This window comes from Microcebus murinus, chromosome 20 (genome assembly GCF_040939455.1).
Source record: "Microcebus murinus isolate Inina chromosome 20, M.murinus_Inina_mat1.0, whole genome shotgun sequence".
Classification (NCBI taxonomy): Eukaryota; Metazoa; Chordata; class Mammalia; order Primates; family Cheirogaleidae; genus Microcebus; species Microcebus murinus.
In genome coordinates, this window is record NC_134123.1 from 31,921,965 (window position 1) to 32,184,756 (window position 262,792).

General features: G+C 53.6%; 9 protein-coding genes across 11 annotated transcripts; 4 read left to right on the top strand and 5 right to left on the bottom strand.

Moving 5' to 3' along the window:
• Window positions 1-2,521: 2,521 nt before the first annotated feature.
• OSGIN1 (oxidative stress induced growth inhibitor 1) lies at window positions 2,522-31,566 on the top strand. 3 transcript variants are annotated; one of them, XM_012738459.3, is made up of 7 exons: window positions 2,522-2,646; window positions 18,224-18,327; window positions 25,624-25,728; window positions 27,128-27,264; window positions 28,048-28,239; window positions 28,766-28,857; window positions 30,315-31,566. In XM_012738459.3, exons 3-7 carry the CDS (start codon window positions 25,662-25,664, stop codon window positions 31,237-31,239), a joined length of 1,413 nt encoding a protein of 470 aa, XP_012593913.2. In that variant the 5' UTR covers window positions 2,522-2,646; window positions 18,224-18,327; window positions 25,624-25,661; the 3' UTR covers window positions 31,240-31,566. The 3 variants fall into 3 exon arrangements, with proteins under 3 accessions (XP_012593913.2, XP_012593912.2, XP_012593914.2); XM_012738458.3 differs by lacking the exon at window positions 18,224-18,327; XM_012738460.3 differs by lacking the exons at window positions 2,522-2,646; window positions 18,224-18,327 and adding an exon at window positions 21,244-21,347.
• A 1,673-nt stretch (window positions 31,567-33,239) lies between these two features.
• Window positions 33,240-60,262, top strand: NECAB2 (N-terminal EF-hand calcium binding protein 2). The gene is made up of 13 exons (XM_075995560.1): window positions 33,240-33,866; window positions 36,806-36,830; window positions 41,851-41,959; window positions 44,049-44,074; window positions 44,242-44,339; window positions 51,630-51,766; window positions 54,184-54,302; window positions 54,486-54,565; window positions 57,049-57,102; window positions 57,531-57,643; window positions 58,205-58,282; window positions 59,309-59,400; window positions 59,883-60,262. Exons 1-13 carry the CDS (start codon window positions 33,648-33,650, stop codon window positions 59,909-59,911), a joined length of 1,179 nt encoding a protein of 392 aa, XP_075851675.1. The 5' UTR covers window positions 33,240-33,647; the 3' UTR covers window positions 59,912-60,262.
• A 6,263-nt stretch (window positions 60,263-66,525) lies between these two features.
• SLC38A8 (solute carrier family 38 member 8) lies at window positions 66,526-87,567 on the bottom strand. Its single transcript, XM_075995561.1, has 10 exons — window positions 87,392-87,567; window positions 83,986-84,184; window positions 80,905-81,046; window positions 79,958-80,059; window positions 77,655-77,712; window positions 73,678-73,792; window positions 71,501-71,648; window positions 70,947-71,155; window positions 68,870-68,921; window positions 66,526-66,641 (listed from the first exon to the last, which is right to left on the bottom strand). Exons 1-10 carry the CDS (start codon window positions 87,563-87,565, stop codon window positions 66,548-66,550), a joined length of 1,293 nt encoding a protein of 430 aa, XP_075851676.1. The 5' UTR covers window positions 87,566-87,567; the 3' UTR covers window positions 66,526-66,547.
• A 6,764-nt stretch (window positions 87,568-94,331) lies between these two features.
• MBTPS1 (membrane bound transcription factor peptidase, site 1) lies at window positions 94,332-148,362 on the bottom strand. The gene is made up of 23 exons (XM_012738465.2): window positions 148,164-148,362; window positions 138,301-138,783; window positions 137,305-137,562; window positions 133,902-134,105; window positions 132,298-132,408; window positions 131,697-131,806; window positions 130,445-130,561; window positions 129,814-129,881; window positions 125,974-126,076; window positions 124,050-124,201; window positions 120,963-121,124; window positions 114,858-115,002; window positions 111,741-111,929; window positions 111,031-111,203; window positions 109,449-109,564; window positions 108,739-108,895; window positions 107,829-107,953; window positions 107,073-107,150; window positions 104,469-104,609; window positions 102,315-102,446; window positions 100,627-100,753; window positions 96,841-96,971; window positions 94,332-95,208 (listed from the first exon to the last, which is right to left on the bottom strand). The coding sequence occupies exons 2-23, from the start codon at window positions 138,461-138,463 to the stop codon at window positions 95,012-95,014; spliced, it is 3,159 nt and encodes a 1,052-aa protein (XP_012593919.1). The 5' UTR covers window positions 138,464-138,783; window positions 148,164-148,362; the 3' UTR covers window positions 94,332-95,011.
• Window positions 148,363-152,749: 4,387 nt separating this feature from the next.
• Window positions 152,750-168,205, bottom strand: HSDL1 (hydroxysteroid dehydrogenase like 1). The gene is made up of 5 exons (XM_012738473.3): window positions 168,113-168,205; window positions 158,839-159,064; window positions 157,744-158,189; window positions 157,316-157,543; window positions 152,750-155,075 (listed from the first exon to the last, which is right to left on the bottom strand). Exons 2-5 carry the CDS (start codon window positions 159,056-159,058, stop codon window positions 154,977-154,979), a joined length of 993 nt encoding a protein of 330 aa, XP_012593927.1. The 5' UTR covers window positions 159,059-159,064; window positions 168,113-168,205; the 3' UTR covers window positions 152,750-154,976.
• An 87-nt stretch (window positions 168,206-168,292) lies between these two features.
• On the top strand, window positions 168,293-187,399 carry DNAAF1 (dynein axonemal assembly factor 1). The gene is made up of 12 exons (XM_075995819.1): window positions 168,293-168,573; window positions 170,896-171,031; window positions 171,533-171,624; window positions 173,965-174,186; window positions 174,355-174,521; window positions 177,372-177,493; window positions 178,052-178,215; window positions 179,882-180,160; window positions 182,923-183,044; window positions 184,511-184,567; window positions 185,961-186,297; window positions 187,015-187,399. The coding sequence occupies exons 1-12, from the start codon at window positions 168,456-168,458 to the stop codon at window positions 187,092-187,094; spliced, it is 1,896 nt and encodes a 631-aa protein (XP_075851934.1). The 5' UTR covers window positions 168,293-168,455; the 3' UTR covers window positions 187,095-187,399.
• TAF1C (TATA-box binding protein associated factor, RNA polymerase I subunit C) lies at window positions 185,896-196,279 on the bottom strand. The gene is made up of 15 exons (XM_012738467.2): window positions 196,162-196,279; window positions 193,956-194,163; window positions 192,875-192,956; window positions 192,629-192,726; window positions 192,463-192,552; window positions 192,293-192,366; window positions 191,439-191,677; window positions 191,191-191,307; window positions 190,985-191,105; window positions 190,825-190,896; window positions 190,594-190,729; window positions 190,348-190,491; window positions 189,526-189,700; window positions 189,310-189,447; window positions 185,896-189,201 (listed from the first exon to the last, which is right to left on the bottom strand). The coding sequence occupies exons 2-15, from the start codon at window positions 194,091-194,093 to the stop codon at window positions 188,189-188,191; spliced, it is 2,637 nt and encodes an 878-aa protein (XP_012593921.2). The 5' UTR covers window positions 194,094-194,163; window positions 196,162-196,279; the 3' UTR covers window positions 185,896-188,188.
• Window positions 196,280-199,843: 3,564 nt separating this feature from the next.
• Window positions 199,844-204,641, top strand: ADAD2 (adenosine deaminase domain containing 2). The gene is made up of 10 exons (XM_075995583.1): window positions 199,844-200,320; window positions 202,064-202,204; window positions 202,548-202,595; window positions 202,687-202,812; window positions 202,847-203,051; window positions 203,136-203,303; window positions 203,401-203,630; window positions 203,722-203,965; window positions 204,198-204,318; window positions 204,473-204,641. Exons 1-10 carry the CDS (start codon window positions 199,879-199,881, stop codon window positions 204,575-204,577), a joined length of 1,830 nt encoding a protein of 609 aa, XP_075851698.1. The 5' UTR covers window positions 199,844-199,878; the 3' UTR covers window positions 204,578-204,641.
• Window positions 204,642-215,417: 10,776 nt separating this feature from the next.
• KCNG4 (potassium voltage-gated channel modifier subfamily G member 4) lies at window positions 215,418-227,243 on the bottom strand. The gene is made up of 2 exons (XM_012738475.2): window positions 226,469-227,243; window positions 215,418-216,419 (listed from the first exon to the last, which is right to left on the bottom strand). Exons 1-2 carry the CDS (start codon window positions 227,216-227,218, stop codon window positions 215,418-215,420), a joined length of 1,752 nt encoding a protein of 583 aa, XP_012593929.2. The 5' UTR covers window positions 227,219-227,243.
• Window positions 227,244-262,792: the final 35,549 nt, after the last annotated feature.

A 262,792-nucleotide genomic window follows, 5' to 3' on the forward strand; every position in this document is an offset into this window, starting at 1 on the left:
TGCCATAAGTAAAAACTCGGTATTTCTTGCCATTAAATAGCAGTTAAGAGCAAAAAACACAAGAGCAAAAACAACACTATTAAATTTCAGCTATAAACAGTCACTTTCTCTCTGCAAGGTCAATAAATGTCAGGGAGTGTTAAAGGTATACTAACTACCGAACGGACTTTCTGAAGGTTCAAAAGGTCCTCAGACGACTTGTGAAAGAGCTAGAGTTGGAAAAGGACCAAGTGAGACGGTGGCTCCAGCTAAGAGCCCCGAGATGATTGCGTATCTCGCTCCTTGGGCCGTACTCGGGAGGCTTTTGTCCCTGGACACACACAGCGAACTTTTCCTTTGCGCTCATCTAAGGCAGTCGCTTCCTTAGATGTGTCCTCGAAAGCCCAGGAGAACTCAGAACTCGGAGGGACGTCCCTCCGTGACCAGGAGGAGGGTGGCCCCCAGCACGGCTGGGCCACCGATTGGCACAACAAGCCACAGAAACAAGCTGGCTTCGGAACACACCAGCAGCGGATGTCTCACGCCTCCCGTGTCCGGCGTCTGCAATCCCCCCAACTGCCCTGGGGCTGAGAGTTAAGATTTTTACCCGCGGCCTTGGGATTGTGTGGCCGCCACCCTCCAGTGCTGTAGCAACGAGGACACCGATCGGTGCTGGCTGTGGACCCAGGCGGGAGGGGGCCCTGCCCAGGGACCCACGCTGGGCATGTCGCAGCAAGACGGGCCCAGACCGAGCGCCCACTCTCGCACTGCCACCGTGCAAGCCCCGGAGAAACTCTCTCCACATCTCCCGCTTCACGCCCTAGAAACAGGCCACGGTGTCCAAATGCCCGGTGGGGTGGCTGGCAGTGCCGTCACCAGCAGAGGCAGACGCCGCTGCGGAGGGAGGGAGGCTTTGAGCGGGCGGAGAGATGAGGTCGGGGGAGAAACACTCCGGTCGGAGCGTCCCGCCCTTCCCTTCCGAGCACGGGAATCCAAGAGGCTCTCGAGTGGCCAAGTGCGGCTTGCACGCGGTGGCCGTGTGATTTACGAGCTCCCCGGGCCGGCTCGGTTACTCAGCTGAGAAACACCGCGGGCCGAGCCTCGGGCCACACGGTCAGCTGTGACACCGGGCTGACCCTCCGGCCCGCGCAAACCACACCTCGCCTCACCAAGTTCTCTCTCGACTTCGTCATCGCAAAGGAGGCCAGACGCCGGAACACACTTTCCTAGGATCCAGATCTGAGTTTCTGGCAAATACACACATCCGCTTTAACGTACGAAACAAACGCAAGCCAGCACGATGCGTTCTCCTAATGGACAATGCTTCGTGCTGGCATTTCCAAGTGAGGGCTTCTGTGGCTGCCTGGTCAACACAGCTTGGAAACGTCGAGAAGGCAGGTCGTGGGCCCCTCCACACGGCAGCGGCAACCCTGGGGCCCGGGCAGCCTTCTCCTTCTGCCCTCGTCCCTCCCCACGTCTGCCCTGCGGGGGGGGGCCCAGCTCCGGATGCTGCTGGCTCCAGGCGCCTCTTGGAACGAGCTGTGATCTGTGACTTTGCTTCCGAGGCTCTGCCCAGAGAGCTGCAGTCGGTAGGGACGCCGAGTGCCCCATCACGGTCCGCAAAGGACGCCTCTCCCAGAGGCCCCGGTGCCCGGGGCCCGTCCCACGTGCGCAGCGTGTTTCTGACACCCGCCAGCTCGTCTCCCCAGGATGTGTGGTCTCTTTATCACCCTGGGTCCTGGGGCAAATCGCTGGTGCCCACGTGGGGACAGGGTAGGAGGTGGCCCTGGGGGTGGGGATTGCAGCCGAGAGCGGGCAGCAGAGAAGAGGGGGCGCCCACTCCTCCCTCGGGGCTCACCCGGCAAGGGCAGCTCCCAGGGGAATAACGGCCATGGCGGTTGGCGGTGAGTCCCTGGAAGGGGACACAGAAGCCTAGTTGAGGGGGTTTTGTCCCTCGAGGAGGGTCCTGCTCAGAGCTCCCCACGGCCTGCAGCCTCTTGGTCCTTATTCTGCTAGAGCAAGGTTCCGGGCCCGCGTGGCTCTCGCTGTTTCTAAGTCCCGTCCAGCAAGCTGGGAATCTGGGCCCAACAGGGACGTCCCCAGTGAGGAGGCGAGTTTCCTGTACACAAGGGAAGGGGCAGGGCAGGTGGGAACGTCCAGCCCAGCCTCCCGAGAGAGGGCCTGGGTGACGAGGTCGGTCTGGGCTTGAGCCCTGCTCCGCCACCTGTGAGCACAGGTCCACAGGCGAGGGACCTCATTCAGTGAGTGTTTAATGAGCACCTACTATGTGCTAGCGTATGCACCTATCATCAAAGCAGCCCAGCCCGCCCCTCGGCCTCACCTTGGTGAGATGTGCCCATTTTCAAGGTGCTACCCCTGAGGCCGCAGCTGCCCTGGGGAAGCCACAGAGGAGGACGGGAGCGGGGCTCGACCGGGCCCCTCCCGCACAGCCTCTCTGAGGCCTCCCCCGCTGGCCAGGCACCCTGGCCGGCGCAGGGCAGGACTTTGTGATGCGACAAACAGCCCAGCCTGGCCTCAGGTGCCCCAGCCCCCTGTTGCCACATTGGGGGCCATTCCCCCGGGGGAGGGCCAGCTCCACTGCGCCTGTCCTCCCCGGCCGGCAGGTCACCGCTGTCACCTTGCTGCCCCCAGCCGGTTCGTCATCAGGTAAGGGGGGCTCGCGCCAGGGTGCAGCGGGGTCTGGGGGGGTCGGGGGCTAGGCCCGGCCAGAGAGCAGGGGGCTCCAGAGAGGTCCAGCCAGGACATCTGGCCCCGGAGCAAGGAGGGTTAAGCCCCAGGCGTCCTCCAACTGCGGCCCTCGGGCCACATGCAGCCCACCGAGGGCATTTATCCGGCCCGCCGGGTGCTTTTGCCGCCGCTGCCTGTCCTGCTTAGTAGCCGGCTCGTCCCGGGCCCACAGTGCACACTCTCCAACGGTCTGAGGGACGGTGAACTGGCCCCCTGTTTAAAAAGTTTGAGGACCCCTGTGTTTAGCTCTGGCCGTTAGCCTCAGTTTTCTTATCTGTAAAATGCCTGCAATAGCAGCTCCTTGGCAGGGCGCTGAGACACTGGACCTGGCACAGGTGGGGCGTGAGCTCTGCCATGGTCCCCACTGGCTGGGCCGCCCGCCCCGGGTCTGGACGCTGGGCTCCCTCCCGGCGCCACCTTTGAGATGCGCTCACCCCACAGTCAGCGGATGGCACCCCACTCCCGGGCCGTCCCTCCTTCCCGTGTGAACGTCTCCAAGGTCGGCAGGTGGGGCCACACAGCACGGCGCTCCCTTCTCCTTGCGAGATGCTGCCGCCTTAGGCGAACGCCACGCCCAGCGTGCTCTGCCCGGGGGGAGGCAGGTGGCCTGGCCGGGCGGGAGGCGAAGGCTGCCGTCCCCCCCAACAGCCCCGTTCCCCGAGCCCGCCCGCGTCTCCCGTCACGCCTCGCCGGGCCCCGCAGTGAGAGCCGGCTCCCGCGCCTGACACCCGGCGAGAACATCTAATCCTAGACACAATCCTCGTCCCGCCCGCCACTAATCCCCGGCTGTCCCTCCCGAATGACTCTCCCGTAGCTGACGCAAAACACGAACCCGAACCGGGAGGCTTGAAACAACAGAAAGGCGCTCTCCCACGGGTCCGGAGGCCAGAGGTCACCGTCAGCGTGTTGGCAGGGCCCCCTCCCTCCTCAGTGACTCCTCCAGCTCCCGGTGTCGCCAGGCGTGGCTTGGTGCCAGCCCCCGCCTGCGAGCACACAACCCCTCCCTGGGGCCGGCGACCCTCCCCCTTTCTTATGGGGACACTCGGGCACGGCCACCCCGAATCCAGGATGGCCTGGCGCCTGGGTCCTGCACCTACTCACACCTGCACAGACCTTTTCCTAAATACAGTCCCATGCATGCACAGGTGACCGGGCTTGGGACTGGGGCGTGTCTTTGGGGGCCGCCGCTGAGCACGAACCCCGTCTCCCCGCTCTCCAGAGAGGGCGCTGTCTGCAGCCTGCCTGGGGACCGCTCAGGGTCCCGCCAAGACTGCTCACTGGGACGAGTTTACTGGTCCCGACAGTGGGCGCGGCACACTCCCCACGCCACTGCCTATCGACGCGGGGGAGGAAAGGGTTTCTAGAACACTCCAAGTGTAAAGTCCCTTGGAGGGAACCGCGCCCGGCCCCCTCGTCTGTGGACATGAAACCTCGAGCCGGGTCGTGGCTTCTGAACCAAGCTGTCTCGGACCCGTGCGACTTCCCACGCCCACGCCACCACCCGGCATGGCTCTGCTCTCCCGCCTCCACCCGGCCCTCCCCGTGCAGCCAGTGGGTGGCCTCCCCACGGTCCCCATGGAGCCCCCCCCCCGCTCCTGCCCTCCCCGGCCCCCGCCCTGTGGGACAGTGGTGCCCCCTTCCGTACCCCGAACTCTGCCATGCTCAGCCCTGCTGCCCCGCTGCTCGCTGGGGCACATCCCCTCGCCAGCCTCCCTGCCTCGCTCTTCCCGTCTTTGGCCTCACTCCTGCAGGGTCTCCCAGCCTCCCCTCTGCCCGCCCGGCAGTGTGCGTCACGGTTTGTGTGTCACCTCCCGTCTGCTGCCCTCAGAGGCCGAGTCTGCAGGCACAGAGAGGTGAGTCCCGGAGACGCCCCAGCGGTGGCCACAGTCGTCTCTCGTGTAAGGAACGCTCGCAGGCCCAGCTCAGCGTTCAGGGAGCACTGACCGCGTGCTGGGGCCTAAGCCAGGCATTTGAGATACAGAAACCCCCTCCCTCTGCGAACTTGCGTCCCAGCGTGGGGCATCCAGACAGATAAACGAACAAGTAAGCGCGTAGAACGTGAAGTGGTGGCGAGGGCTGCGCGGGAGGGAGCCAGCCGTGTGGACGTCTGAGGCCCAGGGAGCAGCAGGTGCAAAGGCCCTGGGGCAGGAGCGTGTTGGGGCCGCGAGGAGCCCAGGGTGGTGGAGGCGGGGAGAGGGGTCGGCCAAGTGACACTGGGCCAGCGGGGACGTGCTCATACCCCAGGTGAGAGGGGCGTCACTGGAGGGTGAGGGACGCCATCAGGTTCTGTTTGGGGGTGGCCACCTGGCTGCCCGGCGTGGGACACTGTAGCGCCACCGCGGGGCGGGGGGCGGAGCCAGGTGGTCACACTCGGGTCTGTGTGTGCGTAGTGGGGCGGGATGGCTGGTGGCAGGTTGGTGTGAACTAACGAGGACCTGGGCTGATTGCGGGTTCAGCTTCAGCGACTGAAGAAGATCGGCTCTGGGGACACAGGGGTGGCCCGGAGGGCAGGGAGGTGGCTTTGCACCCGGGAGGGCAGGCAGCCGGGCAGGTCTGCCAAGGGGCTCACCCCTCTCCCCCTGGCTGCCCTCCCTCCCGCCAGTCACAACCTGCCCGAGCTGCCGTCACCGCCGGGCCCAGCCCCACCCGGTCCGGCCACAGCCAGGCAGGTGGCACGGGGGGACCCGCATCCCTGCGTGCTGTGACACAGGCCTTGTGGCCGCCTCACCTGCTGACTTCGAATTCCCTGCCAGGCAGCCCCAGCCCGCAGGGACGGCCGGGCTCCCATGCCCACTGCCCAGGACGCCCTGGTGTGAGCCGCACAGCGGCCGCCGCTATCACTCTGGACAGGACCCAGACGCCGTGGGGGACCTCTTCCGGCCTCGGGGTGTGCACGGGGAGGAGCAGCTGGGACAGCAAGGCCGCCCAGCACCAGGCCCGGCTCCGTGTCCCGCGCTCCTCCATTGTTAATGGTGATGATGATGGCGGAACTGATGTTTCTGCGGGCTCGCCGTGCGCCGGGCATTCTCAGTGGCTGCTCTCACTGTGTCCCTGCTGCCCAGGGGGAAACTGAGGCCCGGAGCAGGCCAGGCACTCGCCCAGGCTGCGCGCTAACTCGCCGCCTCTGTGCCCCGTGTGGCCGGCCGGGCCAATCTAGCTCATCTCTGTGCCCACCTGGGACGCGCCGTGCTCCACCAGCCACCGGCCTGGCTGCCTGGAGTCCCCTTCCCACGGCCAGCTTCAGGTCTCAGGGGAAACGTCCCCGCTTCAGAGAGACCCTCCTTGGTAACCCTCCTTCCCCCCCGCCAGCCCGTCCAGGGCCCTTCCTGCCGTCCCAGTCACCTGTCCATCCAGCGACTGCAGCAGGGGACAGGGGTCCAGGCCTCGCCCTGACCCCCTCAAGGCTCCGCGTCCCCGGGCTGCGGCCAGCGTCACCCACACTGTCACCCTGCCCCTCCCCCTTTGTCTGCTGCTGCTTAAATATTCGCCGGCTCCTTGAACGCGCCCTAGACCGGCGGGCACCTGGGTGCCCCGGAGAAGCATTTCTCAGGCTTAACCGGATGGTCCCCACTCGCCTCCGGCTCTTTCCACCCGCATGTGCCACTTCCGCCCTCAGTGAGCCCCCGCTGCTCCTCGTCAGGAAGGCAGAAACGCCACCGAGGCTTCAAAGACAAGCTCCCCCCGTTGAAAGAGCCGAGGGCAGGCGTGACAAACGGCAAGCCCCGAACCCCAGTTCCCGCTGCTGCGAGGAATGCCAGCTGCCTGTCTGTGCAGTTCGCCAGCGAGCCCTCGTGTAAGCCCCTCCGGATCTTGTTTTGAGTCTCCTTGCTGTATCGGTTCCTCTTTGACTGAGCGTTTCCCAACTCTCAGGTGTTTCTGTTAAGCTGTTGTGGGGCTCGGAACCTGGCACGGCTGGCCGAGCAGGGCCAAATCAAGCAGGACCATCGCCCCCCACATTCTGCAGACTATGCCCTTATTAATATGACCCAAGATGGGTATACACAAAGATCCTCTTTCCTTCCCCCTGAGCCTGGCTCTAGAGCAGTGGCTCTCACCCCCGCCTACACATTAGAACCACCCAGGGAATTTTTTTAAAATCCCAGTCCCTGGCCACACCCCACACCGACTAAATCAACACCTCTACAGATGGCTCCAGGTGATTACCATGAGTGACCAGGGCAAAAAGACAGAGGCGCTGGTGTCCCGTGACCTCCCAGTCCTCTGGGCCTCCACCAACCATCCTCGACCCCCTGAGACCCTGGTCTCCAGGCCTTCAAAGGTGACAGTTGGTATTGATGCAGACGGCCAGCCAGTGGTTCCCAAAGTGTGTTCCAGGGAACACTCGCTCTGCAAGATGTCCCGTGACGAAACAGGCGCGGTCAGTGAATTTGGGAAACACTGCTCTAAAGCCATGCTCCCGAGCTGGTTGACCAGAGGAGTCTGGGGGGGGGAAGCCCTCCCGCCCGGTAACAGTGGAAGGAAGGCGTCAACACCGCGAACTCGAGCTTCCTGGAGAACTAACCGGAAGGACTGTGCCCATAGAGAGGGGGCCGGGCCCAGGGGACAGTCACTGCCCGGACAGTGTGAGCGTGCCCCCGGGCCAGGCACTGGGATGGCCCAGATGCCGTGGGGTGTCCACGGCACGTCTCTCGTGCCTGCGTCAGGAACGGCTGCAGAACGCTCCATTGTAAGAACATGCCAGAACCTATTTAATGAGTCTCTTCAGGACTGACGGCTTGGGCCGCGTCCCATTTTCAGTTCTGCTAAACAATGCCATCATGGATACCTTCGGACAGACATCATTCCGCACGGGGGCCCGTCTGTCGGGCGGATACCCAACAAGGCCACGAGCATTGTCATCATGGCAGGTGCGGCCCCCTTACCTGTGCAAGGGGCCGGTTTCCATCGTCACGCCCACCGGCCGTGCGGAGGGGTGCAGTCACTTTTGCTGAGCACCTGCCTGCCCTGGGGAAGTTTGCCCGGCCCCCGCGGGCTCCTGTTCCTCCGGTCTCAGAACCGTTCCTTCCCACGAGATCCTACGCAGAAGGTCGATGGCTATGAAATCGGGGGCGGGGCCGGAGTGACAGCGGCGCCCACATCTGCTCTGCTCGTCCCACCCACCCCTGGGCCAGCGGCGTGCCCCGGCCAGCTTGCCCCCTCTCGTGAGGGCCCACCGGTACATTTCCAGGAATTGTGTGGGCCAGTTGTCAAATGCATCTGTCATTAAAAAATCACATAAATTTTAAATAGTGAATAAAGCGCATCCAAAGCCCAGGTGATGCAGACTCGAAGCCCAGCACCTCCTACTTTACGTTGCTGCGTTGTACTCCCAGCTGCGGCGCCGAGGCCGCCTGGGCCCGTGCGTCTGCGCGGCGGGCACGCAGGGCTCTGGACGCGCCGAGCTGCACGTCTCTCTCCACCTCCGCTGCTCAGAGACGCACCGGTGACTTGAGACTGACTGTGGGGGCAGCATTTACACCACGGAAACCGGCCGGCGACACCGTAGAGCGCACCACGGTGCCCCGCTAGAGCCGGCTGGCAAACGTCCGCCTGCCAGCGCGCCACCACGCGACCGTCTCTGCTCCTGCCCCCTGACCTCCCGACGCTGTCCCCCAGGGATCGGACCCAAGCAGAGGCCCCCTGGCCAGGGCGCCTGTGGGGTGCGGTGCCTGGGACTCAGGCTTCCGGGGCTTGAGAAAGCAGCCACTGGACCAGGAGGAGCCGGTGCAAATAATCATCCTGCCGGGCCCGCTGGCAGGGAGACAGGACACCCGTGGTCACCGGGGACCCAGCTGGGAACCAGCCGGACCATGGAGGAGGCTCCGGCGCTCTGCTTCGCGGACGGACCACACCAGCCCCAGGTACCAGAACCTGTTTTTATTTTTTAGGATGATAACACGCTTCTGCTCAAAGACAGCGGTGTTCCACCTTGATTAACTCATCGCCAACACGTTCTCACGCTTGGGCGGCATCAGAACCCACGGGGCCGTGGAGGTGGGGGTGGCATTGGGAACAGGATTGCCGCGCCCACCCCCTGGGGTTTCTCATTCTGTGAGTGGAGGAGGGGTGCCCGAGAACATGCGTTTCTGAGTCCCCAGGGTGCTGCTGGCCCGGGGACCCCACTTTGAGAACTCACTGCTGGGAGTGGGCGAAACTGTAAGACTCCCCTCCCCCGGCAAACGAGGAGCGCCTGGCCGTGTCATCGCAGCGGCAGGCCCGGAGGGGGCGGTGCTGGGGGGGGTCTTCTTCCTGCGGAGAGAGGTGACACTCGTGGACCAGGGTTCGAAACGACCGAAAGGCCGGGTGGCTGGGAGGAGAGACGGGAGGCCTGGGCGGACAGCCCGGGAACTCCCTGTGAACCAGACCGGGGCAGGACGAGGCGCGTGTGTTTCGAGGTTATTCGAGTTCAAATGTCCAGGATTTCAGCAGTAACTCGCTCTCTAAGGACAGAGAGAAGGGGCCCTGTCCGCTCAGAAACCAAGAACACACAAAGCCCCACTTGGCTGGGGGAGGACGCAGGCAGTGGGAAGCCCAGGGAGGGGACAGTCGTGTCCGGCTCAGGGACATGCCGGATGTCCAGGCAGAGGGTGAGGCCTGGGGTCTGCCTCCCCCCGCAGGGGCGTGGGACGCGGACGTGTCTCAGAGACACGCCGTCAAACAAGACGGCAGACACAGAACGTTCTGTGTGAGCCCATTGACGTCGAGTTCAAGAACAGGCAAAGCTAATCTGTAGGGACCAAAAGCAGAATGGGGGGTAAGAAAACCGAGAGAGGCCCGAGAGAGCCCTCCAGGGGGCAGGATGCTGCACGGCTAGGCCTGGGCGGTGGCCACACGGGCGTGTCCTTCATGTCGGACACCCGAGATGTGCACGCTCTGCCGTGTGGACGCCTACCCCGGCACGGGCCTGCGTGCTACCCCGGCACGGGCCTGCGTGCTACCCTGGCACGGGCCTGCCATGCTTGCTTCGCTGCTCGGCTGTGCGTTTACTGAGGCCCCGTGTGCCAGGCTCCCTGCCGGGCCCCGAGGACGTTGCTGGGGGGGCTGGGGGGAGTCTCCGTCCCTGCCCTGACCCCCACCAACAACGCCAGCCCCGTGTGCTCGGAAAGCGGCGGCCCAGGTGGCTCCGAGGAGGCAGGTGGAGCTTCAGGGCCTCGGAGAAGTGAGCAGGTGGGAAGATGCTGTGGAGAGACCTTAGATGGCGGCGGGGGGGGGGAGGGAGGGACACGTGCTCCAGGTAAAAGGACAGTTGGTGCAGCAGGTCAGAAGTAACGTGTGCTTGGAGAACTGTGGGCATGTCACCGCAAGTTGCAAGTCGTACTGCATTTTACAGATAATATAATGACAAAGTGGGGGGAAGAGGACCGGAGTCTGGGGCGAGGGACGGTCAGGGGTCGTGCTCTGGGGAGGGGGCGTCTTAGCAGCAATGCGTTCGGCCATCGGGTCCCCGGCTCTACCGGGGAGGGGGGCAGTGGGTCCCCAGGCTGGGGCACTGGGCGGGCGCCGTGTAGGGGGTCATGGAAACCTTGGGAGTGGGGCTCGTCCAAGGCCGGCGCAGAGTGAGGCCAGCAGTGCGTGCAGGCTCCGGGCCCCAGGGGACGCGGCGCGTGCCGACCGAGGCCGGCATGGGCGCCTGAGTGAGAGGAGGAAGAAACGAGCGGGTGGGTCAGGGCCAGCCCCGGGGGGAGTGTTTTGCCAGGGACGTTTCTGGCCGTGCAGAACCCCACTCCCGCGGCCTCGGGGAGGGCTCTGGCCAGGGCCGGTGGCTCTCTCAAGCCCCACGCCGGGTGTAAGTGCTGCCGCTGTCCCGACGTTCTTAGTCGTCTCTGAACAAGGGGCCCTACGGGATCGTGCCACCAGTCCCGTCCCTGGCCCCGGCCCTCGGCAGCCGCAGGGAGGGCGCGGAATTCCAGGACTGAACTAGAACCATTGTGTGGGGTTGGGGGCCGGGACCCCCAGACTCGCGCACGTGCTTGGGGACAGCGAGGAGATTCGGGGTGGAGCTATGATGGTGTTAGGGGGCAGAACCTGCACACACAGACCCTGCTGGCCCCGGGGCGGCCCTTCTCCCGGGGGTCCCCAGAGGAGGCCCCGGCACAGCGGGCGAGGGGCCATGCTGCCAGCTGGCACGTCGGGTGGGAGGCGGAGGCTGGACTCTGGGGGCCTTAGGCTGTTTGTCCCCAGCCAGACGTGGAAGGAAAGAGGGAGCGTGCGGCGGCTGCCCACACGAGCACAGGCCACGCAGACTCGGGGACGGGGGAGAGCCCCGCCGGCAGCTCAGGACCCTTGGGGAGGAGGACGCCTCGCCCCCCACCTGGGCTTGCCACCCCGCCACAAGCGCTGCCCACGGGAGCTGCAGCCCCCGCCTGTCCCCGTACTCCTCTACACACGTTCGTGCGCACACACACGTGTATACGTGTTCCTATACATACGTACACACATGCACACACACAACACAGGGCTTCCTCCGTGGAACATGGATGTTCTCAGGCAAAGCTTATTCCTGGAGAAGGGACGTGGCCATGACCTTGATAGACCTTGGGACCACTGCCACGGCGCCCCGCCACGCTTGCCCTCAGCCTCCCCACAGTCTTTTTAAAAGGCAGGTCCCATCTTGTCACCCTCCCTCAGGGCCTTCCCTTTGCTCTTAGGAGAAAACCCGAACTCCCTCCAGGGCCTCCAAATCCTCGGTCACCTGGCTCCCGCCACCCTCTCGGGCCTCAGGGGTGCCTTTGCTCAGCCTCGGGGCCTTTGCACCTGCCGCCGGCCCCGCCCGGAGGGTCCCGGCCCAGGTGCGTCTCTCTGGGGAGGCTTTTCCCAAGGCCGCGAGCCCGGCAGCGTGTGACCGCGAGTCTGTCCCCGTGCTCATTGCTCATCTCCCCCGGGGCCGCCAGCTCCACGAGGGGGAAGTAAGGGTTTCCTCTGCTCCCCTTAGCGCAGCCTCGGTGTGCAGGTGACTGCCGCAAAGCCCCCTCCGGAGGTGGCAGCCATGTCAGAGGGGACGTGGAGGGGCCGAATGCCAAGGCTGTTCCTGGTGTGTGAGCCTGCACGAGCCACGTCCCCGGCCGGGCCCCCGCTTCGCCACCGAGGACAAGGGGCGTGGCTCTGCGGGCAGCTCAGAGGCGGCTGCCCTGCCGTGTGGGTGAAGGGAAAGGCTGGGCCCTCGGTGGGCCGCGGGGAGCCCAGGGTGAGGAGGGCGCCCAGCCAGGGGGGATCTCACGATGGCCCCCGGCTGGGCCACAGAGACCACCCGCCCTGACCCAGTGCAGGCTGTAGGCGGGGACTCCAGGAGTAGGAGGAGGCCTCGGTGGCCTGGAGTCACCGCTGGGGGGGACAAGCCCCACCTCAGCGCAGAGCCGGGCGCAGCCAGACGGGGCTGTGGCCTCAGCACCACGGACTCCCCCTCTCGTGCAGGAGTGATCTCCAGGCAGGGACGGGCCACCCCCCGCGGCAGATGCCCCTGCAGCTCCTCGCCCCGGCCCCGACCAGGAGGCAGCTCCTCCTCTGCCTGCCTCGCAGGGCCCTGCCCGTGCCTGCCCGTGCCGGCCCCGCGGGAGGGCGCAGCGGCCAGGGCCAGATGGCAGCCTTCCCGGCGGCTCCTGGAAGGGTGTCGGGCCCAGGGCCTGTCAGGTCCTGCTAGACCCGGCCTAGCGTCGGGCAGGGACCACGTCCGTCCAGACCAGCGTCCCCTTGTCCCGGCGTCCCCTCAGCCCCACGCTTGTCACCGCGCCCCCAGCCCCACCACTGGCGTGCCCCCCACGGAAAACGCACACGTTGTGTCTGGTCGTTGCCGAAAGCGTGCAGACACAGCCGAGCAACAACCCGCCACCCACCGTCAGTGCTGCCCGAGACACGGCAGATGAAGATGATGGCCATCATGGTGGTGAAGATGATGGTGATGGTGGCGGTGATGAAGACGATGGTGATGGTCATGGTGATGGTGGTAGTGATGAAGATGATGGTCATGGTCATGGTGGCGGTGATGAAGATGATGGTGATGATGAAGGTGGTAGTGATAACAGTAAGATGATGATGATGATGATGGCAGTGACAGTAATAGCCACAGGGTCGATGATGAAGATGAAGATGATGATGATGAAGGTGGTAGTGATAGCAGTAAGATGACGATGATGATGGCAGTGACAGTAATAGCCACAGTGGCAATGATGAAGATGAAGATGATGATGGTGAATATAATGAAGATGATGGTGATGGTCATGGCGATGGTGGTGGTGATGAAGATGATGGTGATGATGAAGGTGGTAGTGATAACATTAAGATGATGATGATGATGATGGCGGTGACAGTAATAGTGACAGTGGCAATGATAAAGATGAAGATGATGATGTTGGAGATGATGGTGATGATGAAGGTGGTAGTGATAGCAGTAAGATGACAATGATGATGATGGCGGTGACAGTAATAGCCACAGTGGCATGATGAAGATGAAGATGATGATGGTGAATATAATGAATGTGATGGAGATGCTGGCAGTGATGAAGGTGATGACGAAGATGATGGTGAGGATGATGATGGCTAACCAGGGGCGACCGTCCAGGGCCCTCCCACCGCAGCCCGGATCGCATCCAGGTGCCTCTCAGCCTCTGCGCCCTGGCCCGGGCCACAGCCCTCCCCTCCTTCCCGGCTCCTAAGCAGAACAGCCCAGTTCCCAGCCTGGGGCTTCTGCTGTGAGCGTCCTGCCTTCCCCCGACCTCACAAGCCCCCTCAGCCCGGCTCTCCCCGGCCCTCCCCGCCACCAGCCCCGTCCCAGGGGAAGTGCCACCTTTCCAAAGGACTTTGCGTGACGCCTCCCACCCCCTCATTCTCCCCAAAGCTGCCTCGTATTTTCTCCCTCCCCAACTCGGGACACTTGGGCAGGAAGCACTTGCCGGCTTGTCTGGTGGGGTCCTGGGGGGCAGGAGCCTCACAGCTCGCCAAGAGCCGCTGGTAAAGCACTTGGCTGGCGGGCGGAGAAGCAAGCTCCAGCCCCGCTGCTGGGGGGGGCGGGGGTCGTCTCTGCCTCTCCGCACAGCAGAAAGCCAGCGCTGGATCTAGAGAGGTCCGCCCAGGCCGGGGTCAGGCTAGGAGAGGCTTCCAAGCCCGGCAGCTGGACAGCTGGCAGGGGACGCAGGGGTAGCCTACCATCCCGGCCCAGGGCGGCTCCTGCAGGGACCTGCGGGGCCAGCTGGGTCCAGGAGGCCTGAGGGCAGCGGGGAGCCCCGGAGGATGTTGAGCAGAGCAGGGTCTAATCTGTGGTTTGGGCCGGCACGGTGGCTCACGCCTGTAATCCTAGCACTCTGGGAGGTGGGCTGATCGCTCAAGGTCAGGAGTTCAAGACCAGCCTGAGCAACAGCGAGACCCAGTCTCTACTAAAAATAGAAAGAAATTAATTGGCCAACTAAACATATATAGAAAAACTAAGCCGGGCACGGTGGCACATGCCTATAGTCCCAGCTACTCGGGAGGCTGAGGCAGGAGGATCGCTTGAGCCCAGGAGTTGGAGGTTGCTGTGAGCTAGGCTGACGCCAAGGCACTCTAGCCCAGGCAACAGAGTGAGACTCTGTCTCAAAAATAAAATCTGCAGTTTGTCAGAGACTCTGGAGGATGCGGGGCCTCAGTAGAAAAGGACAGGACTTAAGAATCCTGCTTCGCACAATGACAGGGCCCGAAGCCCAGGAAACTTCTGGACTGCCGGCTCTCCCGGTATCATCGCTCCTCTGCGTGAAACGTACAGCGTGCTCGCGGGCCTGCTCGTGGGGCCTGGCTCACGTGACACTAGGTTAGGCCACTGACCCCACCTGTCCAAGAAGTCAAGGCCTGGAGCGTTTGTGAATCCTGATAAGGGAGTAAACAGGTTTGGGGTTTTTTTGGGGGGTTTTTTCTAGCAGTACATGGGGAAAAAGAAGAGAAAGCGCTGGCGGGAAGGGGCCGGGCCCTTCTCCAGGGGTGGGACCACGGGGACAGCCATGCAGGCCAGAGAGTGAGTCGCTCAGCAGCCCAGGACTGCCCCAGCCTTGCTGTGGGGGCAAGGAACTTGGACTAGAATGTTCCACACACCTGTTAAGGGGCATGGGAAGCTTGGGCAAGGGGCCAGAGTCTGCAGGCCTCTTGGTGCTGCAAAATGACCTCCCAGCTTGCAGGGACCTGAGCACTGGCCCGTGGAGCCACTGTCACAGCCACAGGAAACCGGCAGGACCCTGAGGGCAGGGACAGGCCGGTGAGGCTGTAGGGTTCAGGAGGAAGGAGCGAGGTGCTGGGATTCCAGACCCGGGAGCTCCAAGCTGGTGCCTGGAGAACACCAGCCTGCAGGGGTGAGGCGGTGGTGGCCGGAGGGTTTGCCCTGCATTGCCCGGGAGCAGCCGGGTCAGATGCTTGTCACGGTTCCGTGTCTTGCTGTGTCATCCTGTCCTAGGTAGTTCTCAAACCTGAGCAAGCATCGCGACCAGCCACAAGGCTGTGACCGTGCGGATGGCTGGGCCCACACCCAGAACTTGGGAGTCCTCATTTCTGACAAATCGGAGGACGTCCGTTAGGAAGCAGCAGAGACAGCGGGCCCGGAGCTGGGGGAGAAACTCCGGAAGGCCCGGACGCCGGTGGTCCACGGCGAGAACCCACCGCGTGCCATGCGCGGGCTGTCTCGGTGGACAGACGTTATCGTCCCTATTTTATAGACGAGGAGATTGAGGCTTAGAGAAGTGAAGTCGAGGGGCCTAGAAGTGGCAGTTCCCGCAGCGGCGGACCGAGCGCACGTCACAAAAAGCCGGGCCGCCGCGTGGAAGGTTCTGGTGAGCCCAGCACCTCCGAGAACCGGGCAATTCCCAGGCTGAATCTCAGCCCGTCCCCCGGCGTCCCCAGGGACGGAGGCTCCCGTGCCCGTGGCCGGGGCGAAACCTCCGTGCCCAGCCACACCCCGGCCCAGTGATGCCAGAGCCCCTGTTGGTGCGTTTCTGAAATCTGCCCAGGTGATTGCCATGTGCGGCGGGGGACAGCAGCGCTGCCCCAGGTGGGTGCCATCGTCCCCACCTCACAGCTCAGAGAGGCTCAGCCACCTGCCCAGAGCCACACAGCTGAGAGCGCTGGAGCAGCGCTCGCCCGGGCTTGTCTGACTCCAAAGCGCAGGCTTTTCGCACACGGGGGCTGGACGCCCCGTCCACGCGGGCTCCAGGGCAGGCACCTGCACGCTCCTGCTGAGACTTCGCCCGGGGCCTTCTCTAGGGAAAGAGGGGAGAGGGCAGCGGAAAGCCCGGGAGCCTTGCCAGCCAGCGCGCCCTGTGTCCCAGATGCTCCTCCCGGCCTGCCCCGCCCCCGTCCTCTCCGCTGGGGGGCGCCCCGGGTCCCAGCTTTGGTGCCGTCTCCCCCCCCCCCCAGGGATCTGCAGTGAGCCCTTGAGCTGGCTGTTGTCCCCTCCCCTGGCCGGGGCCCGGGCAGCTCACACTGGTGTCCTCGGGTGGCTTTGCCTCCAGACAGACCGAGTCTGCGTCACCTCCCCCGCCTCGTAAACTCAAACTGTCACTGAAAACACCTGCCCCCAACCCCACCCCCGCCCAGGCTGCCGGGAGGGCCGACGGGCTCGGGTGGGCGGCCGGGCTCTGCACACGCGCCACGCTGGGCAAATAGTGGTGCTCGTGTCAGGTGCTAGGAGGGCCTGGTCTCCTCGTATCAGCGTTCCCGGCAGGGCAGGGTCACAGTCCCAGCTCTGCCACTCACAGTGACCTGGGGCCACACCTCGCGTTCTCAGGCCTCGCCTGGAAATGGGGAGATCATGTACCCGGGACGCCGGCCCCGCTGGGCTGGGGTGCGGGTGGGCTCGAGGGTCTGTGATGGGGGTGGCCGTGGCGAGGGGAGGGCCGCTCTGGGCTCCTGGACCCCAGCCTTGCGCCCGAGACAGGAAGGGGAGGCTGCCGTCTTCACTCCTTTCCCGTCTGTCTTCCCCCCCCCCGGAGGCCCCCAGCTCAGTGCCTCGTGCTGTGTGACCTCAGGCTTGAGATCAGCCTCTCTGAGCCTCGGCTGCGTATAAAGAGCCCTCTGTTCCCGGCGCCTGGCACCTGGACGTGCCCAGCAATGGCAGAGAAGGGACGGGGAGGGGCCGGAGAGGCCCCTTCCAATGGCCTCGGGATTTCTGAGGGGCTGAGGGGGGGTCCATTCCATGCCACGACCCCGGGAAGCACCCCTCCTACTCCTACTCCTACCCTGGCCTCACGGTCCCAGCTCCTGCGCAGCCTGCAGGGGGCCGGGGAAGGGGGCAGATGATGGGGTCCAGGGGGGTCGGGGCTGCAGCGTTTGAGCTCCTGCCAGCCCCAGGACAGATCAGCTCAAATCAGCTGCTGTCACCCACACTGGCAATGCCAGTGCACAGATGGGGAAACTGAGGCATAGAAGGAAAGCACCTCTCCCGGGTCACACTGCCCAGGCGCTCCCAGTGCTCCAGGCTGACCACCTGTCCTGGTTTGCCCCTGCCCGCGGGGCTTCCTGGGACACCAGTGGCTTCGGCGCCGCACCAGGAATGTCCCAGCTGGTGTCAGCAGCGGGTGCCAACGTCCGGCCCAGCACCGTCCAGCTGGGACCTAACGAGACATGAAACAAAGGAAAAGAAATGGCTGAAATTAATTGTCATAATATATTTCATTCAGCTCCCATATGTCAAATAGTTCCCTTATTTTCATGCCAACGTATAATCCATATAAAAACTTTTAATGAGATTATTTTACCTTTTTTTTTTTTTTTTCCTGTGCTAACTCTCTGAAATCTAGTGCATATTTTACGCGTAGAGAGCTAGAGTTGCCTGATAAGATACAGGCCGCCCAGGTCAATTCAAATTTCAGGTGGACGAAAAATACACTTTGTGTGTAAGTCCGTCCCATGTGATATTTGAGATATACTTATGCTAAAAGCGTCTTTCTTGTTGATCTGAAATTCAGATTTCCCTGGACGCCTCTATTCTTATTTAGGACCTCTGGCGGGCACATCTGAATTCAGAGGGTCACGTTTCAGGTGTGCAACGGTCACCTGAACTCTCGGCCTCCAGGGGCACAGGGCAGGTGGGAGGGGGGGGGACAGAGCCTCCAGTGGCACCCAGGGGAGCCAGCAGCACACAGAGGCGGTCTGCAGAGCCCCGCCTTGCTCCTTCCCCACCGACCCTCTGCCCACCGCCCTGTCGCCCGCCTGTTACATTATCTGCCTTGGTCTGGCCGAGCTTTCTGGAAGCAGGTCAACAATCCTGTTTCCCATAATCGCCCGGCAGGCAAACAGGAGGCAGGGAAGAAAGTCCACGTCTAGGCCCGCGGTTCACCGTGTCAGCAGATTTCCAAAGCCGGGGACAGGAGTCAGAGCCCTCGGGGACAGAGCAGGTGTGGGGGGGGGGAGGGCAGGCCAGGCCTGGGAGACGGGGTCCAGGGAAGCCCACCTCCCTCCGGCTCCCCCTCCCATGTCCCATCCTCAGCGAGCTGGCCGCGCCGGGTGGCAGTCCCTGACCCTGGGTGAGTGTCTCTCTCTGCCTCAGTTTACACAGCCAGCAGCACGGGGAAGTTGCAGAGCAGGAGCCGAGGGATGGGGCCGTGGGGACAGTGAGGCCACTGCCGGGGAAGGATGCCGCGGGGACCGGAGGTACGTCCGCTGCCGCGGCTGCGCTCCCCTCCACTCCCATGGGGCCGCCCCAAGTTCCAAGCCCGCCTGGCGGGGGAGTGCGCGTGGGTGTTAGGGAGCGTGGGTCACAAGGTCGCGGCTGGAACACGGGCCCAGAGGTCGAGGCCTCCTGCCCCAGGTCACACGGCACACCCGCAGTGGGGCTAGAAGCTCGCTGGGCCCCTCTGCTGTGCACCGTGTCACCCTCGTGGGTCACCGCGCCCATTTCCCTACGGGTAAAACTGAGGCTCGGAGGCTGGACCAATCCTGTGATTTTCGGGCCTGGGGCGAAAGGGAAATGCAGGACCCCTCGTTGGAAATTCGTTAAGACTGTTTAAGCAGTGACAGCGGAGCGTTCAACCAAACTTGTCGCCCTTCTGAGCACAGGGCCCTGGGCGCAGGCAGCCCCTGGGGGGGAGCGGGCAGGCAGGAGGGGGGCCCAGCTCAGGACCGGCCATGTCCCCAGCCTCTTCCCTGAGCCCAGCTGCCCTGCTCACCCCCACTCCTCATTCTGCCCCCACACCCTCCAGGCCCTCGCCCCTAGCCAGGAGCCCCTCACTCTGCACCAGAGCCCCCATGTGCACATGCACACACACATAAACATGTGCACACATGCATATGCATGCACGCACACATGTACACACAAACACGTGCACACGTACACATGCACACACATAAACAAGTGCATACACATACATGCACACACATAAACAAGTGCATACATACATGCACACATATACACACAAACATGCACAATACACATGCACACACATAAACCAGTGCATATACACATGCACATACATAAACATGTACATACACATGCACACATACATACACATAAACATGCATAAATGCATATACGTGCATGCACACATATACATACAAACATGTGCACACATACACAGGCATCCACATAAGTGCATACACACATATGCACACATGCACACACAAACATGCATACATACACACATGCATGCATATACACATAAAGATGTGCAAATGTGCACACATGTATTGCACATACACATGCGTGCACGCATGCACACACATGTAGGCACATGCACACCTACACACATGCACACACATATGCATACACCCATGCACATAGATACACACATGCACATATGCATACATACATATGCATACACATAAGCTCTCACTCTATCTCCCCCAGCCCTCCACAGGCCCCACTGGTTTCGCCTCCTCAGGGGTGCTTTTCCCCAGGCCCCGTCCCCAGGCCTGGCAGTCAGACCCGGCGCCCCTCCTCACCCCCACCCTGCCCCTGCAGGCGGGTCCCCGAGGCCCTAGGGCCCTGGCGGACAAGGGCGCGGAAGGTGAGGCATCACCTCAGGCACAAGATTTAAGGAGCACCAAGGCACTTCCATAATCAGGACATGTAATGGGTTCACTCGGTATTTTTTAAAATCAAAATTCATGGCAAAGAAAAAATCCAGGGCCGGGCTCGGTGGCTCACGCCTGTCATCCCAGCACTCTGGGAGGCCGAGGCGGGAGGATCGCTTGAGCTCAGGAGTTCGAGACCAGCCTGAGCAAGAGCAAGACCCCGTCTCTACTAAAACAGAAAAATTAGCTGGGTCTGGTGGCGCGTGCCTGTAGTCCCAGCTACTTGTGAGGCTGAGGCAGGAGGATCGCTTGAGCCAGAGGCTGAGGTTGCAGTGAGCTGCGATGACACCACTGCACTCCAGCCCGGGTGATCCTGTCTCAAAAAAAAATCCAGGATGAACAAAATATCCAACTTTTAAACAAAGGCAGCATCAGGAGTCCCGGGTTTTCCTTTTGCAGCAGGCTCTGAAACAGCTCAACAAGGCGCTGCTCCGAGTCCCGTCTTTGTTTATTTGGGCTTTTTTTTGGCGTCAATTTCGATTTTTTAAAAAAACTGCATCAAAATATTATTTTCTCGAGTACTGTTTTCTGGCACCTCCATAAAGTTTGCGCTCAAAGCCAGTGCCTGACCTGCCTCCCCCAGGCACAGGCCGTGGAGAGGAAGACGGGGTGGCAGCAACATCACCGCTGAAAATAGCAGCTACCGAGCACCGCGGTCCGAGGGCCAAGCGCTGTCCTAACTTCCTCCCTCCCTGCCCCCTTCTGGTCAACAAACCCCGCGCCCTGCTGTGTGCAGAGCTCTGTTCTAGACACGGGCTGCAGCGGACACAAACACACTTCCCTGCCCACGCCAAGCCCAATCCGTGTGTGGGGAGAGAGACGGTGGAATGGCTAAGAATCAGCACAGTGTCCCACGTGGGGACACTGCACAAGGGAAAGGAAGTAAGAACCGAGGCAGCCGCTGTCTGTTAACCCCACGCCCACCCCAGGACGGGGGAAAAACAGAGAGTATGTCTCTTAGCCCCGTTTTTCAGATGAGGAAACTGAGGATTGGTCCCCAAGGCAGCATTTGGCGGGGCCGGTGCCGGTGCGCTTTGGTGGGTGTGGGTGGGGGTGGGGGTGGATGCCGAACTGGAATCCAGGTGGAACGAGGGAACCGGATGGTTTTCCGCCACTCAAAGGGGATGTCCCTTTAAGCATATTCCAGGAGGCCAAGCTGTCTCCTCCCCCCTTACGGGAAAGGCCAGGTTGGCGCATTCAGGGGTCACTGGTTCCTCTTCCAGAGAGGGAGCCCCGGGATGGACACCGCACGGTAGCAGGTGTCCGAGAGGTCCCCAGTCCCCCGGGGCAGGTAACCCAGCAGGGGCCCTTTAAGGCGGCCCGGGGGCAGGCAGCGTGACACTGTCCTCCCAGTGTGCAAGTTCATTCATCCCGGCCCCTGCTGACTCACGCTTATGAAAGTGATTTTCCTGGCCCCGCCCCCGCCCGCACCGCCTCCTCCCTGCCCGTGAAATACCCTCACTTCCCCCTGGCCTCGCACAGCCTCTGGGATCCCCGTGGGGGGACGAAGTGTCCCGCAGGCGCGGAGGACACGGCGGCCCCCGGCTCTCAGTGCCCCGCCAGGCCAGGCTCGCCGGGCCCCTCCACCCGCCGCCTGTCAGGTGAGTGGCCGGGCGAGGCACCAGGGGCATGTCCCGCCAGGGGCGGCCGTGTCTGCAGGCCCCAGGGCCAGGAAGGGGCCCAGGCCGTCCCGAGTGGAGGCCCGCCCCAGGTTTGGGGGGGCGGCACGATCCTCCGGGCCTCGGGCTGCTCCAGGGCTCCCGGCCACGTCCGTGTGCCTGGCACGCTCAGCCCAGCAGCTGCCCGGCTGCCACAGTCCGGCGTCCCCCGCCCACGTGACCGCAGCTCTTGGCAGGAAAGAGAGGTGTGGCCAGCCCGGGCTCGCTGCCCGGCGTGTCCCGAGGCCGCCCGGTCTGCAGCCGGGCTGGGAGCTTCCCTCCGGTCTCGGGCGCTCTGCTCGCTCTGCTCGCGGCAGGCAGGGCCCCGGGGCGTCCGCATGCAGCCCTCGGCCGGCGGGCTCGGGCCTGGCTTCTAACGGGAGGCTCCGGGGCGCTGGGGAAGGGGGGTCTGAGTGCCAGCTGGGGCGAGCCGTGCACCAAGGATTCAGGGCAGGTGGCCTTGGGCAGACAGAGCGCCTCCTCATCCTCACCCCCCAGGGCTTCGTGCCACTCTCTTGGTGTCACTTGGAGGGGACAAGGTGTGGCCCGAGATGAGGCTCTGGGGCCCCGGAGCAGGCACCCAGGGACACAACTGGGGACAGGCACCCAGGGGCAGAACTGGGGACAGGCACCCAGGGACACAACTGGGGACAGGCACCCAGGGGCAGAACTGGGGATAGGCACCCAGGGACACAACTGGGGACAGGCACCCAGGGGCAGAACTGGGGACAGGCACCCAGGGACACAACTGGGGACAGGCACCCAGGGGCAGAACTGGGGATAGGCACCCAGGGACACAACTGGGGACAGGCACCCAGGGGCAGAACTGGGGACAGGCACCCAGGGACACAACTGGGGACAGGCACCCAGGGGCAGAATTGGGGACAGGCACCCAGGGACACAACTGGGGACAGGCACCCAGGGGCAGAACTGGGATGTGTGCACCTGGGTGTGGTCTCCAAAATTCCTGGGTGACCTGGGGCGAGACACCTGCTCCTTCCGATGTCAGTTTCTTACTCTGCACAGGGGGATGGGACATGCCACCTCTCAGGGTGTCATTAAAGTCAGATGAGCACGGGTCACCATAGGCGCCCGATAAATGCACCCGTGCAGGTGTGTAGGAGTCCTAGAGCGGTCTGAAGCTTCACTAACCGCAATGCTACAAACGTGAACGAGACATCAGTCGAAGGCGCAGCTATTTCTTTCCTTGATGCTCATGTGCTTTTGTGGAATTTGAAACATCGATTTTTAATGTCAACTCTTTTTCATCGCCATCTGCCATCTTCAGATGGAGGGACTGAAAAAGATGGCATTAAAAATTGACGATCCCAGCTCCCCCACACTGAAAGGAACTGAAATGGTGAAACTCAAGTTCTCTCCTGGAAGTCTGCGCCCATGTTAACAGTCGTCCGAGGTCACGAGTGGGAGCGTCCGGCTGCTCCCGACCTCGGGGCGTCCTGCACCACTCAGCACAGGAAGTGACCTCTCAGGTCCGCCCCCGGGTGGTGACCTCATGTATGTGGCATCCAGGAGCTTCTGTTCAGTGCCCACGGGCGGTTCTGGGAGGGAGCACTGGACTTGGAGCCCAGAAGCCCTGGTGGTAAATCAGCACCCTCAGCTTCCCGCACAGGGACAAGGGGCAACTAGCTCCGATTCCTCATTGGTCCACGGGCTCCCGCAGGTGCCTTCCTCATTGGCTGGGGGCGGGGGAGAGTGCAAAAGAACGAAGGAGGGACAGGGTGTGGCCCGGGATTGGGCCCTTGAGCAGGTGGCAGAGCTGTTTCCGGGTAGGGTCAGGGGGTGTCTAGGTGGCTTTAGTCTGCGGGTATCAAATTTCGGTTCCATCACCGCCAGCTCTGTAGCCTGGGGTGTGTGGCTTCAGTGCCCCAAGCCTCAGTGTGCTCATCTGCAAAGTGGGTCGTTAGGAGGATTAAGGAGAGAACGCACAGGAAGCAATGTGCCAGGAGGTCACATGCTTCCCGTTGCGCTGATTCCTGGGGACAGTGAAGATGAGGACGGAGGGGCCCAGGGGAGGGAGGAAGCACTCTGGGAACCACGGTCCTGTTCCCCAAGGCCCCTGCGCACACCCGGCGCCAGGCGGTCAGTGAGAAACGGTCCCCTCCGAGCTGGAGCATTGGAAACACCAGCTGCCCCCTGGCGTCCCTCCCTGCCACCAGCGCTGGGACAGAGCAGTGGGGCAAGCTGGGACGGCACCTGCATGCTTAGCCCGGCCAGAGGGACCTCGGCTCTGGAGCGGGGCGATGGGGGCTCAGGTACAGCTCAGCCTGCGAGAGCTGGGGCAAACGCCTGGCAAACTGTAAAGGGCCGTGAGAAGCTCTCTGGGCCTCAGTTTCCCCATCTGTAATGTGGGAGTGATTAAATTAGGGACTGTGCGTGCAGTGGTTAGAACATGCTGGGCACCTACCCCACTCCGAAGGAGTACAGGAATGCTAGCTGTCTGCTGTCACGGTTAGTACTGCTATTATTATTGGCGGTCTTGTCACCCCAAATCCCCTCCCCAGGCAGAGGCACGGGCCTCGCAGGGAGCTGGGATGGAGAAGATCCTGCGGTCCCCAGTGCCACCAGGCTGCCTGCCCAGGGTGGGAGGAGAAAGTGGCGGGTGCTGCTAGACAGGACGGGGGAATGAGGGAACCGAATGCTATTGCTTAGGTGTGAGCTCCTTGCAAACTGTAGAGTGCTGTGAGGAGGTCAGTTGTTGTTGTCGTCACTGTGGGAGTGACACCCAGGTCCTCTGACCGGCCCATCTGTGCAGCTGTCCCCCCACCCCCCTTTGGAAGCAGGACTGACTTGGTGTAGGGAAAATGCGGGTACACCTGCCCGTCCGTGGAGCTCTGGCGCCCTCTGCTGGCCACAGGCCCACATCACTCACAGGGACCCAAACGCAATTCCTAGAGTTGCAGGTGCCGAGGGGTGACTTGACTTTGCAGGTCTGTCTGCTCAGGACCCGCCCAGTGGGGGACACCGGTGTCCCTGTCACTCTGCACACATCTGAGGTCACCCACTGGCCTCACATGTGTTTTGTTAGCCTGTTCAAAGATTTTCAAGGAGTGTGAATCAGTTGCCCACTTTCCAAATCACATCAAAACCCAGATCCCCACCTGCTCTGGAAGAGTCCTGGAGGCCGGTGACCCTGGGCTCCACCCAGCCACTCTGGGAGGTCCAGGCCCGGCCCTGTCTGCTCCCTCCTTCCCTGGGAGGGTGTGGCCCTCCACGGGCCCAGCCTCCTCTGGGCTCGGGCTGAGTGTCGTGGGCGGTGGCTACAGGTGACCCTGGGCTTAGGAGTCAGCTGTGCGGCACGGATCGGCCTGTGCGGACTCTGAGCACATTCGCACACCTGTGACGTGGGACACTGTTGCACTTTCTGCACAGGGTCGATGTGGGGAGATGAGAAGAAACCGTCAGATACCCAGCACCCAGTAAATGCTAAACGCCCGCCATCCCTCACTCCCGCGCGGGTGTTGCCCTGTGGCCCACCGCCCGCTGGTCTGGGGAAAAGGTGTGTCCTCTCAAGCACCTGCAGTTCTGAGACCCGAGTTCGGGTCCCTGTGAGTGATTTGGGCCTGTGGCCAGCAGAGGGCGCCAGAGCTCCACGGACGGGCAGGTGTACCGGCACTTTCCCTACACCAAGTCAGCCCCCCTTCCCAGGTTTCCCGAGTCCACAGGTTCTAGCCCAGCCCCTGCAGCAGGCAGTAAACTCTGGTCCTTTCCCGGTGGCAAATCTACTCCAGCCAGGTGCTTCCGTCCCTCGACAACCCCACGAGGTAGGGACTCTCGTGATTCCCATTTTACAGATGGGGAAACTGAGACCCAGAGAGGTCCAGGAGCGGGCCCCACAGCCACCAGCTAGGAAGCAACTGGCCAGGGCCAGGCGATGACCCGAGGTCCACCCGAGGGCTGGAGCGTGGTGGGGGCTGCAGCCAGCACGGGAGTGCTGGGCGGGCTCCCGGGCTGTCACTGCCCTGCAGGGCAGGTGGGCAGAGCAGCGTGAGGCCCAGAGAAACGGCGGCGGCGTCCAGGCCAGTGGAGGGGAGGGCGCCCCTGCTTGGGCTGGGCAGGAGGGACCAGGGGAGTCACGTGATACACTTCATGGGGGGACCTGGGGCCTGACTGAGGTCCACAGGCGGCCACCCTAGCCGGGCGGGGGCTGCCTGACACCCAAGCCTGACCCGATGGGCCCTTCCTCCCCTCTGCCCCGCAGGTCGCCCGCCAGCCCCCCGCCCCCCGCCGGCCACAGCCATGAGCTCCCCAGGGAAGGAGCACCCCGGCGCCAGCAGCTCGGAGCCCCTCACGGTCATCGTCATCGGTGAGTGGCCTGGGCGGGGGAGGGGCTGCCGAGCCCCCGGGGTCTCAGGACAGGAGCGGGGTGGGGCCAGGCCTGGCCTCCTTGCAACTGCTGTCGTTAGACTAAGCCACTGAGCGTCCACTGCCGTGTCTCCCCGACAGTAAGCCCTCCCCATGAAATAAGCCCTGCCAGGGTGTCTAAGCATGTGCGCAATGGAAGCCCCAGCCCGAAAATCAGCCCTAGTGACGGGCGTGGCTGCGCAGCGCGTCTGCACGACCCGTGCGTGTCGTCGCGGAGCGGGAAAGGAGACGAGCAGCCCTTCTCATCCGCCCCGTGACAGCTCTAGTGCGCGACAGGAGAGATCGGGGCCGGTGGTTCTAGAGGAAACAGAGTGGCAAGGAATTCAGGGTGGGATTCGCAGTCTGGAGAGTGACAGTGATGTTCCAGAAGACGACGACTTCACTGTATTTGAATACATGTAGACGCTTGTCCCGTACTTAAAAAAAAAATGACACATCCCCTGAGAATAAGCCCTAGGGTGTCATCTTGAGGAAAAATCAATATAAGACCCCGCCTTGTTTTCGGGGAAACTCGGTGCTGCGTGGCCGCGCGGCGCTTAGCAGTTTATATAAACTGTCGTTCCGAGAACGCGGGGGGCGAGAACGGAGCCATCCGGCTGCGGAGGGGCGGGGGGGGGGGGCCTGTCCTAGCCGGGCCGGGTCTCCACGGCCACCGCCCCGTGCCTGGCACTGCGCTGGGTGACCCCGCACGGCCCCACCCTTCTCCACGGAAACCGGGCGGACACCCCCCACCCCCCCTCCCATCCCCACCCCCCCCCCCCGCCACGCAAAGCTGGAAACGGATTCCCACGGTCCCAAACAGCGCTGCACGCACGGGCGAGTCTCTGAATGGGACAAGAAAGTGACGAGAGTAGAACAGGCAGGCAGCCCGGTCCCTGGAGCCCGGGAAGCAGGCAGCCCTGAGGGGCACAGCACCCCTCTCTGTACACACCTGGCACGCTGGCCCCCGGGCTCGCCGAGTGTGAGCCACGTTCTACACGTCCGCCTGACCGCACGGGCGGCCAGCAAGGACGGGACCTGTTCCTGGTGCCATGTCGTCCGGGTTCCCTTGGTCTAGGCTCCGGTCCTGGCTTGTTGGCTTTGCCAGCTGTGTGACCCCAGGCAAGGTGCTTAACCTCTCTGTGCCCCAAAGCTCCCTCGACAGCCCCGCACACAGTCAGCCCTCAGCAGTGGCTCATTGATTAGCTTTTCTCTTGATTCATAGCGGGCACGGTGTCCGGTGCCGGCTAACGGCTTAGTAAATGTCTTGTTTTTGTGGCTGAGGCACCATCGAAGGCGTGTGGGCCACGCTCAGCAGAGTGTCCTGAGAAAGCCACCCCCCGCCCACCCTGTCTCCCCAGGCAACGGCCCCTCCGGCATCTGCCTGTCCTACCTGCTGTCCGGCCACACGCCCTACGCTAGGCCCGGTGCCGCCCACCCGCACCCCCTGCTGCAGAGGAAGCTCGCCGAGGCCCCGGGGGTCTCCATCCTGGACCAGGTAGGTCAGGCGCGGGTCTGGCCAGAGCCCTGGGGGGACCGCACCCCTCTCGGGAAACGGCCCCGGGAAAGGCAGCAGCCTGTGCCTGCCGGAGCGAGAGTGGGCACGGGACGGAACCAGCGCGGACGTGCGCGGAGCGGGGAATGACACGGCCCGCGTGTCAGCTCCACCACCCCCGCCCCGCCCACCAGGGCCTGCAGAGCCCCCCTCCCTGCCCCTCAGTGCCCACGCCCCCTCCAGGCAGGGCCCGCCCTCTTAGTCCCCCCACGCACCCCTGAGTTGGGGGTGAGGGAATACATCTAGAGCATTTGATCTACATTGGCATTCTTCTGTGCCTTCTACGGCACGCCAGATCCTCGGTGTGGTATGCAGAGAGAAGTGTTCCCACTCATGTAAATCTGGGAGACACTGGGGTTTGGCAAAATGGAGCAGGACTTGGCAAAATGATGGCTGCAGGACTTGTCAGAGCCTTTAACGTGCTGGCCTGCATGATCTACTTGTGAGAGGCAGCACTTCCCCAGCTTATCCGACCACCCCGTATTAGGGCAGGAGCGTAGCCCCAGGCAACTGCACCAGCCCCTTCTAAGCTCGCCCACCTGGCCTGTGCTCTGGCCCCTTGGGCTCCGAGAGACACCCCGAGCGAGAGCTCCCACGTGCCCCAGCGGGGACGCTTCTCCGAGACCAGGTCCCTCCAGCGCCAGGGGCACGGCCCAGCCCCAGTCCCCACGCTCCCCGCCCTGCCCGGCCTCCCGGCAGACGGCCCTGACCCGCGCCCGTCCCCAGGACCTGGACTACCTCTCCGAAGGCCTGGAAGGCCGGTGCCAAAGCCCCGTGGCCCTGCTCTTCGACGCCCTCCTGCGCCCCGACACGGACTTCGGGGGCAACCTGGACTCCGTCCTCACCTGGAAGCACCAGAAGGAGCGAGCCGTCCCCCACTTGGTCCTGGGCCGGAACCTTCCGGGGGGAGCCTGGCACGTGAGTGGGCGGCGGGGGGGTGCACGGGGCCGGCCAGATCCACTGCGAGTCTCGGGGAGAACCCACCCCCCCCCCCGCCTCCCTGGTTTTCCCGTGTGGGGCCAGGACTCTTCCATCCCCCATCCTCATTCGCCTCCTACCCTGTCCTCCCCTCCCCTCCCCCACCCCGTCCTACCCCTCCCTTCCCCTCCCCCACCCCGTCTTCCCCCTCCCCTCCCCTCCCCCACCCCGTCCTACCCCTCCCCCACCCCATCCTACCCCTCCCCACCTTCCTCCTCCCCTTCCCCATCCTCCCCCTCCCCTCCCCCATCCTCCCCTCTCCACCCCATCCTCCCCTCCCCCAGCCCTCCCCCACCCCATCCTACGCCTCCCCTCCCCCCTACTCCATCCTAACCCTCCCCCACCCCATCTTACCCCTACCCCCTACCCCGTCCTACCCCCCAGCCCCAGCTAAGGCCCACCACCCCACCCCCGTGCCCTCTGGGGCCGGCAGAGCCCTGAGCCAAGGGACCCCTTTCCCACGCAGTCCATTGAAGGCTCCATGGTGACCCTGAGCCAAGGCGAGTGGATGGGGCTCCCGGACCTGCAGGTCAAGGACTGGATGCAGAAGAAGCGAAGGTGAGCAGCCCTGGGGAGCCCCCAGCCTCCTCTGAGCCCCTCCGGTCTGCCCTCCTCTTCCCCCAGGGGGGAAACTGAGGCTCAGACAGGGAGAAGGCTTGCCCAGCACCACTGAGTAGGAGAGAGCGGCAGGGCTGGGCTCTCCAGGACTCCCTGTGCAGTGCTCTCTCCACCTTGCCACGCGAGCCCCCCGGCGTGGCCTCCCCACAGCACCCCAGCCAGCCACTGCCCCCTACGCCCTGGTCCCCTACGTCCCCCCGTCCTTCCGGCCTCCTGCAGCCCCTCCCTCCACTCTGAGCCTGGCCTGGAACCATCTTTCTAGGTCAGCTAAAGGAATGCACTTCCTTTTTCATTTAATGCTCTTGCATTAAAAACCTGACCACGCTGTAGAATATTAAAAATTGAAAAAAGGGAAACAAACCCCCTCCCAACCCTGCCCTTCTGCCCAGCCCTGTCCCCTCTGGGGTGTTCTCTCCCCGTCTGGTTTCCTGGGCCCCGGTGGCCACGCTGCACAGCGTCCAGCGCCCTGGAGAAACGGCGGGTGGCTGAACACCCACGAACGGCCCTGCTCTTCCGGGCTGCATGTGGTGGGGCTGTTCCAGGGAGAACCCGGGCAGGCGGACGGGACCGGGCGGGTTGGGTTGGCTGGCGTGGCCTCTGTCCGGAGGGGACGTGGTCCGAGCTCACACCACAGCCGTGGCACTGAGCCAGGCCGGGCTGGGCCAGGGTGTCCCTTAATCGAGATCGTCCTTAACAGCATGTCCTCAGGTCGGGCAGATTAACACACAGAGGTCACGAGTGGGGGCTGGGCACTGCGGTCATCGCTGCAGGCGGCATGTTTTTAATCAGTTTTTTAACCGACTGCATATAGAAAAGTGTGCAGCTCGCATGGGTACAGGTCGGTGACATTTCCCAAGGCGGGCAAAGAGAGCCGAGAAATAGTCCCCCTGCCAAACCCCCTAGTAACCCCAGGGTAGCCCCGTCGTTCTGCCTGTTCCTGAACTTTACAAACCCGCGGTCATATCTACCCAGACTGTTACGGATCCTTTCGAGGTGACAATAACGGTGGCCCGTCCTCACGTGGCACTCACTCCCAGCCTCGTTCTCCTCCGGGCGCTTTGTTTCTGTTGGTTCATCCAGCCCTCTGGACGATCTCACGAAACAAGGGCCTGCCACCGTAGCCACCATCCTCATTTCGAAAATGAGGAAACCGAGGCCCGGGGTACTTCCGGGCGCAGCTCAGTGGCGACAGAGCCAGGATCTGGACCGGGCCGCGAGGCTCTGGTGCCACACTCCGGCCCCACCCTGCCCCTGCGGCAGGGGGCGCCCCAGTTAGCCGGGGTTTGCAGGGGTCACTCGGTCCGGCCCGGTCCTGCGGCTGGTGGGGGACGTCCCTGGTGGTCCATGTGCCACGCCGGCCCGCCCTGACCCCCGCCCTCCCGTCGCCTCCCCTACAGAGGTTTCCGCAACAGCCGGGCCACGGCCGGGGACATCGCCCACTACTACCAGGACTACGTGACCAAGAAGGGTCTGGGCCACAACTTCGTGTCCGGCGCCGTGGTCACGGCCGTGGCGTGGGCGACGCAGGAGCCGGGCCCCCTGTTCCAGGTGAGCGGCTTCCTGGCCACGCGGGACGGGAGCCAGCAGCCCTTCTCGCTGTGGGCGCGCAACGTGGTGCTGGCCACGGGCACGTTCGACAGCCCCGCCCGGCTGGGCGTGCCCGGGGAGGCCCTGCCCTTCGTCCACCACGAGCTGTCGGCCCTGGAGGCGGCCACGCGGGCGGGCGCGGTGACCCCGGCCTCCGACCCCGTGCTCATCATCGGCGCGGGGCTGTCCGCGGCGGACGCGGTGCTGTACGCCCGCCACTACAACCTGCCCGTCATCCACGCCTTCCGCCGGCCCGTGGACGACCCGGGCCTGGTGTTCAACCAGCTGCCCAAGATGCTGTACCCCGAGTACCACAAGGTGCACCAGATGATGCGGGAGCGCTCCATCCTGTCGCCCAGCCCCTACGAGGGCTACCGCAGCCTGCCCGGGCACCGGCTGCTGCTCTTCAAGGACGACCGCCAGGCCGTGTTCCGGGACCCCGAGGGCGGCGAGAAGGTCTTCTGCGTCTCCCTGGTGCTGGTCCTCATCGGCTCGCACCCCGACCTCTCCTTCCTCCCCGGGGCCGGCGCCGACCTGGCCGTGGACCCCGGCCAGCCCCTGAGCGCCAAGAGGAACCCCGTGGACGTGGACCCCTTCACCTACGAGAGCACCCGCCGGGCCGGCCTGTACGCCGTGGGGCCGCTGGCCGGGGACAACTTCGTGAGGTTCGTGCAGGGCGGCGCCCTGGCCGTGGCCAGCTCCCTGCGGAGGAAGGAGACCAGGAAGCCGCCCTAGCGCCCGCCCGGCGCGCTGACACCCAGGCCCTGAAGAGGAGGGAGATGACCGGGGCCCTGCCGGACGCAGGGGCCGTCCAGGGTGCCCCGGCGGCGAAGGGGGCGGCCTCTCCTGGCAGGAGACGGGAGGGGCTGCGGGCCACGCACGGAGGAGCGGGGAGCCCGGGATGCCGGGACTCAGACCATTGGCCCAGGCAGGACGGTGACCACAGGCCAGGCCAGGCCTCGACCTGGGATTTCGGGGCAAGCTGCCAGTGTGAGCGGCAGGAGGACTCCAGGCACGCTCCTTCCAGAAGCAGTTTCCAAATAAAACCAGTGCCTGCCTCCACGCACGTGTCCGGGGACTCTGTGCTTGGGAGGGAGCTGCGTGCCCGAGACCCGGCCAATGGGGGGGCGTCACAGGGTCACATGGGAGTGGGATGAGGCCTACGGCTGGGAGGGTGAGGGGCAGGTGATGGTGCCCAAGTGTGGGGGCAGTTGAATGGGCAGCTGTGCTAGAGCTTTGGGGGAACAGTGGGTACAGGGAGTGGCATCCAGGAGGTCGGTTACAGCCCCACCACCCCTCCAGCCTTGCCTTCACCCCCTTCCCTTCTCAGTTCCAGCTGCACTGCCCCCTTTAGTCCCTCCTGCTCTCCTTCCCCTGTTCCTGCCTGCCCCAGGGCCTTTGCACAGGCTGGTCTCAGCCCAGGCTACTTTCCCTCCTCTCTGTTACTCCCTCTCTTTGAATCTTTCCACCTAGGAATTGCTTTCTCTAGGAAACGTCTTCATAGGGACACAAAGCCCTCCACTGCCACCAGAACAAACCCCCCTCTCACAGTCCAGGGTGCCACTTCTTCACGGCAGTTGCATTTTAATTGTACGTTTATTTGCAGAATCATTTCAGTGTGTGGCTCTGCCCACTTGGATGTAAGCTCCGGGAGGCCACGGCCCCTGGCTGTTTTGCCCATTAGTGGAACCCAACGCCTGCCACGCGCTGGGCACCTAGTGGGTTCTCTTTAGTCTTTTAGCCAGATGGACACATGCATGGGTGGGTGGATGGAGGGATGGGTGGGTGGGTGGATGGAGGGATGGAGGGATGGGTGGGTGGAGGGGTGGGTGGGTGGAGGGATGGGTGGGTGGATGGAGGGATGGATGGACGGATAGAGGGATGGGTGGGTGGGTGGAGGGAGGGATGGAGGGATGGGTGGGTGGGTGGAGGGAGGGATGGAGGGATGGGTGGATGGAGGGATGGATGGGTGGGTGGGTGGAGGGATGGGTGGGTGGATGGAGGGATGGGTGGGTGGGTGGGTGGAGGGATGGGTGGGTGGATGGAGGGATGGGTGGGTGGGTGGGTGGAGGGATGGGAGGGATGGGTGGAGGGATGGAGGGATGGGTGGGTGGAGGGATGGAGGGATGGGTGGATGGAGGGATGGATGGTGGGTCGGTGGAGGGATGGATGGGAGGGTGGGTGGAGGGATGGGTGGGTGGGTGGAGGGATGGGAGGGATGGGTGGAGGGATGGAGGGATGGGTGGGTGGAGGGATGGAGGGATGGGTGGGTGGAGGGATGGGTGGGTGGGTGGAGGGATGGGAGAGTGGGTGGAGGGATGGGTGGGTGGGTGGAGGGATGGGAGGGTGGGTGGAGGGATGGGTGGGTGGAGGGATGGAGGGATGGGTGGGTGGGTGGAGGGATGGAGGGATGGGTGGGTGGAGGGATGGAGGGATGGGTGGGTGGAGGGATGGAGGGATGGGTGGGTGGAGGGATGGAGGGATGGGTGGGTGGAGGGATGGAGGGATGGGAGGGTGGGTGGGTGGGTGGAGGGATGGACGGATGGGTGGGATGGGTGGCAGGGCGGGAGGGACAGCGGTCCGGGCGGCGTGTAGCGGGGGGCTGAGCCCGGCTGCGCGCCCGCGGGAGGCGAGGTGGGCGCCGCGGGCGCGGGGAGCCGGTGCGTGGGCGCGGATCGCGCAGGCGCGGCCGGCAGAGGGCGCTCGGGGCCCGCCGGACACCTGCGCTCCGGCCCCTGCGGCGGCGCCACGGGGGGGGGGGAGGGGGAGCGGCGGGAGACTTTCGGGGGGCAGACCGCAGCGACGCCCCCCGCACCCAGTCCCCCGCCCGCCGCGTGCCTGCGGGGCAGCCCCCTCCGCGGCCGGGCTGGGGTCCCGTCGCCAGGCCCCGCGCCCCGCCGCGCAGCCCCCCGCCGCCGCGCCCGGCCGGCAGGGGTGGGGGCGGCGGGACGGGCACGTGGCTCGGGGTCCGGGCGCCCCCCCGCCCCGCCCCCCGGCGCCGGCCAGTCCCCGCGGTGTCCGCGGCCGCGGGGCAGCGGCAGGGAGGGCGGGGCGGCGCGGGCGGCGCGGGGAGGGGGTCGCGCGGGGCGGGCCGCGGGCCGGGCGGGGGTCGGCGGGCTTCCGGGCGGCGGCGGCGCGGCGCGATGTGCGAGCGGGCGGCGCGCCTGTGCAGGGCCGGCGCGCACAGGCTGCTCCGGGAGCCGCCGCCGCAGGGCCGGGCGCTGGGCGGGCTGCTGCGCTGGGTGGGCGCCAGGATGGGCGAGCCCCGGGCGCCGCTGGCCCCCGACGCCCCCGCCGCCCCCGCCGCGGACCCCGGCCCCGGCCCCGCCGCGCCGCGCGGGGGCACCGCCGTCATCCTGGACGTGAGTACCGCCGGCGCGGCCCCGCCGACCCGGACCCCCGCTCCCATCGGGGGACCCCGACGCCGCCCGCCCCGGCCCCGCGGGGACCCCCGGCGCCCCCTCCCCCCCGAGCCGGGGACCCCGGCCCATCCCCCTCCGCGTCCCGAGCCCGGCCCCAGCCCTCCACGTCCGGCCGGTCCCCACCCTGCCGCTCCTGCCTCCACCGGGGCGACCCCTCCTCCGCCCCCCTCCACTCCTAGGGATCCTCCCTGCCCACGGCGGGACCGCGAGCCCCCTGGACCTGGCCACTGTCCCCCCACTTTGGTCCTCGCCAGCCCCCCACCCTATACCCCGAGGGACGCCTCCACCCCTCCTCTCCATCCCGAGCCTTGCCCGGAGCGATACTTTGCTGCGACCCCCGTCCGTCCCTGGACCTGCCCACCTCTCTTCTTTGCTCTAGACCCCGGGCCCCCAGTCTCCCCCAGAGACCCTCTGCCCCCAGCCACGGCTGCTTGAAAAGTGAAGCCCCCTCCCCACCTCCTGTCTTCCAGCTCTTCTCCATGGAGCCAGAGCCGTCGCCCTGGCCCTGAGCCTGCACCCCTCCCTGCGCTCCCCTCCCCACTCCCCTCCGCGCCTCTTTGGTCCTCCATTTCCTTCCTCACCCCCACCCTCCCCTCCCAAGACCTCGGTCCCCTCCGCGGACCCCAGACCCCACGAAGCCCCCTCACCCCTCCTAGCTCCTCTGGGACCCAAACCGCCCACCTCTGGGAAGCCCACCTGACCCTGCCACCCACCCCTCCGCTGAGGGAGGAATCTTCAGGGTGGGTGGCTTGGGGTGGGAGACTTCCAGGGAGCCCTGGAGGGGAGAGGGGGCTTCGTGGGGGTGTGGAGGTGCCTGTCCCGGTGAGGGGCCCGCTGGTGGGGGGCCTGGGGCCAGGGGAGGTGTTTTGCGTGTGTCTTGCCGGAGCGTTGTGGGTGTGTTTCTACCAGTGTGTGAGTGTGCACACGTGTGTACCCCGCATCCCTGTGCGGGGGGAGCCAGGATTCCCTCTGCCTCCCTCCTTCTCTTCTCGACTCCTGGCTTCCGTAGCTGGTCCGGACAGGGAGGGCTGAGTAGGGCAGGGCAGGAGGAGCACTAGTACTCCAAGCACACTGGTGCACGCACACTCACACTCACCTCTGCACACTCACGCAGCTGCACGCATGCACTCTGCTTCCTGGGACCCCAGCAGAGACCCCTCTGGAAGTCCCAGGCTGGGCCGGGCAGACCCAGGCCGCCCTGCGGGGAAGCTGCCCAGACCCCTCCTGCCTCCCCCGCTCCGGCAGTGATGGGGGTGGGTGGGCTCTTCCCCCTCGTGCTGGCCGTGTGGGCTCCCAGCCTCACCTCCTCGTTGTGAAGTTGGGGTGGTGAGCCAGGGCGGGGTGCTCCTGCAGCCTCCTGGAGCTGACATCACCAGGTGTCAGCTGTGCCGTGTCATTCATTTGTTTAGCATGCACGCCCAGGGCAGGCACCTGCCCGTGCCAGGCCTCAGGGAGCGTCTGGGTATCCCCAGCCTCGAGGGGCCTCGCCTAGGCAGGAGCAGGGCGTGGGGGTCTGATGACTGCCACCCCTTCTGGTTCAGCCAAGTGGGGGGCGTGTTTCGGGGGGCCCTCCCTGAGCTGCTGCTTCAGTCCGACACAGCCCAGGTGCCTGATGACGGATGGCCCAGGAGGCCCTGTCCCGGTGCTTGGGGGATAGGGGTGGATCGGGCATCGGCCCTGTGCCCCAGGGCAGGGACCCAGGTGGGCCTCATGCATGGCTCAGTGCCACCTCCCTGGGTTCTGGGAAAACAGTGGGGGAACTGGGCTTGTTGCTGCCCTTGCCCAGGTCTCTGTGTGGTCCCTGCTAAAATTAGCCAGCTAGACGGCGAGGGCCACCCCATACCCTGGGATCCCTCTCAGACGTTACAGTCCCCCAGGGCCTGGCTGCAGGGCAAGGGTCTGGCTCAGTGGGCCCCGGGCGGGTCGGACATTGTGCATTTGAAGCAAGCTCCTGCAGGACCTGGAGCCGAGCAGGCGCTCAGCGCAAGCACAGGTGGCGACCCTGAGTGTGCCCGGGAGCCTTAAGAACGCCGCCACCTGGGCCTGCCCCAGCAGCCTCGCTGCTCTGGGGTGCGGCCCGGGCTGAGGGGCTCTCAAAGCTCCCCGACGATGACTGCCTCGGGCTGGGAAGGGACGGACCGCTACCACCGCCACCTGCCCTTGAGGGACGTGGAGCGGCTCTGTCCCAGGTATCCGGAGGCCACCGGAAAGGCCAGAGGAGGAGGCTGCTGGTCTCCCAGTTGAGGCTGGCGTGCACTGAGCCGCTCCCCCTCCCATCCCGGCCTGATGCAGCCCCGACCTCGTCCATCCACAGCTTGTCTCCTGCGCTCTGGGTGGCCCACTTCTCCCCCACCCAGAAAAGAGCAGGGTCCTGCGTGGCTGGCCCTGTCCCCAGGCCTGGCAGACGCCTCCCTCCAGCCTTAACCCAGCCTCCCTGGAGAGAGCCGAGGTTCTGGCAGGAGTGCGGCGGTGGGGGCTGTGGCTGTCCCGGGACGCTGGTTCCGAGGGGGGTGGTGCGGGGCTGAGCGGCCGGTGGGGCCGCGGGCCCGAGGGGGGTGGACGGGGTGCGTGTGGGCGTGAGCGTGCGGGCGCCAGTGCGTGTGTCTGTCCGCGTGGCCGTGGGCAGGCTGGTGGCGCAGAGGGAGGGGGCGGCTGCTTCCGTGGAGGCCCCGGCAGGGAGGCTCTCTGCCTGAAGCCTCCCTCCCCCGCCCTGGATCCCAGCCCCGGGGCTCCTCCTGGAGAGAGGGACTCGGGGGGCTCAGCTCTCCCACCCTGAGCTGCTCCTGGGGGAGGAGAGGGGCCTCGCTTCCGGTCAGAAGCTGCTGGAAGCTGCCTGCCCCTCCGTGGCCCGGGGCTGACTCGACCTCTCTTTTCTGCAGATTTTCCGCCGTGCGGACAAAAATGGTGAGTGGCCCTCCCGGGTTGCCCGCTGAGCGGGGACCGGCTCTTTCTGTCCTGAGCTTCCGGGGAGAAGGGGCTGGGGGAGCAGGCGTGGGCAGCCTTGTGAACCTAAAGGTTAGCAGTTACAGAAGGCCCAACCCTGGTGCTGGTCCGTGCCTCAGTTTCCCTGTCTGTAAAATGGTCTGCTAATAGTTCCTACTCAGTGGGGGTGCCGTGAGGGTTCGGGGAGGTGGCGTCTCGCCCCTGGGGAGCGTTTGGTGTGCCTTACCCTGCACGTACGGAGGAAGCCCCGGCCTCGGGCCAGGCCCTTTGTAGGCCTCGGCACACTTCCTGCTCAGGGTGACCTGATGCACTTGGTGCTGTTGCCCCGTTTTATCGGTGTCATAGGGGCCCAGAGAGGTTAAGTGACTGGCCAGGGTTGCCCAGCTGCAAGAAAGCCATGGAGGCTCTCCCACAGACCTCCCCCCGCACCCACACGCACACACAGTGTGAGCAGCACATTGCAGCCACGGGGTCCCTCGCTCTGACTCCTGGGAAGGCCCCGCCCACCCCCAGGTGAGGGGCTTGAGAATGGGGCAGTTTAGGGAGAGGACTAGAGCAGCAGAAAGCTCACACCTTATTCTAATGACCTTAGTTGTCGTTATCAGGTTCAAGGCAAGCGTCTGGACTCTAACCAGGGCATGTTCCCTGTCCTGGCCTCAGTTGTCTCATCTGTAAAGTGGGGTGATGACACTTGCCCCGCCTACTTCCCTGGGCTTTTTGGGAAAAGCCAGGGAGGAGATGTCAGTGACAAACGTGTTTAAAGAGTTAGGGAGTGCTCTGCGTGTGTTCCTTCGTTGAGAAAATGCGCACCAAGCACCACGCCCGTGCTGTCAGAAAGTAGGCAACGGAGCACCTGCCACCTGCTTCCGGGCTCTTGGTCCCCAACACCTCCTCTCCTGCACAGGCTGGAGTTCAGGATGGCAGCTCCGGCCCGGGGCCCGGCACCCACCTTGTCTTGGGGAGTCACCATGGCCCGTGCCCCAGGGTTCTTGGGGGAATTGGAGGGTTTGGAGGTGGGGGGAGGAACAGGAGGCAGGTGCACCAGTCTGGGCTGGAATCGGTGCCAACGGGCCTCCCTCCCTGGCCTCCCTGCCCTGGGGGTGACAGGGACCCCCCAGGCCTCCCGGGGTGAGGGAGCATCAACAGCAATTCTGTATGGAGCAGAGGAAGCGGGGGGCCGTGTGCCTGGGACGGCTTAGAGACGAGCTCGGGTCGTCAGCGTGCGGTGGCCTGGGGCTGTGTCCTCATTGCCCGCGAGACGTCCTTATGGGCGGGATTTGGGGCTGTCCCCTGTCCTGGGCCCCGTACTTGGCACCTGTCAGGCTCTCGGGGAACATCTGTAGACTCACAGTCGCCGGCTGCCTTCGCTGGCGGAAGGCCCCTGTGCGTGTGGCTTTGGGTGGCGCCAGCGTGACCGTGGCCGGTACCTGCACAGAGCACGCGTGGCCTCTCACCCTGCCCTGCACGCCGAGTCCTGTGCACGTGCACAGCTCTCCCATCGTGCGGCTCTGCGCGGGCCCCTGCAGTGCGGGTGGTGGCACCCAGGTCCCCGTTTGGGCACAGATGGGGGCCCGTCCTGCTGTGTGTGTGCCCCTCCTCGGGGCCGTGTTTCCACCCCCTGAACACAGCTGGGGGACCCTAGGTTTCATTCCTGCGGCCCCCATGGAGGCCGAGCCTGCTCCTCCTGCTCCTCCTCCTCCTCCTCCTCCTCCTCCTCTTCGAGCCCTAAACCTTCCAGCCACCGCTGTGTGCCCGCAGAGGGTTGTCACCGGGGTGAACGTGGGTGTGAGACGCCCGTTCCCCGAGAGCTTCCCAGGGCTGGGCCCCTCCTCTGTCCCCCTCACGGACAGCGTGGCATCAGCCGGGAGCCCAGCTGCCTGGTTTAAGTCCCCACTCAGCAACTCAGACAAGTCACCAGACGCCCAGTGCCTCAGTTTCCCCATCTGTTAATGGGAATAACAGCAGCAGCACCCACTGCAGAGTGCTGTCTGGGACGGAGAGGTGGGCTCCTGGCTTGGCTCGTGGTAAGAGTCAACAAGTCCCAGCTAGTAGCACGGGACGTCTTGGCAGAGGCCGGCTGCCGGCCTGGCGACAGGTGTTCCGTGCCCACCCTGTGCTCAGTGGGGAGTCGGCTGTGGTGGAGGCTGCCAGCAGGTGCATCTCGTACGCACCAAGGCTTGAGCGGACTTGCTCCTTTGATGTTCGCTAGGGTCCTGCTGGGACGAGCAGCGCCGCCCCTCCCCCGTCCGCAGTGGGCAGAGGCGAGGCTGGGGGGAGGGGCAGGTGGGGGCAGCAGGTTCTGATTCAACCCAGCGGCGTTGGACCCAGGTGAGGCCGCCCTGCCCAGGTGCCGGCGGGAAGGGCTGATGGAGGCCCCGGGTCCCGGGAGAGCCTGCAGGAGGCCTCAGTGGTCGCAGGAGCCAAGGCTGGGGCCAGCCCAGCGGGCCGGTTCCCATGGCAGAGACTGGCTTGATTGGGGGGACACCGGGCGTCGGCCCCCGGGGGGTGGGGGGGAAGGTGGAGGTGTGAGGCCCGACCTGCAGCCCGGGACACAGGCACAGGAGGGTGGCGCAGGGCCGAGGGCCCGACAGCTGTCCCTCCAGGACTCCGACAGCCTCCTGGCATTTGAAAGGCTGGCCAGAAGGCTTCGTGATCCGGGGCCTGGCCGGCTGCAGCTCTCCCCCAGGTGCAGAGGGGACCTTGGCGCCCACACAGGCAAGAGGAGGTGGTGTGGCCAGAGGGAGGCTGGGGTCGGGGCTCGCCGGGACTCCCCTGCCGGGCCCGTGGTGACTGCCCCTCACCATGTGCTGGGTAGGTGGGGGTCTCTCCAGCTGTAGGGACCCGGGCAAGTCCCCTAATGGCCCCGAGCCTCAGTTTACCCCTCTCTAAAATGGGGTGTTTATGAAGAGTAAAGCACCTGCTAGGTAGGTGGAGGTCTCTCTAGCTGTAGGACCTGGGCAAGTCCTCTGATGGCCCTGTGCCTCAGTTTACCCCTCTCTGAAAGGGGTGTTTTGAAAACTAAAGCACTGAATGTGCGGGAAGAACCCCGCGTGTGTGCCAGGATCCCGCACTGTGGCTCCTGGGTTTTGTTCTCAGTCTTGCTGAAGAAGCTTGGGGCGAGCCGTCACTCTCGGAATGCAAAGAGCTGGCGGCGTGGGTGTCAGGCACCTCACAGCTGATCTGTGGGCTTTTCAGAGTTGGTTGGGTTCGGGGTCTTTTACGTGGGGAGGGGGGTGGTTGGGGTTTTTTTTATCTTGTTTTTGAAAGTTAGGAATTCCTTTTTTCTCTGTGGCCTTGAGATTTGAGCTGGGATGTCGGGGGGCCATCCCTGGTCCCCCATGCGCACGTGTGTTCATGTTTTCTCTCCCCCAGCCCCTGACAGCTTGTGGCTTAGGGGGCCAGAGAGAAAACGGGTGGGTGAACCCGTGGCCGAGTCTGAGGGCCCCCCTATCCTGAGCGTGTGCTCTCGCCCTGCTTTGAGCAGGAGCAGAGGCACCCAGAGCCTTTGAAGTTTGAGAACCACTTCCACTCTGTGCCCAAGTGGGTCTGCCACGTCTGGTTGGGCAGGTTGTGCACTGCACGAGGGCACTCCCCTGAGGAAATGGAAGGCTTCCAGTCCGGGCTGCACTCCTGTGCCAGCCAACCCGTGTGCCCTGACGATGGGCTCTAGCCCCCCCACTGCAGAAAGGGGTGTCTCATCGTAATCCACAGGAAGGTGCCATGTGGACTCACTCACGGGGTCCCTGTCCCAAGGACCAGCTTTGATTGCAACCCTGTTGACATCACGGAAGGGGTCTGGGTAGAGGCTGGAGGCCAGGAGGTGTCACAGGCTCCCCCTTCTCCCTGACCTCCACTGCCCCTCACAGACACGGTGTCCCTTAAGGATTAGCAGGGACCATTCTTAGATCCTGGAGGGAAGGGGGTGGTGGCTGCAGGGCGGGCGGGGACATGGGCTTGCTGGGGTCTGGGGACTGCCTCTCCCGGACTCGCTGGTGTTGTGCTTGAGCCGCCTCCCTGGGTGGCCCAATCTGACCCGAACCCACAAGACCTTCCTCAGCAGGAGGGGCACAAGTGTCCCCCACGGGTACAGGTGCCCAGAGTGGGGCGGGGCTGGGACAGGTGGCACCTGTTGGCTTGGGGGGGGGGCTTCCTATGGAGCCTCAGCCCCCAGCCCAGACCTGGCACTTCCTTCCTTTATCACTTGGCATCTTGCCTGGCCTGGAGGTGACGGCGAGAACTCTGTGCCAGCTGTCAGCAGGTGTCCCCTGTGTGAGCCCCCACGAAAGCTGCCTACAGGAAGGACCTGACATTGGCCTTGTGGATGGGGCGAAGAAGATGGGGGTCACTCCTCCTCCCAGAGTCAGGGCTCGGGCGCTGGGGTGGAGGAGGAGGTGGAGGAGGACGCGGGGAGACCGTGTGGGCGTTCGGAGGCAGCAGGGCAGCGGTTCCCCCGACTGCCGGCTGTGGATCCCCCTCCTACCCGTGGTGTTAAGTTAGGCAAATACCGTGGTACGACTGGGCTGCCTTAAACAGCACCTGCCTCCAGGTGGTTGTGTAAAGTGACCGAGAGAAGATTGCTTGGCAAATACTCTTTTTGTTGAATGCATGAAAATTACCTGGTACACGGTGCACCCCGGTGAACTCGCCGTTGCCGTGTGCCGTTTGCTGATTTGGGGATTATCCGGCAGTAGGCGTCGGTCAGCCGTTGGGGAATTGGCTGGGTGAGTCAGTGATTCTCTGAGCTGGAGTTTACTGGTCAGTTTGGGAACTAGCTGGGTGGGCAGGGCTTGTCTAAAATGGGGTTTGTCCGTTGGTGCGGGGATCGGCTGCGCGGGCAGGGGTCATCTGAGCTGGGGTTGATCAGCTGACTGGGGAATAGGCTGGACTGGGGGCCATGCATGCGCCACCCCCCACCCCGCCCCCCACCCCCCCACCAGGCTTCTCTCTGCAGACCCCAGCCGCTTTCCCATCTTGCTTGCAGATGACGGGAAGCTGTCCTTGGAGGAATTCCAGCTCTTCTTTGCAGATGGCGTCCTCAACGAGAAAGAACTGGAGGATCTCTTTCACACGATTGACTCTGACAACACCAAGTGAGCCCGAGTCCTGGCTGCCGGAGGAGGGGTGTATGTGGGCCTTGGGGGTCTTCCTCCTCCTCATCCAGTCTCCATTTTCCAGTCTCCTATAGGGTTAGGGGAAAATCCCCAAATTTGCTAACCCAAAAGTCAGATCTATTTGGCCTTCACCTCGTGGGGTGACGTGGGGAGTGAGTGGGCAAACTGGTGTGGCGTTGGCTACTATCGCAAGTTTGTCTTTTCTGAGCGCTCGTGGCCAAGGAGAGGCTCCCGATTTTGCACGGTGTGCGTGGGATAATGAAAATGGGACGTTGGCAATGACCTCGCCCTTCTCCCTACCCCGCCCAGTTCTGGCCCCGATGCTGGTGCCTTCTCCCAGTACCAGAGTGAACTCTGCGGTTGAGCCTCACCTCAACACTGACCCCGTTTTTAAACCAAACTGGAACCAAATGTACTACTAATCCTGACTCTATCCTGGAAGCTACCGCCATCCCTAATTAAACCTTTTCTCCAAACCAGTCATAGCCTGACTTGCATCTCAGAATCAGCCAGTGTCTCTGGCTCTAACCCATCTCTACGTCAAGTGCAAAATGCACGTTCTACCCAGACTCAGCCCTGACTGTTCCCCAAACTCGCCTCCAATCCCTTTCCTTGGGATTCACCAGACAGGACGGATCTGAGCCCCCCTCCTCAGCCCCTCCTGGTCACCTTCCTCAAGCAGACCCGGGTGACGAGGATCAGAGCTTCTGGGGAGGGGGGCCCTGCTTTGGGTGGATTTTCCAAGTTGGGGTCCCCTGAGACTGGCTAGAGATGGTCTGGACAAGGAGTTGCCACCATGACAGTTTGTAAGGGACCCAGGACAGTGGTGGCCTGGACCAGAGGTCGGGGCTGAGGGTGTGCTGGGAGGGGCTGGCTGGGGACCAGGATGGTGGAAACAGGCTTCCTCGTGTGGGGAAAGGCCACTTTGAAGAAATGGCTTCGGGCTGGCAGACTCCAGAGCCGAGGGCTTTGTCTCTGGGGCCAGATGGAGGTTTCTGAGCTGTTCCCGCAGCCGCCTGGGGAGCTTTGAAGGGGCCGAGGCAGGTGCCCGCTGATTTATTCTTTCTCACTCGGTGCCTTTGTGCTGGGCCGGCAGGGTGGAGGTGGAGGGAGGTGGGGGCGCTGCTTTGAAATCGTAACCCTGAGAGTACGTGTGTTGGGGGGGGGTGGCTGCACCATTGTGGGAGGTCCAAGCCTGAGGACCTTTAGCATTATCCTCTCGAACATTCCCCAAAGCATGAGCTGCAAGCATTAGCTCCTTGGGATGCTGTATTGGCTTTCTGCCCACAGAATTTACAAAACAACAAATCAGAAAGATTTGTGAGATGCTAGTTTAAGCAAAATTACAGGCTTGCTTTCTGCAGGACTTGTCAGGACTCTGAACATGCAATGCAAATTGGGGAACCTCCCAGACAGAGCATGCAAAGCCCACATTTCGTTGGTCACTTGGAAGCCTTCTATGCAGATGCTTCTCGAACCTGGGTTCCACTGAGCACACGCTGTCCCAGGCCAGCCGCCACCTCCCTGAGAGGAGGGAGCCAGGGCCCAGACAGGGCCGGCGTTCCTGGTCTCGAGGCTGTGCATGCCCCCTCCCTGTCGTGGGGGCCATTTCATGCTCGGCCTCCTGTCCCGAGACGACAGGACCCTTCCCCATGCTGCGGGGGCGGGGAGCAGCCCCCAGACCCAGCGGGCAGGGGTGCCGGGGGTGGGGCGCAGCTGTGAGTTTTGTTGACAGCCCATAATAGTCACGGGGACCCACTCTCCTTCCCTCCCCCTCCCCTTTCCTGACCCGGCTCCATCCCACCCTTGTCCCATCTGTTCACGGCATGGTCTGCCCATCCACCATGGGGGAGAAAACAGAAATGGGGGTGGGGGCGGCCAGACATGTGTGGTCCCTGCGCAGTCCTTATGGAAGGTGACATTTGCCTGCCACCCCTCAGCTATGAAGTGGGGCTCACGCTGCCGGCACAAGAGAGCAGGTGTGGCAGGTGGTTCACAGGCGGCCAGGGCCGGGCCTGGGCCTGCTGACTCCCTCTCTGTCTGTCATCTCTCTCCTTCCTCTCTGCAGCCATGTGGACACCAAGGAGCTGTGTGGTAGGTGCCCGGCCATGCAGGGACTGAGCTGGGGTGCAGGGGTGGGGTGGGGGGAGAAGGGCCGGAGGAGGGGAGAGGTACTGGGAGCACAGGCCGGACCAGCAGGAGGGCCCAGCGGGAGGGGCAGGATGCCCTATGACCCCCGACCTCTGCCCTCCCTCCCCCAGATTACTTCGTGGAGCACATGGGGGACTATGAGGACGTCTTGGCCTCCCTGGAGACCCTGAATCACTCTGTCCTGAAGGCCATGGGCTACACCAAGAAGGTCAGCAGGGGTGGGTGTGGGCGGGCTGCCGTGGCTGCAGTGGTTCCCGGGCATCCTTACCCAGGGGTGCCTGGATTTGGGGTGACAGGCTCCGGGTGGGCCTGGCTCGGGTGGGCTTTGCTTGGGGCTTCCATGAGGGAGCAGAGATAAACTGTGAAGTGAGTAGAGCAGCTTTGTGAATGGCCCTGTGCAGACGGTGCCTGGCTGGGAGTGAGAGGCCCCTTCCTGGAGTCGGGCTGGTCCTAGGCAAAGGCAGGGGCCGTCACAGCGAGCCCCACGGGGTCTGCAGCGGGGGGCCGCACCTCCTGGGGCCAGCTGCAGAGAGGAAGCAGGGGAAGGGAGGGCTTCGAGCGTCTGAACTTGACCGGGAGTCTGACGGTGTCTCGCGTGAGAGCGTGCGGGTGAGGCGGGAGCCATGAGGGGTGGTGGGAGGCGGCTGCGTGTTCTGGGGGAGGGCTCTGACGTGCTCACAGGTCCCTGCCCACAGCCCTGTCACCCCTCGTCTGTGTCGGCGCCCTGGAGGAGGACCTAGGACGGGCAGGCCCCACCCTGGGTGCTCAATGCTCAGTGTCTCGTGTAATCCTTGCGGCAGCCCCGGGGGTGGCTGTCACTCCCCCACTGCACAGCTGTGGGGACAGAGGCTCCAAGAGGGGAGCTCACAGAGTCACACCCAGACAGCCCTAGCTGCTGGCTGGGGTGAGCAGGGAAACTGAGTCAGGGACGTGGCGAGAGGTATGGTGCAGCCTGGGAGGGGGCCGGGAGCAGGCAACGGCCAGGGACAGGCAGGTGCTCCGGGGCCGCAGCCCACCTGCACCCCGAGCTATGGGAACCCAGAAAAGCCTGTCCCCTCTGCTGGTGGAGGCTGGGAGCTCGGCCGATACAGTCAGCCAGACCTTGGCTGCAGACAGGGCACGAGGCAGCCGTTTCCCTTTCTGAGCCTCAGTTTCCCCACCTGTGATATGGGAGCATCTACCTCCTAGAGTCCTTGGGAGGAGCGAATGAAGTCAGGCCACTTCTGAGCTGTTTAGCACAGGGCCTGGCACAGAGCAAAGGTGTGTCGTCATTAGGCTCCTACTGTATACCCTGATACAGGTTAAGACAATTCCGCGGGGTCTTCCGTTGCCGCGCAGTTCCTGCCCTCGCTGCAGCCGAGAATCCCTTTCTTGCCATTATGTCCCCAAATAGCCGGGCCTCGCCCTGAGCCACCCCTAGTCCACATCTCCACATCTGCCCTGGCGTGGCACTGTTCTGAGTCTTTTATTTATTTATTTATGAGACAGTCTCACTCTGTTGCCCAGGCTAGAGTCAGTGCTGTGGCGTCAGCCTAGCTCACAGCAACCTCAGACTCCTGGGCTCAAGCGATCCTCCTGCCTCAGCCTCCCGAGTAGCTGGGACTACAGGCATGCGCCACCATGCCCAGCTAACTTTTTCTATATACATTTTTAGTTGGCCAGTTACCTTCTTTCTATTTCAGGGTCTCGCTCTTGCTCAGGCTGGTCTCGGACTCCTGACCTTGAGCGATCCTCCCGCCTCGGCCTCCCAGAGTGCTGGGATGACAGGCGTGAGCCCCCGCGCCCGGCCTCTAACTGATTTTTGTAGAAATGCAGCTCATTGATTTTTTTATCTTACGTGCTTTTCTTGTCCTTACTGATTCTAGTTGATTCTTTGGCCGTCGCTGGGACGCAGCCATGACGTCATCGTTGCCTGGTGGCATCATCCGTGCATCTCTAACACGTGTCCCCTCGTTACCTTGTCACGTCCTGTCGCATTTTCTCCACATTCTAAAACGCCGTGATTGGGCCGGGCCAGGCGTGCTCGTTTCTGATTTTCAAGTCTCTCTCTAGTATTTCTCCACCAATTAGGATATTAATACCAGCTCTTATTTTAGAAGCCTCTGCAGCACGTTAGAGAAATAAGTTTTGCATTTCCCTTTGTTCAGTTTTGTCTTGGGAGGTGGTAGTGAATTTTCTCAAATGCCTTTTTGGTATTTTTAAAATGATCATAAGATTTTTTTCTTTCCCCTAAGCCATGGATGGGGCGGACGCTATTTTTAGCGTCCCTCCTGTTGAACAGTCCCGAGCTCCCTGTGATGAACCCTAATTGATACATTATTCTTTTATCACATCGCTCAGGCCTTGTCTCCTGCTGAGCGTTTCATCTGTGTGTCTCCGCCGGGAATTAAGATTGGATGTTAAGTTTGGGGATGATTTGTCAGGTGGTGCTGAATGTTTTCTGTGTTGTGATTTTTGCTTCTCTAACATAGACTCATTTTTCTGCTCAGAAATAGAATTTATCCGTAAGTCTTCAGTCAAGGTGTTTAAGTAGGGAAGGGGATGGTTTTCATAGTTATTTTAAGGTCAACCCTAATTGTAGTCAAGCTTTTTACTTTCTGTGTCCATTTTTTTTGGGGGGGGGTTGTTGTGAGAGAGGGTCTCACTCTGTTTTCCGGGCTGGAGTGGCTGGCATCATCGTAGCTCAGTGCGGCCTCCAACTCCTGGGCTCAAGCGATCCTCCTGCCTCAGCCTCCCGGAGTAGCTGGGACTACAGGTGCACGCCACGCCCAGCTAATTTTTTAAAAAAATTTTTTTGTAGGCGTATAGGGTCTTGCGATGTTGCGTAGGCTGGTCTCAAACTCCTGGCCTCAAGCTATCCTCTTGCCTTGGCCTCCCAAAGTGCTGAAATGACAGGCATGAGCTACCGTGCCCGGGCCATTTTAGTGCATTTTTAAACAAAGCCATCCTGGACATGTTCAGTTTTATGATCACTTATGCATGGTGTGGTGGTATGATTATTTAAAAAATCCAAAATGTTGTTTGACACAAAACAGGCACTTAATGCAGATTAACTTCAATAAAATGTGTGCTGTTATAGCTTTTCCTACATTTTAAAACCTTATATTGGACAGTTTTTCCTGTTTTAATTAGCTGTTTCTAATAACCAGCTCCTGGCACACTTATTTACATTTCATGATATGTTATCTAATACATTTATAGTCCTGCCATTATTATTTTTTTCCTCCTGTTACTTTGGGTTTGTTGTGGTTGCTGTTCTTTTTCTTATGTGGAACGGAATGCTTTTATTTTTGATAATAAAGTTCAAAAATTTTTTTAATTTACCTTTGGTATTTTCATGGCAGTCATAGATTTTTAATGTGTAGTTCATGCTGAATATTTATTTGAATATTTTATGTTCTCATTCATTTCTCGTTTCATTGTTACGATAAAACTAAGTGACCAGTAAGCTCTCTGCTCTGTTTTTTTAATATATTGAGATGTCTTCATTACATAATATTTTGTTTTTATAAGCATCTCATGGATGCTTGAGAAGATGTAGATTGTGTTTGCAGAATATCAAATTTAAAAATAGCTATTCTTTTTCTGTTATGAAATGTGCTGTTAAAGGACAGTTTTTCTAAAAAGCTTAAGGTCGTGTCTCTTCCACAAGTCTTAAAATGTGCACGTCAAAAATTTTCTTTAATTTGTTATTGTGAAAACCAGTAAAGTGTTACAACTGGCTCAAAGCGGAATTCGAGAAACACGTGCACGTATGTACAATACAGGCAAGTGGGAGTTCTGAAATAAACTCACGAACAAACACAAACCTGGCCACTACAAAGGGCCGTGGTCAACTGCGCTCGGCCAAACTCAAATGCGTTTTTGTGAAAGAGACTTATTTGCATTATTATAAAATTTCTGCATCTTAATAGAGTTTTTTTGTTATTTTGTTATTTTTTTTTTGAGACAGTCTCACTTTGTTGTCCAGGCTAGAGTGAGTGCCGTGGCGTCAGCCTAGCTCACAGCAACCTCCAACTCCTGGGCTCAAGCGATCCTCCTGCCTCAGCCTCCCCAGTAACTGGGACTACAGGCATGCACCACCATGCCCGGCTAATTTTTTCTATGTATATTAGTTGGCCAATTAATTTCTTTCTGTTTATAGTAGAGACGGGGTCTCGCTCTTGCTCAGGCTGGTTTCGAACTCCTGACCTCGAGCAATCCGCCCGCCTCGGCCTCCCAGAGTGATAGGATTACATAGAGTTTTAAAGTAGTTCCAAAATAAGGAAAGACTTAGGAATGCAGAGAAGTTTACTAGATAAAAAACACAGAATTTTTCTGCCCGTTTAAAAGACTGTCACTATTTTTCGTGACAAAGCCTTTGCGTCCCTATTCATTAACTAACTTATCTGTCCCATGAGACACTGGTGAGCTCATTTCTCACACCGAACTGTGTTTTCATTTAATCTTTCATTTCTAATGTTTTTCCTTTCTATATTTTTAGCCATGTTGTTTGCATATAGACGTTTGCTATGTTTTTATGTAAATGGTACATATTTGATATGCAAAATGTAGGAAGTATAAAGAAAATTTCAAATCATTTCTAATTCCCACTATCCCTAACCACACCATTAACATTTAGTTTATTACCTTCGTGCCTTTTTCCACGTGTATTCCTTAATAGTTATAATCTGTTTATAAAAATTTATTTCATGCTTTTTTTTAACCTAATAGTTAACAGTTTTCCCATGTTAACAGTTTTCCCATTTTAAATATTCTTATTTAAATCTACTTATTTTTCCTCTATTCTTACGCATGTTAGATTATATTATTATTTTTTTTTTTTGCTATTGTAATACTGTCTTTAATACCCTGGGGCACACATATTTGGACACATTTTGCACTCTGTTTTATGGATAGATGATCAGAATTGGGGAATTTCCAGGTTAAAGAATACAAGCAGTTTATATAAGGCTCTTGATATTAGCAAAATTGCTTTATAAAATGTTTGTATCCATGCTGGTGATCCTAGCTGTGTTTATACCCATGTCCTCTCCCAGTGTATGAAAATTTAATAATGTCATGTCCTGGTTATACACTATGTCTTTTGCCATCCTATTCTTACCTTTCTTGTTTACGTAATACTTTCTCATTTAAATTCTACCTGGATAGTGATACTGCATCTTGTCCCGTTCATTTGATCAAATTTGATCACAGTATCTTTGCACTGGCTTTCCTTAGTAAATCCTCCGTGCTGCTGGATTTAGGCGCGATTCTGGCTGGATCTTATTTAATCAACTCTGGGACTCTGTCTCCCGCCATGGGGGAATTTAGACTACTTCTCTTATTATGATTGTTCTGTCTGGTCTGACTGCTCTTATGATGTTTTATTCCCATTTTTCATGCTTCCTTCATCTCTTTTACATTTTACCTTGTGATGGTCTGCTCCGTTTATATCATCAGTTACAATTTAGAAGGTAAAAAAAATCGTAGTTTTCATTTTACTAATGACTTAAAAAAATACATCGTTAACCTTCTCAATCTGATTTTTATACTTGATAAAAATAAAAAATAAAAAAAAAATAAAAATATAAAAATAAAAGACACTTTCTGTTCCCTTAGTGGATAAAAGGAATTTTTAAGGTTTTTGGCTGTTTTTTTCTATACTATATTAACTTAATCTAATATAGTTGAAATCAAACTGTTAGTGGTTAATATTCTGATTTCCTCACATGGGATAGCCATCCTGTTGAAGCTGAGTGATCACCATGACTGCTCTGTACAACTTCCCTATTCAAGAATTCTTTCTCGACCTCAAGCCTAGACGATTTAGGAGAGATTCCTTAAGCATTCTTTGCAGAAAAGGCGCTCGTCTGCTAACATTTCAGAGATGGACAGGTTTCTGAACATTTTCCCTGTTCTGCAAACGAGTGACTTATCCACTGGTCTCACACTTTCTAGATGTGACCCTCTCGGTCTGCAGTCTGGGCTGCGGCACTGACCGTAGCAGAGGAGAAATCTGTAGAAGCTTCCCTCTTACCCCTGTGCAAAGAACTTGCTGTCTTCGAAATTCACCGAACCAGTGACACTTAGTGATCCCTGACCACGTCCTCCGGCCCTGGTCTGGCTGCTTTTAGCACACTTCAGCTCGTTTTTCTGCTTGATCTGCTTCTTAAAAGCCCCTTTTTTGTGTGTTTAAATTTTTTATGGGGTTATGTCTTGTTCACCTTTGGCCATTCATGTGTCTGGAGTCCATCGATCACGGCATCACGTGTGGTCTCGGCCGTCTGCTCAGAAGGGTCACGGGCCGTGGCATCCATCGGGCTGCTAGAACCTGATACTCTCTCGGTTGCAGAGTCTTCCTCCCCTGGGGGCCATCTGGCGGGCCCTGGTCTGGCTGCCAGCGGACGGACGTCTACCCCCCTGCCTGCCCCGAGGTCCCCTGCGCCCCCCCCCCCAGGCTGTCTCTCAGCCCTGTCTCCCGCCGTGCAATTATTGCTAATTAATTCCCAGTCAGAGTGATGGATGGTTTAATTTGCTCTCCTTGAGAGCCCTGTTTTCTCTTGCCTTGCCAGGGGCTGGGCAGAACTCCAAGATGCCCCGGGGGTGCAGGTGGCTCAGGAAGGGGCGGGGGTCTCAGCCAAGGAGGCTGGGGGAGCAGCCACAGGATGGGGTGCGGGAGACCCAGAATCCCCCTACTCGGCGTCATGTTTGTCGTCTTGTCCCTGCGTGACGTGGCGGAGCCAGAGCCTTCTCCCTCCTGCTGTGCGGCGGGCAGCCCAGAGACGCCCCAGCGGACGCAGAAGCCTTGAGACCTGTCTCTGCTGAAGTCTCGTGACAACGGGGACATTCTGTCCCGCACCACGGAGCCAAACTCGCGGGAAACCCTCTTTCCTGTCTTTCCTGCAGAGTTCTCCTCCCTGTGGCATCTGCTAAGCCTCTCTGTTCCCCCAGACTCTTCTCTGACCTCCTCTTTTGGATCTCTGAGCCCGGGAACCTTCGGTGGGGGCCTCTGCTGGCTGGTTTTGATCCTGTCCTGCCGTTTCTCTGAGTGGCAGCAGGAAGACAGGGAGCCCAGAGAGTCCTTGGGAGGAAGGGGAGGAAGGAGGCAGAGGGCGGCGGCCCCCAATACCCTATCCCGCCACCACCAAATCATTGCCGCCGCCACCGCCATCATCTTTGTCATAGCAGCTACTGTGTTAGCATTTGCTAGTGACAGGCACTGTGCCTAGCATGTTGCATACGTTCATCTTCACCGCTAACTTGTAAGGTAGACACTACGGTGACCCGGTTACGCTCAGAGCCGCAGAGCTAGCACACGGTGAGGCCAGGGGTTCACACCTGGGTCTCTGAACCTACAGCCTCTGGATTGGAGACTCTGCAGCCTCCAAGATGCAGGAAGTGGTGGGAAGTCCCCGCTTCCTGCCACAAGGCACACGCGCCGACCGCCATTGCCCCCCCCAGTCCTGTGCTGGGCGCCACGCCCGGCCTCCCTGCCAGTCCCGTCCCTTCCCTGCAGGTGTACGAGGGCGGCAGCCATGTGGACCAGTTCGTGACCCGCTTCCTGCTGAAGGAGACGGCCACCCAGATCCAGTCGCTGCTGAGCTCCGTGGAGAGCGCGGTGGAGGCCATCGAGGAGCAGACCTGCCAGATCCGGTGCGTGGGGAGGCCCCGTGCGCGCGCCGGCCTGCTGCCCGGCCGGGCCCAGGGGCCGGGGGACCTTTGGCGAGTTGCTTGCGTCTCCCTGTCCGCCCCCGTTGCTCCAGCTGTAACATGGGGACAACGGTATACCTGCCCCCTCGGTCACTGCCAGGATTGGATGGGGACGCCCGGTGTGCGTACGCGTGGCACGTGCACACGGCTAGCTAAGACGCCGCTTCCCAGACGCCAGTCCGCTCTGCCGCGTCCCCGCGTGCCCGTGGTTTATGATTTGGCACGCTTGTTTAAAGCTGCAGATAGATGTAGGAGCTGGTATATGGCTGCGATAATTGGAAAGTAAGTGTCGCACACCATAGGCGAGGGAAGCGTAAGAACAAGCGCCCGTCGTTGCTCACGGCCAGCTCGGACCCTGCCTCCTGCCCCCTCGGTCGGGAGGAGAGGCTGGGGCACCGCCGGAGACAGGGCAGTGCCGCGGTGACACTCTCTCAGGAGGATTGAGAGAGAGGTGAAAATGGAGCGGCGTCCTCACAAGACTGTGTTACATAAGGCCGTGTTGGTGCCCTCTGAACCATGGAGAGGCACCTGGGGCCCCTCTCGGGCGGCCGTTTTAAGGGGAGCGGTTGTTTTCTACTTCCACTCGGCAGTCCCAGCCCCCAGGGGCCACGACCCCTCCCGTTTGCCGTCCCAAGTTGAGACACCCCGTCTCTGCCCTGCTCTTCCCAGAACAGCAGCTGTGCCCGGCCCAGAGGAGAAGTAGAGAGAGAATGCCCGGGTTCTGTTGCGCCTTGAATGTCCCAGGCAGAGGGGCGTCCGGGCCAGGACGCCCGGCTGCAGCGGGCTGGAGGGTGAGCCTGTGTTTTTGGTTGGCGAGGAGCTGGTCCCAATCAGATGTGATGGTGGAGGTCGTTGCAGGATCCTTTGCTCCCCAAACCGGTTTGTTGTGAGCACCTGCAGCCAAACACCTGGGAAACTTAAAATGCAGATTCCTGGGCCCCCGGCTCGACCCGCTGGTCACCCTGCATCTGTGATCAGGGCTGGGACTCTGAGGGTCCCCGGCTGACACTTAGATTCCTTTGTTTTCTGTTATTGTCTTGGTCAAAAACTTGCTGCTGTGATCCTGCCACAGAACGGACAGTGTCGTTGCGCAAGTTCGTAGCGCCTTTCTGCGCTGTGCCGGCTCTGCCACACGTCAGGGGCTACCCCGTCTGTCCCCACGTGGATGGCTACCCCTGTCCGCCCCCACGTGGGGACCTTGTTGCGGGGCGTTGGTGGAGGGGGTGGCACGTCATCCTGGGGAGATTCACCTGCTCCCTAACAGCCTCCCCCGATCTGAGCTATTCCAGCTCCCGGCCACCGGTCCCCAAGGCCCATCCCGTCTCCTGGCCCCGAGTGGCCTCCCGGACACTGTGTTCGGGCACAAGCTGCCGGCTCACACCCTGCTGCCCGGGCCCCCCCGAATCCTCGAGCAACCCTTCATGGTCTGAGGGACACATTTAATTTGCTGGTTGTTTGTAGCGACGCTGTGACTGACAGCTCAAAGACTCTGCCAGCCCTTGCCCCCCACCCTCGGGGGAATTGGGTCTGCTCCCCCTGCACTGGGGAGAGACTCGAGGAGCTTCCGGGGCTCACGGGAGGCAAATTCCAGAACACACGGGGGCAGCGGTGCTCAAAGACGGGTGCAGGGGCATGCGTGCGTGTGCGTGTGCGTGGCGGTCTGTGTGTGTCTGCAGGGACTTTGCCAGCATCTCTTTGCACGTGAGCGTTGGGTCATTCACCGAGCAGGTGTTGAGTCCTACTATGCGCCAGGCGTGCCAGCGTGTGCGTGGCTGTCCAGCGAGCTGTGCCTGGCAGGGCACGCAGGGGGTGTGCCCACCAGTGGGAGGAGGGGAAGGGCCCGGCCCGATCAGGATCACAGTTCTGTGTCCTGTTAATAATAATCCTCCGTGTGTGTGTGTGTGTGTGTGCGTGCGGGGGGGGGGGTGTCGTGTAAGCTCGGGTCCCCCCACCCCTGAGGACACCAAACACCAGACTGGCTTCCCCTGCGGCAGGCAGGGAGGTAGGGACGCTTGGGATTGCCACAGCCCGGCGGGTGCCTACGCAGCAGTGAGCCGTGGGTGGGGCGGGCGCCCGGCTCAGCCCTGCCCAGCCCTGGGACTCAGTGTCGGGACCAGGCCCGGGCCGTGGGGTCCTGGCAGGAAGCCGAGTGCGAATCCCGGCTCACTGCAGGCCCCGTCCCCTGCGTCATGGCCCCCTTTCCTCCTCTGTAAGGACAAAGGCCATCATGCACACCTCTCGGGGGTGGGGGTGCACATTTTAGCCACAATCGGCGCTTAATAAATGCCTGTCAAAGCTGCTGGAAGTGGCCAGGGCCCTGCAGCTGCTGCCATGGTCCGTGTTTCCTGACTCCACTGCAGGCAGAACCACGGCAAGCCCAGCCACGGCGCCACGGAGACCTGGTATGGGAGCCCCACGCCCCCCTACGCCGCCAACCACAAGCTCATGGCCACGGAGCCAGGGAAGAGCCTTCCGTCTGGTGAGAGCAGTGGCCCGGGGCGGGGGTGACACTGGCCAGGGGGTCGTGAGGAGTCCCTTGATGGGGACTGGGACTCAGGGGGGGCAGGGGCATGTTGGGGACCCTGTGGTGGGGGGCTGGGGGAGCCCCTCCTCCCCACGGGCCTGGCCCTGCCCAGCAGCTCGGTGTGTTTCTCTTTCTCAGTCACCGAGGACTCGAAGGAGGAGGGCCTGGAAGCCCAGATCAGCCGGCTGGCGGAGCTGATTGGCAGGCTGGAGAACAAGGTGAGCCCCGTGGACCCCAGCTGGCTCCCTCCTCTCCTCTCCTCCCGGCCCCCGGGGAGTGCAGAGCGAGGCTTGGAGCTCAGGAGGGAAGTCAGGGCTGCAGAGAGCTTGGGGACCCAGTGTGGAGCAGACAACACCCAGGTGGAAGGGGGGCGGTCCAGAGCCCGAGGAGCAAATGCTGGGACAGGCGGGGCTGTCGCAGGGGCAGGCAGGAGGGACAGCTCCAGGGGCAGAGAGCGGTGGGCAGGGTCCCCTGCTGCATAGGGCCTGCAGTCCCAGGAGGCTTTGCCCTAAGGCGGGTGACCTGAGCAGGTGGTCGCCAGGTCAGGGTGAGCGAGAGACGTGGTGACTTAGTAGTGCGTGGAGACGGGGGAATGACTAGCCGGTAACAGAAAATGACCCCGCCCCTGCAGAACCAGAGAGTAGCGAGGATCATTGTCAGAGAGTGTTTCACGCCTTGGGAGAGTACTCACAGTGTGGCCACTTGGTGGAAGAGAAGAAAAAGTTTGCCTTAGGCCTTTTAGGATGGATGGGCTCAGGTATCAGACCGTCACCATTGGAATTCTGGCTGTGTGGCGTTGGGCCAGTGCCTTGCCCTCTCTGAGCCTCAGATTCCTCCTCTGGTGGTACAGAATGTAATCAGGAGAGTGGGATCCCGCATAGGGACCCTGCTAAGATGAAATAAATGATGTCTTGGCGGCTCAGCACAGAGCCCTGTGTGGCTGGCAGTTAATATTGGTAAGGTTAGCAATTATCGTTAGACACGCTGCTGCTACCGCCACCTGCACAAGGGCACACGCCACACCCGTGTACATACCTACAGCAACCACGGGCACAGGGATCTCGGAGCCCCAGGGTTGGGTGGTTTATATGTCCTCTACTTTGCTGTATTTCTTTTATACCTTTTACAAATGGTGTTACTATTTTGCTGGGTTTGGGGGTTAGTTCTGAGGGATTTGAGGGGCTCCCCCCACGGAGGAACAGACCCATGCCCTGGAGCCAAGTCCGTGGGAGGAGGCGGACGATACTCCCTGCAGGGGCCAGGCCGAGGTGGGGTCACCCCCCCCCACCTTGAAGCCCGCTGCGGGAGGGCTCTGTGGGGACCTTGTGGCCCGGTTGTCATAACAACTCGGTGGGCGCCTCCAGAGGGAAGCTCTTTGAAGCTTATTTTTAGCACCCGGGTCGCCCTAACAACCAGGCTGGCTGGTAACCACGGAGCACCTGGGCGTCTTGGAGACGGGGTGGGGGGCCCCCTCGCCAGCCTCTGATTGGCCCGGGCAGTAAGCGGGGGCCAATCCGGGCTGGGCTCTGCCTGGGCTGGGAGGATGGGGGCGCTTGGGGGGAGACAGAGAGAGAGGGGGCAGATATGGCTACTACCGCGCCTGCCTCTTCCTCTTACGGCTCTGCCTGCTGGGAGAAGCCGAAAGGAACCGGCCCCAGCCCTTCCGTCCAGGAGTCCGGGACCATGGTGTAAAAACCACGAAGACAGACTTGTCCCGGCCAGGCGCACCCTCCCAACTTAGGGGAGTCCATCCCTTGTGCCCTAGAGAAGTTGGAACCCTGTCCAGGACAGGCCACTCTAGGGCCCCCTGTTTGCACGTGAAATATTTGAAGGTGGCAGCTACTCAGGTCACCAGCCCCTTGTTTTCCTCAACAGCCAGTCTCTCACGTGTGCTCTCCTGGGATTGTGGCAGACACAGTCTGTCCTCGTGGAGGAGGGACAGGGACGGGCACAGAGGTGCTTACCGGCATGCCCAAGTTGAAGGAGGAAGAGTCATGATCCTGCGTGTCTGGCTCTGACCCCCAGCTCTCGTGCCCTCAGAGCCAGGGTTCCCTGCGTGCCATGAGACCTCAGAGCCTCAGTGGGCGCTCAGCCCTGCATAGGGTGGCGAACGCAGCCACCGTGGCTCCCCCGATCCTGCAGCTTAAAGTGGGCAGCCCCTCCCGCAGGGAGTCGGGAACATTAGATAAGATGTGTTTGCAAGCAGTTTAGTTAGGGCCTGGGGAAGGCCGGAGACAACAGCTCATCCCAATCACACGGTTAGAGTGAGGAGGTGCCAGGGCTTAGGGTTTGGGGCAAGCTGTGAGTTGAGGGGGGAGTCTCAGGGCTGTGGCAAAGCCCAGCATCCTGGATTCGGGCCTTGTGCGTCCTGTCGCTGCCTCTCCCGAGACCTCCCCGTCCCAGCAGAGCTCGTGGGGCCGCCTTCACGCCCCCTGCAGCCGGTCAGCTTGGCCTCCCAGTGACCCCAGAGGGCAGGGCCGGAGGGACTGTCTGCCACTTCCTCGTTCTCCCAGCCCTGCCTTCCCGGGTCCCCTCTGAGCCAGCGCCGGGGCTGGACCAAGGCCTGGCCCTGGGATCCCAGAGCCCCTCGCACCTTGGGGCAGAGGGGCTGGAGCTGGGTGGTGGCCCCAAGTGCGCCAGTGTCACCGTGGTGAGTCCTGGGGCCTTTGGCTGTAGCATCACTTGTGCTCCGGTGTTTCAGGCACTCTGGTTTGACCTGCAGCAGCGCCTCTCGGACGACGAGGGCACCAACATGGTGAGGCCCGGCCCCTCCCTCCAGATCTGGGTGGATCGAGATCCCCCCACCATGGGGCCCCCAGACCCTGCCCCGGCCCAGGGGCCATTGCCCCCCTGCAGGAACATTTTGGAGGCCCTGAGGTCTAGAACTAAGTGGTCAGCATGACATGATGGCAAAATACAGATTCCATCAGAAACTAATTCTGTTGGTCACCGGTTTTGCCGTGTCTTGGCGACCTGGGTACGAATGTCCTTGTCTGCTAGTCACCACTCTCGGGGGCTGTGTTCTGCGCTGGCTGCTTTTCTATCCCTTTTTGGCCAGTTTTTATGTATAAGAATGGAAAGGGAGGGGGGTTGGCCCAAGAGCCCAGTCCCTTCATGAGGGAGGTATGGGGGGGCGGAAGGGGCCTTGCCCTGGGCCCCCCACACTCATTCCTGCCCCGGCAGCACCTGCAGCTGGTCCGGCAGGAGCTGGCCGTGTGCCCCGAGCAGCTGAGCGAGTTCCTGGACTCCCTGCGCCAGTACCTGCGCGGCACGGCCGGAGCGGGGACCTGCTTCCAGTGAGTGGCGCAGGGGTGGGGGCTCTGCCTGGCAGGGGACAGGTGGGGCGAGACCAGCCTCGCCCCCAAAAGCAACTACTCCCCACGGAGGCGGAGAGTGGACTGGGTGCACCAGGCCTCCCCCAGCTCCTCATGGGCTGAGGATCGGCTGGTGCCAGGATCTGGGGGGTGGGGGGTGGGCAGGGCCCCCTCCCACCCACCCAGGACAAGAGACCGTGGGCTGTGCCACCCAGGCCTGGGACGCTCAGGGGCTTGTTTTCGGGATTAAGCGAGACGATTCCAAAGAGCTTGGTGGGAGAAGATGCTGTCTTGATTTTTAAAGGGAGCATCTTTGTAAATGAACAGGCCGCATTTTACATTGTTACATGGCACTTTCCTTCAAGTAGAGACACTGGCCGCTCTGTGGGGCCAGGCCTGCTGCTGCAGGTGGGGGTGCTACTCCTGGCGGCTCCGGTCAGGCAGGCAGAGGCAGCCCCAGTGTCTGCCTGGCTGGAGGGTGGGGTAAGGAAGGTTGGGGGCGGCCCGGGGCGGCCCCGCGTGAGCCCACAGCCTCTCTCACAGCATTGCCGCGGTGCGGCTGGCCGACGGCTTCACCTTCGTCATCTACGAGTTCTGGGAGACGGAGGAGGAGTGGAAGAGGTGAGCAGAGTCCCGGCCGTTTTCCTTGACGCCGAGTATCCCTGTGGGGGAGGGTAACGAACCCCCCAGGAGGGCTGTGTGCGGGCAGGTGGAGGCAGGGTTGCTCCCCTCCTTGTCCCATTCAGCTGGGCTCTTCCTGCAGGTTCCCAGCTAAGCCCCCCTAGTGTCAGGCTTTGACACAAAGGTGGGACTCTTGTATGTGAAAACTGCTGTTCTAAGGGTCAAAATCCCTTCTCCAAACCCCCAGCCTCACCCATTCCAGCTGCGAGGTCTGGCTCCAGTGCCCTCCTACAGGAAGCCCTCCTGATTTCCCCAGAGTTCCCTCTTCTGTGCTCCTTAACCTGGAGGGCCCAGGCTCTGCTTTACCTAATGTCTTGTGGAGTCTAGGGCCGGGCCCAGAGACGGTAACTCAGCACACAGGATCAGTGGCTGATCTGTGGGCCAGGAGGTCAATGCTGGCGGCTGCCACTGGGCTCAAGCCAGGACTCAGGGCACTCCTGAAAAGGCCCTGAGCGTTCCTCATTAGCCAGACCCAACCCTGTGCCTCCATACCCCACAGGCTTGGGGGAACATTGACCCCATCCCCACCCTCTGCTGCACACTCACGGTTTGCTGCCTGAGCAGTAGGCGGCCCCGGGAAGCGACTTGGGGTCTCCTCTGTCCACACTTCACCGAACCCACTTGAGGCTTCAGTGTCATTGATCCACAGCCGATGACAGCTTCACCACTCCCTCCTGGGGGAGATCAGGAGCTGAAGTCCCCATGCACTGAGGACTGTCCTTGCTCCCAGGGTGTGTCGGGCACAGGCCTTAGTTTTGGGTCGTTCCTGTGCAGACGCTCCCTGCAAGGAAAGGAACGGGCTGCAGCCTCCTGCCTGGCCTTCTCTCCCCACTACCAATCCCCCTGGCTCAGAGCCTTGGAGTTAAGCTCCCCCCAGGCAGATCCAGGACTAGAATGGTACCCCCGCCTGGAGCTCCTCCCCTGGAACCCCCAGCCCCACGACTCACCCGCGCTCCCGGCTTGCAGGCACCTGCAGAGCCCCGTGTGCAAGGCGTTCCGGCACGTCAAGGTGGACACGCTGAGCCAGCCCGAGGCCCTGTCCAGGATCTCCGTGCCAGGTAAGGGTGAGGGCCCGGGGCTGGCGGCTGTGTGGACCCCTGGTTCCGACAGGAGCCCAGGGGCAGCAGGCTGGGCAGCGGCAGCTCCAGCGCACAGGGCCCAGGCTCCCCCTGACCCTTCTGCTTGCGTGGCCGGCAGGGCTTGGCACCACTGCCACAGGTGCAGATGGGACCCAGGGCCAAGGCCAGAGCCTGAGCCCCCAGGAAGAACAGAGCAGGAGGAAAGCAGGGTGCCCCCAGTCAACCCTGCCATGGGTCTTCCACCCACCTGACTTTACCTTCATAGCAGCCACCTTTGGGTCACAGGCAGGCCCGACAGCGGCGGCAGCCCTGGCCCTGCCCCAAGCTGGTCCCGGTGAATGGGCAGGTGCTCATGGGGAAGTCTGCCTGGCCACCAGGTCCTGCCCCTGCCAGCTCCGTTGCCCACCGGGGCTGCCCATTCCCTCAGCCCGCCCTCTAACCCGTTTCCCTCTCCCCCTCAGCCGTGTGGTGCACCGTGGGCCGAGACTGACCGCCTGCCTGCGGCCGGGTCCGCCCCTCCTCTTGTGAAGGACGTCCCCTTTTCTAGAAACTTTGGAACACGAGCTGTCTTCTCTCTTCTCAACACGAATGTACGTCCCTGCTGTGTGAAGTGGAGGAGGAACCCCGCTCCCCCCAGTGAGTGGCCACGCACACCCAGCCACCTCCCTCGTAGTCTGATGGCTGAGGCCACCTCTGTCCTCCCCTCGTTGACATTTCTCCACCTGGTAGGAGCCGTGACCCCGTAGCGCCCAACCTAGGCCAGTCCCGCGTCTGTGGCAGTAGCGCCACCGTAGGCAGCCAGCGTCTGCTGGGCACAGGCACCAAATAAACTGTGGTTGGAAACATCCATGTGCTGTTTATTTCCCATTTTCTGGCAGATTCTGGCTGTCAGTACACGGGGGACCTGGGCGGTAGCCAGACACCTCTCATTTGCGCTGTGAAACCGTAACAGAGTCCCCCAAGCCTCAGAGGAAGGTGACAACTCCAGGGGGCAGGTGTTCCAACATGCGGGCTCGTGCCTGCTGCAAAACTGAGGGGCCTTGAGTTCAGTAATTCCCTAGAAGGACCCAGCAAAGCCACCATAGTTACAGTTCACGACAGCAAATGAACACCAGCCGAAGTCACCAAGGCTCTACCAGGCACAGAGCTGCCAGTGACATCACACCGACAGCACTTAATTCTCCGAGCAACGAGGTGTGACCACAGGCGGGAGTAGTGCCAGCCAGGGAAGCTTGCCCGAGCCTTTGTGGAGCTCAGCCCCACGGCCGGGACTGCCCCCCACGCAGCTGCCTGGGCTAGGGGCCCCTCCAGATACCTAGCACGGCTGCCCCGTGGGGTACAGGCAAACAAAGGCACTCTTAGCAGGCAGGACATTCCAAGGCCCTTAGAGGGGACAGCAAAGGCCAGGCCTGCCTGTGGGCACAGTTAACCCTTCACTGCACACCTGTACATCAGCCATTCCGACAGGACAGGAGACACGCCGAGACTCTGAAATACCGTTGTATTATTCTGGAAGCTTTATAACTTCTGTTTCACTGTCACACACAGAAGTTCAAAGGAGAGGGTGGTAGGTCCGTGTCCTAAGCCAGGACAGGCACGGTGCGGGGTTGGGGGAGGAAGGCAGAGCGCTGGTCCTGCCCAGCCTGGGACCAGGGACACCGTGGGAGCCCGGGGAGGCAGGGCCCAGGACGAGCATCGATCCTCCCACACCAAGCCTGGAGCCACCAGCCAGTGAAACGCAGTCATTGTCATCGCCACTCGGCAAGGTCCCCGCCCACGCTGTCCCGGCTGTCGGGCACCCTGCAGCCCTGCTCCCAGGGCAGGTGCACCCTGGCGCCAGGGGTCCTGCCACTTCCTTGCAGGCTTTGCCGCCAGCCACTCGGGCTCACGCCAGCCCAGCAGAACGTGACACGAGCCTGCAGCAAGAATGGGGTGGGGACAGACGTCCCATCCGTATGTCCCGGCACCAGCCTCTCAGAGCCTCTGTTTTCTCAACTGCAAAATGGGGAGAAGACCCCTCTTTTGAAGGACCAGGGGCTTCATGCTGGCTCCTGCTGGCACAGTCAGCAGCCGCGAGAGCCGCACTGGTCTGCTGAGGCTGGTGTCGTTCCAATCCGCTCAGCTTTTTTTTTTTTTTTTTTTGAGACAACGTCTCCTTTTGTCACCCTGGGTAGAAAGCAATGGCGTCATCCTAGCTCACCTCAAACTCCTCGGCTCAAGCGATCCTCCGGCCCTGGCCTCCCAGAGTGCTAGCATTACAGGCGTGAGCCACCGTGCCCGGCCAGCCCAGCTATTTTAAGAACGACGTTCTCAGGGGGCTGAGGCGCTTTGGGGTACAAACGAGGAACCCCCGTTTAGCTGAGTGTGTCACGCCCCTTCCACACACCACGCCCACCTGTCCGGGCTCTGCCCGCTCGGTGGCATCTCTGCTGATCGCAGCCCACGAGCACCTGGAGCCCGAGCCCGAGTGGGTGGGAACGGGTGCGGAGAACAGATCGCAACCCCAGAAGGGGTGGAGCGTCCACTTAATGCTCACACTCCGGAGCACAACACTTGGCGGGCGCCACCTCCCTCGATGCTCGCTGTGCCGCCCTGGGCTCAGCAAGTGGGGAAGTGGAGGCACAGAGAGGGTAAGTAACGCACCAGGGGTCACCCAGCAAGTAAGTGGTTCAGGTGAGGTTCAAAATCCAGAGCCACGTGCCCCAGTCCTGTGCCCAGCCACCTTGCTGCTCGCGGGGAGGCATCCGAGAGCTTCCTCAAACGGTTATGGGCAGGATCATCACGTGACCCAGCAATTCCACTGCCGGGGTGATACTGTACCCCAAAGAACTGAAAACGGCATTCCAGCAAGCAGCTCTGCCCAGCATTCATAGCAGCACTACTCACCGTGGCCAAAGGCGGGAACGACCCACATACCCATCAGCCAGGGCAGGGCTCAGGGAAACAAAACGTGGCCCACGTGGCCCGTCCATACCACGGAACAGGTTAGCAGTCGCCAGGGTGGGGACGAGGTTTCCTTTGGGGTGACGGGAATGGTTGGAACAAGGCAGAGGTGATGGCACTACACCGCAACTACACTAAATGCCGCTGAAAAGTAACCATTTTATGGTACACACTTCAGTTCTATGAATTTCAGCTCAAGTTGTAGGAATTCCAATCAACTCACTTCTGGAAGCCGTTCACCGCCGGAGTTCACAGTCGGTAGAGCCACGTCCTGGCCGGGCCCGGGCAAACCCAGCCCGCCCCCGGGGGCGTGCAGAGGCTGCCCCATGCTGGAGGCGGGCACCCCCCCCCCGGGGCGCTCAGGGCCAGCGGCACCCGGCTGGGACCCTGAGCCAATAGAAAGGGGCCTCCCCGGGCACCCAGAGCCCCTGCAGCGCTCAGAGCGGGGACCCAGGTCATTTGCACTACAAAGTGTCACTTGGCCATGTTTGAAGCAGGTACTGGAGACAGGTCCCTGCACGCACACACAGCTGTCACCCTTGACTGGGCGCTCGTGACGGGCCAGGCTCTGAGCCGCAGGTCCCCCTCCGGGCTCTCTGCAGAGGGAGGGGCCGGCTGCAGCTCCGTCTTGGAGGAGGACGAGACCCAGGGCGGGAGGAAGGACGCTGAGACAGAACAGCTCGGAGGCGGGGGTCCCTGGGTTACCCCCTGCCCTCTGAGGACGAGCACTGTTCAGAGAGAGACAGCTCTCCTGAGGCCGCACAGCTGGGAGGGAGCTGCGGGTATCCGAGGGGGACACCAGGCAGCTCACACCTTCCGCCGTTAGGTCAGACAGCAGAGGGTGGCATCCCAGCCTCTGTCTCTGGCCGCATCAGTCCATGTCCTTACGTGACTAGCTGCAAATTAACCCTCGTAATGCAAGGATCACGTCTGTACCTGTCACAGAAGCGAGATAGAGACCTCTGTCCCCACCCCCACCCTTGCCTCCTCTTTGCATTGGGAGCTGGTCCTTTTCGCTCCTGGCATGCTTTCCTGTCTTAGGTGGGCAGCCCTCGCATCCTCATGTTTCCCCTTTTCCCTTGCCTGCCAGGAAGCTCAGGTACTCCTACCAGTATCAACTTAGGTTTGCTGGAAATAAAGCAACCGTTGCTTGGGTCCCTCCACTGTGTGAGGAGCACCCCACCCCAGCAGCTACTGCAAATACACCGCCACCTTTAGTGTTCACAGCAAGTCTACGCCACATACAACAGACCTGCTCTATCTTGCCGAGAGGGAAATGGATTCTTAGGAAAGGTTCATCAGTCGCCCAAGGCTTTGAGATAGCAAAGGGCAGAGCCAGTGTTGAAAACCAACACGGTCCAACTCCAAAGCCAGTCCACACATAGCCCCCTCTTCACGACCCCCGCCCCACCACGCTTTGATCTTCTAGGTCTCTCCATAAACGGCCCTGTCCCAGCCCCAGCTTTCTTGGCCAGGCCCTCAATGCCACTTAGGAAGCAGACGGGTATAAATGACAAACGAGTGACCGTGCAGCCTCACTGCCCCTCCAGGTGACACATACCCACTAGAGCGACCTGCCTGGCACGAGTCCTGGTCCCAGGGCCCTTGCCCAAGAGGACGCCCTGGCCCCTGAAGGTCGGGTGTGGTGGGGCTGGTCAGAGGGGACTCGGAGAAGGGTCCTGGGTCCCCTCAGAGGGTCAGAGTCTGCACCTGCAGCCACACTGCCCCTCCCAGTGGCCAAGGGTACAGGCTGGCAGAGGGTCCCACCCTGCCCCAGCGCTCCGGCCCCTCCCCAGCCTGGTGCAGAGTGGAAAGGAACGCACCGTGGAACCGAACCTCAGGTCGCTTCTAATCCCAGCTCTGTGCCTCACGGGACAGGCGGCCTTACACTTTTTCAAGCGTCAGTTGCTTCACCTGTAAAATGGGTGCATCTAAAACATCACGCCAAGTCACGGAGCCAGACACAAAGGCCCGTTCACAGCGAACACCCAGAGCGGGGGAACCCACAGAGAGTAGAGTTGAACTCAGGGCCCCGGGCCAGAGGGAGGGAGGGAGGGGGAGGGACCGCTAACAGGTACTTGGTTTCTTTACGGGGTGATGAGAACATTCTGGAATTGGTGGTGGTGGCTGCCCTCTGCAACTATGCTCAAAACCACTGAATTGCACACTTTAAAGGGGTGAATTTTTATATTTTAGCTCCATTTTTTAAACTCATGCATCTGGACAGGCTGGGAAAAAAACACCCCAAAATTAGGTCTGTCACCACTAACCTGCTGCCTAGCCCCAGGAAGGTGTCCTCAAATGTCATCCCTCCCCCTGCCCTGGCTCTGGCACTGCTGGCTTCTAGGAGGTCAGCCCAAGACAGAGGATATCAAATTCAGCCACACCCAGAACGTTCCCTGGGCCCCATGCAGGGTGAGTGCCAGCTCAGCTGGGTCCCTGCCTGCCATCCCCTCCCTCCCCCGGGCCCTGCGGCAGACCCTGCGTCCCCTCTCACCCTCCTTGCCTGACACTCAGGTGGGCGCCACAGGGCCACTTGCCTCTCAGGCTCTTTGGGTCCAGCTAGTGGCAGGGTAAGGGGACTCTCCTTGGGGCCACCCACCGCCAGCCCACTGGAGCAAGGACCAAACACGTGGCTGTGTGACTTGCCCTGGACACACCCCTCCGTGGGCATCTCATGGCACAGGCGGGATTTGGGCTTTTCCCAAGCCCCGGCTGTCCCCAACGGATGCCTCAAGGTGTCCTCCGGGGCTCATCGGCTGTGCACGGCCCTCGCCCGGGCTCTGTGACCCTGACACCCCCAAAGCAGAGTTCTCCGGGCCTCCACCCCTGCCTCCCTTTTAAGGGGTGACTCGTAGCCCCTAGAAAGACGTGAAGCTGAGCCCCAGAACCTGAGCACGTGCCCTTGTTTGGAATTGCGTCTATGCAGGTCCTCACCGAGTGATGACGGCGAGAGGCAGTTGGGCTAGGATAAGACCGTACTTTTCGGGTTTTTTTTTTTTTTTTTTTTTTTTTTTTTTTTTTTGAGACAGAGTCTCGCTTTGTTGTCCAGGCTAGAGTGAGTGCCGTGGCGTCAGCCTAGCTCACAGCAACCTCAAACTCCTGGGCTCGAGTGATCCTTCTGCCTCAGCCTCCCGGGTAGCTGGGACTACAGGCATGCGCCACCATGCCCGGCTAATTTTTTTTATATATATATCAGTTGGCCAATTAATTTCTTTCTATTTATAGTAGAGACGGGGTCTCGCTCTTGCTCAGGCTGGTTTTTAACTCCTGACCTTGAGCAATCCGCCCGCCTCGGCCTCCCAAGAGCTAGGATTACAGGCGTGAGCCACAGCGCCCGGCCCGGGGTTTTTTTTTGAGACAGAGTCTCGCTTTGTTGCCCAGGCTGGAGTGAGTGCCGTGGCATCAGCCTAGCTCACAGCTACCTCAGACTCCTGGGCTCAAGCAATCCTCCTGCCTCAGCCTCCCGAGTAGCTGGGACTACAGGCATGCGCCACCATACCTGGCTGATTTTTTTTTCTATATATATTAGCTGGCCAATTAATTTCTTTCTATTTATAGTAGAGACGGGGTCTCGCTCTTGCTTAGGCTGCTTTGGAACTCCTGACCTCGAGCAATCCGCCTGCCTCGGCCTCCCAGAGTGCTGGGATTACAGGTGTGAGCCACTGCTCCTGGCTGAGACCTCACTGAATTGGGGGTGCTCATTTCACAGCCGGCATCCTTATAAGAAGAAGGAAAGAGGGAAATCTGGGCACAGACACACACGGGGGGCGGGGGGTGACACGTCACGTGAAGACAGAAGCAGAGACTGGAGGGACGCAGCCACCAGCCAAGGGCACCAAGGGTATCCGGCAGCCACCAGGGCTGGCGGGGGGCAGGAAGGGACCCCCACTCCCTGTGGCTGTCAGAGGGGCCACAGCCTGTCAATGCCTTGGTGGCTGCAGACTGGGCCTCCGGCACGGCGAGGCCACGCGTTTCTGTTGTACGAAGCCACCTGTGTGGGGGAACGTGTTACAGTGGCCGCAGGAGCCGATTCCGTCCCTTCCGCACGTTTGCAAAAGAAACCCTCCGAGCTGAGCCCGAGCGAGCAGCCCGAGACGGCGGGAGGCGTCGTTCCTCCGGCATCTTCAGGGCGGAGAGCAATCGCGCTGCGGGGGCCGCTCCTGCCCGGCGAGGACGCCCATCAGAGCCGCCCGGAGAGCGCGGCCGCCGTGCTCTGGCCGAAGATGAAGGTGCCGAGCAGCACGCAGAGCGCGCCCCAGGCCTCCAGGCAGCACCTGCCGAGCCAACAGCCCGCGTCAGCACGCCGCCCTGCGGTTCCGTGCGGGGGCGGCGAGCGCGGCCTCATCTCATCATCGGAAGCCCACCGGGTCACCGATTTGGAAAATGATCAGACTTTCCCTGTGCCAGGCGGTTTTCAAAAGCCCTCTCCCCGACCTGCCGTTTCACAGCCTCGTTCTGACCCAACAACATTTTGTCAAATGAAAGAAACGGCGGGAAGGAGACGCTATCCCAGCGTCCCTGCCTCCCTGCTCCTCGGCGTCCCCAAAGTAGAGGAGGCGGCGGCAGCTCTGGGCACCCAACACAGGGGCGGCGGAGGCTGGGGGACGAGGACAGAAGAGGCAAAGATGGCCGGGGTTGGTGGCCACCAGGGCCACATGTGTGAGCTTCCTGATGTCACCGGAGACGGCGTGAGACTCCCTCGAACGGCAGGGCCGTCCACCAGGGCCAGGGGATCATCGCCAGGGAAGGAGCGTTTCCAGCCGAGCAGCATCTTGGCCTTAGAGCTGCAAACGTCCGTTCATCTCAGGGGACACGAGGCCGCCAGCGTGCCCCTGGGCCACGCTCCCTGGCAGCCTGCATGGATCAGGAGGACTGACGCAGTTTTAGAAAGGAAAGCATCCGGGAAGCTCATCCGGAAAGCTGCCGTGAGCTTGGATCAAGGGACAAAAGAAAAGCAGGAAGACTCTGACGAGTGCTGCAGGGCAAGAGCCGCCTGCAGGGCTGCCAGTCATTTGGGGAGCTGGCTCTAAGCGCAAGTCAGGTTAGGGACATCCAGAAAAACGGCCCCAACTCCAGCAGGGGACCACGCCCAGCCCGCACCTGTGGACTGGGCAATCCCGGACCCGACGGGCTGGGGGCCGGGGCCGTCTGCGGCACAGGCCTGCAGCTGGGACCCGAGTCCACGCTGCTGTCACTACGCGCATCTGTGGGGGGCCGAGTGGCGGCCCCCAAAATCCACATCCACCTGGAACCGTGAGCTTATTTGGAAACCAGACCTCTGCAGATGTAGTTAAGTCAAAGGTCTTTAGAGGTGCTGGTCACCTGGGATTCGGCGGAGGCACCCTACACCCAGGGACCGGCAGAGGGAGATCAGACACGCGCCGGGGGAGGGCAGAGTAAGACGCGGGGGGAGCCTGGAGTGGCGTGGCCACAGCCAGGGAGCACGCAGCCCGCAGCCCTCGGAAGCTGGAAAGGCCTTCAGAGAGCCCGGCCCGGCTGGCGTCTTAACCGCAAACTTCTGGCCTCAGAACGGTGAGAAAATATTCAACCCCGTCTTCACCCCCTACGGTTTGTGGTCACTTGCTACAGTGGCCCTAGAAAACTGATACGGCATCTCTTTAATCCCCGGCCCCAGTGGTCACATCTGTAGCATGGGGATAAGAGTCACACGGACTCTTGGAGGCCCCGGGGACTTGCTGAGGTATGTCACAACATTGGCACAGGCGTTCTCCTTTTCGGTGGGGTCAGACAGAGGCGCTCAGTGACAAACGACGAGGTCTCAGTCACGCCCGACGCACAGGCCGGCCCAGAGGCAGCGCTCTGATCAACGTTGGCCAAGTAAGCGGAGGATCCAAATTCTCCCACCCACCAGCGGCGTGTGCCGGGGAGCGGGGGAGCCTGGGCTCGGGTCCCGAGGGCTGGGGTTGAGGCCAGCTCCGTCCTCGCCGGCCTCCCGCCACCCCCCACCACCCCCAGCCACCCCCGGCCGTAGGAAAAAGACGTCCCAATATGGCAGGGAGGTGAGCGTGTGGAGGGGCCTGGCGCAGAGGAGCCACCCAACAAGGACCTGCTGCCGTGACGACAGGACACACGCCCCCCCCCCCGACGTCCGGCCTGCCACGGGGTCTCTGTTACTCAGGGCCAGCCTGCACCCCCCGATCCTGCCTGGGTCCGAGCCAGGTGGCAAGGGGGCTGGGGACACACCACCGGGGCCTCCAGAGGCCGAGAAGACCCCGAAGCCACGTGAAGTCCCAACCACAGACCCTCAGAGCGGAAGGGAAGGCCGTCACAGGGCTGGGTGTCACTGGCCTGGGCTCCTGTCCTGGCTCAGACCCCTCGCACCACGGGACAACAAGACCCCTCCCCGGGGCCTGCGGGTTTCTCCTGTACAGGAGGAGGAGGAGGAGGATGGGCAACAGGATGTCCTCCACAGTCCCCAGGAGCCCCTCACTCCGGCCCCTGGGCACACCCAGGTTGCCACCCCCATCTCGGGGACACTTACTTGGTTCTCGGTCCCACGGGCTCGACGCCCATTGCACAGATGAGGCACAAACCTGCAAAGGACACACAGAGTCACCCCCAGATCTTTCTTATCGAGCCCAAAAGCAACGAGAGCCCCCGAGAGCCGTCCCCAGGGTCCGGGAGGGCAGCAAGGCTCTGCCCAATGGCAGCCCCGCGGGCTTCATACCCCTGGAGAGGCAGCTTGGGGCGCTGGGTGAGACTCTGGAGTTGCAAAGATGGGGGCTGGGGTCCCAGCTCAACGCCCCCCTACCACCTGGCCAGAGGGGTGGCAGCAATGTGGCCTCCCAGCCTCAGCCTCCGGGTGGCCAGGGACTGCGAGGAGAGGGCAAGGATCGGAGCCCCACGCGAGGAAATGCTCAGCAAGTAGTACCTGCCACTGTTTCAGTTTCCTCTCTTTCCCCCCTTTTTAAAAACGGTTCAGGCCTGTAATCCTAGTTCTCTGGGAGGCTGAGGCAGGAGGATAGCTCAATGTCAGGAGTTCAAGACCAGCCTGAGCAAGAGCAAGACCCCATCTTTACTAAAAATAGAAATAAATTAATTGGACAAGTAAAAATATATAGAAAAAATGAGCCAGGCATGGTGGCGCATGCCTGCAGTCCCAGCTACTCGGGAGGCTGAGGCAGGAGGATCGCTTGAGCCCAGGAGTTGGAGGTTGCTGTGAGCTAGGCTGACGCCATGGCACTCACTCTAGCCTGGGCAACAAAGTGAGACTCTGTCTCAAAAAAAATAAAAAATAAAAAAAGTGGTTCAGAAGGGGTTCGAAGCCAGGCAGCCCTGCCTCAAGCACCCCCAGAGTCCTGTCGGATCCCAAACCCGTCCTTGCCCGGCTTTCCAGCGCAGATGTGGCCAGAGCCAAAAGGCGCCGCCGGGACACGGCCCCAGACTGGATACAGCAGCCCAGACCCGGGGCACGGGAGAGGAGCCGTGTGCCGCACCCTCACCTCACCAGGGAAGCCCCCAGAGCCAGGGCAGAGTGGGGGGCCGCCCGGCCCCTCCCTACCTCCGCCCCTACTCCCAGCGGAGCCCCGTCCTACAGGCGGGTCACACGCTCTAGTCCCCACATCAGGCCAGCCCCAATCCCTAACTCGCCCACCCAGAGCCCGCCGATCACACCCCACGCGAGTCAGTCTCCCCGATAACCGAAGTTTCTCTGTGGCCCCCAATCCCTCCACCGTGTGCGAGGCTGCTGAGGAAGCTATCGCCGCCTGAGTCAGGTTTCATCGTCCCGTCTGAGTTAGGGGGAAACCAAACTCTACGTGCCCTTCCTGCGCGTTTCCCCGCCGGGCACCCGCTTCTCGCCCGTCTGCTATGGGGCAGGGTAGGGGTGTCGGGACTCTTGGGGCTAAGAGTCCCCAAGTTCAAGGTCTGTCGGACGTGGGTGCACCCACAGCAGAATCTCGGGTCCACTCACGGCACACACTCACGGAAGCCGCCGTGTGCTGTGCGCCCACTGTGTGCCGAGGGCCTGCTGTGTGCCAGGCACCCACCGTGCGTGGAGCCCGGAACGCCCCACCCCTGAGGGCCTGGGCACCCTCGGGTCCCTGCAACGCTTCTCCGGCCTCGGCCGCGCGGCTTCCCGTCTGGGCCAAGGCCAGCCCTTGCGATGAGAACTTCCCGCCGCTGCTCAGTCACAGCGGGAAGGTGGCGTGTGGCAGCAGCCACGGGGAGTTTGCCCCCAGCTCCTGGACACAGGATGGGGGCGGGCTTCCCAGTGTGCCTTTTGCATCTTGGGCCGTGTGACTTTCATGCACACAATTATTTTTTTTTTTAAATAAAACAATATCCTGCAGCAGAAGGCAAAGCTGTAGGAGTCAAAGTACGGCGTTGACCCCCAGCCCCGATACACACTACCTGTGCCCCCCCCCGTGTGCCCCCCCCGGGGGCTTCTGGGCCTCAGTCTGCTCATCTGTGCGATGGGATGACAAAGGTACGCCTGGCAGGAGCTCTAATCCTACCCACGTGGGGCTCCCACCTTCCAGAACCTCGACCTCCAGCGCAGGGGTCCCCACACGAGTGAGAGGGGCGGGGGCAGCAAGCCCGGAAGGCGGGTGACTCACCTGGGAAGATGAAGATGAAGAAGGAGCTGAGGCCACCGGTGATGCTGACGATCTCGCTGAGGTCGGGCACAAACAGGGCCGTGGCGAGCGTCACGCCGACCCACAGCACGGTCAGCGGCATCCGGACCCACGGCCCCGAGGGGTCGGCCAGCGCCCTGGGCCACCACGCCCCCCGGCAGCTCCTCCTCCACAAGTCCTGCATCACCGACCTGGAGGCCATGCCCACCACATGCACCTGTGCCCGCCTGCACCTGCCGGCGCCGGGCGCCCCCATCCTGCCTGAGTCCCCCACCCCCCCGGCAGGGCTCCTGCTCCACACCCACGTGCCCACCCCCGGGGGACCCGGCCAACCTCAGGGTCTCTGCCACCAGCAGGCAGCCAATGGGGCACAGGCTCGAGCAACTCTCTGAGTGACTTTGGGGAAACGACCTAAATCCTCTGTGCCCATTGTCTCCTCTGTACAACGCAGATGACGCAGAGTCCCATGACGTGCGCCAACACATGCCCGGCACAAAACGCTAACCCACGACACATGTCTGTGAGCCCGGCCTCACCTCCCCAGGAAGAGCACGATGGGGTAGACGGTCACGACGGACACAGCGAAGAGGACCCGGGCGACGACAATGACCACGTCATCGCCGGGGTAGGACATCAAGATGTCAGCAGAGACTTCCGTCCCGAAGGTCAGGAAGCCGTAAGCCCCTGGAGGTGGGGGACGGAAGCCGGGGGACGAAGATTAGAGAAATGCCAACAGAGGGACAGGGTTCCCTCAGGGAAGGTTCTCCTGGGGAGCCGGCACTCTGGGAGGCGGAGGCGGGCGGATCGATCAAGGTCCTGAGTTTGAAACCAGCCTGAGCAAGAGCGAGACCCCATCTCTACTAAAAACAGAAAGAAATTAATTGACCACCTAAAAATATATAGAGAGAAAAAATTAGCCGGGCATGGTGGCGCATGCCTGTAGTCCCAGCTACTCGGGAGGCTGAGGCAGGAGGATCGCTTGAGCCCAGGAGTTTGAGGCTGCTGTGAGCTAGGCTGACGCCACAGCACTCACTCTAGCCTGGGCAACAAAGCAAGACTCTGTCTCCAAAAAAACAAAAACAAAAAACAAACAAACAAAAAAAAGAAGGTTCCGGAAGGGTTATCCAAAGACTTTCCTGTCCTCAGTAGACACATGACTCTGTCCCATCAACTCAAAACTCATGCAGACAAATCTGCCACTCACACTCCTTTCGAGTCGCGAGCAGGGCTGGCGCGAGGAGCCTGTTCACAGAGCGTGTGCTGACGGGGAGCATGAGCCCTTTGCAAAACCCAAACTGGCCTCCCGTGCCCTGCCCACCCCACTCCAGCAAGCACCTGGCCGGGCACCCATTTTCCAGGTGGGGAAAACCAAGGCCCAGGGCGTCAATGATGGCCCAGAATCACAGAGCTAGTAATGGCAGAACCAGGACCAGAGTGCCAGTCCCCTCTCCCTGACACCATGCTGCCTCTGTCACCCCGTGTCACCTGCTTTGTCCCGAGACTCCCACCTCTGGCCGTGCAGGCTTCTCTCTGAGCCCTTGTAACAGGTCCCAGGACCTGGTACTCGGGCCATCTGGAGGTGACACGACATCACCGAGTCACGACCCTCTGACCCCAGGGCTGCAGACCAGTGGGACCTCCCCTGCTAGGGACGGTCACCCAGCAAGCGTCTTGGGTTCACAGTGTCTTAATCCGTTTTCTGTTGCTTACAAGAGAAAACTTGAAACTGGGTAATTTACAAAGACAAGGAATTTATCTTTTGACGGTTCTGGAGGCTGAGAAGTCCGAAGTCAAGGGGCTGCACCTGGCGTGAGCCTTCTTGCCGGTGGGGACTCTCTGCAGAGCCCGGGGGTGGTGCCAGGTGTCACATGGCAATGGCACCGAGCACGTTCAGATCTCTCTTCCCCGCTCTATAAAGCCACCAGCCCCGTGTCCATAACCCATTAACCCACAAATGGATTAATCCATTTATGAGGGTAGAGGCCCCATGAACAATCCTCTCTTATAAGCCCCATGTCTCAATACCGCCACACCGGGGGTTAAGTTTCAACTCGAGTTTTGAAGGGGACAGAGATTCAAACCACAGCACACAGGAGTCGGAGGCTGCCGGACAGATTCGCCGCAGACCAGGGGCTTCCTGAATCAGAGCCCCGATAGTGGCTAAAAAGGACTAGACCAGAGTGGCCGGCCAGAAGCCAGCCATGCCCGAGCCCTGGGTCTGAGCGTTGGATGTGCTGTGTGACCTTGGGCATGTCACAACCCCTCTCTGAGCCACACATTCATCACCCATGAAGACCCTCTGCTTTCCACACAGAGTCGTGAGCCCCTAAATCATGTCCTCAAGCATTTTATAAACCACTGCGCCCAGATATGAAGCTACAGACCATCACTCCTGCTGTGTGTTGAACAGCGTGGGTGGAGGGTGGTGCAGGATATAAGGGCAGGGGCTTTGGAGACAGCCAGGCCAGAGTTCGGGTCCCAGCTTTGCACATCTAGTTAAGACCTTGGGCAAGCCCCGGAAGCCCTCGGAACCTCAGTTTCCCTGTCTGTAAAATGGGGCTTTTCCTGCGGGGAGCTAAGGATCATTCACATATAGGCGCTCAAATCACTCAGCATCGTGCCCAGCATGTAGTAAGCTCTCTGGAAACACCCGTGGTTGTTCCCGTTTCTACGGCTACCCCCACCCACCCGAGGGCCCCCCAGGAGGCCTTACCGGTGAGCGAGTAAACGAGGCAGCAGGCCAGCAGGGACAGCGCGGACAGCAGCGCCCAGCGGGACAGGCTGCGGGGGCGCGTGCTGCAGTAGACGGAGACGGCGGCCTCGTGGCACTGGAAGACAGGGCCTGGCTCAGCGGGGTCCCGAGACTCACCCGGGACAGCTTCGAAAGATGGGGACTGCCCCACGTGGCCACCAAGAGCGGGAGGCACGAGTAAAGTGCAGGGTACTGCCTGTGGAATACGACGCGGCTCTGAAAAAGCACAAGGGTGCCTCGCACCCCGACTCGGAAGCAGCTCGCAGGTGCACGGTCAAGCAAAAGAAGTTAGATGGCAGAGACCGCTTCCACTGACGTGAAGCTCAAGTCCAAAGACAGATCTAGACTAAGGTTTCTCAGCTCGGGGCTGCTGACGTTGGGGTGGGGAGGGGGCCTGGCGGTGGGAGGGGGCCTGGTGGTGGGAGGGGCCTGGCGGTGGGAGGGGCCTGGCGGTGGGAGGGGCCTGGCGGTGGGAGGGGCCTGTGGGTGGGGCCGCCCTGTGCATTGCAGAGTGGCCTGCAGCAGCCTCCCCCTGCCTAGCCATGACACCCAAACTATCTCCAGACATGGCCAAGCATCCCCTGGGGGCACAAGCACCAGTGAAGAACCAGCTCTGCGGTGACAGAAGGCAGAGCGGTGGTTTGGGTGGGGGCAGGAAAAGTCACGGGGCGGTTTCCAAGTCGGGGAGTGACCACATCACACAGAGCACACGTGCTCACGGCCCACGTGCTTGACGTGCAACGTGCCCTACGGCGGTAAGACGCAGGCAGCCAGCGCCAGGAGCACACCTGCGACACAGCTTCATCTGTCTGGTCCCAGGAACTGGCATTTTACAAGCAGCCGAGGGGACGCAGAGCCAGGCTGAAAGGCACCGCTGTGCCCAGACACACATGCGGGTCCTGGGCTCTTCCCAGGCTCCCGGGACACAGCTCCCACCAACACGGCCACACGCGCGCTCCTGGTCAAAACCCAACCTGATAGTGCCCCCGCCCACTGGGCTCAGACATCCCGGGTCTCTGCTGGCTGCCTCAGGGCCTCTGCCTGTGCTACCCCCTCTGGCTGGGGCACTCCCCTAGTCCGGCCAGCTCCTACCTGTGCTTCAGGACTATTCCTGGCCGGGCCAACTTCCCGTCGTGTGGTACGGTACCGCATACTCCCCGTGAGCAGGGGTGGGTGTGTCTGCTCTGCATGTACCAGCCACACAATGGCAAGGCCACACCCGCCTTGCTCAGGGCTCCGAGTGCGGGCCAGGCGCAGAGCCCGGCACACAGCTGCAGGAAGGCTGAGGGCCACCCACCCAGCCATCCCACGGCCGCCTGCACCCAACCCCAGCTCTGGGCACTCAAATCTCACCAGTCCCATTCGGCGAGAGTCAGGGCGGCCACGTAAACAAGGCCCCTACCCACGAAGCACACGCTCTGAGGGTGGGGTGGCCCTCCTGCCTCGTCCTTGCAGGGTCCAGCCCAGACGGGCTCGCTCCTCCCTGACCCACTGGCCTGAGGCCGAGGCGCACCCTGCTTCTGCCCTGGGGCTTCCCTGGCCCAGGGACCCCCGGCTACAGGCGAACCCAGCCAGACGGTGGGGGCCCAACGCCCCTGAGGTGCCCTCAGCAGCACCCCCCTTCCCTGCTCCTGGACAGACACCACCAGCCCGGCCCCACTTCCCGGGGACCAGGGGAAGGGAGTCCTCCCTTCGTCCCGTTTCCCTGCGACTCCCGAGTTGGGTTTCCGCTGGTTTTACAAAGGGACACAGAGCAGGGCCCCAAGGCCGGGGCACCTAGGAGGCAGTGGCAGTGGCCGCAGGCTCTCTCGTCACCTGGTGATGGGAAGAGACGGGGAAGAGGACAATCCCCAAAAAGCGGGACAACTAAAGCGTCCATGGAAGGGCAAACAATTCGCGGGACGTAGCGTGTCCACTGAGTGGAACGCCACTCAGCCGTCACAAGCAACGGCGCGCCGGGACACGCTACGACACGGACAGGCTCCTATGGTGTCCACAGAGACGGAAGCAGACGCGTGGCCCCGGGCTGGGAGTGGAGAACGGGCGTGGCTGCTGCCGGGGAGGGCGTGTTTGGGGCGAAGGCTCTGGCATTGCCTGCGGTGACGGCTGCATGAGTCTGCATACACAACAAGCCATCGCAGCACACACCTGGGGAGGCGAATCGGATGGGAGGTGGACTCCGTCTCCATTTAAAAGCCACAACCACAAGCCCCATGAGGTCGCACGGGGCAGGAGTGGACCCCACCCCCACCCCCACTCCTCCGAGGCCCCTCTCGCCGGCGCCGCACAGGCTGGGGGCTGCCCCCCATCACCAAACGTGCCTGTGTTTGGGGGAGGGTGGTGTGCGAGACTTCCCGATGACAGCAGGTGACCCTCTCCTTCCTCGAAGCCCCTTCAGACTTGCTCCGTTTCCTGCCACCTTCATCTATATGCCCCCCCTGCCCCAGACCCCCAAGTGTCCCAGAACCAGGTCTGGCAGCCCCCGCCGGTCACGCCCGCTCCGGCCTGCGCCCCCGCCCATACCGCCCATCCCCGTCCCTCCCAGCGCATCTCCGCAGCCTCGGCATCCCGTGTCCCTGGAAACCGCAGCCGGTTGCTAGGCGAGTCGCCCAGGCTGCGGGAGGCGAAGGTGAGGGGGCCCGGCCCCCGCGGGCATCTGGGAAGCGGCCCCAGGGCGAGTCTGCCGCAGCAGATGGTGCTTGGGCAGAGGGAGGGACCGTTCAACTCGATCCAGACAAACGGTTGACAGCAAAATCAGCTCCTCAGATCTTTCAAAATATTGGGTGTGCAGGCAGCAACGTGAGAAACCGTGCGGGCCGCCCGCTCAGCCGTTGGCAGGGGAGAGAAATGGAAACGGTTCGGGGTTTTTTTCCTTCTCAAAAGGCTTCTCAGAGCACACACAAGAAGAGGGAGAGCAGGAGCAGCTGGCTGCTGAACGGGGACAGGAAGAGAACGACTCCCGGGCTGCAGAGCCGGGACACTGTTGTGAATCCCGGACTAATGTCCCCGGGGACTTGATCTTACTTGGTGGCCGTTTTGTTGGTGCTGGTGGTGGTGGCAGTGGGTGGCTGGTTTTTTGGGGGTTTTGTGTTTTTAAGAAGTAGAGGCAAATATTCCTTAAAATAAGCAACAAACGACAGAACTGTGTCCACTGCCACCTGTGCTAGGAGGGCTAGGACGCAGGGAGCTGGGCCCAGGCACTCTGCCTCCCCTCCCCAGCTGTGTGTGACACCTGCCACACCGAGCCTCTGCAGGTCCCCAAAGGTCCCTGGGACCTTCGCCCCTCTCAACCTGGCACACCCTCCCCGGCTCCTGGCCACCTTGCATGTGTCCGAGGCCTCTCAGGTACTACCACCTTCGCCGGCACCTCTGAACCTCCCCCTCCACCTCATTCCATGTGCAGAGGCCCGTCCCCACCCTCGTGACAGTCTAGACACAATTCTGCATGTCCTGTCCCTGTCCCTGTCCCCTGCCACTCAGCCCCTCCAGGCAGTAAGCCTGACAAGGCAGGGGCTGTCCCTTCCAAGGCGCAGGGACAGAATCCACCCACGTAACAGTGTTCTGCAGGGCCAAGTGGGCAGCTCCAGGTCCCCAGGCATGGTGACAGTCCTGTGGGGGACTCTGCAGAGGAGGGGACACAGCTTCCAGGATCCCCACTGTCTACCAGAGACCCCACGAACGTGGTGGTGCTGCTGGCTGGCAGGCGGGCAGGGTGGGGGGAGGGTTGGACTCCCAAATTCAGTGGCGATTCACGCCTCCCTGAGCCCAGGGGACGCCAGCCACCCCGCGCCGTCTCCAGAACACGGCCCTCTGGTGTCGCATCCCAGAACGGCCCCCAGACGTCCCCCCGACAGGGAGGCCGAGCTCTCCCGAGGGGGCAGAGAGTCAGCCACAGCCTCCGAAAATGCCACGGTCTTCGGCACAGATGCTGAAGTTACCTGGAATCCGAAGCAGATGGTGGGGAAGACGCTAAACGCAGAGGTCCAGGAGGAAGGGCTGCAAAATAGACAGGAACAGGTGTTTATTAACAGATAGTCAGATGCAAAACCACCTTCAACGGGAGAGGATGCATTTCAAGTGACACCAGGAAAACCTGCCCGGGTATGGCCGCAAGATATGTTTTTAATGACCGTGTCCGTGACTGTGTTTTTGGGGAATGGAAAAAGGATGCTCGTTAAAAGCTGCACTTTCTAAATATGTCTTTGCTGACATTTGGCAACCCGACATTCCCCCCGTGGGCAGAAGGAATTCCCAGCTTCCCCCGAGGCTGCCTGTCGAAGGCGGCTCGGCACCAGTGGCGTCTGCCCGACAGATCCCCAAGAGCACACGGATGGTTTGACCCCCATCCGAGCCACCTAAGAGGACGGAGATGTGCACGGGCAGAACCTTCAGGGAAGGCTCTCTTGGGGACCCCCACCTGGTCCCCAGCTTCCCTGGACAAGTTTTGTGGATATGATTAGTTAAATTAAGGGGAGGTCGTACTGGATCAGGGTGGGCTTGAATCCAGGGACCGGTGGCCTTATAGGACAAGGACACAGACACACAAACACCACGTGAAGACGGAGGCAGAGACTGCAGTGACGCATCTGCAAGCCAAGGGACACAGACTGCTGGTGGCCACTAGACGCTGGGAGAGGCGGGAAGGATCCCCCGACCTGGGAGCCGTGGGAGGGAGCCTGGCCCCACTGACACTCGGATTTCAGACTTTTGGCTTCCTGAACCGAGAGGGAAATTTCTGATGTTTTCACAGCCACGACGTGTGTGGTCACTGGTCCCAGCGACAATAGGACATTCATGCAGCCTCCTAACTCACCGCCCTTCTGTTACTGTCTCCTCCTCCTCCTCCCCGCCCAGTGCCGGGTGCCACCGGCCCAGAGCAAACACCGCAGCGCCCATGGCCTTCGACGCCTTCTCTGGCCCACGTTGACCACACTTCTCCCTCCAGCCCGGACCTCTCTGCCCGAGCCCAGACACACGGATCCGACCAGCCGGTCAGCATCTCTCCGAGGCGTCTCAACGCGGCGTCTCCACCCGCCCAGCAAGCTCCGGTCGCCTTGGCTCACTCGCTCCCCGACTGCGACCCACCCGGAGCTCAGGCCGCAGAACTCGCGGGGCCTGGTGCGAGGGGAACGTGCTGGGCCCCTCGGTGGACAAGAACTAAGGGTGTTAAGACGGCGACAGCAGAGGGTTAAACCGAGCGTGGGGCCCCGGGCGACCGCTCACATCAGGCGTTCACCAGCCGGCCCGTCCAGTAGCAAATCTGACCTCAAGAATGACCCCGTGTCTGACCGCTTCACTTCTCATCGCCTCCTGCAAAAACACCTGCTCTGGCCGGGCGCGGTGGCTCACACCTGTAATCCCAGCACTCTGGGAGGCCGAGGCGGGCGGATTGCTCAAGGTCAGGAGCTCGAAACCAGCCTGAGCAAGGGTGAGACCCTGTCTCTTTACTATAAAGAAAGTAATGGGCCAACTAAAAATATATAGAAAAAATAAGCCGGGCATGGTGGCGCGTGCCTGTAGTCCCAGCTACTCAGGAAGCTGAGGCAGGAGGATCGCTTGAGCCCAGGAGTCTGAGGTTGCTGTGAGCTAGGCTGACGCCACGGCACTCTAGCACAGGCAACAGAGCGAGAATGTCTCAAAAAAAAAAAAAAAAGAACGACCCCGAGTCTGATCACTTCACTTCTCATCGCCTCCTGTAAAACCACCTGCTCCGAGACCTGGATCCTGGAAGGGCCTCCTACCTGGTCTCCGTCCCTCTGTCCGAGGACACAAACAGCCAGAGTGACCCTCTTTAGAGCAAAGTCCTGCCGCATCCCTGCTGTGCGTCAAACACTGCAGCGTCCCCCGGCTCATCCAGAGCTAAACGAACGTCCTCGCTGTGGCTCTGAAGGCCACCCCCTCCCCGACACTCCCAGACGCTCTCTGCCCTTGCCCAGGCTGGCCTCGCCGTGGGGACACGTCTGCAGCAGCCCGGGCTGGCCTCGCCGTGGGGACACGTCTGCAGCAGCCCCGGCTGGCCTTTAGTGGTCTCGCGCCCCTCGGCCTGTACCAGGTCAGCGACTGCCCACCGTCCCGCAGAGGGACAGGGAGCTTCCCTGCACTTTATCGCCCCAGAGAACGGAAGAGTCACATGGGGTGGAGCCCGGCTCTGCCGCACACATGGGGACGCCTCCTCCAAGCCTCCTCTGCTCCCCTCTGCACCCCCACCCCACCCCAGAAGCCACCACTCCTGCAGACTCACCTCAGCGAGGGACGGGGCTCGCGGACCAGACCCGGGGGCCGGAGGTAGTACTGCACGGTGATGACCAGGGCCAGGTAGCAGGCAGCCAAGGTGCCCAGGATACTGCAACAGACAAGGACAGCGTGAAGGCCTTGTGGCAGGACGACCCAGGCCGTCAGCACACAGACGGCAGGTCTGAGCCCCAGCCCCGCCTGAGCCAGCACGGCACCCACATAGCCCTCTCCCGCCCGAGCCTCAGTCTCCCGCTCTGTACAATGGGGCTGCTCCCAGTTCCAGAGGTCAGACGTGTTGAATCCCTAATGGCACCTGCACCCTCGGGGACAGCAGCTGTGACTTTCTTCCCACCCACGAAGGCCAGGTGGCCGCCCGGGGTTTGGCTAAGTTAGGACACCACTGGGCTCAGCCACACCACAGAGGGGACGAGGACCCTGGGCTCACCTGCAGGTGACACGAGAGCCTTTGCAGGGCCTCAGGCCTAGTTTGCACCTGCCGTCTCTACGTCACGTTTCCGAGCTGGGAAGCCTACTGTTTGTGTACGGCAAGGGAAAGGCGGGTTAAAGTCCCGGGTAGATACTGTTGTTAGGCTTTATTTTTTCAAAATATACATAAAGCCTCAAATCCCAAGATTTAAAAAAAAGCGTGCATGTCTCTCTCGGCCTCTGTCCGGCTCTGCGCCTATGCACGCATGTGCGTGAGCCCGAGGTCTGCAACGACGAAATAACCACCGCAAGCAGCGCATGGCGCTGCTACAGGTCATTTTCCTTCGTTGCTTGTGTTTTCTACCACGGACATGTTACTTGAGTCATGTTTTACTGATCTCCCCTTCTGCAAACGGGAGGGCCAACCCCGCAGCTCCTCTGATCCCAGGCGGGCAGAAACCCTGGCGTCGCCAGCGCCTGCCAAGGTGGGGCCCTGGCCGGAGGCGCCGCAGTCCGCTGGGCAGGTACCTGGTGTGTTTCTGGAAGGCGATCTCCCGCGGGGCGGACAGCGGCAGGACGAGCAGCGCGCAGAGCAGGGGCAGGGTGAAGTGCTGGTCAGCGTACCAGGGCCGCGGGGCCGGCGGGGCACCGGGCAGGAGAGTGTCACACACTGGCGGGGACACGGGAAGGGCTGAGCCACCGGGCACAGGACAGCCGCAAGGGTCCTGATCCCCAGGTGGGGCTGGATGTCGACACTAACTCAGCCCCCAGCCTCGGGTCCCTTGACAGGTGAGACGGGGAGGGCCACGGGCCCCATGAGGGAAGGAACCCGCCACCAGAATCCATTCACTGAGCTCTCCCTCCAGCCGGGCTCTGCTCTAAGTGGCAGGATCGGCCACCAACGAGCAGACAGAACACCTGCCCTCGAGGCGTCTGGGCAAAAGGCCCTTTTCTGTTCTGCTCAGGACTCAAAGGTGTCTGGGGTCAACCCGGGGCCTGGAGGAGCTTTGGGGCCGAGATGCTGGGCACAGCCGGCCTGCTCCCTCCGCCCTGCCGGGCTCTGCTGTTGGGGCTCAACAAACCGCGCCAGAGCCTGGTGGTTTGGAACCGCCACCATCCCGTGCATCATGGATCGCAGGGAACAATCAGCGCAGGGTGGAGCCGGCCAATCCTGCTCCACGTGGGACTGCCTGGGGTCACGTGGGGTATCTGGCTCATGGTGGGACTGGTCTGGGACCCTCGATGGCTCCACCCCACACCTGACACCTGGTGGGGACGCCTGGGCCCTCCCTGCAGTCTAGAGGTGGCAGGGGTAGGGGTCTCTCCACGTGGACCCTCTAGCACTCGAGTCCAATGTCTTCCGCGGCAGCTGGGGGATCCCAGAGACCAAGGTGGAACCCGCCGTCCTCTTAATAGCCAGGCCCGGAACTGGCATCAAGTCCGAGGGTCCAGTCCCTGCATTCGAGAGCAGGGGACACGGGCCCCACCGACCTCTCAGGGGAAGGGGCACCAAAGGATCTGGGCCCACTTTTATTCTGCCACAGTAAGATGGATAATTTGGAGCTGATCTCAGGGGCCAGATAGGCGGGGGAGGGGAGGACAAAGGCAGATGGCTTGAGGCTGCAGCCATGCTGACCACACAGGGGAGCAGCTCCCCCCCATCCTGCTGCAGGGGAGGCTGAGAGGTGAGAGATGGCCTGCTTGGGGTTGTTGGTATTGGCTGCGATGTAAACCCTTTTGTTCTCAAACGTTCCACCAAGCCAGCCATGCAAGGAAATAATAGCCATTTCTACTGAAATGACACAGAGGAGAGGTTGTATCCAGAGGCATCTATGAGCAAGGGCAGAGCAGGTGTCTGGACCAGAGACGCCAAAAGAACACCCCAAAGGGACTCGCGCGTGCTGTGGGGTGTGGCGGGAGCCCTTCTTATCCTTCTGGACTGCCTGCACCCAGGAAGCCTCAGCTCTGATACCAGACTACACCAGCTCCTGCCTAAACCCCAATTTTGTAGGACATCCCCTGAGGTCCTCTGCACCAATGACATGTGTCATTCGTACCCAACTCATGCAACGACCCCCCCACCCAACCTCTATTTAACGCCCTTCTCCCAGAAGCTTGGGCTCGCCTACGAAAGACACATCCCCAGACACCCAACCAGAAACACGCAAGCGGTGCTCTCTCCCCCCGGTGAGCCCACCCAGAGCTGGGGTGGCCCGTGTCCCGATCAGCATTCTAACCAGTTGGGGTGCTCAACTCTTGATCCTCAGAATCCTTCTCAACACAGCAACACTACCCGTCCCTGGAGATGAACTAGCCGCCGGCAGGTAGGGAGTTTCTGTGCCCATCTACCCACCAAGGAGGTTCAGCTACACCCACCTTGGAGCTCTTAGGTGTGACAGGGTTTCCCAAGACGTGGCAGCTTTTAATTTCAGTATCCCACAGCCAGGGACCCTTTTGCTAATGGGTCAACAGATGGAACGAACAAATTGCAAGACGGGAGACCCCGATTCGACCCTACCGATAATTGCATTCCAATTAGAAGTCTGCACAGTCCAATTAGGAGTCTGAGGCTGTCAAGATGCATACGAAAGCAGGACCCAACCATATGCTGTCTATAAAGAAATGCATCTGAAAATCCCCGGCCACAGTCAGGTTCAAAATAAAAGAACGGGGAGAGCCGCACGTGACACTAGTCTTATACTATTAATAGCAGAGACGGTACGGCAAAGATGAATGCTTTGTAATAACCAAAGGACGGACCTAATCACAGAGCTTAAAAAAAAACGAGGAAACAAAGACTGACAGATTCAAAGGGAGAAATAGGCAAAGCTGAAATCACCACTCATGATTTTAACACTCTTCTCTTAGAAATCGATAGAATAATCACTAGACCTAAAAAAAAAAAAAAAGAAAAGCAGCCAGGTTGCTATGGGAGATCTGAACATAACTGTCGGCCACCTTGACCTAAGGGACGTTCCCAGCACACTGTGGCCAGCAGAACACGAGTCCTTTAGGAGCACACGGGCTGCTCCCCGAGACCAAGTGCGCCCCGGACCACAGCGCAAGTCTCAGCAGACCTCAAAAGATTAAAGTCACACAGAGTATATTCTCTGACCACAACACAATTGAAGAAGAAACCAAGCAGGCAGGTAGAAAACTCCGAGGTAACTGGAAATTCAACATCACGACTCTAAACGTTCCAGGGGTTGAAGAAGAAACCATGGCAAAAATTAGCAAATATTTTGAATGGAATGACAATTAAAATAGAGCACGGCAGAATTAGCAAGCGGTGGCAAAAGCAGCGCTCAGCGGGAAAGCCTTGGTTGGAGTTAGGGGTCAAGGTCGGATGGGGGCTGGGAGCCTCGGCCATCCCAAAGTTGAAGGGGCTCCTACCTCTCTCCCCCCAGGGGCTTCCTGCGGTGGCTCCACGGGACATCCCAGCTGCAGCCATACCTCTGATGCCACGAGCCTCAATTCTGAGCCTCCCTCCCCACCACGTCAGGAGCTGGGGTGTGGTCTGGGCCTCTGCTGCCCCCCCCACCAGGGATCGACCTTCCGCTCAAGCCCACAGGTCACTGGGGCCACCCCAACTCCGGCGAGGGTACTCACGCTTCTCCAGCTGGTCCCCGATCACCCTGAGGAAGGCCACGGAGATCATGAACAGGTTGACGAGGAAGCAGGCCTCACACAGCCTCCCGACGGCCGGGCCGCACAGCCCCCTGACCGCGCCCTGGTAGGTGGCCTGGCCGCTGACAGAGGCCGCGTAGCCCAGGACGACCAGGCCGCTGACCAGGAAGACCAGGGAGACCTGCGGAAGGGACCCTGAGCTGTAGCAAGCCCGAGGCCCATCTCCCCCACCTCACGAGCACCTTCCCCGTGGCCTCTGTCCGCAGCCTAGGGGGCCCCCCGGCAGCCCTGCCGCCAGCGCTGCAGAGCAGGCAGATTCTGACGGTGTCTCCAAGGCCGGGAATCTGGGGCCCCAGTGCCACCCTGCCCCCGCAGGACAAGGGAGACGTCAAAAACCCAGAGAGTTTACATCTCTCTCCTAAAACTTCCTGGGTCACGAACGGCAGGAAGGTGGGGTGCTTGGGACCCACTGGAGGAACGGGCAGAGTTGGGTTCAGATTCTGACTCTGCCGCTGACCTGCTGTGCAGCACGAGGCAAGCAGCAGCCTCTGTTTCTCCATCTGTGAAATGGGCACACCACCACCCACACTGCAGGGCGCATCAGGACTGAGCAAAGTGCTCAGCGCCTGGCACGGGGTAAGTGCTCAAGAAATGGTGCTCTCCCTGCTGCAGCTTTATCTGTCCAACGCTTACTAGGAAAGATTTTCAAGCCTACAGGAGAGCTGAAAGAATCCTACAGTGAACACCCACCACAGACACCCACCCCCTGGGTAACATCTCGAGCCACCCACCCACGCCTGTGAGGCCAACAATCCATCTTAATTCCTGCATTTTGAAGTTGCCGATATCAGCACCCCCTGCCCGAACACTTTAGCCCACCTGTCACTCATCGGAGCGCGTTGTCTGCGAACAGCCCCCCTCTCTCAGGGGTGAAAATTCACATATGACGAAGTGCACAGAATCTCACACGTACCATTAGAGGAGGTACAAGTGCACACGCGCAACCCAAACCCCTACAGACGGAGCATGACCACTCCCTGGGACGGTCCCCTAGGACGGTCCCCGGGTCCCTTCCCAGTTTCTGCCTCCATCCCCTGCCCACAGATGAGACCACCGATCTAAAATTTCCCTACATTCATACATTTTCGTATCTGGCTTCTCCCACTCAGCATGTTCGGAAGATTCATCCACAGTGTGTCCGTTTATTCCCGTTTGTGCAAACAGCCCATTGTGTGAACGGACCGCAGTTTGTTCCGCCCACGTCCTAATCCCTCGCACCTGGGAATGCTGCGCGTTGGCAAGTTCTCGCAGATGTCAATAATGAGAGTAATTAAATGAAAAGGGTCTTTGCCCACGCAATGATGGGCCTCGAGATGAGGTCATCTTGGATCATCCAGGTGGGCCCTAAACCCAACGACAAGTGGCCTTATGGAGACAGAAGGGGAGGCAGAGACTGGGGTGAGGAGGAAGGCCTGGGCCCCAGGAGCTGGAAGAGCCTTCAGAGGGAGCGAGGCCGTGCCCACACCCCGACTTCAGACCCCTGGTCTCCAGAACTATGGAAAATGTGTGTTTTCAGCCCCCCTTTTGTGGATATCTGTTAACGGCAGCCACAGGAAACAGACACCTGCTCCCCTGCAATACTGCGGGGGTCCCCAGCGACTCTCACCCACCAGACTCCAAGCTCCGTGAGGACAGGACTGTGACTCTCCTGACCATTTCGCCCCGGGGGTGTCTGGCATGTGCAGGCACTCGGCCAACGGCTGTGCTTAGGGGAGAAGGAGCTTCAGCCCGAGACCCATCCCCGGGACCGGGTGACCCCGAGAGGGGCCCCTGTCACTCTGGGCAGCAGGACAGCAAAGCACCCTGGCCCCCCTGCCAGGCCGGGCCTCTCCACAGCTCGAGAGAGGGTTGGTCCTGCTGTCATCAAATGTCATCAAACCTCCCACCCTGATGAGGTCCCACTGACTGTGCTGTTTAAACACTTCCAGGCGGAGGTCACTCCGGGTAAAGGGGGAGGCAGGCTCCCTCCAAGTGTTCCATCATTCATGCTGAGGGCACCCGCCTGCCCCACCCCCTCTCCCTGGCAGCTCTGGAGGGACAGGAACGGCGTTGGCGGTGGGTGGGTGCCAGTGGCCAGCCTGGCTCTTCTCCTTGTGAGCAGTTCCCACTTGTCCCTGTCGGGGTCCCCTCCCCAGCCTGCGGGAGGCAGGATCTTCAGTCCATCCTGTGCAAAGCAGCCGTGTCGCCCAGCTGCAAGTCTCAGGTCCACCCAGAACCGCTGGATCGCCATCTGCATGTCAGCAAGAGGCCCGGGACATGGCCGTGCGCAGAGCTGAGGAAGCGGGGCCCACCTCTCCGGCTCACAGCCCTCGGCCTGGCCACAGACCTCCCCCATCACGATCCCTTCGTGGCTGGACATCCGACTTCCTCCTCGTGGTCCTTCCAGCGGCAGCCGAGCGGGGGGCGCTACTCCGAACGGCGCAGAAGCTGGTGCCGGTTCCACCGGGGCTGAGCCTACACCACACCCGCTCAGAGAGCGCCCGTCACACGGCCCTCCCTGCGCAGCACACCGCCTGGGGCTCCACCTGACGACGCGTGTCCCGTCTGACTGCCCATCAGAGCAGAGCGTCACGAGGACAGGGACCACACCGCCCTGTCCACCCCACGCCGGGCCCAGAGCAGGCACTTGGCCAGCACCGGGGCGGCGTGGGTTCCCCCTGGGCACCACACGGAGCGGGGCTTGGCGGTTTCCAGAGGGTCGTGCAGAGCCCTGGGGCCCACAGACGGCGGGAACTCGGCCACTGTCTGGCTGCTGTAAAGCGTGTGCGACATGAAGCTCATCAAAGAGCTCAATATACAACGCAGCGGCTCCCGCCGGCCCAGGGGAAGGAGTCTTAGTAAAAAGCGCAGCTGTGCTCCTGGTGGCTCAACACGCAGCCCCTGGCCTGCCTTGGAAGGGAACGCAGGCACGTAGGAGGTGGCAATATTCTCCGACGCTACTGCGCAAGGCCTGGCCCAGCTCTGGGTGGGGCGTGAGGATGCCGCGCCAGTTCTAGGCTCCGTCTGCACCCAGGGTTTCAGCTTTCGTTACGGAGCCGGGACGAGCAGGCCAGGAAGAGCACCTGGCCGGCAGGATGCTCAGAGACGTCCCCCGGCTGAGATGCCGGTTCGCAGGGAGCGGGCAGAGGGTGCTCTCCGCCCAGGGCCACCGCGGGGCATCTTCCCCCATGAGCTGAGCAGGATGGAGAACAGAGTCCCAGGGGCGCAGTGTAGACGACAGCGGCTCTGCAGAAGCCACGCAGAGGACCCCACCCAGAAAAACCAAATCCACCTCCCCCTTGCTCTAGGAGCCCCCCAAGCCCCCCTAGAATGCTTCCTGGGGACTCACCAGCTCCACCAGGAAGGCAGGGAGGACTCCGCCCGCTTGGTGGAAGGCCCAGGGGAAGTTGAGCAGGCCGGCCCCCAGCGCCGACTTGAGGAGAATGAAGACGGCTCCCACGGGGGACAGCGTGGCGGAGAGGGGCTTTTCTCCAAGGCCGGTGCCTGGGGCCGGGCCCTCCATGGCTAGAGGCAGCGGGGTCCGGGGGAAAGGGCAGTATGCAGGCTGCCGTCTTCTCCCAAGTTCACGGTGTCGCTCCTGAGACCCGCCAGGCCCCTCTGCCATCTCCCCCTCCCCAGCCCCCTCCTCCCCCTCCGCCTCCCTGAACTGCCGGTCCCTCCCCAAGCCCCACTTTATATCCTCTTCGACCCCAAGGTGACCCTCACCCCTCCCTCCTCCCCCATCTGTCCTCTCCCCCCCTAACCCCTACCTGCCACCCCCTTTGCTTCCAGCCCCAGCCCTTACCGCCAAATCCCAACTCCATGGTCACTCCAGCTGGTCTGGCTGCATTTCCTGGGCCTGGAGGGGTGGAAGAGGGAAGATCCCAGGTCACCCAGGGGTAGGTGAGTGAGTCACTAATGAACAGAGGTGTTGAGAGCCTGGGTTGGGGCCGGTCCCCAAACCTAGGGTGGTCTGAGTCACCCGTCCCAAGGAACGCGCTGCTTTTGCAACTTCTGACCTGAGCAAGAGAGTCTTAAGACCCCATCCCCCGCAGGCCCCTCCCGGGGGTGGGGTTTTCTCAGGCCCTGGAGGGTCCCAGGGGCTCGGCTGGCAGCCACAGCGGCAGGGTCACGCCTGAGCTCACCTGACCCCCAACCATCTGCAGAGAGGGGGCTGCACAATCAGTCTCCTGTCACCTTCCTCCTCTTCCTCCAGCTCCCACCGTGCTCCTTAAACTAACCTGTGCACGAGACCCGCCGGGCCTTGTTGAGTGCGTGCTCTGATTCCTTCCACCTGGGCGGAGCCCGAGACCCCCGAGTCTCTAACCAGCTCGGGGGCAGGTGCTGGTCCCCGGCCGCACTTAGCAGAGACAGCCTCTCGCTGCACTGATGGCCAGGTCAACTGCGATGGCCTCTTTCCAGAAAATGCAGGTGCATGGAGGTCAAGCCTGGAACATGACCCTGTTTATTCCTGTAACCCAGGTGCCCTCTCACCTCTGCTGATAAACGTCAGCTGGCATCATTCGAACTCAGAGTCTCGGCCTCAGCGGGTGTGGCTGGGCCCAAGCATCCTCGCTGCTGACGCTGGGTCCCCTTTGAGCACCACTGCTCTGAGTTAACCGTCTTCACTGCCCGGAGCCTCGCCTCACCCTGTCAGCCCTGCGTGTCCACACCAGTCAGCCCCCCAAAAGCTTTTTATTTTCGACACAGTTTCTAACGGTCCTACCCGACTGCTGTCATCTACCGAGTGTCACCAGCTCCACGTGGCGGGGGCTCAGTCACCGCGCCCTGCTGAGCACCCAGCTTCTCCTCGGGGACACCGGGCAGGAGTACAAGGCTCAAGGCTGCTGCGTGTCCCACATGGCACCCACGCCGCCACCGCGTAAATGTGCCACGAGAGCCAGGCCTCGCACGAGTGTTCACGCCGGTTCCCAAGGTGGCATCCTGGCCGTCCCCACCACATCGAGCAGGACTTTGGCTTAGGTCCAATATGGGGCTCCAAACGTCACAGCAGGCAAGCGGCAGGACCGGGGTTAACCCCCGAGTCGGTCTCGTCCCAAAGGCTGTGATGTCACACTGCCTCCCTGCCTTGGAGCTGACTGGGACAGTGCCCAGGATGGGAAGTAGCGAACGACTGAGTGAGGGAATGAATGCGCCAATGCACAGAACAGGGAACGTTGTTTGGTTTACTTCCTCCCCCCCCACCCCCATGAGGCTCCTGTAACCAAGTGTCACAAACTCGGTGGCTGAGAACAATGGGAATCTATTCTCCGATGGTTTTGGAGGCCAGAAGTCAGAGATCAAGGTCTAGACAGGGTCCCCTGGGTGACCCAAGGTGTTCCCATCTCAAGATCCTCAGTTACCTCTGCGAAGACCTCATTTCCAAATAAGGTCCCATCATAGGCTCCGGGCATGGCGTGGACGTTTCTGTTGGCGGCCACCATCCGGCCCTTGGCACCCCCGGTACCTGGTGTTCTCAGTCAGTCATTCCACAAACACTGATTAAGCACCTACCCTAGCTGCGTGCGGTGGCTCACACCTGTAATCCCAGCACTCTGGGAGGCCGAGGTGGGAGGATTGCTCCAGGTCAGGAGTTCGAGATCAGCCTGAGTTAAGAGCAAGACGCCGTCTCTACTAAAAATAGAAAGAAATTAGCTGGACAACTAGAAAATATATAGAGAAAGGCGTGGTGGCGCATGCCTGTAGTCTTAACTACTCAGGAGGCTGAGGCAGCAGGATCGCTTGAGCCCAGGAGTTTGAGGTTGCTGTGAGCGAGGCTGATGCCACAGTGCTCTAGCCTGGGCAATACAGGGAGACTCTGTCTCAAAAAAAAAAAAAAAAAAAAAAAAAAAAAAAAGCACCTACTGCATGCCAGACCTGGCTGGCAGTTCAGAGGTGAAAGAGATGAGCAGCCCTGGCCCAATGGGAGAAGGATTGGGCCGTGGACCCGAGGAGGGTGGGGGGACTGGAGGGGCGTCCTGGAGAAGGTGCCGCATCTGTGCCCCAGTGGGGAGTGGCTGGGGGCTGCTCTGGGCAGTGGGGACCCCCAGTGCCAAGCTCAGCCAGGGGCACCAGAGGCCCACAGTGGTCTGAGGACCCCTAGGGGACAGACCCAGGTTGGGGCTGCCCTGGACAAGGCCTGTCTTACTACCCAAGGAGTTTAAAGTTCATGTCCTCCTCCCTGGGCAGAGGGGTCATTAAACTGTGTGACCAAGGCGCAGGGCACAGCAGGGAGAGTGGGGGCTGCGGGTGGCGAAGCAGGTTGGGAACCCCAGGTTGGCGGGTGGGGACCCCCCCCCCCGGAGCCACACGTAGGAGTCACACTGCTCTCCCAGGCCCTCCAAAGAGCCCACGTCACCCCCTCTTCCCCCAAATCAGGCCTCCTGAGAAAGCAGATAAAGCCCCCCGCATCAGTGGCTGGGGGCTTTGTACTCCTTAATCTCGGCTCTGGGGCTGGGGGCCCTTCCCTGTCCCTGTCCTGGCCCCTCATTAGCTGCCCATTAACGTGCATGACTTAGGAATTGGCCACCGGGCTGTGAAATCCCAGGCAACGGGACACCTCTTAGTTCTGAGGGGCTTTGATATGCACCCTCCGCTGGCATCACAGGGCCGTGACCTTTCCCAGCCGAGGAGGGCGCCCTGCTGGGCCCCATCTGCAGGCGCGGCTGCGGGGGTGGGTGAGCGGCCACCCTCTGCCCGCCCCGCCCCGCCCAACTCCGCCCTGCCGGGCCTGGTGCAGCAGGAACTCACGGGGGACGCACAGAGGCGTCGTGTGGATAGCCCAGGCGGTGGCGCGGCCCAGCACCTGCCCGGAGCACCCAGCACATGGTGGCATTCTCCTCTCTGTGCTGCAGGGACTGCAGGGGAAGCACTTCTACAACTAGCGCCCTCGGCTCATTTCCCCACCCATTAGAACATTCTGGAGGACAGATGAGGGAAGGTGGAGCCCCAGTCCTGGGCAGGCAGGGCCCACGACCTTCTTTGCTGTGCGTTGTCCAGCCGGGACATGCCGGCTGCAGGGAGCCTCCTCAGGGGACAGCAGTTTAGGGACTGTGAAGGGCAGAGGCACCTGCAGCAGTTCTCTAGGGAGCCAAAGTCCTTGCACAGACAACGTATGACACCTTAGAGACAGCGAGACCCAGTGTGGTCGCTGAATGACCGCACCAAAGAAGTCCTTGTCCTCCCCTCCAGGCCTGGTGAGTATGTCACCCCACATGGCAAGAGGGACTTGGCAGACGAGATTAAGTTGAGGATGTTGAGGTGAGGAGGTTATCCTGCGTGTCCTTGCAACAGGGATGCAGGAGGGGTCAGAGGTCAGAGAGGAGGCCTTGAAGATGGAGGCAGGGACAGGAGTGGTGTGCTTGGAAGACGGAGGACAGGGCCTCGAGCCCAGGAGGGCAGCAGCTGCTAGAAGCCAAGAAAGGCGGGAAGAGGACTCTCGCCTTGAGCCTCCAAAAGGAACCACCAGCCCTGCTGACATCTGATTAGGCACAGTGAGGCTGGATTCAGGCCTCCAGAGCTGCAGAAGAATAAATGTGTTGTTTTTTGTTTTTGTTTTTAGACAGAGGCTCACTCTGTTGCCCAGGCTAGAGTGCTGTGCCGTCAGCGTAGCTCACAGCAACCTCAAACTCCTGGGCTCAAGCAATCCTCCTGCCTCAGCCTCCCGAGTAGCTGGGACTACAGGCATACGCCACCACGCCCAGCTAATTTTTTCTATATATTTTTAGTTGGCCAATTAATTTGTCTCTATTTTTAGTAGAGACGGGGTCTCGCTCTTGCTCAGGCTGGTTTCGAACTCCTGACCTCCAGCAATCCACCCGCCTCAGCCTCCCAGAGTGCTAGGATTATAGGCGTGAGCCACCACGTCCAGCCTAAATGTGTTGTTTTAAGCCACTGGCTTGGTGGTGACTTGTGACAGTGGCAACAGGAAACGAATACGGCAGCATCCTGAGTTCTGACCTCGGGTAACACTGACAGCAGAGGCCCTAGGACGCCCGCTCTGGGCTCCAGGGCAGAGGTGAGGCCCTCAGGGGAGGCAAGCGCAGGCCTTGCCAAGTCCCTGTGCCCCGTGAAGCGCTGGTACTAGTTGGGAGTCCTACTTTGGATGGAGGAGGAAAGGGACTGGAAGTTTGGGAGTGAAGCAGTCTCATCACAACCTTCAAATTCACGCTCCCGCTGCCCCATGGAGGAAACGCACCCGTGGTGTCAGCAGTGGGAGCAGGGTGGGGCCGAGCCCTCGGGGTCATCTCTGTAGTCCTGAGCCCGGGGGTCCACACCGATGCTGGGCTCCGCAGGGCCCCAGAGCGTCTCCCAGGGGCTCACCTGTTAACGTTCTCTGGGCCAGAACTTCCTTCCACAACCACAACACCTGCAGTGTTGGTGGGACGTTACCATGGAGATCAAAGAAACTTAGTCTACCTAATAAAAAAATATTTCTTTAGTTCAATCATATTTGTCAACATTAAAATGCATGATCCTGGTTTCAGGCTTCTTTTGAGACATGCTGTCCCCGAGATGGGGCCTGGCGCTCCAGTGAGCCCTGGGCCACATGACCCGCTGTTGTACACCTGGCTGTAACTTGCTGGGGACTGAGAGCCAGTGGTGCGCAGGCGGCCCCAGCTTCACGGCATCAAGCTGCAGGTGACCGGTGAGCATCCCACATCTGCTGAGGACGGGCAGGGAGACGAGAGGCTGCACAAAGGCCAGTGTACAAGCCCCTCGTCTGGATAAGCAGAAGGGGCGCTCAGACCCACGGCCACCTGCTGAGGACAAACAGGCTACCATGTGCCAAATATGCATGTCCTCAGGGCTGCCAGTGGTGCCCAAGGAACTGTGGATGGGGAGCCCTTCAAGTCCTGGGAGCCACGGCAGCGTGAGTGCAGGGAGAGCTGCAAGGTGGCCCTGTGACCTGCCGAGCAAGGGAGGGCAGGGCCTTGGTAGCTCTGTCCCGCCCCTTGGCCTGCGCTTTTCCTGCCTGTGACGTCGTCGGTGGCACCCCACCGGCACCCCACAGCCTCTGCCCTTCCCAGCTCACCCTCGTCTGCAATGAAGGGCTGGTGCCTGCCCAGTCTGCACCTGAGTCCGCACTCAGTGAACATGCCGGTCAGGCACGGATTCCACGGGACCAGGCGGCCTGGGACCAGGCATAGGCTTCTTGGATGAACCTAACACACCAGCAACCACAGAAAAACACAGAAAACCTGACTTCATCAAAATGAAAAATTTTATGCTTCAAAGGACACCGTCAAGAAAGTGAAAGGACAAGCCAAAGAATGAGAGAAAATACTTGCAAGTTACATATCTGATAAGGGACTTGTTGTCTGGAACAAAGGAAGAATTCTTACAACTCAGTAATAAAAAGACAACCCAATTAAAGCTGCAGGCAAAGGCTCTGAACAGAGATTTCTCCAAAGAATATATACAAATGTCCAATAAAGACATGAAAAGATGCTCAACGCCGTTAGTCTTTAGGGAAATGCAAATCGAAACCACACTGAGATACTACTTCGCGCCCACTAGGATGGCTGTAATCAAAAAGACGGATAATTACAAGTACTGGCGAGGATGTGGAGAAATTGGAACTCCTACACGTTGCTGACAAGAGTGTAAAATGGTGCAGCTGCTTTGGAAAAAAGTTTGGCAGTTCCTCAAAAAATTAAACATAGAGCTATATGATCTCACTTCTAAGTGTATATCCAACAGAAATAAAAAACTTATGTTCACACAAAAATGTGTACTAGAATACTCACAGCAGCACTATGTAACAGCCAAAACGTGGCAACAGGTTCACGAGCTGAGGACCAGATATGGAAAACGTGGTCTAGGCACACAACAGGAATGGTACTCGGCCGTGACAGGGAGTGAGGTACTGACTGATGCCACGGCACGGGAGAGCCTGGAAAACACACCGCCAAGTGACAGAAGCTGGACAGACAGGACCACGTACCGTGTGATTCCATTCGTGAGATGTCCAACAGGCAGGTCCAGAGACGCGGGCAGACTGGGTGCCGGTGGCTGGGGGCAGGGAGGAAACTCGGGGGTGACCACTGATGGGTACAGGGTTTATTTTGGGGGTGATAAAAGTGTGCTAGAATTAGACAGCGAGTGGTGATGGTTGCATAACCTTGTGAATACACTAAAAACCACTGAACTGTGCACTATAAAATGGAGAGTTTTATGGTATGTGAATTACATCTTAGTAAAAAAAATTAGGAAGCTGACTCAGAACCCATTCCCGGTAGTCATCAAGAGAGAAATGGACGAGCAGAAAGAGTCTGTTACACAATCAATGCTTTTCAGCTTCATACAGGTAGTACATATTTATTGAAAATTCTCTTCACCGACAATGGTGAAATCAAGACCCCAAATTACAAAACATGGTGGCAGTTGATACTTATAAAAATAAAGCAAAGGTCTATATTTCACAGATTTGTGCAAGTTTCCTTCAAATCTCAGTCTGTCCTTTCATCAAAAGGGAGATTATGGAATCTGTGTCATTCCTCATGATGTAATAGTAAAAAACTGCATTCCATTGACAAAAAAAAAAATAGCTTTGTTTCCAAATAGTACAAGTCTTTAAAGTGACTTTTTCCCAACAATAAATATAGAAAATAGCCTTTCACAAGCGTTATCTTAGCTTGGTCAGGTTGTTTCATGTGTTTAAAAAGTCCATGCTTCCCCTCAGGTCCGAAGGGCCCAGTCAGCCTCCCACGTGCTCCGGTTGGTGCTCACAGCGGCGCGGTGTCTCGTCCGAGGCTGAGTCACGAAGTCCCTCCTGCGGGGCCTCCGAGACGTACGAGCCCCCACCGCCACAGGAGGAAGCTCATTTAGGATGGCCCCTCACAAACCTGCAGCTGGAAACTGGATCCCTTTTACACGGGCGGCTCCCACGGAAGCTCTCCACGGCTCCGCCTACCCCCAGCGCCGGCCCCGCAGGTGCGCTCTGGCTCACGGTCGGCCAGTCTGGCGGTCACACGGAAGGGGTCTTTGGTGGGTGGACCTGCTGCATGAGCTGTGGGCGCTTGACCCTGGGCTTCCTCCGCTTCGGCCTGCTCTTGGCTTTGTTGATTTGTACCACAAAGAAGGCCAGGACCACCATCGCTCCCAGGAAGGCAAAGACAGGAATGGTCTGGCCCACCTCCTGGTTGTAGCGGCCGGGCATTATCCCTGCGAGAGAGCAGCCGGGGGACAGTCGGTAATGCCACAGAGCTACCACTATGCCTCTTTTTCTGTGACAGCTGGATTCATCAGAAACTAGACGCTAGCTAATTTCATTAGCCAGGCTTGCAGGGCACACAGCATTTTTAAACCTCAGCTACAGTAAGCCAGGCCATCAATAAAGCACGGATGAGAGGCAGTGCAGCCACGCCTCCCGTGCGCCCAGCACGAGCCTCCCTGCGGGGTGGAGGGGTCTATGCTCCCCCTCCCTGGGCTCACCACAGACACCAGGATGGCCTTGCTTCTGTCACGGAAAACCTACAATAAGGGACCCAGAGGTGCTTTCTGTTTCCCTAAAAGCAATGGAAGGACGTGTCTCAGTCCAGGGGAAAATGAGGGGTGTGGGTGCTGGACCAGCTGACTGAGAGGAAAAGGAGGGTGGCAAGGCAGTGAGGTGACAAGGACCACTGGCCACGGATAGGGCGTGTGAGTGAAAACCAGAGTGGCCACAGGAGGACCCGTGGTGTAGAATGTCACTAGGACCCTGTAACTGAGCGATGCTGAGGGCTCCAGAATTACCCACAGGCAAGGCCTTCAGGATCTTGCTGTCACCACACAAAGCTCCCAGACTGCATGGGCTGGGGCACCCCATCCTGATCCCCAGTTTCTGGCCAAGTCCTGGAACCCAGAGAAATCCCCACTGGTAGCTGTAAACTCTCGGGAAGAGTGTAGGGCTTTCCACAGCAAAAGAGAAAGACTTGGTACCAGCTGTCCCAGGTAAGGGAAAAGAATGTGTTCCAAAGAATCTATTCAGGCCAAAGTCATTGTCTACAGAGGGGACAGTATCGGATCACCTAAGGGGCACACCCCAGCTCAGTCAAGCCCCATCCCAGGTGGGCCAGGACAGAGAAATGGAGGAGACCTCCAGGCTGGGGGCTCAGGGTGGCTACTGCCAACTGGCTGGGACCCAAACCAGCAGACAGGCGTCCCTTGGGGACATACTATATGCTTTGCAGAAATATGAGTATGCAAGTTACTCTGAAAGATTTTAAGTGTAACACTTGGTCATTGTAAAATACATTCAAATTTGAAAATCTGGCCAGGCATGGTGGCTCACGCCTGTAATCCTAGCACTCTGGGAGGCCGAGGCGGGAGGATTGCTCGAGGTCAGGAGTTCAAAACCAGCCTGAGCAAGACACCGTCTCTACTAAAAATAGAAAGAAATTAATTGACCAACTAAAAATATATATACAAAAAATTAGCTGGGCATGGTGGCGCGTGCCTGTAGTCCCAGCTACTTGGGAGGCTGAGGCAGGAGGATTGCTTGAGCCCAGGAGTTTGAGGTTGCTGTGAGCCAGGCTGACGCCACGGCACTCACTCTAGCCTGGGCAACAAAGCGAGACTCTGTCTCAAAAAAAAAATTTGAAAATCTATGTAAAACTTTCTAAGAAAACAATGATGTCTTAATCTGTTAGTCCTGCTTTTGGCCTTGCTGATTTGTACCACAGAAAAAGCCAAGACCCACTGCTCCCAGGAAGACAAAGGCAGGCACAGTCTGGCCTACCTCCTCGGGGAGGGAAAGAAGTTACTTTGAGCAAAATTCAAGATTTAAGCACAACAATAAAGCACCTAAGAACTCACCTCCAGGAATGTCCCAGGCGCCACTTTCTCCAGGGGACAAAGGTCTCACTTGAGGGCGGTTCGATCGGAAGTTGGGTAACACCACTTTGTCCAGGTCGATGGAGAGTAACTTTTGATGTTTCCAAAGATTACTTCGGGAAAATGGATTAAAACAAAATTACAATAAACAACTGTACTAGCCTAGGAAGTTAGCCAATACCTTAGAAAGACTGACCTAAAGAGAAACGTGCAATGATGTTTCCATCTACATATACCTATATGCCACTGCACAGCAACTGTGGTGACACTGCCACGTCTCCACAGAGAAATGTCAAAATCAGGTCCCTGCTCACGAGATTTTAATATTCCGAGGAGGGATCAGCTCTACTGGGTTTATAATATGGCCAACAGGAGTTCATTTTTGCTTAAAGTTGGAAACACTGCCAAGCAATGCGGGAGGACGTCCCGGTGAGCTCTGAAAGGAGGCTGTGGACAGGACAACAGCAGCCTGGTGAGTGGACACGGAACTGGGCTGGAGGGTGGCACAGAGGCACGAGCCGCAGGTGGAGTTTGCTTTCTGATTAACGTGAGGCACGCAGTGAAGGCGACTCCACGACCACCAAATACAGAAGTGGGCACAATGGTGGCAGGAACCAGACACCATCTTTGTCCTCAAGGAAATCAATGTCCAGAGGGAGAATGTGACAAACATACAGGTAACTGATTGGTCGAGAGAGTCTGAGCAGCAAAACTGGGAATTGACGTCTGCCTTGCCCGCAGGGCGGGCTGACGGACGACCCAGTGAACGTGCGCTCTGTAACAGGCACCGACTCGTCGTGGTAGCAGTATCACCACGGACGTTAGATCTGGAGAGCCTGTCCAGGCCACTGTAACTCAGAATGAAGAGCACAGGGGGCTGACACAATGTCAACAGCAGCAGAGAGCTAGGAGGACACCTAGGTTAGAGCCAAGTCCGTGAATGGAAAATGTGAATGCCGCTCTTAAGTGAGGGAAAATAAAATACAGTATGTTTGCAAATTATGAACTTCCTATGTTTCTGCCGTTTATTCATTTGGAAACTTTCAGCCTTTTACTCTGAGTGAGTGAAAGCAAAGACGTCCAGTCCCATCAGCAATCAGACTGAAGGTCCACGAGAAGCTGGCGGTGACTGGCTACCGGCCTTTTGGCTGAATCCAAATTTTACAGAACAAATCCTTTTAATAAAGGGATTTACTTATTCTGTGAGGTTTGGATTCGGTCAAGGGGCCACACTTGGGGATCTGGAGGGCCACATGTGGCCTTGAGGCTGCAGGTTCCCCACCGCTGCCTCTGTGAAGAGGCTTCGCAGGCAGGAAAGAAAGACGCTGCCACTGGATACTCCCAGCTGGGCGGCTGCCTGAATGCCAACAAGTATTCATTATGACCTGTTCTATTTTATATGATTTAACTTTACATTCAGGCTTAATCAGTCTGAAAATTAAACCAACAGTGTTAAGTTATGGAATCAATGACATTAAGGATCATGACTTTGCAGCTGAACACACATGGGCTGCGTTTTCACTCCTGCAGTGCCATCCTATTCTGGAACGTAATTATCTGCTGATGGCCCTTCCCAGGCAGCAGTTGTGCTAAGGCCACTCGCACAGCCACTTGGGACTATCCCAGGGTGCTGACGGAGGGCGGGCCGCCTGGAGCAGGGCCGATGCTCCTGCGGCTGCGATAGGCGTGGAGGCCCAGGGCCCAACAAAGGATCCAGGAAGACGCCTGCTCGCTTCACACCGACAGAAACCTGCCCTCAGCGTGGGGCTGACAGATGCCTGCAGCTGTCGACTTGTCTCAAATCTCTTCGAGAGATTCAGAATATGTCTCGAACTAGGTCTCTGAGGACTGAGAATAATTTTCAGCAAGATGTGAAATATGAGATAAATGAGAAACCCAGCAGAGTATTAAGGAGAAGGAATTATTGAGAGCGACTGTGAAAACCAAATTCTAGGAGCTGTACGTTATCTACTTCCTTGATGGGCCAGTTCAGTGTGTGATGGATTATTTGACGTGGACAGCTAGATACCAGACGATATCGTTATCTGTGTCTCAGAGTCCTGAACAACACTGTGGAGAATAATTGCGTTTCTGGAACTTTAGCTAACACTGACTGTCCACTGAGTATGAACTGCTGACCATGGCTGGAATATAAAATCTGGTTTGAATGCTAGAATAGAAGATTATAAATAAATAGGATGCAAAAATGGGAACTTATCAGAAATTTTTAAATGATGGAACATTAACTGGAATGGAAAAGTACTCAGTAATTAAAGGTTCAGGAAGAAAATTGCTGATGAGAAGACAATGTGATGATTCTACAATTTTGCTGGTTTCTAAGCATAGTCTAAATGAAGACATATGGTCACTAAGTGTTGTATTTAGCACTTTCTGTTCATGACAAATGGCAAAAGCAGAAGTAGAGCTCCGCCGCCCTCCTGCAGGCATCTCTCCTCGTTACAGCGCAGTGGTGCTGTCCTGGCCCCACAACCCTGGGCCACACCAGCACTTCCCTGAGGCTCACCCAAGCACAGAGCAGTGGCAGCCTCCAGGTGGCATGGGAAGCAGGCAGGCAGGGGACCAGGCTGGAGGGGAGCCTACTGCCTGGGGGAGGTAGGAGGGGAGGGGCGGATACCAGGCCAAGGGGCCCGGAGGGAAGGACTCCTGCCTGGTAGTGCCTGGTAGTGTGCCTGCCTGGCCAGGACAGCTCTGACAGCTGTCCCTGGCTTCTTTGTATTGTCCTGCTCAGGCAGGGTGGGATCTGGAGAAAACAAGGACCAGCCACAATGCACTGGCTCGCCCTGGCTGCAGAGAGAAGCACCAGGGGCAACTCCAGTGTTAGCTACGGAAAGAGGCTGAGTCAGCGAGATGAAGCAGGAGACTGAGCAATGCTTGCGGGGTAGCACACAAAGTGCAATGACAGACAGAGGTCACAGCCTTCCATCAGAGGGGGGTGCTTTCTCCCACAGCCGTAAGCAGCACAGAGAGTTAACGGCACAGAAGCACACTCTTCACGGCCAGGCTGCGACAGCAGAACCCATACCTACACAGCACAACCTCAGCCCCCAGGTATGAGAGGAGAAAGGACTTATCTGTATTTTATAATCAACTTCTCACACACGGTATACAACTGAACATGGTAACACTCGATGCCCCGACCAAAGGAGTCAGAGCTTCAGTTCAAATGGCATTACTCTGCTGGATCACAGCTTGTTAAATAAGAATTAACCAAATGCGGCCGGGCACGGTAGCTCACACCTGTAATCCTAGCAGTCTGAGAGGCCGAGGCGGGCAGACTGTTTGAGATCAGGAGTTCGAGACCAGCCTGAGCAAGAGCCAGATCATGTCTCTACCCAAAACAGAAAAAATTAGCTGGGCATGGTGGCACATGCCTGTAGTCCCAGCTACTCAGGAGGCCAAGGCAGAAGGATTGCTTGAACCCAGGAGTTTGAGGTTGCTGTGAGCTAGGTTGACGCCACAGCACTCTAGCCAGGGCAACAGAGTGAGACTGTCTCCAAAAAAAAAAAAAACCAAATGTAACAAAATGCAAATTATCTATCCAAAGCACTTCTTCATGCAAGATACCACCAAGAGCACATTTCTAAATGTCAATACGGGGGCTTACTAATGTCAATAACCATCAAAATGACAAGTTAGAAGATCTGATTATTTGATAATGATGTCAGTAAAATTCCATTCTCTGCTATAAAAAAAGGAATGACTCATAAGCCCTGCAGAAAGAGTGGAAAGGCGCAGGCAGGCACTAACCTGGGTGCTGTCTCGTTTAAAGGCTGCGGCTTGGCCCAAGACAAATGTGGACAGGCTGGCAAAGGCCGAGGTTTTGGATCTCCCAGATGGGCCTCAAGAACCTTTGAGTACCGATGAAGATGGTTTCCTGTGGTTGGAAGCAATATCAACAAAAAAAGAAATAAACTCTATTATTAAAATGGAAAGAAAAGAAATACACCTTTATGAATCTGTCTGTCTGCTGTCCTGCCAACAGGCCCCCGTGCTCTGTTCAGCTGTCTCCATGTGCTCAGGGACCACACCTGCTCGGTTCCTCCTAGACAACGTGTGGCTTCGCTGCTGAAGGTGGGCAAACGAATCAGAACTGTTCCCTGCCGGATGGCCACCGCGTGTGCGGCACTGGCTGGTCAACCTGTGCTGACCACTAGCTACACGTACCCGGCCACACTGGAGGAATCTAACCTACAGATAGGCTGCATGGAAAAATCTCTCTCTCCTGAAATATTTAATCTGCAATTTCAAAATTCCTTTTATGCCTTAGATCTGTACCATCCAAAACTGTACCCCCTAGCCACATGCACCTACCAAGCAATTGAAATGAGGTGTTACATATTTAAATAATATTTTTCATGTACTAAGCTAAAGTGTCTTATTAAAATGAATTTCAGCCATGCTTCTTTTTACTTTTTTTTTTTTTTTTTGAGACAGAGTCTCACTTTGTTGCCCAAGCTAGAGTGCCATGGCGTCAGCCTAGCTCACAGCAACCTCAAACTCCTGGGCTCAAGCGATCCTCCTGCCTCAGCCTCCCGAGTAGCTGGGACTACAGGCATGCACCACCATGCCCGGCTAATTTTTTCTATATATATTAGTTGGCCAATTAATTTGTTTCTATTTATAGTAGAGACAGGGTCTCGCTCTTGCTCAGGGTGGTTTCGAACTCCTGACCTTGAGCAATCCGCCCGCCTCGGCCTCCCAGAGTGCTAGGATTACAGGCGTGAGCCACCGCGCCCGGCCTCTTTTTACTTTTTTATGTAGCTCCTGGAAATTTTTAAATGACATCTGTGGCTCATATGAGTCTTCCACGGACAGCTCTGTAAGGATCGGAACATTAGGAACTTGCAGGCACCTTCCACGGGCCCTACTATGCGCAGAGCAGTCGGGGCCCCACAGAACCAGCACAGCCTCAGAAGCGGGTTTCAGGCTCCACTGCGTGCCCACCCGGGTGATGGCAGGCAGCTACCTAAATTCTTTGAGCTCCTGTTTCCTCATCTGTAAGGTGGAAATAGTACTCTGCACCTTCACAGCGCTACTGAGAGGAGCTAGTGAGGAAATCCGCCTAAAGCACTCCCAGCCTGGTGCCTGGTACCCAGCGAGTGCTCAAAATGCTGCTGATTCTTCCTGAAGACCCCAGGAGCCGGTGTCCTCATCTGCGAGGGTGGAGCAGCAGACACGGACTGGGAAGGGTGTGAGCAGTGGGGCGAGCCTGCACCTACATACAGGGCTTTCAATAAACGTCCCTCCTGGGACAGGAGGATGGCTCCCTGGAGGTGAGGGCCACTGTGTGCGGGTCCCCCTGCAGCCGTCAAGAAAAACCCTCAGTGGCTCCTGACACCTGGCTCCTCGTGCTGGCAGGCACGCCCGCTCTCTGCAGCAGCACTGTGCCAGGCCGGGTCCAGGTCCCCTCCCTGGGCACCGTGCGGTCCGCTCACCTTCCATCCTCTCTGGAGTGATGGAGCCCACTCCACTGGGAGGCCGCTGCCGGTCCCCAGAATGACTGAGGCTGGGCGGTGTCACCCCGTAGGATGTGTACTGAAGGAGGGCATCCAGGAGCCAAAAGCAGTCTGCAGAGTCAACAAGCATGCTGGTTAGAAATACAATTCTTTTAAAAAGATCTCTCTATAGGAAAATAAAAAATAAAGTTAGCTCCCCAAAAGAGGGAGAAAACAGGAGCTCAGAAGTCAGCAGTTCAGGTCAAAGTAAACCTGACACGTTCCTGATCCCCTGTTCTCAGGAGAGTCGCGTTCTCCACGGGCAGCCCGGCCCGCCCAGCCCAGCACACACAGGCTCCGCGTGACCGTAGGCTCGGGAAGGTCAGCACCACTGTCCGTGGGCTGGACCTACCTGCCCAAGCACCACACTCGGCTCTGGGGCCCTCCCGGGCGAGGACAGAACGGAGCTCACTTGCAGATGGCAAGACCATGTGACACCCACTGAGAAAGGAATGGCCTCAAGAGCGGGGCTCGGTGGCAAGAGGAAGAGGCGAGCAGGGGACCACTGGTCCAGCAGCGCTCCAGGGACTCTCCTGGGGGGGAGCGGGGCGCACACGGGAAGGGGACACCTCCAGGGAGGTGAGGGCGAGGGCAACAGACGGGGAGTCTATTAACTTGAGCGGGGCTTTTTGTCAGGGGCCCCCGACCACTGAAGTGTGAAAGCAGAGAACTGTCACTTTGTTTTCAGGGACTTCTTAGAGTCTGCAGCTCCCAGACACGACGGAGCCTTCCATCAGGAGGCTGAACTCGCTGAACGCACTGTCCCATAGATAAACATGGAGTTGTGGGGGGTTTTTTGGTTTTTTGTTCTGGTGCCTTTTGAGCACAGGGTAAAAGCTGGAATTTCTGTTGCCATCTTGTTTCACCTATGTCTGCCCACTTCGAGTCCCATTAACATCAACTTGGACTAGACGATTCGTGAGAGAAAAAATGCCATTAAGTTCTTTTCTGTCATTAAAGAACACTTCTGGTCAAGTGCTTAAAGCCTCTAAAAGATCCTAAAAGCTGCCATTTGAAATTTAAGGACCAGGACAGTCCTCTTAGGTATTTAAAATTTTAATAAGGACTCTTATCAGGAGATCTCAGGTCTTAAAATAAAATCTCGGTGGAAATAAAACATTAATCTTCTTTCAACTGTGATTTTAACCCTCACTTTTGATGTTTAAAAAGACTAATCATAGTCTAAGGATTTACCTAAATGCTAGGAACTTGATCAACTTCAAATGAAAATCAGAGTGCAGATGCAGCCCTCGGGGCATGCCCTCGTGCCTGCCCCTCTGCAGCTGAGCTGCACTGCTTGCCAGCACAAAGGTGTGATGTGCCCGCCTCCCCCGTTCTCCAGCGGTCATAGTGAGTGACAAGACTAGGTTTCAGTCCTGGTTTAGTCATCATTTTACCAGATAAAAACGTGTAACACTTTCACCATTCCAGTTCCTCCTTTATAAAATGAGAAAAATAAAGTCTGTTCCAAGCTCAAACACCCAAATCTGGAGGATGCGTCAATCAAGACAGACTGAAAACCAGGAGAGGTAGGAGAGGACTCGTTTGTCCCTTCTTTGCCTCCCCTTCACGCCTGAAGATGATAACAAATACTCCTCACTGGCAAAGGCTCCCAACAGCCCAAACTCCCAAGTCTGGGAAGAAAGCCAGGAGCAGCTGCCCAGGCAGCAGGGCCGCGGAAAGAGTGGGTCAGAGCAGAGAAGGGCGCCCCCCTGTGGCAGTGCCCACAAAGTACAGACAACCCAGAGGGCTGCATGGAAGGGCAGAAACCAGTTAAGTCGGGTAAGGGGCCAGGCTGACCCCAGCCAGCCTCCACTGGCTGCAGCGGAGAAAAAGCATCACAGCCCATGAAAGCAGTTTAGTTTTGCTTATTAATCATGGCCAGACTTAGATACCTATCAAAATATTCTAAGCAATCAAAGCAACTGGAACTCCCCCAGCTGACCGTGGCTCATGTGAGCAGGTATCTATTTATTCCCCAGCATCTTATCAGCGCCTTCCCAGGGACTACGGGAAGAAGAGATTTATGTGAGGGACTAAGGGAAGAAGAGATTTGTGTGCCCAAATCACTAAGCTCATCTGCTATTTTCCTACCCTTCTGTCGGTGACTGTCATCCAAGCAATTGGAGTCTCCGTACAGTACAATCCGGCCTCCACCGTCGGCTGGAATCTGATAAAGTCCCAAAATGGGGACATTTTCAACAACTGCCGTTTCCTGCTTTAAAACTTCCAATCCTGAAACACAACAAAAAACGGCAATGAGAGTTTCTGTTGAGCAACGAGTGATTTTCCAGTTGCCATATGAGATTTAATCCATGTGACCAACTAAAAAAATTAGCAAAATCTAATATATAATCAAAACTGCAAACTTTTAGGATAGGAAAGCAATGTCTTATGTGCCATTAATTTGGGCTTTAGCAAAATTTACTTATATGTGTATTCCTATATCCATCCTCATTCATTTTCACTTGAAATCATGGTATATAATATTTACAACCGAAAAGGTGTCACTTCTCCCCCTTTTTATCCTGAAAAAACAAATTTCTGTCGTCTCTTAATATGCTGAAAGGCCTGTCTTCAGACTGCTCATACAGGGGCAGCCAGCCAGCAGCTCTTACAAAACATACAGCTATCTCTACAAACGCAGTCATATATACTGATACCCAGGTTTGGTGTTTTATTATTAAATGCTAAGACAAATGTAACTAATTTTTAAAAGTATGTCCACATAATATTTTGAATTTAGATTTAAGATGTTACATTAATTTCACAAACAGACATGCTCCAACAGCAGAGCCTTCTTAATTTAAAATGTTTAATGAGTCAAGGAGTTAAAAAAATGTATAAATGCCATGGGCAGCATCATCGGTGGTACCATCAGATAGTCTAAAAGTCTCTGCCCTAAAGCAAATGCTGTCCTTAGCACTAAACAGGATACACATCTTCGTCGGAATCCAGTATTGTCTGTGTTGAAAACATCTAAAATGTCTGCAGCTATATAAATGCAACATTTCCTGCTCTCTGTGCAGAAACCCAGTAGGAGGTGAGCAGAAGAAAAAACATGATTTCCTTTGGAGTGAGGGAAGGACCAATCGGTCAGATAGATGAAACAGGGAACACATGCTGCCTGCCATTTGGCCGAGTTTTGTTTCTGACAACAGGATCTTTTCTGATCCAGCATAACCCAAATTCCTATTTCGCACTCAAAAGATTATTCAACTTTAGACTGTACCAGAACCCCAAAATGAAGTATGCATCCGTAAGTCTACTTCTGATCCCCCACCCCCACCCCAAAACAATTACATACCAGAGGGCAACAGGCCAATGAGGAGAACGCTGCTCTCACCCCTCGTTTATACCTAGTACCTGCGACAATGCCTATGAGAAACCGCGTTCAGAAAGAATCATTAACCCACGGTAAACCACGCCAAGTGATTGTGAAAACATAATCACTATGTGCTTAAGTTTAAACTATAACCCTATGAAATATATCTATTCACTGACTGATCTTGCTTTGATAAAAGGAAAAAACCGCTTCCAAGTAGTAAAATAGATGCTATCTTGCAGTTGCAAATATGTATATAAGTTGAAAAATCCTACCTTTTCCTCATTTTCAAATAATAAAACTATCTTTAACTTCCAAGTAAAAAAAAAAATAGCAGCCATTGCTATGGGCCCTATCGTTCTGAAATACATAATATTAGCTTGCATGAGGAAAAGGATCCACCTTGCACATTTCCACAAGACTATGGTCTGGAGCATACAACAGTATCAAAGCTCTCAGAAGAAGTGAGAGTTGATACATGTGGTTCAAAATAACAAGTCTGGAGTGACAGGTCAAGGAAGGATGTCCTGTGGTTTCTGCTCACCTGTTCTTACTTTCCTGCACCTGGCCCTTGGGAAGGCAGAGGTGGCCCAGCTCACTCCCCACTGCTCCCTGGCTCACTGGGTAGGCTCTGTGAGCACTGAGCACACAGTGGTATCACAGACGCCAGGTCTAGGGGAACTGGCATGGTGCCATCCTGGGTGATGCTTGCTTACAGTTGAAGCAAAACTGAAAGCAAACACCACTCTTATGAGAATTTTAAAAGGTTACTCTATGCAATTAAGAACTTCAAAACATGGTCAAATTTTTCTAAAATCTCAGTAACCTGGCAATCACAGAAGCAGAACAATTCATAAATAGCAACAGAAAATTCAGGTAACTTTGAAGTACTCTGTAGTCTTTTAAAAGCTACAAATAAATATTTTTGCCCCTCTCCTGAAGGAATTTAATTTCTTTTGTAGTAGTCACTATACATACATACATATACACACACACACACACACACACACACACACACACATCTATAAAACATATTCAACTTATCAGCAAGAGGCTGTCTTATCTTTGTACCTCCCAGAGCCCCTGTCTAGAAGTCATGTTGTCATGCCTAAGGTATGTAACATACAAATAATATTACAATACGTTTTAAAAGAAACCCAAACTTCTAACCGGTATGGGATTTCTTTTTGGGGTGATGAAAAGTAGAGAGTGGTGACGACTGCACAATTTTGTGAGCACACTAAAATCCATCGAATTGTACGCTTTAAGAGGGTGAAAGTTGTATATGTAAATTATATGCAATAAAGCTGAGGAAGGGAGTGAGGAAGGAAAGGAGGGAAGAAACCAAAAAGCCCACGAACAGCATCCTTTACCTTGGTCCTTAAAAGTCTGTGTTATCACTATGCCATCTTCTGGAAACTTAGCGATACTGCACCCTGATGCATAATACACTAGAAAAGAGGTATTCTAAGTTATAGGAACGTAGAAACACTGTAATCAACAGTTACTAATTCACCTAAAATGCATTCTTTAGATTTTATGTATTTTTTAAAAATTATTTTTAATCTTAAGGAGCTACTATTGCCTTGTCACACTTAAACTACCAGTAATCACCTAAAATTCAAGTAAAAATTATTATTAATATAAAGTTTCTGAATAGATTTTGTAAGTCAGAGCAGTCAGAGACTCAAAACAATCTAAGTAGGAACTTGAAGAATTATTAACAATAATTCTCAGGATGATGTTCTAGAAATTAGCTACCAAAAACTTATCTGTGAAGAAACTCTTAAATAAGAAATGCAAAGTTATTTCATAAACAGAATTTTATAATCATGAGCCGATGAAATATTTCCTATTTGAAACTATATATAGTACATAAAGACTCTAGTAAGTAGCACATTAAAATTAAGAATGCCCATATAAAATATTTTCATTTAAAAAATCTGGACAAAACTAGAGCTTCACAGATGTCCTTTGTGAAAATATTGACTAGTTCTTTCCACAGATTCAAGCTTATTGAGGAATCACATCAGAACTCTCTCTGAAACATAGACTGCGGAGGTGTGTGGCTTCCACTCTCACACCTCTGGGAACGCTGAGCCCTATTAAAACACAAACCCAGAACCTACTGTCGTGGTTTGCCAGGGTAAACTCCCCTTCGTACAGGCCGTCGCTGAATCCCATGTTCCACACGGACAGCAGCTCATTCAGAGCCGGGATGTTGGAACCTCCAGTATCCGGCATCCACCACTGCCTGTAAAAGTGACGAGAGGCACAGAGGACAAAAGGATTAAGATACTCCATGTAGATGAGTCTTTTCATGATGAAATTAAATTTCTCTGGTCACAATACAATCCATCCACACTAAGGTTTCAACTAAAACTAACTGTCTGGGTTTGAGTAATACTGCAAATGTAAATGCTTCAGCCAATGTGCACAATAAATTAAAGACAAACTTATTTTATGAAATGAAAATCAGTACTGAAATGCATCACAAGTTATCTGCTTAGCCGAGACCTAGCAAGACTCGGCGAAGGAAAAGAGATGAGAGGGAAGCTTATAAAAGTTCAAGTCACAGACTCTAAAAGAAAACAAATCAAAATATAAGGGTGATATATTTATAATACATTGTGAATCTCTGATCTCAATGTATTCTAAATACACAACTAATTTATTAGAAGGAAATAACAGTTCCTTTGGTGCATTAAATTTGTACATATTCAGTAACAGAGAGATGGGAGGATGGAGAAGAATAAACACAAATTTACAGCTCAAGGATCTACGCGACCAATAGGAAAGATGATAAAGACTCTAAATTAGTGGTCAGAATCAATACACATCTTACTCACTTCACAAGCAACTTTCAAGAACATCTTTGCTGTATAAAGAAAGAGCTTTTTTCTAGCCTAGCTCTCTGAACATGTCTCTGCTAACTTTAAAGACCACCAACAGGTCAAATAGTCACTTAAGTATGTACTGAGAAGAATTTCATTCCCAAAAAGTCACATTTCTTATTCAAATACCAACTTTTATCAGTACCTTGTGTTTTCATCATAAAACTTCACTTTCCTCATAACAGAAGTGTTATACCAGTCACTGAAGACGACGAGAGAAAGGCCATTGTCCACATCCCTTCTCAGCTTGGTGATCTCTTCGGGGAAGTACTCCTCCTCACTGTCCACCATTAGCAAAGTTCCTGACAAACAAAGTGCCACGGTTTGAGAACTGTCACCTCCAAATGACAGGATATCACTGTTTCGGCAACACAGCATTTCACTGGATCCACAACTCAAGATAGATACTGACTCCTAACATTTAGGTGTGTACCACCCTGTACCACTGTAAAAGGGGCTAAAAAATAAAGGAGCAGGGTCCAACAAAACATAGGAACCAACTAACTGAGATCTTCTGTTTCCATTTGTGCTGCTCAAAATAAAGAGTTTTCACTTACTGGAAGAGGGATAAAATACAGTGCTAAAGCTTAAAGGAAAAAAAGGGTACAAAGACCCCAGTCTCCAATCAGCCGACAATTCAGCACTTTAGTTGGACGCCACACCTATCCCCATCAAGTAGGAATGTGCCTCATTCTGTTTCAGAGCCTTGTCCCCAACCTCTGCTAGGACACGGAGCTCACACACATGCTCGTTTGGCTGGCCTCCTGCTGGAAACCGGGATTCACTTTCCAAACTTTAAACAAACATCCAACTTGAGCAGAAAGAACATCTGGCTAGCATGTCGCTGCTCCTCACCATACTGACTGGCGTCAAAACACGTGAAGGGGGAGCCGAGGACTTCCACAAAGTAGCCCATGCTTCTCAAATGCTGGTACATATCCCTGAAGTTTGTGTGGATGTGATCACCATTCCTGAAAAACAACAGGCCTCGGCATTAATATGATCCATCTCTACTGGCAATAAAGGTGTATCTAGCCACAGGGCCGCCTCTGTGGGAGCACTGCGTCGTCACCACAGAGAAGGCCCAGGATGTCTGGCTCACTGTGACAGGTGTCAGCCTCCCCAGACATGCGTTCTCTGGGCTGGACATATGGAAATGGGTGGTAAGAGGAAATCATGTACATGCCATGTGCACAAAGGAGATAAAATGATGACAACAGAGAGCTAAAGACGTGTTTTAAAGTGCGCTGGAGCATCACTTTAGTAGTGGCATCCATGTAAACTGCTGGCAGCTCAGCTGCATCTGACAAATGAGCTTATTAGCATGTGGTAATGGGCGTGCAGGGACACTAGGACAAGCCACACAGGGCGAGTGCACTACACCGGAAGCGTATGACTAGCTGGCATCACTGCTACTGATCACCTCTGCATCCCTGTCCCTCCCAACTGTGCTCACTTTCCCATCGGACACTCCATGTACACTGTTTACCCCAACGAACCCTGGAAAAGCCCAGGGGTCACGCCGTCCCCACCTCACAGCCCTCCAGAGCCCAACTCCTCAGCAGCACTTACCCCACGTGCTCCTCTGCAGGCCCACAGCCTCACCCTGCTCTATCAACCTCCCACCTTCTTGTCTACCTGTCTCTGGTCTGAGACCCTCCAATCTGTCTCCCAGGGACGTCTTATTTTAAAAGGCAAATCTGACCCTAAAAGTATGCTAGTCAGACCTTTCGATGGCCCCCTTTCCCCTACTTTCAGCATGGAGTCCAAACACTAAGGCAAAAATGAGCTTGGCCTGTGGGCCGAGAGAAAGTTGACCCAGCTGCCCTGCAGGTGCAGTGCAGGGAGGGCCGTGTGAGGACCCAGGGAGGGAAGCGGCCCCAGGTCCAGAAGCATCGTGCAGGGCACGCCAGGATGTCTGGCCATGTGAGGAAGTCTGAATAGGCAGTCACTGGAGAGTTGGCTGCCAACTGTGATGGAATTTATTTTTGAGATTATTATGCTGCTATATGGGGAGTGGAATTTAGGGGAGCAATAACCACAGCAGTGAGACTCATCAGGCTACTGAAGCCATCCAGGCAAGAGACGACAACAACTGGGACTAGGCTCGGAGCAGAGGAGAAGGCCGACACGGAAGGATTCAGGACATGGTCTGAAGGTCAGACTGATGGGATCTGCTGACTGACTCAAGGGAAGCAGCAAGGGCGAGAGAGCAGTTAAGGAGGACTTTAAGGTTTTTACTACACAATTATCTGAGTTTCGAGAGAAGTCAGGCTGCCCTAAGCATAACAAGGGCCTGCAAAGTGTAGGGGCCGCGAGAGTCCAAGCTTAATGAGAAGCTGAGCAACGTCTCCTTCCCACCAGTCACGGGAACAGCGGCGCCTTGTCCCCCGTGGCAGGACCGAGGAGGAGAAGAGCATCGGAGTGTGGTGCTTACCAGTCCAGAGGGTCATTCTTCATCCTTAAGTTATCTCTGGGGAAGTAGCCAGGTGGATAGCGGAGATTGTGGTACTGATCCCAGAGAACTCTCTTGCTTCGTGGGGGAGTGGGAATTATCTTCACCTTAATCGGGAGCTTCACCGTTGAAGTCTGTTCTGCACCATTTTTTGACTAAAAAACATTGAAACCTGAAATGCCTTCTCTGCCCAGAAAAAAATTTTCAGATTTAAAAAAAAATCATTTCCATTTATCAATTTAACCCAAATAATCTGAACACAAGAATTTCCAATTACAAACATATGACAGAATATTCATGTATCACAATTAACTGCTTTCCAACACTTAAGAGTTTAAGACTTAAAATTTAAGACCCTTTCTGAAAACAATTAGATTAACCCTACATTTCTTTTCAGAGAATATATATTTCTGGTGCACTCATTTTGAGCTTGAAATCTGGAACAAAACAGTGCTCTCCGCTGCTGTGTAACAGCAGAATAGCAAGCACTATCAGTCATGTATCGAGATGATTTTTTAAACTCCAGTGGCTCTGCAGGCCCTGGAACCATCAATCATGGCCATCAAGGCTAATCTCGTCTGTCACTTGTACTTTAAATTGAGAGTCTAAAGCATTAAGCCTGCCCACCCGCTTCCTGGCAGGTGACGGTAAAAGGCTGAGAAAAACAAGCCACTTCCCTGGGGCGTCCTTACTTCCGTCTCTGCTGGGGAAGCCACGGTGATCATGACGTGGCCCTGAGCAATGCCTTCCCAGGAAGCCGCTTTCTTGGTCACAGAAATGGAGATGGCCAGGTAGCCCGACCAAGGCCATAACACTGAGGAGTAAGAGAAAGCGACTTCAATGTTGTCTCCATTCTGTGGCAAATAGGGCTGCCAGTCAGGCTGCAGGAAAAAGAAACCAAGCAAAGGCTGAAGTGAAATGTTACAAGAGAAAACATTTGAAAATTAGATACGCTTCAATTCCTAAATGATCTAAATCAGCTTTTGAGAAATATTACATTCAATGGGGTAAAGTAAAATTTATATACAGATACTAAGTAACCTATAACCAAAGTAACCTATGGACTGCCTGGAACACACCCACTAGAAAAGTCTAGCAACCACTATTTCTAATAGCCTTCAATTTTATGAAGACTTCTTTTCCCATTATAAAAAAAAGAGGGGACATGTGTCAAAAGTTCCTTGATGAAGAATTTTTATCTGAGTAGAGAAATTATATAAGTGAAAACTGTCAGATTGAGCTTAGATCCAAATTAGTTGTACTTTCACTTAAAGAATCATATTAACTGAAAGCAATAAAATGACATGTACACCAGCTGTCCCCAATCAAACTCTGAAGCTAGTGACAGGCAGCTGTAAGGTGCCGACCCTCTCTGTCCCTCCCGGATTTGAGGAAAGCAGAAAGGAAAGCTCAAGTAGAGACCATCTGGAAGAAACATGAATGAGCTCTTAAAACTAATCAATATTTCAAACAAACCTAAATTACTTATTTCCCTCACAAGCCACATAGCAAGAACATATTCCCCAAGTGAGTGAGCATATCAAGAAAAACATTCTGGAAAAGAAAAATATTTATAGTATATAGCATCACAAATAATGAGGAAGGAAAGAGATTTTTAATGAATGCTCTTGGGACCACTGGTTAGTAAGTGAGAAAAAAGTTAAACTTTCATCCATCCCTTATACCACATATCAAATTAACACAGATGAAAAATTAAATATTTAACAATCATATAAATGAAAATGAGTAGAAAAATAAAATTGAGATTTTATTTTATCTCTGGAGGGATAAGTTTCTAATCTTTGAAACAATGGAAGAAATCACAAAAGACAAAAATTCAACTACATGAAATGTAAAATTTTTATAGAAAAATTAAAAACCACTACGGTAAGTAATATTAAAGGGAAAGGAAAAGAATAACCTGGAGGAACATTTTGCATAAAACACAGCACAGTTAATTTCTCTATAACAGAGAGAGATCTTGTTAGGACTGACAGAGAAAAATCCCAACTCCAGTAGAAAATGAGCCAAGAAAACAAAAAGGTAATTCACACAAGAGGAAATACAATTATTAATAGTAAACACATCCAAAGATACCCACCTCACAAATAACTGAAGAGCACATTAAATAAGATGCTCATTTCATCCCCTAAATTTAAAGTCGAAAGATATACCACTTAGTAAAGCCAAATGCCCATCAACAGATGAACAGATAAACAAAATGTGGTCTAGTTCATAGAATGAAGTGTAACTCAGCTATAAAAAGAGGTGAAATATGAATCATGCTACAATTTGGGTGAATCCTGAAAACGTTATACTGAGCCAGACTCCAAAGAGCAAATGCTGTACAATTCTCCACTCACATGAAATGTCCAGAGCAGGAAAACCCACAGAAAGAGAAAGCAGACTGGTGGTTGCCAGGGGTGGGGGAAGGAGGCTGAGAAGGTGGGAGAAGGGAGTGACTGATAATTATAATGAGGTTTCTTTTGGGGGGCAATGATAATGTTCTGGAATGAGATATTGGCATAATCTGGGGAATATACTAAAAACCACTGAACTGCAGGGTAAATTTTATAGCATGTTAATTATATCTCAATTTTTAAAAAAAGCAAAAAAAGATGTTACCACCCAGTACGGACCTGATGGAGATGTTTTCCCCCTGAATACCACTGGCATGCAGTCTAAGCTGATGGGACAAAATCCTCTCTCCAATACAGAATTTGTTAGTATGTGCCAAGAGCCATAATAATGTCCACACCAAGGGTCCTCAAACTTTTTAAACAGGTGGCCAGTTCACTGTCCCTCAGACCACTGGAGTGCTGTTGGAGAGTGCGGCGCACATTCCACACATGCGCACTGTAGGCCTGGGATGAGTCAGCTGCTAAGCAAGGACAGGCAGCGGCGGCAAAAACACGGCGGGCGGACCGGATAAATGTCCTTGGCAGGCTGCATGTGGCCCATGGGCCGTAGTTTGAGGACACCTGGTCCACACCCTCTGATTCAGGGAGTGAATCCAGGGAGTTTACATTAAGGAAATAATTCAGAAGAAAACAATATATGCAAAGATATTCAGTGAAATGTTTATAGTTGAAAACCACCTAACTGTTCAAACAGGGGGAAAAAGTAAATAAATTATAATTTATTAATTCTATACAATATTAAATAACCATTAAAAGGTACACTGCTACTGCGTACATAGTTATATTTTTATATGTTTATAATATAATGAGAACTAAAAAAAAGATTGCGAAGTTTTGCCTACCGCACAAACATAAGAAGAATATGTATTTCAGATAAAGGCTGGAAAAGAATATTTTAAAAATAGAGGCTATGTTAGTGTGCTAGGGCTAGAAATGAGTTTTCTGTTCTTCTTCCCTATCCTTTATTGTTGTGATAATGTCTATGCAGTATTTTAAAATTTATATAAAAAAATTCAAAAGAAAGGCTATACTTTCCAAACACAAAGGCCAGTCTACGCTCATTAAGGAATAAAATAATTACAACTGGGCCTTTAATTATAGGTGGAAAATTGTATAGATGAAGAATCAAATGCGATTAGTTGATTCAGGGGCCAAGCAAAAGATGCCAGAGCAAAAAAGTAAAACTGGTTTCATTAAAGTATGCCCTGACTTACTCTGTAAGGGACTTAGTAGTGTAACAAACCACTACTTCTAATAGCCCTGGGACCCTAGACAGGTAAAAGGGAAACTTTCCTCTTTCAACTTCAGGAGAAATAACTAAGGCATAAAGGTCAGGGCCACATCTAAGTTCACCACCAAGTCAGACACCAAGACAGAGAGAAGCTTCACCTTATCTACAATTCTTCCCGTGACTCCCATGCCGTTGAGGATGGTGACATTAACAATTGTTGGCATTCCTCCATAGTAGATGGGTTGGGAGCAGTAGGGCCACATGTAGGGACATTCAGTCAGATCTATGTAGCTGGGGCTCAAACTGAAATAAAGAATACAGTGTTAGAGTAGACCATATTAGAAAACTACAATGAAGCAATACAACTGTGCAAGAAAGAGGTAATATAGCAGACCTGAGCTTTGCCAGGGCCTGCTTGCAGGGGTGCCCTTGGCTGGTGTCTGGGAACGTGGCTTTGGAATGCTCCTGTGCTGATAAGGTGCTGTGCCAGCCCACTAGACTGTATAAACAGCATGATGTGTGGGGAACACCTCTTTCCTTCTGCAAGTCTGGAGCTTCGGCCCTAACGGAAACCTTGGACTTGAGTCTAGAGGGGATTTCCCTGGGCAGAAATACACGATGTGGCGATGCAGTTCACTGCTGGGAAAGGGGCCAGCTCCATGAGACCCTGCCTGGCAGGAGGGAGGGGTGAGCTTAGGAAGCCTAAGCCTGGATTTCACCAGACTCCCTCCACGTGAGGACCTCTTTCTGTTACAGATCGACTATCCATCCTGGCTGTGCCACTGTAATGAATCTTAACTGTGAGTACAACCACAGGCTGTGTCCCACAAGTCCTTCCAGCAAAGCACCAAGCCTGAGAGTGGTTCTGGGGACCCTGACATAATTTGTGTCAGAAGTGCTGACACAAGTGGCTCCCCCAATTTTGTTTGTTCCACATTTTCCCCTTATCTGAAATGAATCTGTGGTAGGTTAATATCATTCTTAACACAGCCGCAGTGTCATCTATGCACAAGTAAAAAGATAGGTAGGAGGCGAGTGCTTCAAGTAGGACATGACCCAAGACCACCTCATTGGGAAGGTCAGTGGATCTTGCTTACCAAGCTGCACCTGTGTGCAGTGGGCACATGAACCTGACCACCACTCTATCTTACAGAAAACCCAAACAAGTATCTTCAGGGATACTGTGACTTCCATGGGCAGTTATAATCAATACATACCATAATTAGTCATTTAAAATAGATACCACCTAATTTTAAAAATCATGAGTAGCCTGGCCATGTGGCTAACAGCAAAAGTACCTCTTCCACCTGAAACACATTTGTAAATTTTGCTGGTACTTGTGCTCTGTAAACAGTTTAATTCAACTAATAAGATTCAATTAACAAATCAATATTAGCAAACAGAATTCAACATCATACTAAGAAAACAATACACTAAAATCAACTGGGATTTATTTTAGGAATGTAAGATTGATTCCATACTGGGGAATTCATTAATATCATAAACCATAATAATAGGTCTAAACTAGTCACATGATTACTTTTAAATGTTGAAAAGGCTTATAAAATCCAATGCACAGTCCTGATGAAAAACACTCAAGAAAATAGCAATTGATGGGTAATCTACTACAACATATATATCTCTATAGATAGATAGATACACCTTAGTCATGAAGCAAGCATCTTATTTAATGGGGAAATAAAAGAGGCATTTCCACTCAGCTGAGAAACAACACAAGGATGCCCACCATTCCCACTGCTATTCAACACTGTGCCAGAGATATTAACAAACACAACTAATCAAAAGAAATCAATAAAGCCTTAAGAAGTGGTAAGGAAGAGGTAAAACTATTTCTATTCCATATGATATATGTTAGTATACCTGAAAAACTAGAAAAATCAAAATAAATAATAATCCAGTTAGGTAGCAGGATATAAAATTAACATATAGAAAGAAAATCAACCAGTTAAAGGATATAATAGAAAACCCCACCAACAATGACTACAAAAATTATAAATACTTACACTTACCAAGAAATGTGTAAAACCCATAGGAAGATAACTGTAAAAACCTCCTGGAAGACACAAAAGGCTGGAACCAATGGAAACACATCATCCTCTACTCTTGGAAAAAATAACTCAACATTTTCATAAAAATATCACTTCTAAGTTCATTTAAAATTTGATGCAATCCCAATAAAAATTCCAATAAGCATCTTTCATGGAATTGGAGAATTTGATATGAAAAGTCATGTGAAGAAAACAAACATTCAAGAACAGTCAAGAAAACACTAAAAATAAAAATTACATGGCGAATTAACCCTACCCGACATTAAAACATGCCAGGAAGCCTTTCAGATAGACCAGTGGAATGGAACAGAAAGCCCAGAGATCATCCAAATACATATGAAAATTTAGTACATGATAAAGACAGCATCTCAACTCACTGCACCGAAGATGGACTTTTTAATAAATGGAGCTGTTTAACAAATGGGTGGCCATTTGACAAAAGATAAAATTAGATTTGTACTTCATATGGCAAATGAGAATAAACTCTAAATGGATCAGGGAATCTCAAGTAAACAAAAGAAAGCAAACAAGTATTAGAAGAAAACCTGGGTAAATTTCTCTTTTACCTCATTCAGTGCAAAGACAGACTTTCTAGGACTCAAATCCCAGAGGCCTAACGACAGCAAAAAAACTAACAAAATTGACTATTAAAAAACAACAACAAAAAAATACCTTCCACAAAGTCAAAGGACAATTGACAAACTGAGAAAAAGATTTGCAACATATAACACTGACAACTAACCCTAATATATAAAAGAACTCTTAAAAACTGAGGGACCAAAAACCCCATAGAAAAAGAGGAAAAAGACAGCTACCCAGGAGGCTGAGGCAGGAGGATCGCTTGAGCCCAGGAGACTGAGGTTGCTGTGAGCTAGGCTGATGCCATGGCACTCTAGCCTGGGCAACAGAGTGAGACTCTGTCTCAAAAAAAAAAGAAAGAAAAAAAATGAAAAAAAATGAACAGACAATTCATAAGAAAGAAAAATGGCTCTTAAACATAGACATTAAGTGTTTAAACTTACTCATAACTAGAGTAATGCAAATTAAAACAATACTGACATACCATATCTCACCTATCAGACTGGCAAAAAAGTAACAAGTCGGCTTTGGGGAAACAGACATTCATTCCCTAACACTGCAGGGGGAACACAAACTGGCATAACCCTTTTGGAGGGGAACACAGCAATACCTAACAAGGCTACCTGATGCACTTAACTTTGACCCGGCAATGACACTTCTAGGAATTTACTCTGAAGAAATACCTCTAACAAAACTAAGACATAGAATCACAAGGTTATTCATTGCAACAACTCATAATTACAAAATATTAGAAACATCTTAAGCACCTATATGTAAATAATTGTGCATTGACATGATATCACTGTAAAAAAGGAAGAAGAAAATCTCTATGCACTGCCATTCAGTGATTTCCAGGATATCATTAAGTGAAAAAAGCAAAGTGCAAATGAATATCCACAGCCATGCTATCCTTCTGTGGATGTGCTCGGGTGCAAAAAGGAATTCAAAAAGGATAAACCAAAACCTAATGTGACTTTTACCACAGGGGTTCGTGGAAGCAGGGTGGAGAGAATGGGAACAGTTATACCTCATGTGCAGTTCTGACCTTTAGAACCACGGGAATGCTCCAACACCCAATGAGTAGTTGACATCAACCAGGATTTGAGGTAGGGGAGCGGGGAATCCAAAAAGGAATACGAATACTAGCAAACGAGCCTAACCATATTAAAAATGAACAGTAAGAAAAGAACCTAGGTAACTCTGGAAAACACTATGAGTATATTCTGTAAGGCTAAAGATAAAAAAGCACTATCACAAATACTGTACTTAGTAAATGCGTTAGTCACGAGGGTATGGGTAAGCCATTCTAAAGCTACTTGATATGTATATACTAGGACGCAGCAAGTAAGTGAATAAATATATCTCAGATAACAAGAACCAGGTTTCTCACTGTTGGAGAAAGGAGTTAGAAACAAGGAGAGGGAAGGTTAGAACAAACACTGTGATGTGGGGCGGACTCAGGAGACAGTATGAACTCATGTTTCCAATATAAACACAAATGGGCAGATACAGAAATAGGTACACATGTATACACATACATTTCCTAGGTCTGTCTGCTAAAGAGCCTAGAACAACTATGAGCACAGCAGCTCTGAGCACACCTAGCACCCAGGTCTGGGTTTCTGAATACCATTCTGCAATTAAAGGAACAGGGCTGCTTGGAGAAAGAAATGATACCAAGGCTGCAGCACAGAAATACATCACGGGACATCCTGTACTGCCAAAAAGAAAGGAAGTGCTCAGAAATGATGACGATGTGCTGAACAGACACAGAAGCCAACTAGAAGGAGCTCCCAATAGCCACACCTGGGACAATATGAGCAAAAACCTAAATAATGATATTAATGGATTATAATCCACAGAGTCAAAAAAAAAAATCCATGTGTCCATACTGACATAAATAATTGAATAAATAAACAAGCGAGAAAGGACAGCTCTTCCCTCCAGCAGAATTCCAATTAATAAATGCAGAAGTAATAAGGGAAACAGAAAATCATCATGTGTCAAACTTCTCAATAGTAGGTACTGTGGGCAAGAACTATCAATGGATACCAAAATCAGTGAATAGAAGTACGTTAAGAAACACGATCATCTCAGAGCGTATCCCCACAAGATACTTAGTAGTCACAAAGGGAAAACAGGAGCTACAGAGTGGACACACCTGGCCAACGACACCACTGAGAGCTCCTGCTGCAGGAGCACAGGTGGCTGACACTTCTAGCTACAGCCCTCGAGATCCTCCACCATGTCTGTGCCAAAGCCACACTCGCCCCGCTGCTCCCAGCTGATTCTGAGCAAAGACTGTACTCAGGCAGGCCCATTCCCAGGCAATGCAGGACTCCTCCAACAGGTGACTTTGGTTCAAGGATTCCCCATCAGCCAAAACCTTCTTAGACCTGTACTGCAGCCTGAGGCTTTCTCCCCATCCTCCCTCCCCTACTCTCTCCACAGGTGTCAGATCAGCGCCCCAGTCCTAAGACTCCGTGCCTACTCCCACTCCCTTCCCTCTGTCCTTCACAGGCCTCCCTCCCCACAATAAGCTCTTGAACTTCTAACCCCATCTTGGCGTTTGCTTCTTGGAGGACCCAGAGTGACAGACCACATTAATCAAATAGTGGAAATTAATACTACCAGTAATAAACCAAAGAAAACTGAAGAACTGTCTGTGATTAAATAAGACTAAAAAGACATGACAACTAAGTGTAATATGAGATCTCAGATTGGATCCCAAAGGACCAGAGTGGGACAACGGGCGGAATCTGAACGTGGTCTGGAGATCACCAGCAGTGTTGTATCAATGTTAATTTCCAAGCTTAGAGGCTCATACCGTGGTTATGTACGATGTCAACATTAGGGAAAGCTGGGTGAATGATTAATGGGTTCTCATGTGCTATTTATGAAACTTTGTTATAAATCTAAAATCATTTCAAAATAAAGGGTGGGAAAAAAAGTCTTATTAAAAAGACTTTTAAACCTCAAACTAATCATAAGAAAATATCCAATAAACCCACAGTGAGAGACGGTCTACAAAATAAGTGACTAGCATTTTCCAAAGGATTCACAGTAATAAACGAAAGACAAATGAAGTGTCAAAGGTCAGAGCAGACGGAGACAGACGGCTAACTGCAACATGGGTACTGGGCCCACAAGGCACAAGAGCTCAAGGAGGACTGGCAGCATGTGCAGTCTGCAGATTAATTACAGTGTTCATCTGTTAGTTTTAATGGTTGTACTACGATCATCCAAGATGGTGGCATTAGCGGAAGCTTGGGCCAAGAGTATCTGAGAACTCCTTTATATTTTTGCAAAATTTCTGTAAACCTAAGATTATTTCAAAAGCTTAAAAAGTTAAAAAAAAAAAAAAAACCCAAACACTTATCATAATTTTTAACCATTTATATTGAAGATAATAGAACATCAGTAAGTTGAAAGTAGTTCCAAGGCCTGCCAGCCAGCACCCTAATAGAAGCAGCATCGTGTTTTAAACTCTCATCGAATGCCCCAGGTACTGTGATCAGTGACCATCTGTTTTGAGGCTAGTATTTTGTGCAGAAGGAAGCCCTCAAGAGCCCAGAGAAGAAGAGAAAGGCCTATTGAGAGGTACAGCATACTGACCTTGCCTGTGGTTTGTAGCTGTTGAGGATCTGATAGGCCCTGAGCAGATCAAGCTTGCCATGGCCTTGCTCAAACATGTTGACGCCAGGAAGCCTCCGGGCTGACGCGATCAGGGCCTGCTTCATACTGGCAGGATTCACCAGCTCACGTTTCTGGACTGTGCTGGGGGGAAAATGAAGCATTTGTTGGAGCCCATGTAAGATGAGAATAAGCATCTACTCATTTCTGTACTTGCTTCAGGACCAACTACTTAGCAACCCAACTTCTATAAGGCTTTTTTTGAAGTCACTTATAGGCTAGTGCCTGTTTATACTAAATGTATCAGCAACACACATTTTCCTGATAATTCAACTAAATTGAACCAACAGGTTGCAGAAGGCAAGAATATATAAGAGGTACTGGCTCCTCAGAGGAGAGAAAGCCCAATGGCCAGGAGAAGACACCCCAGGACACCACCTGGCTGGGAGAAGAAAAGGAGCACAGATGAGTCCTGGGAAGGAACCACAGCGAGGGATGGGCAGCAGGCACGGGGTCTGCATGGAGACCACTGCCTCCAAAGCTAACTGTTGCCTTTTTGTTTCCAGATTGGCGGCATCGCCCTGGTGGATACCACCTTTTACAACATTGCAGACCAAGGCCACCTTTAGAGTTTCACCATCAGAATGTTATCTGAGCAAATTTTAGCATAGAGCTCTACCTAACTGGGTACTTAGGTAACACTACCATGAAAACGTTCATTTTTGTATATCTATGTATTACAAATGCAAGTAAATGTTAATCCCTAAATTGAAGGGAAAAAAAATCAGTAAACAAAAAAGGAAAACTTACTCTCCTAAGTTCCTAAATATTTTTATATGATGGTGGTTGGTCTTGGAGTCTAGGCAGGTTTTCTAAATGGGAAATCTGATATAAGGAGAAGTAAGAGGAAATAAAGTAGGATTAATTCTTAATGACAGAATAAAAAAACTGCTAAAATCTCTAAGTCAACAATCTTCCCCTTCTTCCTGTCTATAAAGCAAAATCAAAGGCTAGGTTCCATTTCCTTTCAGAGTGCTGTACAGTTGGAAGCTCAGGAAGCTCTCCTTTGTTGTTTAGCATCTATTATGAGCTATTGTCAAGCCACAAAAGTATTCCTGAATGATCACAGTTGCATTTTTATCTGCTGCAGGAAGATGAGGAGAGTGAAAAGTTTCCTTGCTGCTGAAAATACCTGTACTTAGAGATGCCACTGGGAATGGAAAACACAACCTCTTCATCTGCCCACCTATTAACAGTAAAGAGATTTGATAGGCTCAAGGGTAAAGCTAGAACCCTCATTTTCTGCTAACAACCACAGCAAGCAGGAGAAATGAACCAGTATTTTCTGTTTCCAGAATCACCAAGATTGGAAACAGGAGCCCTAGCTGAATTGTACCCACTTGGCAACTACAAAAGCTCAAATGAAACAGGTAACCCATGATCCACCTTCACTTTCTTCTGTTCTTCACTTTATGTAACACAAGGGAGAGGAAAACAACTGAAAGAGAATACAATGTTTCTAGCAAGCATATGGTTAATCTCCAAAGATTACTCTGGCCAATGTCAACAGTTTCAAGAATTTGGCTCTGATGTAAGAAAAAGATAGGGAAGCAGGAAAGAGGCAGATATGTACTACCTTTATCAAGGATTCAAGATATCTACTACCTTTATCAACAAAATCATCTCAGGCTTTAGAAGCTAATATCAACATACAATTTACTTTTGAATACAATTTTAAACAAAAAATTTGAATATCAGTTACTTATTTTAATCTAATTTTTAAATTAGAACATATTTAATAATTTTCAAATATGCAGAGCTTTAAGTGTTATCACAACATAAGAGCGCTACTAAAACCTCATCTAGATAGAAAAATTAAGATTTATAGTGGGGGGAAAAACAGTCACAAAATAAATTGCAGGCCCCAAAGACATCTTTTAATAACTCAGAATAAGGAAACATGGCCCATCCAACTAAAAGAGCCTGTGAGCTTCAATTTCAGTCTCCCAACTTTGAGAACTTTCTTCCAGTTCCATAATCTGCAAGATTAAGGGCCAATCACTAAACTCCATTCTAGCCATATATGAGATTCAATGACACAAAGAGGAGCAGTGACTGTTAGTCTCTGACAGGTTTGACATTCTTAGCTGCTCACAGAGTACGTTAAAAGGTGAGTCACTGCCACAAAAACAGCAGCAGCAGAATGGTTAACCATGTGAGAAGATGAATATGTTAATCTGCTTCACTATAATAACCTTTTTCTAGCCATATGTATCCCATAGCATCATGTTGTATACCTTATATATCCATAATAAAATTTACTTTTTTAAAAAAAGGTGATTCCCACAGGAAATGGGGATATGGCAGAGAAACATCTTACTTTTTGTTTTCTGCCTGATATATATACTTGTTTGAATATAAAAAGCACAGTTCTGGCTGGGTGTGGTGGCTCATGCCTGTAATCCTAGCACTTTGGGAGGCCAAGGCAGGAGGATTGCTTGAAGCCAGGAGTTTGAGACCAGCCTGAGCAAGAGTGACACCCCATCTCTCCAAAAAAACAGAAAAATTAACTGGACATGGCAGCATGTGCCTGCAGTCCCAGCTACTTGAGAGGATGAGGCAAGAGGATCACTTGAGTCCAGGAGTTTGAGGTTGGTTGCAGTGAGCTATGATGATGTCACTGCACTCTAGCCTGGGCAACAGAGTGAGACCCTATCTCTAAATAAATAAAGAAATAAAATTTTAAAAATTTTTAAAAAGCACAGTTCTAGCACATAAACAGCATATGTTAAAAAAGTACAGAACACAAATAAAAGTAATAGGTATTCTGCCTTTGTACAGTGCTATAACGGTTTAGTTTACAAAGTGTGTTCACATACATGTCATCTAACTATAAAAGAAGGGACTCCTACCTCTTTTGTAGACGTGAAGAAATAGAGATCAAAATCATGATGTGCCTAAATTCTCTAATCCAGCCAGGGGCAGAAGCAAGACTCGATCCTGCTGCGCTGGCACCAAGTGCTCCTGTCCTGACACTAAAGCTGCTGGTCTGTGCCAAGCAACACTCACCTCACTAACAAGGTGACAGCACCTGCAACCACTGGAGAGGCAACACTGGTCCCCGAGAGGGCCCGGCACCCCCCTTTCACACCAGAACCCCGAACTCCAGCACCATAGGTGACGACATCAGGTTTCACACGACCGTAGCCTCCTGGTAGTTCCTGTGAACAAAAGCAGCTCGGTTTCTACAGTTCATTCATTGGTACACAGCCACGTGTAGTTATGAGTGAATAAAGCCAGAAAAGAAATACGGGTTATTTAAAAATGGTGTAGCTTTAGGAAGGTACTGGGTTTAATCCGAAATTCACTGTGATACAGAAGGCAAGTTTAGATGATAATGTAGAAAATAAAACTATTCTTAGTATGTTTTATAATAACCAGTATAATAACAAGGGCATCAAGCAATTAAAAAATAAATATTTTAATTTTGCTCACAGGCAAGGCAAAACTAGAAATTGGATACTGACTGATCAACAAGACCAAAAACTGGAAAGTAATTTATCTCTAGATAAAGTAAAAATCAGAAATACGTTCAAAAAATTAGAAAATTACAATTAAAAATTAGAAAAAAACTCAAACATGTTTCTTTACAAAGAAAAAAGTACATGGTATGACTGGATGTTTCAAACTGTTATCAAAAATGAAACCATTTGGAATGATCAAGATAACTGTACAACTAACTTGGGATAAGATTTTAACTAAGTACTCTCTTAAGCTTCCTAGAAATTATGGCAAAATGAAAAGTACAATAGGGTCTCATATTACATTGGAAAAAGTATACCAATTTGGAGTGAAAAATCTTTCCTGACAACCAACCATAAAGGAATGTGTGAGTGAGAGATCTGCTCTTGTGGTTCCATGGATGACTGAGGAACATTTCTCAAAATGCCATTAAAAACAAGCTCTTGATGAAGGCCAAGGACACCACACCACATCACAGTTCAGTGAAAGCGCTTACAACAGGGAGACAGAGACAGACTGGTAGACACATCGTTTCCTAGTATTCGACAGCACAAACAACATGCTGAGGGAGCACAGTCCTGGGACTGACTTGCACCTAAAAGTGGGGTCTACCAGACCACGGCATCAAGTCAGAGGGTCAACTCCAGGAGGAGGCATTTCAGCGTGTAAGGTGGGGACCCCTGGGGGGCTGACACCCTCAAGGTACTAAGGTGCAAGTGGAAAACTATCCCATAAAGCACTGCAGGGGTGGACAAGGCAGGCCCACAGTGTTCCCAGGAAGTGTGGATCTTTCCAGGACTTACCTCTGAGCTTGGCACCTGTCAAGTAGAGTACCAAGAGATGGTCTGCCCCAGAAGAACGCCAGGGGTAGGTGCTCCCCTCACCCGCTCAGTAAAAGAACCTGCATACTGCTCCACTGAACATCTCATTTTGAATCAAACTTAGTTTTGAAGGGTAAATTAGTAGCATAAATAAACCCCAAGCAGCTGAGTTATTAACTTGGTGGAGTTATTTCAATTTTGTCCAGCTAAATATAATTATTTCTGTGTTAGTAGAGTTGATATTAAGCTGTTCTCAATGTCTTCTCCCACTTCTTAAGGCCAAAACCAAAAAATCATCTCACCTAGCACTGAGGAGGACTTGTCATCTTACTACTAGTTAGGACAAGTGGGCAGAAATCCAATTCACCCAAAAAGTGAGTTACTCAGAAATACATTAAAAGAACTGGGAAACACCACCCAGAATCGGCCGGTGCTCTGTGAGTGGCTCTGGACTGGCCAGTGAAGCAGCAGATGTCGAGGGGAAGCACTCCGGTCCTCATGGCAGGGCCAGCACCCAAAGCTCTGGCTCAACCGTGAATCTGAAGGCTGGTCTGCCTTACAAGCTTACAATCCATGCACTTACAAATGCACCCAGGGCTCTTGAACAAATGGATCCATTAGCCACATGAGACTAACAAAGCAAAGCATACCCAGGTTGTCATTCCCCTTGAAGAAAAGCGAGCGATGTTATCTTCAAAGTCAATGCCGCCTACTCCGATCACATCCATCTGATCAGCAGGGTTATTCAGCGTGCTAAATTGAGTCACAAAAAAACAAGGGAAGAGAGACAATTTAAAATGAATAATTCAAATACGATCAAATATCCCAAGAAAAATCTAAGACTTTCGTAGGTTCTTCTGTGAGGAGCCTTGTGCAACTCTGACAGATTGCTGCTCCTCACTGATGTCCTATGAAACACCACGTTCTCTGCCACCTTTGTGTCGTGCTCAAATTATGTCCTCCCACCTGGAAAGTCCTTCCTTTCTCCTCCTCCCTTGTCAACGTTATCACAGTTGGGCCCAGCTCAAGGCTCACTACTCAAGGCTTTGAGGATCTCCCCTTGCCTTGAACTTCACAAAACTTAACATGATTACAATTCACCAGCTAATGACACATTCTTACATCACTTTCTAATTGTTCCTAGTATATCCATCTTGCCTCCCCAACTAGATTTAGATACTTCTCTGGGAAGAAACCATATCCACACATTTGCATCCACTACGGGCAGGAAGTTTTGTAAGCTTTCAATTGAGCGTTTGCAGTGGTGTTCCACCTTCCTCACAGGGACTGTGGGAATGACTACCATTACTCTGTAATCTTGAGCTCGTTAGAGGAAGACATAGGATACAAGGAAAAAGCTGTATACTTCTCTCCAATACCACAAGTGCACTAGATCTGCAAAGAAATTATAATGAAATGAATAATGACAAAAAATATGTTTAAACTATAAAGACGAAGTTGAACTATTTGAAAGTATGGAATAATCAGTTATTAATCTGCATTTCTAAGCTGTATCTATTATAACTCTACTACCAAAAAATGAACTCTTTGACAATTCAATAACTACAGCAGATTCCAAGTGGCTTAGGAGATATTAAATAATAGCAAGAAGCTCTAGCGCATGTGCTTTTAACCAAGGATTCCAAACTATACCGAATCAGCAGTGGCACTGCTTTCTCAGCTCACTGGCCCCGAGTATGCTGTCAAGTGGTCATTCAGAGGATCTAACAAGTGACTTTCTACTGGCTGCTGCTAGAAACTTACAAATGTCCATGAATTCAAGGAGCAGAAGGCAGTACAAAAGTCACTGACAGAAACATTCACTGAAGTTGACCAAAAAATGCCATCTTCCCATCCTCCCTCTACCTGTCAATCCAAATACTTACTGCACTTTAAACCCTTAAAAAATAAGAGAAGGCATCAAGAGAGAAGATCTAGGAAATAAATGACTGTTGGTATTGAAACTGAGGAAGCTACAGTTGCAGACTCACTGGCACCACAAAGTCTAAGAGTGCCAAGAATGTGGGACCCAGAGAAAGAGGGGGAAGGGGTCCAGGGGATGCACGGCTTATTTCCAGAGGTGCTGCTGTGAGCATGTTACTGCCCTGGGACCAGAGCTGGGAGCAGTCCTACTGGACACCCAAGCAGTAAAACACTTGCTGCCACAGACTGGGCTACAAAGATCACGTGCCATTTCCCGTCACTACTAGAGTCCAGGTCTGTGTGAGGCACCATGAGCATACACACAAGGTAGAGATGGGCTTTCCTCTCAAGTTTTTTTCCTCTAATTCACAACTCTTTGATAAGAATATCAAGTGCAACAAAAAGCCACGGGGTTTTCGAAGGGCAACTGGTGTGTGACAAAGCAGTCAGGACAGCATGTGAAAGAGCTGGCAATCCAGACAAGTGTGAAACATGGGATCAGCAGTAGGGACAGGCAGAGGGGACTTGAAACACACAGTTTCTACTGGAGATATGACAGGAAGCCCAGATTTGAGGAAGATGTGCATGGAGTAGTGGAAAGTAACACTGAGCCAAGAGAATTCTAGCGAGAGTTGGCAAACTCTGGCCCGTTTCTGTCGACACAGTTTTGCTGAAATCCAGCCATGCTCACTCGCTGACACACCGCCTATGGCTGCTTTCGCGCAGCAGTGGCAGAGCTGAGTAACTGCGATGGAGACCGTATGGCCCACGAAGCCTAAAATATTTATTATATGACCCTTTACAGAAAAGGTTTGCAATTCCAGGCTAGAATATTGAGGACTTTGAAAACCAAGAAGAAAAATTTGATCTATTAAGCAATAATAATCCATTGTAGATTCTTGAATACAGAACTGCTAGAATACATGTTTTAACAGTAGAAATACAGAATAAAGGAAGAAAAAAGAGCAGCTACCACTCACAGAGCACTGGCACTCTGTCCTTTCCCTCTACTATATAATTTCATCCTCACAGTCACGAGGGCAGGTCCCATGCCTCTGTGACAGAGGAAGCTGAGGCTCAGAGAAGTGAAGCCCCCTCAGCCTGAAAGTGGCAGGTGGGACCTGTCTGTTTCCACATCTGGCTCCAGGCCTGTCCATGCTGGAACAGCTGGGGTGGGCAAAGACTATAGGTAGGAATACAGCCTAGGAAACACTGACAACTTGGGTAACTCTGAATTGACGAGTGCCAGCCTCGAGTGGGAACATCAGAAATGGGAGAAACATTTGAAAGGGAAAACAAGAAAACCTGACAAGATGACTTAATAACTGTTTGTCACCGTACAGCTACAGTTAGAGTATGTCCAGGCCACTTAAATCTATGAATCACAATATGCATCACTGATTCCATGGCAAAATCCAAACCCTGGACCTCTTACGAGGGACAGGATCATTTACCCAACTACTAGGCTGGAACCATGTGACTGCCAACATTCATGTTTTCTGAGCTATATAAACATTAACTTCACAGAATTTAGCCTCATACCGTACCCTGGATGATTTACATGAACTCCGTTAATCCCCAAAACAACTTGCTTTTCCCTGGCAGGCACTGCTAGGATTTCCCAGCAAGACGCGATGAGTGTGCCCACATCATAAACACACATCCACCCCATGTGCACCACAAATGAGCACACTCACGATACAAGAGGGCACACCCCTCTCTCTCCACTGTATCATGGCATGTTGAGCACACACTCTGTAAGTTTCTCTTTTTTTCTTGGTGGTTACCTTAAATCCTTTGTCACAGTACCAAACTACATACATCCTGGGTACTTAATAAAGGACAGTAACAAACATCCTCTACAGAAACCTTTCAGCACAAGAAATTATTTGCATACATTATCTACAGAAAAAAAATTCAGAGCTGCAGGTAGAAAGACAACTGAGATCTCTAACCAGACAAAAGTTGATTGGCTGTGAATGACAAATGTTTTGCATCTCATGCTGTTCAAACTCACCACAGCAGCCTGGTACAAAAGTGTACCTCTAGGCCACCATCCTCCCTGCTGCCCTATCCGATCCCATGTCCACGCCCTAAGCACCATCTGTGTGTCTGATAGGCCCCAGCATTCCTCCCTTGTCTTGGTTTCCTTGTTTGCACTTGATCTTTCCCAGAAAGGAAGGCCCTCACCTCTCTGCCTCTTCACTGCCTGTGCATGTAAATAATGAGTCTCATAAATACAGCAGAACCCATTTCTCTCTAACAGATTTACTTTCCTGACTGATTTTGGGGGGAAAAAATAGAATTAAAATTACTATTACTATTTACAAGCAAAGTTTAAAAAAAAAATTAAATGGAAGACTGACCATGGGCTGACAACTCCTGAAGTAAGTGGTAAGTACTTGGGGGTTCACTATACATTCTATTTTTTGTATGATGAAAACATGCCTAATATAAAGCTTTATACAGATAAACAGATACACACAGGCAGGCACACAGACAGACAATAGCTTTCCAGCACTGGAGGGGAAAACATCCCTAGGCTCATCCCTGCTGAGGCTACTCACCCATAAAGAGGTCCGTCGTTGCCAATGGCAGAAACCATGATCACATTGTTAGCTGTCAACTCCCACACCTATAAAGTCAGAAAGCATTTATTCAATGAGTATAACACTTTTAAACAATCCGCATATAATTGTAAAAAAAAAAAAACAAAAACCCACAACATCTAAAAATAGTCCTAAAAAAGAAGGAATGCCTCCTCAAAATAAAGCACTAGAGACGGAACAGGACCCTGTCCCAAAAATAAAAAAGCACTGGATGATTACAGAGGTGAAGATGTCTGATAAGTGCCACGCCCAGAGAGGACAGCAGCCCAAAGGCAGGACACAGAGCAGATGTTGGCTTTCCTGGCTTCCCAGTCCTTTTCAGGAAAACATGGGGTTACATGTTTAGGTAAGGAAGAGGCAACACGGCCCCAAGTGCTCCTTATGAACACCTATTTCCCAGGCCTCTAACCCACTGAATTTATGACATGTAAGCCATTAAAGTTCATGTTATTAACCATTAGTCCTCACAAAGCTGCCACCACTTGGGAGAAAAAAGCTACCAGCACACTAGAAATGACACAAAGTGGGGCTGCAACAGAGCAGGAGCCGGCATCCAAACACGACGTCCATGTGCAGTGACCTGACTGACCTTGTCGACAAAGGGGTGATCCATGAAGTCAGGACCGCCGATGCTGAGGTTCAGCACGTCAATCTTCTTTAAGATGGCATAGTTGAAGGCATCCAAAAACCAAGACGTATAAGATACCTAGTTAAATTTTAGAACAGCCCTTTTAGTGTTTCAGTAAATGTCTCAAAGTGCTATGACAGTTTTTATTTCTAAGACTCTTAAAAGTATAAGGTATTTCTCTTAATATTCTTTGATTGACTTAGAAAAGGATGTATCCTAAGACACTTCTATTAAGTTAAACACTCCTATATAGTATAATGTTAGGCACTTCCAAGTAGTATGTTCTGTCTAATATTCTTTATTCCTAAACAGCCTGAAGGATAAATGACAGCAATAATAGTTATTTCACAGTATTAGTTCTCTGATGTTCAATTCTTCCTACTTTCCCTACAGAAGTCATATTAGTTTGTAGATCACCTTAAATTTACAGTAGGTAGAGAAGCAATGTAATGATTGAGAATGATGTTTTCAAAAGGCTTTTGAAAGACCACATATTTATATTTGTTTATATATGCAAAAGAAGTTCTAGAAGGAGGTATAAGAAATTAAGAACACCACCACATGGGAGACGTGGGGAAGTAAGGTAAGAATCTGCTACATAAGGACACGGCTGGGAGACTTATCACTACATTGCTTTCTGATACTTTTGAGCTATGTATTACTTATTCAAAAATTAAATTAAAAAAATAACAAATACTAGGCTCCTCCTTTTTCTATCAATAGTTTCCAAATGAAGAGTGAGGAAACAAAGCTTTTAAATTCCCATTACCCATTCCCATTACAAGATGTTAGGTGCGGACCACAAAGGATATTAAAACAGGCCCCACCCTCAAGCTGGCAGGGATCTAAACAGGGAGGCAAATACACAAACATACGATGACTCTACCATGAAAACACAGGACACGGAGGCACAGAGGCCCTGAGAAAGCCTGCAGGTGAAGAAGAAATGGGAAATCACTGTACGTAGTAGCCTCGGAGTAGGGTCTTAGGGTTCAAGTTAGGGCAACAAAGGGAGTGGCAGGAGAAGGACAGGGCCACGTCGAGGACAGAAGGGATGGTAAAGAGACAGTGTAGCACACAAGGGGTGCAAGAAGTAATCAGCATCACTGACATATGCTGCTTTTAAACAAGTGGATATAGTCCCGTGTTTTTACTGATTTTTACATTTCAATACCAATTCCTTAAAAGATTCATGACTCCTCAAAACACCTACCTGATTATTGGTAAAGACCCTGAAAATATGAAGTTCTGCATCTGGAGCAAATCCTTGGCATTCCCTCATACTGGCTATCACACCTGCCACAAATGTGCCATGGCCCAACCCTGTAGCCCGTAAGGGGAAAAAAATTCCATTAAACACAGTTGATGATATAGGCCACAATGCAACACTCCAAACCATCACTTCCACACAGACTCTTTGCTCCAAGTCCTGGATGGAGAATCTCCGCTGCCACTTCACTCAGAACTCACCCGACACGAGCACAGCTTAAAGGGCTAGCCATACCCACTCTCCTCTAGACAAAGAGTTGCTCCTCCACAAGGCATCCTCCCACGATACCCTCCCCACCAAATCTATTTTCCAACATCCTCTGAGATATTCAGAAAAGCATCTGTTATAGCTTTTGTTATAGCTTGTTTCTGTTAAAGCTTTTGTTATAGCTTCTGCTATAATAATAACTAGGGTTTGTCTAAATAACTGTTGGACACAGACTGTGGGATCATTAGCACATAGAGAAACAGACCTAACAGACAGGATGGGGGTGATGTCCTAACTCTGTACATCACCATGTTCTCACCACCACACTGAGACCTACCATCGTCCAGGGTTCGCTCATTGGTCCAGTTGGTTCTCTCCTTCACATTTTTGAAGTGGGGATGCTTCTCACTCAGCCCAGTGTCAAAAACAGCAACTCTTACGTTAGCACCTTTATTCCAAGAAGAAAGAAAGAAACTGTGTTTGGAGAAATCATCTTTTTTGGATTATTACCTGTAAAATACATTCCTTCCTGGGACCCACAGAAAATGACATGTCATTCCGAAGCCTGCCCAGAATGCATCAGGTTAGGTCAGATGCTCTAGGGGTTAGCTGGCTGAGCCAACACTAAGAAAAAAGGACAGTGGGAGAAAGGCCACCATTTGCTGCTAAACGAGATTCGAGGGTAAACAAAATCTCTCTGGACCCTCCTCAACTATCCCCAGGACTCAGGAATGGAACAGCCTGGCCCACTCCTAGAGGGCTCCTCCAGGCTGTGGGATGCCATCTATGACTGATCTTCCCTGGTAATTTACTACATGTCTCCGTCCCCCTATCTCCTTGGAGCAGAGCGTGGCAAACAGGGAAAGGAGAAATTATTCCTATTCCTCACAAGGACAGCAATTTACTCAATGCTGCTCACCTGGGACAACAAACGCTGCAGAGCAGTACTATTAACAACATGTGCGGTTAATTACATTTCAAGGAAAATCATGATAGTGTGCACTTTTCTGTAATGATGAGTCTATTTCAGATACCGGCTAAAAACCATCTGTACCAATGTGAAATATGATTGGCCTGTCAGATAAAGAAATTCTAGAATACATCTAGAAAAAATACAAGATACTTGTATTGTTGAACAACTAACTAATGTAAAGAGGATAATGTCTTTCTGGTATGAAGAGTTATTTACATAACAATACTATGTTAAATAATCAATTACACAGTGATAACTATCAAAATTATTGCTACTTTTTAAAAAAGCACAAATAAAACCAGAAACAATTTGGTTTTGGGAGAATGGTTTTCTAATGATTAGAGAATTTGTTTCGTGAAGCAGTTCTCACTCTAAAAACATAAAACCAAGAGGAGACGAACATTTTAATAAAATGTCAGTCCACCAAGAGTTAAAAATTTTCAGGGTGCTAAGATCAAAGGAGAGGTAAGAGTCTCTAAGACAGGGAGATATGAGAAAAGATACCTAGACATATGTGACAGTCAATTACTTGGTCATTCTGCATACAGGGCACTTAACTCACGTGATAAACTAGTTTTCATGAAACTGCCCCTGTCAAAGTGACCATCTTTGAATTTGATCTTTTTCCCTGAGAAATTACAGACCTTTGCAGTACTGCCAGCCAGCTCAGGCTGTGAGGCAGTGCTGTGTGTGTTTGTGTCAACAGAAGAGAAATGAACACAATCTGCCCCTTCTAACATCAGAAATGGTAACAAAAATAAGACATACATGGTGACAATTACGAAAGCCACAGAAACAGATGCCTGGCATAACAGGAATAGAAGATGAGGGGTCAATGACTACGTCCAGCTCAGCAAACAGTAAGAGGGACGGGCGTGTAAGGCTGCAGAGCATCAGCACTAGGCCCTCCCACAGACGGAATCCCAGGACACCAGACCTGTGATGCTGCCCCAGTGCACAGCACACACCTGTATAGCCCATCTGCCAAAGCACATCTGCCTGCAGTGTCTGCGCAACCTGGCGTGGAATGGCTCTCAGCAACCGCCTACTGGAATGCCTCCCTGTAGCGTGCCAGAAGCCAGAGCCCAGGGAGAGACTGGCTCTTCGCAGGGGACGAGATGACTGCCACTTCTGGCTCCATCGCGTTTCATTGCAGGGCACTATGGAGTCAGCTAGAGACAAGAAAGGTCAGAGCAGAAGAGAAAAAACAAACTACATTACACCTGTGAGGCAAAGCAAACATTCTAAATGCAGTAATGATGATCTCTTGAAATCCTATTTGAAGGAAGTGTGATTTTCTCCCTTTTCTAAAAGAATGTTCTCAATGTAATTATAATTATAGGACATTATTTAACTGTCATATTATTCCCAAATAAGTCTTTATTTGAAAATTTTGAACCAAGGTAAAGCAGAGAGGAAAATAAAGCCAATTGTAATACTAAAACTAAAGAAAAACTTGATTTTTCATCAGTAACTTGTTCTCATTGAACCAGAAAGGGGACAAAAGTTGAAAAAAATGGCCACTAACCAATAATGAAGTTTTAGTTTTACTGGAACTTTTAATAGATTTCTGGGACAGAAAAAAGCCATGTTATCCAACTGAACACATCTCTGGCCAAACAGCAACAGGACCTTTTTCAAACTGTATATTGCTCAATATTCTCAGTATTCTTATCTGCTAGAATTTCACCTTTCAAAATACAAAGGAGTGAGGGATGGGGAATTTCTGATGGTAATGGAATTATTCTATACCTTGATTTTGTTGGTGGGTATGTTTGCCAAAACATGCCAAATTGTACTCCTAAAAGATGAATTTTACTACCTGTAAATCTATTTTTAGAAAATAGAGGAAAAAAGCAAAAGAAATACCACAAGTTTTCCCTTTACCTTCCAAAGTCCATGTTATAATGAAGAACAAATCATATTTCAAATGCGTCTTAAGAAGAAAAATACTACTGCAGTTCTACTTCTAAAGCAAATTCCTACCATTTTTATTCCATCCTTGCCAGGCTACACCCATGCAAGTACAGGGACCGAGAAAAATATACAGTTGTGTCAATTCTATTAAGTAATTATTTGCACAGTTCAACAGAAATTGTTCTGCATTGAAATTGCCATGTTGATTCTGATCTTTAAGTCAACAGCATGAGACAATACTGGAGTTACTAATTGAAGAACAACATTTAGAACAAGGAAGGGATCTATTCTGCTTTGCCTTGAACATAGCAGACTAAACCTGAGGTATTATATTCAGTTCAGGGCTTCACAGTTTAAGAACAATTTAGGAAAACTGTATTCAAAGGACAACAAATAAAATGGTGAGGGGACTTGAAACCATGTCATCTGAGTAACTGCTGAAAGAACTGGAGATTATTAGCTTGAAAAGAAGAAATCGTCAAAGGAAATACCATGTGTATCTGCAAATATCAGGAAGACAGATACCTTCACAGTATCTTTAAATGATGTCTTGTGGAAAACAGGTTAGCTCTGTCTTACGGCCCGTGGGATACAGCCAAATGGATGGGCTCCAGAGCGAGGTATGTTTCAGCCCAAAATAAAGCAAAACCTCTACTAATAATTTTATTACTCACAGCATCCTGAACACTCTGCTCAGCTCTACTCACAGTCATTATTTCTCCTCATCTCCATGAGCACTGTGAAGTAGGCAGTATTGTCTCCATGTTATGGCTGAGAAAACCTGAAAGCTTAAAGATGAAAAGGAACTTCCTGCTTAAGGTCACAGCTAACTCCAACAACAGGCGTGTCAGTATGTGAGTGTCTCCTTACGGGGGTGTCAGGCACGCCCGTGACACACACAGTGGAGATGGTGTAGAAGGCATGCACACCTTCACCGGCCCAGGAGGGTCGGTCTATGACTCTTGTGCTAAAATTAGCTACCTCCATGTCTCCTAAAGCATTCTAGAGCTCTTTAAGATAAATGAAATAAAATAAAAATAAAGTCAAGTAAAATGGCACAACGTATACCACCTTTGGCTAATTATACCAAGTTTGATATGCTTTTATCTTCCTGAATCATTGTGGGGGTATTACTGCTTTTTAAGAAGAAGAATACAGGCCGGGCGCTGTGGCTCACGCCTGTAATCCTAGCTCTTGGAAGGCCGAGGCGGGCGGATTGCTCAAGGTCAGGAGTTCAAAACCAGCCTGAGCAAGAGCGAGACCCCGTCTCTACTATAAATAGAAAGAAATTAATTGACCAACTGATATATATATAAAAAAAAAAACTAGCCGGGCATGGTGGCGCATGCCTGTAGTCCCAGCTACTCGGGAGGCTGAGGCAGAAGGATCACTCGAGCCCAGGAGTTTGAGGTTGCTGTGAGCTAGGCTGACGCCACGGCACTCACTCTAGCCTGGACAACAAAAGTGAGACTCTGTCTCAAAAAAAAAAAAAAAAAAAAAAAAAAGAAGAAGAATACAAAATTATCTAGACTGGCATAAAAGGGTCTGAAGAAGTCACACACCTGAAGTCTACAACTGACTCAAGAATTGTACTATGCAAAATAGTTAACTTTTCCTTGGTGTTGTTTTTCTTATAAAATGCAGCAAAACCTTGGAGGCTCTCAGGCCTAGTATATGAAAGACAAAGGAAGAAGAGTAAAATCTTATTTCTTCTTCCTTTCAATGAAAGAAATGATAGTAAATAATAATAGAACCAGCAATTTATTGGCCTAGTTTATGATAAACAGGAAAAATAATCTTTCCTTTGATAATACATATACTTTGGAAAATATCGTGTAATAAATATGCAATTTATTCTTTGAGGATAAACTTTATCTTGATGAGCCCAATTGTAATGAAGTAGGAAAGACTAAGCCCTCAAGCTGAAAAGCAAAAAACCAGATTCCTTCCAACCTCATACCTGCGCAGCTGATGACTTAAATAAACCCAGCTGAGGCATGACTGTTCATGGTCAGGAGACTTTGAGAAAAACAAAATGAAACCTAAGGAAAAGATGTTTTATAAGAGTGCCTTAAAAATTAAAAACACATACTGAGAGAAGCAAAATGCAAGCAAAAAGAGACACAAAGACATGGTCTTTCCTTTCAGCATGTGAAGAGGGGTCACAGCTTCCAAGTCTAAAGGCTCTGAGAAAAACCTAGATGAAAATCATTCCAACAGAAACATATCACTACCATCCTCTACTGTACACCCTCAGATTTTTTTTCCACCATAATAGCATGATGCCTCTAAAAAAAAAAAAAAAAAATTCTTGCCAGGAAAATGTTCATAATTGGTGAACTAGATGAAAGGACATGGGTATTCACTATACTATTTCTCAATTATTCTGCACTTTGCAATTTTCAAAGTGAAACTAAAGTGATATAAAAACTTGCCTGTGATCACAATACTCACATTCAGCATACTTGAGGGAACGAAAGACTTTCCGTTGGGGTGTTACCCGTTTGATGTTTGGATGATCTTCAAGTGTCAGCAGCCCCGCTTTCTGTTTTTCTTTTATCTGAATCACCTCAAAATCACTAGGGTAGTCACTGGATGGATTGTTTCGAGGTATAATTCTCCAATTGTCTACTTCACTGCTCTTCAGGGCACTGGAAATAAATGAATTCCTAGCTTTGGCTGTAAAGTATCCATTGAAAGCCACAATATATTCTGAAATCAATGACCATAAATAAAAATAAGAATTTATGTACATATATTATAACACAGACTATATTATATCTAACCTAAAATCTGGTAAAAGAAAAACTATATATCTTAAAGTCCACAGTAAAAAAGAACAAAAACCAAAAACACCAGTTCAAATGCCCTGACAGCTGTTTGCAGAGCTTGAGCTAAAGCGACCTATGTGAGCCCCCTAATCACACAGAATACATCACACAAAACCAGGTATGCCTGTGATAGTTTTTTAAAAAGCAAGTATCTGCAGATGCTTAAATACACAGCAAAGAAATGTGTATTTTTTCAAATAGAAAAAAAGAATTCAGAGAACTGAATGCTCAGTTTTATCTTAATGAAAATAACAAAATTCCAGAGTGGATTCCATGAGACTACTTCCTTAGGTATTCACATCTGGTCACTTGAACTTTATAGCATTCACATTCGGCACCTCCAACCCCCCCACCCTCACCAGCTACAATGACATCTGCTCCATGGAATCAAGTTGTAAGTAAATAATTAAGAATGTCAACTTCCTTGTTTCACGTAAGCTAACACTATAGAGAAAACAAACGTAAGCAAAGTTAATATCCATGTGCTATGCACTTGCCCCATTTGAAAATTTATTGTAGAAAAAAGGGACATGTTCTTTGACAAAAGCTAGAGTTTATTATATTAAGTTTGACCAAAAAATAGGGTAGGAGGTCCTAACATTTAAGACAATATCATTACCATATTCCACAACTGTTGATGAGAATTCCACCTTCAAAGTCAGGTGGGAACAGCCAGGGCATGGGGCCTTCTCAAAAGATTTCTTTTCCAGTCTGTCACCCAGATGTTTCTTCCCACAGAGCAAAACCACTAGCAGAAGCAGCCAGATGTTGACAAGCTTCATGGTCACAAGAGAATACGGTCATAAAATTGCATAAATTCAAATCACACTTTTCCTCCTTGATTAAAAGTGAATTTTTGTTTTGGCTAAAAGCTGCAACATTGCTGATCAGCCATCTTACAGTCTTGTCCAACGTAAAAAAAGTTAAACCCCATGGCCTTCAGTGGCTTGGCCTGAAAAGAGGCTTTCATTTCTTTCTCCGCTTCTTCTCCATCTTGGACATGAGGCTTCTCTCACTCAGGCCGAGACGACTGAGTCCTATACTCCATTTGCACCACAAAACCAAAGTCCCACGGAGCTGATCAGTCACTCTGTGAGCCAATCTATGAAACAAAAAACAGCACCCATCCACATCAGTAGCGCACTGACACGGCCAGGTACAATTTACTTATATTTACAGTTTAAGTAAAGAAGGTCAGCCAGGCACAATGGCACACCCCTGGAGTCACAGATACTTGGGAAGCTGAGGTGGAAAGACTGCTCTGAGCCCAGGAGTTGAGTCCAGCCTGGGCAACATAGTGAAACACAGTCTCTAAAAAAGTAAAACAAAAATCAATCAAGAGGGTCAAAAAGATAACCCAGTTATAAGACAAATGAATGTGTAATACAACCATAAAACGTCTTATTGTTTCATTTTTATTTACTCATTCTTCACTGCTTTCAGGAAAAAATAATGTTTTAAGGCATCTTCAAAAGTAAAAATGGATAAAATGAGAAAAGTGGAAAAAACCAAGGATAACAAAATAACACCAGGCATATTAAGCATGTTGTCCCTGAGCATCCAAGCAGCCAAAAAGAAGAGGGAATCATGACCCTTTGCTTATGATCCTTTACTCTGCTTCTGTTTCCCAGTCTGTATTTTCCTACCACTTGCAACTCTTCATCTCCAGGACATTTCCCAATCAGCACTTCACTTCCCACAAATTTCACCAACTTTTCAGACAAACTCTTGGTATACACCCTTACTTTCTGCTGTAAAATTAACACCCAAGAACAAACTAATTTCCATATAAGTTGATTTGTTCTTAGGTGTTAATTTATATTTAATACCTTCTTTAAGGGACACTGTGCTTTAAAATTACCCAGATTTTAAAACATTTTCTGCCAATTCTATGAAAATAGCATAGAAGGGTTTTTATTGTCATTAGATTTATTTTATCTGAAGCCTCAAACTTAAAAAAAAATTAACCTGCTAAATCTGTTACAAAACCAGATTATCTCTTTACTGGAAGTGACAGGCGAAGACAGTTTGTGGGAGAAGCTACTACTAAAGAAAAATGTTATCTGAGTATTATATTACACAAGGGCATAGCTATCTTACAAATTATCTGAACTGTAAGAAACACTGTCATTCTTCACAATGGAACAACAGAGCAGCAGTAAAAAATAATGCTGGTTGCAGCATGCCCAGAAAACTCAGCTGTACAGATCACACCTGAGACATAAGTACTCCAGCAAGCTGGGATGGACAAGTTAAACAAGATAGGCCTTGTGCTGCTCCTTGTTTTTGGAAAGAAAACACCTAGGAAAAGGAGTCAGCCATCTTTCAAGAGATGTATCCCAAGGTGTTAAACTCATTCTTCTGGTAGAAACTGGTGCTTTATAGCAACAAAGAGTTTTTGGTTTCTGGAACTATCCATCTGTGCTTCTACAAACATGAAAACATGGATAAAATACTATGAAGGGTTACAGTATCTAAAGAACTTTTAAAGATTTATGAAACAGGACTTTCACTGCTGTAACAACGAACAATCACGAAAAATAAGCCTATCTCTAGAACTCACACCGGAGACTAAGGTTAGTGGGAATAGAACTCAATGAATGAAATTTTTAAAATTATGTCCATCTCAATGAACTTCAACCACAAGAGCAAAGACTTTAAAAACAAAGACCAAAACAGAAAGACCAGAGAGAAAGAGCAGAGGGCACCTAAAGCTACTCTTAACATATTTTACCACAATCTACATAGGAGTGAGCCCTGATATTTTAGTTTGTTTATGCTTGACACTCTCAGCAATGGGGTATCACAGAATATAATCACATGAAGCATATACCTAGCTTAATTAAAAATTACTGGTCAAAGAAAATAAAGCTGGTGATAACAGTTCTCATGTTATAGTAAATGAACGTATATTTAAAAGACTTAAATACGTCTGCCAATTAAGGCAAGGTTTAAAAAAAAAAATCTCTTAGATCTCTTCTGCCTCAATCTAAAGAATCTATGAAATATTTGAGCTGCATAAAATCCATATATTAGTGAGCAATACTAGTGAGAAAATCTTAGCCCTAACTGGTAAATCAACTTTAATTAAACCTGTTTCAAAATAATTCACTCACAAGTAAAGACAGTGAACTTAATAGTATAATGTAGCCTATGCAGAAGAGATAGTTGATACTCTTACAACTTAGGCACAAGCCTGACTTTAGAAAGAAAGACACAGAAAGAGAGGATTTGGAGTTTTTAATGAAAAAAATCCCTAAGGTAATCAGTTCTCCTCCAAATACAAAAGTAAATTTTAGGTTTCTGGAAAACAGGATACTGAAAAGGTAGTATCATAGGATTTTAATTTACTCATTAAATCACGCAATTTTATAGAATGTTTACCAAGTTAAGACGCTGCCAGGTGCCGCAGAGCAAATACATATTATTAGTAAGTCAGGGACACGGCCCTGCAGGTGTGATCCAGCAGAGGAGGCCAACCACAAGAACTACTGAACAAAATGCAGGAAAGGAAAATGCCAAAGGAGAGGCACATGTAAAGCACCAAGGTTGTTGAACTGGTATAGAGAGTTTTTTCTGGGGAGTAAAGAGGAGGCTTCTGTTGATTAGGTGGCACCGCAGCTGGCTCTCACAAAATCAGAGCTGGGCAGGGCTAGAAGTATGAACATAAGGAGAGAGGCGAGGAGCATCTGAGCAAAGCAACATTAGAGACACCGGGAAACACAAGGATGTGCACAAGGCAGCACATCACCCAGTAAAAGGAGGCAATGAGATGTCCATCTACAGAGGCTGAAAGATAGACAGAAGCAGAAATAAATAAATGTGTGTATATGCATACATGTATACATACATTTTCCAGTTCTGTACACTGAAAGGACATGGCAATGGTGACATCCCAATAGCGGGGAGCCCACCTAGTACCCACAACTGGTTTTCTAAATACCATTCTCCACTAAAACAAACCAGGCTCCTTGGAGAAAGTAGTTCCAGGCTAGGCAGGGTGAGAACAATTTGAGTCTGGAATATCTTGTTATACCAGTAAGGAAGCACTCAAAGAACGATGGGGAAGTGTCCAATGGACACAGAAGCCAGTCTGGAAGTACCACTCCTAGCCAAATCTGGGACAATCTGAGTATCAAAATAAATAAGGAAACTAATGAAACTAACCCACTGAATAAAACAGGAAAACAGGAGTGACACAAATAAAGTTTGAAGAATGAGATATGTACATAGCCTCAAGATGCCTCACAATGGAAAACCATACTTATTTACAAAGGAGGATAGAGTCACTTTAGAGCAGGGAAGCTTCACCAAGTCATCCAAGTTAACCAGGGAGGGGACAAATGCACCCAGGTCTCTTGGAGCAGTTGCACTAAGAGCCAAGCTTCACTTCTGTGAGGGACCTGCCAAAGATGCACACCTTGAATCAAATCACAGGAAACATCACACCAACTCAAACTGCGGGACATTCTACAAAGCAACTGGCCAAAATTTTCGTAAGTACCAAGATAATGAAAGCCAAGAAATGACTGAGATACTGCTCCAGATTGAAGGAGACTCAAGACAGTACAACTCATGATTCCGAACTGGATCCACTGCTGTAATGCCACAGTCTGGAACAACTGGCAGAACCTGAATAGGCCTGCCCGTGGCTTGGACAGTGGCGATGTATCTAGACTAATTTCCCGATTTTGACAGCTGTGCTGTGATTATGTAAGAAGGTCACTGCTTGAAGGAAATGCCCACTGAAGTATCAAGGAATAACGGCGTATTAGGTCTGCAACTTACTCTCAAATGGTTCAGAGAAAAAAGGTTTCATACTGTTCTTATCACGTATTAGGTTCAGACTATTTCCAAAATAGGTAGAAAAAATAAATTATTTAGCCTCAGTTGCCAGCAATGCACTAGGCTGAGGGGTATTCAAATTTTAGAAGTGGTTGGGGGTGGGGATTATAAGCCTCTTACATTAGACTTTGTCAGAACTGACCACTGTGTCCATAACCAGGCTACACATCACATCAGACAGGCTTACACCCATCACCTGTTACACAGAATGGCATCCAAATATCCCAATGGATGGGACTGATATCATTAAAGTGAAATTAAAAGTAGATCTCTAAGGAATTGAGAGAATTCCTAAAAAGATTCATGGTAAAGTAAATTTCTATTAAAATTAACCTCAGTTTTCTATGATTTGTATTATACAAATCAAGCAACATTTTGACAGAAAAAAATTGAGGCACCCACTACATAATACAAATCATGTTTAAGAAGTCAACAAACCCAATATAAGTGCTCAACATATGTTGCTGATGAATACAAAAACACTACACCCTTTTAAAATGGCAATTTGCCAATATGTATTAAAGCCCTTAAAAATGGACATAAAATACTTTTGCTCTAATAAATCCAGTAATAACAAAATCTAACATAAACATTTATGTGAAGGTGCTAGCATAAGTAATTTGTATGTATTAACTCATTTAATCTTCACAACCACCTTTTATTACCCCCATTTTCAAATAAGAAAACTGAGTCCAAGAATAGCTAAGCAATTTGCCTAGGGCTACAGCCAGTGAGAGGGAAAACTGGGCTGGGAACTGAGGTGGTCTAGCTGCGCTCTTTAGACATAGGTGGCCTGCTTTTCTAAAATCTCCCTCAGCAATCTGACCCACAAAGTGTGAATCTGAAGGCTCAAAATGAATTCTGTCAGAGGATATACACTGCAAGATTATAACTGGGAGAATCAGAAACCATCTAAATGTGCATGAGATTGGCTAAACATTAATAATTACTGTTCATCTATACTACGGAACACTATGCAGCATCTTCACCCTATATTCCTACGGTAGGCTGAATAATGATCTCCCCAAAGATATCCATATCCTAATCCCCAGAACCTGTGAATGTTACTTTATACACAAAAGTATACAGGCCAAAAGCACTTCTTCGCAGGTGTTAAGGGCCAGGTGTAATCACAAGGGTCTCTACAAGAGAGAGGCAGGAGATCAACAGTGGGTAACAAGTGATGATGGAAGCAATAGGCTGAAGTAATTTGAGGAAGTCACAAGGCAAGGACTGCAGGTGGCTTCTAGAAACTGAAAAAGAGAAGGAAACAGATACTCTCAAAGCCTCCAAAAGGAACCAGCCCTGAAGACACCTTGACTTTAGCCCAATGAAACTGATTTTGGACTTCTGACCTCTAGAACTGTAAGATACCGGTAGTAAATTCGTGTTGTTTTAAGCCACTGTTTGTGGTCATTTGTTACAGCAGCAATAGGAATATGGTAAAATCCTAATAAAATATTAAATAAAATGGTTCATGCAGAGTGTGAATCAAATTTTTGTTTTTAAAAATGTGCAGCGATGGGTGTGGACACTTCTTTTCTGAGCCTTCACCAACAATGGGAACATTTTATTATTGTCAATTTGATAAGTGAAAATTATTTCTCCTTGTTTTACTCTATATCTCTTTGGTTATCACTGTCACTTGACATTGTTTTAAATGTTCTTTAAGCATTTGAACTTATTTGTGTGATGTCGGTTTATGAATTTTGCCAAAATTTTTCTGTTTGGATGTTTATTCATTTTTCTTAGAGATATATAACACTTTTCATATCATTAATTGTATTAGTCACCATTAATGATATATTAATACAAGAACTTTTCCTCCCCAAAATGTGCCTATATATATATATGAAAATAAGTACTGAAAAATGCTGAAAAATGCACACTGAAAACACTGAAAAATGCACACTCAGTGATTCAATCTTTTAGTAGTATGATTACAGAAAGTTATTTTCTGCTTTGTTCTATTTTATTTATATTTTTACAAGGAGCACATGTTATCTTTGCAATTAGATAAAACATTAAATACTTTAATAAACCTTTTAAAAATTTTTTAAAGAAAAAAAATCACATTTTCCGGTAATAGTGGCACAAAAATTCAAGTATGTTAGATTTAATTTTATTTGTAAATATAATAGAGCTTAAAAGGGATCTCCCAGAAATTGTTCTCATAAATCTGTCTACAGTTACCTTCCAGCCTAAGGAAAAGATATCCTTTGAAAATATTACTTTTAGCTAGTTCATTCTGAAAAGGCTTATTATCATTTGGAATATTACTTAAGCCTATTGGAGCTGTTCCTAGATCCACTAAGTGTTGACTGGATTTAATTTCTATAAATTCTTTATGTAGAAGACCCAGTTATCTTTCCATACAAAGGCACAGCCTTAAAAGATGGCATTTCCATACCTATAGATTTTCCATGAGTATGATTACACCTCTAAAACAGATGTAATAAAAAAATATTTGACATCAAATACTAAATGGAAAACACAGTTCAAATCATATGTACTGAGAACAAGATTTAATGAAATGTATGTGTAAAACGAAGACAAAGTAGAGGAAATGTATTACTTGGACAAGCAAGTGGTCTAGCAGACAACTAATATTCCTTGCAGCTCTGAGAGTTTCCTACTTATAATCTGCATAATAAAATACCTCAAAGATTATACTTCTGGGTGTAACTAAAATACACTGGAAATTATTTCTCTGAAAATAATTAAAGAACATAATTCAGGTGAGAGGAAATAACTTGTATCACACAATAATCATCTAATGATGCACCTATGCCTTTTTAATAAACTAGTTTACTAAAATAGCTCCAAAGAAGACTGAATTGTGTTTAGACTATGAAAGGATACTATCCAGTTCAATTAAAAGTTGGCTGAAAATTACCACTTTCGAAACTAATTGCATACTTGGCTGTATTACCATTGTTTAACAGGCTAACAATTAAGCAATGCCTGACTGCACTATCTTTAAATAAAGGTGTATTCTTAAGCCTGGCTGAACCATTTCTTCTGTCCATCAGTTGGTCTTACAATCATAAAAAAAAAAAAATTCAGCCCAATGTGTCAATAGCCAGGTTAGGAAACCCTGGTCTGCGGTGTTTTGTTTTGTTTTGTTTTTAACCAAACCAGATCACACACCTTTACTAGCCTCAAAATGTAACAAACAGGGTAAGAAATCCTCCCTGTTCCACCCCATCCAAGGGAAGCATTTAGTAAGCCCCCCAAATCTGTGGTGTCCTCATTGCCAACTATTTCGCACATGCCTCTATTGTCTCCTTTTAGTCTTCCCTTATCCTTTAGTCATCCAGGATTAACTGGCCGCATGAGGCACCTCCAAACTCCGCACCTTTCTCATTCTACTCTAAATTCATTTCTTCATGCAGATTTCTGCTGCATTCATGGGAGCAACGTGCAGTTTACCCTAGCCTTCAGGCGTCCTAGTTCTTGTTATTCTAATTATTTGTGGCACTTCCTGTGGCTGCCACATAAATAAGAAGACAGCAGGCAAGAACCATCTACCACTAGACTGGCAGAAAATAATACAGAATCAAAGAACATATGAATTTGAAGGGAATGTTAAAAACCTCTCGACTAGAAGAGATCTCACTTCATCCCCAAGTGCGTCAGAGGTTCTCTAAGCACTGCATGAAAATGTCCCTTTTTACATAGATACGCCCAACTCCATTATATGAGATCCCTGGGGAGTGCAGTAGAAACCTAATGGGCAAAAGCCTGGCTCAAGCCCCAGTTCCTAATCTTGATAAACAGCTCTTCTGTCATCTGCATTATATACTGGAGCATAAAATAAAATTTTATTTGCAAAAAGCATTCTGCGTGAATGGTTATACAAAATGTCATACATCTATACAATAGAATATTACTCAGCTATAAAAAGGAATGAAATACTGATTCATGCTACAACATGGGTAAAAACCTTGAAAACATTAATAACTGAAAGAAGCCAGAAACAAAAGGCTGTGTATCCTATGATTCCATCTAAATATCTGAAATACTGAGAAAAAGCAAATCTAGGGAGACAAAGTAGATGAGCAGTAGCCTGGAGTTGGAGTTAAAAATGAGTATTGACTGCAATGGGCAACAGGGGTCTTCTTGGGGTGATGGAAACATTCTAAAAATGATTGTGGTGATGACAATTACCTGGTCATTCTAAAAATGATTGTGGTGATGCATTAACCCTGTAAATTTAGTAAAAAAAAAAAAAAAACAAACACAAACCCCATTGTATAGTACACTTAAAACAGGTGAATTTTACAGTATGTAAATTCTACCTCAATGAAGCTCCTACATAAGAAAATAAAGAGGGGCCGGGCGTGGTGGCTCTCGCCTGTAATCCCAGCACTCTGGGAGGCCGAGGGGGGCGGATTGCTCCAGGTCAGGAGTTCGAAACCAGCCTGAGCAAGAGCGAGACCCCGTCTCTACTATAAATAGAAAGAAATTAATTGGGCAACTAATATATATAGAAAAAACTAGCCGGGCATGGAGGCACATGCCTGTAGTCCCAGCTACTCGGGTGGCTGAGGCAGGAGGATCGCTTGAGCCGAGGAGTGTGAGGTTGCTGTGAGCTAGGCTGACGCCACGGCACTCACTCTAGCCTGGGCAACAAAGCGAGATTCTGTCTCAAAAAAAAAAAAACAAGAAAATAAAGAGGGTTCTGCAAATTAAAAAAACAAAATTGGGATGAATGACTGCTCTTCTCCAAGCCCTTTATATATATCAACTGAGACCCAGAAGTTAGAGAGGCTTACTAATAATATAGCTAAGACAAAAAGGCTAGTCTCCAGAATTGAACTCTGAGGTCCCATTCCACTTTAAGTCATTTGGAAGTGTCATTTAGAACCTAAAGAAAATGTAAATATTTAATTTGCGCAGATTAACAGGTCAAGATAGTCAGGGAATCTACCCTGACAGGTCTTAATAAAAATGTTAACGATCTATAGCAGTCTTAGGTGGCACAACCACGCCAAGACCTTAAGACCCTAACAGATTTAAAAGGCATTCTGGTGCTGAGAGTTCACCAAACACTATCACGTGCCCACCTTGCCCACAGACTTCTTAAACTGCATTTAAAAAAAAAAAGAAAAAAAGTCACTGGCGCAGTATGCACAGACTGAGATACGGCAGAGAAGTGAGGTCACCTAAATCTGACACCGGGACCTCCCTGGAAGCACACCTAGTCTGTCTGGAGGCTCGGGGCCGGAGCCGGGCATGTTACTTCACTCCGCTAACGTTGGTGTCACGTAAAGAAAATAAGGACACTGAGCAAGCCGCCGACCCGTGCCGCCCCGCAGAGAGGGCCCGCAGGACGCACACCCCGCGAGCCGCGGCGGCGGCGGCTGTCGCGCGAGGTCCGAGAACGCACTGCCACAGAGCCCGGCGCGCCGACGCCTACCTGGGCCGCGGGGCCCGCCCGCAGGTGCCAGGCCCCGCGACGCCCGCCGCCCGGTCGCAGCGCGGACCCCAGCACCCGGCCGCGGCCGCGCAGCCCCCCGCCTGGCGCGGGCCTCGGGCACAAGCGGCCCACCTGAGCGCGCGGACGGCCGCGGCCCGGCAGGTGGCAGGGGCGGCAGCCTCGGGGGCGCCCGAGCGCGCGGGCGGCTGACGTACCTGGGCCGCCTCAAGCCCCGGTCCGGCGGGCCCGAGATAACGGCGCCTCAGCAGCGAACACGCCTCGGCTCTCCATTCGGGGCTGTTTACTCCCAACTCTCGCGAGACCGCGCGACGGGGCCAAGGAGGACCACGGCGGGGAGCGCCGGCTCCGCCGCCCCTGCGTGCCCTGCGTGCCCCGCGCCTGCGTGCGCGCTCTGGACGCCGAAGACCGCGGGCCGGGGCAGGGAGGACGGACGGAGGTCTCGCGACATTTCCGGCCCCGGGCACGGAGCGGAAGGGAGCGCGGCCAACATGCCGGAACATGGTGTGAGGCGGTGGGGATGGGCCGATTTAACGCGCGGGCTTGGAATTCGCCGGGCTTTGAGGCTGGAAGCTCGGAAAATAAGCACGGGCCTGAAGGCGGCTGAGCTGGGCTAGGTTCTAGAAAGGACGACGCCGGCGGAAAGCCCCGCCCCCACTCACATTTTGCCTTAAACGTGTTGAAAGCTCGTTTCTCCGGTGCAGGTGTCCGCGTCCGAGTCAGGCTCGTGGTTCTTGCAACCTGGGGCGGCTCGCAGTCCACACCCCTCGCGTACTCGGGACAGCTCTGTCTTACCAATGTGGCAGCGAAGGTGCCCGGTGGGGGCTCGAATCCTGAGCAGATTGACTCGACCTGACGTGAGAACCCCCAAATCCCATCCCCACGACCTTCTAAACCCCTCACGGCCTCGGCTTGACCCTTGACAGGGCCTCCCGATAGCCCAGCGCACACCTGCCGCCGGGGGTACCTGTGCCTTGGGAAACAGGGAGAATTTCTGTAATGCTAAATGTTTGCCCTTCTGAAGAAACAAGGATGAACGTGCCAAAACTCTGAAAAGTTTACATCCCAAAATATATATGGGTGACTCAGATACTAGAATCTCAAGTTGTTTCCAGTCTAAATGTTGAGCCGGCCCACACTTGGTACTGGGCAAAACTGAGGCGCTGAAAGCATTTTTCTAGGTAATGCTAGTGGGCAATGATGTGCTATCGTCAGAATTGTTTTGTATCTTTTCTGAACTTTCCACCGCACCATAGTAATGCTGAATGGCACCAATGACAAGAAATCAGTGTTTTATCTCCCCTTTAACATGATTTTACAAAATTGATTTGACATAATGGATAAATACAGGATTGCAATGACCATATCACACTGCAGACATCTACTTTGTAATTTTGAGCAAGTTGTTTAATCAGCTTCCTCACCCCAAAGAAAGGAATACTGACACTTAAAGGATGAGGGTTAAATGAAACACACACATAATGTGCTTGGTTCACATTAAGATTCAATAAATGGACCAGGCGCGGTGGCTCACGCCTGTAATCCTGCCACTCTGGGAGGCCCAGGCAGGCGGATGGTTTGAGCTCAAGAGTTCCAGACCAGCCTGAGCAAGAGCGAGACCCCATCCCTACTAAAAATAAAAAGAAATTAATTGGCCAACTAAAAATATATTGAAAAAATGAGCTGGGCATGGTGGCGAATGCCTGTAGTCCCAGCTACTTGCAAGGCTGAGGCAGGAGGATCACTTGAGCCCAGGAGTTTGAGGTTGCTGTGAGCTAGGCTGACACCACGGTACAGCCAGGGCAGAGTAAGACTCTGTCTCAAAAAAATAAATAAAAATTACAAAAACGATTCAATAAATGATGGTGGATTCGTAGGTCCTTTCCTGTCTCATATCTCATGATTTTATTAAATTTTTCAGAGAATTCTTGACTTTTTGCATTTACAAATCTTCATAATGAGGAACTTTCTTTGCCGACACATAATGCATTTGATCTTGTGTCATTCTGTTCTAACTTTGGGTAAATTAATCTTGTTCAGGGTCTTTTTAACAGCCCCGTAGTCACTATGCCACTGAACACACAGCCCTACTGTTAGGAACCAGGGTAGACTAGTGAATTGCAAACACCATTGTCATGTGACAGTGAAGCCCCAAAGCAGGGAAGAGAATAATATTGCCAGTTCCTGAGAATGCCTATGATTGAAGGGGGCTGGGCACAGGGGAGAGAGAAGTCACTTGGAGATTCAAAGGCGGAGCTACGGGATCCTGGTCTACCACCAGTGGTTTTTCTACCACTCTGGGCTCTAAAATAACTTCTAAACTCATGCACATATACTGAATAAAGCACTTGCAATTCCATAAGGTAAATCTTTATTCAAATGAAATGTTATTTTAAAGAATAACAGCCGCTGGTGCAGGCACCAGGTGATCTGGGGAAAGCCTCCCTGGAGTTGTGGCTCCTGGGGTCAGGACAGCTGATCAGCCAGTAAAAGAGATCCCAGAGGTCCTAGTGGACTTGTGCAGCCGGCCACGCTATGTGCAGGCAGCTTTTGGGGCAAAGGTAGCTTTGCCAAAATCAGTGAGCGAACGTGAGATCATGCCTAAGTCTCTGCTGCTCAGTCCACACCAGGAGAAAACATCCGTGGAGATATCCATTCACCATAGCCATTAAAGCTCGCCCACCAGCACGCCTTAGGTTTCCACAGCTTTTCCGAGGACATCAACTTCATGTTCGTGGTGTTGGAGCTCTGCCACCTGAGGTTTCTCCTGGAGCTGCACAAGAGGAGGAAAGCACTGACCGAGCCCGAGGGCACTCCCGCCCGAGACAGACCGTCCTTGGCTGCCAGTGCCTGCACCGAGAGCAGGTTATTCACCAGGACCTCACACTGGATGTCTTCCTGAACGAGGATCTGGAAGTGAAAACGGGATCTGGGACTGGCATCCGAAGTAGAGCACGAGGGGAAGGCAGAGAGAGACCAATCCTGAATGGGATTCCTAAGTATGTAGCTCCCGAGATGCTGAGCAATGAAGGGCAGTTTTGAGGTAGACACGTGCATACCCTGCTAGCAGGGAAACCACTTTTTGAGACCTCTTGTCTAAAAGAAACCTATCTCTAGATTAAGAAGAACACAGTATTCCCCAGCCCTTCAACCCCATGGCTACCTCTCTTATCCAGACAGAGGCTCCAAATGGACCTACTGCCCACCCCTGCCTCATCATTCCACTGAAGTTCTCAAGCCATCCCCACAGCCTGCACCCCAGCAACCGGAAGCCTCTCATGGTCATCAATAAAGGCATGAAGAACCTCCTGCCAAACCACCCCAGGAAAAAAAGGAACCAGAGGCTTGGGAAACAGGTGAGACTCGATGCCACCCTGGTGGCATGCAGTAGCAGCCACACTGCGTCAGTGTCTCCAAGCCCTCTGAGTGGGGGCTGGTGAGGCAAGATGCGGCTGAGGATCCCGCCTGCACCCCATCTTCTGAGTCAGCAAGTGGGTGGCCTATACTGACAAGTACGGCCTCAGGTATGGGCTGTGTGACAACAGCACGTACCACCTGAGCCTACTAGAGGAGTATAGCTGCTGCAAGGGGCTGGCCAGCTGCCTCCACTACACCCGTTCCGTGGTGGACAAGCTGCTATGACCTCAAGGCCTCCTCACGGCCCCCTTTCCCCTAGATTGGTGGCCCTCTCACTCCCACCAGCATTGGGGCCTATGTTGTTCCCATGGTGCTGTTTTTCTGACATGCCCCTAACCCTGGGAGCTGGGCGGAGAGCTACATCATCCTTGCAGGTGGGGGTTGCTATGTACGTTATTTCTGTACATGTTTGGGTGTAGAAGCAATAGCTTGTCCTCCCTTCCTTCCCAACTCCACCATAGGAATTATGTAGTATTTCTATCAAATTTGGGGCTGTCCTTTCCTTGCCTTTATACACATTAAACATATGTGTATCTTAAGAAAAAAAATAACAGGTGAGCCAATACTGAAACAAAGACAAATTTGTTTTGGAGGACACAGAATGTAAAGACTGAGGACATACAGCCTAACCCTCTGGTTCCCATATGTGACAAGATTGTAAGTAATTGAGTTTAGGAAAAAACAAAAAAGTTTCCTAAGAGCTGTCTCTATTTGCTGTCCTTTTCTTCCTATGCTTTCTTGAACCCACGACAATCTAGCTTTCATCCCCACCACTTGACTGAAATGGCGCATGGGAAAATCCCCCGTGATCTCTACATTGTTAAATTCAGTGATCAAATCAACCTTCATCTTACACAACCTAACAGGAGAATGATCAGGAAATCAACTTAGGCTGGGCGAGGTGGTTCACACCTGTAATCCTGGCACTCTGGGAGGCTGAGGCGGGAGGATTGCTTGAGCTCAGGAGTTCAAGAGCAGCCTGAACAAGAGTGAAACCCTGTCTCTACTTAAAACAGACAAATTAGCCAGGTGTGGTGGTGTGTGCCTGTAATCCTAGCTACTTGGGAGGCTGAGGCAGGAGGATCACTTGAGCCCAGGAGTTTGAGGTTGTGGCGAGCTATGATCACACCACTGCACTCTACCCAGGGCAACAGAGCAGTCCTCTGTCTAAAAAAAAAAAAAAAAAATCAACTTAGTAGCTTTGAGGACTTACTACATAGCCAAGCACAATGGTGCTTGCCTGTAGTACCAGCTACTCAGGAGGCTGAAGTGGGAAGATCACCTGAGCTCAGGAATTTGAGTCCAGCCTGGGCAACATAACAAGACCCCCATCTCAAATTTTTTAAAAAGACTTACTAGGCATATTGTGTGTTACTAAAGTATCAGCTTTTAATGAATTATGACCACAGGTGTTCACAAGTTAATTTTTTGTAATCATTCTATGAAAGGAAATACGTATCTCTCATTCCAAACAACCAATTTACAAACATTTGGAATAAAACCTCTTCCAAAGGAAACAGAAGCAACTGCTTTTACTGTTAAATTTTCAATTCACATATTAATTTTCAAAGGTTCACATTTCCCACATTCTTAATCAAAAACCCTGTCCACAGTGATCCAATTATCTTTCAGATGAACTCTGGGGGTGGGGGGGAACATTTTCTGAAAGCTAGAAAACCTAACGGAATTCTCAGTCTTGATATTTCACTAAAGCTACGGACAACTTTGCACCACATTTTTACCAATTAAGCACGTTTACCTATGTCCTCCCAAGGGGAGAATTTTAAAACATCACTGACAAGGTGTGTTTACTTATTCTCATCACATTACAATGATTCCATAACAAATTTATAAATCTAAGACATTACTGGACCATATAACCTTACATATAACTATCTGGCAATATTTTTACATGAAGTTGCTACTGTGTGTTACACATCAGTTACAGTCATGTCAATGTGGCATGAAGTCAAGAGGATTCCAAGATAACTCCATCAAACCTTTGGTGTTACACAGTATCTCCAAGTGTGTAGTTTTTTACATATTATGTTTTGAAGACATGATCCATGAGTGGAAGAGCTTCTGAGGTTGACCACTAATCTAAGCCAAGTCACATCTGGAAATACTGTAGGCAATATCCCGGGGAAAACTGTGTGCGTAACATAAAAGTGTGCTAAGGCCTGCTCGTAACAGAACATCACCTCACGAGAAAACGATGCCCAGGAGTCCAGGCTTTCAACCAACTTACTAGCTGCGGCATAAGCATCACAATGCTAAGCTCTGAATTTTAAATAGGCACATACTGTCATATTCATATAGTGATTTACAGATGTCAAAGCACTAGGTATGTGCTCCTCAAAAATGGTTGGTTTTACAGGACCTGAACTAAAGACGTTTCACAGTAGGTTTCAATGCTAACCCACATTGTGGGGGTTTGTGCATATTATCTTCACACCAATAAAATATTCACTATAATGCATAAATTCATTACATGAACCAAGAATGAGCTTCTAACTTATTATTCTGACAGTACATCATATCACACACACAAGTTGTCCTACAATTTTAACTACTATTCCATAAATACTTGATGTTTATATTAATAATGCTACTGGAATGGAATATTACATAGAAAAATGTATGAAAACCAGATATAACAAGCTCTACAGGGCTAAATTTCAGTTATAAAATGGGTCACAGGCTGAGAAATCACTACTTATCCACAATAATTATTTTATAAATCAAAAGATGACTGTGGGTTACCCATTACATATCCAAATCGAGGAATGAATTCATTCCATAGATTTGGGGGAAAAACCCAAACCATAATGTAGTAAGTAATATTATACATGGCAAACCTATAGCACAAAATTTGGTAGGCTTGTTTAGTATTAAAAGGAATAATCTAGATTTTTAATACCCCATAAGTTTCCATGTTAAGTCATCTTGACAAAAAATTCTTTGTAATGTAACCATAAAGTTGCACACACACACACACATACACACACACACACATACACACACACAGAGTTCTCTAATGAAATATCAATTGAAGTGCAGCATTTTTATAACAAACAACTAGAGCTATGCAATATAATACACACAGATTTTTACGGCTAATATCAGCAATCTTAGTTAAAAATAACACTCTCAATAGTCTTTTACCATGAACATTTGAAAACCATAATTCATCCAGTGAAACAGGCCGTTTTCCTTAAAAAAAAAATCTGAAATTTTAAGAGCTGACGAGTCATAAGTATATTTCAATATTAGATTGCCGTGGCTCCTAGAACAACATAAATTTTACAATGTTTGACTAGCTTAGGAAAAAAGCATGGAAATTAATTTACGTTTCCTCAGTCAGCTCCTATGCCTCGGCTGTTACTGACTCTTGTGCGGTCCACATGTCCCTTGAGGTTTCTCACGGCACTTTCTGAAAGTATTATGCTTGCTTTACAAATGATGAATCAACAGTATGCTAAATAATCAGTAATAAAAGAAAATACATAAGATAAATTAAATATGTTTTTCCAAATGTCAGAATACTGTAGATTCCCAAGAGCTGGCGAAACTTCTCAAACGAGCACTCAGATTCACGCTTTGCGGGATAAGGCCTCCTTACGTAATGAACGGTTGAGAATATTCACTCCCCACACCCACAGCCATTCGGGCATATACTGTGCAAAAAGAAACTAAAAATGAAAGAGACAAAGGTTAGAATGTTAGAACCCAAAACCATCAACACCGAAGGAACAAGTACATAGATCAGCATATGATTTAATCAAACAAATACCCATTAATCACGTAAAACACAACAAAGGAAAAAGCGCTGAGATGCTACAGCATTGAACACCTATTTCTGCATAAGCTCCTCCCCTGCTGAGTAAACAGCACCACTGACTTTCTGAAGCTATAAACCTGAGAGTATGTTTTTCTGCTCCCTTTCCTCCAGCCCTTCTTCATATTCAATCTATCGTCATATTTTGTCAAGAAATAAATATATACTATCATTCTTATTTAATTCACAATGTAAGAGACTAACTGGAACAAATGGCACAAAATAAAACTTCATATCATATGTTTGATATATCAAACTTCTTTCTTATAGGCTAAAGATTGACAGAGGATTGAAATCTTGATAAAATTTAGATTTCTGCAACTTGGGCAAATTGTATTCAGAAGAAATGATAACTACAAAAGAAAAGTCACAGTAGCAAAAGCTATCAGAGAAATCCGCTATGGACAAATAGCAATTGATGCCTCAATTCTTTGTTGTAAAACTGTAAACAACTGGTAAGGTTGAAAATAATTTGATAAAATAAAAATAGAAAAAAATGGAAAGTTTTAACAACTTTACACATTAAATCGCCTTAACAGAATTTCTTGGCAAAAAAATATATTCTGAAGAAAAGTTCATCAATGTGAACAAAGTTTAATTGTGATTAAAATGTTGGTGTTCTCACGCCTGTAATCCTAGCTCTCTGGGAGGCCGAGGCGGGCGGATTGCTCGAGGTCAGGAGTTCGAAACCAGCCTGAGCAAGAGCGAGACCCCGTCTCTACTATAAATAGAAAGAAATTAATTGGCCAACTAATATATACAAAAAATTAGCCGGGCATGGTGGCACATGCCTGTAGTCCCAGCTACTTGGGAGGCTGAGGCAGGAGGATCCCTTGAGCCCAGGAGTTTGAGGTTGCTGTGAGCTAGGCTGACGCCATGGCACTCACTCTAGCCTGGGCAACAAAGCGAGACTCTGTCTCAAAAAAAAAAAAAAAAAAAAATGTTGGTGTTCTATTAACATAGTTAAAATATCTACTCCATCTAAACCCCATCCTCATTATATCTTCAATTCAAAGAAAACTTCATGGTCAGTGGCTTCTAAGACTACTTTTTAGGTTTCCCTACTTTTTTCAAGTAATTAAAGGACGTGGAAACAATCATTTAAATAAAACTGCTTCTTATTAAAGAAATTGTTAGCCACATCTCTTCATAAAGTAAAAATTAACTGTTGATTTACTTATTTATTTAGTAGTGGTAAATCTAATAATCTTTATACAAACAGTCCCAAAAATATTTGTTTGGTAATTAAGAAAACTCCAAATATTAAAGGAAAAAAATCTAAACTAGGGCACATCCATTTACTATGCAAAATAAAGAAACATAAACTTAAGTTTTCTCACTAATACTTAGACTCACAATTTCAAATATTTAACAAAGTTATTTTTTAAAATACTAAAAGGCCCAAATCTTTGTCATGCCTGAACAAACTTTAAAAAAAATTCTGCCTACAATATTCAATATAGTAATTTACTGAACAGGTTGGATCCTAGGAACAATAGGCTATGTCACATAGCCTAGGCATGTAGTAGGCCATACCGTCTAGGTTTATGTAAGTACACTCTGTGATGTCCATACAACAATGAAATGGCCTAGCAATTCATTTCATAGAACGTGTATCATTAAAAAAAAAAATCAATCAATAAGTAAAAAACATTCTATGTTTCTTGAACAAAGAAGTCCAAGAATATATTGAGATATTATTTGACATAATGGTTATTACATACAATATAGACCTGTTTTATGTTTTTATGGATTATACTATTTACTTACTGGTATCCCTCAACCATTACTAGAATCTTTTTTTACTGTGAAATTCCCATATATATAGTATTTTTATTCTCCTATCATCCACTTATATTAAAGCAGCATATTTCATCTTTTTGATGCCACATAGTTGGAACTTTAAAAAATTTTTAATTACCCTACGAAAGAGAATTTAGTGTCTTAACCAAAATCATTAAGAATGTCAGGTTTAAAACTTGGAATTTACAATTCTCATGTTTCCACATCAGGCGTCAATCAGATTCCTACGTATCATTTAGAAAAGTTTAAAATGCATTAACTTAATGACAAGACCTGAAAACACAGTGCTACCTGAATAGAATGGGACCAGTATCCTGTGGTCCTTTTCGAAATCCCAAGGGTAGAAACAGCATGATGTGCGTACACTTTGGGCGAAGGCACCAACCAGGGGCATTTATGCAGGAAGCTGCTAGATACAGTCATGTTGGTAGCTACACAGAACGGGATGAGACTCTGCACGAAGATTCCTTTAGAAGCGTATTCATACTGCAATGCTCTGCTGAAGTGGTCTAAATAAGCCTGTTAAAACAGAGGGGAGGAAAAAATTTTTAATTGGGAGGAACTTAAAAGAAAATTTAGGAGAAATAAACTTTTTTAGGAAAAGATACAGTGTAAGCAAACATCAGTTTCTGACAAAGAGCTCAACAAATCAGACCAAGCAATTATTAGTGAACGTTCTACCGAGTTAGGGATTCATTTTCCAGTAAGTAACACCTGACCTTAGAAGCAGAGAACGCAGCCAGCTGGGGAGTGGGCTTGCAGCAGGAGCCAGATGAGATGGTGACGATGGCACCCTTCTTTCTCTCCACCATGCCCGGTAACACTATATGGACCATCAAACTAGCAGCGGCAATATTCACATTTATGAGATCCCAGAGTTTGTCCTCGGAGACCTGAGTGAAATACTGGGGGTAGGGATAGAACACGCCCACATTATTAACCAAGATGCCAACGTCTCTGTCTTTCAGGGCTTCTCGAATCGGAACGTAGATCTCCCGGCCCCTGCTGAAGTCCGCAACTATGATGTCGGTTTCCACTCTGTAGGTGTCGGTGATGTCTTTAGCAACAGTCTGCAGCTTCTCTTGGTTCCTGCTGATCAGGATGATGTTGAGACCCCGGCTCGCTAACTCTTCAGCGTAGGCTTTTCCAATCCCATCTGTGGCACCTGCGACGCAAGCCAGGAAAAGTGAGTGTGCTCTGGCGGTGCGACCTTTAAGAAGCATCTTAAATACCCCACTGCCGGTTTAATCAGAGAAAAATTCACGCCGGCAATAAAGCAAGCTCTAGTATTTACGAGTCAAGGACAGTGCTGCGTCAATAATGTGCACGATGCCTGCGGACCACTCTCCCAGACACCCTGGCAAGGAGTCGTTTCACATTCACCACGTGGACCATGGGACACAGCAGGAATCTGTTTTCAAACTTCTATCTGGCTTTTCTGGGAACTAAAATGATGAACTAAAATAAAATTCAAAACAGGTAAAGCACTTCTAAAAGTGGTTTCTAGGGACAATTTTGAAACGGAGAGCAAAAGGCAAAGGTAAAGGGGTAGGAAATGGGGCCGGAGTAGGCCCGGGAATAGAAGGGGCAGATTTAGGGGGATATAAATCATGGGGGGCAAGTTCTTCCTAAGATGAGGGCAGTAAGAAAATGTGAACACGGTCAGAGCAGGAGTCATACGTTTTATTTTTTTTTTTTTTATCAGTTATGTTCCCATGAAAACATCACATTAAATTCAACAGCTCCTTGAAAATGCCTCTGACTTCAAATACAACTTAAACAGAAAAGATTATCTCCATTTTAAATTAGGTTACCACTGACGACGGCCCATCTTCCGTACTGCTTGATCAAGTCTGCTCGGCTCCCCAGACGAGGGATAAAATGCAGCCTGATCAGGCTGTAAAAGTCGCAGATGACGGTGATGCTCTTTCTGGCCGTATACCAGGCTCCAACCAAAGCCAGAGCTTCCATGTAACAGTTGCAAGACCTGGCAATTTCCCGGTACAAGAGGTAGAAGCTGTCAACAGCAGCCATGGCAACCTGCAGGAAAGAGAAAGGAGAGAGGTATTCTCTGCTTAATAAATTAAAGGAACATGCATAGTTTGAGTGAGGACATCCAAGAACATCATATCTTAACAATTTTGCATTCACATAACAATAACTTTTCAAATGCATGCAGCCTGTGGAACCAGTCAATTTACAATATCATTATTTAGCATTTGTAGCTCATAAAGTTCTTTTCTTCCAAGAAGATTAATCAACATAGCTACCAAGAATTACCAAATTCCTACTCAAATTCAGATACTGTGCTACATGTTGTGGCTACCAAGATAAACACAATATGCTCTGCAACCTAAAAAAGCTCCTAGTCTAATATAATGACAGACACAGACTTTTTAACTCAGATGACAGCCAGAAGACACACTTACTCCTCTGCTTTTTCCATAATTGGCAAGTGCAGAGGCCCTATTCCTCATATAGAGACAAAGTAAGATGAATCAGAGGTAGTATCAAGACATGGCCTTAGGCCGGGCGCGGTGGCTCACGCCTATCATCCTAGCACTCTGGGAGGCCGAGGCAGGCGGATTGCTCCAGGTCAGGAGTTCGAAACCAGCCTGAGCAAGAGCGAGACCCCGTCTCCACTATAAATAGAAAGAAATTAATTGGCCAACTAATACATATAGAAAAAATTAGCCGGGCATGGTGGCACATGCCTGTAGTCCCAGCTACTCGGGAGGCTGAGGCAGAAGGATTGCTTGAGCCAGGAGTTTGAGGGTTTGAGGTTGCTGTGAGGTAGGCTGATGCTACGGCACTCACTCTAGCCCGGGCAACAGAGTGAGACTCTGTCTCAAAAATAAAAAAAAAAGACATGGCCTTAGCCTCAAGGAGCTTACAATCCACTAGAGACAACACTAAACTTTTGAAAACTTTAATATACATTAAAAATGTACATATTTTTAAAAAAAAGAGATACTCACTACACTTTAAGAAATGGTTTTCTCAAATGACAACAGAGTGAGCACTGCTCCATCTTACTAACTTAATTTGTACGCCATCACGTTTGCCTGGCCCCTTAGGTTTGAGGAAAGAGAAGTCCAGTACAACTTTGTAGGTATCCAGATAGGTAAGCGCTTACTAAGCACCTACTACATTCTATGTACTGTGAGTCACAGGATTCCAAAATGGATTAAATAATTGTGCCTAAGCAAAGAGGCAGACATTTAACAAAATAATTTAAAGTGCTGTATGATTTGCTATGTATGCCTGCAATCAGAGCTAAACCTGCAAAGGTAAACAAAGGCCAGGCGTGCGGCGGGGGGGGCCTGGTGGTGTGGCTAAGTGAGTGGGCTTCACGTCAGACTACACCAGGGGAGGCGTGGCAGTCTGACCCAGCTGTGCACTACCTATGGGGGACAAAGTATCACTAAGACTAGAAGAGACTAAAATGAAATGATAGGGGACTCAGATATACACAAACACATGTATAAGGATACAGCTTATATTATAAAAAGACAGTTGATTTTAAGCCAAAAACACCCCCACTGAAATATAAAACTTCTGGGAATGGCCCCCTTAAAGAAATCCCATTAAGATAGGAAAAAAAGCAAGTCCTGAAACTAAGAAAATACCCAACAATAGCAGCAAAAATTGGCATAAGGTTAAGGAAGAACGAACGGATTCCCTCCTAATCCGATGCAATATAATTTGAGCTTAGCCAAGTTTTGCATAGTAAAAAAAAAAAAACACTATGTAGGACAAAACAAAATAAGCACTGAAATGGAACACATGGAAGAATGACTCCACATTGAGATAAAAGACACATAAAATAATTAAATAAATGTATACATGAATGTGTAGTCCAAATTATGAACAAAACATACAAAAGGATTATGATGCAAACTGAAGAAACAGGTGAGCAGCAGGACTCCTAAATGCCCCACAATGGAATACAACACCCCGAACAATGAAGTTGCACATTGCTACCATATTACTAATTAAGTTGACATGGCATTAAGTTTTAAAAAAAAGTTTTTCTCAACTAAAATGTTGGGCCACTTTATTTCCTATAGGTAAAATGCTACGTACTGGGGTTCTGTTCATAGAAACTCACTTCCCACAATGAGAATGCCTAAATTAATCATGAAAAAAGAATTATAAACTTTACCAAGCACATAACCAAATACTTAATATGAAAGCCATGAAAACGAATACTCCTTTGGGGTCATTTGTCTTCACGAACCAGACTAACTGAGATCACCTAAAAAAAAAAACAGCGATCCCCAACCTTTTGACACCAGGGACTGGTTTCGGTGGAGGGCAATTTTTCCCACGGTGGGCAGGGGGACTGGGGAGCTCTGCAGCCTGGTCCCTAATAGGCCTCGTACCGGTATTTAGGTCCACGGACCTAAAATATGAGATACCAAGTTCAACGACATTTGGACTGAAGATGTCTCTCTTTTTCTGACCAATCATCCCTACAGCAGGCAGCAACACCCCTTATGGCTCCCAAATCCTTTGAAATGCATTCACAGTGAGGACCATCTGCCTCAGAAATGCTCCTCCTTCTGTGCTGTGTGTGAGGACGCCTCTGTTTCCAGACGCCAGGCGCCAGGGAGCCCCGTCTGCCGCCTGGGACCTGCTTCCCAGGCTGCCTGGGCGAGCCCTCGGCCAGGCGTGGTCGCAAAGTTTTCACACTGGCTGCAGTCCCTGAGCAGTCATAATCATAAGACTCCCAAAGAAATGACCAAAACATTCATTCCTCATAAGAACACCAAAAACTGAGATTCCATGTGAAACCATCCTAAACTGGGTGTTCCTGAAATCACACTGATGAAGTGTTTGTCGTAACTAATCAAACACAAGGCCGTGAGGAAAGTAAATGCAAAAACCGATCACCTGTGTGCACTAGGACTTCTCAAACAAAATGTCATGAAATTAGAAATAACTATGACTAAAAAACCTAGACACTTGGAATATGAAATCTATGCTAATAACAGGTAGGTGTGAGTCTAGGATATTAAAGCAATGTTTTCAATGAAAAACCAGTGACCACGTATCAAGCTGTGCGGGCTGAGTCACAGCAATGCCTGCGGGAAACCCACGCACTGAGCGTGCAGAGAAGGTTCCAGCTGGAAAGGACCCACCAGGAGCGCCGGGAGTGACTCACGCCACGGAAAGCCCTGTCAAGGGGACGTCTTCCCTCTTCAGCCCCATTTTTTCCGAGAATGTGAACATTTTTGAAGTAAGTCTCTAGCTAAAGGTACCCGACTACAAAGGGGCTCCCCGCTTTCCTGCTCTGGTCACTACGCACCCCAGGTTCTCCCCCGCGCTGCCCTGAGGCCAGTCTGCGAACAGACCCGACTGGAAACAGACGCTCCTTCTTCCTCACAGCTCAGCTGGGGAAACTTTACACAAAGCTAACAGCAACTTTTTCAAAAATTAAAAAAAGCACACAAATTCATACACCGTGAATCTCTGTAGGGCAGCAGGGCATCTGCTAAATGCAAAACACCCTGCTCAGAGTAAGAAAGATCACAGTGTTTGCGGGACACACATCCACTCGGCCTTCCAGCTCGGCTGCAGCGTGCTCCCCCTTTCCTGCACCCTTCTTCTTAAGGAACATGTCATCCAATGGGCCAAAACCCACTCAGATTAACTCAGAGTAAGATGGCAATGTGTGCAGACATCAGGGTCCTTGGGGAAACAAGGCACAGGCGCCAGGCAGGTGTATGGGAAGCTACTCTCGAGGCCTGCCTGGGTTGCACTTGGGCCTTGTTCTGTCTCTGAACCAGGCGTCCTCGAACTGCGGCCCACGGGCCACATGAGGCCCGCCAAGGGCATTTATCCGGCCCACCGGGTGTTTTTGCCGCTGTTGCCTGTCCTGCTTAGCAGCCAACTCGCCCGGGCCCACAGCGTGCATGTGTGGAATGCGCGCCGCACTCTCCAAAGGCCTTCCAACGGGCTGAGGGGCGGTGAACTGGCCCTGTTTAAAAAGTTTGAGGACTCTGCACGCACCTGCCGCAGCCCCACTTGAACTTCCACATTGGCCCAGCCGCCTTAGCATCTCTATTCCAAATTCCTGGCAAGGGTTCCAGCTGGCTCACCTGAGCACAGGCACCCTCCGCTTGTCTACCACCCGACAGGGGGCAGGGAGGAAGGCATCTGCAGTGTTAGGGACAGCCCCCTCCAGGCTGTGCGTGGGTCAGGTGCTTCAAAGAGGAAGAAATGAAAGGAAACGCTGGTACACTTTTTCCCTCTCCTTCCACCATCCTTCCACCCGACAGGCTGCCCCTCCAGGGTGGAGGCCAAATCTCACTCCTCTCTGTTCCTCCAGCACCTTCCACAAGTCCTGGCACAGCGAAGGCGCTCAACAGCTGTGTGCTGAATTCGGCTGCACCCCATGTCTCTGGCTGCAGCTCACAGGCAGGGTCTTTTCCTGTCCAGTTCTCAGTCTCCACATGGCAGGAGACCTTCCCCAGCTCAAGAGCGGACCACCAACAAATTCTTCTGATCTTTTACAGAAAGAGCAATCTGCATGTTAAACCCACCAGGGACCCACTAAGATCCAGCAGAGGAGTGTGCACCCACTCCAGTGGGGAGCAGAAGCAAAGTGGTGCCACCGAGGCCCGTCTTCTCACCTCTACTCACTAGACCCACCTCGCCATCTTGTCAGGGGAACACCACCCTGAAATTTTAACATGACCTTAAACATGTACTACCATTGCCAAATGTATTTTTTAAATCACAGAGAATCAGAGGAGGGCTGATGGCATTCAAGGTCTGGTCCTCGGCCCTGATGTATAGAAACACAAGTTTATCTTTCCTCAGAGGCAGCTCAAGACAGAGAGATCTGACTCACATGCACCAAACTCATAAAAGACTGACAAATTCACATGCTACTTATGAATAATGAACAACATAGCCAAGAAGCATTCAGTTATAAGATGAATAAGTTCTGCAGACAGCATAGTGACTATAGTAAACGGTAACATACTGTACACTTGGAATTTGCTTAGAGGGTAGATTTTTAAGTGTTCTCCCTATGGGGAAAAAAAGCAACTGAGTTGATGAATGTGTTAACTAACTTGATTGTGGTGATCATTTTACAACGTATACATACCTCAGAGTATCACACTATACATCTTAAATATATACCATTTTATTTCTCAATTATATCTCAATAAAGTTGGCAAAATAAAAAAATTTAAATTAAAAAAAAATTGTAAAGCTTTTTCTTGTCTCTACAGAAAAAACATCAGTAACAAAACAAAAGCAGAACTGTCACCAACTAGGAAAGAAGAGCAATTCCCTCTTATCTTTTAGGCATTTTATACTTCTGTAGGGCAACCGTCACCAAAAACTTACAGGAAGCATTACAACTGCAGAAAATTATGGTCAAAACTGCAAGGAGCAAAGTCACCTCTTCAAAGCACCCGTGCCGTGGCCTGTAACATTATCCTGCTTCACAATTAAGCTGACTCGATTTAGCAGTGCACAAAGGGCAATAAAATCCAATACAAAAACGTTCATGGATCAAGAGCTCTGGGAGAAAAGTCTTGGCTGAAACACAGAGATATCGCCAAGCTACCAACAGGAATGTGACCTGGGGTGGAAGGTAAAAGAACCTGAAACAGACTGGCCAAAATGTCCTTAAAGAAAACAAAGCAAGCATGATGGCAATCAAAGCACCACCATAAGGTTGGAACACGGACAGTGTGGTCGGCTGAGTAATGGCCTCCAGCGAAGTTTCTGTCCTAATACCCAGACCCTGTAAATACGTTACCTTATGTGGCAAAAGGGACTCTGTAGATGGGGTTAAGTTCTGGACCCTAAGATGTGGAGATGATCCTGGATTATCCAGGTGGGCCCAACGTAATCATGTGTGTCCTTACGAGGGGGCAGGAAGATCAAAGACAAAGAAAGGGACGTGACCACTGAAGCCAAGGTCAGGGAGCGTGCAATTTGAAGGCACCACGTAGGATGCTGGTACTGAAAATGCAGAGAGGTCACCAGCCCAGGACTGTAGCAGCCTCTAGAAGCTGGCAACGGCAAGGCAAAGGACTGTCCCCTAGAAGGAAAGCAGCACGCCGACACCCTGACTTTAGCCCAGTGAAAATGATTTTAGGCCCTTATCTCCAGAAGAAAGACAACAAATGTGTGCCATCTTAAGCCACCACGTTTAGTATTTAATAATTTGTTACAGCAGCCACAGGGAATAAAGATGAACAGGTGGATAAAGGGATGGGGAGACAGTCACTCTAGCTGCAAGGACAGTACAGAGACGAGCTGAGAATCCCGCAACACCCCGACTGAATGGGCATTCCCGAGGCCCCCTCATCGTCTTCATCAACGGCTGGAATCATCCAGCTTCTCAGAGGCTCCAGGGCTATGGACGTTTTCATTAGAAAATTTTTTCACAGGAATCTTAATTTTTGCACTGAGTACTCCAAATCCTACCTGTCCTTCCAAGACCTGTCAAAGTCCCTCCCTGTGAAATGGTATTGTTTATGGTTTTCATTTATGTTTCCCTAGTTACTAATAAGGCTGAAATTCTTTTGATGTTTATGTGCTATTTGTTTTCTAAACTATGAAATGCCTATTCCTATTTTTTGCCCTCTTTTCTTTTTCACTCAGAATTATAAGAAATCTTTACAAATTCTAGATACTAGCTCCAGGTATGTTTTGTGTCTCTTTATAGTGCCTTTGATGAACCGAATGTCTTAATTTTCATGTAGACAAATGTATTCATCTTTCTCCTTTATGGTTTATGCTCATTATGTTTTATTTCAGAAATCCCTCCTTAGCCCCAGGTCATGAAGATACGTCCCCACGTTATTTTCTAAAAATTTTACAGTTTTGCTTTTCAGATTTAAGTCTTTAATCATCATGGAGCTTTGTGATAGTATGAGGTTGGGATCTCATACATGTTTAATATTCCTCCACAACACTTGGCATGTGCTATGTATACTATATTTATTTAACAAACAGAATCCAATACTGCTTTGTGTTCAAAGCTCAAATTTCACTCAAGGAGAAGAAAATGTAAGAAGCTTCTCATACTTTGTCAGCACTTTGACAAAGTTATTATTGGTGTATCGTGACATTTTGGAATTTCCTTGCCTTCCGCTGCCAATTCTTGGTATACAACTAAACTATCAGGGGGGGTGAGTAGAAACAACAGCAACATGGGAATTGGAAACTGAGATCCAATATTCCTCAGTTTCATGTCTGCATTTGTACAACAGGAATTAAAATAATAATCACAGCACCCCTCCCAAGATAACAGACAGCTTTCGCTCACATAAAAACTTGTACATGCATGTTCACAGCAGCCTTATTCACAATAACCAAAAGGTAGAAACAACCAAAATGTCTATCATGAACAAATGAATAAACAGAATGTGGTCTCTCCATACGATGGAATATCACTCAGCCATAAAAAGGAATGAAGTGCTCATACATGCTATAACATAGAACCACCTTGAAAATGTTCTGCTAAGGAATAGAAAACAAACACAAAAGGCCACATATTGTATTATTCCATTGGTATGAAATGTTCAGAATGGGCAAATCCATACAAACAGAAAAAAAGATTGGGGAATGCTCGTGGAGGGGGGCATAGGGAATGCCTGCTAATGGGGCTGGGGTTTCTTGTGTGTGTGATGGAAATGTTCTGGAATTAGTTACTGGTGATGGTTGCAAAGCATTGTGAATATACTAAAAACTACTGAGTTGTACCCTGTAAAATGGCTAAAATCGTGAATTTTTATCTCATTCTTTAAAAACCGACTGAAAAAAAGTACCACCCATTTGTTGAACTCTAGGCCCCAGGAATATTCCTGCGGTGATTAAAACCACAGACCGAAAAGAGACTGCCTGGGTTGGAATCCAGCTCCCCATTCAAGAGCTGTGTGTCCTAGGTGAAGTTACTTCACCCCTGCACATTTCCTCAAACCATCAGTGAAAATGGGGATAATTGTTCCCGCCTGAGATTATGATGCGAATTAAATGAGGTAATCCATATAAAGCACTCAGAGCATCGTTGGTTCCTAAGTGCTCAACAGACCTTAGCTATTAGCATATAGCAGGGTGTTCTGTGTTTGATGTTTTAATAGCCGTTGGCTACTTGTAGCCACCAGGGTTAAAACTGAGAGTTCACTTTATGCAAAAGACTCTAAGTGATTTATTCCTATGGTCTCACTCCATTCTCCCGTCAACTTTATGAGGCAAGAGTTACAATCATCCCCAGTTTACAGAGGAGGACATTGAGGCTTACAGAGCTTAAAAAAAAAAAAAAACACAGCAGACCCAGAATCCCACAGCTAAGAGGAGGCCGGGCTGGAATTCAGAACAAGGTCTATCAAAGCACAGCACCCTGGATATGGGGACCCCCACTGTGAGACCCCCACCCCAAGTGGGCCTCACGGTAAGTTGCACACACCCGGCTACAGTCGCCAAGGGGCGCTGTCGCGCTCCGGTTTGCGGGGCACGTCCCTTTAGACCCGGGACAAGCCTCGTTCATCCTCACGGCGCCTCCCCTCCAGCCCCCGGCAGGGCCCAGCGGGCGCGGGCAAACCCCGCAGTCCTGGCGGAGCCTGCGACCGCCGCAGCACGCGTCGGCGAGCCCTTTCCCCGCCACGAGCTCAGCCGTTCTCTCTCGCGTCCACTTTCGGCGAAACCCTACTCGACACCGCGTCGTTCAGGGAGGAGAATAAAGGCGGCGGATGGCTAAAGCCTCCGGGGAGGAGCCCGGGTAGGGTCCGCGGGGCCGGGGGGCGAGGGCCAGCGGGCGGGAGGGCTCCGGGGGGCGCGCGGATGGAGTCTGGGGAGTGGGGGGCTCTGAGATCCGGGGTGGGGGGCGCGGCTGGGGGTGCTCGGCCCGAAGGGAGGGGCGTAACTGAGGGGAGGGACGAGGACTTCCGGGGGCCGGCGGGGCCCACCGCGCGGCGGGGCCCGGGGGGCGTGGTGGGCGCACGGAGGCCGCCGGGGGTCGAGCCGAGCGGCGGCCGCGGGGGCTGAGGGGCACGAGGCGGGGTCCGGGGCGGGCGGGCCGCCGCGGGGGTGGGCGAGGGCACGGGGGCGCGGTACCTGCTGGGCGGCACACTCTCCAAAGCCGGTCCCGCCAGACCCGCGCGGCCGCCGCCCCGGTCTCCGCCGCCGCAGCTGCCGCCGGCCGCGCCCCCACGTGACCGGCGCACGCGCAGGGGGGCGGAGCCGTCGGGGGCCCCGCCCCACCCGGCGTCCCCGGCCCCGTCGGCCCGCCCCGAGTGCGCGTGCGCGGAGGTTGCCGTGGCGACCGGGGGAGCGTCCGGCTGCTAACGGTCCGGGCGCCGGTGGCCGGGACGAAGAGAGCGAGCGGGGCTGGGGGCCGGAGCCGCCGCGGAACGGGGCTCTCCGCTGCTGCGGGGTGGTCGGCGTTGCGGCAGTCAGCATGCACCCGGAGCCCGCGGCGGACCCGGCGGCGCAGCCGGGCTGCTGCGAGCGGGAGCCGGGCGAGGAGGCGTCCGCGGGCGACCACGGCAGCGCGGGCCAGGCGGGCCGCAAGGAAGGTGCCAGCCGCCGCCCGGGGTGCGGGGGGCGGCGGGCAGACCCGGCTGGACGCCCCAGCCTCCTCCCAGGGCCGGACGGTAACGGTGACAACAGCAGGCCGCACTTCCTCCCGGGCGCGCCGCACTTGGCGTCCTCGCCCGGCTCCGTGCGCGCGAGCAAGCGGACACCTAAGAGGCTGTAAAAGTCGCTGCAGACACGTTAGCCCCGGCTGGCCGGTGACAGAACGGAGAGTCTGACTCCGGAGCCCAGGCCCTTGTCCAGCGCACCGTCGTCCCCACTCCCAGCTTTGATGCTTTCAATGTGTCCGTTTATTGCCTTCGCCGTGCAAGAGCAAGGCTTTCTCCCCTGGAGGCTGCATGCTAAGGCAGGGCAGGACAGCCTGATTGAGTTCAAGGCGTCTAGTCCAGTGCCTGACCTATGGGAGAGAGACTGAATGAGGAGTTAGGGGGTCTGGGGTCCCTGTGTGACCATGCCCCCCCCTCACCAAAGTATCCGGGAATGGACTTGAAAGATAGGCTTCAGCCTCTGCTGCCACTAGGCTTGGGGCCCTAAAGGAAACCTTTAAAGGATTAGATAAAAAAAAAAAAAAATTCATTTGTGTGTCATGTTTTGAACCCAGTCTGCAAATATATCTTGAGCTCAGCTGCCCACGCAAACCCCATGTGAGGAGCTGTAGGGAGTCGGTATTGCCCAGTGCAGAGACACTGGCCCTTGGAGCCACCCGCATTGGGTTCAGACTGTAGCTCACAGTAAAGGCTTCCTGGCTGTTGGCCCAGAGTTTAACGTCTCTGAGCTTTAGTCTCCTCATCTGTAAGCAGGGTTAATTATACAGAGATATACAGAGATAATTAAAGATACAAGTCTCCAGCAGATAGGGGGCCATTAACAAATGGTAGTACCTTTTATTACTATAATCAATTATATATATATATTGAGCACCTATTCTTTCTTTATTCCACAAACATTTATCTGGTGCCTCTTGTGGCTGAGCATTGGATGCAGTGAGAACTTGATGAGTTTAAGACACAGTCCCCACACATGGAGCGTTTAGTCTTGTTCAGTAGACCACAGGAACACACACACACACACAAGGCGGCAGCCAACAGCCCTTAAAATTAAGTGCATTGGGGCCGGGCGCGGTGCCTAACGCCTGTCATCCTAGCACTCTGGGAGGCCGAGGCAGGCGGATTGCTCAAGGTCAGGAGTTCGAAACCAGCCTGAGCAAGAGCGAGACCCCATCTCTACTATATAATAGAAAGAAATTAATTGGCCAACTAGTATACATAGAAAAAATTAGCTGGGCCTGGTGGCGCATGTCTGTAGTCCCAGCTACTTGGGAGGCTGAGGCAGGAGGATTGCTTGAGCCCAGGAGTTTGAGGTTGCTGTGAGCTAGGCTGATGCCAGGGCACTCACTCTAGCCTGGGCAACAAAGCGAGACTCTGTCTCAAAAAAAAAAAATTAAGTGCATTCAAATTGGCCGATTTTGATTGGCCTTTTAAAAAACTGAGTGGATTTGAATGTGCTCATTTTCCTTTTATCAAAGATGCTCCCACCATGTCTGTTCCTTTTCACGTGGCTTTTTTTTTTCTGTTGAGAAAATTTTAAAGACAAAAGCACAGAGAACATTATAACAAGCACCCACGTATTGCCACCAAGAACAGAAAGTTATTGGCATTTTTATCGTATTTACTTGCAATCTTTTTAAATTAAAGAAATAAACTGATTCACATAAATTTGGCGTTCCTTTTGTCCCTCCCCCCATTCCTAATCTCATTCCTTTCCTTCCTTGTTCAGAATTTTGTATGGATTCTTCCAATCACTTCTCTATACGTATGTGACCTTAAACAGTGCGTAGCATTGGTCTGCATGTTTTTAATTTATATAACTGGTATTCTGTGCCTGTTATAAAACTTGCTTTTTTCCCTTCATGTATGTTTCTGAGAATGATCCATATTGACAGTGGCAGTTCTCCTGCATTATTTTCAAAGGTGGATGAGTAATCCGTTGGTTTATATGCCCAGTCCCTATGGATGGGTATTTGCATTATTAACAGTTCTTGGCTTTTACAACCAATGCAGAAACGTTGTAACATTGCACGCATTTCCTTGCCTACCTGTACAAGACTTTTTATGGAGACTCTACCTAGAAGTGAAATTTACATAGTCTTAGCTAATGCTTTAAAAAAAATGTTACACATTAAAGAGTATGGTGTTCCATACTAAAAGTGGATGGTTATTAACCAAGTTGAAATTGGGGGATTTTTTTTTTTTGTACATTTTTTTTTTAATCTCCATTGACCCCCTACCTCTTTTCTTTTACAGAAACTAATGATCCTAAGGAAATGGGTGTGGGTCCTTCTGACACCTCCTACCAAAGCCAGAAGAAACAGAGTGGAGATAGCGGGTCAGATGGTTACTTAGCACACTCAAGGGATGACAGGGAGGACCAGGGCACCAGGTACGTGGGCAAGCCGCCAGTTAGTGCACGTTTATGGAGTGGTGTAAATGGTGTGATCACCCGCCATGTACAGATAAGGAAACTGAGGCTCCTGGAGATTGAGGAGCCTGCCCAACGTCTGTGAATCATTAAGTAGTGAAGTCAGGATGGCACTGCCTGTGTGGCACAGCTAATCACACACTATTAAACTTTAATGCCAGGCCCGGAGAGGGAACAGCAGTAGTTCCTGATGACGCTATTAAAAGTATTTTTATTAGAACATACAGTGCACTTTTCAAAAATGCTGAAAGTAATGACGTAGGATGAGGCCTTGAAATCTATACCAAAAAAAAAAAAAAAAAAAAAAAAAGAAAAGAAAAGAAGAAGAACTTAAAATGAGTACCAGGCGTATAGGATGTTGCAGAATTTGGGGCAGGAATCGATGCAGTGAAGAACTTTCGGGATGTTTTTACAGCTGACAAGCTGAAATAAATTTCCTGTTCCTATTTTCCATTTGAACAGAATGACTAAAAGTTTTCTGCAAAAACTCTGCAAGCAGCACAAGCTGTATATCACCCCGGCGTTGAATGATACGCTGTATCTGCACTATAAAGGTAGGGACCCGGTAGAGGAGAGGCCTCATGTCAGGCAGAAAGACTCTACATATCAGCCGGGCGCGGTGGCTCACACCTGTAATCCTGGCACTTTGGGAGGCCGAGGCAGGTGGATTACTCAAGGTCAGGAGTTGGAAACCAGCCTGAGCAAGAGCGAGACCCCGTCTCTACTATAAGTAGAAAGAAATTAATTGGCAAACTAAAAATATATATGGAAAAAATTAGCCGGGTACGGTGGCGCATGCCTGTAGTCCCAGCTGCTCGGGAGGCTGAGGCAGGAGGATCGCTTGAGCCCAGGAGTTGGAGGTTGCTGTGAGCGAGGCTGATGCCACAGCACTCTAGCCTGGGCAACAAAGAAAAAAAATTAAAAAGACTCTCCATATCTAGTAGTACAAAACGTTACTCTCAGGGATCATCTTTAGTTCTCAGATTATAGTTAAATAGAAATTTCGGAGTTCGGTGGAGATGTATGTATGGAAAAAGCAGTAACGTTTCTTTCAAGAAAAAGTCTTGCTTGAGTAGAGTTCATCAAGGGGCCGCTGGCTGTGGGGAATACTTAGGAAGCACATGGGTATCTTTTATTTATGTTCTCTAAGGACTTTTAATTTTTCAAACCAGAAAGCTGATGTGTAAGTGCTCTGGGCGCGGGAGGGGTATGCTGCAGGGGTTGAAGATAGACACAGAGAACAAGGGATGGGGAACTTTGGGTGCCCTTTCAGGGCGGAGAGGTGGGAACGGGACTCGGGATTGGGGTCCGGGGTCACATGTAGATTTAAGTGCAGGTGCCCAGGCGGGGCTACTGCTAGCAATGGTAAAGAGGGGCGAGAGCTGCCAGTCTCTGCTGGGTTGGGGAGGGCCAACTTGCTTTATCAGTCACTTTAGTGTTCGTTTATTTATTCAGAAAGTGCTCCCCGAGAGCCTTCTGCGTGCCGGAAGGCATCTTGGGGGACGGGGGCAGCCTCACCACTTGTGAGCACGGCGCCATGCCAGGGAGACGCGCAAAGCCCCCCCCCCCCCAGGCTCAGAGACCCGCGGGGGCTCGGAACAACTCCTGACTGGCGTCCCGGCCCTCACCGGATCCCCCATCCAGAGTCGCCCAGAAAGACTCTTGCTCTAGACAGAGTCAGGGAGGGACAGAGGGCTGGGAGAGAGCAGTGCCTATTGCTGCGTCACAAATTACCTTAAAACTCAGCAACTTGAAGCACCTTCATTACCCCCTCAGCCTCTGAGGGCCAGGCCCCCCGGGAGCGGCCCGCCGGGGAGCCGAGGCTCAGGGTGTCTCATGAGGCTGCTGGAGTCAAACTATCAGCCAGGCCTTAATTCTCTGAAGCCTGGCCTGGGGCCGAGAATCGGGCATGGGCTCCCGGCCTCAGGTCCCCACTGGCCGCCGGCCCAGAGGCCTCCATTCCTCACAGGGAGAGCCTCTCTAGGGCCCCTGGCGTCCCCAGAGGGAGTGAGCCAGAAAAGGAGACTGAGGCCAAGACAGATGCCCAGTTGCGGAAAAGAGGCGTCACCACAGGGCAGGATTCGGTTGGTCTCAGGAGTCCCCTCTCCTCTAGAAAGCTCAGACAGAGGGGCAGGGCCCTTGGGGGTCAGACACCTCGGTGCGGTTGGGAACCGGCAATGGCATTCAACAACCGGGATGTTCTGGGAGACTTAGCCAAGGGTGGTGACCCAAGGATTGAGAGGGGAGGAGTGAATGGCAGATGGCTTGTTCCTCCCCAAGGTTCCTGGAGAGACGATAAATAAATGAGTAATGACTAACATCCCAAGGGAGGTGGTGGGGGGGAGCCTATCGAATATAGGTGGGTTTAAGGCTTCTTTGATTTATAATTGTTTTAAAAAATGAAACCTCGTCTAAAGGCTTGGAATGTCTTGCCTTGAGGATGTCTGTTAATCAGAGACAAGCCACAGACATATATGGACACACACCGGACTCGAGGGATGTATCAAGTGCATCGATGGTCTGCAGGCGTGGAGCAAGCTTTGTCTGGCATGGCCTTGGGCCTGTTAACGATTCAGTGTCTTTATTGTTACAAAGAGCAACTCCAAAAGGGAGGGGAGCGTGACAAGGCGGGTCTCACCTCCCTGGTCCGCACGGCCAGCAGCTCAGCTTCAAGGTTTCCCTGGGGTCCCCGTTGGCCAAGAGGGGGGTCCATTCCATCATCTGGGGGTTAGGGGCTTAAGATTTTATTTTAGTTCTCAATTTCGACATATGTATTTTAAAGGGACATAGACATTGGGCCCCTAGCAGTAGGCAAAACCAAGGGCGGTCCTGCCCCCTTGCCCACGTGTGGGTGTTAGGAGCTTAACTGACACCCCCCCCCTCTTTCCCACTAGGCTTCGATCGCATCGAGAACTTGGAGGAGTACACGGGGCTGCGCTGTCTGTGGTTGGAGTGCAACGGCATACAGAAGATCGAGAACCTGGAGGCCCAGACGGAGCTGCGGTGCCTCTTCTTGCAGGTGAACTTGCTTCGTAAGATTGAGAACCTGGAGCCTCTGCAGAAGCTGGACGCTCTTAACCTCAGCAACAATTACATCAAGACCATCGAAAACCTCTGTAAGCGTGCCTGGCAGGCGCAGTCTTTCTCTCCGCCCTGTGTGCCCCGCTTTCCCCAGGGGTGGGGGGTGGGGGGGGTTGTAAAATTTTATGCCGTGGGTGAAAGGCATCATTTTTATGCCTTCGTTGTTTACTTGTGCTGACACCTGTCCCTCCCCCGCCTGCCAGCCTGCCTCCCTGTGCTGAACACCCTGCAGATGGCCCACAACCACCTGGAGACGGTGGGCGACATCCAGCACCTGAAGCAGTGCCTGAGCCTCTGTGTCCTCGACCTTTCCCACAACAAGCTGAGCGACCCCGAGATCCTGAGCGTTCTGGAGCACATGCCCGACCTGGTAAAAACAAAACGGAACGAAAGAGCCCGGGAGGAAACGGCTCGCTCGCGCTGTTTTATGTTCACTGAACAGCAAGCCCTAACTTTTCTTTTTTCCCCCTTCCCGCCTTGCTTTCTTCCTTCTTTCACGCTTTTTTTTTTTTTCCCTCTGTGTGTGTTTCTAGCTGTATCTTACATGACAGCTATCACTGCATTGCACCCACAGGTAGTTCAGTGTGGATCTCTGACAGGTAATGACTTTTTCAGAGCATAATCCCAACACTACCATCGTGTCTAAATTATCACAACGACTACATTTAATGCCCAGTCTGTGTTCAGTTTTCGCCACCTGTCTCACACGTGTGTGTGTTTGACGGCGGGCCGTTCACGTCCAAATCACATTCAGATGTTTACATCTGGATCGTTTGTCTCTTTTGATCTGTAACCGCCGCCCTTCCTAGTTTTTCCCCAACCGCGTTAGTTTTTCAAAGAAATCAAGTCCCTTGTCTGGTGGTTTCTCACATCCTGGACGTGGCCGATTGTGTCCTCGCGGTGTCATTTAACGTGTTCTGCCGTCCCCAGTATTTCCGGTAAAATGGTAACGGGGCCAGAGGCTTGACTGGATCTGAGTCCCATAGTTACTTTGAGGTGGGTGACGTCCTTCCCTTGCGTCGCGCCGGAGAGCACGTCATGTCTGCTCACCTGTCCTTCTGTCTATTCAAACCGATCAGTGGGTTCAGACGCTGCCAGCCTGACAGAAGCAGCCGTCATGAAGTTCCCCATCAGTCCTCCTCCCCGGTTCTGTGAGCTGTCACCGCCGAGCCTCGCCTGCATGCGTTGTCTCACGGGCGGTCGCGCGGTGGTCACTTTGTATTCCTCTTATTCCTTTGGCGTCTGTTAGCTGGAATGCTTCTGCAAAGCCGCTTGGCTCATCAGCGAGCGTGGTTCGTGCAGACAAGGCCAGAGCTAACGTCTGGCCCTCTGGTTTATCGATTTTCAGGAAGGTGAGCCGAGACCCCCCAGCAGCCTCTAGTGGTGACAGTGAGGGCCTTTTCTCTTTCGGTGTCACTATAAACTCACAGATTCATAGAGAAAGGTATTTGGTATGACGTAACCCTTGCTGTCATTTTGACTCTTGGTGTTCAAATTTTCCTGGCCTTTGGCCCCATGAGCCCCTCCAGGTTGGTTCCTGTACCCTTTGGACTCTGCTCTAGTGTCCTTTGATGGCTTCCTTGCTTTTTAGCGTGTATGTATTATCATGTACACTATGCGGAAAAATATTAAAACTAGCAAACAAAACCCTTGAGTTCACTATGTATGCTTAGGGTATGGATAAGGGAAAAAAGTGAGTCAATTGAAAGAAAGATAATAAGCAAATCGCATCAATAGTTTAGGAACAACCTGTAGCATGGACTATTGAGAAGGACTATTTTAGAATTGCCAGCACTTGGTGAGAACATCAAGCTGTATTATAGTATAATCCTTTTTTGTTTTGTTTTTTTTTTGTTTGTTTTGTTTTGTTTTGTTTTGCCAGGGCTGCCATAACTACTGCAGGCTGGGCGGCTTGAACAATAGAAATTTATTTTCTCATAATTCTAGAGGCCAGAAGTCCAGGATCAAGGTGTCGGCAGCGTTGGTTTCTCCTGAGGGCTCTCTCTGTGGCTTGTAGGGTTTTGTTTGCTAGTTTTAATATTTTCCTTCTGTGTCCTCACGTGACCATCCCTCTGTGCTGTTCGTTGTCTGTGTCCTGATCTTGTTTTATAAGGACACCAGCGGGATTGGATTAGGGCACACCCTAATGAACTCTTTCTAACTCAATCACCTCTTTAAGGGTCTGATCTCTAAGTTCGGTGGCACTCTGAGGTGCTGGTGGTTAGGGCTTCCACGTGGGACACCATTCAGCCCATGACAAAAGCAGTTGTTTTGTGGTTGCTTTTACATTCACCATAGACCCCTCTATTGCCTGCCCCCAACCCCACCCCCTGCAGGATAAGTTGCCTGAAAATACGGCAAGAATGGTGGAGACGGCACGCGAATGAGGCCTGGGAAATGCCAAACTAACCAGTTTAAAATATATTTGCCTTCTCCGTCAATAAAAGTCACTTTAGATATGACAAATATTTAATCTGTTTGGGCAAACAGATTTTAAAATAGCCTTAACCATTCACCTTCTTTGAGTTTCCTAAAGCAAGAGAGGAGGCGATGGTACTTAAAGTTGGGGACGGATGGCAGGCTGGCGTCGCAGAACCCCTTCCTCTTTGCTGGCCCTACGAGGAGATCGTGATCCGTACCCCACCCCCACCCCACCCGAAGGGCCCTCCCTCCTGGCAGCTCTCACGGAGAAGAGTAGGCACTGCCTGTTTTTTCCCTTAGTCACTGCCGCCTATCTGCCTGGCCGCTGGGTGTGTTTTCTTAAAATGGGCCCTGGCTGGGAAGGGAAGAAAATGGTCAATTACACTGAGATTAATTTCAGTAAAAGAGATTGGGTAGCAAAACTAACACAATCAACTGCACTTGGAAAAGGCCTCAGGAAATGTTTTCCAATATCGTTCTGGAAGGACGAGGAGGTCTCAGACCTGAAGTTCAAGAAGAAAGGGCTGCTCAATTATCTAGACAGTTCTGATGTCTCAAGAGCCAGGAAAACCTTCTGATTTCTCTGATCAAGTCACCAGCACATGACATCGGCACTGCCGTTTTGCTCAAGAAAATCAATTTTGGGAACACTTATTCTATTTTTATGGGATGAAGAGTTGCCCAATTAAGAAAAAGAAAAATCAATTTTATGTATTTATTCTTAGCGCACAGCACATATAAAATCATTTAATCACATCTTTTTTTAGTAATCGGTTTGGCTCTGCTTGTCTTCTTACAGCGTGTACTGAATTTGATGGGAAACCCGGTTATTAGGCACATTCCTAATTACCGAAGGACAGTCACTGTTCGGCTAAAACACTTAACGTACTTGGATGATAGACCCGTTTTTCCAAAGGACAGGTAAGAGAAAAGCCTTTTGATCATGTTTTAACTTTTTTTTTTTTTTGAGACAGAGTCTCGCTCTGTTGCCCAGGCTAGAATGCTATGGTGTTAGCCCAGTTCACAGCAACCTCAAACTCCTGGGCTCAAGCGATCCTCCTACCTCAGCCTCCCGAGCAGCTGGGACTACAGGCATGAGCCACCGTGCCCGGCCAATTTTTTCTATGTATATTTTTAGTTGTCCGGCTAATTTCTTTCTGGTTTTAGTAGAGACTGGGGTCTTGCTCTTGCTCAGGCTGGTCTCGAACTCCTGAGCTCAAATGATCCACCCACCTCGGCCTCCCCGAGTGCTAGGATTACAGGCGTGAGCCACCTCGCCAGCCTGGCCCAGATTGGACTTTAAAGGCCAAAGTGTACCCGTGTTAATTTTCACCTTTGCAGCTACCTGTCTTATGTGCCCTTGGCTTTGATTTGGAAGAAAATGAACAAGTTTGGTCTGATGGCATGTGTTCGGAATTCGCTTTTAACCTGTAAAAAGTCACACCCCCCCTGTTTTTGTGTCTTTATTTTTTAACCAAGAGCTTGTGCGGAGGCCTGGGCGAGGGGAGGGTACGCGGCTGAGAAGGCGGAGAGGCAGCAGTGGGACAGCAGAGAGCAGAAGAAGATCTCGGACAGCATCGCAGCCCTGGCGCTGATCAAGCAGCGGGCGGAGGAGAGGAGGAGGCAGGGGAGCCGAGAGGCAGGTACGTGCAGCGCGAAGCCCCGTCCCTTTAGGGTAGGCAAGCCCGGGCTGTCACACTCATAGGGATGTCATCTCGGGGATTTTTTTTTTTTTTTTTAAACCACGTATTCACACCCTTGCAGATCCGTCTGCAGTTGGCCTCACCCACCTGGCAGGGCCGGTCGGGAGACTCTTAACGGTCATGGGCAGCTCCAAACCACTTTTACGGATTGAAACACAATTGGTTAAAATAGTCTCTGTTTTCCAAAACAACTGATGCTGCAATGGTTTTCTATGGATGCTGTAAAGTAGGAGGAAACAAACAGCTCTGCTCTCACCTTCTGGACTCCCGGCACTTGTGGTCACCCCAACGTGCAGGTTTTTCCCTCACCGGCCAATTCTCCAGCGCCAGCTGGGAGTGCCGCGGTCCGATCCCCTATCGGGTGCAAGGGCCAGGCCCTCCTTGTGCGTTTTAAAATAATATTGATTGCTCCTCACCTAATTACAAACTATGAATACATGCATAGAAAACAGAGAAAAGCGCAAGTAGCAGTATAATTGCAGCAAGAACCACTCAATATCTTGGTGGTGTATGTATTTCCTGGCTTTTCCCCATGTATGGGACACATATATTTGCGTATAAAAATGACATTAATTATATTGCTTTCTGCCTACTGTTTTGAATCAGCATGTTATAGCTAGTTCCATAAAAGAGACATTTTCTTATATTTAATAGTATATATATATATATTTTTCTTTTCCCAACTTTTTAAAACTTTTTAAAATTTTCAGAAAAGCTGAGAGAATCGTAAAATGAATGGCTGTATTGTGTCCATTTAGATTCAGTGGTCCTTAATATTTTGCCACACACACACACATACATATACACACACATGCACACATATACACACATACACATATACATATGCATACACACATACAAACATACATACACACACACCCATACACACATACATACACACCTGCACACACATGCACACATGTGCTCATATACATACACACATACACACATTTTTCTCCAGAACCCTTTGGGAGCAAAGGTGGACATCGAGGCCCTTAAGCCCGAATTCCTCCCCGTGCGTCTCCTGAGGACGTCCCGCGTTATGTCTTCCTGATGGCTGTGCCCGTCCCGTCCCATTAAGCGGGTGCGCCCTTAGTTACTGACCGTAAACAGCACTTGCCGCACCTCCCACAGGGGCATGTCTTTGTTTTTTTTTTTTTTTTGAGACAGAATCTCGCTTTGTTGCCCGGGCTAGAGTGAGTGCCGTGTCGTCAGCCTGGCTCACAGCAACCTCAGACTCCTGGGCTCAAGCGATCCTCCAGCCTCAGCCTCCCGAGTAGCTGGGACTACAGGCATGCGCCACCATGCCCGGCTGATTTTTTCTATATATATTAGTTGGCCAATTAATTTGTTTCTACTTTTTTAGTAGAGACGGGGTCTCGCTCTTGCTCAGGCTGGTTTCGAACTCCTGACCTGGAGCGATCCTCCCGCCTCGGCCTCCCAGAGTGCCAGGATTTTAGGCAGGCCAGAGCCACCATGCCTGGCCCTGGGGGCACGTCTTTAACTGCACCCCACACCTTCTCCAGTCTCGTGGCCCTGACGGACACACAGACACTCTTGTTCACCCAGATGTCTCTAAGATCATCTCTGGGTTCCCCTTGTTTAGGGGCGATGCCACCGCCAGAGGATGGGGAGAACGCGAGTGGCGGCGTGGACAGCGAGGAAGAGCCCGCCGGGGACGGGGAGGCGAGGCAGAAGATGGAGCTGTTCGTTAAGGAAAGCTTCGAGGCCAAGGACGAGCTGTTCCCAGACTTGCCCCGCGGAGAAGAGGGGCTGCCCCGGGAGGTCCACGGGGACACCGCAGAGCAGGAGCCAGAGGGGACCCTCCCAGCGGAGGCCCCACTGCCGCAGCCACCGCCGTCCCTCGCAGCTGCAGGTGGCGAAGGTAATGCAAGCAGGGAGGCATGCACAGGTGCGGCGGGCACGGGGCACCACCCGCAGGGAACCCGGCCTCTGCGTTTCCAGTCCCTGAGCCCCAGGGCTGAGTGTCACCTCTCCCCGGCTGCCGTTTCTAGAAGGCAGAGTCCACAGGTCGTCCCCCTGTCTAGGACAGCGCTGCCCGATAGGGACGTGAAAGGCGCCGTCGCTAGATTTTCTAGCGGCCTCATTCAAAATGGTCAAAAAGGAACCGGTACAACTGTTAACACTATGCTTTATTTAACCGGACACATCCCAAGTGTGACCACTTCGACATAGGATCGACACGAACGTTGCTCATAGTCTACGTTGTTCTTGTGCCGCCCACAAAGCCCAGCGTGTGCCTGTCGCGTGCGGACGGCACCTCCCAGTTTGCACGCCGACTTGCCACTGGTTGAAGGGAGGTGGGGTCCCCCCGAAACGAGCCAACCGCTTTACGCTGCTCCAGTCTTGAAGCCTAAAATTAATTAGAAGCAAAAACAGTTCAAGAAGGAAAGCAGGCTGGCCACATTCTGAGCGCCCGGCGGCTGCGTGTGGCTGCGGCCGCCATAGCAGGCGGTGCACATCTCGAAGGAGCGTGCGTGCGTGGGGGCCCCGCGTCATCGGACGGACAGAACCGCTCTCGGGGAGGCTGGGGGGACGTGCCCCGCCCCCTCCGGTGCTCTGCTCCCGCCTTCGCAGGGGGGCCGTCACAGATCTTCTTCCGACTGACATGAGACGGGGGCTCGAGCGTCTCTCTGAGGAGCGTGACCTGTTCCGACCTCATTTTTCCTTGCGAAATGCCACCTGCCGCTTTCCGTGGCCCCTGGCTCCACTGTGCGGGCGCGTTTGCCCGAAAGCTGCCCCCGGACGGGGACGTCACGGGCGTCATTGTTGAAAGGGTGCGGGGCTTCTGTTTTGAGCACACGGGGGAGGTGTCCTCCGCGTGACCGTGAGCTTAGGAGTCGTCACGCGTGGATTCTGCGGAGGCCAGGACACAAGGTTCTCCCCGCACAGTCGCTCCCGCCCCTCTGAGCAGACACAGGGCGAGACAAGCGAGCAGTGGGGCAGTGGCGGTCACCGCGGGCAGCGGGAGACACACGCACAGGCGGAGCGAGGCCAGGGCACCACGACCGAGGCCTCCGAGGCCTTCCCCGGTGCCCCTGCCAGGGAGATGCTGCCACCATTGCCCCATTTCGCGGAGCCGAAAGCTGAGGCTCAGTGGGCTGGAGAGACGTGCTCCAGACCGCGGAGCGAGTGGGCCTGGGTGCGACTCGGGCGCCAGGCTCGGCCCCGCCAGCTCCCCGGCGTCTGCCCTTCCTCGTCCTCCCCAGCGCCTCCCTGGCCCGCACTGTCTGTCGGGCAGGGGGTCCTTCCTCCGCCCCGGCTCCTCCCTGACTCGGCCCCAGGAAAGGCAAAGCTGAGTAGAAACCATGTGTTCACGACGTCACTGTCCGCCTTTCTCGCGTGGACCAGCCCTTCCTCGCCAGTGACCCGGCCTCAGTGAGGATGACGAGGAAGGACGCCCACAGCCTGCCAGCCTCGCTGTTCCCCTTGCAGGGCCTGGCCGTGAAGGCAGGGGCCGGGGACGCTGGCCTGTGTAGCAGTCCCCGGACGGCCTGCAGAACGCCGCCAGCGTTTTACCGAAACACGCTGCGCACGGCGCGGTTCCCAGACGGACCCCAACGTCAAACCCGAGTCCAAGCCCTCCGGTGGCTGAGTGACCTCAGGCAAACCGCAAAGCCCCTCTGGGCCCGTCTGTGCCTCTGTGGCACGGGAGCTGTCCCCAGGCCACTGGTGGGGCGAACTCAGCAAAGCGCCCGGTGGTCGTTAGTCTCTTCCCTGCAGCACCCCGTCCCCCAGACCCAACACGGCCCAGACGGCTGGGCTGCGGTGAAGTGGAAACGACAGGCTGGGCAGCCGCCTCGCCCTCGGCTCCTCCGTGGCTGGGGAGGCTGGAGAGGGAAGAAGAGCGGGCACGAGAGCCATGGCAGTCGCAAGCCCGGAGTCTGAGAAGCCACGGGGCGTCCAAGTGCAGGGGACCGGAGGCAGCCGGGCCGCGGCGTGAGAGTTCAGGAGGGCGGATGGACTGCAAGGCTTCCTCGTCTCACCCCCACGGGGGGCCCCGATGCGGCTGCGAGTCTCAGGGGGACACACTGGACCTACGGATAAAGCCGAGAGGGGCAGCGTTGGTCTCTAACAAAATCAAAGCCAGGAGACCGAAGAGAAATCGGAGCACGGGATTACAAGGATACAGCCTTGGGGACCTTGCAGAGCAGGGGCCTGCCGGGTGGAGGAAGGGCCCCGCGGCCGTCCCACATTCCCCAGCAGACCTGGCAAAGATGATGAGGGTGCATGAGGGGCGTGTGCAACGCCCTGGCTGGGGACAGGCACCCGAGCTGGCGGGGGCGGGACCCTGCCCCATTCTTCTTCTCGCCTGGGTCCCCCTGCCAGTCCCACGCGCCTGCTGCTGCAGCTGCTGCTCGGGTCCCTGGCTAGCGCTCTTGCCGCACTGCATTCGCCTCCAGATTACAGAAAGGGGCAGCCTTGCGGGTCCTTCCTTCTTCCTGGCAGATGGAAGCCAGTCCCAAGCCGTGGATGCCGGTGGCTTCTGCCGCGGGGCTGGCTTTGGGGACAGAGGGTTTCTGGCCTCCGTCTGGGCGTGGGCTGCGTCTTCCCCCGGGGCTTGTGCACCTGACGCTGCGTGTCCAACTCACCCCGAGATGAGTGACTTTTCGTTTTGTCCCCCAGAATCGACTCCCCGGGTTGTGGCCACCGAGGAGGGCGTTCAGGTGGTGACCGAACTCGACGGGGCTGAGGCTGAAGACCCAGAGATCAGAACGCCAGAGACAAAGGAGGCACTCTTCGTGGATGTACGTGTGGGGCGTTCACCCTTGGAGACCAGTGTCTGTTTTACTGTCGGTAGAGCACGACCCAAAGTGTGGTGCTTGGGCCAGCGGGTGGGGAGCGGGTTAGAAATGCAGAGCCCCGGGGCCCCCCCAAGACCTGCTGGATCAGAATCTGCGCTTAGCAACATCCCCCCCACCCCTCCCCCGGGGGTCACATTCACGGTTGGGAAGCGCCGGCCCCGTGACTTCCTTTGTTTCCAGTGGGTAAGTGACAGTGCGAAGCGGTCCTGCCCAGTTCACCTCACACAAAGCCGTGGTGTCCTCACAGTCTCTCAGCCCTCCTAGGACACTGCCCAGAGAGCAGCCCACGCCCTCACTGGCCTGCTGGCTTGTGAAGGTGTGACTGTCCCCTGGGGCCCGTTCAGGGAATGTTTGGTCACAGCCACTCCCCGAAGCTCTTCCTGTTTCGATGGCAGTCTTAAAGGCATGGGCCCACGGGAACGGCACCTCCAGGGTGGCTCACATTTTGTCACAACCCCCCAGGGACTGCACTTGGATGGGGCAAGAGCGGGAGAGGTGTTTCTCAGCACCTTTGACCTCACGCCCGGGGGTGTCACGCTCTGGCCTGTTGCCTGCAGCTTTGCTGCTCCTTGTTAAATTTCTAACTTCACGAGTTAAAGTGATCACAGTCAGTATTCATAGTGGGTTACTAGTTTTTTGGACCTATGTATAAGAAACACATTTGGGCGACTTATCTCCAACATTTGAGAACTGACTGCACGTAGAACTACAATGCTAAGAGCTAATATTCATTGACTTCTTGCTGTGTGCACAGCACTGTTCTAAGCACAAACTGTACTGACTGATTTAACCCTTCCGATAACTCTAAGAGGCACGTCCCGTTACACCCCAATTTTACAGATGAGGAAACTGAGAAACAGAGAGGTTAAGCAACTTGCCCAAAGCAACACGGCTAGGAAATTCTGGCTCCAGAGTTCACCCATGTAACCTCCCACTGTCTTCCTCCCCCACGTGCCAACTGATTGCTACAGATAAAGATACCAAAAAAAACACAAAACCCCACAATACAAAACATAAAAGTCCTGCCCATTTTGGAGGGGCACAAAATATATTACTTCCATACCACACAGAGTCCTGGCACGGATTTGTACAGAGGTGCATTTGGCTGGGTGGCTGTGTCTGTCACAGAGTGGAGAAAAGATGTGGACGTTCTTTAAACATGTCACACCTTGCAAAGTCTCACTTTCATTAGGTCAGACACGTGGAGTGGCAGTCTGCCGTTTGCGGGTATGGGGTTCCCTTTGCGGGGGAGTGGGTGGAGGAGTCCTGGAGTGGTTGCGCATTCCCCCCCAACCATGCTTGCATGTAACTAGGACTCGATGTACTGTGCACGTTGGCAGTTACCTTGCCTGTGGACCGGTCAGAGCTGTGTGCCTCCCCGGTGACAGACGGCTCATTTGCTCTTTTAGGACCTACCTGACCTGGAAGACGTTGACACGGGCGAGTCTCTGGATGATCACGATAAGGTTATCAGTGCACATTTTCCCCACAATCAACTTAGTTCCACTTTCATTCCTGTCACTTGCAAAGCACATCTCCTGAACTTGAAAGCAAAATACTGTTTGTGATTAAAGCATCGCACACCTCCATAATTTTCACCTTGCCAAAGGAGATGTAGCTATTTGTTCTTGTTCACTTCTTTAAGGTTTTATTATTTTATTTTTTTGGGACAGAATCTCACTTTGTTGCCCAGGTTAGAGTGAGTGCCATGGCGTCAGCCTAGCTCACAGCAACCTCAAACTCCTGGGCTCAAGCGATCCTCCTGCCTCGGTCTCCTGAGTAGCTGGGACTACAGGCATGCGCCACTATGCCTGGCTAATTTTTTCTATATATATTAGTTGGCCAGTAAATTTCTTTCTATTTATAGTAGAGACAGGGAAGGTTTTATTTTTTCAGAGACGGAGTCTTACTCTGTCACCCAGGCTGGAGTGTGGTGGTGCCATCATAGCTCACTGCAGCCTCGAACTCCTGGGCTCAAGTGATCCTCTTGTCTCTGTCTCCCGAGTAGCTAGGCCTGTGGCTAATTTTGTTAAATCTTTTCTAGAGACGGGGTCTTGCTAAATTACCCAGGCTGGTCTTGAACTCTTCACCTCAAGTGATTCTCCTGCCTTGGGCTGGCTGCCAAAGTGCTGGGATTCCAGGCATGAGCTACTGTGCCACTTTACGTTTTTATGATTAACCACTTGGGTTTTCTTGAACACACATTTTATTGCTGGTGTGTAATAACTGACTTCTGTGCATAGTGGCCTGAACATGTTTTTCTGTGCTTGAGATGTATTTGTATGTCACTCCTATGAATACCTGGTTGAACATAGCTACGAGTAGACAGAGGCAAGGAGTATATGAGGCAGCAAGGGGAATTCTCCCAGATGGCCCGGCCCTCGCCCCCCGGGGCGTTACTCAGAGCCATAGGTGTCAGGCCCAGCCCTGAGGGAGAAGGAAGCATCAGACATAATCTATGTGCACGAGCTTTCGTGAAACAAAGGAAGTAAACGCAGTTGCCGTGGGTAGACAGAGATCCAAGGAGCTAAGTCCTAGAGAGTCAAAGCCGGGGCCGGGGCCGTGCCAGCCAGAGGCCGGGGCTCTGGGGGAGCTCATTCGGGTACTGGGCGGGGAAAGCGTGGACACAGCAGAGGGTTGGAAAGCAGTGTAGACATTGGCTGCACAGCTCAGCGGACACAGCTGGCCAAGAGTGTCCGTCCCAAGGCCTGAGTCCTGTGTTCCCTTGGGCTTTTTTGTAGGTGGCTACAGAACAGTTTGTGGTGTTATGTAAAAAGGCAGAACGGGCACGGTGCACGCTGGAGCGGCTCTATTTATTGTGAAAACAGAAACGTTCAAACACATCTGTTCTTTTCATAGAAAATGTGCTTTCCGAAGATTGAGGCCATCTCGAGCTTGAGTGACGACAGTGACCCTGAACTAGACTACACGTCCCTCCCCGTGCTGGAAAGAACGTCCACAGACGCCCTCTCCAACATCTTCGCGGTCTCCAAAGACCCCTCAAAGGCAGCTCAGGCGCCCGTCACAGACATATTTAAAATAGAGGCGAAGAGGGACGTGGGAGCTCAGAGACCGCACACCAAGTCCCCGAGACCACTGATTGAGGAGCTCAGCGACGAGGACCCCTCGGGCCAACCATCGACATCCCCTGCCAGTGGAGACGAGGACACTGGGCTCGCTGAAGCCCCTGCACCAGGTGAGATCCCAGGGCCCGGAGGCTTAGCGTGCAAATGTTGACTCCCCTCCCGGGGCCGAGGCGGGGTGCCGCCCGAGCCTTTGCCCAAGCACCCACGTGCGTGGGGAGCCCGCAGACCCGCTCCTGAGTGCCCGGCTCTGGAGCCGCCCTTCTCAGGGTCCCGAGTCTGGCTGCCGTGGAGCCCACCCGGCCCCTGCGGCCGGGCAGATCCAGCAGTGTTGGTCCAGGCGGCCTGGGGGGCTACGGGACCTGCATCTCCACCCCTCCCCACCATCCCTGGCCCTCAGCCTTTCTAGACCTCGGTTTGTGGAGGAGGGAGGGGACGCTGGCATCCTGGCTGAGGCCGGTGGGACCGGTGAGGGTGACCCTTGCTCCACGTGAAGATCTGGGCCAGGTGAACCCTGCGCACGTCTGGGACGCCTTTGTGGCAGGGGCAGCGTCCAGGGGCCTGGCTGGCAGGACACGTAAAGCCGTAAAGCCGTGCTGGGCGTCGGGGCAGCCTGGGGGATGGGGTCTGTGGGGGAAGCCGGCCAGTGCAGGCTGAGGACGAAATGCCGCGGTGCTTTTGTTCAGCACCGGCCTTGGGCCGTCACCCGGGAGAGGGGGACAGCGCCCACTCTTAGTAACACCAACAGGTCACCAGGCTTTCTCTGGAGCAGCCGGAGGGTGGGCTGCGCTTCCTGGGGACACTGAACAGCCTTCTCTTTAACCCTTTAGGAAGCAGCACCAAGCAGAGCGAAGCGCATTTGGAGCCTGGGGTGGGGGCGAGCCAGGACGCCGAGTTTGGCTTGGACTGAACCCCCAGGCGGCCCCTCTGCCCTCGGACTAACAGTGACAGGGAGCGGGCGCAGGTCACCCCTTCAGCCGGCTCTCCTGGTGCCCCCAGCGGGGCAGTGACTGGAGAACGCGCTCCAGGGCCTTCCCTGGATACCCGCCCGGGCCGCCTGCTCACCCCTTCCCCCACCTGAGTCCGCACACGTGTGGGACCACACCACGGTCCTTGTATTCAGGGTGTCACGCGACCTCCCCCAGTTATTTGTGATATAAGCAGTATAGTTATAAATGTCTCTTTTTGAGCATAAACATCTTGACATCCATGTGAGTCAGTGTGTCACTGGACTAAGACCTCTGCGAGGCACGTGCGTTTCTTTCCACCAGCTACCCCGCGACGTTTTCTCTCTCAACGTGAGCAGAGACTGTGATCAGATCCTGGTCCCCATGACATTTCCCAGTGGGTGTTTGCCCCAAAGGAAAGCAGGATCCCCCACCAGAGCTAAAGAAAGTCAGAGGAACTGGGACTTCGTGCGTGAGACGTCAGCAGTAAGGCGACGCTGTCCCATCTAGAAATGTGATCACTGCCGTGCTTGGTGACAGGTTTACTCAGTCCCTGAACCTGGGTCCACAGCGTGTCCCTCTACAAAACATCAGATCACAGAGGAGACTGACAAACACAAACTAACCCAACTGACAGCCACTGACAGCCACTGTGCCTCCCTCCCGAGGCACTGCCAGGCATGAGCAGTGCTCCGGGGAGTCTCACCCCACCTTCACCAAACACGGGGAGCTCGTACTGCTGCCCGAAGACTGTGCGACTTGCCTGAAGCCCCCAGCTAAGGCACAGCAGACCCTGCTGTCTCTGGGGAGAACTGGCCCTGCAGCAACACCAGCCTCAGAGCGCCCAGGGGTGACCTTGCCAATGTGCCTTCTGGAGTCACCTTCAGACATAGATACAAAATAAACTATTTTGTCGCTCCATTCCTTTGACTTGGCTCATCATCACTCAGCCTTCAGGAGGAGAAAGCTCTGCATCATGGAGACCGTTCTAGTTCCTGAGTTCCTGCAGTGGAAGGCACAGCTGGCCCGGAGGGAGGGCGAGGGGGGCAGCCTGCCCTCAGAAGCCCATGCGAGGCTTCTTCCGTTGGGGCTGAGCACCAGAGGGGACAGGTGTGTGCTGCTGGGAGGGGGTGGTCCGAATGCTGGAAGCCTGGGAGAGGATTGTGGCAGGATGTCCTGGAGAATCCCTTTGGAGTGGCAGCTTGGTCACATGGTTCTGGAAATCATGCTGCTGGGAGGGGGTGGCCTGGATGGGTGGGGTGGCGGTACATGCTGGGGTGTCCGTGTGGAGGGGCAGCTTGGCCATGTAGTCTTGGAGGGTTTTCCGCCGCTCTGGGGGGATGCCCGGGGCCCACACATCTGCACCCAGGTCCTGGGAGGGTGGGGTCGCTGGGGGCCGAGGCCTAGACTTAGCAGATGTCTGCTCTGGGCTGTGAGGCGGGCTGGTGGCATCCAAGACGTCTAAGCGGCCACTGAGCGAGGAGAAGGTGCTGGACAGCTGAGTCCGGCGCTTGGGCCGCTTGAGCTGTTTCCTAGCATCCGAGGTCCTGCCCTGCCGCTGCTCCCACCAGGCAGCCCCTCGGCCCTCCCAGGCTTCCCCCAGACGTTCACTGAGCTCATCCTCCGGGACTGACTCAGGTGCGGGAGGTGGCTCTGCCGTGGGGAGGGGGCCCAGGTCCCTCTGCAGCAGGAGCTGCCCTTTGGCCATGGCCTCCCGCAGAGCCTCTGGCACTTTCCCGCCACGCTTCTCCAGTTCCACATGGCCCAGCTGCTGGCGGTGGGAAAAGGTGGGTGCAACCCACACGGGGGGATCCGGGGGCACCTCCAGCAGGACCTTGAGCCACTGGCTGCAGCAGGCAGTGTCCTGAGGGGTCCAGGAGACTGTGGGGGCAGGGCAGTCAGGCCGGGGATCACCAGGAGGCCCGGGGTCGCCAGGAGGCCCAGCATCTCTGCAGATGCTGGAGTCTGCCTGCAGCCGGAGGTCCTGGTAGAAGATGTCTCCAGCCGCTGTGAGCTGGAAGAGCACCAGGCCCGGCGTAGAGGCCGAGGGCGGGATGGCGGTGGCCAGACCTGGAGACGAGAATGACCATGCTCTGCAAGGCCTGCAGGGTGGAGGGGAACTCTCCCACCACAGCCCCCCTGCCCCTCCCCCCAGCTTGCTCCCCTGCCTCAGCTCACCGATGGTTGGCGCTTTCAGACGCTCCTCCAGCTGCCACTGGCTCTTGGGCTCCAGCAGGGGAAATGCAGAGAGGGAGTCGGTCCTGCAGGGAAGAGCCTGGGGGGGCCCGGCCAGCCGGGGCGCGGACGCTGCACCTCCTGAGGAAGGACAGGTGGCTGAGGCCAGGCCCGCCCCGCCCATCTCCCCCCACGCCTCCCACCATTGCGGCCCCTCACCTGTGATGGGCAGCAGCTGCAGCTGCCCGCCCTGGCCTGCCAGGAGCAGGGGCTGCGGGCAGCCGGGCCGGGGCGGAGGCAGCAGCCGGGCCAGCAAGGGCGGGGAGGGGAGGCCATGGTTCCACTTCAGCATCGGCACAAGCGGCAGGCGCTCGTCCACCAGGTACAGCGAGAACTGGGGGCCCGAAGAAGCAGGGGTAGGGGGTGGCTGAAACTTGGGAATGAGCTGGGGCCCCATGTGGCTCTCAGGGCGATCAGCCCTCGAGGCTCTCCACCCGCACCTGCCAGCCCCGCCCAGGAGGCTTCTCCTGAGTGGGTGGCGCCATCACCAGGGCTGACCCACGGCGGGAGGGACGGACAGCACAACTGGGACAAGGGTTCTCAGAAGGGGTGTGGAGGCTCGTCACACAGGAGCCCGCCTGGCTTTCCCGTGCCACCCCACACTCTCCTGGCCTGGGCCTAAGACACTACCAGCATCTGGGTCTTCTTCCCACTCCCGAACACGAGGCAGGAGCTGTCTAGCTTTGTGTGTGTCCCCTGGCCTCGCTGATGCCTCTCCCCACCTGCTCCATCCCCAGTTACACCTCAAGTCCTGCTAAGATGTCACCTCCCAGGGAGGCCTTCCCCGCCCACCAGGCAGCACTGGCTGCAGAACTCTGTAGAACTCACGTCTGGCATGAGTGCTACGTGCCAGATGCAGATGCATGCGGAGGTTGAGCCTGGTTTCGCCCGCAGGTGGCCAGGTGCAGCAGAGGGCTGAGCCAGGGCAAACAGCAGGCTCAAGTGCACGTCTGCAACAGACCCTGGGTGGGGGTGGCTCACCTGGGTACAGATGAGATGGAGGGTGGGGGGCAGAGACTCGGGGCTGGACTGCCCCAGGTACTGTGTGAGCAGGATCCGTTCCCCTTTCTGGCACGACGCCTCCGCCCCCCCACGGAACAGCAGCAGGCCGCAGCCCGGCGGGCCCTGGAGGAGAAGCACAGCGTCAGCCCTCCCCACGGCCCCAGGCCTGTGCCGTCCTTGTCCCGGCCACTCTCAGCCCGGGTCTCCTGCCCCCCACCCCCATACCTGAGTGTCGACCATCTTCACTCCAGTGCGGTCCCCCACGGTCAGTACCCGAGGGTGGGCGGTGAAGTCCGCCCAGCGCCAGGGAGATGGGTCCCGGAACACAAGGGTGTCGGGGTCTCTGTAGACTTGCTGCAGCCTTGGGGAGAGGTGCAAGCCATGGTTTGGGAGGGGGATAGGCTGCAGGGGAGGGTCGAGGGGTCCAGACATGCTAAACAGGAGAAGGGGCATTACCCGTCCTCAGGGGTCCACAGACAGACGGCTCCCGATCGGCTGCAGACGGCCAGCTCCCCGGGCAGATGAGGGCTACAGGCACGAGTGTGATTAACCTCAGGCTACCTGTCCCTTCTTGCAGACCCACCTCCTTGTCACCAGCACGACTCACTCTGCTCACCTGAGACTGATCCCTGTGGCCCCCTTCTCGACCTGCAGCACCTGCAGCAGGGTCGGCTGCTGCCCCGGTTTCCTGACCTTCCACACGGCACAGTGGTAGTCAGCACGCACAGCCAGCATGGCTGCGAGAGGAAGGAGAGGGAAAGGGTCAGGGGTCAGGGGTCAGGCAGCAGGTCAGCCAGGCAGGGAGGGAGCTAAGGGCCTTACCTTCGCCCTGAACAGTGGAGGTTGCCACCTGCCGCACAGGTCCCCGGAGGTGGATGCGTCCAGGACACCCAGGGACTTCAAGGTTGCCGTCCGGGGTCAGCTTGACCTCTTGGAAACCTGGGCCTTTTGCTAAGGATCAGGGCAAGAGCCAGGCCCCCAAATGTCTACCTTTCCCCTGGGCCACGCGGACACCCTCTCCTCCACCAGAGGGGGCCCGCTGGGACCTCCTGCGCAGCTAGGAAGGATACACAGCGTGTCCAGGGTGCCTCCCCCAGGGTAGACCAGCTGCCCGGCCTGGGGCGTCCTGCCAGGCACCCAGGCCAACGCGCCCCCGGTGCAGGCCTCGTCCAGGAGCAGCCGCTCCCACTGCGCCGCCAGCTCCTCGCGCAGCAGCTCTGCCAAGAGGTTCGCCACCGACTTGCCCAGGATGGGGCCCCCGAGGACGGAGAACCGGCGCTGCCGGCGGGTGATGTAAGCCCAGGGACACCTGGGGACCAGAGGGCAGCAGGAGGCTCACATTGTGTGGGTGACGGGGGAGGAGAATTGGGTCCCATCCCGAGAAAGGCCAGGTGTGCAGCGCACACATTTTCTATCTACCTAGAATGTCTGCCTTTGGGAAACCACCCACTCTGCTCCTAGGGCCCAGGGCCAGGGCGGTCATATGACCCAGACCTGGCCATCAAGAGTACTCCACTGTCCCTGCCAGTGACCCAAGCCGAGCCAACCAAAGTCCTCTCTGGGACTTCGGGTGCCTCAGGAAGAACCCTGACTCCTCCCTTGGAATCGTAAGCCATCCTGTTGCCACTTGAAAGCAGCATGTCCAGGAATTAAGCCAGGCAGAGGGAAGCGGATGAGAAAATAGAGACAGAGTCCTATTAACATTATTTGAACACCTGGATACAGCTATTCCTGCAGTCCACAATTTTCCTTTTTTTTTTCCCCTGAGGCTAGTTGGAGTGGGAAGCTCTGTATAAGGAAGTGTGTGGCTCTTGACCACATGGGGTGGGGGAAGTGACTGTGCTGACAACTTGGGGGCCCGTCCCAGCTACCTCCCGTCACCAACTAGGCCTATCCTCCTCATCCTTTCTCACTAGCCACTTGCCCCCAAGGCTGGTGTCCACCGAGGTTCTTGAACAGGGTCTTCACACTGATCACTGTCTTCTTCTTACTGCGGCTCTGCATAGAAAGGCCTTGTCAAGCTTGCACTCCCGAGGGTTCACCCCTGCAGGGAAGCAGGGAGTCCCTGCCCCTGGCGAGCCAGGGCTTACTCACCCTTGCTCCCTCCAGTTTGAAGTTCTCCAGCATCAGCTTCCCCAGGGGTGCGAAGGCTATTTCCCCATGGTCCCACAGGAACCGGCTGAGCTGCGGAGGGAAAATGGCCAGGTCACTAAGCACAGCCGCCAGGCCACGCAGCACTGTCCGCCGTGGGCCCACTCACTTGCTCAGTGACGTCCAGCACGACGCGGGGCTGCTTCCGGTACCGGTACCCTCCGCGGAAAAGCAGGTCCTGGGCAGTCAAGCCAGGGTCCCAGGGATCTGAGAAACAAGGGGATCATGGAAAGGACTGGGAAGGGCACAGAGCAGGGCCAGGTGTCCCCGGGCCCTGTGTGAGCAGAGCCCATCGGCAGGGAAGCCATGCTCTCAGGAGGCGGAGGGGAGCGAGCCCAGAGGGAGGGGACCTTACCGGGGGCAGGACGCAGCAAGGGGAGGGGCCCAGGGGTCACTGGCTCCCACACCAGGTCCTTGGCCAAGTCTGGAGCCCCATTCTGAAGGGAACACAACCACAACGACAGTATTACAGTGAGGCAGTCCCTGGGTCAGGCACCCTGCCAGCACTTGTCTTTCACGAACTCACCCAATCTTCAGAACAACCCTGCAAAGTTGCTGCAAGTGTAGTTGTCATTTTACTAATGAAGGAACTGAGGCACAGGGAGGCTGTCACTTGCCCCAGATGACAGAGCCAGTGAAGAGCAGAGCTGTGATTTGAACCTAGGCAGCCTGACTCCACAGTTTGTGTCTTTGACCTCCACCTCCACTGGCTCTCGGAGGAGGAAGCCTCCTATGCCACTGATGGCTGACCCGCACCCCACTCAATCCTCATATCACTCAGGAGGCCGCCCCACCTCCCATTGCTGTGCTGGCTTGAGACATCTCAGCTCAAACACTCAGGTACAAAGGAGCCAGCAGGCTAGACTCCCAGAGGAGTGCCAATTTGATGTTAAACCCTCCCTTGTCAAGGAGGCCATCCCTGAACCCCATTCCCCAAGACCCCACCCTGCTGTCTCTTTTTATTTGTGAATCTGCCAGCCTTCATCCTGAGCCTAGCTGTCTTTGAGTGGCAGGCAGATGGCTTAGGATTCCAAGGAAAGAGCCAGGGTGCTCCTTGAGGCACCAGCAGAAGTCCTGGGAGGTCCCCCTCCCCTCCCCCAATCCACAGGCTGTTTCAGCATCCTTTTCATTTCACTCAAAGGTAAGATCACACTTGGTAATTATTTCATCCACCTGTCTGTTCATCTGTTTACTCCGCACAGCCTCTCAGTTCCAGGAGGGTAGGGGTCCACTGAGGCCTAGTAGGGCCCTGTGAGTAAACCCCCTACGGATGGCAGGGCGTTCTACATACCCCAACGGAGGGAATTCTGGCTCAGCCAGTGTCTTTGCAGATTTATGCTAATGCCACCCTCTGTATCCTTGCCAACCGGTCTGAGCGTTACACAAGGGGACCAAATGAAAAGGCCCAGCCTGGAGCTGCTGGGGTCCCTCCTCACCTCAGAGTTCTGGGGCTGGTACTCTGGCAGGGTCAACAGGTCTCTCCAGCTGGACATAAAGGACAGGTCAGGGACATCGCTCAGGCCCAGGGGGCCAGTGGTGAACAACGTGGGACGGAGGGAGCTGGGGAAGTCCATCCTGGAAGACAAGGACCAAATGTCCCACTGGCCTCCTAAAGCGAACTGAATCTGACGGCTTCCAGGGTTCCTGGGGAGAGTAAAAAGTACACTAAGAGAATATACTTTCTTTGAGGAAGCAGATGATAAGAAAGAAGTGAATATGTAGCCTAAAGTCAAGTAGTAATAGTAATAAGTACTAGATTAAAACCAGCCACCCATGCATGACAGAGGGGATGGTGACGGGTGAGGGTGCGGTTTCAGCGATGGCAGCCAGGGAAAGCCTTGTTGAAAAGGTGGCATTTGAGTACAGCTTGGGGGCGGGGGAGTGGAGAGAGCCATACATGCAACTGGGAAGAGGGGTTCCAGGTAGAACAGTCAGCGAGCGTAAAAGTCTTGGAGCAGAAAAGTGTTTGTGAAACAACTAGGTGGCCAGGGAGTGAACAGTGAGGAGGGTGGTAGACAAAGTCAGACAGGTCAGCTTCTCTCCCAGCTCATAAACACTGCCATTGTTCTCCTAGACTACACTCCCAAGATGAAGCCCTAGTTCCTTCATAGCCAGGAATTGAGTCTCACTCATCTTCTTACAGTCAAGCACCGTGCCTCCCAGAAAATGCACTGTGTTGAGTAAAAATAAATTTGTATCAAAGGCCTTTGGCAAATGCAAAGTCTTCTAGCAGTATAAGAAGTATGATACCATATTATACTTTTTTTAATCAACAAAAATAATAATAGCACTCACCAAGTGCCAGCATCTGCCAGATGTGATGTTAAATGCTTTATTTACTCTTCTATCGCCCCTATTTTGGAGTTCAGGAAAATAAGGCTCAGGAAAGAGTAACCTGCTCACGTCCAGCAGCTTGTAACTGCCAGAGCCAAGGCTTGATCCTCATCAATTCGGAGTTGGAGCCCTGAGCCACTGTTCTACTGTACATCCAAAAGCAAACACTAGCAATAGAGTCTTACTAAGCAAAAATGGAATGTACGCTGCATTTCATCAGTTCATTCTGTAACCCCCGTACACGTGTGCACTCTCGGCACTAAGCCCACTGCCTGTCGCACAGTTCTGGTAACAATTTGTCAAATGAATGAATAACATGTTCCTCAAGGTATGAGGCAGTGTCGTTCTAATTGTGGTTTATCTGTACACCCTGATTTCCTTCACTCGACTGTGAGCTGTCTGAGGGCAGGGACTGCATCTGATTCATTCTTAAATCCCTGTGACTGGCTGCTGTTTTCTTTTTCTTTTCCATGACAGTTCTAGAACAGTGGCAAGGATGGAGAGAGTGCTCAGTGAATCCTTGTGAAAACCATGGCTTTTGTAGGGCTGACTGCACTGATTGCAGCTGAGGAGCATCCAAGCCTCCCACAGGTGGCTGCATCCCTGATAAATCAACACATGCACAAAGTCTCCAGCTCATCTCCGGTGCCCCGGCTCCAAACTGACCGCCTTTGGGTTCTTGCTCACCATGCTTCTCACCACAGGACCTATGCACATAATCTCTCCGCTTAGGAAGAGCCCAAACGCCCTCTCTTTCCTCCTACAAAATCCTTTAGATTGAGTCAAGGAAGCTTCTCCCAGTGCCCCCAACCCTACCCTCCCAGAACCCTGCAGAGCAGGCACACTAAGCTCGATTAGATACTTCAGGACGAAACCGTCTGACTCAAAAACCTCTCTAAGAGGCAAAGGAATAAGGACAAGAACTTTATAATTCCCAGGAGCTTGGGTATTACCACAATGGTAACAATCAATACACATAAATAAATACATCTAGGGAAAGAACAAATCTTTGAATCAATGAATGAATGGGAGGAGAAAAAAGAACGAAACAGCCCGAAGCCAGCGGAGAAGCCCTCAGACAAGGCAGCCTCGACTTCCCCTGGCCGGCTTCCCGCCCTCGCTGTAGGCTCCCCAGGCCCCTTTCGACCTCCGAGGCTGCAGACCTCAGTCGGGCCCGCACCGATGCCAGGCCGGGGACGGCGAACAGTGGGGCTGTCGCAGAGGATGGGAGCCCCAGGAGGTCCCTCCCCTCGGTTATCCGCACCCCGAATAGCCCCGGTCGGCGCGCGGAGCTACGCATGCACTTACGCAGCCCGGGCCTCGTCGCGCTCATCTGGAAAACGCGCCTCGGACTGCCGCTCGCCGGACCCTCGCTCCACGAGGGCGACCCGAAGATGCACTCGGGCTCCAGCGCTGGGGACCGGAAAACCTCCACACAGCTGCAGCTAATGGGTTTCCAGGTCTGACCGGAAGTACTACCTCCGAGACAGGAAGTCCCTCCTCCCAGCCTGGCCTCGCGCGCGTCCTGGAGCGCCCCCTCCTGGGCAAATGGGGAACGGGCCTGCAGGCGGCGCGTGGGCAGCAGAAATAAAGCCCCAGTTAAGTCCTAACAGCAGATGCTGGGCGCACCTGGGCTCAAATCCCTCATCTGCTTGCTGCATCAACTTCCTATCTCATAGGGTTGTTGGGGCATTAAATTAATCACTCAACAAACACTTACCGAGCACCTACTGTGAACCAGGCTCTGTATCAGTCAGTAGGCGTCCCTATGGATTGTCCTTAAATCCTAAGAAGCAGGCTTTACAAATAAGGGTGCAAAATACCCCTGGGAGTATGTGAGGCTGTTCCAGGGGTGGTCAGGCAAGGATAGCTTTAAGCTGTGATTCTCAAGCTCTAGCGAGCATCAGCAGCACCTAGAGAGCATGTTAAAACACGGTTTCTGATTTGGTGAGTTTGGGGTGGGGCCTGATAATCTGCCTTTCTAACTTCCCAGGCGATGGTGAGCGTGCTTAAGTGGGAGTTGGGCTTAAAAGAACCCTGTGCAATGATACATCTTACCACTGTCCTGGCCCAGTGGTCCTCAAACTTGAGTGTGACTTGGAGGGCTCATTAAAATAGCAGTTTGCAGGGCCCCACCTCCAGAGTTTCTGATTCAGTAGATCTGGGATGTGACCCAAGAATGTGCATTTCTGACCCATTCCCAGGTGATGCTGCTGCTGCTCCAGGGACCATACTTTGAGGACCACTGCTTTAAAGAATCAATTTCCAGCCGGGCGCAGTGGCTCACGCCTGTAATCCTAGCACTCTGGGAGGCTGAGGCGGGCCAATCACTCGAGGTCAGGAGTTCGAAACCAGCCTGAGCAACAGTGAGACCCCCGTCTCTACTATAAATAGAAAGAAATTAATGGGCCAACTAATATACATACAAAAAATGAGCCGGGCATGGTGGCGCATGGCCTGTAGCCCCAGCTACTCGGGAGGCTGAACAGGAGGATCGCTTGAGCCCAGGAGTTTGAGGTTGCTGTGAGCTAGGCTGACGCCACGGCACTCACTCTAGCCTGGGCAACAAAGCGAGACTCTGTCTCAAAAAAAAAAAAAAAAAAAGATAATGAGGTCTGAACCAGAGACCAGCCACTGGACATAGATTTGTTGTGTCTTGCATACGCTTAGGCTGTTAATGGGTTACAAAGGATGTCTCCAAGAAGGGAGGGGGCATGATGAGCCATGTCTGACCTCCCTCCTCCTGGCAGACAATTTAATTTTAGGATATTCCTTTGGCCATGAGGGGGTCCATTCAGTCAGCTGGTGTGTGTGTGTGTGTGTGGGGGGTGAGCCTGAAAATTTTATTTTAGTTCACACTCCCTTCCTTTCCCTTCCCTTTCTTCCTTTCCTTCCTTCCTTTCTTTTTTACACACAGGGTTTCACTCTTTAGCCCAGGCTGGAATTCCTAGGCTCAAGCAATCCTCTGGGCTGTTTAAAAATTTGTTTTTTGGTAACGAAGGGTTCTCGCTGTGCTGCCCAGGCTGGTCTTGAACTGCTGGCCTCAAGCGATCCTCCCACCTGGGCCTCCCAAAGTGTGCTAGGATTACAGGCATGAGCCACTGCACATGGCCCCATCTCTCTTTTTATTTTTTTATTATTTTTTTTTTTGAGACAGAGTCTCGCTTTGTTGCCCAGGCTAGAGTGCCATGGCATCAGCCTAGCTCACAGCAACCTCAAACTCCTGGGCTCAAGCAATCCTCCTGCCTCAGCCTCCCGAGTAGCTGGGACTACAGGCATGCGCCACCATGCCCAGCTAATTTTTTCTATATATATTAGTTGGCCAATTAATTTCTTTCTATTTATAGTAGAGACGGGGTCTCGCTCTTGCTCAGGGTGGTTTTGAACTCCTGACCTTGAGCAATCCGCCCGCCTCGGCCTCCCAGAGTGCTAGGATTACAGGCGTGAGCCACCGCGCCTGGCCTCTCTTTTTATAGTTACTCTTTTCCCACTACAGAGCACTGCCCTAGGATAAGCGCTAAACAAGAGGATGATTCCAAAAACAGCAGACTCCTATAGGAGAGAGCCCCATATGACTAAGAAAAACAGGTTCAGTAAGAAATAATGATGAAAGGGAACACGAGGGAGGCTTTTGGGAACTGACAATGTTTCTTCATCCAAGTGCTGGTTACTTGGGTGTGTTCAGTGTGTGAAAATTCACTGACTTGTGCACTTTTCTGTATGTATGTTATACTTCAACAAAGAGTCCTTTTAAAAAGAAAAGAAAAAAAAGAAGAAAATACGATTGGCTGTGATGCTTTATCTCCTCAAGACTTCAAACTCTTGGTTAGGCTACGTGCCTTCTTAGCTATCTACTTTAGAAATAAAATTCAGAAGTCAGGAATTCTTCTATCCGAGTCAGTCCCTGATGTATTCCAAACAACTAGAAGAGTAAATGCTTGATACCTATTGAGTCAATGAAAGAAGGAATGAAATGAGATGGTTCTTCTGGGAAAATATCAATACGTTTACTTAAATTGAAAAATGAAGTCAGACTGTTCCTGATAGGAAGTAAGTCTGATTTAGCTGATTGGTTTGACCGTGAGGAAGCGCTTTGCCAAAGAGGTCATCTGAAGTACACTTTTCATAAACAGAATGAGTGAAGCCTGCATCTCTAAGGTTTTGGTGAAAATATGCTTCACCACACACACAAAAATGGAATTGTCCTTCTCGATGCCATCCTTGAAATGTCTGGGAGGTTGAATCCACCCAGCCCACTGCACCTGCCCTTTCCAAGTCAAGGCTTCCAGGTTCCACCAACTGTTCCTTATAACCCCAGCCTCCCCGCTGCCACAATCCTGGTGAGCACGGTCAGGCCCAAGAATAGCAAGCTGCAGCCGCGACAGCTCCCACGACAAGCCTTACAGCCGACGTGGACCGAGAAACTGGCCCCCTGTAAGGCTCAGAGGCCCCCTTAGAGCAAGTACGCGCCGCATCAGAGCAGGCCTCATGTAAAGCGGCCTCATCCGGCCCCTCACAGCACCGCTGTCCGGTGGGATCCATCCATATGGGCCAACTCAAAATCCCTCGGGCGTGGGGTGGGGAGTAGGCAGGGTGCCCCACGGCTCATTCGTGACTCGAGAGCACTTCCGGTTGGCTTCCGGAAAGGCCTTCAAATGAATCTGCGGGGAGGTTACCACGTGAACTTTATGGCACGAGGCCCCATGGGCGTGATGGCCTGTGCTTTGGGTGAGTCCTAGGGAGGGAGTCCCCAGACCCGCTTCCCTGTCTCGTTAGAGCAGGGGCTGATGGGAGCCGCCCCCCAGCGCTAGCGTCTGGGAGACCGGCCTTCCCATTGGCCAGGCGCACTGTCTGCCACAGCTCTGCGTGCTCTCATTGGCCAGCGGCGCTGCGGGGGGGGGGGCAGAGCTCACGGCGCGCCGTCGGCCGCGTGCTCCCCACGCGGGGCGCCCGCCCCGCGCGTGTAAAAGGACGCGGGCGGCGCGAGATCCCGCCTGGCTGACCCCGCGGCCCTCGCGTCGCGCCATGGCTTCTCCGGCCCGCGCGGCCTCGGGCGCCGACGACGGCGGCCGCAGGAAGCCCCGCCTGGCGGCGTCGCTGCAGATCAGCCCCGGGCCCAGGCCCTGGCGACCGGCGGCCAGTCAGAGCCCAGACGGCTGCGCGGAGGCGGAGGAAGAGCCGGGTGGGCTGCCCCAGGCCTCGGCGCCGGGGGTCGGTGGGCCCGGGGCGGGGGCCGGAGTCGGGGAAGCGGGGGCAGCCCCGGCGCGGGAAGGTTTGGGGGGACTGATGGGGAGGTCCCCGAGGGTCTCCGTGCCCCCCGCAGGGCCCGCCGGGGACTCCCCGACGGCCGCCAGCCCGCTGAGCCTGCAGCTGAAGGACCCGGCCCCGGGCCAGGCGGTGGCCCTGCTCGCGCAGTACGCGGCCCTCCGCGGCGTCCCCCTGGCCTTCCGCGAGGACGAGCCGGCAGGTGAGGCCGGGGCGCGAGTCCGAGGGTCCGAATAAGCCCCGGGATGGAAGGAGGGGCGTCTGGGGCAGGTGGGGCAGGGGTCTCCGGAGAACGGGCGTGAGCTGGACCCAGCCTGGGGCCTGGAGGTGGACCCTGCTGGGAGCCGCGTGTGTTTAGGGGGCGCCACCCACAGCACACATGCAACTGTGGCGGGGTCACAGCGAGGTGAATGTTGTTCCTCCAGGGAGGCTGAGGGCCCACGCCACCTGGTATTTCTGTGCGCTTTCTGCAAGGGCCAGTTACATGCAATGACAGCTGCCAGGCCAGCATTGGCGACACCTGAATGAGGGCCAATTCCCTGACTTAGAGACATTATTAAACAGCTTGGTAAGGGCAATGCTGTCTATACACACCATACAAAGGTATTATACGATCATTACTGTTTCCTTTGCTCGCTCGTCAGTACATGCCTTCAAACCCCGGACTCAAACAGTTTTAATTTGAAAGCTAATTGCAGACGTCGTTGTCCTTATCCCTAAACACTTCAGTGTGTACTTTTCAAGAACAAGGTCATGTCATATAAGACAATTGTCATACTGGAAACTTAACATTGATATAACACTATCATCTAATTACTATTGACGTTCAGATTTTACCATGTCCCAGTAATGCCCCCCCCCCATGGCCCAAGACGACTGTCACACCTCTTTAATCTCCTTTTATTTCAAACTATTCCTGCCTGCCCTTGTCTTGCACAACATCGATGTTTTTGAAGAGTAAGGGCCAGTCGTTTTGTAAACGTCCTTCGACTTGGGTTTGGCTGTTTCCCTGGGACTGGGCTCAGGCTCTACGTTACCCAGGTGATGTCCAGTCCGTGTGTGATGCGGAAGTCAGGAAGCATGTGATCTGCTTGTCGTTTGGGGATCTTAGTTAGCTGTGAGGGCTTGGCTAGACATCTGCCAGGTGTCTTTGCTTTCCCCTTTGTGCTCCATGAGTCATCTGAGGGGAGACATTTGGAGATCGTGGAAATACCCTGTCCCCCTGTCACCGTCGCCTCACGGTTTTAGTGAATCATCCATTGATTGGCGATACTTCCCAGACCCGGTTACTGCTGCGATGGCTGCTGTGTGGGGGGTTTCTGGCGCCTATAGTTGCTGGTCTCGACGCCCTTTTAAAGTAGATGAATCTCGGTGCTAGTGAGGAATGCTAAAATAGATTCCTTTGTACTAAGGCAGTCGTTTTGAGAATTTAGTCTCGAGGACTGTGAACTTAAATGCGTTTGTACCCTTTGGCCAAGAAATCCCAGTTCTAAGGTTTTCACTTGTTTCTTTTCTGTTACAGGTAATACCCAAAGTAATGATAGCGTTTGATACATTTTTTTTTTTTCAAATATAAAGTGATGTGCCTGGTGCCAGGCAGGAGGCCCTCATCCTGAGGACAGGGTAGCATGGACACTGCCCACCCTCTGTGCCTCCGCTGTGAAAGTGTAGTCGTCCGTAGCTATTTTGGAGGAGTTTGCTGAGGGCTCAGTTGGGTTTCTGGTGGGGCACGGCACGCAGAGGCACCGTGCCATGCCTGGTGCGGGTGGAGCCCACGGTTACGGAAGGGATGTTAGGGTCTCTTTATTCTGGTTGTCCTTGATGTCAGGTAGGAACACAGACGAGAACTACTGTGGCTTGGGCAGGAGCCGGGGGGCTAGGTGTGGAACCCTTCTCCTAAAAAGGGCCCACGTAGGGCTCTTCTGTCACCTGCCTCCTTCCCCAGGTCCCTGTTCCCCCTTCTCTGTGTACGTGGAGCTGGATGGGGTGGTCTGCCCTGCCGGCACTTCAAACAGCAAGGCCGTCGCCAAGCAGCAGGCGGCCCTGTCTGCGCTCTGCTACATCCGCAGCCAGCTGGAGGGCACAGGTAACGGAGCGCCAGGTGAGTGAGCCCTAGCTGGGCACAGAGGCCTGAGATTGGCAGTCCTCCTGGGAAGCTGAGGTGGCTCTGTGTGTGTGTGTGTGTGTGTGTGTGTGTGTGTGTGTGTGTGTGTGTGTAAGGGGTAGGTCATGGCAAGGACCATGTGGGCCCTGCTCTCATGTCCTTGAAGTCGCACCCACACTGGACAGGGACCACCAAAGGGAGCAGCTCGTGGAGCTTTCTGTGTCTGGAAGATGAAAACGCCCCCTCTTGTCCTCCTTGGGTTCCTGGAGGACGGAAGGGTAGACCGTGCACTCGTGGCAACCGACCCCCCGTGCCTCTCTTCCAGACACCCCCCAGACCCCCAGCAGGATTCCACTTGCTTCCCTGAGTGTAGGTAGGTGGGCTCTTGGTGACCCTAACCCTGGTGTCAAAGGGAAAGGCCTGGCCTGTGGGGTCCCCACCTGTACCCCCTTGCCCCTGCGCAGAGAACATCCTGACCCACGAGCAGCGCTGCGCGGCTGTGGTGGGGGCCGGCTTCGACCGCCTGCTGGACGAGAGCTCGCCCTACCGGGCCTGTAAGGGGACTGTGGCTGCAGTCATCCTGGAGAGGGGTAGGGATCGCCCCAGCCCCTCACCCCTTGGCAGGCCTCCCCTGGGTCCTTTGCCTTAGGCTGGCCGTCTCCACCCTTCCCTGCACAGAGATCCCGGGTGCCAAAGGCTACGCCAAGGAGACCTACGAGCTGGTGGCGCTGGGCACAGGCAGCAGCAGCTGTGCCGGCTGGCTGGAGTTCTCGGGCCGGCAGCTCCATGACTGCCATGGGCTGGTTGTCGCCCGCCGGGCCCTGCTGAGGTGAGGGGCAGGTGGGGTGGGCATTCTGCTGTAGCCCCTGTCGGCATGTGGCAGCCCCAACTGTCCTCTGCCTGTCACTCCCAGGTTCTTGTTCCGGCAGCTCCTGTTGGCCACGCAGGGGGGCCCCAAAGGCAAGGAGCGGTCCGTGCTGGCCCCCCAGACTGGGCCCGGGCCCCCCTTCGCCCTCAAGCCTGGGATCTTCCTGCACCTCTATGTCAGCAACACCCCCAAGGGAGCAGCCCACGACATCTAGTATGTGGGCCGAAGGTCCCTTGGGTGGGCTGCTGGGTAGGGGTGGGGTCAGAAGAGCACCCTGACCCCAGTGTTCTTGTCTCCCCCCGCCCGGCAGCCTGCCCCGGGCCTCGGAAGGGAGCCTGTCACACGGCCCGGCCTTGCGCCTGCAGGCCCACGTCGGCGGGCAGCTGAAGCCTGTGTGCTACGTGGCACCCGCGCTCCACGACACCCACGTCGGTTGCCTCTCGGCCAGCGACAAGCTGGCACGCTGGGCGGTGCTGGGGCTGGGTGGCGCCCTGCTGGCTCACTTCTTGCCGCCGCTCTATGGCACCAGCCTCGTCCTAGGTGAGGCTCTGGTGTGGGCCTAGGGCGGGCTCTGGGTGGGCTGGGAGAGTGTGGAGGTGGCTCAGCTTGTCCTGTGCCTTCTGCCCCTTAGCTGACCCCTGCCACGACCCCTCGACTCTGAGCAGGGCCATCCACAACCGGCCCGACCTGGACAGGGTCTCGGGGCCGGGCCTGCCCCCTCCCTACGTCCGCACCACTCTGCACCTGTTCTCGGGGCCCCCGGTGGCCCCCTCGGAGCCCACCCCCAACACCTGCCACGGCCTGAGCCTCAACTGGAGCCTGGGCGACCCTCACGTTGAGGTCGTGGACGTGGCCACCGGGCGTGTGAAGTCCAAGTGAGAAGGGCCCCTGGGGCTGGGCCGAGGGGGCCCGTCTCCCTGCAGTGGGGTGAGAGCACGCGAGAGTCGCTGTCCCTGTTCTGACCCCAGCTCAGCCACTCACCGGCTCCACAGCAGCGGCTGGCGTCTGCACGTACCCTGTGATTCCCACAGACGGTCACGGCGTGGGGGGAGGTGGTGGGAAGGGTGTGGGCAGGCCTGCCCTCCATGGCATCTTCTCTTCACCCAGCGCCGCCCTGGGGCCGCCGTCCCGCCTCTGTAAGGCCGCCTTTCTCCGGGCCTTTCGCCAGGCCGCGCAAGTCGCGGGCGAGCCCCACCTCTCGGCCTTGCAGACCTACGAAGCTGCCAAGGTCAGTCCCTTCCTGTCCAGTCCCCTTCCTCTGGGTTCTCCTGCACCCCTCCCCCGCCCCCAGCAACCACCCTCTCTCACCCCTGCACCACCCCTTGTCACCTCTGTCACCCCCTGTTGCCCCCTCTCACCCCACCTCTTGTCTCCTGCTGCAGGCCGGGCCGTACCAGGAGGCTCGCCGGCAGCTGTCCCTTCTCCTCGACCAGCAGGGCCTGGGGGCTTGGCCCTCAAAGCCACTGCTGGGCAAATTCAGAAACTGAGGCAGACCTCTGGTGGGGGGGCAAGGTTCCTGAGCTGAGCTGGACCACTGCTGGGGCGGCGCCTTCTCTGAGGGTGTGGGGAGGGGTGCGGGCTGCGGGCAGAGCACAGGTGTGTACAGAGGGAAGCTGGCATTGGAGGGAGGGGCCTAGTGTGTTTGGCAGGGGTGGGGTGGCGGCTGCTGCATATTTGGGCTTGAATAAAGCAGCATTTCTGGTGCTTCTGTGTGTAGCTGGCCGCGTGTGCGCATGTCCGTGCGCGCCTATGCTGGGGGTAGCCAGGCACCCTTGGCGAGGGGAGCCCCGTGATCCCTGGGCTGTCACCTGGGTCCTTTCCTCGCAGAGTTACTAAATTGTTGCCCCCGTTCACAGGTGTGGGAGCAGGTTTGGGAGGGGAGGTGACTTTCCTTGGCTCCTGCTTTCCGGCCTGTGTTCTGGGGAGGCCACAGGGTGGGCGTCGGGCATTTCTGCCCCGCTGGCTGCAGAGGCTCCGGATCCCTGCTTTGCAGGCCTGCGCCAACCTGAGGGAAGCAGCAGGGGCTCCTGGGGTCCGCAGTCGCTGGCCGGGGCCCTCAGCTGTCCCGGCCTGCCAGAGCCGCCTTCCCTCACTGTGCCACCTCCCAGGTGCAGGCTTGGTGGCTCTCCCCCCTCGTCTGGGTAGCACAGTGAGCCCGCAGGGCAGTTGGGCCCTCTGTGGACCATGGATGGGAGGGCAGACAGCACACACCGCAGATGTGCACGCGTCTACACACCTGGAACCTCACTGGCCTTGACGTCTGGTGAGCTGGGACCAGGGATGATTGAGGACCACGGGCTGCCCCGTGACCCCCACCCTATGACTGATCTCCCTGCACCCCAGCAGTTCCAGGGTTTGGAACCATAGGCAGCTCTCCCAGATGGGCCTCAGGGTGCTGGACAAAGATGGTGTGAGGGTTAACGTTATGTGTCAGCTTGTTTTGGGCTAAGGGATGCCCAGATAGTGGGTGACTTTGTTTCTGGAAGAGAGGAGCTTTTGCATCAGTGGGCTGAGCAAAGGAGCCCACCCTCCCCAAGGTGGGCCGGCACCACCCCATCCACTGAGGGCTCAGGGAGAACACAGAGGCAGAGGAAGGGGAAGTTCTCTCTCTTCTTGAGCTGGGACATCCATCTGCTCTGGCCCTTGGACCTCAGAGTTCCTGGTTCTCCAGCCTTCAGGCTCTGGCCAGGACTTACACCACTGGTGCCCCGGGTCTCAGGCCTTCAGGTTTGAGCGGGAACCACGCCACTGGCTTCCTCAGGCTGCCACTGTGGGGTCCTACACCTCTGTAATGGAGTGAATAAATCTCTGTCTGTCTGTCGTATGTGTCCTGTTGGTTCTGTTTCTCCGGAGAACCCTGACCAATACACCTGGCTCCCTCCAGAGCTGCCATGCAGGCCGGTGCCGAAGCCGTGAGACTGGGTCGTCTCCCTGCAGCCTGTCTCTCTGCCACTGGGCGCGTGGTGTGGCCAGCCACTGCCCTCTGTGCCCAGGTTCCTCCCGTCCACAGACACACCCGGAGGGCTGTGCGAGGGATCTGTGCCTGCCAGCCCGCCTGCTGTAGGCCACTGGGCCCCTGCTCCCCTCCCACTGCGAGGATGACACGGGAGACCCAAGGGACACAGGAGTAGAGGAGACGCACCAGCTGGGCGTGGGAGGGCTCCAGCAGGCCCTGGCCCGAGGCTCTGCGTGAGCTGCTCAGTTCCAGCCGGCTCTGCAGGATAGATGTCGTCATTGGCCCATTGTACGCGTCAGGAAAGGGCAAGGTGAAGTTGGGTGGCTTCTAGGCGAGCACACAGCCGCAGCCCGACTTCCGAGCTCTTCTGTAGGGCGGCACCCAGAGCTGCGCTGGATTTCCTTACGTGGCCTTGGGTGAAGCTCTCAAGCCCTCTGGGCCCCAGTTGGCTCCTTTATAACCCGAGGGCTGGGTGATACCTTCCCGAAGTTCCCTCTGCTCTGCCCTTCCCTGACTGCCTGGGGGTCGGGAAGACGCCCTCTGCCGGTGAGGGAAAGAGCTGCAGGCCCGCGGGCTTGGGGAGGTGGTGCAGGGCGCTGGGGACATGGGGTGAGGAAGTGGCTAGTAGGGGGGCAAGAGAGGGAAGTCGAGGCAGGAGAAGCTGCCAGAGGCCAGAGACGGGGGGTTCGGGGGGGGGTTTGAACCAGCAGGGAGGGTCTCAGGCAAGCACTGATCTCTTATTTAACTGAGAAAACAAATAGGTTACTTATCTTGTAAAACCTCAGGTCAACCTTGAAATAATTATTTCTCATGTTTTTTTTTTTTTTCAGGGATGGGAGAGGCTTTTCAAAACACCCAAACCTATTAATTAGGCCATTTATTATACATCGTTTTCCCCGGGAGATAATTTAAATTGATTTACTTTTTTGTACCGCAATGGTGACTATAACCAGATGTAGAAATATACCAGCCATTTCAAACTTCCGTTTCATGCAGGGAGCCCTTGGTGTTCATTAATCACATTATCACTGGGTAAACAAGTTCTTCAAAATGACGTTAACTCTGCCGCGTTCTGCCAAACAAGTAATATTTGTCCCCACGTTGCATAAATCTGCCTGTCCAGTGCTTTCCTCCCAAGACAGTCACTCGGTTCCCGTGACTCAGCTTATTTATTGCCACGGGCGACGATGGAGCCACTCTTGAAATGGAGAGCGTTAATGTCGTCTGGGCCTAACCCACGCTGGGCACGGTTTTGCCAACGCTGGCATCCTCCAGTCAGGAGGTGACGTCATCTCACTTGGCACAACTCAAGGCCACTTCCTGTCACTCCGTCCTCGCTCCCGGTAGCCCCGGGCCCTGGGAGCCTTCGTGGACCCTGGTGTCCTTTGCATGGAGCGGTCCCTGCGTGTCTTCTGCCACCCCCAGGGCAGAGCACACCGGGCGGAAGCGTGGACCCGGGAGGCCGTGGGGCTGCTCCTCCTGCTTCTCTCTCCTCTTCTTCCTCCTCCTCCTTTCTTGACTGAGATATAATTTACGTGCCATAAAATTCACCCTTACAAAGTGTACGATTCGATCGTTCTTAGTATATTCTCAGAGTGGTGCAATCGTCACCACTATCTAATTCTGGGACATTTGGATCTCCCCAAAAGAAACCCTGGACCAGCCCCCGCCCCCCGCCCCCGCCCCTGACAACCACACACCTGCTCTCTGCCTGTATGGATTCACCTGTTCTAGATGTTTCTTATCAATGGAATCATACAGCTGTGACCTTTGGTGACAGGCTTCCTCCACTTGGGATGTTTTGATGTCCACCCATGATGTAGCGTGTATTAGGATGTAATTCCTTTTTATGGCTAACTAATATTCCGTGGTACGGACAGGCCACCGGCTGTTTACCCATGTAAGTAGGCTTCTAGAAAAACAAATGTCTTAGCTCTGGAATACTGTCGTACACAGATAACTATTACACCTTAACATCATCTTTGCAGACAGAGGTGGACCCCATGCGGCCCACGTGGGAGCACCAGCGTGTGACCTGGGGCTTCCGGAAGGCAGTGAGCAGCGCAGGTGATGAGTGCAGAGCGTGGAGCCGGACAGGCCAGGGTTCGATCCTGAACCCACCACTGACAACCAGGTGACCTTGGGATAGTTATCTAAACCCCCTGTGCCTCAGTTTTGTCATCTGTAAAGTGGGATAATAACACCTTCCTCAGAAGGCTGCTGTGCGGACCAGGTGATGCTTGTGAAGTGGCAGGACAGGGCCTGGCACCAGCCAACGCCCGACAGATGCTGCGGTCGCTGCCCCGGGTTGCTGCCCTGCACCCGTTTCCCTCTCTCTTTTGGAACCATGCCCCAGTTTCCTCTGGGAAACCTCAGCCTCCCCATTCCTGACCACCTGGTTTGGGTGGGATTGAACCTGTCTTCTGCTCCAGGGTGAGCCCCGCCCCCACTCACATAAACCAATCAGTGTAGCGACAGGGGTTGGCTGAAGGAGGTACTCATAACCCACCCAGGACTAGTAAGACCCAAGGAAAGCACACGGTTAGGATTCCGCGGAAAAGAGATTTGCTCCTCTCAGACATCTCGGTGGAGTGAGGGTGTGAGACCTGGAGCTTGTGCAGCCACCTTGTGGCCATGAGGAGAGCCTGAGGGTGAAGCGGACATGCCTAGGGAGGCAGGGGGAAGATGCTGGAAATTTAAGCTTATTTGTTTGACATTGATAACATTGGCTGACTACTGGATTAAGCCACACCTGGACTCCACCTGGATTATTAGTTATAAGAACTAGTAATTCTTCTGTTTGTTTGTATACTTCCTTGTTTAATGAATTCTGAGTAGGGTTTCTTGAACTTGGAAACAAATCATTCCTAACTGATATTTGTGGGTGTATTTTAGGAAGTGTTTAGAGCTGTTACCATTGGGATATTGGAATGGGAGTCTGATATAAGAGTGAAATTCACTTTTGTGCCACAGACCCTTGGCATTTTCCCCTGCGTATATGTTTCTCTGAGTCCCCCCGGGGCTCGAACTCCAGTTGCCCATGGAGTTAGCAGGCCTGGTCACACCTCCCGTAAGTAGGGCCTTCCCTGCCCCGTCTCGCTTCTCTCTCCCCTACTTGTGTGTCCTGGCATCTTCTTCAAGTAAAATGCCTGCGTGCAAATCCTTGTCCCAGGGGCTGCCTCTGGGGGAACCCCAAAATCTTGGAGAACGAAGATGTGCCTCCTCAGTAGCCTGTCCAAATGTGGCCACCACCGTGTGCCCACGTACGGTTCCTCGGCCTCCTTCCTCCCTGGGACGTCTTGTGTACCTCCTTGTGTACCTGTGCCCTGCGGTCCCACCTCCTGCAGGCCTCCGCCCGGGTCCATGCAGGCGCATCCGTCCTGCTTAATTACTACGGGTCTCCACGGTGCTAGAACATCCGGCACGTGGCAGGTACCTAAGAAAAGCTGCCCCAGAAACCATCGCCCCACCCAACTTCTGACTCCCTTCTTGGCGTTGGCCTTGGGTGGGTGACCCCTGGCCCCTGCCACCTCCTTTCCAGGGGGATCCTCCTACACCCCCAAGGTCAACCCCAACTTGCTCCAACACACCAGAGAAACCACAGCGTCGCTTCTTAACCTCGTTTAATGTTTGTCTTGGAGTTGCGCGGCCAGGGGAGCCCTGAAAGCTCGGTTAGGCAGGGGCAAGGTGAGAGGGCCGGACTCCCCGAAGGGGATCTAATTTCAGCCTGGCCATTGGCCAGGAACAATGGAAGCCTTTGGAAGCAGCGAGATTGGCTAATTTTAGCTCAGGGCATCCAAATTCATTCTGAGTCGCGTCACATGGAGGCCAGCGCTGCCCCCGGCTTTGTTCCCCTTACTGCGAAGGTGAATTATGAAAGTCACACGGCAGCCGAGCGGCTCACTCCATGGCTGTCCACGTGTCCTCGGGAAGCAGGTGCGCGGAGGCAGAGCCGGGCTCGGGACGGACAGCTCTGGATTACAAGGAGGCCAAGGGGCCCAAGGGGCCCGCGGGAACGGCAGCTTCCCTTTGTTTTATTTTTAACCGACATTGTATTCCTGGAGGTGTCCCTTGGTTAGATGTCAAATGCAGACCTCGACACCGGACAGAGATGGTGCTGGGTGGGGGGCGGGGGGCTCGGGGCTCGGGGCTGAGAGAGCTCCCAGCTGGGCTTCGGGTCCTGGCCTGGCCAGCCCTGGCCGAGCGGGCCCTCCCTGGGCCCTCCCTGGGCCCTCACACCCACCCCTGTGAAATGGGCAGGATGGAGCTGGTGACCGTCAGGGTCCTTTTAGCTCTCAGACTCTGGTGGACAGGCCACGCCCTGAGCTGGCCAGGTAGAGAGAGATGATGTGCCCTGCGCCGTGGGGACACCTGCAAGGGGGACGTGCTGTCCTGCTCACAGAGGTGGCCCGGGTGGCCTGCACGTGCCTGGCCTGCTGGCACAGCCTATCTGCCCGCTGGGGTGGGAGCCAAGCGCGACGGTGATTTTGTTTTTCACTTGCACAACTTTAGGCCAGGCCAGCACTCCCCTGCCAGCGTTTCCTGGGGTCGCTTCCCAGATAGACGACTCGCAGGACGTGGCACCCAGACGCGATGGCCTGAGAGGGACGCGGCCTGGAACGTCCTGGCCGGGAATGCACACCCTGGATCAAAGCACAAGGAGATATCAGACAAACACGACATGAGGACACCTATTTAAAAGAGGGTGTGTGTGTGCTGTGTTCACCCCTAGCTTCAGTGTCATCTGTGTCAAAGAAAAGCCGTGGGAAAGGTCCAGATGACAGGATGCTAAAGAGACAGGACAAGTAAACCTAACGTCCAATGTATCCGACCCTAGGCTGGACCCCGTACTGGGGGGAAAGGACGAGAGGGATATCATTAGGTCAGCTGGCGACATGGCAACAGACATTAGGCTAGGTGAGAATGTTGCATGGGAGTCAATGGTGCTGAGGCTGTGTGAGAGCGTGTCCGCACGCTCGGGATCCACACGCTGAAGCGTGGAGGGTCTCCCTGCCTCTCCATCCCCGAATGAGGGGATGGATCACTCTGGAGCTCCCTACTCTTTTCGAGCAGGGGGGCAGGGGTCAAGGGTTCCTTTGAGAAGCTGATGGAATTGTTGGACACTTAGCACTTTGAAATGCACCTACCCTCCCGAGGTTCATTTGGAGCATCGTGGAGCCTCATGGAAACTTCCAGCTAGGAATCCCTGGGCTGGTGGTGAAGAGCCGCTGGTCACCCCATGCTAGCGTGAAGGGCCGTGGCGTGGGCGCCTTGCTCGCCAAAGGTTCAGGAGAACACACCGTGCATGCACGGCCCAGATACAGACAGAGCAAATGATAAAACAGATGCAGCAAGATGTAAAAAAAAAATTTTTTTAAAGGTGTATTCGGGTGTTCCATGTGCTATTTTTGTTCGTGCAACTTTTTTGTGAGTTTGACGTGTTTGGTGCCTGGTGATCTCCCCATAGCGATGCTCACTGTTAGCATATCGCTGTGAGGAAGAGGAGGGAGGCTGTTTAATGAGCTGCTGAGAGAGGCAGGCGGCTGAGCGTGCCGAGCCCTGCAGCCGGGCACTTCTGGGCTGGGGGCTCGGGTGGGGTGCGGTGCCAGGGTGGGGTGAGCAGGTGGTGCAGAGAGATCTCAGTGAACTTACATCCAAACTTGAGCTAAATGAGAAAAGGAAGGTCCAGTGAAATTGGCCTCCACGTCCACTGTTCTACAACATGCCTGGGACGCTCCAAGATAACCCTTTTTACTCTGCTCAGGGCTAGGGACAGTGTTGCTACAATCTCTTGCACTTGGGCACTTTTTCCCAAGGGCTTGGGCACTGTTTTGGATGAGCCCAGGAGGTGCAACACGATATCCTAGACAAGAGTGTTCAGCCGGGAACTGGGACACTTGGCTCTAACTAGATGAACTGGGTGGTGGCCTAGGGCAGGTGGCTTTCCCTCTCTGAGCCTTGGTCTCTCCATCTTAAAATGAGGGAGATGGTTTACTTTAGAGCGTCTTGTCCTTCTTGAGGGGTCGTTGATTCCTTTGAGAATATGATGAAATCACTGGACACTTTACTCTTTGACATGCACATAACCACCAGAGGGTCACAGATCTCTGATGGAAACTCCCTGCCTGAACTGTTTTCCATTGGGACTTCTTGTTACCAACTTCTAAAGTCCCCAAAGCCATCAAAGTAGAGTCAACCGGTTCCCGGCACAGCCCTGGGTCAAGGTATCCCTTTCACTCCACTGGAGAATGAACTCACCCCTCCCCCACTCCACGCTGGCTACAGACAGGCCGAACCCAGTCTGTCCAGTTACCCTGGGAAGCCACGTCTACGATTCAACATGAAAATAACTTGAAGTACGGGCCTTCTCTTTGCTTTCAGGAGAGAGAAATTTTCAAGAGAAAATTCTCTTTATTTTCAGGGGGCCGATGATGTCTGTCTGCGGTGACAGTCATGCCGTTGGGCTCAGGGAAAGCAGGTCCTTCCGGGATGCACAAGGCCCCCTTCAGCCGGTGGGGGGGAAGCAGCTGCCTGGTGACTGGTGGTCACTTGCACCTCCCCCGTCAGCCTGAAGGAAACGGCAGTGCTGCGAGGCCAGACCAGAGCAAGCCGGACCCGTCTCCTGGGACGCTACCAGGGAGAAAATAGAGCGTTTAATTAAGCCCCACATGTGAGCAATCAATTCCAATTTTCCACTTCTAATTTAGCAGAGAATTTCAGCTGGGTGAACATTAAGACACTATAGGATCGCTTAATGTTGGTGATGGTGCGGCTAATTTTGATCTTGAACTTTTCTTTTAGCCCTGGCACACTTCCGTGGAGCCCCCTGGTATGTGAAAACGGGGGACATGGTGATGCCTGGGTAGAAGCGGTTGCAGGGATGGGCGGGGCTGTAATTAGGAATCTGTTGCACCCGGCACACAGCGCGGAAAGGGTCTCCACCGAGGAAGAGGAAGATGCAGGGGCTGGCGTGGGTCCCAGGTCTTCCAGGGGGCGTGGAGGGTTCCTCTCTGGTTCCGGGTTGAGCTCGCCACCTCAGTGCAAGGGGCTGTGGATGAGCGCTGGCTGGCAGGGGAGAAGGTGTCTAGACGTTTGCACATTCTGTCAAACATCATCATGTGCAAATGCTGCACGCTGGGATGCAGAGCTCTGGCTGCTTGGCTGGTCTCCACCCACACGGCCGGCTGCTTTGTGGAGCCCTAGTCAGAAAACAGATCCAGCCCAAAGCTGCAGTTGACTGCCAGGGGAAGGGACCTGCCCAGGGTCACACGGGGACTGACGACCTGGGCCCCGGCAAGCTCCCAAGCCATCTAGCTCCCAGTAAGAGAGCGAGCGGAAGGCTTTGACCTCTTAATATTTGGCCTAAAAGGAGTTATAAAAAAAAGTTTGGAATGAAAGATTGTTATGGCTGTTGTCCAGGGTGCCTGTGACGCGCTCATAAGACTCTGCTAGTCACTTCGTGCAGCAGAGCGGCCGTCCAGGTGGGGATTTTACAGGGCACAGGGGTCTTCCTTGTGTGGTGGCCATGGGTCCACTATGCAAAAAGCCAACTTGGGGACATGTCAGCTTGGGGACCTGCTGACTCTTGGGGTTTAAAGGAACGGGGACATGTGCCCGCCTAGAGGAGTCAGGGGACACAAGGGCTTTCTAGGAGGGAAGTCTGACGCTGGGGCAGGTGCTCCCCGGGGCAGAGCCCTTGGCTGTGCGGCCACCTGGTGTCACGGTCAGGGGAGGACCATGCCGGGCGCATCCATCGCAGGACGTCGCCAAAAACCAGCAGAATGAACGAACAGCAAGTGACTTGCTGCCGCGGATGAAATGCCGACTGCTCTCATACACACACTACATCTGACCCGCGGGTCCCAAACCGCTTTGCTGCCACCCATTTGCATCCTGGGGCTCTTTCTCCAGTGGACTTGCAGCCAACGGTGAGCCGCCGTGCGGGGCCGTGTCACTCTTGGGAAGTGCCATCGAGACAGCTCCCAGATGCGTTCTGCTGGGGACCAGAAGAGCCGCCAGCATTTGACACCACTGTGTACAGTTAATGACACGGAGGAGGCCCTCCCATCTTAGTCCCCATTCCAAACTGGTCTTCTCACATCCCACCCCACCGCTGTCTTCCTAACCCACGGTCTGTCCACGTCACTCGGTCCTCTGCAAAGCGTTCGAGGCCCCCCACCTTCTCGCCGCAGCTCGCCTGCCCAGAGACCCCTCCGCACTCCAGCCCGCCCGCCCCCGCCAGGCCTCTGGGAGCCACGCGCTTGGCGCTCCTTGCTCTTCCCTGGCTACGCTCAGGATGCGCTGCTTTATCGCAGGTGATTCACTCTGCATCTGCCCGTGGCGGCAAAGGGCTGACTCTGTTAGCAAATGAACACACGAGTAAACAAATACATTTAACTGTAAGCTAAGAATGTCTACCTTCTGGCGTTAGGGGGCCTGGTCTGGGGAGCCGGCGAGGGGCAGACCCGACGACGGCTGCCCTTGTTTCTGCAGTGAAGCTGTGTGGAACCCTTGGTGGCCTAACTGAGGATCAAAAGCCAAGGTCCCCGGCAGTGCGGGAGGAGCCAGAGGCAGGAGCAGTTATCTCAAGGGACAATGCAGAGCCCTGAAAGAGTTCGCCTCTGCCAAGCCTAACGACTGGGTCATTGGGGGACATCCCCCCAGGAGTCCGGCCGGCCGGAGAGCCTGCCCAGCCTGCGCACGGGGCTTCTGGCCAGGACCCAGGTGCCAGGTGTATGGGGCGGGGCGGTGGCAGGCTTGCAGCCACCGCCTCCAACGTGGGGTTCACTGCAGAAAGGCGAGCGCTGCCTTCTTGGCTGTGGGCTTCCGGAGCTGGCGGGGAGGCAGCTGCGCGGGGGGAAGTCCCGCTGGTAGTGGGGGGCAGAGAGAGAACTTATCCATCCCTGCGGAGCCTGGGGAAGGGCTGGGTGGGGAGATCTGATCGGAAGGGTTTGTGGTGACCAGACTCTCTGACTTCTGGCGGTGCTGTGGCCCAGGAGCGAGGGTCTTAGGGGAATAGTGGGATTCTGTCCGCTCCATCCTCAAATGTTGACGGTGACCAGCGTTCTGCAGGCATCTGGAGCCCAGCTTGGGATGTCAAAGACTCTGCTGGGAAGGAAAAGAGGAAGGAGGGAGACTGCCCTAATCCGGCAGGACTGGGTGTGCTCAGGACGGACAGGGAAAAAGGAAGAGGCCCCACAGGGCCCGGGATCACCAGGACTGAGCATCTTGGCCTCGTGCCTCCTAGCTTGGGGAGTCCTCCCTGGGCGCTAGAAATGTACCACCGGCTGGTCTCCACTGGCCGGTCCCGGGTGTGTTTCAGCCACAGTGGCGGGCTGAGGTCACCGTATGTGTTCTCAAGGGGTTTTGAGTTACACGTGCACCACGGGCGAGGCGCGGCTCCCCGGGATCCGGTCGTCGACGTCATCCGTGAGTTTGTGCCCAACGGCCTCGCTGGCGTCCAGGAGTTCACGGTCGCTGGCCACGCTGGCGTCCAGGAGTTCACGGTCGCTGGCCACGCTGGCGTCCAGGAGTTCACGGTCGCTGGCCACGCTGGCGTCCAGGAGTTCACGGTCGCTGGCCACGCTGGCGTCCAGGAGTTCACGGTCGCTGGCCACGCTGGCGTCCAGGAGTTCACGGTCGCTGGCCACGCTGGCGTCCAGGAGTTCGAGGTCACTGGGCACGGGGGTGCTTTGGAGGCACCTGAGGCGGGCCTGGAGCTGCTCCTGCTCCTTCTTGAGCTCCAGGTAGGAGTGGGAGAAGGTGTGGAAGATGGACGTGGCCGGGAAGGCCATGATGAGGATCCCGCTCAGGATGCTGCTGAGGGCTACCATCTGGCCCGGCACGCTGCGCGGGACCATGTCCCCGTAGCCCACCGTGGTCATGGAGATGATGGCCCACCAGTAGGAGGCGGGGATGCTGGTGAACTCCAGGACCCGCCCGGACTCGTTCTCGGCCACGTAGACCAAAGGGGAGAAGAGGGTGACGGCCACGGCCAGGAAGAGGAGGAGGAGGCCGAACTCGCGCGTGCAGCGGCGCACGGTGAGCCCCAGCGTCTGCAGCCCCAGCGAGTGGCGCGCCAGGCGCATGACGTAGAGGATGCGCAGCGCCCGCAGCACGCGCAGCACCAGCCCCACCTTCTCCAGGTAGGAGCTGCCGCTCGGCCGCTCGCCGTCCCCGGGGGGCTCCTCGGACACCGCGAGCGACACGTAGTACGGGGAGATGGCCAGGATGTCGATGATGTTCAGGGGCCCCTGGAAGAACTGGCACTTGTTCTGGGCCTGGACGAACCTCAGGCAGAACTCCAGGGAAAACCAGGCCACGCAGATGGTCTCCACCACGAAAATGTAGTAGCACTTTCGAGAGCATTCGCCCTGCGGGGAGAAGAGGCAACAAAGGCAGGGTAGAGAGTGACCCGCATCGGCGCTGGAAACGGGGGAGGTCACGCCATGCTGAAAGGCGCTTCTGGGTGTGTGTCGGTTGAGCTCTGGGCTGTAGACTTATTCGTCCACAAACATCTTTTGATGTAGTTGTCAAGTTGTTGCCGGGCAGCCCGACAGCCCTTTCTGGCCTCTCTTACAGCTAGGTGTGGCCACATGGCTAAGTGCTCACCCACAGGGCGGAAACAGAAGTGATGGGAACCGCCTCTGGGTCCACAACTTAAGATATTGGTGTGAACTCCTGCACATGCTTTCCACACTTCTTGTGAGCTGGGACATCCCAGGTGGGCCTGTGCCCCAGCTCAGAGCAGGCAGGTTGGACCAAGGCCCCAGGGGTGGACGGAACATCATGGTGGAGAAAGTTCAGGTCCCAGAACAGGAGCTGTCCGGTCACCTAGTTCCCTCACTCGGGGAGGATTGCACGAGAGAGAAATTTTGTTCAAAGCCGTTCTATCACGGGGCCTCTTTGTTATAGCAGCGGCCTCTGCCTTAACTGGCATGGTACCTCTTGGGTACCATGCACTGCTCTGCTGTCATCACTTAAGCCACACAGCAATACTGTGACCTCATTTGATGGCCTAGGAAATTGGTGACAGCAGTGAAATGACGTGCCTGAGCACACAGACACAGTAGGTCATAGAGTTCGACCCAACCCAGGTCTCTTAGTCACTCTACACTATTTTGTAACTTCTTTGTCTACCAGTCCTCATTCATTGGACCAGTTGAAATGTATAGAGGATCCACTTTGTGCCAGGCACTGGGCTGGGCTCTGGGGGTGCCGCAGCTAGACAAGCAGACATCGCTTCTGGGGGGCCTGTCTCCCTCAGCAGGTCCCAGCACAGTGGGCGCTATTCTGTATTTTGTTCTCCTAACAGAGCACTTCCACCAGCCCCTCTGCCACTCAAATGTGGTCCTTGAGCACAAAGCATCAGCCTCCTCCAGGAACTTATTAGAAACTCAGCATCTCGGCTCCCTCCTCCCCCCCCCCCCCCCGCCCGGCATCATCATCTGCAGTTTAGCTAGACTCCCAGGTGACTTGTGCACACGTTACCGTTTGCCATGCCCTGGCCTGGTGTGTGGCTCTCGACCTTGGCTTCACATCAGAAGCCCCTTGGGGACCCTTGAAACATCCACTGCCCAGGCTGGGCCCACAGAGATTCCAATTTAATTGATCTAGGTTGGAGCTGAGCCATAGAATTTTCCAGAAGCCCCCTAGATGATTCAGATGTGGAGCCAGAATAGAGAACCTTGCTGTAAATATCACACACACACACATACACACACGTATACTTGATGGATGAGTGTATGAACGACTGAAGCCAGTTGCCTCCGTAAAAAGCAAGATGTTGACAACGGCAGTTTTCTTTGGATTAAAATGCTCTGAGGTGGAAAAAGAAATTATTTCCAGTGCCTGGGCCCACCGGAATCCTAAATTGAAATGTTCCTGATGTCTGGCCCCTGGAGAAAGAGTGACAGGCTAGACCGTCCCAATCTCACTTGACTTCTCTGGTGCTCCGCAGGGCGGGAGTCGGGGGCATTGCCGAGGGACACCGTGCACAGCAGCTGTGGCCCCGTTTCAAATCCCACCTCCTCCACTGGCTCAGGCAACCCCCCTGTCCCCTCTACACTTTCAGCTCTCTCCTCTGGGAAGGGCCGTTGTAGTGAATGGCAATAATGCACACACACACGGCAGGCACACAACACCGTGTGGCTATTTTAACGCGACGATACCTTGGTCACAGACAAAACCTTGGCTGGTCAGCACAAGGTCAGCAACACCCTCCTCCTCTTGCTGGATTTGACAAGCAGGGGAGGAAATTCTCCACCACGCTGAGAGGCCTTTGCCATGACTGTCACGAATGGCTTTAGGATCCTGGAGGGCTCAGGAGTTTGGGGCCCTGGTTCCCCAGGTCCTGCTGCAAACTTACTGTGTGGCTCTGCAATGGTCCCTGCCCTTCTCTGAGCTTCAGTTTCCAGTGGAGAGGTTGGGACAGAACCGCTGGTTCTTTTATTTATTTATTTGAGACAGAGTCTCGCTCTGCTGCCCGGGCTAGAGTGCCGTGGCACCAGCCTAGCTCACAGCAACCTCAAACTCCTGGGCTCAAGTGATCCTCCTGCCTCAGCCTCCCAGGTAGCTGGGACTACAGGCATGCGCCACCACGCCCGGCTAATTTTTTCTATTTTTAGTTGTTTGGCTAATTTCTTTCTATTTATAGTAGAGATGGAGTCTCGCTCTTGATCAGGCTGGTCTTGAACTCCTAAGCTCAAGCAACCCTCCCACCTCAGCCTCCCAGAATGCTAGGATTACAGGAGTGAGCCACCGCGCCCAGCCCAGAATCACTAGTTCTCAAAGCTGATTCCTGCACCAGAACCCCCCAGGTATTTGTTATGAATGCAGATTCCTGGGACCTCAGCACAGCATCGAAACCCTAGGGTGGGCTGTCCCAAAATTTGCATGTTGGCCAGCTCCCTACAAGACCTCTCTCTTTGTTGATGTTCTGGGAATTTTCTCCTGGGCTTAAGAGACTTGTAGCCTGGGAATAACTTTTGCAAACCAATGATCCCACAGCAGAGGAAGGTGACTCCCGAGAGGCCGAGAAGGTTCTGCCTCCGGGGTGGTGTTTGGATATTCAAGCCATGCACACCGGCTCCTGCTGCCGCAGCCTGGCCTGCTGGCCACCTCCCGCACTGCAGCAGGGCCCGGGTGCCGAGTCACCGCCCCCGCATAGGGCTCTGCTCTGCATCCTTAAACCAGCTGCCTCCTCCTGCACGGCTTCCTGGAGGAATGAACCCACCGTGGCCGGGGGCGGGGATCCGTGGAGCTCAAGCTGAGGCAGTAATTCCCAGCCCAGCCAGTATTCGAAAAAACAAGAAAAAGGGAAAGGACGAAAAGGAAAAAAAGTTATTCTTTCCCCCTTTGTGGAAGTTTCCAGGTGTATTTTGTAAGGAGGGCCAACGATTCATCCTGTTTGCCCCAGGTTTGAGCACAGAAAGTTCCAGGTCCTGGGAACACTGTCAGTCCTGGGCAAACAGGGTGGTCAGTCACCCTGTTCATGGGCCTTGCCACCCATGGGGTGAGGTGTGCTCTCATTCCTTCCCGCAGGGAAGAAGAGCGAAACTCGGCCGAGACACGGCGGGGGGCGGGAATGGTGGAGCAACACAGGTGCATGTCACAGACCACGCGTGGGAATGAGCAGCTACGGTGGAACATGGGTTGTAGGTTTCCATCTCTGGGAGCCTGAGAACAGGCAAACCCACCTATGGGGCACAAAACTGTCACAGCAGCGGCCGCCCCAGGTGGGGGAGGGATCAACTGTGAGGGGCCGTGATGGAGCTTTGTGGGGTCCCGGAAATGTCGTATAGTAACAGGGTGACAGTTACACGGGCGTAGCCGTGTGTTAAATTGCACAGCTGAGATTCGTGCATTTCAAGGCATGCACATTTCACCTGTAAAACTGTGAAATCAAAATGATAGTAAGTGATTTGGGTGGAGAGAGGATGGAGAGAGAGAGAGGATGCAGGAAGGGCCAAATATTGCCCATGGTTGGAGCTGAGTTGAGTCCTCGGGGTTCATTGTATTATTCCATTTACTTTGCAAGTGTCTGAAATTTTCCATAATGAAAAGTGAAAAAAATGAAAATGAAAGAAAATCAAAACTACAATGAGGCATGGCTTCACGTCCACCTGGGCGGCTGGGATTGCAGAGGCAGACAGCAGCAAGCGCCGGTGACATCGCGGAGAGGGCGGAAGCCGTCCGCACGGCTGGTGGCATGTGACATGGTAAGGTCTGCGCAACTTGGTTGGCACTTCCTCAGAAGGTTAAACTTAGAGTGACCGTCTGTCCCCGCAATTCCACCCTTGTGCACAGATGTCTGCAGCAGGACCATGCATAATGGCCCCAAAGTGGAAACAACCTAAAAGTCCATCAACAAGGAATGAATGAATAAAATGTGGCATAGCCACACAGTGGGATATCAGCCAGCCCTACAAAGGAACGGAGTGTAATACACGCTGCAACACGGAAGGGCCTTGAAGACGTCATACTCGGACACAAACCCACACAGTGTGCGATTCCACGTCTAGGAGCTGTCCGGAACTGGCAAATCCACAGGGACAGAAAGCAGATGCGTGGTGGCGGGGGGCTGGGGGAGGGGGAGAACGGCGGTGGCTGCTGATGGGTGTGGGAATAAGATGGTGATGGCTGAGCCGTCATGAACACACTAAAAGCCACTGCACTGTGCACCTTCAAAGGGTCTCAGAGGTGAAATACATCTTTATAAAAAAGGATCCGGGTTCCGAGTCTGAGCTGGTCACATATTCCCGGGTGAGGCCGTGGGTGGGGTCCTGCCAGACCCTTCTCCGCAGCAACGGAGCCGGGCCCTCAGGGCAGAGCCGCTGCCCCAGGGTCTGTCTGGACAGGCTGCTGGCCAGATGGCTGCAGGTGCAGTGGGGGCAGTCCTGGAAGCTCCAACCCGGAGGGACTTGGGGCCGCAGTCTTGACCTTGGAGCCGTCCTGGTCCCCGCCTTTCACAAGTGCCCCTGCAGCCCCCCCTTCTGGACACAGCCCTTCTCACTTCTGCAGCAGTTCTCAGTGCTGTCCCCACTGCTCGGCTGGGCAGTTCAGGCCTCCCTCCCGCTCCTCCCTGCCGCTGTGAATTTGTAATGTGGGCCTCCTGCCCTGGCCTCGGGCCTGGCTGTTTCCTCTGGGACTGTCCCGGACCTGGACGTGCTGACTCACTCCTGTCCCGGCTCCTTCCTTGATTAGACCGGGACACGGGGGAGTGGCTAGCACAGGGCCAGGTGCCCCACAGGGCTCTGATGTGTGTCCACAGACCCCACATCTCACAGTGGCTTGCCCTATACTGAAGTGACACATTCGGACCTCCAGCTGGGGCTTGAGCATGAGTCTGGGTGGGGGCCTTTGTCTGGGCCCTGGGGAGGGCTGGGAGCCCCACCGTGGAGATGGGGGTGTGATGGGGCGGAGGGAACAGCGAGAACAGCATCAGGACAGGAGGGGCCGGTCCAGGAAAGAGGGGTTCCTTTTGGCTGGGACACAGGGAGACTCAGCGGGGTTTGGGAGAATCCTAAAAAAACAACAAAACCAGGATAGGAGGAATTCACTAGAGCAGTCACCAAATGTCAGTGAACACAGAGAAGCTACAGACAACAGGGCAGTCCCTTCCAACGACGCTGACTTGGGATCCAGGAACTGGCAGGAGGAGGAGGAGGAAGAAGAGGAGGAGAAGGAAGAGGAGGAGGAGGAAGAGGAGGAGGAGGAAGAGGAAGAGGAGGAGAAGGAGGAAGAGGAGAAGGAGGAGGAGGAGCAGGAGCAGGAAGAAGCTGGCTCCAGCAGAACCTTCTTATTAAAGGGCAGGGAGATGGTGGGGTGGAACTGCAGCTAGAAGGTTCGGGAAGGCATTGTTTCTGGGGAGGGGCCCATGAGTCCTGCCTGGTCTTTTAGAAATCTCCCTCCCTGCCTTCCTTGTGTAGCTCCCCATCCTAGCGGGTGCAGAAACTAACACAGCAAGGAAAGCGAGAACCAAAGGTCCCACGCCCTGCCCCCATGACCGTCCTGCAGCTGCAGTAGGGTGTGCACGTCCCCTCGCGGTCTCTCTGACAGCCCCAAGCAACACTCTGGGGCAGGGGTGGAATCTAAGGTGAGGAGAAGCGAGTAGGGGCTGCAGGGCGGGTTAGGAGCGTGGTTTGTGCCAGTGCTTCTCGCAGGGCGTCGGGGCTGCAGCCCAGAGCGGGCCCTGGGGAAAGACGTGCCGAGCTCGAGGGCCGAATGGGGTCCGATGCTGGCCGTGGGTGGAGAAGACAGTGAGTGTCCCCTCTGTGCTGAACCAGGTAAGCTGGCTCCCCCTCGGTCCTCACTGCTGCCCTCTGAGCAGGTGTTATCACCTTCCTTTATAGGTGGGGAAATAGAAGCATGAGGAAATGAAGGGACGCACCCACGGAAAGAGCCAGGTAGCGGCAGGGTTGGGATCCGACCAGGACTGGCAGACTAAAGGTTCGGGCCTCGTTACAGGACACGATGCCGTGGTTGGGACGGCTCAGTGGCAGCAAAGGAGAAGAGAGAGGTTCCCTGCAGCTGGCCAGGGGCGTTCAGCCTCCCCCGGAGGGAGGGAAAGGCGCCAAAGCCACGTGGGAAGGGCAGGAGGGACGGATGGCAGGGAGGACACAAACGCGGAGGAAAACAAAGACCTTGGAAGCTGCAGCAAAGAGACCAGGACAGGGCGCTGCAGGTGCCCAGAGCGGGAGGACACCAGTGGCCAGGGAGTCCGGCTCTTCACAGTCAGGAGACTGGAGTCCCGTGGGGGACGCCACCTGCCCTGGGCAGTCGGGACTAGATTCCGAGTCCTGCCTATCGAAGGGGCAGGAACAGGAGCCGTGGAACAGAATCCTGGCCAGGTCTCAAGCCCATCCCGTCCTCTGGAGGTGGGGGTCTTTGTGGTGTGTGTTCACACCTCCAACTATCAAAGGGAGCAGGCCACCAACGGAGAAAGGATAAAGGAGCTGTGGCCGTAGGTACAGGATAAACAAGCTGTGGCTGTACTACAGTGGATGCTACCCTGCAGTAAGGAAGAAGGAAGCGCTGCTCTATGCTACCGCGTGGGGGGCCTTGCAGACGTCATGCTGAGTGAAGGGAGCCAGGCTACATAGAGCACAACTCCATTCCTACAAGATGTCTGGAATAGATACGGCCATAGAGTCGGAGAACAGATAGCTGGCTGCCAGGGGCGGGGGAGGGAGCAGGGGGGGAGAATGGGGGAGGGCATAGGAGAGGGGAATGGGAAGTGGAATGGGGGAGGGGAATGGGGGAGGGGAATGGGGAGGGGAGTGGGGGAGGGGAATGGGGGAGGGCATGAGGAGGGGAATGGGGGAGGGGAAGGGGAGAGGGGAATGGGGAGGGGAGTGGGGGAGGGGAATGGGGGAGGGCATAGGGGAGAGGAATGGGGGAGGGGAATGGGGGAGGGGAAGGGGAGAGGGGAATGGGGAGGGGAGTGGGGGAGGGGATGGGGAGGGGAATTAGGGATGGGATGGGAGGAGGGGATGGGGAGCGACTGCTCAGTGGGTACAGGGTTTCATTCAGGGGTGATGAGAAAACATTTTGGAGCCAGATAGAGGTGGTGGCCGTGGGACAGTGACTGTTCCACATCCCACTGAGTTGTTCCCTTTAAGACGGTCAGTTTGAGGCTATGTGGATGGCAACTCAATTTAGAAAATGGAGCAGGCAGGGTGCTCAGGACGTAAGGCCGGGGAAGGTGAGTCTTACCTCCAGCACCAAGAAGGACGTCGGAGGCAGCCAGTGGCGGCTGCTGAGCGAGGGACAGTCTGCGTGTCTCACTGCCTGTTAGCGCACGCCTAACCGATGGCGATGACCCGCCGTTGTTGAGCACCTGTGTGTGTCAGCGCTGTCCCAGCTGCTTTGTACATCACTCTTGTCACCCTCACCATGAGCCCTGGAGGAAAGTGCTAACAGCGTCCCCATTTCACAGATGGGGAAACTGAGGCTGGGGGAAGTTAGGTGCTTTTCCCGAGATCACTGGGTTAGTAAGGGGTGAGGCTGAGAGTCAAGCCCAGGGCATCTGTCACTCTGGACAGACAAGCCCTTCACAAAGCCCGGCTGCCTCAGAAACTCGCAGTGCCGCCGAGGGTGTAGTTGGAGTGGCCCAGAAATGAATGACAGCATTGGTGTCGTATGGTCCTAGGGGGTCGGGTTTTAGAGCCAATCAGAGGTGAGCTCAGACCCTGGCTCTGCCTCTTACCAACTGTGAGCTTAGGGAAGTGATGGAATTTCCCCCAGGCCTCAGTTTCCTCATCTGTAAAATGGGGGTAGCAGTTGCAGTCACATCCTAATGCCTCTGGAAGGATGACGTCAGCCCGTGGTGTCAGATGCCAGCCTCACGACGGGAATAAATGCCCCAGGAGTCCAGGACTTTCAAGTTCATGTGCGTCTCGGAGGCGCTGGGGCATTTGGTTTGGCCCTTGCTGTCTGCACTGCCTCCTCCCCGCTCTGTTTTAATTCGAGATCTCAGGCACAGACCTTTGACCCACTATCAAGTTTACTCCAAGGACACGGCTGAGAGAAGTTAGGAAAAGAAAACGGAAATGTGCTGTCTTCGAGTGTTCTCTAACCCTCCACCCTCGTTTCCGATAGAGGAGTTCTGCGGGTTGCATCTACCCCCCACACCTGAGACATTAATTCATCTGCGTGGATGCCGTCAGGGCCACGTGGGACGACATGGCCCCACATCCGGCGGTCACGGCCCGTCCCCAGGAGCAGCTGGCCACTGATGTCCCCTGGGGGCAAATCTGGAATACTGGGGACAGCACATAGCCTTTTTATGTAAATGCAAGGCCACGGTCAAGGCCTCCGTCCTCAGCCTCCCTGGTGTCAGAATTATTATCTAAGCAGGAGACAGCCACACTCTGTCCCGGGCACACGCAGAGGCGGTCTCGGGAGGGAGACAGCACAGGCATCGCGCACTGAGCCTGGGCCGGAGTCCCATTTATCCCAGGAGGGCCACAGCTGCCGGATCCCGCAGCTCCAACTCTGGGCCGCCCAGCTCCGCAGGCCTGTCTCCCACTCCCATTTGACTTCCCGGTCACCGCTGAGCCAGGCCCGGGATCACACCCTTCATCATTTTCAAAGCATTAGGTTTTGGAAAGATCTTGGCCCTTGGCGCGGCGTAAATCTCCGCCGGCCGGCCCCTACCAGTCCCCTCTCTATCCGGCAGCTTCTAAGAGGAACAGGCTGTGGCCACCCAGGGGTCTTCCCTTAGCCAGTGGGACCAGGGGCACCTTAGGGCATGGGGTAAGGAGGTCGCTTATTTGGTCTTAATCTTTCACTGCAGAGTCCACAGGTAAATATTTCTGCAAATACGCAGGCTCGTAAATCACATGCTTTTGTGCTAAATAGAATGAGAAAATTCCTATAGTCTTCTCCATGGGAAAACGAGTTGTCTGAAAGTTCAAATTTTTTTTCCTAGGACAAACATTTATAGGTTGGACAAGACACATTTGACTCAACAAATACTGATCGAGAACCTACTGGGTGTGGGGCACGGGCTGGTTCTCCATCTAAGTCCTTCCTGTCTGGAAAGTTCTCTGATCCTCCTGTCTTGCCCCGGGATTTGTCTTTAAGGGAAGGGACCTGCGGTGAATGGACAGCTGTTGGGAGTTTGAGGTTGCTGTGAGCTAGGCTGACGCCACGGCACTCACTCTAGCCCGGGCGACAGAGCGAGACTCTGTCTCAAAAAAAAAAAAAAAAAGAAAGAGTGCTGGAGTGGACAAGCGCAACCCTGTGCCCTGGCCTCCTGGGCCCGGGTCACTTACACGTCAGCTGGTCCCTGGGTTTCCATCTGGTGAGACTGGCTGAGACACTCAGCACTGCGGGGAAACCGAGCCCGAGAACCTTTGCCGTGATCGGCATCTTTACTAAGTACCTCTGAAGAGACTAGACGTACTGTGCCTCAGTTTCTTCGTCTGAAAATGGTGCTGGGGTGCCCAGGAGAATGTTAGCTCAAGAAAGCAGGGATCTGGGGCCTGGCCTCGTGCTTGGCAATAAGTAGTTGCCCAAACATGTGCTGAGTGCACCGAATGCGTCCATTTGCGTAACAATGTCACCCATTTTACAGAAGAGGAAACTGAGGCTCAGAGAGGTTCAGCGATTTGCCCCACAGCACCAGAGCCGGGAGAGGTGAGGCTGGGCCTGTCTGGCCCACTGGGATCAGGCATGGCCTTGTCAACAACCGGGGTTCACTATCAGAGCCAGGGCACGCAATGACTTTGGTGGGTCTCTAAAACAAACATAAAAAAACAAACATAATTTACAACAGGGTTGGTCTAAAAATGAATATAATCCCTGCTGGATAATATTTTTCTCTTCTTCTAATTTTAAGAAACGAGGACGTTTTTGTGGGCCGCTAAGGAGACAGCCGGGGCCCGGGCAGCCGCAGGCCGCGATCGGGGCCACTCACCTTGTCCTCCTCGGCCCTGAGATCGGGCATGGTGCTGACGCACAGGCTGACGGCCGTGGTGGCCACGAAGAGGATGGAGAGGCAGGCGAAGACCTTCCCGGGCAGCCCGGACTGCGGGTTCTCCACCATGTCGCGCAGCCGGTGCATGCAGAGGCCCCAGCGCGAGCCGTGCGCGGCGGGCACGCGGGCCTCCCCGCGCCGCTGCAGCGCCGCCTCCTGCCTGCGCAGCTCGGCCAGCTCCTCCCGCCTCTGCAGCAGCGTGCGCAGGCAGCACCTCTCCAGGCGGGCCTCCTCGACGCCCCAGTAGGCCAGCTCCTCCCGGAAGGACAGCGCGCACATCTCCCGCAGCAGCACCAGCTTCCCGGCCGCCAGGAAGCTCACGATCGCCCCGAAGGCGCTGGGGCTCCTGTCGAAGAAGAACTCCCGGCTGTCCTCGTCGTAGTCGTCGCAGAGCTGCGTGATCTCCTCGTGGCTGCGGCAGAGCCTGAGCTTGCTCAGGCGGCTCAGCGGGAACTCGTCCAGCGTGCTCCAGGGAAGGAGGTACCTCCTGCCCCCCACGTTGACCAGGATCTCCTTCCTCAGGTCCGCCGGGGAGGCGTCCAGGGCGCCCGCCTTCCGCACCCTGCGGTAGTAAAGGCCCTTGACGGGCGGCGTCTCCACGGGGCCCGGCAGGAGCCGACCCAGAGGGCTGCAGGAGCCACGGCGAGGGGGCCTGGGGCGCAGGCCCCCGGCTCTGGAAGGCGTGGGCATCCCGGAAGGCGTCCCTGCCGCGGAGCAGTGGGTTTACCTGTCTGACACCCAAAGGGAAAAGGGCAAGAAAACAGGGGGGAAATCAGGCTCAGGGCAGAGTCCCAGATCTCACTAATTAGACGTTCTGACATGTGCTTTCCTGCAACCGCGCCTGCATCATTCATTCTTGTAGCCCGTTCATTTGGCACGTATTTACTGGCCACCTACTATGTGCCAGGGATACATCAGTGAACAAAGCCCTTCCCCCGTGAAGCATGTACTTATATCTCAGAAAAATCTCTCTGAAACGAGCACGGCATGGATTGGGACTTGAGTAATTCGGTGCCGAGGCAGGCAAGTCACAGCTGTGTGGTCTTGGGCATGTGGCTTGACCTCTCTGATCTCAGGATCATTCCATCAGATGACAAGACTCACACCAACTTTGCAAGGTACAGGTGGTAAAAAGAGCGCTGAGGAGCGCCAGCCCTCCCTGGCTTCACCACAATGCAGTAATACTCAACGCAGCAAAACTGCGCTTGTACCCCATGAATATATACAAATAAAAAAACGGTTTTAAAGAAGAGTGGAGGCTCTCAAGTTCACTGCCACGCTCCAGTCCCTCACGGACTGCCACCACGGGTGGGTTACCCAGCCCCTCTGAGCCCTTCACTTTGTACGACTGGGGCAGTTTGGGTGCCCACATCGTAGAGCCCGGTGAGGGTTACACGCAGTGATATACAGACAGTGTGTGTGGCTAACACTTCTAGACGCTTCTGATGTGCCAGGTTTCCCCTAATTAACTCATCTCAACAGACTCACCAGGCAGACATTAGTAGCTCCACCTTAAAGATGAGGAAACTGAGGCACAGGAAGGTTAAGTGTCTTGCCCATTGTTTAGCAAGCACCTGACATCCAGGAAAGCTCGGGGAGGGCCAGTTATTGAAGGCTGGAGGAGATCAGGAATGCGACTGTGCTGAGCACAGCACCTACCTCTTGGGGGGTGGGGGAAGGTCCTACAACCCTTGCCTAACCCTTCTTGTTTGCCTTCTCACCGGGAGGACTTTGCTAGGAGGAGGAGGAGCATTTCGTACTTTAGGTGACAGTGCCCCTCCGTGTTCACTGCTTGCCCCAGCCACCCTTGCTGTGTGACCTTGAGCCAGTTACGTCCCCTCTCTGGGCCTCGGTCTTTTATCTGCAGAATGGGGGAGCCTCTAATGCTCTCTCCATTTCAGACCTATTTGGGGGCACTTGGCTTGGAAGAAGCCTTTTAGATTTAGCTCACTCTTATATTTTTAAAAATCACTTCCAAAATATTTCTCATCCTCAGATCCTGCAAGCGTTCCTTGTGCTATTCATGCTAGCCAAAGCCGTTTCTAAAGCCTCTGTAACCTTACATTTCAAGATGCACTCCAATCAGGAGCAAAACTTGGCAGCTGAATGGAATTAAAAGTTCCTCTCCATTTCAGAGCCAGTTGGATTCCAGGGGATGGTGAGGAGTGAATCACAGCCTGTTTCACACTTGCCCCCACACAACGTTCTGTTATCTGCAAGCATTGCTTCCTTCACGGGGTGAGTAGCCTGCAGAGAGAAGAGTATTTTGAAACCCAGGGAGCCCTTCCCAAGCTCTCTCATTTGCCAAGTGCAAAAACTAAGATCCAGAGAGCTGAAGTGACTAGTCCAAGGTCACACAGCAAATCCAAATCCAACCCTGGGGCTCTTCTCAGAACCCCAAAACTCCCCTTTCTGCGTCCATTGAAAGAAGCCCAATTTTGCAATCTACTGCTCCCCAAACAGCTGGCAAGCAAAGCTCCTTCCAGAGCGCAGGGAAGAATTCACTCGAAACGCACTTTTGCTAAGCATTTTGCCGGCGTCTGCCCCTTTCTGCAAGCCCCCTCCTCTGCAGCAAGCCCCAACTTCTTCCCCGGAAGTTTGACTCACCCTCTTGTCTCGGGGAGCCCGTTTCCAGCTGTTTCTCTGCGGGGCAGGGGGAGCCCATGTCTCGGTGCCCGGGAAAGACACAGGTTTGTGGTGGAGATGAAAGGGAAGGAAAAAAACCCCGAGCACAGCAGTTTCTGGCAGAGTTAGTTTCCAGTCTCTCTTCCCGAGCCTCCTCCAGAAACCAGAAGTTCATTCATTCTGCATCTCTCTCTCCAGCAGCTGCCGGAGAGCCCTGGGGGAGTGGGGTGGGTTTGTCTTAAAGGACCCGGAGGAAGCCCCTTTCCTTGTGAGAGGCGAGGCTCTGGGGAGCCTTGCCAGGAGGGAGCCGGTCGGCTGTCCTGCTTCAGCGGTGGACTCTGCACTCCAGGTCCCACAGGGACAGCCAGTGTGGTCCTGCAAGGGAAGGGAGGGGGGAATGGGAAGGGCTTAGAAATAATCTCTCCATCAGCCGGCAGCAGGCGGGAGCAGCAGCAGCCGCTGCTCTGCCAACCGCTGGGGAGGCGAGGGGAGCTGCCCTCCCTCCCTGCCAGGCAGGAGCGCCACCCGGGAGGGGCAGAGGGCAACTAGCAGCCCCGGGGCATCCGCAGCTACCTGTCCCCAGGCACCCTGGAGGCTCCTCGGGGTGTGCTGCTGATGGTGGGGTGCGCAGGCGGAGGCAGCAGGAGGAACTTTTTGCTGCTTTTCACCAGCCTGGGCCTGGGGCAGGTGCAGAGAGAAGCCCAGGCTCTGCGTCCTGGGGGTGGGGGGGACTTAGGAGGCTGCATTACGGAACAGGCGTAGCAAGAGGTGTGAGCAAGCTTGGGCTTCACACACACCTGGCTCCCTGGCGCCCATGGGAAAGGCCGGGTGACCTTGGGCAGGTGAGTTAGTGCCTCTGAGCCTCAGTTTTCTTGTTTATAAAACATATAGGGATGAGAGGGGATTCAGGGGGGTCAATCAGAACCCCGAGAGCAAATGCCTATTGCGGGTTCGGTTGTGTGGTCAGGGTGAGAGGAAGAGGCAATGATCTAGGGTGTTAGCTGCAGCTCTGCTCTGCCATGCTGTGTGACCTTGGTCACTCACTTCACCTCTCTGGGCCTCAGTTTTCTCACTGGTCAAATGAGGACAGTGTGAGCAGTGATGGCTGAAATTGCAAAACCATCTTCTAATGTAGGTGCTCAGTATACGCCGGCTCTGCTTAATTTTCTTAAGAGGTTTTCAAGCCCAGTGTCTTGGCTTCTGAGGCTGAACTGTCTTCAAAATGTCATGTTACAGTCGAGGCCCTGGAGGTCCGAGAAGAGGCTAGCTCAAGGGCACCTTGCTGGTTACAAGCTGAGTGAGGTTGGCATTCTCACTTAACAGAGACTTGAGTTCTGGATCCAGGAGTGGAGGTGAGAGCTCGAGCCCTCCACGGCCACCTGGAATGGGGGCGTGGGGAGCTGCTGGCCTTGGCACCGGGGACCCACTGAACGGAGGCCGTCTGGTATGGTATAGTGGTTTTCAAACGGCATTGCTTGAAACTGCAGGCCCCTGCAGAAATGACTGGGGCCTAGTCTGGGTTGGTGACAAAGGTGACAAGAGGATGAGAGCTAATACTGCTACCTCTTCTTCGACCATGGCAGCTCTGATCTGTTTGCCACAGTGAGACTCTAAGTGTAACCCCAATACATGCCATGGCCCAACACGGCCCAGCCTGCACATAGAGCCCGCTCGAAGAGACTTCAGAGCATCTGTTACTGATGGAGACGCTCTGGCCCCTCCCCTGACTCTCACTTCTCTCGGACTCCATGGCTGCTCCGATGATTCTTGTAAACCAGACTCCAAAATTACCTTCCCAGCTCATGCTGTTTCCCATTCCCCTCCACGTACCTCTCTGGCCCTTTAGTATTTACCTTGAGTGACCCTAACTGGATAAATCTCCCCCCAACTACCCACCTGCCTCTCTGTTCTCTCTGGATCCAGAATGCACGGGTTCAAATAAAAATTTACCATGTCTCTGCTGAGTGACCTTGACCTAGTTTCTTAACCTCTCTGTGCCTCGACTTCTTTGTCTGTGATGTGAAGATTTTAGCACTGATCTATTGATTTCTTGTGAATATTGAACAAATCAATTTACATCGCTAATGTGCTTGGAAGAGTGTCTGGCACAAAGTGAGTCTCTTTCAAATGTTTGCTATTATTACGATTATTATATTAATAACTTTCTTCCAGGTCACACAAGAAAGATTTAATGTGAAGACAGGAGTCTGCTGTTTAGAAAACATTTTTAAAAGAAAAGTTGATTTATTGACGTAGTATAGCTTCTCATTTTGCCTACAGGGGACCTGAGACCCAGGGGAGGGAGCACGTGGCCTGAGCCTCACAGCCAGGCTGTCAGTGGCAGGGCTGGACTCCCAGTCAGCACTGTCACTCTGCCCAGACTTCAGGACCTTTCATTCAGCCTGGCATCCAGTGCCTTTGGCCCCTTCCCCAGGGCATCACTGAGTCCTTCTCCAGGGCTTGGTAAAGTCCCAGTCACCTTTTAGTTTGATGCCGTCTTCTTGTCCCCAGTGGCCCTCCCTTGTGTGTACACGTGACCTCTGCTAACCAGGGAAGGTAACGCACTTCCCATCCCTTTCTCGCGTCCTGGAAGTTTGGGACGTAGACATATGTGGAAAGGGCCCCCCAACTCCCTCTGAAGGCTGACTCCTGCCACAGTTTTCTGGTAAAGGGATGGGCCGCAGTGATGGTGTATGAGCTTCCTACCGCTGCTGGAACAAACAGCACAAACACAGTAGCTTAAGACAACACAGACTCATTACCCCACAGTTCTGGAAGCCAGAGGTCTGAAGGGGGCCTTACGGGGATGATGTCAAGGTGAGGGCTGCTTTTTTTCTGGAGGCTCCAGGGGAGACCCTGTTTCTTTGTCTTTGCTGGCTTCTAGAGGCCACCTGCATCCCTTGGCTTGGGCCCTGCCTCCATCTTCAGGCAGAGATTGTATCAGTCCTAGCTCTGCTCTAGCCTGCCCAGCTCCTCTTCCCACCTCTCTTTCCAGGGTGAGAACCCCTGTGATTCCATCGGGCCACTGGGTAGTCCAGGATGGTCTCCCATCTTAAGATCCTTAACGTGGGGCCGGGCGCGGTGGCTCACGCCTGTAATCCTAGCACTCTGGGAGGCCGAGGTGGGCGGATGGCTCAAGATCAGGAGTTCGAAACCAGCCTGAGTGAGACTCCCATCTCTACCAAAAATAGAAAGAAATTAATTGACCAACTAAAAATATATATACAAAAAATTATCCGGTCATGGTGGCGCATGCCTGTAGTCCCAGCTACTCGGGAGGCTGAGGCAGGAGGATCGCTTGAGCCCAAGAGATTGAGGTTGCTGTGAGCTAGGCTGATGCCACAGTACCCACTCTAGCCTGAGCAACAAAGTGAGACTCTGTCTCAAAAAAAAAAAAAAAAAAAGATCCTTAACGTGATCACAACTGCCAAGTGCCTATTGCCACATAAGGTAACATGTGTATAGGTTGCACAGACTTCTTTGCAGGGGTGCAGGTGCATCTTTCTGCCTACTGCAGACCATGTTTATATATCAGGCTCCCATGCCCCGCCCCCCAGGTCCCAGCCAATCAGCTAGGGCCAAGATATGCTTTGTCCAATCAGGCAGAGGAAGGACACCTGACCCAAGAGGGCTCCTCCCATTGGCTGGGCTGAACCAATCAAATCAGCTCGCTCTCTCGCGAGACTGTGGACCCAAAGCCTTCGGTGGCAGAGCGGATGCCGCCCTGTAATGTAGTCCAGAAGCGCGGCTGGGGGCTGCTCGGGCCGTGTGTGAGGAGCAGGCGCAGGAGAACCCGCAAGGAGGTCGAAGGCCCAGAGAGAGGAGCAGGCGGGGCCTTGTGGAGGTGGAGAGAGACGCTCTCCCGGTTCCCGGCTCTGCCGGCCCCAGCCTGACGGGCCATGGAGCCCTGACTTTGGACTTCCCGGCCTCGGAGCCTGTGCTTCCTCACGACGAATCCTCCTCTTTTGACAGAGCTTGCTTGGGAAGCTGTGTGTGCCCGAGGACCCGTGGTGACGCATGGCTGCGGAGCACAGCGGTCCCACGGAGGACTTGGAGGGGGCTGCCCGCGTCCGCGTTCCAGCCCTACGACGTAGAAGGTCACCTGGGGCGAGGTACGGGCCTCTCTGAGCCTCGGCTTCCGCATGGGTAAGGTGGTGTGGACGGTTGTACCTACCGCGTATTAAATGAGTTAATTTCCACGGAGCCCTAGAACACTGCCCTGGTCTGGCTAACATGTCAGCTGCTGTGGTCGTCGTCCTCATCGCTGTCGTCAGTATTCGTCTGACTATATCTTGCTGTACTGTTTTGGTGGAAGGAGGAACCCAGGTCCCAAAATTGGTCGGTGTGATCACATCTAGCTCTTACACTCTTATTCAGGTGTCATCGAATGGCTCCTTCTTGAAGTGTCCTTCAGAAGATTACAGAAGTCTTCCTCCGAGGAGGGGCCCTGTGGTAGGCAGAATAATGGCCTCCCAAAGATGTCCATGTCCTGATCCTTGTAACCTGTGCATATGTGACTTTACATGGCCCAGGGGAATTAAGGTTGCAGGTGGAGTTAAAGTTGCTGATTAGCTGACCTGGGGTAGGAAGAGCATCCTGAATTCACCAGGTGGGCCCAGTGTACTCAAGCGTCCTTAAATGTGGAAGAGAGGCCGAGTGCGGTGGCTCACACCTGTAAATCCAGTACTCTGGGAGGCCAAGGTGGGAGGATCACTCGAGGTCAGGAGTTCGAAATCAGCTTGAGCAAGAGCAAGACCCCGTCTCTACTAAAGATAGACAAAAATTAATTGGCCAACTAAATATATATAGAAAAAGTTAGCCGGGCGTGGTGGCGCATGCCTATAGTCCCCAGCTACTCAGGAGGCTGAGGCGGGGGAATAACTTGAGCCCAGAGGTCTGAGCTTGCTGTGAGCTAGGCTGATGCCATGGCACTGTAGTCCGGGCAACAGAGTGAGACTCTGTCTCAAAAAACAAAAAAATGTGGAAGAGAGAGTCAGAGTGATGTGATGTGAGAATCACTCTGCCAGTCATTGCTGGCTTTGAAGGAGGAGGAAGGGACCATGAGCCGGTGAATGCTGGCAGCCTCTAGAAGCTAGAACGGCAATGAATAGATTTCCACCTAAAGCCTCCAGAAAGGAATACAGCCCTGACCACATCTCCATTTTAGCCCCATGAGATCCATTTCAGACTTGTAGCCTCCAGAACTGTAAGATAGTACGTTTGTATTGTTTTAAGCCAGTAAGTTTGTGGTGTTTTTTTACAACAGCCATGGCAAATTAATGCAAGCCCTGCTTGGCAGCAGGGGGAGCAGGATATTTGTAATTCGCTGAGAGGGTCCTGCCTTGCAGGCTTCCCAGCACCTGCTTCCAGGAGTTAGGATCCCTCCCTCCATATGACAAACATTTATTAAGCCTCTTCTCTGTGTGGCTGTGTTGCTTCGTAGCTGTGTGACATCAGGCAAGTTGCCTTCCCTCTCTGTGCCTCAGGACAGCCGGGGTGGTGATGGTCCTCACGGGGTTATTGTAAGGAGCGAATGAGTTCATGCATGTAAAGTGCTCATTTCAGTGCCTGGCACATGGTGACTGCACAATAAGTGTTAAGCGTTATTAATTCCATTGTCATCTTCACTGTTATTATTACAAGAGCTCAAAGGCTCCTGATAATAGAGCAGGAGCAGAGCTGGAGTAGATGTACTCCCAGGTTGCCATGAATGTGCAGAGGAACTGCTGAACAGTGATATCAAGTCAACTGATAACAGCTGGATTTCTTGGGGGGAAGTTCCTACTATGTGGCATTTGCCAATTACTGTGGTGTAAATACCCCTGCCACGACCAGTTTCTGGCTAGCGACATAACATCTCTGAATGTAGAGTTGGGAAGGGATGCTGAGGATTGCCTCTTGCAAGGTTGTGCCAAGTTGGCTTCAGCGCATCCCTGCAAGTGTAGCTCCCCAGCAGGGTCAGGGAAAGACTCCCAAAGGTGGTACCCCTGGTTAAACCCTGATGGGTGAGCAGCAGCTAGCAAGGTGAAGAAGCAGGTGCTGGCAGAAGGGGCAGGTGGGGCCGAGGCAGGTAGGCTAGAGAACACTGTGCTGCTGGGAAGCTGACAGGGATTCAGCATGACCAGACAGTTTGGCAGGAAGTAGCGAGTACCAGGATGAAGGGCAGAGAGACAGGTGGGAACCAAAAAATGATGGCCATCTAAACTCTGCTGGGGAATGTGGACTTTACACCATGGACAGCAGACATGGGGAGCCATTGGTGAACTTAAAGCAGTAGTTCTCTACCCTGGAACATTCCAGAATCACCTGGGAAGCTTTAAAAAAATCTCCAATGACTAGGAGATTTTAAAAATCTAGATCACATGTAGATTAATTCGATCAGAGTCTTGGGGTTTGGGGCCCCACCTCTGCGATTGCTTTGAAGTCTCCCCAGGTGATTCTAGCCAGCAGCAGCGGTGGGCATGGGTACTTTAAATCAGATATGCATTTTCAAGAGCTCACTCTAGCTGCTCAGATATTGCTGGAGGCAGTAGAAATTGGTGCAAGCCTTTTGAAGGGCAATTTGGCACTATTGATCAAAATAAGAAATGCAGATATCTTCTCACCTACAGTCACAGGTCTAGGAATTTACTTTGCAGATATACTTGCTCATATGTGCAAAGATAGGTGTATAAAGATATCCATTACAGCATTGTTTGTGAGAGTAGTGGATTGTAAATGACCAAAATATCCCTTGTTAAGGCACTCGTTAAATAAATGATGGCTGTAAAGGCAAAAGAAAGCTCTGCAGCTGTCATAAAGAATCGGGGAATCTATATACACTGCTGTGTAAAGCCCAGCAGGATGCAGAAATCGCAAGGTGCAGAACAGATTATACCTTGTGCTCTAGCTGGTGCAAAAGAGACAATAGGGTCGCACATGTATGTGTGCATAGGGTTTTTATATCTGAAAAATGCCTAAGAAATTAGAAACTGTGGTTGCCCCTGGGGAGGGAAACTAAGGGGCTTGGAGGAGGGATGGGAGGGAAATTTCCTTTTCTCTGTATCTCATTTTATATCATTTTAGTTATATTAAAAGGCATCCTGGTGTCAGTTGGGAAGAGGAGCCAGCCTGGAAGAAAGAGATTACGTATCAGACCAGGCTGGAGGTGATAAGGGTGTGACTCAGGCTCTTTCGGTGGGGCTGTAGGGGAGGGAGGATGGGAGAGGAGCTGGAACAGAGGAGAGAAGAAGGTGCTGGAAAGATAGCAGTTGGTGGTCCCTGATCTGCCTTCAGCTATTTCAGCTTCAATCATACCACATCTAGGAGATTTGATTACTGTTAAGGCCACAGACCCGGTGGGAGTAACATAAGCACAGTCTACTAGGGTCGTTCAGAATGGACTCATTGGGGAACTGAGGCAACTCAGTAATTTTCATTATGGACTGGAAGTAAAAGCACACTCTGATCATTCACCGCTGAGCGTCCCAAAGTCAAGGTGCCTCCAGGAGCCAGGGGGAGGACACAAGGCAGGCTGGGTGGGGTTTGGCAAAAAGAGGAGCCCAAGTCCCCCAGTCACGAAGGTGGGATGTGGGTCCAGTGGTGCGATATCTTTCCATTTGGAAAGAAGAGCTGTTATCCTTATTTTTATGGTAAACCTCTCAAATTCTAAATGTTGCCAGCTAACTCGGGAATTTATAGCTGAACATGTGTGCATCTGCCGACCCAGCAATTCCGCTCCCAGGTAGATGCCCCTGAGAGACGTGCACGTGTGCTCACCAGCAGGCATGGGCTGGAAGCTTTGTCACAGCACTGTTTCCTAACTGCCAGGGGTCTGGATGAGTCAATTATAGCACAGTCACACAGTGGAGGACCACATAGCAGTGAGAATGCGTGCACCTCAACCATCCGTAACAACGCAGACTCATCTCCCCGTCGTCATGCTGAGTGAAAGGAGCCAGGCGCTAAAAGAGCGCGATTCCATTTAGGTAAAGTCAGAAAGAGGCAGCACTAATCTACAGTGACAAAAGTTAGGAGGCCACTGACCTTTGGCCGGCACAGTGGCTGGGGCTACATGGGACAGAGGTCTAGGGGCTGGTCGTGTTGGTTTTTGATCTAGGGGCTGATGATAGGTGTTCAGTTTGCACAAGTGATGTGTGCACTTTAATATGCATGTTATATATGTTTAAATATTTTAAGTTTTTGTGTTTTTGTAAATGACCACTGCTGTGGAGGACCGAATTAAGACATATTGGTTGGCTGCGTTTATCCTTGGCTCCAGGTTGCAACAAGGTCATCACAGCGAGTGGCTGGGCCTTTGCAGCTGCTCGAGCCCCAGAACCTCTGCTTTTTGTCAGTCACCACTGAAGCCTGCAGCTGTATCTGGCTATGTCCTCATCCCTGCCTGTGACTGTGACGTTAGAATTAAGGGTTTGCCCTGCTGTCTTCTGCCCGTCTTCTACCTGCCTTTCCTGGACAGTGAAGGGAGAGCTGGTTGTATCATGCACAGCTGCTTGCGCTTTCTGTTTTAAAAATACTTCTCAGGATGTCATTATCCCCGTTGACAGACACAAGCTCTTTCTGAAAGCAGGTCTGTCTTCAGGCAGTTTGCAGACGTTGTGAGTTTGCAGCCACTGCTACAGAGGGACAAGCCGTGGAGTTGCAACTTCAAAGACCAGGCAGCTGAAGCTGTCGCAGCCGTAGGGACCTTTCTCTTGGATCAGGGGGTGACTCTCTAAAGAGACTGAACGTTTGTAGAGTCTGTCTGGGGGACTACGGAGCCAAATGGGGGCCGGGATCTCAACTCCCCCTACCTCCTTCAAATGGTTATGTCTTTTCATGAAATTTTTCAAACAAGTGGAAAAATTGCAAGACTAGTGCAATGAATATCCCTGTTCAAGGCCTAGACTCTTAATTACTAGCATTTTGTCATATTGACTTGATATATGAATTTATATATATATTTATGTATATATTCCTCCCCCCACTTCAAAGTAAGATGCAGACACTGACATTTCACCCTTAAATTCTTCCCCATGGAATTCAAAAAAGTCAGGATAACTTTCTATAAAGCATAGCCACAGAAACTTATCACATCTAACACTATTAAAAGTCATTCCCTGAAATCTTCTAATACCCACTCTATATTCAAATTTCCTTGTCTCCAAAATGTCTTCTATAGTTTTTTTTTTTTTTTAAACCAAGATCCAGTTAAGGCTCACTTGATGGTGATGTTTCTTTGCTCTTTTAATCTTAAACACTCTTCTGTCCCTTCTAGCACCTTCTTTTCTCCCCCTGTGACATTGACTTTTTTAAGACATCAGGCCAGTTGTCTTGCAGACTGTTCCTCCTTCTGGATTTATCTAATTGTCCCCAAGTGTCCCTCTTTCCCCTGTATTTCTGGAAACTGGGGCTAAAGCACTGATTGCTCTTGGGTTCAGCAGTGTGGGCAAGGGCGCTTCCCGGGTGGAGCCGCTGGGCGCTCGCGTGCTTGGCTGCTCCCCCCATGGGTGGCGCCAAGGTGTGCTGCTCTGTTAAGATGGCCACGGCAGATGTCCCTGTCGTAAGGGAATGCTTTCCCTTTGCAGCCAGCAAGGATTCTGGCAGTGATATTTAGACCTAAACTCTTCTTATTCTTTGCAAAGGAGAAACACTTGTCCAGGGGTGTGCAGCCTGCTGAGGCCCCCCCCCCCCGAACATGAATGTCTCAGGTGTCCAAGGAAGGGGCTGTTGTTCAGGTAGGTTTGGGACGAGCAGGGCCATGCAGGTGCCCTTCCTGGGGAGCTGCTCGGCAACGTGAAGAAGCTGATGTGCAGACGTGCTGTGCAAAGAGCCTCTGGACCAAGGGCAGCTGGCTGTCGTCACTTGTGGTTCCCCCCAACTCCTGGGATGGACTCTGGAGCCCCCCCTTGCACAGGCCAGCTCTGTGCACGCCTTTATTGGGGAGCACAGCCTGAGAGGTGCTGGGCTTTGCAGTTTCAGGGACAACGATGGTCAGGTGGCTCCCAGGCTCCAAGAAGGGGGTAAACTGGGGTCGTGGTGCAGCCGGCCCAGTAGCAGGGCATTCAGCGTCATTCCCCAGAGTGGCGTCTCCTTGGGGCTATGAAGGGTTGAATACCAAACGTAGGAGGTGAGAGCTGCTGAGCAGGAGCCCGGGGGCTGAGGCAGGTAGGAGCCTGAGGTGGGGACACAGTGGTCCCCATGGGGAGAGGATGGCTCATGTCAGGGGGCCTTTCTCCTGGAGGCCCCGTATCACGTCCTTGCAAGCTTTTTACATGCACCCCACAAACACATCAAGAAAATGTTTTGCTCTGCAAAGATGGGGAACATATTTATTGTTTTGCTTTGGAAGTCATTTGGCTTCGAGGAGCTCATTTAATTTATAGCTGGCACGGACTCCTTCACGAACACTGTACCTGCTCTAGATAGGTCATTCAAAATGAGACAACAAAACCGACATGCGGCTTTTCAATGTAATGCAGTATTTTGGATGCAAAGCTGGCCAACGCACAGATGAATATGTTAAACGTCAAAACCTATATTAATAGCAGGGTTTTTCTCGTGATCTGGAAGCTTTGTATGTTTTTGGAATCATTCATTTTTCAGTAGGTTTTTGGGAAGCTTGAGTGTCTTGGGGGCCAAAGGTACCTGGTAGAGGTGGGGGACGTCTGGGGCCTTGGAGAGCCGGGCTCATGGGAGCCTGAGGTCTCCAGGAGGACAGTGGCCCCGGTGGGGAGGCAGAGAGATCGTGGGCAGAGATTGTCATCTACGTTGAGGATTTGGAAGCGGAGCAGCTTTGGCGGAGGGCTGCCGAGGCCCGCGTGTGTGTCTGGCGTGCCTGGACGAGGGAGTGAGTGCTTCTGCTGCCAGGACTCTGGATGGGAAAAATGATCTAAAACATCGGAGCGAGGCAGGCGGATGCCTGGGTGTCCTTTCAATGTCACACTCTAGTCTCCGTGAACAGGCCAGCCGCGGAGAGTTATTTATATTTAATTCTCTGGGGGAATCGTGCCTTTGTTCGACTCCTTTGCGAGAGTACTATTGAATTGGGCCCACATTCTGTTGTTAACATGTTAACTTGCAAATTCTTGTCTGGTGGAAATGATTCCGATTTCGGTCTGTTAGCAAACAAACCCCAAGGTTATAGTTTGACAGCCCTGAAGAACATTCACAGGTTTTGTATGTTACCCAGAATTTTTGTCCCAGCATTCCTCCTTGGTGCCTATAAATACTCAGGTCCTTAAATGCTTTGTAAGCCAGCTTTACTGTTCCATTGGTTCCCTCACTAATGAGGACAATAGATTTTTTCTTTTTTTTTTTTTTGAGACAGAGTCTCTGTCATCCGCACTAGAGTGCATTGGTGTCATTGTAGCTCACTGAAACCTCAAACTCCTGGGCTCAAATGATCCTCCTGCCTCAGCCTCCCAAGTAGCTGGGACTACAGGCACGTGCTACCACACCTGGCTAATTTTTTCTATTTTTAGTAGAAATGGGATCTCACTCTTCCTCAGGCTGGTCTCAAACTCCTGAGCTGAAGCAGTTCTCCTGCTTCAGCCTCTCAGAGTGCTAGGATTATAGGCGTGAGCCACTGCACCCAGCCAAAAATTATGTTTTGATGCCCCTTCCTAGCAAAACACACCACCTGGAGACCCAGGTAAGGAAGGTGGGGACCCATGGGGCTGTCGTGATCCTTGGGGGATTCTTGATCTCATAGTGCATGGTGGTGCCTCAGATACAAATGCTGTAATCCCTGAGCTCAGCTCTAACTCTGTGTAGGTCAGTCCCACTTCCAGGTACCAAATTCTGTCCTAGTAGTCTTTTGCTGTTAAACAAACCAGCCTGAGCATACTGGCATAAAATTTAAAAAAAAATCATGGGTTCTATTTGTCAGGACTTTGGGTGGGCCCCAGCAGGAAGGGCTAGTTTCTGTTGTGTGATGTCTGGGCCTTAGCTGGAAGCCCCAAAGCTGGGGGCAACTCCAACATTTGGGGCACCGCCGGGAGGATCCACTTCTAAGATGTTTTCTTCAGCCTTGTGTCCGGCACTGTGGCAGGGATGGCTGGAAGGATGGGCTCAGCTGGGTCGGTTGGCCACAGCGCCTCTCTGTGGCCTCTATAACATGGTGGCCTCAGCGAGTGGTTGGGCTTCTAACACGGCAGCTCAGAGCTTTATGAGTAAGGCAGGAGCCCCGTGGCCTTTTGTGACCCAGCCTAAGAAGTCACATGGTGTCACTTCTGCTCTATCTATTGGTCAAAGAGTCACAAGCCTGCTCACACTCAAAGGGAGAGACCCCCAGCCCCACCTCTCCCTGGGAGGAGTGTCAAAGGATCTGTGGCCATGCTGAAGCTGCTGCAGCCCCTTTTAGAACTTCCATCTGCTTCAGCCATTCCTGACAAATGACCGAAGTCATAAAAACCCACATCTCATAATAAACCGCAAGGCTTTGCCGGAAGCCAAGGGAGGAGCACACCTCCAAGTTCAATCTTAGCTCCCAGTTTGGACTTGTGTGCAGTCCCTGGGGTTTTTATCCGGTACTGGTATCTTCTTGGTTCTTCCAGTCTTAAGGGTGGAGCCTCTAGTAATGTGCCCTGAGAACTGAAAACACAGCTAAGAACATGTCCATTGGCGTGAGAGAATGTCCATGCTGCATTTGGTGAAGGAGGGAAGCAAAGGAGAAATACAGTGGAAGACTGTGTATCAGAGTGCTATCAGGTTATCTCTGAATGCAAGGTGTAGGTACCATTTCTATTTTGGTTTTGCATGTATGTATTTATCTTTCTTTTCTTCTTCTTTTTTCTTTTTTTAAGAAGTGGGGTCTTGCTCTGTAGCCCTGGCTGGAGTGTGGTGACGTCACACTGTCATAGCTCACTGTAGCCTTGAACTCCTGGGCTGGAGGGCTCCTACCACCGTGGCCTCTGAGTATCTGGGACTACGGGGCGAGGCACCATGCCTGGCTTGTTTTTCTTTTTTATACAAAGCTCAAGTTCCATGTGGAGATTAAGGTTCTAGAGTCAGACTATCCAGCTTTGAATCTCCATTCTTTCAACTTCTGGCTTTGTAACCTTGGGGAAGATACTTAGATTCTCTGAAACCCAGTTTCCTCATCTGTAAAATGGGGTTCATAACAGGTCAGTAGTTTCTACCTCAAAGGGCTGCTTGTAGGATTAAATAAGGTCATGTATGTACACACTCAGCATAGTATTTGGCATAAAATAAGGAATCATGGTTATGGATTACTCTTAGTGGTTTTATTAATATTGATAACTTTTAGGAGCACTAAATGGGCCTTAACTGTTTCTATTATAATATCCTGATGGTGGCATTTTGTGAGTGTGTGTGTTTTACCAGGAGCTTAAACTTAGTTTTATTGCTGGAAAAATCTCATAATTTGCTTTCATACCTTTTAAGAGTTGTTTGCTCCAGACATATTCTGTCTTCGTGAAGATTTTGAAAATCTAGAACAGTAATTTTCCTTAGAGGGGAGCGAGAAGGTCACCAGGAAAGTCTCCTGCCCTGTGGATCCTCAATATTCTAGAGCAAGCGCTTACTCGGGCAAGACTGAGAAGCTAAAAGCAATAGAATAATTGACCTGATTTTTTTTTTAAATGCAGAAGCTTTGTTCTTTGCTGGAACACAAAAATATTGTTCTCTTACAAGGAAATTTGTTTGATGTATTTTGCTGTCAGCAGATATTTTGGCTTTTGTGCCTAACACCTTTCCTGACCGGGTAAATAGGAAGCACAGACAGGACTACCCGCTGCATAGTTAGAGTGTGTCTGGACGAGCAAACAGTGGTGAGAAGTGGCTGCTGGTCTCCTTGTCCTGAAGACTGAAACTCTCTGGCAGTGTTGTGCTGTGGGAACAGGTCTGGGGAGTTGGGTTCAAATCTAGCTCTATTGCAGAGGGTAAGTTTGAGCCACAGCCGGAAGTTTGTCAGTTACACAATGGGCATAGGAGCTGGCATGGAAGGGCATATAGTAGGCAATGGATAGATGGTTGGATGGATGGGTGGACAGATGGACAGATGGATGATGGATAAATGGGCAGGTGGCTGATGGATGGATGGATGGATGGATAGATAGATGTGTAGATGGATAAATGAATGGATGGCCAGATGAATAAATGGATAAATAGATGAATGGGTGGCCAAATGGATAAATGGATGGATAGATGGATGGATAGGTGGATGGCCGGATGAATAAATGGATGAATGGACAGATGGATGGACAGACAGACATTCAAATGGATGAATCTAGCCCTCTTTCACTATCCTAAGCTGCCTGAATACCTTGAGTCTTGGATCTTCTCATGAGCTATCAATTGCCTGCCTAATAATTCAATACCAGTACAGACAAATTGGCTACAAGAGACATTTTTGGGTTAATTGAGGTAATTCAAATATGGTCTGGATATTAGGTGAGATGAAATCTTACTGGAACGAGAAGGTGGAATTTGTTGACTGAAAAAGCATGCACAGAATATAGTGTAATCTTGTTTGGGTTGAAAAAATAAGTATATGTGTAAATTTAAATGCTCTCTCCAAAAGTGCTATGAAAATAAGCTACTGAGAAAACAAAGGCGAGTTTATTGCTTTGTCACCCACACTTCCCTCCTCTGGATCTCTGCTCATGCTGTTCCCACCACACGAGGATGCGTTATTTCTTAGTTAATTTGAGCTGATGGAACATGGTACCATGGACTGGGTGTTTACCAACAGTGGGAATTTCTCACAGTTCTGGAGGCTGGAAGTTCAAGATCAGGGTCCCAGCATAGCTGGGTTCTGGTGAGGACCCACTTCCAGGCTGCAGACCGTTGACTTCTTGTTGTGTCTTTACGTGGCAGAAAGAGAGCAAGAGGGATCTCTGGGGTCCCTTTTATTGGAGCACTAATCCCACTTATGAGGGCTCCGTCCTTATGACCTAGTCACCTCCCCAGTGCCCTACCTCCTAATGCTATCCTATTGGAGGTTAGGGTTACAACCGATGAATTTTGAAGGGACACAAGCATTTCAGTCCACAACAATTGTTTTCATATAATTGTGTAAAATTTTTGTCGACATAAAAAAATTCAAATATACACTCTCATCTCAATAGATAATCACCGTTTTCATCTTGTCATGCATATTTCTAGACCCATGGATTAGTAAACGGTCGAGAGCTTGCTGCATCCTTTTTGTCATGACCTCAGTTAACCCTCTCAACAACTTTGAAGTAGAGATGCTTCATATTATGTTTTGATAGATGAGGAAACAGAAGCTCAGAGAGGTCAAGCAACTTGTCCAAGGTCACACAGCAGTGAGGGGAATACAGATGAGATTTGAACATCGGCATTCTGAGTCCATGCCCTTAAACACCCTGCTGTATTGTTCCATCCTTATAAAAATAGCAAAATTGACCAGGCACAATGACTTACGCCTATAATTCTAGCACTTTGGGAGACTGAGGCAGGAGGATCAGTTGAGTCCAGGAGTTCAAGACCAGCCTAAGCAACATAGCAAGACCCTGTCTCTACAAATAATAATATAAAAACATTAGCCAGTGTTGTGGTGTACACCGGTAGTCCCAGTTATGCAGGAGGCTGAGGCGAGAGGATCACTTGAGCCTAGAGTTTGAGGTTACAGAGAGCTAGGATAGCACCACTGCACTCCAGCCTAGGCAACAGAGTGAGACCGTGTCTCTAAAACAAATAAAAAAAAATAAACAGCAAAATTAATTTGCAAATATATTTTCGCCGTTTCAATTTTTGCCATTTTGCTTTACTCATTTTTTCTTTTTCTTTTTTTTTTTTTTGACACAGAGTCTCACTTTGTTGCCCAGGCTAGAGTGAGTGCCGTGGCATCAGCCTGGCTCACAGCAACCTCAAACTCCTGGCTCAAGCAATCCTCCTGCCTCAGCCTCCCGAGTAGCTGGGACTACAGGCATGCGCCACCATGCCCGGCTAATTTTTTCTCTATATATTTTTAGTTGGACGATTAATTTCTTTCTATTTTTGGTAGAGATGGGGGTGGGAGAGGAGGTCTCGTTCAGGCTGGTTTTGAACTCCTGACCTCGAGTGATCTGCTCGCCTCGGCCTCCCAGAGTGCTAGGATTACAGGCGTGAGCCACCACGCCTGGCCTTCATTTTTTTCATTAGTAAAGGTGAGAACAATGGCCCTCCAGTAGGTTCAGAGGGGCCTGGCGACTTCTGTGTCCTTACTGGTTTATATGTTGTGGCTGAGAAGATGGTAGAGGTGACACTGCCTGTCCAGAGGGGCCTTCTGGAACACCCTGGGAATTAGGCTGTTGTGATCACCGCAGAAGATACAGCTCTGGTGGATTCCAGAGGCCCCTATGTCCAGCGTATGCTCAGAGTAGGGAAATAACATCCCGGTGGGCAGGAGCGTGCTGGGAAGACCAATGGCCATCTCTTCCAGGGGACCCTACCCTCCCTGGCATACCAGCCATCCTTTGTCACCTTCAAGTCACATGTCAGAGGAAATCTCACTAGGCCTTCCTGTGCTCCTGGCTGCCATCTCAGCCCTGGTGTATCTTGTGGCCTCTATGACAATGAAGCGTCATGAAGTCACAGAGTGCCCTTGGGCAGGGCCCTGTCTGGTGTGCAAGAAAGCGAGGATGAAGAAAGAAGCCCAGGTGGCAAGGTGTGCATGAGGATCTCTCAGCCACAGCCCCGCTGCCCTGGCCAGGGATGGGCCTCTCAGCCCAGCCCCTTCCAGACCTGGCCCACCAGAGTTCAGAGTTCCAGCACCAACAGCTCAACACGCAGAGGAGGCGAATAGGCAGAGGAGCGCTTCTGCCGTTATCACCGGGATCTGATGCCCAGCTCTCTTCCCCGCCTCGCGGAACGCCTTTCCAGAGAGGCCGCCGTCAGTTTGGTACCTTCCCATCCTGTCCTCCCAGCTGTGAGCTCCTAACCACCCACCACGGCTCAGCTCTAGTAGGAATTTAATTGCTTTCAATTACACCCCCTCACCAAGAGGTGAGGGCTTTGAAGATTAACGTATGGAGAGAAATTAATTATTTAAGGAAATGCGTTTGAACTTGAGGTTCTTCACACCTGACAAAGGATGAACTGCAGCTGGCGTCTGCGGGATGCGCTATAATCTGCAAACTTGCACGTTGTGTTTCAATCTTACTAGAGTTGGTAGATCTCTGATACCGGTGCCTCGCTCAGTCTCACAGGCAGGGATGCCAAGGCACAGAGAGGTGGAATGCCTGCCTCAGGGTCACACAGCTCCGAAAGACTAGAGCAGGAATTTGAACCCAAGTCTCGATGACTTTTAAGTCCAGCGTTCCTCGGGGGCCTGTTCGGCAGAATGATGTCTTCTTTCCCGTAGAGAGCATTCAGTGAGGCCGTCTGTGACTCTGGCTCTTGCTAGTCATGATGTATTGATTTGAGGCTGAGAAACAACCATTTGCACATGTATTTAGGAAGAAAAATAAGTCCCATGATGTCAGTGGGGACATGGAAGTGATCAGAAATTACATGCAAGACTCGCTATTGCTTTGGGCAGGATACGGGCTATTAGTTATGGAACCAGTTGATGACGATGGCACCATAATGAGGCGATTTAACGGGCTCCCGCGGTCTCATCCCCATCTTTATGTATGCGCGGAACCAGACAGCCATTTAGCTCAATGTCATCAAGCCCAATTGTCTTCCTGGCGAGATCTCATTAAATGCCTGGACTTGATGAAAGTTTTTGAAGGTGAGATAGTAACTGTTGCCTAATGGGGTAGAATTTGCAATTGTGGCTAAGCCCTGGCTGATTGGACAGGCCCACACAGACCCAGCTGCACCTCCTCTCAGTGGGGTGACCTCAGGCGGGAAGCCCCGTTGACCAGCCCAGTGCCCTCCCCATTCAAGATGGAACCCTTGTTTTTATTGTCTTTGTTTGTTTGGTGATAGCCATCCTAGAGGGTTAGCAAGCTGCTTTTTTAGGGCTCAAGATAAGGGGAGGGGGAGAGAGCATGAGGGACCTGAGAGAATGAAGTTCCTAAGGGGCATTGCTTTAGCTCACGCAGAGCAGCTGCTCCAGAGATGTGCTGCCCAGTACATACGCGCAGTGGAAGGTCCGGTCCTCTCTTGCACCAGCACATCTCAAGAGCTCCGTAGCCATGTGTGGTGGCTGCCACCTGCCATATTGGACAGGGCAGATCTAGAACATTCCATCACCACCGAAGGTTCTATTGGGCTGCGCTGCTGTGGAGTTTATGGAATACATGTACACAAATATATCCCACTTGGATGTTTGAGATTCTAATGCTAGCCCTGGTTACAGTTGAGGAAACTGAGGCCTAGAGGGCATGGTGACTTGATCTAAACTGTGCAGCTTCTGGGTGGTAGAATCGAGAGGAAAGCAGAGACCCCCAGGGTTCCTGGTCCTGTGTCCCATGTTCCCTTCCTCCCACCACACGTTCACATGACACGGATGGCATGTGGTTGTGCCAGCCCCATGGATTTCTTTTCAAAGATGAGTTGCCTGTGCATTTATCTCCTGTGCACACTGCTCATATTTCTTGTCCAGTGGTTTATTTTTGTTTGTTTGTTTTCCAGTGGTTTTATTAAACGTAATGGACCAGATGCTCCACGGATTATATCGCGCTTGTGTCCTGGTGGCTCTGAAAGCCTTTGGCTTTAATCAGCTTCCCAACTGTGGCAGGCCCAAGGGATTCCATGACCTCACGTAGCCAATTCTCTCTTCTTCCACAGTAATGCAACGCTGGCTGTGTGCACATGCCTCCTAAGAATAAAGACTATGCTTCCCGGCCTCCCTTGCAGCTAGGTGTGACCATGTGACCAATTCTGGCCAAAGGACGTCAGCGGAAGGTCGACATGGCAGCATCTGGGGATCTATTTGGCTAGCAGGTGAGTGCCCTCTGCCCGCCCTTTCTCCATCCTGTTGTCTGCAGCCTGCACCTTGGACCTGAGGATGAGGTCAAAGGTTAGAGATGGAGGGGTGGAACAGGGCCACCACCCAGCACTGAACTGCCAACATTTGGATTTTTGCATTAAAGTGAACCAAACTATGGTCTGGTTTAAGTCACTGTTCTTTTGGGTCACAATTCCTTGCAAGCAAACCCAATCCTAACTGATGAACCACTTATTGACAGTGGCTAACAATATGCGAGGGCCTGTAAAGCAAGTGTTCTCACGGGGGGAGGATGCATTTCCCCCCAGGGGAATTAGGCAATGTCTGGAGACATACCTGATCACCCTGGCTGGGGAGGAGGGGCTGCTACTGATATCTAGTGGGTAGAAGCCAGGGATGCTGCTAAACATCCTAGGTGATGGGACAGTCCCCACGACAAAGGAGACAAAGGATCGTCTGGTTCCAAATGTTAATAGTACTGAGATTGAAAAGCCTGTTTTTTGTTTTGCTTCGAGGGGCACCTGGGGGTGTGGTGGGAGAGGCTGTTTGCTAATTTCTATGGGAAGACGCATGCAGCCACGTGTCAGCTGTGTAGAGAGACGCAGGGGAGGGAACCGGCCTCACTTGCAAGAATGAATCTGAAGCGCCGGTCTCCTTTAACTTCCAGCCGCGCCAGCTCACTGTGGGTTTCAAGACACTGAAAGGCATCCACAGCTGGGATGCACTGTCTAGCAAGATTAAGGGTGAGAGGTGGTGCCTGATGATCACCTGCCTACCTTAGACTAGGAGCTTTTCTAGAAGTTTCCTTTAATTCCTGTATCTTTGCAGGAGGTGGGCTCTCATGCTCCCATTCTCCAAATGAGGAAACTGAGGCCCGGAGAGACTTTGTACCATGTTCAGGATTTTGCAGCTGGTAAGTGAACTCGGGAGTTTGTTTGCAGCCGCTCCATTAGACGGCAGCTGGGTGGGATCTGGGCGCCTGAGACCATGCCAGATATGTGTAGTCAGGTGACTCTTAATTGGGGGGGGGGAATAGCTGGGAAAGGATCTGGCCTCTGAGTGCACTTGGCCTGCCAGGGTTGCTCCTCAGCACCCAGATCACACCCGGGCAGAGGCAGACACATGGCATTGCTGTCTCCTGCCACCTTCTCGCCTTGACCCCAGGGAACCTCCCTCCTCTGTGCTCCCCGACTGGCGCCCAGTGTCAGCGCCAGCCTTAGGGTCTTTGTGGCCCACCCCACCCCCACACTCCCAGCACAACTGCGACAGTGGGGATAAGCCACCTCTGGATTACGGAGGCGCTAATGATTTGACATCTCAGCGGGGATTTCACTGATCCCCTAGCTCAGCTGGAAAAATTCCCTCCCTCAAAAAGCTGTTTTATCTCTTGGCCCCTGCCACCACTTTAATTACACTCAGTCCTCATCAGATGCCTCAAAGGAGAATTAAAAAAAAAAAAAACGCATTTAAAAAAAAACAAAAACTCAAGAAATGGGGACCATTTGGAACACAGTTGCACATTATCACCCTCCAAATCATCGGCTTTCACCCGGAGATGGAAAGCCGTCCCCCAGGACACCTGGAAATGACCAGCGAGGCGTACAGAACCTTAATCCTCTCAGTGGTCACAGAACCGGGTTTTATGGGACATTTCACCCTCCAGCTTCCTGTTTCCCTTCTCAGGCCATCGGTCTCCTCGGCCAAAATGGTGCCCTGGGAAAATTCAGGCCTCTACAAAGTGGTTAGTGGACCCTGAGACCATTTCAAAACATGACTAGAATGACACGTTTTCAAACGCTGCCGACTCAGTTGGGGGCGTTGCAGGCTCCAGGCACCTGCCAGGTGAATGCTTTTGTTTTTACCTCTCATAGTAACTTGACTTTAATAGGATCGAAGGCTTTTGAACTTTTTACTTTTAACATAAATTGTAAATGTATATATATATTATTTACTTTTAAGATAAACTTGACCTTAGTGAAATCAGAAAACCAGAAGTAAAAACAACAGGACTGATGTATGATTCAAATAGTTTCGAGAGAAAGCACACGATTGACAGCACAATGATTTCATAACTGGGGTGGTATCATAGGCCACGCGGTTATCCCATGTGGCGTTCAGGGTTTGGAGGAACGCACAAGGACTTGACTTTCTGGGGATCGGTATCACAGCTTAACCTACGAGTTGTGGAGTAAGAAACCGACATTGCTAATGAAATATTCTTTTAGCAGTTAAAGTTTACCAGTGTGAATGGGTTTTGATGAAAGAGGACAGACCCAGGGTGAGAAAGCACGATCAATGACAACGGTGGCAGCAGTGGTGACTCGCATCTGTGGGGCACTCAAGCCAGGCGCCGTGCTAGGTCCTTCCCGGGAGTTATTTCATTTGATCTTCCCAGCAACCTGATGGAGTAGATGTTATTGTCCCATTCTACAGACAAGGATGTTGAGGTTTGGAGAGTTCAACAACTCACCCATGAATATGCAGGTGCATTGCTCTGTGACCTCAGGTGATTCTCTAGTGGATTTCTTCTATGGCTATAAAATGTAGAGGTCGGACTTTGCCGCTGGCAGCTCCTAGGCAGCAAATAGCTTGCATGTGTGTTGTGGGCTGGCCAGATTATTAAAACACATGTGAATGAAGTGGAATTTGGAACAACTACTTTGGAAAACTATTTGGCAGTATCTACTAAACTGAACACATGCCACCCTATGGCCCAGCAGTTCCTCTCCTTGATATTTACTGAACAGAAATGCGTGCATGTGCTCACTAAAGACACGCGGCAGAGGAAATGTCAACTGCAGCCCTGTTTGTCATAGCCCAGACGTAAAGCCACCCAAGCGTCCAGCACCGTGGATGTGTTGATTATCGTAAATTCCCTGCGAGGAAAGTGACTGAGCCTCACGCTTAGCCATGTGCCAACATGTATGAACCCATGAACGTCACACTGCATGCAAGAGGTCAGACAGGAGGGGGTTGGACACAAAGGGGTGTACACTGAGTAAGTTCCTTCCCAGAAAGGACAGGGTCAGACAAAACTGGGCTACACAGTTAGAATTCAGAATCATGACTACCTTTTAAGAGTGGAGGGAAAAGGTGTTGTAAATGAGACGGAGTTTAGGAGGGGTCTGGGACGCTGGCCCGGTTGTGTGGCCAATCTTGGCATTTACTTCCGTGGGCATTTACTTTGTGAAAAATTCATCCAGCTCTAAACTCCTTTTTTCTATGTCCCCATCATTTTTGAACAGCTTTATCGAGATATAATTCACATATCATAAAATCCACCCATCCAAAGTACATAATTCAGTGGTTGGTTTCTAGCATGTTCACAGAGATGAGCAGTCATCACCACAATCTAATTTTGGAGCATTTTCATCACCTCAACAAGAAAGTGGGTCCCCGTTAGCAGTCACTCCCCATTTACTCTTCGTTCCTCAGCCCCAGGCAACCACTCTTGTAGTTTCTGTGTGACTTATTGCTCTTGACATGCATATGTAGGTCATTCTTAAATTTAAAAAATTATTGAAACGGCCACAGTGCACCTGGTGGGTATTCCACAGAGCTCCTAACACCTGTTGTCTTACGCTCACCCACCTTGTATGTTTCTATCCTGCCGACCCTGGGGAGGCATGCAAATCTGTGACTTCCAGGATAGGTGACCTTGAGAGTGTTCCCCAAGTGGAACATCCTTGAATACCTTGTTTCTGCTGCCTGAGAGCAGGGCTGGGTCCAGACCACATGGTGGAGGTGCATTTTATAGCCAGGTGTTGAAGTGAGTCAGGTTCCTCCTGTGCACAAGCCACAGCCTGCCCTGGGCAGTGTGTCCATATCTGGGGGGCTCATTTCTCTAGACTCCTTCACCTGCCCCCAGGACTCCAGAGCCCCCTGCCCCGGGTGAGTGGAAGACACTGGCCCTACCCACCCCCACGTGCCCTGGCCAGCAGGACCAGAGCCTAGCAGCAGATGGGCCGGAGACATGGAAGGATGAGCAGGAGCAGAGTCATGCCTCTGCGCAGTGTGTGGATGTGAGGGTGGCCTGGACTCGGGGCACGGTAGACAGGGAGAAAAGTCAGAAGGAAAGGTTGTCCTCTTGGCTGGTCCAAAATTGAAAAATGGGCGGGCGTGGTGGCTCACGCCTATAATCCTAGCACTCTGGGAGGCCGAGGCGGGTGGATTGCTCGAGGTCAGGCGTTCAAAACCAGCCTGAGCAAGAGCGAGACCCCGTCTCTACTATAAATAGAAAGAAATTAATTGGCCAACTAATAAATATAGAAAAAATTAGCCGGGCATGGTGGCACATGCCTGTAGTCCCAGCTACTCGGGAGGCTGAGGCAGAAGGATTGCTTGAGCCAGGAGTTTGAGGGTTTGAGGTTGCTGTGAGCTAGACTGATGCCACGGCACTCACTCTAGCCTGGGCAACAAAGTGAGACTCTGTCTCAAAAAAAAAAAAAAAAAAAGACAAAATTGAAAAATGGCAATCAACATTCAACCATCTTCTGTGAGGTACTTGAACTTCATCCTCACAGCATACCCGGAGGGCAGCAATCACTGTCCTCACTTTTTAGATGGGGAAACTGAGGCTGGAAGGTGAACCAAGCCAGGGGCTTCAAAGAACATGGTCTGTGATATTTTCACAGCTACACCGTTGGCTGGGGCTCCGCTGGGCGGCTCATCTGCTGACGTTGCCCGAGCCCATCACACGGCAGGGAGCCTGGCAGTGACTCGGCTGGGTCTGGGATGTCCATGTTAGCCTTGCCCTTGAGGGTGTCTCCGCAAGGCCTGTCATTGTTCAGCGGTCCAGCCTGGACTTGTCCCAGCGTGGCGGCTGGGGTCTGAGAAAGGAATGAGAGCTGCCAATCTCGTAAGGCCTGGGGTCCCTTTATTCTGTTGGTCAAAGCAAGTCACAAGGCCAACCCAAAGGGAGGGGAAATACCTGCCAGTTCTCGGTGTCAGGACTGGCATGTGCACACAGGGTTAGGGGAACTGTTGGTGGCCATGTCTGGAGACAGTCCTCTATGCAAGGGGTTATGATGCAGTTGTTAGGTGTTAGATGGTGTGATTGGAGTCCAGACTGTGTGGGAGCCCAGAGAAGGAAGCAGCAAACCTTGCCTGGGAGCAGGGAGAGCTTTGCTGGAGGAGTTGGGCCTCATCCAGGGTGGCTGTAGAGTGTAGCAATAAAGAGGGGAACTCTGGAGGCAGACTGCCTGGGTCCAAATCCTGATTTCCATCGCTGAAAGCTTAGGCCAGTTACTTGCGCTCTCTGCCTCAGTTTTCTTATCTGTAAAATGGGAGTAATAATAAATCCTGCTTCATAGATGATGAGGATCCGCTGGGATTTGCCTGTGAAGCATTTAGCACTGTGTCTAGTACCTTTGGGCAAGAGATAGTGAAGATGTTTTATTTGAGGGACCAGTGGGTCTTCCATGATGGGACGGTGGAGCTTCAAGAATGAGGGACGTTCCCTAGAGGAGAACCTAGTTCTAGGTTGAGAGGAGCAGCATGACGGGTGCTTGGAGGCTGGAGAGCAGGGTCTGTTCTCGGGACAGAGGGGGATTCCATATGGTGGCAACGCACGGGGTCTAAGGGGAGGAGCCAGGCAGGGGTGAGAGGTGAAGCTGTTGACTGGGGCCAGGGCCAGATGTGAAGGGCTCGGCCCCAGCCCCTGTACCTGTTCTGCTCCCTGAGGGTTTCAAGCAGGGGGGTGATGTGAGCAAGTCTTTTTTGCTTGTTTGTTTGGAAGGGAGCCGGAGCACAGAGGGGCTCCACCAGGGGTGGGAGAAGTTAAAGCTGATGCTTTGAACCGGGATTACCGAGGCCTGATGATGAAGCTAAGTCAACAGCTGCGCACGGGGTGCCAGGCGTCAGGTGGGGAGTTTATTAAATATGGATGTTTGCTGATGAGTTCAGATGATTGTGGAAGCTGGTTCAGAGGATTAGAGCTGCAGGCAACCTCTCATTCGGCAACAAAGTCCTTGCAGGAAGGTGTATAGTAGCCCCTTTAACACAAACGGGAGGCGCTTAGTACCAGCAGTATCTATCCAGCACAGTCTGGGGAATCTGGGATAGAATTCCTTCTATCCAGTTACTTCCATTTATTTCCATACCTCCTCCATTATTCTATCTATTCATCCTCTGTCTTTCCCTCCATCCATATACTTCCACCCACCCATCCTTCCATCTACCTGTTTTTTCTCCCACCCATCTGTCTATCCACCCCTAATCCTTGCATTTGTCCATCAGCATCCTATTGAACCGTCCTTCCATCTTTCCTTCCACTCACCCATGCTTTCATTGACCATTCATGTATTCTTCCATCATTCTGTCTATTCTTTTATCATTTCATCAAACCATCTTTCCATCCTTCCATCCACCCATCTTCTCATTTACATCTCCTTCCAACCACCTGTTTTGCCAGCCATCTACCTTTCCACTTTTCCTTCCAGTCACCAGTTTTCCACCTATGCATCCTTCCATCCAACTGTCTACCCATATTTCCATATTTCTTTCCATATACCCATCCTCCTATCCATATTTTCATCCACCCATCCTTTTTTCTTTCCTTCTATCCACCAGTCTTCCATCCGTCCATCCACCCAATATTTGAGTGCTGACAGTACCCATGTCCTGGGTGCTAAGGAATCATCAGTTACAGGCTCTCTCTCAGGAGCTCGCCTTCCCGAGCGGGAGACGGGCAGTAAGCAAAGTGGACGGGAAGACACGAGAGTGGTAAGTGCTGCAGAGAGAATTAAAATAGCCAAGGAGAGTGACAGGGTGACCCCAGCATTCGCTGGGGCAGTGGGAAAGGCCTCTGTCTCTGAGGAGGTGTCGTTTTAGCTGAAACCTCAATGACAAGAAGGCAGGCATGCAAAACTTTTTCTTTTGGTAGGAGAAGACGGCATTCTAGGTGGAGAGACAGAGCATTTACTTCAAGCGACAAGGCCTGGGTCAGGCACGAGTTTGGTGTGCTTGAGGGACAGCAAGAAGGACGGTGGGCTCGAGGGGCTTGAGGGGCAGGCAGGGGAGGTGTGAGTCAGAGGACGATGGAGCCAGGTCTTGAGCCTTGCATGCCAAAGTGGGACAGGCGAGAGTGGACACCAACTGGAGCAGAGGGCCGTGACCTGGCGTGACTGTCCCTAAGCCCACCTGCTCCCCACTCCCACCTCCCCTGCCTCGGGGTGCATTAGTTCCTGATGGCCTCGGTGACGAATGGCTACAAACTCACGTCTTACAGTTCTGGAGGGCGTGAGTCTGAGATGGGTCTCACTGGGCTGAAATCAAGGTGGCGGCTGGACTGGTTCCTTCTAGAGGCCCTAGAGGAAAATCTGTTTTCTCTCTTTCTTCCAGCTCCTAAAGGCCACCTGCATGGTCTCTCTTTTCATTTGCAAAGCCAGCAGCCTGCCACCTCCGAGCCTCTCTCTGTGTCCAGCCTCTGCTTCCATCATCTGTCTCATTCTCTCGCTCCGACCGGCCTGGGTCACGCAGGACAGTGCGCCCGTCTCGGGGTCTTTGACGCAGGCCCACCTGCAGAGACCTCTAGCCACGGGAGGTAACCACAGTAGCCAGACAGCCCAAGGTTCCAGGGTTAGCGTGTGGACCTCTTGGGGGCTGTCGTTCTGCCCGCCGCAGCCTGGAGTCCGTCCCTAGAGCAGATCATGGCAGTGGCCTCCTGGCCGGTCTGGCTGCCTCCAGCTGCATGTCCACCTGTCTTTCTTGCATAGAATTATCAGGGTGACTCTTCTGGAAGATAAATGTCATCACTTTCGGGCTTGAATTCCTTCAAGAGTTTCCCCTTGACCGCTGGACCCAGCTCTTTAGCACGTGCCCGAGTGCAGGGTCAGCCCTGGCTTCGTTTTGTTAGCTGCGTGACCCGGGTGAGGCAATGTGATCCCCTGGGCCTTGTCTCCTCGGGAGGTGCTCTGATGCCAGGCGGCCTGCAGGGCTGAAGGTGAGGCCCTCAGCTGCCGGGCTGCTGCTGGCAGGGCCCGGCACTCAGCTACCGCCTGCTCTGGAAAACTCCTTGGCTGGTGTCAGGAGTTCAACTGTGTCCCCCAAGATGTTCTGACCCCCAGTACCTCGGAATGTGACCCAATTTGGAAACAGGGTTGTTGCAGATGTGTTTAGCTAAATTAAGATGAGGCCACACTGGAGCAGGGTGGGCCCCAGTCCCGTGTGACTGCTGTCCTCATAAACGGGTGGCCCCGTGAAGACAGACACAGGGAGGACGCCGTGTGCAGACGGAAGCAGCCATGTGAGTGGTGTGTCCATGAGCCCGGGAACCCCAAGGAAGGTTGTCCGTCCCGGAGCCAGGACAGGGACACGGAACAGATCCTTCCTCAGAGCCCAGAAGGAGCAGCCAGGACGAAGTGCCCCTCCCGCCATGGCTGGCCTGGTGGTGCAAGCTCTGGTGAAGGCTGCTGCCATTCTCAGCTTGCCTGTCTCCTTCCCCCACACCATGAGCCCCTCGAAGTCAGCCGCCATGTCTTCTTTCATTCATTCAGTCCGTTCGTTTGTTCCATCCCCTCCCCCTCCATTCATCCGGTTCACTCACTGTATGCCATCAGCCATGCAGCTGTATGGTGTTTGTTCTAGTGTATTTGATGTCATCGTTCCATTCATTTACAAAGGTCCATTCACTCCCTTTTATGCTTCCCACTCCTCATGTCATTCATGCCCTTGCCAGGTATTTATTCCACTCCGTCTTTATTGAATGAAAGCCGTATTTTCAGTTCCACCTGCCTGCGGTGTGCCAGGCACTGGGGCTCAGCGCTGGACTGTCGTGAGGTTGCATGTGCTGGCCTTTGGTGCAGGAGGTGGCACCTGGCACGTGCCACTCAGGTGTGCATGTGCATTTGTGCATGCATGTATGTGGGTGATGTGTACATGAGTGTGTGCATGTGTGAGTGTGTGTATGTGTGTGTGTGTATGCATGTTGCTCTCCCAGGATATGGAGGAGCCGTGCTGGCCCACCCTCACTCTTTCTTGGTTTCCGCAGTGTTAGAAGAAGCCGTGTGTTTCTGAGGCAGCCAGCTGGGTATGGACCTAGGTCGGGATGATCCCAGTCTGTTTCCAGCCCTGGGCCTCACTGGAGCTGAACGAATGTGACTCACTAAACTGCCCCAAAGCAGAGACTGCTGCACAATCTTGGAAATCATTCTGCTTCTTTTGCTAGGTCAAACACTTCTGTAATCCCATGTCAGTACCAAAGAGTTGCTTTGTCATGTTACATGTGTGAGCTGTCACTCATAGAAAAATGGCGGTAGGGGCAGAACAGAGAGGACTCATGACACACTGGAAATAACCAATGCTGTTATGTCAGCGTGTGTTTTACATGGTTCTCTCCACACATGCATAAAATACACTTTTTTTGCCGAAGTTAGAATGTGTACTATACATTCTGTTGTATAATTCATTTTATCACTTAGCAGTACATTATGAACATTTTCAAAGTCAATAGAGTTATTGACAATTTCGATGGGGCCATAGAATTCCAGTGTTGAAATATGTATAATTCACACAACCAAGTCCTTACCCTTGGACGCCCGTCCCCCGTCCCGCGCCTTGCGATTGTGAGACCCTGTGCAGATGGACGTCCTTGAGCACGCGTCTTTCACTGTAGTCCTCGGTTGTTTTTCACTCAGCAAATCAGGTGAAATGATAGAAACCAGTCTGAGCAGCTCTCTTCAAGTCATGACAAATTTCATTTTAATAAGGAGGAATTCATTATTACAGCTTGCAACTAAACAATGTTACTCCTTGTGTAAGTGCCTGGCTGCTTCCCTCAGCAGCATTTGGCTGCTTCCAGCAGGGGGCGTCGTGAGCCAGTTGCATCAGGCGCTGGTGCCTCTTCATTCAACGGGGGGGCTCCAGTCCCTAGAGGGGCCAGCGTCTCACTGTGTGTGTGTCGTGTTGGCAACTCCGTCCATCCTTCCTCCCTTTCTTTTCTTTTCTTCTTAAAGGGGTGGGCGGCTGTGAGGAGGGGTGCTCAGTTGCCTTGCTTGTTTTTATTGAGACAGAGTCTCGCCCTCTTGCCCAGGCTAGAATGCAGTGGCAACATTGTAGCTCACGGCAACCTCAAACTCCTGACCTCGAGCAATCCTCCCTCCTCGGCCTCCCAGAGTGCTAGGATTGCAGGTGTGAGCCACCGCGCCCGGCCCTTCCTTTCCTTTTGTTTCTTCTCTTTTTCCTTCTGTTAGCTCAGCTAACTCACTCGTACCCGTTCTGGACCAGTCCACCCAGACTTCTGTCAAACCCATGTGTCAAGAAGCAGAGGTGTTCCTGCCTGAGCCCCAGAGGGCTGAGGTGACAGCCAGAGAGAAGGGAGAGTAGAGGTTGGTGGTCACCCCGTGAGGGCGAGTGTGGTGGTCTGGTGGGTGCAGTGGTTTATTTTGTGTCTTTGTTTATTTGTTGCAAAGAAATGCTGCTTCCCAGGGAAGTCTTTCTTAGCACCCAGCGTCTGTGTAGCAGGATGATGAAATGCGTCTCTTCCTATCTGGGAGTCTCAGCCGGGCAGGAGTCGCCGGGGGCTCGGCCTGTGGGTGGCGCTCACAGCAGGCTGTAGGGAAGGAGGAGAGAAGCCAGGACGTTTCTCCCACCAGTCGGAACGAGGTCTCACTGTCTTCGCCAGACAGGCCTCTGTGCTTCCAGCATCTTCCGGCGGCCCTAGGTCCTGGGTTCCAGAGATGCCGCCGCCTCTGTTTGCCCCTCCCCTGGAGGCTGGGGTAGCTTCTTGCTGCTGTTAACTCCTGTCGCCAGGCCATCCCCTATGTGGTTTCTCGGCCTTTCCACCCCTCTGTGTGGCCCATTCTCCACATTAATGCTCTGTTTTAAATACCCAGAGTTGGTTTATTTTTCCAGCTGACTGGTACCAAACCCGTGCCTTTGTCATAAGAAAAAAGAACAAACAAACAAACGTCAGAGCAGCAGTGGGCGGCCGATTCCTGAATGGACGAGGCCGAGCAGGCTGGAGGCCCGAGCAGGGCTGTCACCTTTCCTGCCTGCCACCGGGCTGGGGCCAGGTGGTTGAGAGCATCGAGTTCTGAATTTATGCTCCCGCCTCGCTGTGATTTATTATGGGACAGTTTGTTTTTGCCAAGTGATGGATTTATTTGCACCAGGCGTGCATAATAAGGATCAAGGACTCCTTCTTTCCGTTTTCTTTTTTTAAACTCCTGCCAAGCCAACGTGTTCCCTGAGGCCCCCGGCAGGAAGGGCAGCGGAAAGCACAGTGTGTCCACGTCCCAGCCCGTGCCGCCCTCCAGGAAGCGGGAAGGGAGAAGCAAGGGCTCCGTGTGAGTCCTCGTGTGGGTGGTGACAGTGGTGGCCTCCAGGTTGCATGGAACCCAGCACAGTCCCCATCTCTCTTGGGTCGGCTCCTGGCTCCGGAGGGCTGCCTCCACCACGCAGGTCAGCGTCCTCAGCTTTTAGGCAATGGACAGTTCTGGATAGTTCCAGAAAAAGATGGTTCTGCTCAAGATGAGGCTTCCCTCCCCCACCAGGGCCACTTCATCACTGCTATCGGGAAAGTAGGCTGGCCAGGTGACAATGCAGACCTGGGTTTATGTGCCAGTCCCACCAGGTAGAATCAGGTGGTGTCTTCACCTCTCAGCCTCAGTTTCCCCTTCTGGTAAGTGGGGATAAAATAGTAGGTGGCTGCCTCAAAGGGCTTGTCAGAGGATTAAGGAGAGACCTATATACATGCCCAGGACAGAGGGTGGCACATGGTAGGTGCTCAAGGAATATGAGTCACCCCACTCTCTTTTCCCTTTTATCCTTTGCTTTCACAGCTGCTCGTCAGCCAGGCAGGACGAGAACCTGGTGCGTATCAGTCAGGATGTATTTGGGGCTCAGTAACAAAAAGCTCAGTTCAATTGGCTTAACCCTAAGGAAGAGTACTTTGTCCCATGTGACAAGAAACCAGAGGTAGGATAGCTCTTGGATCGACCAAATTCAACAGCTTAGCAATGAATGCCACTGAGGACTTGGCCTCCCACCCCAACACTGTCATTTCAGGGTGGGCCTCAACCTCTGATTGGCTTCCCTCATGGTCACAAAGTGGCTGCTGCAGATCCTGGCATCACATCCTGCCTGGGTGAAGTCCACATGCACAAAGGAACCATTGCTTTCCTATATCTCTCAGGTGTGAGGACCACTTTCCCAGAAGCCCCTTTCCTGACTTCTCCTCACACCTCACTGGTCCAAATCAGATGACAGACCCATTCCTGAGCCAATCACCAGTAAAAGGGGGTGGGAATTCATGGTTGGCTTGGGCCAATCATGGGTGGTTAGGGCTACTGGGGCATCAGCACTGCCCTCGCCAGTAGGGAGGGGTGTCTCTTTGAGATACTACTCCCTGGCTTTTTTTCCAATTCCTCCTCCGAGCCCCAGAAAGGGCAGGTGCCTTCTTACCCCTGCAGATCCTACGAGTTCACAATCTAGCAGGGGTTAGGGCTATAGGCAGGTGTCCCCCCCCCCGAAAATTCTTCCTACCACAACCTGCCCTGGACTGGCCGGGCGTCTCTGCTGTGGGTTTAGAGTGTCCCTCTGGACACTGCTCCCCCCACCCACCCAAGGGGCTTCCCGTCCCCCGTGGTGCCACGTGGTCCCTGTGTCAGACTTTGCGTCTTTACTGCATTTAGCGCAGTTTGCCTGTTGTCTCGGCCTTTGCCTCCTGACGGGGTGGTCTCTCCCCGACGGGGATCTCGGGGATCTCGCTCCCTTTTACCAGGTCCCGCTGTGTGGCAGGCCACGCCCTCACCACGGGCTGCGGTGGGGCGTCCCTGACAACACGGGGCGGAGCCGGGGCGTGGGGCGTGGGAAAGGGCTGCTTTCCTGGAAAGCCATGCGTCCTCTGGGGAGAGGCTGTGAAAGCCAAGCTCACCCCCGGCAATGGGGGGGGGTTCTGACGTCTGCGCAGCTTTCCTGGAGTCAGAGTTGGATTCTTTCGCGCCATCCTTGGCAACCAGCACCTTTAGGTGGTTTTGCCTGGCTCCGATTGTGTTCTGCTTCGGAGAAATGTCTATTCAAGTCCTTTGGTTATTTTAAAATTGAGTTATTTGTTCTTTTGTTGTTGAGTTGTACGAGTTATTTATATATTCTGCTCTTTTTATTTTCGTACCTCCTTTTTTTTTTCTTTTTTTGTGTGATTCAAACCGACAGAAAGAACGCGGTACAAGAGACTTCTAGATACCCTGAGCCCAAGCTTGTCAGTGGGTGGCATGTCCCCCACCCGCTCCGACTTCTAGCTCTGTTTTAGCCACAGGTCTCTGCAACCGTAGCATGCTCAGAACCGGCTGTTTGGATTAACGTTGGAGACGTGGATGCTAAGTCGTACTTGTCCAGTGCTCTCTGTGGGCCGGTGCTTGCCTCAGTGACTCAGGGACCCGCTGGGGAGCTCAGTCTACCCTGGGAGGAGGGGCCGCTGTGGTCCGTTTTACATGTGCGTGAGGAGGAGCAGGGGCGTTGGGACAACTGAGTGCTTCACTGTGGCCACCCGGTGAGCAAGAGCGAACCTCAGGCAGGTGTAGGAGCCCTGAGCGCAAGGTGCATGCTTGCTCTGTGTGTGTGTGTGTGTGTACATACAAAAAACTGCATTAAACGCGTATGGATGTTTTAACAGTAACTCTAAGCCAACATCCCGGCTCTACCTGCTTTCTAGAAGGTGGTCGGCTCTGTGACTGCCAGGCAGGAGTTTCTCAAGGGGAGGGTGATTTTGCCCTCTGACTAGGAGACATGTGGGAACGTCTGCAGATGTTTTTAGTTGCCACACCTGGCAGGGAGGTGAGTGGCAGGGAGGCTACTGCTGGCATCTAGTGGGCAGAGACCATGTGTGTGGCTAAACGTCCCACAGTGCACAGGGTGGCCCCCACCACAGAGGATGGTCTGGCCCCAGATGTCAGCAGCGCTTAGAAGGGAAGCCCTGCGGCACAGCCACCGACAGAGAGGGGCATGACGCCACCTCCGCCCTGTGTCCCCAGCTCCCAGGACACTGTGTCGCAAAGAGAATGGTTGTGGGGTGAGTGATGTCTCGGGCAGGTGCTGGGGTCAGTCCGACCAGGCGAGAGAAGTTTGGTGCCAGGTGGAGGGTGACTCTCAGATCTCTGCTACGAGGAAGGCCCAGCAAAGTCTCCAGGGCAGGGGCACCGGGCGGGGACAGGTGAGAGCACCCTTTGCCCACCAGCAGTGTTCCCTGAGTTCCCACCACGTGCTGGGTGCACAGCACATGAGCAAGAAAGCAAAAACAAGAACAAAAAAGACAGTCCCTGCCTTTAGGGTGCTTGCCATCCACTGGGAGAGTCAGGCACGGGCAGGAAGGAATGCCACTTCCACTTTGGGGGTCCCCTGAGTCCCCCAGGTGGAGGAACATGGGGCCATGAAAGCCTTTTCTGGGGCAGCTGAGCTGGCTGGAGATCAGGGAACATTTCCAGGAGGAAGGGACCAACCATTTTGCTGAGAGCCGAGACAGGAGGAGGCCGGAACAAGTTCAGCTGGCAAAGAAAACAGGGAAGAGTGTCCCAGGGACCGGGAACAGCACAAAGACGCAGTGGCAAAGGGCACTGGACCTCCCTGCTCCAGGAGTTGTGGGTGTGGAGGAGGGCAAGGAGGGCTGGGCCGCACGTTGCCTTTGACCTCGGGGCCAGGGCAAGGTTTCCAGCTTGGGGGGTGACCGCGGGGAGGGGGCGTTCACGGTCAGATTTGCTTTTTTGTGGGGGACAAATGACTGAGTCACAAACCCTGCTTTGGGGGTGGTCCAGGTCCTGAGCTTAAAGTCCAGCAAACGCCCAGCCCCCGCAGCTGGA

Coding starts and splice junctions, on each gene's coding strand:
- OSGIN1 (XM_012738459.3), top strand. CDS start 25,662: ATGAGCTCCCCAGGGAAGGAGCACCCCGGCGCCAGCAGCTCGGAGCCC. Junction 28,240..28,765: donor TTCCGGGGGGAGCCTGGCAC/GTGAGTGGGCGG, acceptor TTTCCCACGCAG/TCCATTGAAGGCTCCATGGT. Junction 28,858..30,314: donor TGGATGCAGAAGAAGCGAAG/GTGAGCAGCCCT, acceptor CCTCCCCTACAG/AGGTTTCCGCAACAGCCGGG.
- NECAB2 (XM_075995560.1), top strand. CDS start 33,648: ATGTGCGAGCGGGCGGCGCGCCTGTGCAGGGCCGGCGCGCACAGGCTG. Junction 44,075..44,241: donor GGACACCAAGGAGCTGTGTG/GTAGGTGCCCGG, acceptor TCCCTCCCCCAG/ATTACTTCGTGGAGCACATG. Junction 58,283..59,308: donor ACGGAGGAGGAGTGGAAGAG/GTGAGCAGAGTC, acceptor CCCGGCTTGCAG/GCACCTGCAGAGCCCCGTGT.
- SLC38A8 (XM_075995561.1), bottom strand. CDS start 87,565: ATGGAGGGCCCGGCCCCAGGCACCGGCCTTGGAGAAAAGCCCCTCTCC. Junction 84,185..87,391: donor CTGCCTTCCTGGTGGAGCTG/GTGAGTCCCCAG, acceptor TCCCTTCCGCAG/GTCTCCCTGGTCTTCCTGGT. Junction 68,922..70,946: donor CTTCATCTTCATCTTCCCAG/GTGAGTCACCCG, acceptor TGTCCTTTGCAG/GTTTGTGCCTCATCTGTGCA.
- MBTPS1 (XM_012738465.2), bottom strand. CDS start 138,463: ATGAAGCTTGTCAACATCTGGCTGCTTCTGCTAGTGGTTTTGCTCTGT. Junction 124,202..125,973: donor CAAGGGGAATGACAACCTGG/GTATGCTTTGCT, acceptor TTTTGTTCACAG/GAACTACCAGGAGGCTACGG. Junction 100,754..102,314: donor CACTCCAGAGAGGATGGAAG/GTGAGCGGACCG, acceptor TTCCAACCACAG/GAAACCATCTTCATCGGTAC.
- HSDL1 (XM_012738473.3), bottom strand. CDS start 159,058: ATGGCTGCTGTTGACAGCTTCTACCTCTTGTACCGGGAAATTGCCAGG. Junction 157,544..157,743: donor CTGCGTTCTCTGCTTCTAAG/GTCAGGTGTTAC, acceptor CTGTTTTAACAG/GCTTATTTAGACCACTTCAG. Junction 155,076..157,315: donor ACTGGTCCCATTCTATTCAG/GTAGCACTGTGT, acceptor TTTCATTTTTAG/TTTCTTTTTGCACAGTATAT.
- DNAAF1 (XM_075995819.1), top strand. CDS start 168,456: ATGCACCCGGAGCCCGCGGCGGACCCGGCGGCGCAGCCGGGCTGCTGC. Junction 168,574..170,895: donor CCAGGCGGGCCGCAAGGAAG/GTGCCAGCCGCC, acceptor TTTCTTTTACAG/AAACTAATGATCCTAAGGAA. Junction 171,032..171,532: donor AGGGAGGACCAGGGCACCAG/GTACGTGGGCAA, acceptor CCATTTGAACAG/AATGACTAAAAGTTTTCTGC.
- TAF1C (XM_012738467.2), bottom strand. CDS start 194,093: ATGGACTTCCCCAGCTCCCTCCGTCCCACGTTGTTCACCACTGGCCCC. Junction 191,678..192,292: donor GGTGGACACCAGCCTTGGGG/GCAAGTGGCTAG, acceptor TCTGGTCCCCAG/GTGTCCCTGGGCTTACATCA. Junction 189,448..189,525: donor GCAGCTGCTGCCCATCACAG/GTGAGGGGCCGC, acceptor GTCCTTCCTCAG/GAGGTGCAGCGTCCGCGCCC.
- ADAD2 (XM_075995583.1), top strand. CDS start 199,879: ATGGCTTCTCCGGCCCGCGCGGCCTCGGGCGCCGACGACGGCGGCCGC. Junction 202,596..202,686: donor ACTTGCTTCCCTGAGTGTAG/GTAGGTGGGCTC, acceptor GCCCCTGCGCAG/AGAACATCCTGACCCACGAG. Junction 203,304..203,400: donor GGAGCAGCCCACGACATCTA/GTATGTGGGCCG, acceptor CCCGCCCGGCAG/CCTGCCCCGGGCCTCGGAAG.
- KCNG4 (XM_012738475.2), bottom strand. CDS start 227,218: ATGCCCACGCCTTCCAGAGCCGGGGGCCTGCGCCCCAGGCCCCCTCGC. Junction 216,420..226,468: donor TCAGGGCCGAGGAGGACAAG/GTGAGTGGCCCC, acceptor TTCTCCCCGCAG/GGCGAATGCTCTCGAAAGTG.